The following is a 288,358-nucleotide window of genomic DNA, read 5'->3' as shown; positions in this document are numbered from 1 at the left end:
ATTTTTCCCTCTAAACTTCTCACATGCTTTCATTTCAATAAATGTTCAAATGATCCAATATTTCAGCAAAAATCAAAGATTAGAGAAAAAGTCCAAAAACTGAAAACAGATTTGTGTATCAGAACTTTGTTTTTTCTTCTTTCCTCTCCCATTAAGAGCCTGATGGTTTTGACAATGGCTTGAACTGCCACCCTGGCTGTAAGAATGTGATGCAGGAAAAAGGCACTTGTCAAGATACTTCTATTTTGCATTTGTTTCAAATGTAATACTATTTTTTTCATTACAAATGATAACATCAGCTTAACAATTTGAGTGAAAAGTTCTTTGAAATGAATCTTTGAAAAAAGTACATGAATTTCAGAATATCTTAGTATTTAGTATGTCCTCCTTTTGCTTTAGTGACAGCATGCACTTGAGCTGGCACGGACTCCACAAGTTTGTGCAAAACCTGATGACCCATGTTATCCCAGAATGATCTGACAATGTTCCAAAGAGCTTCTGTGATGTCACAGAATGCTTGGCTTTCTCAGGTCAGGCGACTGTGGAGGAAAGTCCATGACAGTCAGGACACATTGGTCTTCTTTGGTCTTCAAGTAGTTCTTGCAAAGCTTTGAAGGGTGTTTGGGTTCATTATCCTGCTGCAGTATGAATCTTTCTCCACAAAGATGCAAACCAGAGGGTCCAGTGTGTCTCTGAAGAATGGAGTGCTACTTCTCCTTGGTCAGGGTGAAGTCAAAGTGCAGGTATCCATCTCTAGAGTAGGCAAAACACCCTCGGACTTGAATATTCCCACCACCATGTTTCACTGTGGTTTTGATACACTGTGGTATGATTCTCTCTCCTTACATACAGACTTCTGTTACTGCTATAGATCTCAAACTTGGATTCATTAGTAAATAGGACTTTTTCCAGCCATCCACTGTGAAATGCCGGTATTTGTTTGCCCACCCCAAGTGTTTGGCCTCGTTTCCCCTCCTGAGAAGTGGTTTAAAAACTGCTACTCGTCCTCTGAGGCCACTACAGACTACTGTCTTTTGACAGTACTTTTGCTAATTGGAGTTTTGTGCTCTTTATTTAGCAAATTCTGTATCTGTGATGAAGTTGCTTTTCTATCTCTCGGGGAATAAAGCTTAATGTATTGATCTTCTGATGATGTGGTCACTTTTGGTCTGCCAGATGCTTTGGATACAACTAATCCAGTTTCTGCAAAGTGTTTTAGAGCTTCATGCACTGCCCTATAAGAAACCTTTAGTCTAGCCATGATTGGATGCTGAAAGAACTTCTCTTTGCTTAGAATAACAGTTTGACTTCTGACACTGATGCCATGTTTCCCACTATCACAATGCTACTTACTAAGCAATGATCTGCTAGAAACTTGAGGCACAGCCATATTTACAACCGGTGAACACTGGCTGCAGTTTGAGTTACTTGAACAAGCCTCTGATGAGTCGACGAATCTAAAAAAAAAGCTACTGTATGCACAGATCCAAAATAAATACAGGAGTGTATGAATCACAAGTTTCAAAAGAAAGCAAACAAGGACTGCTATGGTGAGAAGATAAATAAACATGGGAGATAACAGCAGTGTGTTGGACTTACTGGCAGTATTTCTTACATGACAGCTTTGATCCCCTGACTTGAAAAAAATGTGTAAAGCGAAAAGAAGGTGTACCTGTCATCACCTGTCAAGCTGGTCAAACTTGAGCAGGGGTTTAAGTATGTTATGACAACAGCAGCCTTCTCTGTACCTCCCAGTACAATGACTACTGTTCTTCTATTAAACTAAGAGATATGAAGCTGAATCTGCAAGAAAGTGACTGAATCCAATAGGTGTAGATTTTGCACATTCCATCACCTGTCAAGCTGACCAGGAGCACTGAGCTCATCATCTAAAGCTCCTGCTAAAATGTGTATGATGCTGCTGATCCAATTCGGAAAAACAGAAAAAAAAAGCAAATCATGTCTGCCTTGATTGCACAATAACACTGGACTGTGAAGAGTAATGTTGAAAGACTGGTTATTATAGGAAGAGGAGGGTGTATTGTTATTGTAATGTATACCACTTGACTAATGTAGTGGTTTCAATTGCCTAAGGAGTATTTATCAAAAATGTTTTATTCACGCAAGTTGCACAGAACACAATAGAGTTAGGTGTGTTGATGTGGGGTGGACGGGTCTTTCCCTCTCTCACAGCCAACCACGATCAGAAAGGTAACATGAAGTAAAACTGATTAAAAAAATCAAAAATTCCTCTTAAAGTCCCCCTCCACTCAAACTTGTGTTTTTCTAATTGTTCCAACAATTTAATGTTTGAGCTTCACTGTACAGTGTGATGTATGTGCAGACTTTGACACTGGAAGGCTTTTTTCACATTCATCTGCTGAAAGTGGACATTTTCTCTGTGCTCATTGAAAACGAGAGTTATGAATGTAACTAAGGTTCTATGAATTCTGGATGACCGCCAGAGTCGGTATGAAACACCTGGATAATATGCATCACACATCTGCACAGGAGGTCAAGACATAATACCAACAAAGTCACGCATGTGTCCTGGAGCAGGCGACCTGATAAAAGGGTCTGGCACCCAGCAGTCGTCTCCTACAGAATCTTCTCATCAAGACTGCGAGTGATGATGAACATCCAGAAACAGCAGTGACAGCAGCAGTGGAGGGACCGCCAGGATGTAAGTGGAGAGGAAGGGCCTTAATCTGGGCAAACTCAGAGGCCAATGTGTCCACTTTAAGAACCATCACACTTCTGTTTCTTCTTAGCATTGGAGGTGCCACCCTGTGTGTGCCTGAGGTGTTTAGAACCTGAAGGGGGGCTAAGTGCAGGGGTTCCTGAGGGGGTAAGCCAGTTTCAGCAATGCCACTGTCAAACCTGGCCAACCTCGTGGTCCTCTCTGCAAACAGCATATAGCTACAAATAATGCAAGCATTGTCTGTCAGTGCCTGCTGAGGGTGTTCAATGCCGAGACATGATGTATATCTGGCATGGCCATCTTCTGGACTGACAGGGACCAAGCAGGAGGAGGTTCAAACAGAGAGCATAATCGCTGTGATGCTAGCGATGTAGCAGTCGAGCGAGAAACACTCAGCTACAAATCCAGTCTCTGCTAGAGTCGCTGATAATTCACACTGGTCATCCTGGTAGGTGTAATTGCATGTAATTACTGTCACTGCGTTAAATCAGTAGCCAAGGAGTGAAACAAAACTTCCTCTGCTCTGATTCCCTATCCATCGACCCAACCATCATAATGAGATGAACAGCGAGACTGGTCGGTAAAGTATAAAACCTACAAGCTAATACAGCACATGATAGCAATGGAGGCACTAAGCAGGTAAGCTAGCAAGGTATGTCTGCCGGGGAAATAAAGTTGGCTACTTACCTGGAAGAGTTTCGGTAAAATTCCTGGCGGAGATAAGCACTGGCTATGCAGCCTCTGGAGGATGGAATCGTAGCTCCAATCGATAGGTTACAAGGCAACTGGCATAAGCTGTACAGTGCTGGTGCTAGCTAATGCTAACAACATACAAGACCTGCAGGTTTAGGCGAGAAGATGAAAGGAGACGACTGCTGGGTACCAGGCCCCTTTATCAGGTTCCTTGCGTCATCCAGATCACATGTGTGACTTTAAACAGAGGCTCTGTTTAGAGTGTGACGATCTCAATCCAGCAGCACACTTTACTGCAATCTTGGTGTCAAGAATGAGTGTGCCTCACGCCGTTTGCCACTCACCTGCTCAGAGCAGGTCGAAAGCTTGGTGCACATATGTTCCATAACATTTTGTCACTTTATTTGGTTAAACCCATACACATAAACTTCTCTGAAATCACACTTTTTTCATGTTTTGCTTGTCTTTAAACTTTCCAGACTGTTTGTGTTTTCGTCAAGACTGAATAAAGATTACAACAGCCAGCATCCTACACTGACGGCCTTTCCTTTACCAAGGCCTTATGAGGCTTCAGCAGTCTGAGTTAGTCATATCAAGTGGATATCTGCCACATTTACAGTCTTATTAGCATCAAATTCCCTCTTTGTGTTTCCCTGTTGAGCTGCGGTGGAAGTATAGTAACAAAAAGAGGGACTTAAACTGAAAAGACTGTAACGTTGAAAGATATCTACTTGCTTTGACTTTTTTGGACGACTGAAGCTTCATATTAGCTTCAGATAAACTTTTAAAAACATTTTTGTACAGAGGGAGGACTCTGGATTCTGTCCCCAATCACTTACATTGTAAGTGCATTATGATTTTCAGGTTTTTCAAGTTTTTCCTCTAGTGTTCAAATTTGCTTAATGCAGCTTTAAGTTGCATTTCCACCAAAACGAAACTGACATTCTTTCCATTGTTCTGTGAACCTGTCCATTACTGCAGACGAGCGCCTCATAAAAAGTAGACAATGCTGCTGCTTCAATAACAAACTAATAGAAAAACAGAAACAAAAAGCAAAATACCTCTGCCTTAACTGCCCAGTAACATGTAGCTGTAAATAGAAATGTAGAAAGGCTGGTTGTTATAGGAACATGAGGGTGTACTATTATTGTTATGAATTCAAGTTGACTGATATAGTTGTAACTATTGCCTGAAGAATAAGGTATCAAAAGCGTTTCATTCACTAAAAGTTCTCATTTAAAGGAAAAAAACTGCTAATAATCAAGGGGACTAATCATAATGTAAATACAGCATTTTATTGACTTTATGGTCAAACTGGTAAACAAAACTACAAAATAAACAGTCATGAATAATTTAATGCTTGTCATTGTTTGAAAACTCATGTTTCTGTATGTATTTTATTGTTGGGTATTTTAAAGTTGAGGAACAGTAATTTCAAATTAGCTTAGGCGATAGACACAGTAGTATGTGGCACTGTCTCATGCTATGTGTATGTCCCTATACAAATAAACATTTAATAAATGACATAAACTGAAAGCAGGAACCCAACAGAAAACATTTGAGTATATTTGAAAAATGGCCTGCATTAATTTCTTATGACCATCGTATAGATGTTTGGATTTCATGCAAAATATACTGTACATACACATACCTGTATTTTTTTTTTTTAATAGACCCCCCAGAGAACAAAGGATGTACAACTGAAAACTGAAAAGTGAATTTATTAGCTGCAGATATACAGTACATCTGTGCACATTCATAAACCTTGCAGTTCAGTAAATAAGAGAAAAAAATAAACTGAGTCAGAATGGTGAAATGAAAGTGTGTCATCCATAATGAGTCATCCCATCACCTGTCAAACTGGACAAACATCTAATCAGGATTATTGTTCCTCGGCTCAGTGCAGAGGAGCTCAGTATTAAAAGTACATGTAAATACACATAATGCTGCCCACATGTACATCGTGCTACTAAGAGAAAAACAAAAAGCAAAATACTGTAAAAAACATAGAAAGGCAGGTTGTTATAGGAAGAGTAAGGCATGTTATTACTGTTAGAAATACCTTTTGACTGATGTAGTTGTCACAGTTGCCTGAAAAATAATGTATCAAAAATGTTTAATTCACTAAAGTTTCTCATTTAAAGAAAAAAAAAACAACCAGTCATTATGTATCAGTATTTCATGTGACATTACATGAATATTTGAAAGTTGGCAAACAATCAAGCCGGTACCAAAATATAACAAATTTCAGCACTTTTTGACAGACAACCGCAATTTTGACATTTTCACTTCCCATGGTTAGAAAGGTTTATACTTGCAAAATAATTAGAACAGTTGAAAACTGTCATCCAAAGGTATTACAGTGGGAATTGTGTACAAATGTGCCACACAATGACAGAACATTGATTGGGGTTAAGTTTCAATTTCTTAATAAGAAATTTGTGATAAGAATAGTATGCCTCCATGTTATCAGCAGTTCATGAGAAAAGCTATTGCATCACCTAACTATCATTTTTGATTTGTTATACTTTGACGTAGTTGAATAGTTACGTTTATTTGTTCACTAAAACCAGTTTTTCAGCTGGCCTATTGTTCTGAAACATAGTGCGCATACCAGGGTATTTGGCAGGACTGTCATCATTTTCTGCAGACACCCTATACCTGTATATAAAGATGCTGCAGGTGGATGTGAGAGGCAGAGAATCTGGAGACAGACGTGAGTCTGGTGCATCATGGCTTCCACACTGGTGCTCCTGCTTCAGCTGCTGCTGGTCTCACTGGCGTCTGCATCACATTTCTTTGGTGGAACTGTGACCTTCAGCTACAAAGGAAGAAACCCTGATGGAAGTTTTAAGGTGAGAAATTTACTTACTTAATATGCAACATGCATTATGGATAATTATGTTAGTTTTACAACTGGAAATCACTTAACTTCTGACTTTATTACAATTATTATTGCTATCATTTCATTTAGGTTCGATTATTGTCTGATATTGTCAAAGTTCAACACTTAAGTTGCAGATTTTTTCTTTCTTTTTAATATATATGATGTGATTGTTTTCCTTCTATTACTATATTTTACCGTCATTTTTAAAAAATCTTCTTTTGTAAAGTTTTTTAAGTACAATGAGAAGTGCCATATAAAATTATTGCATTTATTGTTTCTTTGTTAATAAATATCTTCATTTTTGAGAGAGTAAAAATCCTCCTTCACACTGATTTTGCTTCCATACTGTATGTATTTATATCAAGATATGCAGGCTTTTTATTTTTCAACTCATCATTGGTAAGAACGTAAAAACCTTTTAAAAAATATATAAAAACTATTTTTCGTTTGTGCCTGGAAGTTATTTTACAAGAGTGCCGACAGAAACTTTATATCCAAATATCTTTACGCCTGACTGTAATAATTGAATCCAGGAATGTAAAATGGTGTGGACTGCTTTTGTAAAATGTATAAAATTCTTTTTTTGTTTTTGTTTGTTGGCAGCATCCAGGGTGTCCAACGAGTTTGAATTTTTTACCTAAAGAAGCTTAGTTTTCTCTCATAAATGCCACACATTACTTAGGTTAAGGTAAATTTGAGTACAACCTTAATTATTTCATGTGGAGTGCAACATGTCTGCCCAGCAACTTCTCTGAATAATCAAAAAAAAAAAACAAGCCCTATTCATTTTTTGACCAAGATAGAGCCTTTAGTTGTTGTTGCTCCAAAATGATTATGATCAAAACAGATAATCATCCATCTTAAAACTAGGATAAAATTCTATATTCAACATCTCTGAATGCGATTGCATTATTACGATTGCTTATTTTGATCCTTTCCCACAGGTGGACGTTCGAAACCGGGCAACCTTCGATGGCTGTCAGTACTCCCACTCCTGGAACTGTTACTCCGGCAACTGTGGCTACGATGTCAAAAGTCAGAGAGGCATACTTGACAGGAGCACAAATGCACCACAATCTAACAGGCAATGGTGTGAAACTGAGACAGTGCGGACAAAACGTATCACAAATGACAAACCTTTCCAAATGAGGTAGGTTTTTCATTGAATTCAGTATTTAAGTCATATAAATATTGTTCTTAATATCTATTCTTTGAATAGAGTCCATGGAGCATCTTACTCCTGCTTAAACTCATCCAGTTGCACATAATTGTATATTTTGTGGCTCTGCTTATCATAAAATTAGTGGTTATTGGATGCAGTACTTCAAGAGTGTTTGTTTCCACACCTACCAGGGCAGCTAGCTGCTGTTGGATCCCAACACGTAACTCTGGTAGTAGTTGGAGACTACTGACTCATGTGGATTTGGGAACAAGATCTGACACCGGGGAGCCAAACAGGTCACCAGACATTGCCATTCTGCCTTTCCTACGGTAAGTCTCTTGCAGTTAGAGTGAAACAGTATCCTCTAATCATCAGAAACTGTGTAGAATTTAAAATTGTCCTTCTTTGGCGCTCCCCAGTGGTTGTACTGAAAAAGACACTGTGGTGGCAAATGACCATGCAAGCCCAAAAAGACTGAAATGAATGTGCTGAAAGCATCATAGCCCTCACACATTTTCACACAAACTGTTTCTGATGTCTGCAAACAAACACACATATCACCAGAATAGTCTGGAAAAATGATAATATCCCATAAAATCAGTAGCTTTAAATTAATTTACACATTGAAGTCTTCAGAAAAAGAAAACAATTTACAAATTCCTTGCCTGGAAGATTTTTCTCAACAAGCCAATCAACCAAACAATTGTGTTTCTGTGGTTCTACATGTAACAAATTTTACTATACCAATACCAGCATTTTGCTTTATACTTTTTTCTTTTGTGAACATTTGTGAAGCACATTGTATTGCATCTTTTTGTATAAAATGTGCTATATAAATAGTGTGATTATTTTTATAACTGTATTACTGCATTTGCTGTTTTTCATTTCTAGCTATCAACATGTGCATGTTTTTAATTCTGATGATTTGATTCTTTTGTTTAAAGTTAAAAAACTGTCACTAACTCATGTTAATGTACATATTCAAGAGTTCCTCAGAACTGCCCACGAACATACAGGCTGATGTCCTTTGATCCTGATGGTGACAAAGTTCGATGCAGATATGGAAATATTGGAGGTACAGAGTGCAACAGGTGCACCCAACCTTCAGGCTTCCACTTGGATCAGGTTAGTTGAAAAATCTATTTAATAATACATTGTACAGTAACGGACTGATACTTCAATCCTCAATCAACGTAAATGTTCACATTTTTAGGGTTCTTGCACATTACACTACCACTACGCCAATGCCAACCCCAGAGTTTATGGATTTGAGTTGGTAGTGGAAGACTTCCCACGACGGCCAATCACACTGGCCTACACAGACGGATCCCGTTCCTCCAGATCTCCACTGACTGTGAGGAGAAAGAGACAAGCCTTTTGGCATTCTACAACCACACCCTCACCCACAGCCCTATGGTGGTGGTGGCATCCTACAACCGCAGCACCAGCCGCAACCGCAGCCCCATGGTGGTGGCGGCAGCAATCTACAACCACTACTGTAACACCAGCACCAGCCACAACCGCAGCCCCATGGTGGTGGTGGTGGCATTCTACAACCGCAGCACCAGCCGCAACCGCAGCCCCATGGTGGTGGCGGCAGCAATCTACAACCACTACTGTAACACCAGCACCAGCCACAACCGCAGCCCCATGGTGGTGGTGGTGGCATTCTACAACCGCAGCACCAGCCACAACCACAGCCCCATGGTGGTGGCGGCAGCAATCTACAACCACTACTGTAACACCAGCACCAGCCACAACCGCAGCCCCATGGTGGTGGTGGTGGCATTCTACAACCGCAGCACCAGCCGCACCTGCACCCACAACCCCATGGTGGTCGTGGTGGCATTCTACACCCGCAGCACCAACCGCACCTGCACCCACAACCCCATGGTGGTGGTGGTGGCATTCTACACCCGCAGCACCAACCGCACCTGCACCCACAACCCCATGGTGGTGGTGGTGGCATTCTACACCCGCAGCACCAACCGCACCTGCACCCACAACCCCATGGTGGTGGTGGTGGCATTCTACACCAGCAGCACCAACCGCTCCTGCACCCACAACCCCATGGTGGTGGTGGCATTCTACACCCGCAGCACCAACCACAACCACCCCACCGTACACTACAACCACAGGACTCCCATATGCCACCACTCCTCCCCTCAGCAAACTACCTTTGCAGTTCTCTTTGCTTGGTAAGTCAGGTTTTACTCCTCATAACTGTCTGATTATATTTTTCATGAGTCAATCAACTAAATCACATTGAGCAAAAAAATTGTGGTTGCAGTAACCTCAAAATGGGTTGAGACATTCATGCATGTTGCAGCTCTGGCAAGGCCTTAATGTGTGATATTTACGAAGGCCCGTAGCAAGGATTTTAGAAATAGTGAGGTCAGGAGTCCAAGTCTAAAAAAACTATTAATAATTACATTTTTGACACTATATCTATTCTGTTATTCCTAATCAAAACTATTCAGTTTTATTGCCTGTAATTTTGTTTCCCAACATGAGGGTCTCTCATAAAGGAACACTCAATACTTTAAAAGAGTACTCTCTTTTAGCATTGCACTCCTATAATGTTATCCAACTAACAATGGACGATTTGGAAAAAGAGGATCAAAATCAATGCAGCAAAAATCTATTTTTTATTCCAATCATTCTTTTTCCTTGTCAAAACCTGGCACCTACATTTACCCGCAATACAACTGAAACCACTGACTGTTTATTTGGAGACTTGAGGGTATTATGCTAGTAGCAGCTAATGTAGCCTGGAGCTGCTAGTCTCAAGCAAGGATGAGAGGTGGACTACAGAGGTCTGGATTTTTTTCATTTTTAGACTTGTAGTCTTCAGCCCCAATCGACTCTGACTCAAGTGACACCTAATGAAAGACACTTGCTGTGACATCACTAGATGCCTAGGTGTGGCCAAACTGCAAAAGCTTGAAAGTTTTGACTCATAAAGAGCAGCACAGGGGCAGTTTTCTGACAAGTATTGAGTACATGTTGCAATTTAGAATTAAAAATTGATCTCTTTCTGAACTCCAGTGGACCCACCTGCTCCCTCATGTCAGGAGGGAGAGTACCTGCCAAGGTTTGTGAATCCAACACCCCAAAATGGAGAACGCATCCATGCAGAGGTCAACAAAGAGGTGGAGATCAGAGTGAAAGCACAAGCTAGATACTCAACGTAAGTGAGAACCAAAGTGATCAATGTGGCAGCAAAACATTCTCACCAATAACATCAGTAATCACGAGGAAATCTCTGGTTTCTTTGTTTTTTTTCATACAGAATACATGATATCATCATTAGTGGGCCAATGAACATCAGCAAACACAGGACCACACATGACGAGTTTGTCATTAGGTGGACGCCTATTCCAGAAGACTTGGGAGATCATTATCCGATCTGCTTTGCTGTTGAATCATTCACAGGGTGAGCCTTGGATTCATTTCTTCTATGTTTGCATTAGTATGTTTGTGTAAAACTGTTAACTATTTTACATATTTTGCAGGTCTGCTGTAACCGCCAGTCAAAGAACATCCCGTCACCAACACCATTACCACCCCACCCCATCTTCACAGTAAGTGACATTTCTCTGTGTTTGGTGTTTTGTAAAGTATGTCATCAATAAGGTAGAATGCACCTCTCATGTTGTGACTGTAAAATGAAAATTGAAGAAAGCTATGATAAAAGATGGAACCTATCAAGTTGCCAAGATTTAAAATAATTAAATTCAAAAAAGCAAGCAAATATGTATAAAAAGTTAAATCTAAAATTCAAAGGTAATAGTATCTGTATTTTCAGTTTTTTCAATCTTCAAGATTTCATAATTGTAAGAATAGACTTAAAAAATTGCAAGCTAGATTAAATAGAGCTTTGTCCAGCCATCAGTTTAATGAATACAAAAATATTCACACCATCCACCATATATATCTTTATACCATATCTTTATTCTCTAATTAGAGTATCTTATTAAAGTTACCTAAAATATACACTTTTGCAAGTTTGATTGTATTTAAGAGACAACAAATAACAATAACATATGGCATTACTCCTCTCAGTTAAAGTGTTAAATCAATGTTCACCAATGCTTTTCAGGTCCGGCATCTATCAGTCTGACATGAGGTGCGTTCTGGTGGACGTTAAGAAGGAGGAAGGTGAGTCAAAGGCCTACTTCAATGTCAAGATTTTGTAGTGTAACTACATCTGCAATGGTGTATATTTTCACCAAATATATTACCTGCTAAATGCTATACATACGTTTTCAAATGTAGGCCCTGTTGCTGGTGTAATATGCACAACATGCAGTTTTCAGCATAACGTCGGAACAAAATGGTTAAAAAATATTTCCCTTGCTCTAGTTAAAACCAACGTGATCTGCACTGAGTCCACAATGACAGTAGAGGTTGAGAAATCTTCACTCTCTGGACTCCATGAGGATCATCTGCAGCTCAGTGATCCCACCAACACCGCCTGCAGCCTCCAACACCACTCAAACAGCACACACGTCATTGCTGTCATCCCCCTCAACGCCTGCGGCACTCAGCTCGAGGTAATGAAGGTTCATTGGTTTCATTATATGCTGTTTGTGATTTCTGGAGCTGCTTTGAGGACTGAATAAATAACTTTTTACTCTGCAGGAGGATGAGGACAACCTCATTTTCAAGAATGAAATCACAACGGTTGACAACCACAGAGACCTGATCACCAGGAAACACCAGCTGGAAGTTGAGTTCTACTGCCAGTACCCCAAACAGGGAAATGTGACACTGGGTTTCACTGCACACAGGAAGAATGTCACAGTGTGGGAGAAGGGCTTCGGCACATTCACCTACCAGTTTGAGTTCTACCAAACCAATCAATTCCGAACCATGATCAATCCAAATTCATACCCTCTGGAGTATGACGTAGGGAGCAGGGTCTACATGGAGATTGAGGCCTCCTCTTCAGTCAACAACACTGAGCTGTTTGTGGAGTCCTGCTGGGCTGCACCGTATGATAACCCCAACTACTGGCCAACCTACTCCATCATTGAAAATGGGTAGGCATGAGTACACACCCTAATGGTGGCAGAGGAAATAGCAGAACCCTCATGAGAAGTTTGTATATTCTTCTTGTGTCCAGTATATGTGGGTTTATCCTGGGAGCTCTGGTTTCCTTGCACAGTCCAAAGACATGCAGATTTGGTGAAGTGGTACCTTTAAATTGCAATGAATGTAAGCATGATTGGTTGTCTGTATAAATGGTGACCTGGGTGCACAGTACACCAACCACCAGTACACCACCCACCAGTACGCCACACAATGTGAGCTGGGATTGTCTCCAACTCTCCATCCAGATTGAAATTAAATGTCAATCTATCTTCTACCAATGTGTTTCTACTTGTAGATAGTTATCTCCCTCTACCTCAGAGGTTTACCTATGTGATATGAACATGTCTTAATGTCCTAATACCTTAAAAATCTCTGCTGTACTTACTTCACCTCTTTGCCATAACCATGTTTCTTTTCCTTATCCTGTAAATACCCTCAATAGCATATTTATATTCTGCCCATATAATAGCTTCCATTGTAAGGCTTGGAGTCACAGACACAAAGTTTCATGTCTCTTTTTGTTTCTTTGGCTAGGTGTAACGTGGACGAGACTGTTAAAATCCATTCCACCGACAATCGGAGACAATTCAAGTTCTGCATGGAGGCCTTCAAGTTCATTGGAATGCATGACCAGGTAAGGAATGAACTATTCAGTTAGACTGGAGCAAATTACTGTGAGAGGTTTTGATGATATGTCTAAATGCTTAGAAGTGATAGTTTGATACTTTGTGCTATGTGCTTATTTGCTTTTTTCTGAGTACAAACAACTCAGCTATTTGTTCACTTAGCAACACATCAGTATATCTGCTGATATAATGACAACATATCCTGTTATATTCAGGTGTACATCAGCTGCTCAGTCCTGATGTGTGAAGCAGGGAACCCCAACACCAGATGCTCACAGGGATGCATCAACTCTACACGGTCAGGCAGTCACCACCATCATCATCGCAAGAGAGAGGCCGTCATCCAGAGTGCAAGCCACTTTGTTTCCCAGGGTCCACTGCGCCTAAGGAGATCAGCAGAGAGCACTGAAAACACAGGTATGATTACATGAAACATAAAATGTTCTCTGAACAACACAACTGCCTTGTTTGTCTGCCTCAAATTCAAATTGTTTCTCTTTTCTCCAGTAACCAACCTGAACCTGAACCTGAACCTGGTATTCATCGCTGGATGTCTTCTAGCAGCTGTTGGCATGATCAGTGCAGTGGTCATGTACAAAGCCAAAATGTCAAAGGTCAAATACCAACCTTTGCCTGTATTTGAAAACTAGGACAGCAGCGTGTGCAGAATACCAATTTCATATTCATTATGTTTGAAATTATAAAGCAATTTTGATCATTTCTGCTATCAAATATTGGATGTTCATGTATCAGAAATAACGGGTGATTTATGTGCACATCTAAATGAATCAATTTTATATTGAAGATTAGGTTCACTTTTTTTTCAAATCTATCTTAAAACAATACTCACTTGTTCATTTATACCTTAAAACAGTTTTTGGTTGCTGCCATTGCTCCTCTTGTTCATTCTGGGTGTAAGAGGATCCTTTCCTGAGGTGATTCGATGTATGAAATGATGGACAGAATCCAGCCCTTGTTCGGTGTAAACATTGCCTCTTAAGTTCAGATGAAGCTTCAGCAGTCTGAGTTAGACAAATTGAGTGGTTATCTTTCAAAATTACAATATTTTTAGTACAAAATTTCCTCTTTGTGCTTCAATGGACAGCGTTTGGTTGCTGAGGCATGAAAATGCATTTCTGTACAGAACAAGCACTATGGATTTTGTCTACTGTCACCTATATTGAAATTGTTTTTGAAGAAATCTTTATATTGCTGGTATTAACAGGAGAAATTGTTGCAGCAAAGAAAAATCTTAAACTATCATTTAACATCCTTAAAAATGTCTACTTTGTATACACTGAAAAATACTCCAGAGAGGAACAAAAAGTGTGTGTGAAACTTGTAACCCAGAAAGTTTTATATTGAGCCACACTGAAAGGATGATCAGCTGGCACTGCAGCTGCTGGGTGATTGTTCATTTGCGGTGGTCAACGCTGTAGAATGTCAAGAAATTTTACCAGAACTTCTACTATTCTGTATTACAGTATGATTTAAAACAATAATCTTGATTGATATGTAATGTGTAATCCTGTTTTATCTGTTATCCTGTTTATCATTTCTATGTCAAATGCTCTCATTACATGAGAAAAAAAAAAGAGGAGACCAAAGTCAATCTTGATACTCTTGCTTAATTAATCAATAAAAATTAATGCTCTCTTAAATATATGTTCACTTTTGTTCACTTTGATTTTTTGAAATCCATTACTTTTAATAATATTAAGTTGTTGAACCTCATCACTTTTTATATGTGGACCTACCGTGTATACTGACAATTAATTAACCAACATTCAACAGAATGATAACAACCACAATAGTCCAGTATAAGTAATTGGATGTTATAACTTATAAAGTACACAGGAAAATTATCACTATGAATAAGTATTGTTAATGTGAAGACCTTTAAACTTAAGACTAAGAATATTAAAAGTGGCTTATTAAGTTTCAAGCTCTTGCATGTAGCCTGAATCATCACCAATCCTCCATTCACAGACTGCAATCCTGATGTAAAAGCCAATATGAGTGCCATGGAACAATGAATCATTAACACATAATACTCTCTGCCATGGCCCAGGATGGCCAATGTGGTGATTAAAGCTGCAACTATTTATTACTTTCATTATCAATTAATCTTGTGATCATTTTCTTGATTAATTGATCAATTGTGTGGTCTATTAAATGGTGAAAATGCCCATCTAAAGCCCGAGGTGACATCTTAAAATTGCTTGTTTTGTCTCAAAAACACAAAGATATTTAAGTCACTAGGTTATAAAACAGAGGAAATCAGTAAATTGTCACATTGGAGAAGCTGCATTCTGAAAATGTTTGGTAGTTTTGCTTAAAAATGACTTAAACAATTATTCAGTTATAATTTTCAACTAATCATTTACTTATACTGATGACTCATGTTGCCACAATGTAATGAAAAACTAAAGATCTAAAAGATCTTTAAATAATAGGTTAAAGTATTTAACCTATTATTTATTAAAAAGGCAGTAAAGGTAGGCTTTGATTTAAAAAGAACTATAGCAAAATTTTGTGTGACAGAGAGTTAAAAGACCTACAGCCAGTATTGGATAGGTCACTTATCGGTCTGTGGAGTTGCTTGCTTGCAATGTTAAAAGATTGTGAAGTAATTATTTAATGGGTTCTGTAGGTAATTAGTACATTAGTTTATTAAATAAATGGTGTACATTTGCACCTTTGAGAAAGACCTGCATATTAAAATGTCACCATCAGACTGTGATCTGTTTCAGAGATGTAGATTTTCCTACTTTTCAGCCATTACAATTGCAGGTGTAATGTGATTACCTTCAGAATACCTTTCTTCCAAAGTCTGGAATCAAAGTTGGTCAAATTCTGTCAAAATGATTCAGTTATTATGCTTTACAACCCCTACTGAAGATAATTTCAGTATTTTTGTAAACATCAAAATACTGTTGTCCATCCTGCATTATAAATGCAAGTTTTGGTGCATTCATAACCACAAGATGGCGCGAGTATTCTCTTTACTGTGAGTCCTATGTCAGCATGAATTGTTTTATCAGCAATTTCATCTGCAACAGCTGAATGTAGTTCACTGAAGTTTCCACATCACACTTGTGTAAGTTGTATACTGGAACACAACTGACTCAAAACTAATTGTGATGTTATAAATCATGCTAGGTACACCCCTTAAAGTGAGATTTAAGGTGAGCAAGATAAACGGTCCCCCTACAGCAGATGAATATGAAAACAAACTCTGTACATACATCACTATGCACAGAGAAGAGATCAACATCAAACTGTAGGAACAAGAAGAAAAACTTTTTGTGTGGAGGGGGGCTTTAATGTCATTAAACCCCAAGTAGCTTCAATGAAAAATGAAAGTCATCAAATTGATACTATTATAAAGTTGCTTTAAAGGAATAGTTTTACACTTTGGGAAATACAATAATTATTAACTTTCCAAAGTTCAAAAATACACTGTTAAGACAATTAGTCAAAAGTTCATCAAATTTATTTGTTTATTTTTCTTTTCAAAACTCACTTGCTTTATCAATTTCAATGGTAGTCAATCATCTATTGCTTTGTGTTTGAGGAGCCTAATACTGGCGTTATTTATGAAATGTCACACAGGAAGGTCCATGGGAGTTGAGGGTTCATGTGAATTTAATGGACTCATGCTTCCAGTTCATCCAGGTGGAAAAAATGCCAACTTTGGTTGAATTATGCTCAAGCCGGCAAACGTGATCCGGTGTGAGACAAAGTAGATAGTCCTGCACAGAAGGAAAACCTAAAACTGCAATAGGATGTGCATCAATGGCTACGTTTTTGTGTGCACAGTAGTGCAATTATGGCCAATAGTGAGATTAAGACATTAGTGCAATTATGCCATTTACATGATTGCAAAGGTGACTCCCTTAAATAATCCCATTTACATATAAACTTAGCACAAAAAGTAAGGAAATTTGTGTTTGTTAGAGTATTTCTTTGTTGTAACAATGCTTCTTGGCAATAAATCTTATACCGTTGGAAAGCCTGTTTATTTCCCTTTTAAATGGTGCCACATTTGTAAGGAACATGCATTTGTGGGATGAGCAGCAGAGCTGAGTATGCGGGCTGCGCCCATGAAAAATTTGCCAAATCTTCTTTGCCAATGCCAAACAGCTTACTCTGCCATTGACTCTTGTTTGGTGTTTGGTGGATTGGGTGATTGAAGTTTGAAGAAACAAGACATATTGGCAATTTAACAATTTATTCATTTAACAAACAGGAGCCTTAGTAGTGTGTGGAAGAACCATACACAGCCACAACAGCCTGGCACCTCCTCCTCATGCTGGTCACCAGCCTGGTCACACACTGCTGTGGGATGGCATCCCATTCTTCAACCAGCATTTGTCGCAAAAAAAAATACAAATAATACACATCCTATTACTGAATGTAAAATTAAGGCAACTTTCTGTTTTTTTTATTTTAAATTTAATGTATAAAAAACTAACTGTAACTGCCAAATAACGGTAAAAAAAACCTTAAGTTATTCTACAAAGAATTTTTTTAAAAATACAGATATTTACTGTAGACATTATCTGCATTTTTACAGTCTAACTGTTGTAAAATAAAAACAAAAAAAAAATATTGCTAGAATGCTAAATAAATGTATAAATGTGCACAAAAAAAAAAGAAAAACATTGCAGAAATACTTTAAAATTACCTAATTTAAATAATGGTTTGTTTTATACAGTATTCTTTTGTAAATTCATAGAATTATCCAATTTATCCTTAAGACTGCCCCATCAAAGCACAAATTTCTGGATGTAAAACACAAAAAAATTATGTAAAATTATATTCAAATTATCCTCCTTTAACACCCATTAATGGTATCTTGAGAGCTTTAGGCTTTAATTGTATGTGATTATCTCATCTATTTACAGTAAATTCATGGTAAAAAATATTGGTTTGATACTGTACAAAAAAATAGGATCATGCGAAAATGGCTTACAAAAACATAATTTTAATAATCATTACCTTATATAAACATTATCTGAAAGTAATTACAAGCAAAATTATTGTTATGACCCGGCCTAAGAGAAACCCTGGCGCAACATGAAAATGACACTCCCTCTCCCCAGCTGCCAAAAAAATCACTGACATAACTCCTAACTTAACAGAAACAGGAGGAAAGATATTTTAAAAAAATGCCATCCACCCCCACAGAAACTGGGCTGTAAAATATATTTACAAAGTTATTTACAATACTGTACACAGTGGGTCAGAGAAGCAGAACAACAACAGCAACAACAATAACAATAGATACATGACTAGCAACAGCATGAACAGCTGGGGAAGGACATCCCCACGTCAGTGCGGTCCATGGAGTTTCCTGCGGATGAGAAAGCACAAAGAACTCCGGGGAAGAAGTCAAGTTAGTAACATGCATTAATGGTAAATGAATACATACAGATGGAGAGGAGGAGAGAGGAGCTCAGTGCATCAACGGAAGTCCCCCGGCAGTCTAGGCCTATAGCAGCATAACTAAGTGCTGGTCCAAGGTGAGCTTGGTCGGCCCTGACTATAAGCTTTATCAAAAAGGAAAGTTTTCAGGGTGTCTGCCCCCCCGGACCAAATCTGGAAGATGGTTCCACAAGAGAGGAGCCTGATAGTTGAAGGCTCTGCCTCCCATTCTACTTTTGGAGACTGTAGGAACCACCAGTAAGCCTGCATTCTGGGAGCGCAGTTTCCTAGTGGGAAAATAGGGTACTATGAGCTCTTAATAGTTACAGAGATCAATGGCATAGAATCAACAGCAAGCATGCCAAAAGTTGTTACAAAAAATGACCAGCAGGTGTCACACTGAGTATATAAAATTAGGACCAAATGTAATAAAATATGATTCACAGAGAGGTTTACAGGTTGGAGGATTATTCTCTATTTTTGGTTTTATCTTCAGTTTTTGAGATATCTGTCTCTGAGTTTTCTGCCACCGTCCCAATACAACGGAGATGCATTAAAACGTGACATTTAAGACTTCAATAGTATCACGTCTTTCTAAAAACAATGTCCCCACTTACTCTGGACAATCCACAGGACACATTCTCAACAATTCTGAGTGGAAAGACTTTCTACTAAACTAATCTGACATCTTTTTACAGTATTTTCTGTGGATTATCCACAGTAACAGTCACACTTTCTAGAAAAACACACTGCTGTTGATTTTAATTTAATGTAACTTTTGAGCGCTGTGAGAACCACAAATGAAACTCCATTGAACTGGTGTGGTGACAGACATCTCAAACACTGGACTAATAAAACCAAAACTATCTCCATGACTACACATATCACAAGAGGTTACTCACAAAATGTTTTTCTGCAGTTTTGGGTGAACTTGTCCTTTAACAAATAGACCGATTAGACACCAGTAGATGCTGTTAATTTGGCACTGGAGTAAGTTCTTCATGAAATCTGAAGAGGATTAAAGTCTATCTGTTGTATGAATACACAGTGAAACACTGAATCACAGTTCAAAGCGCAAATATTGAGAACAAGAGAGAAGTAGTGAAGTAGTGATAAATTCAGTCTTCTACCACTTGAGGACACAAGAGTCAAGTCCACCTTGTGTGGAGTCTACACTCTATTGCAGCTTTCTAAATGGAAAATTAAGAGTGTCTGAAATCAGAAACTACACAGTCTTATTCATATATTAATAACTCCTGTCTGTGTTTGATCCAACAAGATGAAAACATGACAAATAATCTGACTGACAGTTTAACTGACTCCTTCACCTCTCTGCCTGTCAGTCTCTGTCACTTATTGACTAATGTGTTCAATCTCATTACATTCTCATTTCATTAAATTGTGTAACAGTAAATATAAAATATATACATAAGGAAATAAATGAATATAAATTTGATTTATTGTTGACTTGATGTGTGTGTTGAATTTGTCGTCTGATTGAAACAGAACTGTTGAAATAAGTTGTAGGAAGTCTCTGGAATGTAATTAGTTCCCCTGGTTCTGACATGCAGACCTTCCTGAGCTGCCTTCAGCCAGCCCACTGGCTTTTCAGGTGATGTAACATTAACGCTACAACAATGACTAAACAATGTTTTTAATGTGTTATTTGAAAAAAAAGTTGAGGAAGAAGAAACTCCACTTATGCTAAATGTACAGGTGTCATAAGGGAAACTTCCCTATATTTTAAAAATAATAACAATTCATCATCATCTGACTTAAAAAGATTTTAAAAACACCAGCTGCAAATATGAATTCCACACATGTAACATAAGTAATGTTTAAAAGTAGCTTTTCATTTAAAATCAAAAGCCAACCAATAAATTAGCCAAAAGATTAAAAAAAAATGTGTCTATTACTTACTCTTTTTGTTTGAGGTGTAATGTTCACTATAATAGTCTAAATATTCAAACAATACCCACACCTATTTTAACTTACTAACTCCACTGAATTTGATTCTCAGTTGGAGTTTGAATGTGAGCAAGACAAATTAACAGCTAAACCTGAGAGGTGGAGAGCTGAGATGTGGTCCTGCACATTTTGCATGTCAGACGCTGCCATCCAGTGGTTCCACTGCAGAACAACATTCATGTTGCACAGTGACATCTGCTGCTGGGGAGCAGGAAGGCCGTCATCTCTCCTCACTTCTTTCTGTCTTTGTGTGTGTGTGTGTGTGTGTGTGTGCTTGTCTTTTTTTGTTGCTGTGATTGAAGGACAAGCAAAACCAGCTCAGCTAAGTTATGTGTTCACACACACACACACACACACACAGAGACATGTTATCACTTTAGAGGACATAACATTGACTTACATTAATTTCCTGGAGACTTATCCTAACCTTAATCCTAACCAACACATGCCTGACAATAACCTTAACATAACCCTAAACTTACCTTAACTTTAAACCAAGTCTTCACCCTAAAATGAATGATTTACATTAAAGGGACCTGCTAAATAACTCCGGCCCTTCAATAAACGCAGTGTAATAAAGTGAGCAAGAACCTCTGGGATGTAGTGGAGGAAAAGAAGAAAGTCTCCCAAAAGTGATACTTAAATGATAATCAGGACAAAGTCCAAGCTGAACTGAGGTGAGTCGACCCAGACTGACAGGTCGGCAGCCTCTGGCCTAAATGTTAATCAGTGTCTGTATCTGTCTGAATAACAACAAGCATTACCACTGATATTTTAGTGAAAAGGAGTTCTCTGCAGATCTTCCAGCAATATGCAGCAGAATCAGGTGATTCTAAGACCAGGAACAGCAAACTTCAGAGAAATAACTCGAGCACACTGAATGATATTACATTTAATATCACAAACAGATACAGTCTATGGAGCAGACTAATGTTTCCAAACTACTTTTTTGACTGTGATGAAGGCAGTGAAAAAGAAGAAGATAACTGAGTTTTTTTTCCAGCTTGCTTTATGTTGTCTTTACTCTCTACAATCATTTCAGGTGTCAGAAGCTTGTAGGAGAAAGCACAAGCAACTCATGCTGAGCAATCACAGTCCTTGTGGTATCTCCACACTGTAGCCGCTGGAGGCTCAACCTATAGTTATATTTTAGAAGAGACATGTTAGCTGCAGGAAGCAACGGAGTCAACACATGTAGCCAGCCTTGGTACACCTCAATGCAGAAGTATAAATTAAGCTTAAAATACTAGAACCTCAATTGTACTTGATTTAATAAACTTTCATTTACCCTTATTTATATGTGTCTCTTGTTGGTTTTCCCAGGCTCTACTCCAGTCTGGAGGTTGGTGGTAATGCACCTCTTGCTTTTTGGTAATGGCTGCAAATAGCAAGGCAGAAGATACTTTTTCTGTGTTGCTACACCAAAAATCTGTGTCCATTTGCACAACAGCAAATGCACGTCCCAAAAGCTGTTGTGTTCTAAGAACTCTTCATACAATCATGAAAATAAAATATTGGTGTTTAAAAAAGAAAACTGGAACAAAAGACTCACTTCAGACAGCATAATGACATATAATCTTTTTTGACACAGTGCATCAAATCATAAGTTCAAACCTGCAGTTAACAAAACTGAAAATTTCCCAAATTTTAGGCAGTTTGTTAACTGCTTTATATCTGTCCTGTCATTTACATCAAGTCATAGATTTTTTTCCCTATAACACCCACTGTAACAGAGAGAGATGAACGCAGGTGGAGAAGGAAGGAAAGGGAGAAGAGACTTGGAGACACGGGAAGCGACGGATGTGAGAGGGTTCGCTCCACAGAAAAGTTGGTCATGGGAACCTGAGGACGGAGACTACTCGTTGAAGCAGCGTGGATACACCGAAGGAAAGGTGCATCTGGGATGAGGAAGCAGACAGACCACAGCGGGACGGGCCAGGCGTCGATGACGGAGACTTGGTTCAACGCGCACTATTACGATAAGTAAAGGAACGTGAACAGGCTACTCGGAGGGCGTGTGTGTGCTAGTGATAGTCATATGTCACTTGATTGAGGATATTTATTTTCCTCCTTCTACAGCGGCTCCGTATATAAGGTCCCGGAAGAAGCAGGGCTTCCTTTCCCCCTCATGTCACAGAGAACTTGAGTATCCCCCTTCCCCTATCTATTTATTGGCCTACACCATTGGAACAGACATAAAGGATTTTTTAAATTCCATTTTAAGATTCTTGGTTTCCACAAGCTTCTTTTAAAATAACTCATTCTTCTCCCTGTTTTAACAACTTGTGAATAAAATTCCTGCATTGTCACTGTGTGTGCGTTGTATTTTTTAACATTGGAAATTCAAGCTGGTATTTTTAAAAGAACCTCACACTTGTGTGACAATTACTCATTCCTTGTAGTTTCACTGTTGTTTAATGCAGAAAATGTACTTTGGTTATTTACCCTATTTGGTGAAGTGAGTCACCTTTGTGACCGTAGTGAGACTCAGATATAGATGGGTGGCTCATACAGGCCCCTTACGTGATTCACTGCACTGTTGAGTATCAAACATAAAACCAGACACACCTGCTTGTCACACAAGTTCAATGCTAAAACACCTGTTTGTCTCCCTTGTCAACTACAAGGAAGTGAAAAAGAAATGCTTCAGAGATTTCTTATAAATTAATTGTTTACAGAATTTTCCCACAGGTATATAGTGGGATAGACTAACCCCCAAGTTCTCAACATAACTTACATTGCTGATGACAGTTAGTGTGTTTAGATGATAATCAATTGTTCTTCTGTGTTTTAAAAATATACTCACCCCCATATTTTGTTAATCTTAATCTTACTTTTTAGACAAATGGATTTTACCTTCATAAACAAATAAAATCTGCATGTATTGTCAATAAGAGGTGGCACATAGATGTGCCAGATGATGATGATGATGATGATGATGATGATGATAATAATAATAATAATTTAGAGTCCTATCATCAAAACTATGTTTGAAAGAGTTGAGTACACCCCAGGCTGGTATATACTGATTACAAAAGCAAAGCAAGCTAAGAAAAAGGTCATCAGAAACCGGTTGTTCAGGTTTATTAAATGCTTTCGATTTCTATATCAAGTATAAATACAGAAGCAGATGCAGACAGTCTGAGAGTCTCCTGCAGCCTGATGTCAGGTAAGTTACAGTGAACCTTAGTATGCTGGAACCATTTGATTCTTCTGTATTGGACTTAAAATGTGGCATAAAGTTTTTGAAATATAATTTTAAGCTACACATAAATGTATCCAGTTAATAATAGAATTTGTATAGTTGTGACTGACTAATAGATTGCTAAGTATTTATATTTATTGAATGAAACTGGTTCTATCAAACATAAGAGATGATATTGTGTCTCTAGGTTTTGATGTGCGGGGGAATGAAGAGAAAAGACGACAATAACGGACCCAGATAAACAAGAGACTACAGGTACGCTCCCACTCACATTACCTACATTTCAGGTTGTATGTTTGGCCCTTTGTTTTTGTGCTGCTGCTCTCGTGCTCTCTCTCCCTCTCTCTTTCTCTCACCAACACACACACACAGACCTCAAAGTTAACAGTTCGCATATAATCAGTGACAGTGAGGTCTGTGGACACCATTTCTGGAAAACTAGTGATGCACCTGTGAGCACCACATACAAAACTCCATTGTCCTGCATTGTATTTGCATGAATAAAATGAGATGAGATATGGATGAGACATTGTTTAACCCTTTAAAGACAAGAGGATTACATTCAGTTTCTCCTGCTGTCATGACCCGGCTCTTAGGCCACGACAAATGAAGAGAAATACACGTTTGTACTGAAAAATGGATCTTTTACATTTATGTTTTAGAAACTGCATCAAAATATATTAATCCAATGTATGAAATAGTAAGTCAGTATATCAGTGGTGTTGGTGAGTGGATGTGTGAATGTGTAATGTTGTGTGGTGTAAACTAAAGAGAAGTGAAACAAAAGAAAAGAAAAGGTGTGGTGCAGGGAGAGAGCCAGTGATGAGGTGAGAGGGAAAGGAATGAGGATGACTGATCCTAAATGCATTCTGGATGGAGAGGTACCAGCAACACTCAGTTGCATTAATATAGTCTCTGCCTACTTGGACCTGAAGAGAGATAAAACACACACACAGCACACAAAACACAAACCTGAGGGTCATAGTAAAGTCAGAGAGCTGTTACACTGCATACTAGGTCTGTGTGATGTAGCTTCAATCAACATTGCGGTATTTAATACAAATCATTTTCTCTGAAATTAATATCAAAATATGGCAATTCTATGCAAAATCACATAATGTAATTAAATTCATGTTGATGTAATGTAATAAACTGCTAATTAACACATTTTTCCACGGTGAATGTTTGTTTGGTGGCTCGTTCAACAAGCTAAGCTGCAGGACAAGACGTGTGTTCTTGTTTGTAAGCTAGATAAGAGGAGATTTTAGCAGGAAAGTTAATTTAGGTTGTTGTTCAGAGTCTGTTGCTCTTGTGTTGTGTAGCAGGATGCTATCAGGCTCAGTGATAAAAACATGAGGTAGAGAATAAAAAAGAAAGAAAGACAGACAGACAGAATGGTTTTCTGAAGAACAATAATTTTCCATAAACTGCGTCAGGCCACTGCAGCTGATTTTCTATACAAATTAGTATAAAATCTGAGGAGCAAAGCACAAATGTCTGTTTTTTAAGTGTCTAGTAAACAAGACACTTATAAAAACAGAAAGCACAACAAAAGATCACAAAAGACTTAACATTGCAGACAATACAACAATTCCAGAAAACACAAAGGTTTTGTTTGGTGCAACGTTACGTGTTCAGTAATGTCATATTTTCTGCAATATGGTGTCTTCTGTAAGGTTGTGTTGTTTGCAGTATTATCATTTCTGCTATGCTGTTTTCTTCCCAGCAAAGTTATATTTTCTGTAATGCTTTGTGTTCTCCAATGTTACACTTTCTGCACCTCAGGACTACTGTATAGGATTTAAGGCCAATTTTCCACTAACTAATCACAAGGCAGAACCATATGGAATCACGTTCTTTATAAATGGATTTATGACACTGAAAACACATTTTCTAGTTCACCTCTAGTGGTATGTAGCCATAAAGACAGTAAAATATTTCAGTTTCTTTCTGTGGAGGTTTTGAAATATACATCCCTTAAATTTTTGCATGAAAAGACATGTAATGAGGTAGGTAATGTAGGAGACCGATACATTGACCATACCTTTGCTACCTTTGCACAAATATAAACTCTCAAGTTATAGTTTAAGATATCTTCAATTAGGAGATTATGCACGAAAACACTTAACAGCTTTTGAGACTGACACAAGTTTAGCTAACAATTATCTTAAAAAAAACACCTACTTGCAAAAAACTTCTATCTGTATGATCTCCTGCTGACATATTTTCTCTAATAGTGGCAGGGGCCTTTATTTACCTCAACTGCAGAGGGTACCAGGCCTTTATTGGAAGCAGGCCTATATTAGAGAGACACCTTTATTCCTAATTCCCTCTGTTTGATAAGTATATTTGCTCATATTTTAGTATGAAGCCTCCCTGTTTTCTGATCTGCTTCTGTTTTCTCTGTTAAATTTTTGTTACTGCGTTACGCTATTAATAAAATTAAAAGCCTTAATTTCCTGACTTTTATTGTGAAACATTACACAAACATTTCAATATAACTTGTGTGAAGTATGACCAGTCAAGTACTGGAGGGGAAATATGGCCAGTGTTAGTTAAAAACTAAACAAATCTGAGGTAACGTTACGCTGGATATAAACATTAATAGCCAGTTAACAGCACAGTCAAATATCAAATATCAATCAGCTGTCTCTCAAACGTTAGCTCCAAGCTAACTTTCTTCCTCCCACCTCCAGCTAGCCATGCTCTCCTCTTGTCAGTTAACAGCAGCTCAGGCTTCTGTTTTTTCCAGTATCTGAGTCTTTTCGGGTCAGTGTCAAAATGTCTTGCAGCTTTCGCTTCTTAATTTTCCTCTGCATATTGCAAAACTCTCTCTTTGAATTTGACGTCAAACTTCCGTCAGGTGGGTGCCATGTTTGCTCTCTACAGTGTTGTGGCATTGGTGTTATTTGTGTTTAAAATTTTGTCACTGACACTTGCACAGGTCCTATATGGTACTTCAAATATATCTACCACCATCTTGTACATTGCTACAAACCACAGTCACATTATAACAGGCACCAAGAGGAGGGGGGCGGACATTTCTTTTCATTTGATAACATTAAAAGTAAAGTTAGGCTTTGCTGTCGGTTTCCCATCTCATTTTGAAAAAAGACGAGAGAAAAAGAGGAAGAGAATGGAGCTGGTAAGAAAGCAATGAATCAGATCAATAAAAAAAATATCAAATTGTTTCAGCGGTTACTTTCTAGAGCACAAATAAACACACCCACACCCCCGCACACCACCGTACAACCCCACAGCGGTGTGCAGCAACACCTGATTAAGTCTGAATACAGCCTCAATCCATCCTTGTTTTTTCCTCCCCGGCCTGTATTTGTTTGTGTCGACCACACCCCCGGCCATTATTGGAGACCCGGCTTTTAATTGAATCCCGGCCACTATTAAAGAAAATACGGTAGGTTTCCCTTTTCCAGACAGCTTTAGACTGAAATGGGAAGAATTTGGTGCCACTGTTCCTCATGATATATGAGGGGGACACACACAGTCTCAAACAATGCTAGTCAAATTAATTTCAAGATACTACACAGACTCCACTTTTCTGAAATAAAATTACATAAAACCTGTCAAGTTGTGTCTCTGGATGATACTAGCTTGCTGAGGCAACCTTAAGCTAAAGTGTTTTCATTTGCTCTAAAATTCAACTCTTTTTGGTCTGACATTTTGATGATGTGTTCATGATCTCTAAAGCCATTGCTTCTAATCTAGCACCAGATCCTTTACTTATCATCTGTTGCTCATCTGAATCAACAATGAATCTGATTTGAATCTCAAAAAAGATTTTCTGAAAATCTTTCTCTCATTATTACCTCATTAAAAAAACTGGATGACTTAATCAATACTTTACATTTAGGAAAAATGATTTGCTTTCAGAAACTAACTCTCTCAATTTGATTTTGAATTTGGCAGCCCCTTAGGTGTACCTTGCAGCTTAAAATTAGAAGACAAACTATATTTTTTCATCTAAACATTTCACACACAAATGTGCAAGATTGTGATTGAGTGAAAATACACAGAGAACTTCATTGAGTTATGGCGACTGGGTTGGATTATCTAGACATTATGTTGACTTTTCTTCTGAAATTCTGTAATAAAACCTTAGTGGGTATGATGTCCAGAGGGCACAAAAAGTGTTTCTGAAGAAATCTTATCCCAACAAGCTCACTCTTAGGTCTCTCTTCAGCAAAACAGCATTTCTGATGAACTTGTTGAATCAATGGAGAAAATACCATGGTGCTTTTTCAACTATTTCAAATCAGTGGAGAAAATGTACACAATTATCAAACAATAATGAAGATGAGGATAATGATGATGATGAGGATGAGGAGGAGAACAATTATCTGTTTAACTCTGATCTGTTCACTACAGATGACTCTGCAGATAACAAGGTTAACCCTTTCTGTCTGTCGCACTCTTTCTTTGTGCTGACAGCTTCTTGCAACAGGAAATGGCCCTCAAGATGTCAATGTGCCAGTTTTCTGTCCCACTGCTGTTGCCTCATGATGATAACAGTCAGTATTCCCTGATGCTGTGGGTTCTGAGATAAAGTTGTTTTTCTTGTGTTCACTTGTCATTCACAGCTAGATAAGTCCTCTCTCGATCCCTTACTCTGGAAATTAGCAAGCATTAAATAATTACGATCAAAACATACAATCAAAGTTAATACGAGCAGCTGGTAAAATAAACAAAGTGACAATACATATTGATTGCTGTGAATATAAAGAAATTCTACAAACTTTAATTTTGCAATTGAATTTATGTTAACAATTTAGATGTGATGATAAAGCCTTCAAAAGTTCCTGAAATATTTGGTTTAGGTACCTTGAAACTGCTTGAAAAGTGCCTGAATTGTACTCTTAAAAAGCCATATACAATCCAAATGACTGAAGTGCATTAATTACTTTTTAACAATCTCTTAAGTTCTTGTTATCAAAGCCTGATCAGCTCGAGCATAGCTTTACAATATGCTCCTTCATCTCTCTGCAGAACCAGCATGAGGTGGTAGTCATTCCACTAACATGGAGAGGTACGAAAAAGTGAAGAAAATTGGGAAAGGTGGATTTGGAATGGCCATCCTTGTCAAATCCAAAGAGGATGGACACCAATATGTCATCAATGAGTTATATGACATATCTGGAGTAAGAACCCTTTGTATAATATTCCACAGTATCAGTGTTGATTTGAGCTCCTCTTCACTACGTTGCTCTTTCACATTATCTGTCCCTCTCACTTTGACAGATGTCAAGTAAAGAGAGGCAGGAATCTCAAAAAGAAGTTGAAGTCCTCGCCAAGATGAGTCATCCCAACATTGTCCAGTATAAAGAGTCTGTTGAAGGTACAAATGATCCAAGATCTTAGCTGTAACCTCAAAGAATCACAGAGGTCATCTACTGCAATGATATCCTGATGTATACACGTGTTTTCATGCATGTTCCTTATGCTGTATAAAAATCTTTTTAGTGAAGGGCTGTCTGTGTATTGTGATGGACTACTGTGAGGGAGGAGACCTCTTAAAGAAGATCAACTCTCAGAAAGGAGAACTTTTCTCAGAGGAACAAGTAAGCTACTAACTCTTCAAGACAATCATGACTGTTGAGGATAAACCTGATAATCTTTAGGGTGAAACTATTCAACATGTGGATAGAATTCATCATATAACACTCACTATTCCACTTCACTGTATATGTCTTTAACATGTATTTAGTCTCTTTAATGTTTTTATATTATTTATTTGACTTTTTCATTCATTAGAATTTCAGATGATGTCTGTAGTGAAAGTTGATGCTCATAAGTGTATCTTTACGTTCCTCTGCCTTTCATAGATCCTGGACTGGTTTGTGCAGATTTGTCTGCTACTAAAGCACATCCATGATAGAAAAATCCTCCACAGGGACATTAAACCACAGGTATTGCTTCATGCACCACATGATCTTGCCTCAGTGATGATGCATTTTTATTTGTATTGTATAAACTCATTATAATGACATTACATGTCTTTTCATGATGTCTGCATAGAACATATTTTTGACAAAAGATGGGACTGTACAGCTCGGGGACTTTGGAGTTTCAAGGGTGCTGAACAGGTTTGTAAAATGTCACCTAAATGAATCTGTAGATCTCTATAAAGCCAAGACTGAAATGGAAATAGTAAAGTATAATACAGTCTGCTTTTTATTCTCTTCTTATTTGCAGCACTAAAGAACTGGCAACAACAATCACAGGAACACGACTTTACCTTTCACCAGAGATCTGGAAAAAACTACCATACAACAACAAAAGGTACTAACATGATGCTCTACGTTGTGTTTGTCTCTTTTGTTGTGTAAATTAACATTTAACAGTAATCCAGCGGACAAGTTCTCTCCCCACTGAACTGACTGTTATTGAATAAATGTAAATCTACCCTCAGAACTGATCCCAATTTGTCTATTTGTTTGTTCTCTCCTCTGACTTTCTCTCCCTCTGCAGTGATATTTGGGTCCTTGGCTGTGTCCTGTATGAAATGTACACTCTTAAGCCTGCAGTAAGTATTCTGTGTGTGAGCTGTTTACTAATTCATGTAGATTTAATGTATCTTACACAGCATTTCAATGTTCTCTCACATACTGATTTAGATCTCTTCTCTGTGTGTCTTATAGTTGACAAACAAGAATGGGTCGTCTTTCCTTTCTTCATTTTTTCTGCAGTGGTTATAACTGTGTACTAAATGTGTTTCCTCTCAGTTTAATGCTGACAATAGCATGCACATGGAGGCGAAGATTGTCCGTGGCGTCTACCCTCCAGTGTCTGATCACTACTCCCAAGAACTGCGTTCTCTCTTGGAACAGCTGTTGAAACACAACCCCACAGAGAGGCCCTCAGTCAGCAGCATACTGGAAGAACCTTTCCTCTCCTGTAGGATACAGAAATTCCTCACACCACAGGTGGAGAGCACAGTTAGTTGTCTTTAATACAGCCTGAGTTTACATAAAGCAGACTGTGTTCAGTTATAACATTTATTCTCTTCTCATTCCAGATCATTGCTCAGGAATTTGGCCATGCTTTTCTTCACAAGCAGCCTAAAGAGGGTGTGGTGCAGGGTTCACCAGGTAAGCAAACTCTTAATCTCTATAAACAGATATCGGCATATGAATGCAGAATCTGAAGGAAAGGGACAAGATTTGATATCTGAAAAGTTCTGGTTTCCATTCATGTTTCTGGTTTTCCGTAAACAGTCTGTAGGGAGCAAAAGAGGTGGAACGCATTGGCCAAAATGTTGTCTAGACCTAAACACCCACAAAAAGTACTGATGTAGCATAATCTAATTATTAATACATTAGTATGAAATAAACATGTTCATGGGAAACAAAAAGGAAATGAAGTAATGAGAGAAATCAAAGTTGCAAAAAATAAACACAAGTCACTGCAACAAGTGGAGAGAGAGAGAAAGACTGAGCAGCATCAGTTCAGAGAGGAGCAGGTGAAGGTGAAGATGGTGTTGATATAGAGTACATCCCAAGTCTCTTAAATTGCATCCACATTTCCCTCACTTGCGTCTTTTCCTTGCATCTTAGTCCCTCCCACCATGGATGCATGGAGAGACGCAACTCCAGTGTTAGCTCCAATGTGAGCAGCAGGCTAGTTCACTAGGTTCACTTTGTGGTAGAGACCCTTTGCATTACTCACTACACTGTTGAGTAGAGCTGTACTCACATCATATTACAGAACAGTCCAGTTCACCTGCAGAGCAGCTGCCCTACACTCACCTCCTATTACAGCCTACATACCAAATGTTGTTTTACCTGTAATACTCGTATTTCAAAGCGTGTGTTCATCATCTGTGATGTAAAAACCTATGATCTATCTCTGTTTCCATTACATTAGTTTTGTAGTTAGGTAATTTTGAAACAAGAGAGAGTTTGCAAAACTTGATAGTCTACCATGTTGTTATCCTGTAACTAGAAAAAGTTCAGTGACAACAGACAAAATGAGATTCGACTCAAAGGCTTCTTGACTATGATAACATTATTATCTCCCTTCAGCGGGGTAGTAAAGGTGTTTATCAACAGCGAGTCGGAAATCACTTCTGATGAATGTAGCTGACAAGACAATGAAAAAAAAGTCCTGATAACTACAAGCAGTGATTTCTGAGAAGTTAATTAAAGATACTGGTGTTGATTAATCATGGGTGTTTACACCTGCTTGAGAATATTTTCATGGATATGCTGGGATTGACTATCCCCCACATTCTCAACATAACTGATTACGGTTATTGTGTTTTGAGGTCTCTTCACTGCACTCCTCCTCAGAGCCCAAGATAAAGGGAAAATGAAACCTGTTATTCAGGTGTATCAAAGACTTTTTGTTTCTATATCAAGAAACCTTTTCCTCCAGAAACACTGGTGTGTCATCTGATATGTGACTATCAAAGATTGAATATTAAAAATATGTGTTGCAGAATAGCACTATGTTGTGTATTTTAAAAACGTGACTGAAAATACAGAAAGAAAAGAAAGAAAGAAACAAACACACAAACAAACTAACAAACTAACTAACTAACTAAGAAATAAAGAAAGAACTCACTTTAACTCACCTCTAGTGGAATCTGAAAACAATATATAAAATATCAATATAAATAGATAAATCTAGCCATGCAAATAGTTAAGTTTTATCATCTGAGGTTTTAAGATATCCATCCCTTAGATTTCTGCTTCCACCTCAGTACAATGGAGGTGATGGGAATTTAGTTTATGGTGCTAACAAAAAAGACAATAGTTTTCATTTTACATGGCACTAATACACAGACAAAAGGTAAAAATCAATGTTAAATATGGGGTTACCAGGGGAAGCACAGAAGCGTTAACAAAAAAACCCAAACTGGCATGTGTGTGTTCAGCTTGGCATAGTGGGTGAGCTGTTCTGCCTAAATTTACGAAGAAACACTACATTAACAAGGATTTAAGATACATAGAAACAGTAAAAAAAACAACAACAAAAAAACAGAGGAATGTGAGCAAAGGTTATATTACACATCTAATTTATTAATGAAATTTTTGCTTATGATGCTGTTTTGACAAAAATGAGTAAATTCATTATTTGAACCATTTGACTGTATTGCATTGAACTTGAAATGTGACACAAAGCATGTTTTCTTAATATAATTTGAAGTTGCTCATAACTGTATTCAGTTAGTGATGACTTGAAATATGTGCAGTATTTTGACTAATGAATTGTATTTTATGTATTTTTTAAGATGAAACTGGGTCTATCTAATAAAAGAGATGATATATAATTGTTTCTCTAGGTGATGAAGAGCAGGGGAATGAAGAGAAAACACCAACCTTGACTACGATGGACACAGATGGACGAGAGTCTAAAGGTACACTCCCACTCACATTACCTACATTTATCAGCGTAGATTTGTTTTCAACCAAGGAACATTTATGAAACTCTGAGCCATGAAGGAGAACTCATAGATGTAGTTCAACAATGGGATTTATGTGAAATCACCAGAAAAGAAATGATAACATGAACTCTGTTATAAAATATTTACTTTGGCCACAGTTCAACTCCAATATTAGCTCCAATGTTAGCAGCAGGCTAGCTCACTAGGTTCACTTTGTGGTAGAGACCCTTTGCATTACTCACTACACTGTTGAGTAGAGCTGTACTCACATCAGATTACAGAACATTCCAGTTCACCTGCAGAGCAGCTGCCCTACACTCACCTCCCATTACAGCCTACATACCAAACGTTATGTTTTACCTTTAAGACTCGTATTTTACAGCCTTTTGATCATCATCTGTGATGTAAAAACCTATGATCTATCTCTGTTTCCATTACATTAGTTTTGTAGTTAGGTAATTTTGAAACAAGAGAGAGTTTGCAAGACTTGATAGTCTACCATGCTGTTGTCCTGTAACTAGAAAAAGTTCAGTGACAACTGACAAAATAAGATTCGACTCAAGGGTTTCTTGACTCATGATAACATTATTATCTCCTTTCAGCAGGGTAGTAAAGGTGTTTATCAACAGCAAGTTGAAAATCACTTCTAATGAATGTAGCTGACAGTACAATGAAAAAAAGTCCTGATAACTATGAAGAAGTGAAGCAGTGATTAAACAGACTGATGATTAATCATGGCTGTTTACACCTGCTTAAGAATGAATTTACAGATATGCTGGAGTTGACTATCCCCCACATTCTCAACATAACTTGTTAAGTAACTTATCACACTTAATGTGTTTTGAGATATCTCTTCACTGCACTCCTCCTCAGAACCCGAGATAAAGGTAAATAGAAACCTGTTGTTCAGTTGTATCAAATACTTTTGATTTCTACATCAAGTATAAATACAACAGATGCATGAAACCGTCCCAGAGTCTCCTGCAGTCTGATGTCAGGTGTCAGTGAACCTCAGTATGCTGGAACCATTTGACTGTTTTGTATTGAAATGTGTCACAAAGCATTTTTTCACAATATAATTTGAAGTTGATCATAACTGTATCTAGTTAGTGATGATTTGAAATATGTGCAGTATTTTGACGCACTAATGGATTGCATTTTATATATTTTTTAAGATGGACTGGTTCTGTCAAACAAAAAGATGATACATAATTGTGTGTCTAGATGTTGAAGAGCAGGAGAATGAAGAGAAAACACTCGACTACGATGGACACAGATGGACGAGAGCCTACAGGTACATTCCCACTCACATTACCTACATTTATTGAAGAAGATTTAGTTTTAACCAAGAGACATTTATGAAGGTCTGAACCAGGAAGGAGAACTCATAGATGTAGTTCAACAATGGGATTTATGTGAAATCACCAGAAAAGAAACGATAACATGAACTCTGTTATAAAATATTTACTTTGGCCACAGTTCAACTCCAATATTAGCTCCAATGTTAGCAGCAGGCTAGCTCACTAGGTTCACTTTGTGGTAGAGACCCTTTGCATTACTCACTACACTGTTGAGTAGAGCTGTACTCACATCAGATTACAGAACATTCCAGTTCACCTGCGGAGTAGCTGCCCTACACTCACCTCCCATTACAGCCTACATACCAAACGTTATGTTTTACCTTTAAGACTCGTATTTTACAGCCTTTTGATCATCATCTGTGATGTAAAAACCTATGATCTATCTCTGTTTCCATTACATTAGTTTTGTAGTTAGGTAATTTTGAAACAAGAGAGAGTTTGCAAGACTTGATAGTCTACCATGCTGTTGTCCTGTAACTAGAAAAAGTTCAGTGACAACTGACAAAATAAGATTCGACTCAAGGGCTTCTTGACTCATGATAACATTATTATCTCCTTTCAGCAGGGTAGTAAAGGTGTTTATCAACAGCAAGTTGAAAATCACTTCTAATGAATGTAGCTGACAGTACAATGAAAAAAAGTCCTGATAACTATGAAGAAGTGAAGCAGTGATTAAACAGACTGATGATTAATCATAGCTGTTTACACCTGCTTAAGAATGAATTTACAGATATGCTGGAGTTGACTATCCCCCACATTCTCAACATAACTTGTTACATAACTTATCACACTTAATGTGTTTTGAGATATCTCTTCACTGCACTCCTCCTCAGAACCCGAGATAAAGGTAAATAGAAACCTGTTGTTCAGTTGTATCAAATACTTTTGATTTCTACATCAAGTATAAATACAACAGATGCATGAAACTGTCCCAGAGTCTCCTGCAGTCTGATGTCAGGTGTCAGTGAACCTCAGTATGCTGGAACCATTTGACTGTTTTGTATTGAAATGTGACACAAAGCATTTTTTCACAATATAATTTGAAGTTGATCATAACTGTATCTAGTTAGTGATGATTTGAAATATGTGCAGTATTTTAACGCACTAATGGATTGCATTTTATATATTTTTTAAGATGGACTGGTTCTGTCAAACAAAAAGATGCTATATAATTGTGTGTCTAGATTCTGAAGAGCAGGGGAATGAAGAGAAAACACTGACCTCGACTACGATGGACATAGATGGACGAGAGCCTACAGGTACACTCCCACTCACATTACCTACATTTATTGAAGTAGATTTAGTTTTAACCAAGAGACATTTATGAAGGTCTGAACCAGGAAGGAGAACTCATAGATGCAGTTCAACAATGGGATTTATGTGAAATCACCAGAAAAGAAATGATAACATGAACTCTGTTATAAAATATTTACTTTGGCCATAGTTCAACTCCAATGTTTGAGATAAACTCAAAATATTAATGTAATTATCGTAGAATTATGATACCATGATCTTCAGTGTAATGTAATTATTGATACATTAGTATGAAACAAAAATGTTCAAAGGAAACAAAAGGAGATGAAGTGATGAGACAAATCAAAGTTGCAAAAAATAAACACAAGTCACTGCAACAGGTGGAGAGAGAGAGAAAGACGGAGCAGCATCAGTTCAGAGTGAAGCAGGTGGAGGTGAAGATGGTGTTGATATAGATGTTAATACTGAGATAAATTCAAACAAACACCCACTTGAGACTAAATGTCTCAACAAAAGGAAACGTTTCATAGCAGCCTGTAGTTATTTTACAGTTTCTTGATGGTCAATTTCAAATTCAAGTTTAATAAACAAAGAAACTAATAATCAGATTGTGTTCATTAATAAAAGCCTAATTGCTTAATTTTTGTTTGTAATAATCAGTTTTTAGATATACAAGTTTATTTTTAATTAAATATTTTATATAGACTTGAGCTTAAAGAGAGTCAAATAAATAAATTAATACATGAATAAATTACATACATGCACAATGCATCCTCATATTCAAAATAATTAAATATAAAATCAGACTCAAATTGAAACACCATCATTACACTAAGTAATGTCTGGAAGTCTAAATAAGTTGTTTTCCACTGAATGGAAAAAAAAGTGTTCTCAGTAGAGGTCATGTAGGGCCTTATGAGCTCCGTTTTAATGTTTTACAGATTCTGTTTGATTTTTTCACAAATTCCGTGTTTCATGATTTAAGCACATTTTGTCACCATAAAGTGTCCAATCATGTGGTGTTTGAATAAAATTTCAATTCACTAAGAAATTATTCAAAACGTAATCATAGCATCATCATAACACAGTACACTCAGACATTTGCATGAAGAAGTGAAACAGATATGTGAGCGCTATAGCCTGAAGTAATCCTTCACATAACAAATAATAATCACAGGATAGTATGAGACGATAGTATGTTAGTATTGAATTCCTCAGTTTTTTGGATGACTTAGCCGTGTCAGAGGGCCTCATCAACATGACTGTGTGTGTGTGTTGTAATGGGTTTGTTACTTCATAGAAAATAGTTGGAAATAGCTCAGTCAAACCACACAAAACAATAAATATAATAAATATAAATAAATACACGTCATCAAAAACCAGTACAACTTAGTACAACACAGACATGAGAGGACAGAAGCTGCAGCAGTGTGCCACCAAAATCACACCTTTAGAAACTCTCAGCATAGTTTTTTTTTGTTCCTGCTGTGAAAAAATGCTTATGTGCTGAAGGGAAAACCCTGATTTTTATAAATTGCATCCACATTTTGGCAAATTCCACAATATTCCACGTTTAACAGTTGATTCCATTTTTATTATCAAACTCTCCGTCCGTGTTTTCCGCATCATAGAAATAATAGGGCCCCTGTTATGTCCCCTCACTGTGCTGTCAGTTCAGATACACACACACACACACACACACACACATACACACACACACACACACACACACACACACATACATTAATTTACATTAACTTCCTTGCCCTAAATCTAACCTTACTTTAACCTTACATCAAGTCTTCATCCTAAAATGTAATGATTTATGTGGTGGGGACTTGATTTTTGTCTCTATAATGTGACAGTAAACAGATTTATGTCTCCACAACATGAGTAATACTTGATACACACACAAAGAATCAGGAAGCAGTGTCTTGTATAACTATCACAGTTAAAATAAGTAAGACAAGCTAAAGTGGAAATCACCAGCATCCTGATTTGTTTTACAAGTTAAATATTATCATTTAGTAGCAGCAGCAGTAAAGGTCGATTCTATAAACTGTCAGAGATCCAGACAAATCCTTTCCTCCACAAACACTGGTGAGTCATCAGATATGTCACAATCAAAGATTCAATAATAAAAAAATGTGTTGCAGAAATAGCACTATATTGTGTATTTTTAAAACGTGGTTGAGAATAAAGAAAGAAAGAAAGAGAGAGGTTTTATCATTTTACATTAAATTGACACAGGCCAATGCAACTGATTTTCTGTACAAATTAGAATAAACCCTGAGGAGCAACATTCAAGAAAACAGTTACAAATAAAGAAACACAACTGCATTTCATAACACGTATTAATATTAAAGACACCAGTGAATCAGAAAACAAGACATTTCACAAAAAACACAATCTTGGGCCTATTTTTTGCAAACTAATCACAACACAGAGCTGAATCAAATCAGGTCCTCCATAGATGCCATTATGACCCTGTAAACACATTTAAAAATGGCATACAAATAAAAATTAATGTTATGTAACATACTAAATCCTAGAGGGTTAATTTTTCTGTTAATTTTTCTTGTTTTTAAAAGTGATCTTTTCTTTCTTTCCTAGTCTTTTTCAACTTTCTCTCCAAACTTGGACTGAAGAAATTTTATCCCAACAAGCTCACTCTTCAGTCTCTTCTGGAAATCAACAGAAACAGCATTTATGATGAAGCTGTTGAATCACTGGAGAAAATACCATGGTGCTTTCTCAGGAAACTCTTTCAAATCAATGCAGAATGCAGAAACTGTACACAATTATCAAACTATGATGATGATGATGATGATGATGAAAACAATTATCTCTTTGACTTTGACCTGGTCACTGCAGATGACTCTGCAGACAACAAGGTTAACGCTCTCGACCTCATAGTCGCACTTTTTCTTTGTGCTGAAAGCTTGTTGCAACAGGAAATGGCCCTCAAGATGACAATGTGCCAGTTTTCTGTCCCACTGCTGTTGCCTCATGGTGATAACAGTCAGTGTTCCCTGATGCTGTGGGCTCTGAGAGACATCGTCAAAGAGTGGTGTCCACATGATTTGTCTGAATCAAGAGGGTTTGTTGAAGACAACATTGTCCAAGCAAATATACCATTCTTTACCTTTGTGAGGCTGAAAAACTGTAGTTTGTCCAAGTCACAGGTTTTGAATCATATTCTCAGTCGTGGCCAACAGAATCACAACATCTTCATACACAGAGATATGGAAGGAGGAGAACTTAAAAGAGAAATAGCCAACGGTTTGGTCGAGGTTTGCTGGTACCTTCCCTGTGGCAAAAAAGATCTTGACATATTTCCAGGACCAGTTGCCTTTGCCAATTTGAGAGGAGACATTTCTGAGTCACTCGCACAATTCAATTTTCTTTATCAAGTGTCAACTGCAACCTTTGTGTTCCTGGACAAAGTTGAAGAAAATGAGCACAAGATTCTGACTTCTCTTCAAGATGTGAAATCCAAACTCTTCTTGGTTGTTAATCGCAAGGACAACTCTAGAGAGGACATGATGTCTGTCCAGACAACACTGAAAGAGTTAGAGCTACCAAACAGCAGTGTGAAAATCAAAGACTCAAAGGTAAATGTTGCAGAGTTTTCAAAGAAACTTTGTGCAGCCATCAAGACCTCACTGCCAGAAGAAACAGCTACGCTGAACATTGTCAATATGCACAAAATAGCTGTTGAACTTGGTCTATCTGTGGATGAAAACACAAGTGAAAAACAAAAGAAAGCAGTTGAGGAGATCATGGTTGACATTGAGGGGCGAAGTATACCAGACTACAAGAAACAACAACTTCCTTTTCAGGGAGATAAGTGGAAAAAAATATCACAGTTAGAGACGCAGGAGTGTAGATTGAAATCTGGTGACTCAGGACTTGAACAGTATAAATCCCAGCTACAGACAAAAAAACAAAAAATTATGGAGGAGCAAAGCAAACAAAAACTGTCGAAAGGAATGAAGAGTTTTATTAAAACTTTATCCACAAGTGACAAAGAAGAAAGAGATTTTTTCCTGAAGTGGATGAAACTCAAGTTTAACACACATTCACGGAGGAAACTGTCTGAGCTGCGCAAGGAATTCAAAGAGCAATGTGAGAAGAAAGATAAAAAACTCATTGCAAAGTTAGATCAGGCTTTGATAGAGAGCTCTTTAGGAGTAGAGCATTACATGAGAGAGATGGGACTCATCTATGAGTTCTCAATTTCTGGCTCAAGAAACACTGCTAATGAAATATCTCGTCTCCCTGGTTTGGCAGCTGAAATGCTGTTGGATGGATATCCTTTAGAGCTCTTGGATGGAAATGCTTCCAACATCCCAGAGAGATGGGTGACAGATGTGCTGACGGAGCTTCACAAGAAGGTTGGAGGGAAGAGAAGACTGTTAGTACTGAGTGTGCTGGGTGTTCAAAGTACAGGGAAGTCAACACTCCTCAACACCATGTTTGGTGTGCAGTTTCCTGTCAGCAGCGGCAGATGCACAAGAGGAGCTTATATGCTTTTCCTCAAAGTTGGAGAGGACATGAAACATGAGTTGAATTATGAATTCATAGTTCTCATTGACACAGAAGGTCTAAAATCTCCTGATTTGGCAGAACTAGAGGAAAGTTATAAGCATGACAACCAGCTGGCAACCTTTGTGATTGGCTTAAGTGATGTCACCATTATCAACCTCGCCATGGAGAACTCAACAGAAATGAAAGACATCCTGCAAATTGCAGCTCACGCCTTCTTGAGAATGAAGGAAATTGGTAAAAAGCCAGTTTGTCATTTTGTGCATCAAAATGTTTCTGGAGTTTCAGCTCATGCAAAGACCATAACAGATAGAAAGAAGCTCTTGGAGCAGCTCAATGAAATGACACAAATTGCAGCTGAAATGGAAAAGCAGCCTTCTATTACAGCATTCACAGATGTGCTGGACTATGACATGGACAAAAACAACTCTAACATCCCAGGACTCTGGCATGGAACCCCTCCGATGGCACCAGTGAACACAGGTTACAGTGAAGCTGTAGCAGATTTCAAGAAAAATCTTTTGGCAACAGTGAAAACAGCCCAAAGTATTAAAGTCTCACAGATCCCAGAGTTTCTAGTATGGATAAAAAGTCTTTGGAAAGCAGTGAAATATGAGAACTTCATCTTTAGTTTCAGAAACACTCTTGTGGCTCAGGCCTACGACAACCTTTGCAAAGAGTTCAGTCAATGGGAATGGCAGTTCAGAAAAGAAATCCTCTCCTGGCAAACAGAAGCAGAGATGGAAATCTTAAATTCTGACAATGAAGCTGATATTCGAACTTGGAGCATTTTGGTTGAATCAAAAAAATCACAGATGTCAGAAAAAATATCATCTGAAGAAAGAGAAATGAAGGAGAAACTTACAAACTACTACGAAAAGAAAGACCAGAATGTAAATCTGACAGAAAAATACAAAACTGACTTTTTCAACAGCATCAGTAGTCTCGCAAAGGAAATCAATAATTCAGTGAACAATAAACTGGATTGTGCACTTGAGCTGAAAATAAGTTCAAAAAAGGCTCAAGACATTCAGAAGGAATACAGAGGCGGGATTGAAGACGAGGTCATGAAGCTCCTGAGTGCCTGTAAACACTTCACACTGTCTGATGAACAGCTGACACAGAAGTTTGAAAAGATGTGGACTGAAGCCACTAAAAATGTGTCTGGCCTGAAAGAGCGAAATGCCGCAGCAAGTGTCCTGAATCAGTTGAGTAGAAGTTTCTCAAACCAGAATGTTGATGAGAAATTCCAAAACATTACAGACCTAAAGGAGATTGGGAAGGATCCATTTAAAATCAAGCATGAACATACAGACTCCTTAATGGAGAAGTTTAAACAACTGATTCGACTAGGAGAACTGCAGAACATCGCTGACAGTGTCATTGAGTCTTGCACACGGTTTGTGTTTGATAAAGCAAAGACAAACACAGATTACAATGACTCTTTTACAAGGGAGCTTCTTGAAAAAATGGATGAATCCCTTGATAAAAGTAATCACAAAATAAATGCAAAGTTTGAGTTTGACCTGAAACTTCACATTTGTGGCATTGCCTCAAGGGAATTCCTCAAAATGCACCAAAAATTCTTGTCAGATAAAGATCCTAAAATTCAGCTGCAGAAGAAGAAGACTCAGTACTTGACAGATTTTCTTGATTTATACGAAGAGAGAGATAATTGTCAGCGTAAAGCAAAGCATTTTGTCCAGTTTTGTATCAAACCTGCTGTGGAAGAGTACATCAATAGATCTCTGGGAATAAACATAGTGGATGAAATTTTGACAGGTTGTCATTCAGCAGAGTTCAGTTCCCGCTCCTTTTTCCAGTACAACATTCAGAGGGAGTTGCTGCAAAAGGATGACTTTGACAGTTTGGTCAAGTTCATTTGTAACTATGAAATATATGTTAAGGATTGGATATTTCAGCAAATCCAGCAACAAATGTCAGAGAACAAAACTTTATGCAAACTGGAACAAAAGAATCTGAAGGTGATAGTTGACAAAATCACAGCAGCCTTAGAGCAGGCCACAAACGGACCAGATGGTTTTCAACTGCCAGACAACAATGAAAGCATCACAGAGCTCATCAGCAACATGCGGAAGAATTTGATTAAAGACATCTCAATTTCAGAGGAGAATGAAAAAATCGCCTTGTTTCAAATTCAAAGCACATGTCATCCATTTATCAACAGCCTCAAAATGTCAATAAAAGACTTGAAAGAACAGTTTCAGGAGGAATTCTCAAAGTCTGAAAACATCACTGAGACTCTGAACAAACTTCCATCAAACCACAGGAGGAGCTTTTCAAGCGCATGTTTGGTTGTGGACATCAATGTCCATTTTGTAAAGTTCCCTGTGAGGCTGGAGGCAAAGATCACAAGCAGCATCATGCAGCTGTTCATTGACCACAAGGTCTTGGTGGATACAGGCATGATGACAGTGATAAGCTGGTTGACACACTGTGTACAACTGATATACAAAGTGAATGTACATTCAGAAACAGAGATACTAAAGGAGAGTGGCATCCTTACAAAGACTACACCAAGTACTATCCAGACTGGTTGATTCTTCCAGATCCCAGCATAGAGGCATCTGACTACTGGAAGTTTGTACTGGTAAAATACAATGACAGATTTGCTCAAGAATATAAGGCCAAGCCAGCTGATGTTCCAGAGGCCTGGAGGAAAATCACAAAGGAACAAGCACTGAAGGGGTTAAAAGATGCCTTCAACATAAAATGAACAACGTACAAATGTCTTTAAACAAGACCAAATTTGAAACATGAAAGTTTTTTTTTAAACAAAATGAACTCTTTGGAGAGGGGCAAAAGGACATGAGGACTAATCACCTTACAGCATTCAGCAGATCAGATCGATCAAATTCAATCAGTTAAATTATTTTTTTATGTAACTGACTTTGTGGTTCAAACAGACTAAAGCAGCTGCTGACAGTGAATACTGTGGCATCCTTTGGTCTGGTGAACACGATGAATGACAAATGATGAGTTGAACAAGTTGCTGAGAAGTTGAAAAGCTGGAAATAGTTATTAGACTGTCTCTTTTTCTATACTATTTCTTTTACTTTTTTATTTTGTGTTTTTACTTTTTGAAGATTACAAATGTTTTGTTTTCTTCTCTCATGGATAATGAATAGTGTTGATGATGATAATGATAAACTAAAATGATGTACAAAAAGATCATGTAAAAAAGATGTTTTATGTTTTCATCTTCAACTTTTGGTTTGTGATCATTACAAATGTTTTGTTTTTTGTTTTTTCAAGTTTCTATTTGTATACATGTAAATACACAATTGTGATGCTGATGATGACAATTATAATGATGTTCTACAAAGACCACATGAAAAAATTGATCATGATTTGCAATGGTAGTGGGGATGACCTATGAGGAGAAGGGAAAAATGGAGTGAGAGTGACAGTTTAGTGATAAAGTGCTGCAGAAAAATAAAATCAAAACTAAAATTTGTAGCTCTGTACTGCAGTTTTTCCTTTATTAGGGCCCAAGCACCTAGCGGTTCACTCACACTCTCCATTCAAATATATGTTTATTTTTCTGTGTTCAGCTGCAGTTACTTATTGTCTCTACACACCTGACAGTACACATGTCAATCAAACTTTGACCAGGTCATGTGGGTTAAAAGTCTTTACTTTTCTAAAAATAGACTTGATGAAAATTAGGAATTTCTTTTACACACAAACTCATCAAAAGTTTTAAAATTATTAATTGAAATTACAGTGAATGGGCCCAAAACTTGCATAATTTTGATGCCACAGGTGTGAGCAAGACAGACATGTCTCACCCTGCAGAAAATTGTCATCCTCACAACGTTGAGTTTTGATGTTTCGCCATGACACAGGAAGTTGCTATAACTTTATTGTAAATGCTCCGGTCTGCACCAAACTTCACATGTTTGTAAAGTCAGACCTGTCAGCCCAGGTCTGGAGACATCTGCATGCCCGTGACAGAAGCCCTTGGACTGCACCGCACCCCGACATGTACAAGGGTGCGAAGGCCCGTTCAATGCTGCTTGCAGCTTTAATTGGACTTGAAGATGTAACTCCTTCAGCCAGAGGAGGCAATCTACCAAAACACTCTCTCAGAGAGAGATTTACTGGATTTCGACACTCAACACAATGACACCTGCTGGACTGAATGATGATTTTAGTTTCAAATGCTTCCTCTGAATAATTAGAGAACCTGTAACCTCAGTTAGAACTGTTAAACTCTTAGTTTCTGTGTCATTTTTCTCCCCTGCATCTCTCCTTTTTCATTCATTCATTACGGTTCAACTCCATGTCTGTAGTGGACAGGTAGCTCGTGGAAGCAGACAGAAGGAGCTTGGAGTGAACACGTGCACACAAACAAATGCCATTATGTTCTTTCTATCACTGTTGTATCTTAACGAGGATATTTCTGCAGATCGCTCAGCGTTGTCACAGTTAGATGGTATTCTGCATGAGAAATAAAGAAAAAAAAAAGGTTATGATATTATAGTGATATTTGACCCGGACAGACGTGATCAATAAGCAGTTTCCACTGTACTTATATCCTTTTCCAGTTTCTTTATCTCCAACTGCAACTTAATTTTTAACTTTCATTGACGCTTGTTAATGGACATTTTGTGAAAGAGAAAATGTGTCAAAGAGTACGATAATGTTGGTAAGTTGATTCTCTTAAGTTGCAGACACTGTAATTTTAATTATACATCTGATATTATCTAACCTAGTGATAATATAACCACACTGATCTGAAGGGCAATACTACTGAATGCTCATTTATTAACAAATAAAGATAAAACCATGAACAGGGGTAAGTGCTGCTCTTCACATTCCCCACCCAGACTCATGCAGCCAGATGCAAGGATTGAACCGTCAACCTTCTGGTAATAAATTCACTCCTCTAACCTTTAGGCCATCACTACCTACCTACAGGTACGCATTTAATCTGTCATAAATTTTGTACCAAGCCATCTCCTTCACTTTGTTAATTGTAGCAGTATTGGCCTTTATGGTGAAAACCCCTTCATATTCTTTATATAGTTTCATCAGCAGCTTTGTTCTGCTGCGGAGAAGAATGCCGCTCTAGTTTTCTCTTCTTTTTGCGACATAGTATCGTCTTTTCTACAATCGACTGTGCTGGGCTGCTTATGTACTCTGTGCATGTGCACACTTCAAGCTTATTCCAGTCTGGCTAGACTTAGCGCTGACCAGAGGCAGACAAACTGCATTAGTGGAACGGTTTGAGCCTCAAGTGAAAGTTGACGTTAATTCTAGCCAGGCTTTTTCTAGTAAGCGCAGCTTTCTTTAGCTGCGTTGATGGAACACCCCTCTGTAAGCACACAAATGTTTTTATTTCCACTGTAAAAAAATATTTTTAGTTTTATGAGGGACTGTTGGGACAGAAGCATTTAATAATTTGAAAAAGCTTCATACTTCAAACATAGTCACATAGCTTACAGAATCCCATACAGCGCTTCACATGAAGATAATGAGACTACTATTAAATTCAAACACTTCCACTCTTTTTAAATTAACTGTTGATAGTAGTCTTATGTCCACCTGATACAGTTTTGATCTCTCTGACTGCAATAAAATTCATACCTTCAAATTTTTAAATGAAAATTTCTGCACTAGATCTCAGTGAACATCTGTTGTGTGTTACAACACTCTCATGTTCATTCTGTAGCTTCAGTTGCTCAGTTTGTTCAGAGATGTGCAGTGCAGGCAGGTTGGTGCACAGATGCAGGTGCACACAAACCCCTGTGTTTAATGCTGGAATCAAGATAGACAAACTACACAGCTCCTCTTATCATGGAGTCATATCATTTATTTATAAGAAAGGAGACACTCATAAAATAGATAATTGGAGACATATGATGAATGTAGATTATTAAAAAGATTAAATGATGACCTGGAAAAAATAATTGAAAAGAACAGACATGTGCTATTAAGGGAAGGCTGATGTGGAATAACTTTGGCGTACTGAGATGTATAACCAGTAATTCTGCAGTGGATGAATTCTCCATCATAAGTCTAAACAAAAAGAAAGCCTTTGATTTGATATCTGAGGAATATGTGTGGGAGGTGTTAAAAGCTAACTGATGTAGTTCAGTTGTTATATGCACAATCTTAAATTAAGAGAGGTGTCAAACAAGTTTGTCCTTCATCAGCTCTATATTTTATTGAAGAGAATCACGGATGATGACAGGTTGAGTGGCACCAGAAACAGTAGTGGGGAAAGAGTGGTTGTTTTGGCAAATGCTGATGATGTTACTGTTATAACTAAGAACCAAAATGAACTGGACATAATAAATGAACACCTTCAGCTTTATGAAGACGTATCGGGCGTAAAATAAAACCATAGCAAAACAGAAGGAGTCTGGTTTGGATCTGTGATTAATGTTCATGATAGAAATGACATGAGTAATAAAAGCTGTTATGAAAAAGCTGAGATAGCAAGGAAAGGGAAATAAAAGAGTAAGTACAGAAATGGAAAAGTGGAAGGTTACGCCTTTGTCTTTTCTCAGCACAGAACATTATCTACAGACTGCTCTGTGATCACATCCTCCCATCTGCTGCCGTTCTCTACTCCTCTGCAGGGCGTAAACCCCCAGTTTGCCAAGAACAGAGTGTTGATTTCCTGTTGTTATGTGGTAGTCTCACACTCTTTAACCTAAAGGAAGATGAACTTTATTCATAAAGATAATATAAACTGTAATACTCAGTTGTGCAAAGTGGAAAAAACAGATACAACTCAGTTAAACCCACTTTAATCAATAATTTAAAAAAGAAATAACATTATAATTCAGATTAGTTGAATTTAATTCATCAAGTAAATGTCACCAGAAATGAACACTTTAGTCACCTTTCACTTTGCTCATTAGAAAATCTTGCTATGACCAGCTTGTGATTTTTTTCTTGAGTTGAGGTGTTTTAACATGTAGCTGAGAAATAGTTGATTTCTCAGAAAACAGGCAGAACGGCGAGCTGCTAAAAATACCTCACACTATCTGTAGGAAAAATGATGTTGAGTGTGGGATGAGATGTGAGAGCAGTGAGGGGGGTCGGTATCCAAACTACATACAAGCAACAATTGGGAGCAACTGACAAACTGATCTACCTAATCCTTTCTTTCTTTCTTTTTTATAAATTAACTAGTGTTAAAATAGTGTATGAATATGTCTGAAGATGAATCTGGTTTAGATGCACTGTATGTAAATAAAGTTTTACTGCCTGAATATATTATGAGCATCATTTGTAGGACAAACTATAAAAACCCAGTAAGTCACTCAACATTTATTTAATAAAAAGAAAGCACATGCTTCTCAAGATTCTCTGAAATTTTATTGGCAAGAAAATTTAGCAAACAAGCAGTTTACAACCACACAAACACACATCATACAGACAAGTATTTATGAAAACATGATGTCAAAGTATTTTCATGCCAGTTATAACGTTAAGATTGTAACACAAATATGCATAAAACTGCTCATCTACGCTAAGTAATGACTGCAAATACTTTGCAACATATGACATAGTGGAAATATAACTTCAATGTTTTCTATCTTTATTGACAGAAATACACAGAATCAATCTCTGAAAGTTCATTTGTTCCGGCTGCAGCTCAGATCTCAGTTTGTTGTTTTGTCTGCAACAGAAAGAGAAGGACACAATATATTATATTATTCTGTAAAGATACAAAATCAATATCATATTCATAATGTCACAATTGAGTGGGCAGATACACATAAATATAATATATGTCACATATACAGGAAATCACTTGTGAGAAAATTGACTGAATCTGAAAATGCTGATTGGACAAATTGTGTAAGTGTGTATTTTAATGATGTGTCTGCTGCAGATTAACTATTATTGACTGAGATTAAGCAGATTGTTATCCAATTTAAAAAAATAATATAGCCTAATAATTGAATTGTATTTGTTGCTACTGGATATACCACTAAATGGATCTTGAGGAAATACATGATTGCAGTGTGGATCATGTTCACTGAAAACATTTTTTTTTTTGTCAACAAGAAAATGGTGGTCAGAGTGGTTTATAAGCATAAGAAGTGCAGGTCTTTGACACTGGAGAGCAGAATTTACATGCTACATCCTGCATATGTTTAGGTTCAGTTCTGTTACATGGGGCAAAGCATTCACACACACACACATGTTACCGGCTACCGTCCCCATACCGACCATTATTTCCCACCATAGATGCACTGCAACTGGCTCATCATCATGCCCCGCTGCTGTAAATTATAATAACTTAATCCAAGTACCCTGGCAAACTCTTTTAGCCCCTGCTCTTAATCCTAAACCTGTAAATTTTGGTCTTTTAAATATCAGATCGCTTAATAACAAGTCTTTTTTATGTCATGATTATATTACTTTTAATAACCTGGACTTTTTTATAATCACAGAGACTTGGTTATCTGAGGGAGATTGCAGTCCTCTTATTGAAGTACCCCCCCCCCCCCCCCTGCCTGTCAGCCAGGGGAGGGGGTTATTTACAGAAATGATTTTAAATGCACTCCCATTTTAACTAATAATTTTATTTCTTTTGAACACCTTGGTTTTATGGTATACTCTAAAGAGCCTGTAATCATTTTAATAATCTACAGACCACCAAAACCAAACAATGTTTTTATCCAAGAGTTTGCCGAGCTACTATCCCACCTCATGTCAGAGTATCACAAGATTCTCATTTTAGGTGACTTTAACATCCATATCTGCTGCCCTTCTCAGACGTTTGTAACTGACTTTATGGACACTTTAGAATATTTTAACCTCACACAGGCAACACAAGAACCTACACACTCCAAGGATCACATTCTTGACTTAGTTCTGTACAGCGGTCTCAGCCCTGACAATTTTGAGATTAAGGATATCTGTGTGTCTGATCACAAAGCGGTTTTATTCAATGTGGTTTTAACCCAAGCAGGGGTGGAGCAGCAATTTTAAAAGTGTGGGGGTTCTAGAGGTGGGACATGAGCACGGCAACAGCCCACCTTTGAGCCCTGTTCCAGTCTCAACATGCCAAATCAAAATGAATGCCATGCATTTCAACATTTTTTTCTACTACTGTAGTTGTAACCACTGCTTCAGCTTACCATAAAATAATTACTGAGACCATATGAGTGTAACAACTCAGCAGAATTTATTTAGGGAATTGCTGTACTGGAGCATTGCTATCCTTATTATGCTTAAGATCATCACAGAGTATCTTTATCCTACTTCCTCACATACCTTACAGACATAAAATGAAAGGAAACTTACACTTAAAATGAAATGGATAGTTATAGATGCAAAACAAATTGAACGCTGGTAACAAATCAGTAAAGAGTCATTTCTGAGCCTGTGGACTAGTGCAACCTACACTGTCTTCAATTTTTTTTTTTTTTTAAAGTGTAGCTTTTAGTAGGAATCCAAAGGTAACCTTTAATTGTATTTAACTGGGAAATTAAAAACCAAAAGTTATCCAGGTTTTGTATCAGCAGGCGTCAGTTCCTCTCCAACACCCACAGGGAACAAGCCGTCCCTCTTCATCTGAAGTCTTCCTCAAAGCTAACAGGAGAAAATCATATCAGCAGGTGATTTGAGGCTAGTGAGTGCAGAGAGTGAGTAACTAGCTCTCACAGGCCACAGCTACAACCATCTGAACCCTTTTTTAAGCTCAGTAATAAATAGTAATATTACTGTGGTCTAGCTTTAATACACAATACAAACTATGACTCACCTTATATTAAATGCAAAACACACATTACTCCTTAACAGAAGGAGTAAAACTATGACATATAAACTCAGTTTAGCTTCATCAATGACTACCCCAGGAAAAAGTGTGGTGGGATGGAATTATGTTTCTGTGAAAGTGCGCATGTCACAACACCCATAACATATGACGCCTGTGACGCCCATGAGCCCAAGTTCCTTTTAATCACAGTACACCCATCCGCTGTTGTGTTTTTAACTCTATGTCTGCTAGCAAGTTTTCTGAGCTTTTTACTACTGCCTCTTTAACTTTCAATCCTCATTTTAATAAAGAGGAGCTGGTCTCTCTTTTTAATCACACTTGTCAGTCTGTTCTGGACTCTGTCGCCCCCCACAAGGATAAAAAGTCAAAGAGAGAACCGCAATCCTGGCTAAATGAATCCACCAAAGAATTAAAGAGAGATTGTAGGAGAAAAGAACGCAAATGGAAAAAAAACAGGTTTACATGTATTTTATGAGATCTGGAAAGACACAATGACCAGCTATCAAAAGGCAGTTAAAGAAGCTAAAAGATCTAATTTTAGCAAATCATTCCAATCCCAGGATTTTATTTAAAATAATAGACTCAGTCACCACCCCCTCCCCTTGTCATTTTACTGATGCATCACAAGAAACGTGTGAGAAGTTTTAAATTTTTTTAGTGATAAGGTCATGGAAATAAGGCAATAAATCCCACCCACAGCCCATGTTTTACATACCAGCAAGAACATTCACTGTTATTTCAGTAATTTTAAACCTATATCACTGTCATTTATATCTGATATCATAGGCCATATGAAGCCAAATTCAAAAACAGAAGTCATACCGTTCAATCCCCCTAATCCAAATAACCCCATCAGTCTTGGTCCCCCATCCACCTACATGAAGCCCACCACCAGATATCTCGGAGTGCTGGTTGATTCAGGTCTAAGATTCAAACCACACATTAACAAAGTTGTCCAGTCCTGCTTCTTCCAAATCAGAACCATTTCCAGAATTAAGCCAATGCTCCACCAGTCCGACCTTGAAAAAAATCATCGACGCTTTCATTTTCTCCAGATTAGATTACTGCAACTCCCACAAAAATCCCTGTTTCGCCTCCAACTAGTTCAGAACGCAGCAGCTCGGCTTCTTACTGGTTTTAACAGACAACATCACATCACCCCGATTCTAGCTTCTCTCCATTGGCTCCCTGTTCGTTTTAGAATTGATCTTAAGATTTTACTGATCACTGTTAAAGCACATCTGGGTTTGGCTCCAAGCTACATAACAGATATGCTGACCCGGTACGAGCCAGCCCGCAGCCTTACTTCCTCAGGTGGGGCCTTCTGGCTGTTCCAAAGTCGAGGCTTAAATCTAAAGGTGACCGTGCTTTTTCCATCAGGGCCCCTCGACTTTGGAACGACCTGCCTGAGGAGATAAGGCTCGCAGAATCACTTCTTTTAAATCATTTCTTAAAACCCATTTCTACAGACTTGTTTTTATGTAATGTTGTCTTTTGATCATCTTTCCATTGTCTTTTAAACTTTTTATCATCTCTTTATTGTCTTTCTTTGTCTTCAACCGCCATCTTTTTAAGGTCAGATCTGTTATTGTTTTCTGTGTCTTGACGATGTCAACATTTGCACATTCCAGATAGGACAATGCACCATACAAACAGGAGGAAAAGGCAGGGTTTCCTCCTGTTTCTATCGTGCATTGTCCTTAATTTCACATGGCACTAGTTTCTGGAAGCTGCTGAAATATTCCTTTCACAATCGTAAGGGTCACTGTGTATATGCTATCATTGGAGAAAGAAGGAATTTCTTTCCACAGTCTGTGTGATTTGTTTTGAAGATGCTACATTTGTGTTGTGCTGTATTTTGTTTCATTGCTTTTAATTTTGTTATGTTATGGGAGTCAAAAGGTAACAGGAAAAGTGAACACTGGCAACTCAACAACAGAGCCCATAGAGAAAACTAATTAATAAAGTTGAACAGGGAGAGTGTAATCTGAGTTTAGCTCCAGTCAAAAGTTAAACACATTATGTTTAAGTAGGAAGGTATTTTTTTTAGAATTTTAACCTTACATTAATGTATTAAGTTAGTTAACTTTGTATTGCTATTAGCTAACTAATAAAATGAAAGAAAACCAGTTTGTCTCATTTGCTCTGAGACCGTAGTGATTGTGAAGAACCACTACAGACATAGTATAGTACAGATAAAGTATAGTATATATAATATGATATTACAGGCTTGTGGTGAATAAACCCATCATTACAAGGATGAATTCACATTTGAGAAAGAGAGCACATTCCAATGCTGCAAAAACCATAGGCACTGGTCTACAGAGATGTGGAAAAAAGTGATATGGTGAGATGAGTCATCCTTCACCATATTCTTGACAAGTGGATGAGTGCATGTGTGGCGTACACCAAGAGAACGGTACAGGCCTGAACGCTTGTCTCCTACAGTGAGGGGATCCGGTGGCTCTGTTATGTTCTGGGGGGCATTTTGCTGGCATGGTTTGGGTCCACTTGTCCTCTTAGAGGGAAGGATCACTCCAAATCAATACAAAGTTGTTGTGGGTGATCACCTTTATCCTATTGATCAAACACTTCTATGCTGATGGGAGTGGTCTCTTCCAGAATGTCAGTGTCCCCATCCATAGGGCACAAGGGGTCACTGAACGGTTTGATGAGTATGAAAATGATGTGAATCATATGCTATGGCCTTCACAGTCTCCAGATCTCAACCCAATTGAACACCTGTGGGAGATTTTAGACTGACGTGTTAGACAGCGCTCTCCACCACCATCATCAAAACATCAAATGACTTGGAAGGATGGTTTTCATCCCTCCAGTAAAGTTCAGAGACTTGTAGAATCAGTGCCAAGGCACATTAAAGCTGTACAGAGTCACCTGATGAGAAATCAAAGGAAAAACATTCAGGTTACTCAACTAGTGGAAAAGCCTGAAACAATACAGTGTTGTGTTGTCCTCATTTTAAGGACTGTGGATTTTGTGTATTATGATGAGATCTCTTAATGGTCAGCATGAACAGGAGGAATGATTACAGCAAGAGAAATGTCCATTTTGGCACCTGACTATTGTTTTAAGACAGACTTGAAAAATTGTGAACTTACCTATGAGCTGAAGTGACGAAATTAAGACAGCATCTCATTTGTTAGTTTGTCTCACAGTCTTTCAGATTATTACACATCCTTCTCTATTTATTGAGTTGGTTTACTGGTAAATGTTTCTTAATGAGAATGGAGTTCTCCCAGAGTGAAAGTGAGCAACCTTTGTGATAAATGTAACCATCTCAGAGTTAAATTCAGGTATGAACATAAATCTGAAGGTAGAAAAACATGAATAAAGGAAGGCATCTCTACAGTGGTTTATAGTAATTAATCAATTTAATTGTGACTCAGTTACTTAAAAAGTCATTCATGTCCAAGAATTTTCTTTCATTTGTGTTGTAGCTTTCTGCAAATTAAATTTATTGTAAAAAGTCTGAAGAGTTTTCTGTTTGCTGCTGCATTATATTAAATGAAATTTTAGGCTTTTGATTAATATCTTAAATAACCTTTATTCTCCTGTTTTATCTCTTATTCTACTTAAGTTTTTTTTTATTTTCGATTGAACTCTTTTTATGTTTATGTTTTTTATGTTGCCTTGTGTTGATTTTATGTTTTGTGTAAAGCACTTTGAAATGCCTTGTTGTTGAATTGGGCTATAAAAATAAATTTACCTTGCCTTACAGTTGTACTTTTTTCCTTATGTTACTTACTTCCTATTACTTTAATAAAATATGTATTGAGTATTGTATGACAGACAATAAGCATGTGGTTTCTATGATTAATGAAATCAATCAGTCAATGTGAAAAATGTAACCCTGAATTTATTTTTTCCTTGATACTTTAAATTTCTTAATTTTATGGAGAAACTGAGATGAAATCAGCATTGCGTGATTCTCATGGTCTCTACATAGTTTTCCTAAATTGTCTTAATTCTGCAGCACAGCAGGGAAAACAACTCTGTGCACTGATATGGGTTGAAGTTTTATCAGGTGATTTACTGTAAATGGACGTTCTATTTCCCAGAAACCACATGATCATTACGTGCAAACTGAGAGTGAAAGTAGCTTCACCAACAGAATAAAAGGGCTGTAATGCAGGACCACCTTGGCACATGCAGGGAGATGCTGCACTGCATCTGCAGGACAGATAGACGCCTAAACAACTGAAGACTGCATGACTGAAACCAACTCCTGGATAGAAGAATGTATTTTTAACATGGGAGAATCTCTTCTACAAAGGTGGGTTGTACTTTTATTTTGTCAGTGATTTTTCTGTTATGTGCCTGATGGGAGAAAAACAAGTTGAACAACAGATTATTAATGATAATTAATGTGATGCTCAGGGCTCCACTGTAAACTTGTCTGTTCAAACTTGGCTTGTTGTGACAACCTCAGCCTCAGCACAGAGGAAATGTTTTACTTTTGACTGTTTTCAGTATTTTTATTGACAAACCTGATTCTTTTACTGTGGTTGACTATGAGCGACCCCGATTCTTTTTCAGATGATCAGATGTCGATTTGTTTAACTGCTTTTATTTACAGTCTCAGTGTCTATATCACCAGACCTGGGCAGGGCAACGGATAATTGATAATATACCCACGAAATTCTCAGAGATATTAAAGAAAACATTATTACTGTTAATGCGGTGATTTCAATGATTTATGTGCATTCATTCGGTCTCTATAAACAGATGATAGAAGGGGAGAACGGGGTAACATGAGCCCCTTTTTACATGTCATGATTTTACCGCAAAATAAAAGTGTATTTGTTTCAAATAATAGTTAATATATATACACCTCAGGTTGTTGTGTACCCATTGAAATTAAAACAAGTTATCTAATTATTATGGTTTTAGAACAATGAGCCTTCAAAAAAAATTAGTCCTATGGCACAACTTGTTGGGGGTAAAATGAACATGGGGATGGGGTAAATTGAGTGCTCTAGGCATAAAGTGTGCCACCATTAATCACTGATATAAAAATGACACAAAATCAAACAATTTTGAGATAATTTTGAACTTTATTAATGCCATCAATTTAACAAAGGTAAAAGCTCTTTACTTCTTTAGTAAAACCATATGTTTGTGTCTTGTTGTTCAACATGTTACATTTTCAGTAAAGATTAAACTGTGATCTTTGTGTGTTAGCTACAGAAAGCATGTGTGTGTAAATGTGCTTTTGTGTATACAGACAGATGACAAATTAAAGGTTCTGGTGGCCCAACACCTTACTAAGACACTTAATGTTGGTTTTTCCTTTAATTTGTCACCCGTCTGTATGTACAGTATGTTTGTGTGTGACTTATTTATTGATCAACATTGTAACACTTGTAACAGTGATCAAACATTAACATGAGCAGTGTCTCTAGTCTCTAGAATATCAGAAAATAATACTTAAATACACAGGTTACTCTGTACATATGTAGCCTGTTTAAACTTTTGGGGTGTAAATTGAGCCATTGACTCAACCTGCCCCAACATCACTGGCACGTTTTACCCCACAACCTCCATTTAGACAAAACTGTTTGGCACAGTCATTACAGCCTACATACCAAATGTTATATTTTACCTTCATCATCTGTGATGTAAAAACCTATCACCTATCTCTGTTTCCATTACATTAGTAATTTTGAGAAAGGACAGAGTTTGCAAAACTTGATAGTCTACCATGCTGTTGTCCTGCAACTAGAAAAAGTGACAAAATGAGATTCATCTCAAAGGTTTCTTGACTCATGATAACATTGTTATCTCCCTTCAGCAGGGTAGTAAAGGTGTTTATCAACAGCAAGTGAAAAATCACTTCTAATGAATGTAGCTGACAAGACAATGAAAAAAAGTCCTGATAACTACAAAGAAGTGAAGCAGTGATTTCTGAGAAGTTAATTAAAGAGACTGATCATAATTAATTGTGGATGTTTACACCTGCGTAACAATATTTTCATGGATATGCTGGGGTTGACTATCCCCCACATTCTCAACATAACTGATTCTAGATTCTGTGTCTAGATTCTGAAGAGAAGGGGAATGATAAGAAAACAATGACCTCGACTACGATGGACACAGTTGGATGAGAGTCTACAGGTACACTCCCACTCACATTACCTACATTTATTGAAGAAGATTAGAGACATTTATGAAGGTCTGAACCAGGAAGGAGAACTCATGGATGCAGTTTAACAATGGGATTAATGTGAAATTACCAAAAAGGAAATGATAATGTGAACTCTATTATGAAATACTTGCTTTGGCCGCAGTTCATCTCCCATGTTTGAGATAAACTCAAATATTAATGTAATTATTGTAGAATTATGATACTATAATCTTTAGCATAATATAATCGTATTAATAAATTAGTATGAAATAAACATGTTCATGGGAAACAAAAAGGAGATGAAGTGATAAGACAAATCAAAGTCGCAAAAAATAAACACAAGTCACTGCAACAGGTGGAGAGAGAGAGAAAGACGGAGCAGCATCAGTTCAGAGTGAAGCAGGTGGAGGTGAAGATGGTGTTGATATAGATGTTAATACTGAGATAAATTCAAACAAACACCCACTTGAGTCTAAATGTCTCAACAAAAGGAAACGTTTCATAGCAGCCTGTAGTGATTTTACAGTTTCTTGATGGTCAATTTCAAATTCAAGTTTAATGAATAAAAAACTAATAATCAGATTGTGTTCATTAATAAAAGCCTAATTGCTTAATTTTTGTTTGTAATAATCAGTTTTTAGATAAACAAGTCTATATTTAATTAAATATTTTATATAGACTTGAGCTTAAAGAGAGTCAAATAAATAAATTAATACATGAATAAATTACATACATGCACAATGCATCCTCATATTCAAAATAATTAAATATAAAATCAGACTCAAATTGAAACACTATCATTACACTAAGTAATGTCTGGAAGTCTAAATAAGTAGAGGTCATGTAGGGCCTTATGAGCTCCGTTTTAATGTTTTCCAGATTCTGTTTGATTTTTTCACAAATTCCGTGTTTTATGATTTAAGCACATTTTGTCATCAAAAAGTGTCCAATCATGTGGTGTTTGAATAAAATTTCAATTCAATAAGTAGTTATCCAAAACGTAATCATAGCTTCAACACACAGTACACTCAGACATCTGCATTAAGAAGTGAAACAGATATGTGAGCGCTATAGCCTGAAGTAATCCTTCACATAACAAATAATAATCACAGGATAGTATGAGACGATAGTATGTTAATATTGAATTCCTCAGTTTTTTGGATGACTTAGCCATGTCAGAGGGCCTCATCGACATGACTGTGTGTGTGTGTTGTAACAGGTTTGTTACTTCATAGACAATAGTTTGGAAATAGCTCAGTCAAACCACACAAAACAATAAATATAATAAATATAAATAAATAAATAATAAATAGCAAGTAGCAATGAAAAACACATCATCAAAAACCAGTACAACTCAGTTCAGTGTTCAATAGATGATTAAATCAACCAAGCAAAGCGACATCGGTGTGTGTGTGTGTGTGTGTGACTCTTCTCACAGTTTGAGTTCAATCAACTCGCTAAAGAGTCCGTTTTGTTTTGCTTAAAACCCCAAATCAATTCAGTTCAATCCAGTTTCATAAACACTAAAGAAAGACAACTCTAAAGTCCGCTCCGGGTTTTACTGCGGATCTCTGCTCTCAGTGAAACACAGACGCAGACATGAGAGGACAGAAGCTGCAGCAATATGCCACCGAAATCACACCAAGATGCTTTAGAAACTCTCAGCATAGTTTTTTTTCTGTTCTTGTTGTGAAAAAAAATGCTTATGTGCTGAAGGGAAAACCCTGATTAACCCTTAATTTTGGCAAATTCCACGATATTCCACGTTTTACAGTTGATTCCATTTTTATTATCGAATTCCGCAATTCCGTCCGTGTTTTCCACATCGTGGAAACCATAGGGCCCCTCACTGTGCTGTCAGTTCAGATATGTTGCACATACGCAAACACACACACACACACACACACATATACACATACATTAATTTACATTAACTTCCTTGCCCTAAATCTAACCTTACTTTAACATTACATCAAGTCTTCATCCTAAAATGTAATGATTTATGTGGTGGAGACTTGATTTTTGTCTCTATAATGTGACAGTAAACAGATTTATGTCTCCACAACATGAGTAATACCTGATACACACACAAAGAATCAGGAAACAGTGTCTTGTATAACTATCATGGTTAAAATAAGTGAGACAAGCTAAAGTGGAAATCACCACCATCCTGATTTGTTTTGCAAGTTAAATACTATCATTTAGTAGCAGCAGCAGTAAAGGTTGATTATATAAACTGTCAGAGATCCAGACAAACCCTTTCCTCCAGAAACACTGGTGAGTCATCAGATAGACTGAAAAAACAAACAAACAAACAAAACAAAAATAAAGAGCAGAAAGGTGCAAGATCCTCTGCCATTTAAACTTGCTGTAAAATGTGTAACACAGGATTATTTATAATAGGATTAATAGGATAATTGTTATGACCCATTTAGGGGTGGCCAAGACACAATTTGAGAAGTCCCATCTACTAAGGAGCCATGGAGATAGATAATGAATATTGTGATGGCTGAATTTATGTACAATATGAGATGAAAAATACATGGAGCTTGACTTAACTTCAGGGTGGACAAAGGCCAACAAAACAAATCTCACAAGGAAGTTGCAATGAAATTACAGAAATCATAATATACTTCATCAATGGCCTGATGGAAGGTAGCCTGCTCATATGGATGCCAGTGATATACTTAATGTTGAAAATCATTCCTGTATTGGTTGAACTCAGGTAAAATGTGGTGGGAGGGGTATATACATGAGCAGCAAACCAGTCTTGTAAAGCCAGATCACTGAAAAGATGAGAAAAACATTGGACGAAAAATTTGTTGTATAACCAAAGAGCAAATGCACGTTATACAGGCCCTTGATGTTGTATTGACCTGGTGGTTAAAATCCTTCCCATGTGGTGTGATACCAGCGTCCCTGCTAAGACTCCAGGTGGTGAATGTTGTTGCAGGTTAATCCTCTCATTTTCTGTCACATCTTTACTGCATCTTCAAATGGAGGCAAAAAAATATGTAAACCTTTTCACATAGTGCATAGTGATTTGATTCACTGTTAATTCCATAGTGACTTGATTCACTGTTAATTGAACAATATTGATTAGTTCAGCTCTAATTAATTAGTAATTAATATATTATCTGTACAAAACAAGATGTAAAAATAGTACCAATTTCACTCTATGGCTAACATTTTAAAACTGTGGAACAACACAGATATCTTTTTACAGTTCTTGATTTCCAGGTGAGCTTCTCTGTAATATATTTTTTAAAAATGCTCACAGTGGCTTTATATTCTCTTATATTTATAAATCTCAGCACCATCGTTGTTAGTGAGCAAGTGATAGAACTAGCACCAGCAGAGTAGTTGTTAACTCCAAAAGTCCTTGATTCAACTCTTAATGGAAAGGACAATGAAGAAAGCAAGGAATATCTTGGCATAGAGCTACTATCCTCTATTCAGCCAGTTTGAGCCTTTGAGCATCAGGAGACGCTAAAGAATCCCTTTGGCAACTGAACATGTATTCAAAAAGTCCCTGATCCCAAGTGCCATCAGTATTCTTAACTCTGAAAAGTGACTAATGAGATAAGATAAGCCACAGACATGAACTGATCTTAATGTGCAATATGACCTTGTCATTATGTTTGTTCACACTGACTTCTGTTTGTTTAATAGTTTTAAAAACTATTACCCCCATATGTTGTTTATCTAAATCTTATCTTTTAGACAACCGTATTTTACATCTTCCAAATTGTTTTGTTAAATTTAGCAATTGTGTGGCAGATTTTGATTTTTCAGTAAGGAAAAGGATTAACTCATCAGCATGTTATGAAATTTTGTGTTCAGTGTTATTGACATGGACACCTTAGGCAAGTTACTTGAAAACTAATTAATTAATGATTAAATATTACTCATTGTATAAGTAATTACATTACTTATTGCACAGCATTATTGTTACAGATTGCCAGAACGAAACAACTTCTATGAACTATAAGAAGAGACCTGTGCAAACTCTGTTGACTTTGTTAAATCTGAAGTCTATCTGAGTATGATTGGTGAACACTAATGTCCTAAAGAAAGACTGTTCTATTTGCAAAGCTCTAAGGATTTTTTGCCACCTATTTAATTTATATCAGCAGATTACACAGTTCACAAGGGTTTGTGCTTCTACCCAGACTTAGTATTTGTATCACACCAATCCAAAATCTCAAAAAGTGGGGTTATAAACTATGGTCTAAGTGATCATTCTGTTATTTTTTGCACATGGAAGATTCAGAAGTATGTATTTAATTGTCATAACTCAATCAAAATCAGATCTCTAAAGGACTACAGCAGTGAGGCACTGACTAGATCTTTAAGGGATATGGATTGGTATCTAAATGTGTAGAGGTGGATAAAGCTTGGGGATATTTTAAATAATTGTTTTTGGCAGCTGTTGATAAACTTTCCTCAGTTAAATCAGTCAGAACAAGAATCAGAACATAACCTTGGATTAACGCTGATAATTTAAAGGCCAATAAGTCAAAAACTTACTTTTACTTTTCATCAAATATAGGAAATCTAGGAAAAGCAGTTGTTCAACGAATATAAAACACTTAGAAATGAGGTGAATCCAATGATAAGTTGCCTAGTCAGTCAGGGTGCGAGAAAGAAAGACATTTACAGTTGTTTTACAAACAGAAAGAAGTCCAGGCTGATGCATTTCCTTTTGTAAAAGTGTCTGACGATAATGTACTTCAAAAGCTTAAGGCCCTGAAACCTTCTAAGACAACAGGTCATGATAACATTCCCACCAGATTTTCAGACAAGACCCTCTATACAAAAAGGGATGCAAATTAGATACAATGGTGATGATTGTGACAATTGTCCTGTCTCCATCCTGTGTTCATTATCAAAGGTAAAAGAAAAGGTCCAACATGAACAAATAGATAGTTATTTATCATCATACAATGTTCTGTATTAATTCCAATCTGATTTCATAAAATCTCATTCTACAGATACCAGTCTGCTCTATCTAACAGATCATATCAGTAAAGAAGTAGATGTGGGAAAGTATTGCAGCATGGTTATGTTGGATGTCCAAAAGGCATTCGATACTGTAAATCATGATATTCTTTTGATCAAGCTTGTAAATGGATGGATGTAAATGGAGCCATGTCCATACCACAACCACTAATATGTGGGGACCCACATGGGGAACATTTTAGGTCCTTTTCTTTCTGCTATACGTCAACGACATGAAGTCAGCCTGTAATTGTAATCTTTTCATTTACCTAGATGATTCAGCTCTCCTAGTCTCTCATCATGATAAATTAGGAGAAGAAAATTACTTGGTTCAGAACCCCGCAAAGTTAGCATCTGGTTTGCATAAAACAAGTTGTCTCTCCATCTCAGCAAAACAGAGTCAATACTCTTTGGGTCAAATACAAAACTAAAGATGTCTGGTCTGGGTTCAGAGTGAATTGAAGTAGGAGAAATCTTGTGTTTAGTAGTCTTGTTAAAATATTTAGAATATAAATATTATTTTATATTACTTTAACTTTTATATTATTATTATTATTATTATTGTTGTTGTTGTTGTTGTCATTATTTTACACATCAAAGAGCACCTAAAACCATTTTTCGCTTATTTTGACTTCCTTTAAGGATAAGGTTTGGCACAGCAATGCAGAAAATGTAAATGAGAGTAGGGATTTCTGGCACCTATTTCCAAGGTGCATGAAGAAGGAAAGTATGAAGGGGTCAAGACTCCAGAGGGGTCCATCAGCGCAGCTAAAGAAAGCTACGCTTGCTAGCCTAGCTAGAATTAAGGTCAACTTTCACTTGAAGCTCAAGCCGTTCTATTAACACAGTTTTGCCATGTCTAGTCAACATTAATTCTAGCCCCCTTGAATAAGCTTGCATTGTGAACGCGCATGGAATATATAAACAGCCCAGAGCAGTCGATTGTCGATAAGACGATAATACTATAGTCGAAATAAAAGGGAAAACTAGAGAGGTGTTCTTCTCAGCAGCTGAACAAACCCTGCTGATGGAACTATATGAAGAATATAAAGGAGTCATATAAAGGAGTCATCACCAAAAAGGACAATACTGTCGCAATTAACAAGGCGAAGGAGATGGCTTGGCACAAAATTTCTAACAAATTAAAATCATAAATACATAGGTTATATACGAGCCTACATAGGTGGCTAGTAATGGTCTAAAGGTTATAGGAGCGCGTTTGTAACATAAAGGTTGATAGTTCGATCCACCAGACAGGTAGGATCAATCTGGTCAGGAAAGTGAAGAGCAGTGTTTGTCCTTATTTATGGTTTTATCCTTATCTGTTAATAAATGAACATTCTGATCACTGCCTGTGGCTATATTATCAGTAGGCTATGATGTATGTTTAAAACCATGGTGCAGGCAACTTAAAAGAACCAATTTATCAGCTTACCATTACCAACTACATAATGAGCTACTCTGTGACAGATTTTCTCTTTCACAGTAGCCTATGTCTGTTCAATTTACATCTGTCATTGAAAGTTAAAGAAAGAAAGTTAAGAGAGAGGGGGTTAATTACAGTGAAAACCACTTATAGTGATCACGTCTGTCTGGGTCAAATATAACTATAAGCGAATGATTATTATAACCAATTATTTTTTAAAATTTATTTCTCATGCAGAATACCATCTAATTGACATTTGTGTATTTATTATCCTACATGAATATAAAGTAATGAAACGGACAGTTTTACTATTTACTGAATTTTATTGACTGTTTCAGAATACAGTACAGCTGTTTGAAACGCAGTGTGCGTACAGTTTTGAAGCAGCAGGGTTCTGACTTTTGCCAATGACAAGTTCCTTCTTTTCCCCAGTAGCAGAGCAGGCGAAGAGAGCGGTGATCCTTTCCTTAGATTTCTTTCCCCCCTGTTATTCTCATAAGCTTCAAAGAGACTACGTTTGTCATTGAGAGAAAATTACTTTATGTTTCCAGTCATGATTTCAGTGTGCACACAGCACCAGCCTCAAGTAGGCAATAATGGTGGGATTATCATGGGAGTAAAGTACAAAAAATAGAATTAACGTTACCATAGTTTAAAATGTTTTTCCATATGTTGTCATGTATGAAGAGGCCCAAAATGAACTCTGTAAGTGGACTTCTTTATTATTATAAGCAAATTATTTAAACAGCATTTGTAGCTATGGGAATGATTCTGTCCCGAGCTTTTTGATCCATACAAGCAGTTGATCACTGTAGCCGTGGTCACTATAAGCGGTTTCCACTGTATAAATTTAAGCACAGCAGAAGGTTATGGTTTGGACTTTAATTATTTTTTTTTTTTTGTCTTCACAGCTCGATCAAAATGAGTGAATGAATAAATAAATTAATCAATAAATAACCTAACCCTAACCCTAAAATAATGTTGGTACACTTTTATTTCTTAAAATATAAATGTTAAGCTTTTAAATAAAAGGGATCACTCCAAAATAAAGGTGACCATGAATAAATTGGAGATTAACTGAGATAGGTATTTTTCTAAATGTCCCTCACAGTTTTTCCGTCTTTTAGGAGCCTGTTCCTACTCGTCAGACTAAATTAAACGAAGCTTGACAGAGAAGACTAGTTCTGCAGCACAAATTGCCATGGTTACTGAGCAGTGACGTAACCTACCTTATCTGGAGATTGGTGACCTCATTTAATTTTCTGTTTAAACCTACAGAGGATACTTATGGAGAAATATCCGTTGTATTTATTATTGTTTTTGGTTATATCAAGTTATTTGTGTTTTTCCGACAGCACTTAAAGGAAGCATGGAGAAAACAGCGTTGGTCAGGTGAAAGTGTGCTGTTGCATGGAAAGTGATAAACCCTTTTATCACCACCACACACAGTCTCAGCCTCCTAAATAAACTCAGCTGAAATTGGTGTTAGGTTTCATTTTCTTTTCTCGAGCTACAATCAGATTTGCAATCTTGATTTATTTTTTTGTCCATGCAGGTAATAAGATGATGAAGCCCTAATAAAGAACTGAAGACAGCACACAGAGATGAGAAAAATGTCTGCAGCAAGGTAAAGTTTGAATCTTTAAGCTGCTACTGCACAGAAAATGAGGGAAAGGCCCTTAGTAACAGCAAAATGTCAAAAAAGTATGTATAGTGATTAGAGGACATCTTTCAGACCTACACTCCAAACCTCTAGAAAAATATTTGGTTACTTTCTATGTAATTTGCAGGTGTGTAAAGTTTTTTAATTTTAATTTTTAGGACATTTTGCAAGATTGGTGCAAACTATTAGAAAATTGGAAAAGGAGTTCAGTTGGTTATATTGGTTTATAGTTGGGTTCATATGTTAAAAAAAGACTGTGTGTAGTTTGTGTGTCAGATGATATATTAGCAGAAATAAACAGGGAACACGATAGAAAGATAGGGCTGCCAGTGGCAGAAGCGCTGCAGCAGACACGCTTCCTGTGTGGACGCTGCAAGCGTGTGAGACGCAGCAGTTCAGCGACGCACACGCACTGCTGACGTTCACGCATCCAGTGTGTCCCAGGCGTTAGTATTTTTAAGATATTTGTTTTTATGTATGTTTAAGTTTAATTTATTTGTATAGCACTTTTAATACAGCAGTTGTAACTCAAGGTGCTGCACACGTAAGACAAATATGAAAAATACTTAAAATACATTGCACCAGATATTGAGTGTCAACTGTTGTAAAAAGGGTTGAGTTGAGATTTAGGCTATTTTTTATATGTTTTATATATTATTTCACTTACTCACAACCTGAAAAATAGTTATAATACAGTAACTATTAAGTTAATCATTAATGCTAAGTGTAAATGGCCTCAATACAGTTTGTTTCATGTGTGTAAAGTTTGCACTCGTAAATGTATTTGTGATATTGCTTTTTTTAAAAATTTATTTACGTTGAACACAAAAGTGCCTTATTTTGAAAAGACACTCGACGCATGTAACTTGCGGAAATTGACAGTGAGTCATACTGGCAAGGCGCAAAGATCCTCTGTTCTCAAAGAGAGGGGAAGAGCAGTGTTCACTGTAATATATACAAAGAAGCCATAACTGTCTATAACAAAGCAATATAGCAAGAAAAGATTACTTTTCCAAGATCATTACAGAGAATGCTGGGAATTCTAGAATATTATTCTCCACTACTGACCAGCTACACAACACTTATACTATACACATATATACTATAATAATAATAATAATTATTATTATTATAGTTAGATGTACGGAAGAACAAATAAGGCTAAACAAAAGTGTGAATGCTACTTGATGCACTAAATATAACTGCTAGCGGCTTCAAACCTTTTCGCACTCAATCGAAGGAAGCAGCTCAATCAGCCAAAATTAAAGCTACCAAATACTGAGCCATCTGTTAAAAGCCAGTGGTTTAAGAATAACTTCAAGGCATCAATTTTTTTTGAATAATTAACTTCTCCAACACTTTCATTTTTATTAATTACAATTCCAAGGTATTTAACTTCCTGTTTCACATGAATGAACTGGAAGTAATTCACACTTCTTCAGATTTAGGTGTAGGCCTGAGGCTTTGGAAAATTTATCAGACTAGTTTATCAAACTAGGCAATATGGAAGCATTTTTAAGAAGAGAGAATTGCTGTCTCATCAGTGAACTGCCTGGTGACAAATGGATTTTTCAAAATATTAATGTCATGAATATTCTCAGCCTTGATAATCAACATATCCAATAACTCTGCGGCTAATAACAAGGGAGATACCACACAACAAATGATCAACGAGTCATGGCCAATTTCCTGCTAAGCCCAAACCCTTTGCAAAGTTTTTTGATTGATAATAGCCATGTTTTTGGACCGATCCTACTCATGTATAACAGAAATGTGTATCTCAGTCCTGCAAGCCTGTATACCCAATTTGGTGTTGATAGAATCGATCCAAAAAATCCAAAAAAGTCCATTCACATATCTGGTTTTCACATTACCCAAATTAACAAAAAAAAAACCAAACAAACAAAAAAAAAACATCATGGCAGACTTTTATGGTCCAGAGGCTTTTTTGTAGAGCACATTAGGCTGGACTTGAGTGTCAAATTTCAAGTCAGTCGGACTTAGGGCGTGGGGGGCGTGGCCTTTCCAAAATTGTGTTTTTTGGCCTTAATTACAGCACCATCATCTGGCTGATTGGGCTCATTTTTCTTGGGAAGCACTTGCACATCATCACAGTTATTTAAACTGTGTGATGAATTTACAGTGACGGTTAATGCAATGATTGTTGTCTGTGTTTAAATGACTACATAATTTCCATATTTACTACCAAGAAAACAAACTCATGAGGGTCTGTCCAAATGCATCCAGAGGCATTTTGGTCTGAGCCTGTTGATAATGCCCCTTGGAAATGCAAAAATGAAATGAGAGGTTCCAAACTAATACACATTTGCGAATTAATGTGATGATGCCAGGCTAGCACAATGACTAGTCACCCACTCCTGAGCACACACAGCTGAAACAACATTATTTCCTCAACAAAGAAGCAGAAAACAAGCTCCAGAGCAATAGCATAACATTGCTTTTGTTTTTCCTGTTGATAGTCCAAAGGTCATAATAAGCACACATTTCACAACAAAACTGCAACTCGTTGCTGCCTGGACACAGTCTGTTGTTCCCTGGTCACAGCGCGTTGCTCCCTGACAACAGCTTGTTGCTTTCCAGCCACAGCTCACTGACCCTACCAGTGTTTAGTAAACAGAGTTGGTAAAAAATGATTCCTACATACAGAACCTTTATGACAGTGCTGACAGACAACAGTGCTGAATATTTTTTTGTCAGCAAATGCAAAAAAGTACTGTTCTGTGGCTCTGCCAGATCTTTCCCTTGCCCTTGTACAGAGCAAACCTGTAGGGGTCTGGTTTACTCCACAATAACAGTCCAGTTGATTGTTTGAATTTGTTTTGAAATCACACACTGGATGTTGTTTTGTCTTACAGAGAGGAGCTACAGGAGGCCTTGTGCCAGTACATGAAAGATACCCTCAGTTACATTTACACACTAAAAGAATTTAGTGAGAGGCTCCCTGAGTGGATAGATTCAATGGACACAGAGTTGAGGAAGATGACAGATATCAAAGACAGAGGTGACAAAATCAACATGAGCTTCAGCTATATTACCAAGCATTTTTCTGAATATATAAGAAGCAAGTTGACCCTAAAGTTTGATAGCTGCAAGCGTGAAGAGCTGGAGAAGGAGCTGGCTGCTGTGTTGAAGGACACTCTGGGAGGCCTGGAGAAGCTCGACTGCTTCCTGGATGCAGTGGAGAAGCTGGCAGTCACCTCACTGCATCTGTTTAAGGAGAACCAAGTATTGAATTTACCCCAAGAGATCAGCCCTGACACTGTTCAGGTTTGCATCATTGCTGCACAGCTGGTCTGCCCACTCCTCCTGGAGTTTAAAAGAGATGGAAACATCTTCTTCCTTCCCAGACTTCAGAATGTGGAAGTGCTGGCCTATCAGTTGGGCAAATACGTCCAGACCACCCAGAAGATCTGTGACGCATTCAAGTTCAAGAAAAGGTAAACTTAATTTTCAACATCACAGTCTGTTCTTTAAAATAATATACAAATTTGGAGAAGAAACAATATCTATTGTAGAAAGTAAGTGTAACTGTTTCTTTCACAGCTGTTTCAGTGAGTTTTCCCTGAAGATAGCTATGAATACTGTGGTAGACCTTGATGTGAATTTGCCTGAAGATGAAATACGAAGGATGCTTTCTCACATTAATCAGCTTGAGGAAATCAGGTAAGCAATGCTCTCCTGTTTGGCCCATATGTTGGACTGTACATAAAGATGTAGCAAAGTGTGACATCACCCACTGGTTTGCATTGGAGCTGATTTGAAGCCCTGTCACAACACCAACCAGTGCAGAGTTGGGCTAACTTTAGCACAATTTAGGTAAAGTAGCTAACAGGTCAGGTATCATAATCAAGTAACATTAAACGTACCGAAATACTGAGGCAACAGTCTGACAGGGAGATCAGCAGGTGAGCCACCTGTCAATCACAGCTGAGATAGTTACACCACTTTGGTTTAGACTGAAATATGTCTTAAGTGAAACATTCATGGTCCCCAGTAGAGATGAGCAGAGAGTCCTGCATTTGTATTTGTATCTATATTTGTTGAGGCAGCAAAAAATTATTTATATTTTTATTTGTATTTGAATAAAAGTGGAAATAGGTGTAAAAATACAGTTCTCTATCAAACATTTGCTCAGTATCTCACTATGAGGTAGGTCCCTTTGTGTAGTCCTCAGAAGCCAAATACCATTACACCAGCCCCATAGGCTGGCAGTCGTAACAAAAGGAGGAACATCCTTACCCTACAAAAGGGAGGGTGCAGCGTCATCTACTTATTAAAAAACCTCTTCTTGCCTTTCACTCAGAAAGCAAACTCTCGACATGACTATTAACGGGAATATTAACTGTCCACAAATTGAGCTAACCACTCAATTGCTGAGCGCTAATTTTTTCTGAGTCGTGCACGGACTCTCGATGTCTCCGCCATAAGAAATCAAGGGTTTCAAAGAGGAATAAATTCAACTACAGTCACTGCTACCATAGAGCTCACTGTAGCTTCCCTGTCAGCCTGTTGCCAAACAGTAACACATGCCACCTTAGCCCAGCTAGCCATCTCACTAGTATTAGTTAAACCTGCTCTCATATTAGCTATAGCATCTAGCTAGCTTCCACACTAGCAGCTTACTTGCTAACTCCTGCTTCGGCAAAAAATACATCAGCTGATAGCACACCAGCTACTATTACGCCATCACTCATACCCACGTCAGCAGTAAAACCCCCACCATGGGACTGCATGTGCGAGGCTAAGATATTGGCTATGGAAACTCACCCAGTATGCGTAGCCTGTCTTGGTGTGCAGCACGCCCAGGCTGTGCTGGATTCACCCGGCTTGTGTGAGTACTGTAGCCGCTTCATGCTTAAGAGCCTCCACCACAGGCTGTCACGCCAGGCAAGCCTCAGCATCCAGGACCCACTGCTACCATCAGCAGCAGCCCCGACTGAGTATGATGACTTGGTCACACCAGGGACAAGTTGGGGCAAAACTCCTGTGTGTGAGTAATTTGATGGTGGCCCTCCAGCTGCTCATTTCAACATACTCAGGTGCACGCTGAGGCTTCAGCATCCCGCTATGAAGGGAAGAGGCTGCCAAAAGCTAAACAGGCAGCAAGGCAGCTCCTCCACATTTTCCCAGAGTGTTTGGAGGAGGCAATGTGCTGCTAGAAGAACCCTTTTCTCTCCCCAACCCTGTCCGGGGGGGTCAGCCTTTGTCTGTGTGGACATGAAGGAGAAGGGCATTTACCACATACCCCTGGATGAACCCCTGGGGACCTTCCACCTTCACCCCACTCAGAGTTTGACTACTATAAGTCGGTTGCCACATCGGTGAGGGCTCTGACCACCTCCTCTCTACTCCTGGCATATCAGGCTGAACTACAGGACCAGATGTCTGCTCTACCCTCGACTGAGTTGTGGGAGGAAATCTGTGTCATCACTGACCACTGCCTCCACCTCATCAAGTGCACTGTCCAGTCAGCGGGGAGGATCATGGCCACCATGATCATCATGGAGCAGGCTCGATGGCTCAACTTCTCAGATCTGTCTGACAAGCAGAAGCGTGACATCTTAGATGAGAGCATGGACCCAAACGGGCTGTTTGGCACTGCCATTGCAACCATGCAAAAGAGGTGTGAGGAGAAGAAAAAGGGGGGAGGAGACCTACAGCTTTGTCTTCCAAGGACGACCCAGGCTATCCCTACTCCTTGCCGGGCCCTCACTCAATCTGGGGCTCAGCAGGCCAGTGGCATTGCTTTTAAGCTTCCCAGACACTGAACCCCCTGAACCCCCGGCACAAACTCAGCTAAGACCACCGAACAAGGGGCCCTGGCCAAAGAAATCCTTTGCCTCAGTGGCAGCCCAGGGGGGACCTCCAGCCCCAACCTCCTCCCAGGGAGCAAGGAAGAAGAGGCAGACCTAGCATTCTGCTGATGCCAGGCTCCCCTCCCTCATTTCTGTTCCTGAGCCTGTTCTGGAGTGTGCCCTCCTTGCGGCATGCAGGGCCCGAATTCGCGCCTACTGTTCACCGTCCCATGAAGAGGAAAAGAGACTGTTCACCAGTGGTAGCTGTTCACATGCTCCCTGTATGTCTCACAAGCACTCCCATGCATCCCAAAACCATAAAGTCGTACATAGTGCAGCCAGGCATGTTGCCAAGGGCATTGATGAAAACAAAGAAATATACAAAGTTGAAAAACAATGTGAAAATATACCCCTTTGCATCACCACATAAGCATTTCACCAATGCAGGCCTCCCACACTGTACCCCCAGTGGTGTGGTAGAAAGAGAGCTGGCAAAGGTGTGGGGCATCAGTGTAGGTGCTCAGGACAATATCCAGAGGATACAGACTATAATTTACCATTGCACTCCCCACCCTCTCCCCCCCTCTGGTTCAAGGGGATTGTTTATTCCCACACTCAGGGGAAATCAGCACAGATACTCCAGCAAGAGACATCATCACTGTTAACAAAAGGGGCAATACAGGTTGTGCCTCCAGAGCAGAACCAATGCTGCTTCTACTCAAGGTATTTCCTTGGTCAAAAAAAGGGAGGAACAGGGCTTCGCCAAATCTTCGACCTACGGGATCTGAACAAACACCTCAGGTCATACAAGTTTAGGATGCTGATGCACACTGCCCTGCTGTGTTTTGTGTGCCCCAGCGACTAGTTCGCGTCAGTGGACCTGAAGGATGCATATTTTCACATACCAATACAAGTTCCTGGGGTTTGCCTTTCAGAACACAACCTACAAGTTTATGGTCCTGTTGTTCGGGCTCTCCTTAAGCCCTCAGGTGTTTGTGAAGTACACTGAGGCAGCTTTTGCACCTCTCAGGAGGCAGGGCCTACGCATTGCCACATACATCAATGACTGGCCTCTGGCCACAGAGTCTTGCCAGGGGATGCTGGAGCACACAAGGTTGCTCATACAACACCTGGAGAGCTTAGGGTTCAGAGTGAATGAGGAAAAGAGTGTGCTGACTCCCAGTCAGAAGATCTCTTTCACTGGTCTGACACTGGACTCGTTCTGCCTCAGAGCCCACCTATCAGTAGAGAGGGTGAAGGCTCCCCGCAGGGGGAGGCTGTTGCCCTTCAGGACATGGTTATAGCTGCTGGGGCTGATGGCATCAGCTATAGTGGCCATTCCCTTGAGCCGCTTACACATGAGGGGCTTTCAACGTTGGGTTGCATCCCTCGGCCTGGACCGCTTCATCGATTTCTGAGGATTTCGGTGGAATGTATGACAGAACTCTGTTAGTGGAAGCTCCTTGGTCTTTTGACACAAAGGGTTCCAATACAGCCCATCCTGGCCAGGAAGGTGGTCAAATGGACGCATCACTCCAGGGGTGGGGAGCCACTTATGAGGGCAGAGCTGTGCATGGGGTGTGGGCTAAACACACCTTCATTTCACCCGTATAAACTCTCTAGAACTCCTGGTATTATCCCTGGCACTGAGGCTCTTCCTTTTATAAGGTGTCATCATGTGGTCAGGCAATACAAATACATCAACAGACGGGGCATACTGCGATCCCCTCAGTTGCAGACACTGGCTCACAGACTGATTTTGTGGAGCACTGTGCATCTCCTGTCACTGAGAGCCACTCACGTTCTGGTAGTATGGAACTGGGGGGCAGACTTGCTCTCCAGAGGCAATCCTCTATATGGAGAACGGAGACTCCATTCATAGGTGACCAATCAGGTCTGGGCACGCTATGGTCATCCCACCGTGGATCTATACATAACCATGTTCTTTTCTCTGAGAGACCAGGACACACTGATAGGGATAGATGTACTAGGTCACGAGTGGCCACAGGTTCTGTTTTATGCATTTCAACCTCTGAACCTGATTCCGCCAACACTGGCCGGAAACTGTTTGGTTGGCAGGCATCATCCAGTTCCTCTACAACCAACCATGATCTCTCCCTTTATACAGAGACCTGCTTTTTGCAGGCACAAGGGGAGATATTTCATGAAGAGGTTAACCTGGATGGCCCATGAGAGGTTAAACCTGGATGCAGTTAGATTTCCACAGAATGTCATTATAATCATTTAGAGTGCTAGAGCCTCTTCTACCAGGTCACTATATGATTGCAAATGGTATGTGTTTGAGGACTGGTGTGTCAACATTCCCTTGTCAGCTGTTTTGTGAAGTTTGCTGGCTGGCTGTGACCGGAATCACTTAAGACTGCTCTTTTGTTGGCACAGGTGTCTGCTAAGAGGGTCAACGATATTCATGTTTTCGGTGCACCCTAATTGCCTTCAGTTTGCCACAGGATGTGCGAGTGGTGCTACGGCCTAATCAGGTCTTTATACTGAAAAACCCTGATTTGGTGTGTCTCCCCGTTGACCTAGCAGCTTTTTCTCCCCCTCCTTTCTCCCCTTTGGAGCAGGAGCAGTTGCATACATTGTGCCCAGTGCATGCATTACACTCCTATGTGGACAGGACATGGGGGTTTAAGAAATTGGATCAGCTGTTTATGTCCTGGGAAAAGTCTCATATGGGCAAGCCTATCACAAAACATTGGCTTTCTCATTGGATAGTTGGGGCCATTTCTTTGGCCTACAGCAGCAAGGGGCTTCAGGCCCCAGCTGGTCTATGCACTCACTCGACTAGGGGACATCCTGGGCCCTATTTAGAGGCATGTCCATCCAAGACATATGCTTCAGTGTATGTGTGAGATACTGAGCAAATGTTTGATAGAGAACTTTAGGTTAGGTTCACGGAAGGAGGGTGGTCTGGTGAGATACCTCACTCATGTTATCAGAGAACCAGGGTTACCTCTGTAACCTGAAATATTTGTTTTTATGATGCTTTTAATTTTAGGATATTAAAGTGTTAAAATAAGTATTTATAAATAAAATATCTTGCAAAGGAGGTCCCCACACAGGGTCTCAAACTCGAGTCTCCCAGATCATAGATGACTGCGCTGACCACTGAGCTAAAACCAAGTGCATTGCAAATATGCAGACAGACCTCTACTTGTTTATACACCCGTAACACAGAGATAGCACAGCATGTAATGTGTAGAGAAGAATGTCAAAGGTGATTCTTGCTTTGCACTCTTCATTTATTGCCTATTGCCTTTTCACAACCTAACTTTGTGGAAAGGAGAAAGGGAACAACAGGTTATGGAGAGTCCCTTGAGAGCACTTTGCATGTGTCAGTAGCTCAGCTTTAGCTCTGGCTAACACCCCCAACTCCAGGCTTGATGTCCAAATAAGAAATGTGCATCATGTAGCAGGTGGATGTGATTCCCCTTGTTGAGACCTGCTGATAGACATAACAGCGGCGCAGAGGAGAGAGACTGAGATAGCGATATAACTGACCTACACACTGGTATTTAACATGTTTTTTTTTTCCTGAAAACAAATAGTTTTTAAAATATTTGTATGAAATAAATGTTCATAAAAAACCCACTATTTGTGCTAAATGTATTTGGATTCGGGCCCACCCCTAGTCCTCAGATAATGTAATGACTTTGGTGTTCCCCAGACTTTCCACTAGCGCCACTAGCAGGTTGACGTTTTTATTTTTAGTAAAATACCTTGACAACTATTCAATTGGTTGCCATGAAATTTGGTACAGATATTCATGGTTCCTAGAGGATGGATCCTGCTGACTTTGGTGATTCTCAGCCTTTTCATCTAGCACCAATAACAGATCACAAACTAGTTTTAATCAGTCATGTTAAAATCATGTGAATTAAATCTGAAAGCACTGTAAAAAAAAAACAAAAAAACAAAACAAACTATAGATGCCAGACAGTAAACTTGAAGGATGTACAGAAAGAAGAAATTCAATCATCAATTAAAAGTCCCAGAAGATGACTCTTATTGACTTCAGTGATTCTGACTTTTTGTCAAGCACCAACAGCAGGTCAACATTTTCACTTATCCAGTAAAATATATGTCTACTGAATAAATTTGCACAAAATTTGGTACAGACATTCATGGGTCCCAGACATATTATACTGAGTGACCCACTGACCTTTCCTTTAGTGCCACCATGAGTTTGACATGTGTGATTTTGAAGTGTCTAGACAACTAATGAATGGACTGTCATGAAATTTGGTACAGACATTCATGTTGCCCTTGGGATCAATCATAATAACCCTTACCTTTGCATCTACAGCAGCACCATCATCAGGTCAAAATTTCTGTTTGGTTTATGACCAGATACCTGCAAAACTAATGACATTCCCTTCACCCACTGTGAGCATGTTAGGAAATTAGAGGGGATCTTGTCCAGCAGGAGTTGAGATTTCAATATAATTTGTAGTTTATTTTGTGACATATTGTAGCCATTTCTGCTCACCTCTGTTTTAAAGGATGGGTTCAGAGGTTTTTTTCGCTGTAATCATTCCTCCTGTTCATACTGTCTATCAAAAGATCCCCTTCAAATGCACTTTCAGTGAAAGTGATGGGGGACAAAATCCACAGTGTGTCCACACAGTCATTATGCCAAATGCATTTGAAAGTTGATCTGAAGCTTATACGAGGCTTCAGCAGTCTGAGGCTTACATTTTAAGTGCATTATGAAGGGATCTTCTAATGGCTAATATGAACAGGAGGAATGATTATGGCAAGAAAAAACTATTTCAATGTTCATTTGGGCATCTCACTGATGTTTTAAGACAGACTTGAAAAACTGTAAACTCGTCCTTTAAAAGTTACTTCTATTGCTTCTTTTATTCTCCTATGTGTTCCAAAAATGTCTTACTGGCATTTGAAGTAACACGCTGACTTTTGAGATGTGTCATTTTATTTATTTCTTAATTTTTTCTTTTGTCTTCATCAGGATGGACCAGCACTTCCGGATGGTGTTCTTGTTCAAGGAGAAATCGTGTTGTGACTTCATCAGTGAGTTCAACGAACGACAGCCCAGGATGCTGAAGTTTCTAAGCAACCTGGAGGACAGTGCTGTTCAGCTAGACAAGATGAATACAGGGGCAAAGGCCTCCAGTGTGGCAGGAAGCTCAGTGGGGGCAATTGGAGGTATTCTTTCCATCGTTGGTTTGGCATTAATTCCAGTAACAGCTGGAGTGTCTCTAAATCTGACAATGACTGGGGTGGGGCTTGGAATTATCAGCGGACTTGACAGCGCTGTCACCACAGTCACAGAGATTGGAGTCAACAGGACATATAAGAGGAAAGCCAATGAAGCCTTCCAGTGTTTCATGGAGGATGTGCAACATCTCCAGAATTGTCTGGAGAGGGTGTCCAGTCAAACAGAATCCATAACAGAAGCAAGTAAGAAAGATGTGTTTGTGGTAGTGGGAAAGATTGCTACTACTGGTGGTGTCGTTGGAAAAGGCATAGACTCACTTGTTGATGCTGCCACTGCTTATAAGTTGTTGAAAAATGAAGGGCTGATTGCAAGTGCTGGCAAGGTGGTGGCCCAGGAGGGTAAAGCATTACGTAACGTACCCAGGGTGGCATCTGATATCCCAGATATTGGTCAGGCAGCACTCAAAGGGCCCCTTGCTTTGACCAATTCAGCCAGGGCTCTTTTCATTGTGGGCAATGCTTTTTTCCTTGGCATGGACATCTTCTTTGTGTGTAAAGATAGCATCAGTCTGGCCAAAGGCAGCAAGACTGAAGTCTCACAGTTCATCAGAGCCAGAGCTGCACTTTGGCACTCAGAGATGCACTCGTGGCAGAAGATTTGCAGTTCACTGTGTCAGGGTCGGCTGACATCACAGAAAAAACAAGCTGTCCTGGAGACACCATTTAGCCAGAGATGGAGATCAAGAAAAATAAAGTACGCACACCTTAGTCACGTACTGGTTAAGATGCATGCCACATAATTGCAACATACGTGATTTTGATTCCGGCAGCGGGCCTTTGTTGCATGTCATTCCCTGTCTCTCGCTCTCCCTTTGTTTCCTGTCATATCTCAACTGTCGTTGTCCAATAAAGGCATAAAATGCCCCAAAAATATGTAAAGAAAGATAAAGAAACAGAAATGGAATTTCCATACGACAGAGTGGATGAAAAAGTGAAAGAAACACTGTTTTGTGTAATATGGTTGAACCAAAAGTAGTCTCACAATGTGCCTTTTTGCCAACTTTGATTAATGTGAATGAACCATGTATAAAAATTCAATCTTGCTAATAGCTGTAAATCATTGATCACTACTGAAAATCATTTAAGTCTGTCTTGGAGGAATTCTTAATTAGTTGCATTTCTAATGACATAAAATGATGTATTGAGTCTGTATGTTTTTCTTCCTTGACTGGATTTTTATACCTTTTGCCAACTTTGAAGCTTGTTTAAATACATAACATCTGCATTTCACTGATTTGATTAAGAATAATAGTATGTGAAGAATGAGAATACTACTTTAAACAGAAGAGTTGCCATTTGCCAACATGTGCAATGCTCTATTGTATGTTCTACCACACAAACAGAGCACAATACTTACATTACATTGTATTAGAATGATGCTACGTGCCTTTTTTGCTTCATTTGTTAGACACCAAGTAGCCATATAAATGTGTTTTGATGTTTGTTGTTTTTCTTTATACAATGTTGGATAATGTTTCATAAAGTGGAAGCAGTTTTCCAAAGATGTGTGTCCATGGAGGTACCTGCTTTACCTGTCTTTGTAATGTCTTATTTTTGTAATGCTTGATTTAATAATGAAACTATATCACTGTTTTCACTATCTTTGCCATCTTATTATTCTGATTTGAGAAAAGGTCTGTATTCAATAAATTCATGTAAATGTAAGACAGATTGACTTTCTTTCCTCTCTTAGTCTTGTTTAGTTTAGTTTAGTTTAGTAAGTTTTATTTGTATTCTGGAAAATTGAGTTGAGAAATTGAGAAATGTGGACACTAATTTTACTAATAATTTGTCAGATTATGTTCTTTCACAAAAAGTTTTACCTTGTTAAAAACTCAAAAATTACATCTCTATCTTCTCTGTCATTGAAAAGTCCATGATCTATGAGTATGGAAATATTTTTCATTTTGAATGTTTAACTGCTGGGCACAAGATGTCTCCTACTTCACTGTAAAGTCCATTCTCAGTGTTTGTGCCCTGGAGGCTTCAAGTTTCCACAACACACCTGTGTAAATTGCATACTGGACCATCGTTAGCTACAAACTGGTTGCAACGTCGCAAAATCATGCTCATAGGAACCAATTCTGTATTTACATATTAGTGAATTGAATTTTAAGTTAAAGATTTGTATCATCAGCAAATAATAGAAACAAATCTTTGCAGACCAGAAAGATAGTTTGCTGAGGAGAACAACTTTAGGGTACAAAACAAGTGGAGTTTTCAGAATACGCATAGAGCCGTGTCGGTAAGTCTTGCTGTTTGCTGATTAATGTCATTGCTGTTGATCACCTCTGGCACCTCTGCTATAACCATATGTGGGCTCCGGGTTGGAGCCCCTGCGTGTAAGTCCCTGTCACCTGCTGCTATCATCCAGTGCTGGGCCCCAAACTAAACTTCTAAACTTTTAAACCCTTTTGTACTTTTAGCCCTGTACTGGCCTTCCTTTTATTTATGTTCTCAGTCACCACATCTACAGTTCATGGCTCCACTCATCTCAGGCTGTGTCAGCTGTGCCCACCTGGCCTTAAAGATCACGGAGCTGGAAGGCTCCATCCATGCTCCATCAGATCCACGAAGCCGAGATGCTAATGGACACCATCACCTTCAGTCTAGCACAGAACGACATGGCATGTGCCCGAGTGCCTGATCCCACAGCTACCTGTCCTGCTGCTGAGGCTACCTCTCTCCCAGACTCTGTTGTTACCGTCCACTGTCCTGCTGCTCACGTCCTTCCTCCAGTAACACCCCCCGGAGATTCCTGGATGTGGCTCGGGGCTAAGCCCAAAACCCTGATGAGCTCCACTCCATCACATCACGAGCCCTGGCCCTTGGTCGGTGTGCACAGCAGGAGAGGGAGGTGCTCCTCCCATGCACTCCCTAACTTTAACATCCAGATGGAGAACAAATACGACCAAAACAATACTTCCTCTCTGAGGGGTGTTCCATCAATGCAGCTTAAGAAAGCTGCGCTTACTTGAAAAAGCCTGGCTAGAATTAACGTCAACTTTCACTTGAGGCTCAAGCCGTTCCACTAATGCATCTAGTCAACGCTAATTCTAGCCAGACTGGAATAAGTGTGCAGTGTGCACCTGCACGGAGTACATAAGCAGCCCAGAACAGTTGATTGTCAAAGAGACGATACTATGTCGCAAAAAGAAGAGAAAACTAGGGTGGTGTTCTCCACAGCAGAACAAACCTACTAATGAAACTAGATGAAGAATATAAAGGAGTTTTCACCAAAAAGGGCAAAACTGCTACAATTAACAAGGTGAAGGAGATGACTTGGCACAAAATTGATGACAGATATATACCTGTAGGTGGGCAGTGAATGCCTAAAGGTTACAGGAGCAGACTTATTACTAGAAGGTTGACGGTTCAATCCCTGCATTTGGCTTGATAAGTCTGTGTGGGGAAAGTGAAGAGCAGTGCTTGTTGCTGTTCATGGTTTTATCTTTATTAATACATGAACATTCAGATCAGTGACCGTGGTTATATTATCACTAAGCTAGATAATATCAGATGTATATATGTATGTATATATAATATTATGATGTAGGCAATTTAAGAGAACTTTCCAACATCATCATACTCTTTGACACATTTTCTCTTTCACAGGATCCATTTACAAGCATAACTGAAAGTTAAAAATTAACTGGAAACTGGAGAAGGATATAAGTACATTGGAAGCCACTTATAATGACCATGTGTGTCCAAGTCAAATATCACTATAAGCAGATGATTATTATGATTTTTTACTTTTTCTTTATGCAGAATACCATCTAATTGACATTTATATATTTATTAGCCGACATGAATATAAAGTCACGGAATTTTAATGACTGTTTCAACATACAGTACAGCTGTTTCAAACGCAGGGTGCACATTTTTGAAGCGGTGAAATTTACTTAAATTTCTTCTCGTCCTTTATTGTCATAAGTTTTGGGGAGACTACGTTTGTCCTTGAGAGAAAACGACTTTCTGCCTCTGTCATGATTTCAGTGTGCACGCAGCAGCATGGGAGTAAAGTACAAAAATAGATTTACGTGGTTTAAAATGCTTTTCCACATGTTGTCATGTATGAAGAGACCCAAAATGAACACTGCTGGCGAACTGCTTGATTTCAATAGGCGACTTATTTAAACAGCATAAATTTTGAATATGAATGATTCTGTCAGTCTAAATAGCCGATCACTGTAACTGTGATCACTATAAGCAGTTACCACTGTATACATTTAAACACAGCAGAAGGTCATAGTTTGGACTTTTTTTTCTTTTTGTCTTTACAGCTTGAACAAAATGAGTAAATGAATAAATAAACAACTTCATAAATGCTAAAAATTATAAATGCTAAGCTTTTAAATAAAAGGGTCCAGTCCAACACAGGAGTGAATACAATGGGGATTATATTTTTGTAAAAGTTCCTCACAGTTCTTCTATTTTATGTTTCCTGAACACAAACAAGTGATGCGAGTGCGAAAAGACACTCGATGGAACCATTTTTTGAGAGTCTGTTTCCGTCTCTTGGACATTGTTTGTTAAGCTTGACCATTAGCCTGCCATAGAGCAGGCTAGTTCTGCTGGCTAAGTTACTATGGTTACCATGGTTACTGAACTGGGACTCATATAGTATAGTCATACAGTGATGGAATGGAACTCTCCCTTACATTAGCGAGGCTTATCAAAATAAGACAAGCTATCCAGTTAGCCAGCTTGATGGAACACCCCTCTGGTGACACAGGCCACTGTTTCCTGCTCTAGCCCCCCTACTGTCCTCCCCCGGCATCCATACGCAATGCACCGACATCAAATCCAGTTTTTGTCTCATATAGTGGGTCTCCCTCTCCTTCCATCTCAGTGCCTGTAACCCTCCCCATTCCTGTTGTGCCAGCAAAAGACTAGACATGGTGCTCCCATTTTGTACTGCAACTCATTCGAACTTGATATCACTTCCCTGTCAGCCGCCATCTGATTTGGACCCAGCAAGTACTATAAACCTAGCTCTGTTCAATGTTAGATCTCTAGCAAACAAATATATATATATATATATATATATATATATATATATATATATATATATATATATATATATATATATACATACATATAAAATAGAGAGAAGTGAATGGAAGGGCAGATAGTGGAGAGTGATAGTGATGATGAGGTATTAACCCCAAGTCATTTTATAAATGAGGGGGATATAGGAACTAAAGGCATTAGACCACATTTTTGGCTAGAACGGACATATTGTGATGAGGATGGCATAGAACATTGGCAAACCCAACAAGAAATCAACCAAAAGCTGTGTCAGATTACAAAATTAGAAATTTGGCTCAGACAAAAGAAGAATTCCCGACAGTGCCCTGGGAAGAAGTAATACAAAGTTTGTGGGTACCACACACACTAGCAGTAATATTGGAGAGCCTGTGTCAAACTCCTAAAAGTGCAGCAATACTCCCTTTGCGTCCTTTTTTGGGAATTCCTGAAAATTTAACTATAGCAGGAAGAAATAGAGGGGCTGTATATCCATGGCTGGAGATATGGATTGTTCCCAGGAACGTAGAGTGGGAGACAGGTAAATTTGGGTACATCAACAAAACCCCGGCCGAAGACGGGAGTGAGGACTTGAGATACAATCCTAGGGGAATACCAAAGCTTTAACAAGCTACCACTGAAGGCAAAATAGTAGTACTAATAAGAACAAAAGAAGAAGGGCAGCCAGAAATCACTAGACAAGAGGAGAGTGCTAAATAGGGAGTGATGGGAGCCAGAATGGTGCAACAGGAGGGGCTACTAACGCCAGTGGAGTTAGTGATGAGACAGCATCCAGACATGTCAAGCAGATTAGACACTGCATGAATAAGTGGCACAGGCAAACATCAGGCATCCCACAGTGGCCAGAGAAGGGGCCCTTTGATGTTGCCTGCAGCAAGGAGGTGGAAGCTAACATCAAGCACTACAAGGCAAAGATACAAGCAACAGCAAAGAAGGGAAGCATGCCAGGGAGCGTGAAGTGCTCAGATGATTCAGAGAAACTGCTAGGCAACATGTATTGGATGTCAAACAGATGCCTGCATTGAGAAAGGAAAAACAAAAAGAAGAAGAAATAAACAAAAACCTGGCCAGCAAGCTCACCCAATTACAACTGAATGAACTACACTCCAAGCAGAAAAAGGAAAAAGCTAAAGTGCAGGTAACAACAGAGCAGTCACCAGCTCCACCAGCAACGGCGCCTCAATCGTCAAATCAGCCCTAAGCACCACCAGGAACTACACCTATGATGCCACATGCTCCCCTACCACCTATTCATGTTCATGTTAACCAGCCCCAGACAAACAGAGGACCGCTCTTCAGAGGACAACCCAGGCAAAGGGGAGGCAACTATTGTCAGGGAAGAGGAAGAGGATTCAATCCACAGATGCCTAGGCGAGCACAATCCCACACTCAACTGAACACAGACCAAGATGAAGATATGCTGTGTTGGGGATGCGACCAGAAAGGCCACTGTTGCAGTGATTGTCCCACCAATCCATAGGTGGGACCAGCGAGAGATTGGCAATAGGGGTGCCCGGAGAAGCCAGAGGGGACACACATGACACCAGTTGTACCAACACAGCCACAAGAAGAACCAACTGTTGTCGTTGAAATACAGAATCAAGAACACACCTTCATGGTGGGCACAGGAGCCACCTATTCCTGTATTGGCAGCGGAGGCTCCTCACTTCCCTTCTCAGGCCAATCCATCAAAACCATAGGCTTCTCTGGGACAACCCAAATAATTCCCCTGACACGAGTGGTGCACATGAAAATATCAGCAAAACCAATAACAGCATCCCTACTATACTCAGAAAATACGCCCATCAATTTATTGGGACGTGACATCCTGTGTCCATTAAAAGCAACCATCACCTGCACTCACAAAGGCCTCAAATTAAACTTTATAAGAAGAAGTGTCCCAAGCATGATGGCAGTCCACGAGCTAAGAGACTTTGAAAAACCAGCTACTTATGTTCAACCTGCTGTATATTGGATCCAATGGCCACCCAACTCAGAGCTGGCACACCAGTGGAGTGCATGGAAAGCATGGGTACAGAAGGACCTGCCCACTTCACTGGAACCTCAATTGCCTCTACACTGCACCATGATGTATGATGAGTCTCAACAGCATACTGACTATAAAGAATGCTGGAAAGAATTGATTAATGGCAAAATATTCTCAATGGTGTGTCAAGACCTCTATGTTGGACCTCAAGGAGTCGCAGCAGTTATGTTACCACCAAATCTGCGCCACTGGTTCCAGGTAACCAACTCTGCCCCACATGTCACATTGATGATAACGGAGGGACAGAAGGCAAAGGACATGGGACCAATGATGAAGGAAGCACTACAGGTAGCAGCGTGGAAACCAACTCAGAATGCCCATGTACAGTCATCCACCAATGGACAATATCTGAAGATATCCCTGCGAACATATGATGAAGGCACAGGAGTCCAAGTACTGCTTAGTCAGAGATCCCCTTCTCAAGAAGCACTTTTAGAAGAACACAGTGTGCTATATATTACATATTACAGCACCAAATTAGACAACATGGAGACAGGTCTTCCACCCTGTTATCAAGGGCTGGCAGCAGCTGCCTTTGCCTTTCAAAAGGCGTCAGCTATTACAATAGGCCATCCAACCATTTTATACACATCCCACCAGCTGCATGCCCTAATCACCAGCCCCAGATTTGTGTTAACACAGGCTAGAAGAACAGGCTATGAGGTAATCCTCTCAGCCCCAGAGCTGACAATCCAACGCTGCACCACAGTCATGCATGGTTTTGCCTGTAGAAGGCACACCACATGATTGTGTCCAGTCAACAGATGTGTTCTTAAGGCCACGTCAAGATTTACATAACCAGCCTATAACAGCAGAACTTACGCTCTTTGTAGATGGTTCTTGTTTTAGGGATGCTACAGGAAACCATGCTGGTTATGCGATTATACAGCTGCATCCTGATGACACCTTTACGGAAGTTCAGACCATGAAACGTCCTCAGCCTTGCTCAGCACAACTTGCAGAAATCAAGGCTTTGACTGCAGCATGTCATCTGGCTGAAAGTAAGACTCTGAACGTTTACAGAGACTCACAATATGCATATGCAGTCTGCCATGTTCACAGAGTCATTTGGAAACAAAGAGGATTTCTAAGAGCTGATGGTTCCCCAGTAACTCATGGAGAGGCTATCTCAGCTCTGTTAGAAGCCATACATCACCCGAAGGCATTAGCTATCATTAAATGCACAGCTCACCAGAAAACTAACTCCCTAGATAGCTAAAGGCAACAATTTGGCAGACGAAGCTACAAAACATGCAGCTACTTCCACCTGTATGAGACCACAACTAGTGGGTGAAGATTGTGAACCACTAACAAATCTAGCATCCCTTATAGCAGCACAACAGCAGTCAGGTCCATATGCACATTCTATATGGCTTCAAAGGGGGGCAATTAAACTGACAGAAGAGGGTCCCTCACGTGGACTATGGCACAAGTCGCTATTCGTAGTGCGCATGGCCAGGACCATTGCACAATGGGGGAGGTGTTGAGAAGACTTCAGAAAGTATGGTGGAGGTGTTGAGGAGACTTCAGAAAGTATGTCAGAAAGTATGGTGGGGAGAGAGAGAGTGGAGAGAGAATGTGAAGTGTGCACGCATCATAATGTGAGGAAAGCATTTTCAGTGCAAATCGCACATATTCCACCACCAGAAGGACTGTTTTGTCACCTAATGTTAGATTTCATAGACATGATGGAACGGATAAGAGAATTCAGATATATCCTAGTGGTAGTCGACAGATTCAGCAGATGGATAGAAGCAGTCCCGACGAAAGGTCCGGACTGTAGATAAGTGGCTAAGTTTTTGTGCAAAGAAGTTTTTCCAGGGTTCGGATTGCCAGATACCAGCAGTTCTGATAATGGACCCTTGTTTGTGGCCGAGACGTTTAAAATAGCCCTAAAAATGCTAGGAGTCAAACAAAAGTTTGGATGTGTATACCATTCACAATCACAGGGAACAGCAGAAAGAGCAAATGGCACACTAAAAACAAAGCTTGCAAAGATCAGAGCAGATAGTGACTATAAGGTTAATCAGGTAGATGCACTGCCTCTGGCTTTAATGTCTATGCGAACACAAGCTAACCCACTAACATCTAACACTGCACAAAGCACTCACAGGGAGACCGATGCCGGTTCCCTATCGCATACGAGGGGCCACTGCTTGAACAATGTGAAAGAGAACTAACATTCTACCTGCGACATCTAATGCAAATACACAAGGCTGTGTTCCAACAGATAAAGACGGTGTCAGAGAACAAGGACGCTGACATCCCAGAGCAGCTGAGGAGAGTCGAGCCTGGAGATGGGGTCTACGTGAAAGTGTTCAAACGAAAGTGGGACCAACCAAGGCGAGAAGGACCATTTAAGGTTATCCTAGCTACCCCAACCGCACTGAAAGTAGAGGGTAAGAGATTTTGGTTTCATCTCAATCACTGCTGCAGAGCACAAGGTCCAAGCAAGGCAGAAAGGGAGCAGCACGACCCAGAACCAGAAAGGGACAGCGACTCCCAACTGAAAGATAGACAGCAACACGAACCCCAATGAAAAAGAAGATCTCAGAGACTAGCCACAAGACGTAGAGAATCAATAAGTAGTGGCTCACTGCCAGCCAGACATGAAGCAGGCAGCAGCTCAACTGGTGTTTGTATGGGACTTAAAGCTCAAGTTAGAATCTAAAATGACTCCTAGGCTTGTTACCTCTGATTTGACCAAGGGAGTCAGGTTGCCAAGTCTTTTAAAGATCTCACCCCTTTTTGCTTTGGGGCCAATTAATAAGATTTCTGTTTTTTCCTCATCTAATTTTAAAAAGTTGTCACTCATCCATTTATTGATTGCAGACAGACCGGCAGTCAGGGAGTTTAGAGCAAGTGGGTTGCTTGGTTTTACGGATATATATAATTGTGTATCATCAGCATAGCTGTGGAAGCTAACATCATGTTCTCTGATGACATCACCTCCTGAGTGACTGTAAAAACTCTGATAAACTGTCTGATGAACAGCTGAAACAGAAGTTTGAAAAGATGTGGACTGAAGCCACTAAAAATTTGTCTGGCCTGAAAGAGCGAAATATTGCAGCATGTGTCCTGGAGCAGTTGAGAAAAAATTTCTCAAATCAGAATGTTAATGAAAAATTCCAAAACATTAAAGACCTAAAGGAGATTGGGAAGGGTCCATTTAAAACCAAACCTGAACATACAGACTCCATTAAGAAGAAGGCTGGATATCTGTTTTGGGGACTAGGAGAACTGCAGCACTTTGCTGACAGTGTCATTGAATCTTGCACACGGTTTGTGCTTGATAAAGCAAAGACAAACACAGATTACAATGACTCTTTAACAAGGGATCTTCTTGAAATAATGGATGAATCCCTTGATCAGAGTCACAAACATCACAAAAGAAATGCAAAGTTTGAGATTGACCTGAAACTTCACGTGTGGCATTGCCTCAAGGGAATTCCTCAAAATGCACCAAAAATTCTTGTCAGATAATGATCCTCGAATTCAGCTGCAGAAGTACAAGAATCAGTACTTGTCAGATTTTCTTGATTTATACAAAGAGAGAGATGATTGTCAGTGCAAAGCATTTTGTCCAGTTTTGTATCAAACCTGCTGTGGAAGAGTACATCAACAGATCTCTGGGAATAATCATTGTGGATGAAATTTTGATAAGTTGTCATTCAGCAGAGTTCAGTTCCCGCTCCTTTTTCCAGTACAACATTCAGAAAGAGTTGCTGCAAGAGGAAAAATTTGTGAGTTTTACCACGTACATTGATATGTATGAAATACATGTTAAGGATTGGATAGTTGAGCACATCAAGCAACAAATGCTAGAGGACAAAACTGAAACAAGAGAATCTGAAGGTGATAGTTGACAAAATCAAAGCAGCCTTAGAGCAGGCCACAAAAGGACCAGATGATGTTCAACTGCCAGATAACAAAGAAAGCATCACAGAGCTCATCAGCAACATGCGGAAGAATTTGATTAAAGACATCTCAATTTCAGTGGAGGATGAAAAAAGAGCCCTGTTTCAAATCCAAAGCACATGTCATCCATTTATCAACAGCCTCAAAATGTCAATAGGAGACTTGAAAGAACAGCTTCAGGAGGAATTCTCAAAGTCTGAAAACATCACTGAGACTCTGAACAAACTTCCAATCAAACCATAGGATGAGCTTTTCAAGCGAGTGTTTGGTTGTGGAAAGCAATGTCCATTTTGTAAAGTTCCCTGTGAGGCTGGAGGCAAAGATCACAAGCAGCATCATGCAGCTGTTCATCGACCACAAGGTCTTGGTAAACGCAGTTATGAAGGCACTGATAAGCTGGTTGAAACACTGTGTACAACTGATGTACAAAGTGATCGTAGATTTAAAAACATAGACACTAAAGGAAAGTGGCATCTTTACAAAAAGTACACCAAGTACTATCCAGACTGGCACATTCCTCCAGATCGCAGCATAGAGGCATCTGACTACTGGAAGTTTGTACTGGTGAAATACAATGAGAAGTTTGCTCAATTATACAGCACAAAGCCAGCTGATGTTCCAGAGGCCTGGAGGAGAATCACAAAGGAACAAGCACTGAAGGGGTTAAAAGATGCCTACAACATAAAGTGAACAACATACAAATGTCTTTAAAAAAATAATTTGAAACATGTAAATATACACTTTGGAGAGGAGCAAAAGGACATGAAGACTTAACACCTTACAGCATTCAGCAGATCAGATCAAATTCAATTAGTTAATCTCAAGATATTTCAATACTGTTTTAATGTATATTGTTTTTTTGTTTTTTTGACTGTTTTAATGTTTAATATTGTGTTTTTTATGTAACTGACTTTGTGGTTCAAACAGACTAAAGCAGCTGCTGACAGTGAATACTGTGGCTTCCTTTGGTCTGGTGAACATGATGAATGACAAATGATGAGTTGAACAAGTTGAAAAGCTGGAAATAATTATGTTAGACCGTTCAACTTTTTCTATGATATTTTTACGTTTTTACTTTCTTTTACTTTTTTTATTTTGTTTTTTTATTTTTTGCAGATTACCAATATTTTGTTTTCTCCTCTCATGCTTAATGACTGGTGTTCATGATAATGATGTTGACAATGATAAAGAAAATGATGATGAACGATAAAGATCATGTAAAAAAGAGATTTATGTTTTTATCTTTATTTTTTGGCTTGTGATCATCATAATTTTTGCTTTTTTGTTTTTTTTTTTCCGAGTTTTTATTTGCATACGTGTAAATACACAATTATGATGCTGATGATGACAATTATAATGATGCTCTACAAAGACCACATGAAAAAAGGTCATGATTAATGATTAGTGATGGATTAATATGTTTTTTTATCTTTGTTCATATTGCTATATGGCTACATATATCACTTGTATGTGAATAGTAACCAGTGTGCAAGATAATGATGATGATGATGATGACAGAAAGCGCAGAAACAATTACTCAGACTTTTAAATATTTACCATATTTTTTCTTGTTTATTTTTTTATTTTAAGTAAAAATTTAATGATGATGATGATGATGATGATGATGATGATGATGATGATGAAGGCCTACGTAGTTCAAAGGTCATGTAATGAAATGCTGTTTTGAAATATGTTTCACTACTTTTTACATTTTTTATAGTTTTATTCTTCAACATTTCTTGCAAAATGTAACATGTTACAATGAAAATAGTTATTAATGTTTTCTTGGAGATTAAAGTAAATAAATTGTCATCAGTTCAAATGTTTGCATGTTGATGCAAATTCATTTTTGATTCATGTACAAATACTGAGACGTCCTTTCATGTGTTGTTGATGTTTAACTTTTTTCATTATTTTTGACAGATGATGATGTGTTGAACAAGTCAAGTTAAAGACCAGAAAATAGTTTTATTATCTTTTAAAAACATATTATTATTGTTTTTTGTATTCTTTTATTTTTTGTGTTCTGCTTTTTAATGAGTACAAAGGTTTTTGGTTTATTCATCTTGTAACACAACTATGTTCATAATGACATGAACTGAAGATAATGATGCTGCTGATGATGATGATGAAGAAGAACAAAGGTCATGTGAAACAGATGTTTTCTAACATGTCATCACTATTCTTAATATTTTTACAGTTTCATTTCTAATAGGAACATGCAAAACATTTGATCTTTTGATGTGTGTTTGATAAAAGTCAGTGAATAATAGTCTTTATGTTGTTGTAACTGACCTTTTAGCTCATGTTTAAATATTGTCTAAACAAGCCAACTGTGGGAATAATGTGGCATCTTCTGCTCTGTTGATCATCTTCAACTTCTGACACAATGAATTAAACAAGATACAAACAAGTTGTGCTTTATCAGTGTTTTTTTCTTCATTTTTACAGGTTGACATACAGTATAGTTATATGTATAATGATAAGTGATAGTGATAATATACTGTATGCACAAAGATCATGTGACAAAATATCTTTTGTAATAAACAATCAATGCATAAAGCCATCCCATTTAGAATTTAAAACATTTGACACCAAACAACAATTTTAGATCAATATTGCCAATTTCAAAGTTGATAAGTTCACAAATATTGGATGTAAAGTTTTTTTTTTCTACAAATGTATTACTGTAGTTTTATGTTTTTAAAGTAAATGGGCTGTACTTGTATAACGCCTTTCTAGTCTTCTGACTACTCAAAGTGCTTCTACACTACACGTCACATTCACCCGTTCATATGCTGAATGGGTACATATTACATACAAGGTCCCAACCTGCCCGTCAGAGGAAATATAATCATTCACACACATTCAGACACTGATGGCACAGCCATCAGGAGCAATTTGGGGTTCAGTATCATGTCCAAGGACACTTCGACATACGGACTGGAGAAGCCGGGATTGGAACCACTGATCTTCCAATTAGTAGACGACCTGCTCTACCTCCTGAGCCACAGCTGCCCACAATATTAAGATAATACAATAGAGGTGCATTAAAAAGTGACATTTAAAAGACTTCAACAGTATCATGTCTTTCTAAAAACAATGTCCCCACTTACTTACTTTTCTATGGATTATCCACAGTAACAGTCACACTTTTTAGGAAAACACACTGATGTTGATTTTAATTTGATCCATAAGAACCCGGACCCATTTCTCCTTAAAGGAAAAATATGGGGAATATAAAACAGACCAAATGGACCACAAGGAACACATTTCTGATTTTTTTTTTTTTGAAATTCTACCCCCTAGTGTCAATGATCTGTAATGTCACATATATGTCACATTGGGCGTTTATGGTAAATTTGTTCCTCATTTGAAAATAAATCAGCTTGACAGTTTTATGCATAGTAACACAGATTTGCCTTTTTATTTGCATTTCCACCACATATATCAAAATTATAGGTCTGCTGGTTAGGTTTAACAAGAAATTCTTTTTCAGATTTGTTTTACAACCCAAAAATGTGCAAACTGAATAAAAATAAATAAGTACTGCCTCATATTGGAGGTGTACTCAACAAGCTACTCTAGCTGTTCAAAACTGTGCAACAGACTTACGTAGTAAACTCGAGAAAACATGTACATAGTGCAAAAAATTGTATTAAAAAACCCAAAAATCACCGAAGGGAAAACTTTTGAATTATTAGCACCATGTTTGAACCATTGCTGCAGTTTAGCCTAAGCCAAATGGTAAAATTTGAAACAATTTCTTTCCTCAGTGAAGCAAAGACACACATCACATTTCTCACAGAGGGTGGTAGTTGCATTGATTTTGCAGAATTTGCAACGGCCACGCTTGTCACATTTCACAGGCCAGTGTGCAACCTGGTCAGTGCAAACATCATCTGGAACCCCAACTCGAACTCTCTTGGGTGGTGGTGGAGGAGATGTGGCGTTAAGTGTTGGGCGACCCCTTTGTGAATGCAAAAGAATCAGGCTAGTGGCAACCTCTGACCCACCAACATTATCATATTACTTACATTTTTATATCGAATTTGATTTTACTGATTTTGGATTGACTGTTTCAATTTGATTTTATTGTGTCTCAGTGTGATCAGATGTGTTTTATTATGATTATATTGAGGTCTTATTGGGTATCTATTGTTTTTATTGTGGATTCTTTGGTGCTTTTATGTCTGGAGCACTGGACCAAATGAATTTCTCCGTGTGGGACAATAAAGTTGATCTGAATCTGAATCTGAATCACTCACCGACCCTCACAGCCAAGTTTGATCAAAATACATTTTGTAACAATAAATAACAATAATATAATATAATAACAATAATATAATATAATAACAATAATAACAATAATAACAATAATATAATATAATATATACACACACACACACACACACACATATATACATATATATACATATATATATATATATATATATATAGATCCTCTGGTACTGACACGCAGACCTTCCTGAGCTGCCTTCAGCCAGCTCTCTGGCTTTTCAGGTGATGTAACATTAACGCTACAACAATAACTAAACAACGTTTTTAATGTGTTATTTGAAAAAATGTTGAAGAAGAAGAAACTCCATCATCTCCATCATGGACTGTTGAGATGAAAGAAAACGTTTGTGGGCGTCAACATTTTATAGACAAAACAACTAAACGATTAATCAAGAAAATAATAAACAGATTAATTAATAATGAAACAATATATTAGTTGCAGCCCTAAAATAAACAAATATTTACCACTAAGCTATTTGCAATAGGCTGTAAGTACAAGCAACTTGTGTGCTTAAAAAATAAACATGTATATACATTTTCAAATATTATATAACATGACTCTGCAGTCAGTCCTGTCTCATCACATTGTTTTATACAGTGTCTATAACAGTGCTGCATGTTGCATATATTGTGCTGTATTGCACATGCAGTCATTATGCCTCCATATCTCCAATGAAAACATGGAATCTTCTCTTTGACTTTTTAACTATACATCCTGTTAACTTGTTCACTCTTTCAGGTGAGAAAAATACTGCTGTCTACAATTTACACACCTGCTAAAACTAATGCAGCTAATTCAACAGTCTTGCAATAAATCCACCTTTATGACTGTTACAATGTTGAGTTTTTGTGTTTCAAATATTCTTTTCTTCTCCATTTAGAACAATGTGGTAGACAAAAATGTAGAAACCCCTCTAAAGACAATACAAGTCAACATCAGCACTAATGCAGTCTCAACATGACCATAAAGACGAATCATCACCTCTCTAAACAGTTTCAACAAAAACTCAACATTATAACCTTCATCAGAGGAACAATTACTTTTTTATTTTACCCAGGTGGACGTAATAAACTGGCAACTGATATTTTTAGTAGCACCACCATAAATGAGTCCATGCAGTGGGACACATGCAACACAGACAGAGAAATAAATGCTGCAGTTCTGCTCAATGAACAGGAGTCATGAGGGAAACTTCATCCTTATGTTGTGGAAATAAAAACAATTTTGTGAATGTCACAATCATCATCATCATCATCATCATCATCATCATCATCACCATCAGACTTAAAGAGATTTTCAAAACACCAGCAGTAAATATGAATTCCACACATGAAACATAAGTAATATTTAACCTACTGCTTTGCATTTAAAATCAAAAGCCACTGTATAAATTAGCCAAAAGATAATAAAATAAAACATAATTAAGTGTTTATGTGTCTATTATTTGTTCTTTTTTGTTTGCAGTGTAACAGTAAATATTCAGAATCCTTTATTTTAACTAACTAACTCCAACTGATTCTGCTCTCAGTTGAAGTTTGAATATGAACAAAGTTAACAGTTAAAACTGAGAGGTGGAAACTTTGATGTAAAGTTCATTTCATTGCTGCACATTTTGCATGTCAGACGCTGCCATCCAGTGGTTCCACTGCAGAACAACATTCATGTTAAACACAGTGACATCTGCTGCTGGGGAGCAGGAAGGCCGTCATCTCTCCTCACTTCTTTCTGTCTTTGTGTGTGTGTGTGTGCTTGTCTTTGTTTGCTGCTTTGATTCAAGGACAAGCCAAATAGCTGAGCTGAGTTGTTATGTCTTTACATACACACACAAACATACACAAATACACACACACACGCACACACTAACACACCTGCAAAATAACTCCAGCCCTTCAATAAATGCAGGTGTCAGAAGCTTGTAGGAGAAAGCACAAGCAACTCATGCTGAGCAATCACAGTTCTTGTGGTATCTCCACACTATAGCCGCTGGAGGCTCAACCTATAGTTATATTCTAGAAGAGACATGTTAGCTGCAGTGCAGCCTTCAATGAAGCGACAGAGTCAACACATGTAGCTGCCCTTAGTACAGCGTAACACCTCAATGCAGAAGTATAAATTAAGCTTAAAATACCAGAATCTGAAATTGTACTTAATGAAATTCATTTACACATCAAGTGTCTCATATCTCTATAAAATACAGATATGATTTAATAAACTATCATTTACCCTTATTCATATGCGTCTCCTGTTGGTTTTCCCAGGCTCTCCTCCGGTCCGGAGGTTGGTGGTAATGCACCTCTTGCTTTTTAGTAATGGCTGAAAATAGCCAGGAAGAATAAACTTTTTCTCTGTTGCTTTGAAATATTGTTAGAAACAAAAGGCCGATGTTGAGAACATGTGACACAAACACCACAACTCTGTGTCAATTTGCACAACAGCAAATGCACGTCCCAAAAGCAGTTGTGTTCTAAGAACTCTTCATACAATCATGAAAATGACATATTGGTGTTTAAAAAAGAAAACTGGAACAAAAGACTCACTCAAGACAGCAAAATAACATTTAATCTTTTTTGACACAGTGCATCAAATCACAAATTCAAACCTGCAGGTAACAAAACTGAAAATTTCCAAAATTTTAGGCAGTTTATTAACTGCTTCATATCTGTCCTGTCATTTACATCAAGTCATGGATTTTTATCCCCATAACACCCAGTGTAACATTCTCCTTGGTCAGACACTTCAAATACTGTAAGCACTTTGTGAGACAAATCTAGACTTGACATGACTGCAGTGATGTCATCACAGGCCATCACCCATGAATATCACCTGATGACAATTCAGTCTCTCCTGAAACTCTGAAACTGTTGTCCCCGTAAGACCTCACATTCACACACTCACAACACAGCTGCTTTACATTGTTTTGTCTCTTTAAATGTGACTTCATAGCAATTATAGACTCAAACGTTTTGTACCTCTGTATATTCTCACACAGTGAATGAACTGATGCAACAGATTTATCTTCATTAGGAACAAGTTCGAAGTCTCTGCTTGTGTCAAATGTTTACAAAATATGTTTTTTTATGTGATAGTTGCATGAAAAGAGAGAAATGTGTTAAAATAACCATAAAACATTTAAAAAAGTTAAGCGAATGCCTATGAAGTTATCACTGCATGACTGCATTAATAGTCTAAGAACACAGTTGGCAGAAGTCCAGAAATAAGTAAGTGGCAACTGAAAAAAAAAACGAAACAAAACTTTGTCATTTACACCTGCTGTAAAATGTGTCGCACATGGTAATTGTTTTGCCAAGGGATTGGCCAAGACACAACATGAGAAAGTCCCATGTGCCAAGCAGCCATGGAGATAGATACTGAATATTGTGATGATTCAATTTATTTACAATATGAGATGAAAAATACATGGAGCTTGATTTAACTTCAGGTTGGACAAAGGCCAGCAAAACAACCCTTACTAAGAAGTTGTAAATATAACCTAATGAAATTAAAGAAATGATAATAAGCTTCATCAGTGGCCTGATGGAGGGCAGCAAACCAGGCTCTGTGTAGTCAGATCACTGAAAAGGTGGGAAAAATATTGTAAGAAAAAATTGTTGTGCAACCAAAAAGCAAAAAGCATTTCCTGTCACATCTCTACTGCACCTTCAAATGGAGGCAAAAAATATGTACACAAACAACCTTTTCACATTGTATAGTGATTTGATTCACTGTTGATATAACAATATTGATTAGTTCAGCTAGTTTAAACATATAATTAATCAATTAGTAATTAGTAAATTATCTGTGCAAAGCAAGATTTAAAAATAGAGAAAATTTCACTTGACGGCTAACATGCTGGAACTGAGGAAAGCCTCAAATATCTTTCTACAGTTGACTTCCAGGTGAGCTTCTCTGAAAACATATTTTGAAAAAGTGCTCATAGTGATTTATCTTGTCAGGAGACTCAGTAGCATCATTGTTTGTCAGTAAATGTTATAACTAGTGTACAAAACTCTTGTTTAGGGTGTTTTAACATTTCATTTTCCTTTCTGGTAAAGTCAGTTCAATTGTAGGTCCAAGAATATCCAGGATTGTTTTAATGGCCAGCAGAATAGTTGGTAAACCCCAAAAGTCCTTGATTCAACTCCTCATGGAAAAGACAAGGAAGAAAACAAGGAATATCCTGGCAGAGAACTTACTGCTTGCCATTATTGATTACTTGTAATTTCACTACAGTTTAATGTAGGACATGTACTGTAGTTATCTACCCCAACTGGTGAAGTGAGCCACCTTTGTGACATAATTAAACTGTTATACATAATTACACTGTTGAGTCTTAAACATAAAACCAGACAAACCTGCTTGTCACAAAAACATCCAAAACACTGTTGTCTACCTTCACATTCCAGTGTGTGGGTGGTTCTTTTCAACAGCATGTAAAAATATTTCATATCAATCAATCTGTTAGTACACTGAGAAGCATTCCTGTCAACTACAAGGAAGTGAAGAAGAAATGCTTCAGTGATTTCTGATAAATTAATTGTTTACAGGAAAACAGAGTAGCAGTGATTAATCATGGCTGCTTGTGAATTTTCCCACACTTATAGGCCTATAGTGGGATAGACAAACCCCCAGGTTCTCAACATAACTTATATTGCTGATGACAGTTATTATTATTAGATGATAATATATGGCTCCCACATACTTTGTTAATCTTAATCTTATCTTTAAGACACTTGGATTTTACCTTTGTAACCAAATAAACCTGCATGTATTGTCAATGAGAGGCGGCATATAGATGTGCCAGATAATATTAACAATCTAGAATTCTATCATCACACTATATTGTTGGAAGAGTTGAGTACACCCCGCATTGGTATTTACTGATTACAAAAGCAAATCAAGATAAGACAAAAGATCAACAGAAACCGGTTGTTCAGGTGTATGAAATGCTTTCGATTTCTATATTAAGTATAAATACAGAAGCAGATGCAGACAGTCTCAGAGTCTCCTGCAGCCTGATGTCAGGTAAGTTACAGTGAACCTTAGTATGCTGAAACCATTTGATTCTTCTGTATTGGACTTGAAATGTGGCATAAAGTTTTTGAAATATAATTTGAAGCTACACACAAGTGTATCCAGTTAATAAGAGAAAATGTAGTTGTGACTGACTAAGTATTTATATTTTTGAATGAAACTGGTTCTATCAAACATAAGAGATGATATTGTGTCTCTAGGTTTTGCTGTGCGGGGGAATGAAGAGAAAAGACGACAATAACGGACCCAGATAAACAAGAGACTACAGGTACGCTCCCGCTCACATTACCTACATTTCAGGTTGTACGTTTGGCCCTTTGTTTTTGTGCTGCTGCTCTCGTGCTCTCTCTCCCTCTCTCTTTCTCTCACCAACACACACATACACAGACCTCAAAGTTAACAGTTTGCATATAATCAGTGGATACCATTTCTGGAAAACTAGTGATGCACCTGTGAGCACCACATACAAAACTCCATTCTCCTGCATTGTATTGGCATGAATAAATGATATTATGATAATAAATGATAGATGAGATATGGATGAGACATTGTTTAACCCTTTAAAGACAAGAGGATTACATTCAGTTTCTCCTGCTGTCATGACCCGGCTCTTAGGCCATGACTAATGAAGATAAATACACATTTGTACTGAAAAATGGATCTTTTACATTTATGTTTTAGAAACTGCATCAAAATATATTAATCAAATGTATGAAATAGTAAGTCAGTATATCAGTGGTGTTGGTGAGTGGGTGTATGAATTTGTAATGTTTTGTGGTGTAAACTAAAGAGAAGTGAAAAAAAAGAAAAGAAAAGGTGTGGTGCAGGGGGAGAGCCAGTGATGAGGTGAGAGGGAAAGGAATGAGGATGACTGATCCTGAATGCATTCTGGATGGAGAGGTACCAGCAGCACCCAGTTGCATTAATATAGTCTCTGCCTACTTGGACCTGAAGAGAGACAAAACACACACACAGCACACAAGACACAAACCTGAGGGTCATGGCAAAGCCTGAGAGTCGTCATACTTCATACTAGGTCTGTGTGATGTAGCTTCAATCAACAATGTAGTATTTAATACAAATAATTTTCTCTGAAATTAATATCAAAATATGGCAATTCTATGCAAAATCACATAAAATAATTAATTCATGTTGATTTAATGTAATAAACTGCTAATTAACACTCTTTTCCCCGGTGAATGTTTTTTTTTTTTTTGTTTGTAAGCTAGATAAGAGGAGATTTTAGCAGGAAAGCTCATGTGGGTTGTTGATCAGAGTCTGTTGCTCTTATGTTGTGTAGCAAGATGCTATCAGGCTCAGTGATAAAAACACAGGGTAGAGAATAAAAAAGAAAGAAACACAGACAGACAGAATGGTTTTCTGAAGAACAATAATTTTCCATTAAACTGCGTCAGGCCACTGCAGCTGATTTTCTGTACAAATTAGTATAAAATCTGAGGAGCAAAGCACAAATGTCTGTTTTATAAGTGTCTAGTAAACAAGACACTTATAAAAACAGAAAGCACAACAAAAGATCACAAAAGACTTAACATTGCAGACAATACAACAATTCCAGAAAACACAAAGGTTTTGTTTGGTGCAACGTTACATGTTCAGTAATGTCATATTTTCTGCAATATGGTGTCTTCTGTAAGGTTGTGTTGTTTGCAGTGTTATCATTTCTGCTATGCAGTTTTCTTCCCAGCAAAGTTATATTTTCTGTAATGCTTTGTGTTCTCCAGTGTTATACTTTCTGCACCTCAGGACTACTGTATAGGATTTAAAGCTAATTTTCCACTAACTAATCACAAGGCAGAACCATATGGAATCAGATTCTTTATAAATGGATTTATGACACTGAAAACACATTTTTTAGTTCACCTCTAGTGGTATGTAGCCATAAAAACAGTAAAATAGTTTTTTTTTCTGTGGAGGTTTTGAAATATGCATCCTTTAAATTTTTGCATGAAAAGACATGTAATGAGGTAGGTAATGTAGGAGACGGATACATTGACCATACCTTCACTACCTTTGCACAAATATAAACTCTCAAGTTATAGTTAAAAATATCTCCAATTAAGAGATTATGTACGGAAACATTTAACAGCCTTTGAGACCGAAACAAGTTCAGTTACAAATAATTATCTTAAAACACCTACTTGCAAAAAAAAAATCATATCTGTATGATTTCCTGCTAACATAGGTTTCCCTTTTCCAGACAGCTTTAGACTGAATTGGGGAAAAAGAATTTGGCGCCACTGTTCCTCATGATATATGAGAGGGAGGGCTTCAACACATACACACAATCTCTAACAATGCTAGTCAAATTCATTTCAAGATACTACACAGACTCCACTATTCTGAAATAAAATTACACAAAATCGATCCAGTTGTGTCTTTAGATGATGAGAGCTTGCTGAGGCAACCTTAAGCTAAAGTGTTTTGATTTGCTCTTAAATTCAACTCTTTTTGGTCTGGCATTTTGATGATGTGTTCATGATCTCTAAAACCATTGCTTCTAATCTAGCACCAGATCCTTTACTTATCATCTGTTGCTCATCTGAATCAACAATGAATGATTTGATTTGATCTGATTTGAAGCTGAATCTGACCTCTTATTCCCTCATTAAAAAATTAAATAAAATCCTTACTCCATAAAAATGATGCTGGATGACTTAATCAATACTTTACATTTAGGAAAAAATGATTTGCTTTAAGAAACTAACTCTCTCAATTTGATTTTGAATTTGGCAACCCCTTAAGTGTACCTCGGAGCTTAAAATTAGAAGAAAAACTATACTATTTCATTGTGACAAAGTGGATGAGAACACACTATTTGTCCCTACTTTCACCATCAAAGAAATATAGCCTATTATTTAACCATGCTTGTTAATTGTTTGTAATTAATTGTCCAGCATTAATCTGTAACTTGCAGACACATACTATCCCAGGTTTGTTTGTGGTTTGCATTATGTTTGGTTACACTTCACATACCAGCAACATTTTTGGTTAAAGTAAAACACCGACAAGTATTGTTAAGTTTAGTTATTGTTTATTGGTTAACTTCTGCATTTCATAAGTTAATCATTTTCTTTGTTACTTACTGTACCCACCATGTTCTCCACAAACAAAAGGAGCAGGCACCCAACTACTTCCTGTATTTATACGCTGGGTGACATCATCAGTGATGTCACTGGGTTAGACCAAGTATTGGGGGGATTTATGTTTAGTTAAATGCTTGGTTTAGTATCGATATGATTTGTACTTGTTTGGCTCAGGTTGAGGTTTAATACTGTGGATGTGTTTTGTGTAAACAATGTTGACTGATACAAGTAGCATTGTTATATGCCAGGTGGCATAAGGGAAAGGACACCCCTGCAAGAAATGTAGTTCTGCCTGATAGATTGGAGGGCCTATTTAAGGGGAGAGATGTAGGTTTAGGGGAGAGCAGAAATTGGAGGATGATAGTGTAGCTGTGTGCACGTGATCATGCCTTAGTTTGCGTTTTCCTGAGTTGAGCTAGTTAACTTTGATTTGCTTGTGTTCATTTCATTTTTGAAACACCTCTTGCTTAGTTTTTTTCGTACACTGGACTGAATAAATCACTTTTTACACGTTCAACAAGAGTCTGCCTCCTACCATCTTCCTCACATTCATCTAAACATTTCACAGTATCACACAAATGTCCAAGAATGTGATTGAGTGAAAATACACAGGGAACTTTATCGGGTTATGGTGATTGGGTTGGATTATTTAGACACTATGTTGACTTTTCTTCTGAAATTCTGTAATAAAACCTTAGTGGGTGTGATGTCCAGAGGGTACAAATAGTGTTTCTCTGAAACTTTCTCTACAAACTTGGACTGGAGAAATTTTATCCCAACAAATTCACTCTTCGGCCTCTCTTCAACAAAAACAGCATTTCGGATGAACCTGTTGAATCAATGGAGGAAATACCATGGTGCTCTCTAAGAAAACTATTTCAAGTCAATGGAGAATGCAGAAACTGTACACAGTTATCAAAAAATAATGAAGATGATGATGATGACGATGATGATGAAGGGGATAACAATTATCTGTTATACTCTGACCTGGTCACTGCAGATGACTCTGTAGACAACAAGGTTAAACTTTTCTGTCTGTTGCATTCTTTCTTTGTGCTGACAGCCTCTGGCAACAGGAAATGGCCCCCAAGATGTCAATGTGCCAGTTTTCTGTTGCCTCGTGGCGATAATAGTCAGTGCACCCTGAGGCTGTGTGCTATGAGATGAAATTGTTTTTCATGTGTTCATTCGTCATTCATAACTAGATAAGTTCTCTCTCGATCTCTTACTCTGGAAATTAGCAAGCATTAAATAATTATGATCAAAACATACAATCAAAGTTAATAAGAACAGCTGGTAAAATAAACAAAGTGACAATATACATTGTTTGCTGTGGGTATAAAGGAATTCTGCAAATTTTAATTTTGCAATTTTGAATTTATGTTAACAATTTAGATGTGATGATAAAGCCCTTAAAAGTTCCTGAAATGTTTGGTTTAGGTACCTTGAAACTGCTTGAAATGTGCTTGAATCTTACTCTTAAAAAGCCATATAAACCCTTGTGAAGGATGATACACAATCCAAATGACTGAAGTTAACAACAGTGTATTAAATTCAGCCTGGTCACAAGAATCAAACGTTGGCATTGTACGTTTCTGCAAACCACAGAAACGTTGAATATCTCCGTTTCAAAACGTGTAATTCATAGCATATCAACATTCCTACAAAATGTATTATATCAACATTTCCAAAATACATATCATCTCAACATTTGTAAAGTGACGTAGTTCACATGCGATCTATATGAGCTATTGGGAGGAGAGGGGGTTGGTGTGGTTAGTAAGTTTCTTGGCAGCAAGTTGGAAATCAGCCGAGAGTATGGTTCAAGACCACCTCGAAACCAATGCAATGAGACGTCAGGACATTTGCAGCTGTTTTTCTGGCGAGAAAACCAGGTGGTTTTAGTGAGACATTGGCCGTTTTTATTTTATTTTAACCCAAACCATGATGTTTCCCTAACCCTAACCAAGTGGTCGTTGTGCCTAAACCTAACCAGACCTTAACCACAGTGTTGTCACACCATAAAACATCATTATTCAACGGGTAGAAATGTTAATATGCTAGGTTTGTAGAAATGTTGATATGATACGTATTACACGTGTTGAAACGTATATATTCAACGTTTCTGTGGTTTGCAGAAACGTTCAATGCCAATGTTTTGTTCTGGTGATTGGGCTGATTAAATTACATTTTTTCAATCTTTTAAGCTCTTGTTATCAAAGCCTGATCAGCTCGAGCACAGCTTTACAATATGCTCCTTGTCTCTCTGCAGAACCAGCATGAGGTAGCAGGTAGTCATTCCACTAACATGGACAAGTACGAAAAGGTGAGGAAAATTGGGAAAGGTGGATTTGGAAAGGCCATCCTTGTCAAATCCAAAGAGGATGGACACCAATATGTCATCAAGGAGATTGACATATCTGGAGTAAGAACCCTTTATATAATATTCCACAGTATCAGTGTTGATTTGAGCTCCTCTTTACTACGTTGCTCTTTCACATTATCTGTCCCTCTCACTTTGACAGATGTCACCTGAAGAGAGGCAGAAAGCTCAAAAAGAAGTTGAAGTCCTCGCCAACATGAGTCATCCCAACATTGTCCAGTATAAAGAGTCTTTTGAAGGTATAAATGATCCAAGATCTTAGCTGTAACCTCAACGAATTAGAGATCATCTACTGCAATGATATCCTGATGTATACACGTGTTTTCATGCATGTTCCTTATGCTGTATAAAAATCTTTTTAGTGAAGGACTGTCTGTGTATTGTGATGGACTACTGTGAGGGCCGAGACCTCTTAGAGAAGATCAAATCTCAGAAAGGACAACTTTTCTCAGAAGATCAAGTAAGCTACTAACTCTTCAAGACAATCATGAATGTTGAGGATAAACCTGATAATCTTTAGGGTGAAACTGTTCAACGTGTGGATAGAATTCATCATATAACACTCACTACTCCTCTTCACTGTATATGTCTTTCATTACAATTACAAATGATGTATATTGTGCAAGTTGATACTCTTAAGTGTGGCTTTACGTTCCTGTGCCTTTCTTAGATCCTGGACTGGTTTGTGCAGATTTGTCTGGCACTAAAGCACATCCATGATAAAAAAATCCTCCACAGGGACATTAAACCACAGGTATTGCTTCATGCACCACATGATCTTGCCTCAGTGATGATGCATTTTTTATTTGTATTGTATAAACTCATGATAATGACATTACATGTCTTTTCATGATGTCTGCATAGAACATATTTTTGACAAAAGATGGGACTGTACAGCTCGGGGACTTTGGAGTTTCAAGGGTGCTGAACAGGTTTGTAAAATGTCATCTGAATGAATCTGTAGATCTCTATAAAGCCAAGACTGAAATGGAAATAGTAAAACATAATACAGTCTGCTTTCTATTCTCTTCTTATGTCCAGCATTAAAGAACTGGCAACAACATGCACACGAACACCACTTTACCTTTCACCAGAGATCTGCAAAAAGAAACCATACAACAACAAAAGGTACTAACTTGATGCTCTACGTTGTGTTTGTCTCTTTTGTGGTGTAAATTATCATTTAATAGTAATCCAGCAGACAAGTTCTCTCCCCACTGAAGTGACTGTGAGTCATGCAGGATTAGGTGAAGGTTTCTGGGGGATGTGAAGGTATCATGTCTCCTCTTTATTTAGCAAACCTGTTTGTGTATATATACAGCAGGAAGTTACTGTAGTATTGATTTCCACCTAAACTATTTTAATGCATTTATGCATGTAACCTGATCATGATTTAGTTAACTGAATGAAGTAAATTAAGCAGAATCTCAGGAACAACAATGGAAATAAGTCTAGGACTTTATTGTTCAATAACTGATAAAGTCTGATGTGTTCTGTAAAATATATTGGAGTGTTGTCAATAAACTTAAACCTCAGGGTCTCAATGTTCAATTCATAGTTTTCTCAGCAATAAAGTCCTTTTTTTCTCCAGCTTGCAAGTGCCTTGTTATTGAATAAATGTAAATCTACCCTCAGAACTGATCCCAGTTTGTCTATTTGTTTGTTCTCTCCTCTGACTTTTTCTCCTCTGCAGTGATATTTGGGCCCTCGGCTGTGTCCTGTATGAAATGTGCACTCTTAAGCCTGCAGTAAGTATTCTGTGTGTGAGCTGTTTACAAACTCATGAGGATTTAATGTATCTTACACAGCATTATAATGCTCACATACTGATTTAGATCTCTTCTCTGTATGTCTAATAGTTGACAAACAAGAAATTGGGTCATCTTTCCTTTCTTCATTTTTTCTGCAGTGGTTATAACTGTGTACTAAATGTGTTTCCTCACAGTTTAATGCTGACAATAGCATGGACCTAGAGGTGAAGATCGTCCGTGGCCTCTACCCTCCTGTGTCTGGTTGCTACTCCCAAGAACTGCGTTCTCTCTTGGCACAGCTGTTGAAACCCAACTCCACAGAGAGGCCCTCAGTCAGCAGCATACTGGAAGAATCTTTCCTCTCCTGTAGGATACAGAAGTTCCTCACACCACAGGTGGAGAGCACAGTTAGTTGTCTTTGATACAGCCTGAATTTACATAAAGCAGACTGTGTTCAGTTATAGAGCATTTATTCTCTACTCATTCCAGATCATTGCTCAGGAATTTGGCCATGCCTTTCTTCACAAGCAGCCTAAAGAGGGTGTGGTGAAGGGTTCACCAGGTAAGCAAACTCTTAATCTCTATAAACAGATATCGGCATACGAATGCAGAATCTGAAGGAAAGGGACAAGATTTGATATGTGAAAAGTTCTGGTTTCCGTTCATGTTTCTGGTTTCCCCGTAAACAGTCCGTGTGGGGAGCAAAAGAGGTGGAACGCATTGGCCGAAATGTTGTCTAGACCTAAAACACCCACGAAAAGTACTGACGTTTGTGTATTGTAACGTTCAACTTGTGTAATAAAAGAAAAAAATTACTTTTAGTTTGCTTGCCATTTGTTTTATCAATTATTAACTCTTAAAATTATGATGTTATAATTTTTAGCATAATCTAATTATTAATACATGGGGATGAAATAAACATGTTAATGGGAAACAAAAAGGAGATGAAGTGATGAGACAAATCAAAGTCGCAAAAAATAAACACCTCAAAGTCACCTCAACAGGTGGAGAGAGAGAAAGACTGAGCAGCATCAGTTCAGAGTGAAGCAGGTGGAGGTGAAGATGGTGTTGATATAGATGTTAATACTGAGATAATTTCAGACAAACACACACTTGAGACTAAATGTCTCAACAAAAGGAAAGCTGCAGCATGTAGTGATTTTATAGTTCCTTGATGGTCAATTTCAAATTCATGTTTAATGAACAAAAAACTATTAATCAGACTGTGTTCATTAATAAATGCCTAATTGCTTAACTTTTGTTTGTATCACTTTTTAGATACAAAAGTCTAAATTTAATTAAATATTTGCATTGTGTTTGCGCTTGACCCTCAGAAACCAGAATTTTCCCCACAAAACTAACAGTCAAATATTACATGACCTTAAATCCAGCAGAATACATAATCAACTTCTGTCAAAATGCCTCCTATTATTTGTGCAATCTTCCCTGAAATGCATATACAATAAGGAGAGATGCACACACTGCAAACACTCACACAATAACTTGCAAACAGCAGTTTCAGTCTGATATGACGTCACATCTGCACTTGAACAACAGGTGCAAAAGCCACAGTAAATGTGTGCACCCGCTTCTCTAGAGAAACTTGATTTCCCCTGCTAGATCTCTCCTGGAGAGAACCGATTTCTCTGTCATGTAGTATACACTTAACCATTACAGAGATAATTATATGTAGCCATGTATCCTCTTATTTAAAGTAATTAAATACAAAATCCGACTCAAAATGAAACTGACACTAAGTTATGTCCAGAAGTCTAAATAAGTTGGTTTCTACAGCTGAATAGTTAACTGTAAAATTCAGAAATATTTGCTGTTGTATGGAAAAATGTGTTTTCACTAGAGTGCATGTCCTGTCACTGTGCTTTCAGTCCAGATATGGATGCACGCGCACACACACGCGCGCACGCATGCACGCACACACACACACACACATATATATATATATATATATATATATATATATATATATATATATATATATATATATATATATACATACAAAGAAAAAGAATCAGGAAGCAGTTGAAAATCTATAATAAAACATAGTGGATGTGTTGTCCAGAGGGCACAAAGAAGGTTTCAAGTGTGTAATTATATCGGGTTGGAAGTTGACCACTGAGAGGTAATTCCAATGAAAACTGTTTACATTATTTCAGACTGACAAAGTCTCAGTGAGAATATTTACAGTCATTCTGTATTTTGGTCCTGTGTCAACAGTCAGTTTTAGTTTCTGTAAAAAGTCACCAAAGAATACTTTGTCAGTCTTTTGACTTGATATTGCTACAGTTCTACCAACAAGACCTGACAACTTAATTAGAAATATTAATTAATTTGATATATAATTGTAAGTTGTAAATTGTTAAGTAAAAATTTACAATTGTAAATTGATATAGATCACAGACTAACACCACTTCCACCAGAATCCTTTGAAACAGAAAACATCTATTCAGAAATTGTAAACAAAAACCTTTACACTTTGGTAGTAACAAAAACACACACTCATACACAAACATATAAGTCATAAAGGGTTGTTGATTTGTATGTTGTTCATTTTTAAAGTGTTTTTTTTTCTCTTTCCTAGTCTTTTTCAACTTTCTCTCCAAACTTGGACTGAAGACATTTTATCCCAACAAGCTCACTCTTCGGTCTCTTTTGGAAATCAACAAAAACAGCATTTATGATGAAACTGTTGAATCACTGGAGAAAATACCATGGTGCTTCCTCAGGAAACTCTTTCAAATCAATGCAGAATGCAGACACTGTTCACAATTATCAAAAAATGATGATGATGAAAACAATGATCTGTTTAATTTAGACCTGTACACTGCTGATGACCCTGCAGACAACAAGGTTAACCCTCTCGACCTCATAGTCGCACTCTTTCTTTGTGCTGACAGCTTCTTGCAACAGGAAATGGCCCTCAAGATGTCAATGTGCCAGTTTTCTGTCCCACTGCTGTTGCCTCATGGCAATAACAGTCAGTGTTCCCTGATGCTGTGGGCTCTGAGAGACATCATCAAAGAGTGGTGTCCACATGATTTGTCTGAATCAAGAGGATTTGTTGAAGACACCATTGTCCAAGCAAATATACCATTCTTTACCTTTGTGAGGCTGAAAAACTGCAGTTTGTCCAAGTCACAGGTTTTGAATCATGTTCTCAGTCGTGGCCAACAGAATCACAACATCTTCATACACAGAGATATGGAAGGAGGAGAACTTAAAAGAAAAATTGCCAATGGTTTGGTCGAGGTTTGCTGGTACCTTCCCTGTGGTAAAAAAAATCTTGACATATTTCCAGGACCAGTTGCCTTTGCCAATTTGAGAGGAGACATTTGTGAGTCACTCGCACAATTCAATTTTCTTTTTCAAGTGTCAACTGCTACCTTTGTGTTCCTGGACAAAGTTGAAGACAATGAGCACAAGATTCTGACTTCTCTTCAAGATGTGAAATCCAAACTCTTCTTGGTTGTTAATCGCAAGGACAAATCTAGAGAGGACATGATGTCTGTCAAGACAACAGTGAAAGAGTTAGAGCTGCCAAAAAGCAGCGTGAAAACCAAAGACTCAAGGGGAAATGTTGCAGAGTTTTCAAAGAAACTTTGTGCAGCCATCAAGACTTCACTGCCAGATGAAACACCCACATTGAACATTGTCAATATGGTTGGAAAAGCTGTTGAATTTGGTCTATCTGTGGATGAAAACTCAAGTGAAAAACAAAGGAAAGCAGTTGAGGAGATCATGGTTGACATTGAGGGGCGAAGTGTACCAGACTATAAGAAACAACAACTTCCTTTTCAGGGAGTTAAGTGGAAAAGATTATCACAGTTAGAGAAGGAGGAGTGTAGATTGAAATCTGGTGATTCAGGCCTTGAAGAGGATAAATCCCAGCTACAGGCAGAAAAACAAAAGATTAGGGAGGAGCAAAGCAAACAAAAACTGTCCAAAGGAATGAAGAGTTTCATTAAAACATTATCCACAAGTGACAAAAAAGAAAGAGGTTTTTTACTTAAGTGGATGAAACTCAAGTTAAACACACATTCACGGAGCAAACTGTCTGAGCTGCGCAAGGAATTCAAAGAGCAATGCAAGAAGCGAGATAAAAATCTCATTGCAAAGTTAGATCAAGCTTTGATGGAGAGTTCTTTAGGAGTAGAGCATTACATGAGAGAGATGGGACTCATCTATGAGTTCTCAATTTCTGGCTCAAGAAACACTGCTGATGAAATATCTCGTCTCCCTGGTTTGGCAGCTGAAATGCTGTTGGATGGATATCCTTTAGAGCTCTTGGATGGAGATGCTTCCAACATCCCAGAGAGATGGGTGACAGATGTGCTGACGGAGCTTCACAAGAAGGTTGGAGGGAAGAGCAGACTGTTAGTACTGACTGTGCTGGGTGTTCAAAGTTCAGGGAAGTCAACACTCCTCAACACCATGTTTGGTGTGCAGTTTCCTGTCAGCAGTGGCAGATGCACAAGAGGAGCTTATATGCTTTTCCTCAGAGTTGGAGAGGACATGAAACATGAGTTGAATTATGAATTTATAGTTCTCATTGACACAGAGGGTCTAAAATCTCCTGATTTGGCAGAACTAGAGGAAAGTTATGTGCATGACAACCAGATGGCAACCTTTGTGATTGGCTTAAGTGATGTCACCATTATCAATGTCGCCATGGAGAACTCAACAGAAATGAAAGACATCCTGCAAATTGTAGCTCACGCTTTCCTGAGAATGAAGGAAATTGGTAAAAAAACAGTTTGTCATTTTGTGCACCAAAATGTTTCTGGAGTTTCTGCTCATGAAAAGACCATGTCAGAAAGAAAACATCTCTTGGACCAGCTCAATGAAATGACACAAATTGCAGCTGAAATGGAAAAGAAGCCTTCTATTAAAGCTTTCACAGATTTGCTGGACTATGACATGGATAAAAACAACTGGAACATCCCAGGACTCTGGCATGGAACCCCTCCGATGGCACCAGTGAACACAGGTTACAGTGAAGCTGTAGCAGATTTCAAGAAAAATATTTTGGAGACAGTGAAAGCAGACCAAAGCATTAAAGTCTCACAGATCCCAGAGTTTCTAGAATGGATAAAAAGTCTCTGGAAAGCGGTGAAATATGAGAACTTCATCTTTAGTTTCAGAAACACTCTTGTGGCTCAGGCCTACGACAACCTTTGCAAAGAGTTCAGCCAATGGGAATGGCAGTTCAGAAAAGAAATCCTCTCCTGGCAAACAGAAGCAGAGATGGAAATCTTAAATTCTGAAAATGAAGCTGATATTCGAACTTGGAACAAATTGGTTGAATCAAAAAAATCAGAGGTGTCAGAAAAAATAGCATCTGAAGAAAGAAAAATCAAAGAGAAACTTACAAACTACTATGAAAAGAAAGACCAGAACGTAAATCTGATAGAAAAATACAAAACTGACTTTTTCAACAGCATCAGTAGTCTTGCAAAGGAAATCGAATATTCTGTGAACAATAGATTGGATTGTATCCTTGAGCTAAAAATAAGTTCAAAAAAGGCTCAAGACATACAGAAGAAATACAGAGGCGGAATTGAAGACGAGGTCATGAAGCTCCTGAGTGCCTGTAAAAACTCTGATAAACTGTCTGATGAACAGCTGACACATGAGTTTGAAAAGATGTGGACTGAAGCCACTAAAAATGTGTCCGGCCTGAAAGTGCGAGATATCGCAGCAAGTGTCCTGAAACAGTTGAGAAGAAATTTCTCAAATCGGAATGTTAATGAGAAATTCCAAAACATTAAAGACCTAAAGGAGATTGGGAAGGATCCATTTAAAACTGGGCATGAACATACAGACTCCATTATGAAGAAGGTTGGAGATCGAGGAGATCTGCAGAACTTTGCTGACAGTGTCATTGAATCTTGCACACAGTTTCTGCTTGATAAAGCGAAGACAAACACAGATTACCACGACTCTTTTCCAAGGGAGCTTCTTGAAAAAATAGATGAATCCCTTGATAAAAGTAGTCACAAAACAAATGCAAAGTTTGTGATTGATCTGAAACTTCACATGTGTGGCATTGCCTCAAGGGAATTCCTCAAAATGCATCAAAAATTCTTGTCAGATAATGATCCTCAAATTCAGCTGCAGAAGTACAAGACTCAGTACTTGTTAGATTTTCTTGATTTATACAAACAGAGAGATGATTGTCAGCGCAAAGCAAATGATTTTGTCCAGTTTTGTATCAAACCTGCTGTGGAAGAGTACATCAACAGATCTCTGGGAATAAACATTGTGGATGAAATTTTGACAGGTTGTCATTCAGCAGAGTTCAGTTCCCGCTCCTCTTTCCAGTACAACATTCAGGAAGAGTTGCTGCAAAAGGATGACTTCAAGAGTTTTGACAAGTACATTGGTAACTATGAAATATATGTGAAGGATTGGATATTTCAGCAAATCCAGCAACAAATGTTAGAGGACAAAACTTTGTGCAAACTGAAACAAGAGAATCTGAAGGTGATAGTTGACAAAATCACAGCAGCCTTAGAGCAGGCCACAAAAGGACCAGATGGTGTTCAACTGCCAGACAACAATGAAAGCATCACAGAGCTCATCAGCAACATGCGGAAGTGTTTGATTAAAGACATCTCAATTTCAGAGGAGGATGAAAAAACCACCTTGTTTCAAATCCAAAGCACATGTCATCCGTTTATCAACAGCCTCAAAATATCAATAGAAGACTTGAAAGAACAGCTTCAGGGGGAATTCTCAAAGTCTGACGACGTCACTGAGACTCTGAACAAACTTCCAATCAAACCACAGGAGGAGCTTTTCAAGCGAGTGTTTGGTTGTGGACAACAATGTCCATTTTGTAAAGTTCCCTGTGAGGCTGGAGGCAAAGATCACAAGCAGCATCATGCAGCTGTTCATCGACCAAAAGGTCTTGGTGGATACAGAAATGTAGACACTCAGAAGCTGAATCAAACACTGTGTACAACTGATGTGCGAAGTGAATGTAAATTCAAAAACACAGATACTAAATGGAAGTTTCATCCTTACAAAGACTACACCAAGTACTATCCAGACTGGCACATTCCTCCAGATCCCAGCATAGAGTCATCTGACTACTGGAAGTTTGTACTGGTAAAATACAATGACAGATTTGCTCAAGAATATAAGGCCAAGCCAGCTGATGTTCCAGAGGCCTGGAGGAGAATCACAAAGGAACAAGCACTGAAGGGTTTAAAAGATGCCTTCAACATAAAGTGAACAACATACAAATGTCTTTAAACAAAACCAAATTTGGAACATGCAAGTTTTTTTTTAAACAAAATGAACTCTTTGGAGAGGAGCAAAAGGACATGAGGACTAATCACCTTACAGCATTCAGCAAATCAGATCAATCAAATTCAATCAGTTAAATTATTTTTTTTATGTAACTGAGTTTGTGGTTCAAACTCAAATACAGACTAAAGTAGCTGCTGGCAGTGAATACTGTGGCATCTTTTAGTCTGGTGAACATGATGAATGACAAATGATGAGTTGAACAAGTTGCTGAGAAGTTGAAAAGCTGGAAATAGTTATTAGACTGTTAAACTTTTTCTATACTATTTCTTTTACTTTTTTATTTTGTGTTTTTACTTTTTGAAGATTACAAATGTTTTGTTTTTTCTCTCATGGATAATGACTAGTGTTGATGATGATAATGATAAACTAAAATGATGATGTACAACAAGATCATGTAAAAAAGATGTTTTATGTTTTCATCTTCAACTTTTGGTTTGTGATCATTAAAAATGTTTTGTTTTTTGTTTTTTCAAGTTTCTATTTGTATACATGTAAATACACAATTGTGATGCTGATGATGACAATTATAATGATGTTCTACAAAGACCACATGAAAAAATTGGTCATGATTTGCAATAGGTTTTTTTTAATTATTACAACTGTTTGTTTGTTGTTTCTTTGCTCATATTGATATATGACTATGTGAATAGTAACCAGTGTGCAAGATAATGATGATGACAGTGATGAAGATGTCAGCATGGTTCATTCAGTGTTTGCAGTTGGTTTTCTAATGGTTACTACCAGTCAATCAATAACAAATATTGATACAACTGACTTTTGGTGCCTTTCTGAAGCTGAACATGTAACAAAGAGGCAGAAAGCACAGAAACAATTACTCAGATTTTTAAATATTTACCATATTTTTTCTGTTTTTAAAAAAAATTATTTTAAGTAAAAATGTAATGATGATGATGATGATGATGAAGGCCTATGTAGTTCAAAGGTCATCTAATGAGATACTGTTTTGTAACACGTTTTACTACTTTTTTTTACATTTTTTATAGTTTTATTCTTTAACATTACTTACAAAATGTAACATGTTACAATGAAAATAGTTATTAATGTTTTCTTGGAGATTAAAGTAAAGAAATTGTCATCAGTTCAAATGTTTGCATGTTGATGCAAATTACTTTTTGATTCATGTACAAATACTGAGACGTCCTTTCATGTGTTGTTAATGTAACTTTTTTCTTTTAGATATTATGTGTTGAACTAGACTAGAAAACAGTTTTGTTATCTTTTAAAAACATATTATTATTGTTTTTTGTATTTTTGTATTTTACTTTTTGACGAGTACAAAGATGTTTGTTTTATTCATCTTGTAACACGACTATGTACATAATGACATGAGCTAAAGATGATGCTGTTGATGCTGTTGATGATGATGATGATGATGATGATGATGAAGAACAAAGGTCATGTGAAACAGATGTTTTCTAACATGTCATCAGTATTCTTTAATATTTTTACAGTTTCATTTCTAATAGGAACATGTAAAACATTTGATCTTTTGATGTGTGTTTGATAAAAGTCAGTGAATAAGAGTCTTTATGTTGTTGTAACTGACCTTTTAGCTCATGTTTAAATATTGTCTAAACAAGCCAACTGTGGGAATAATGTGGCATCTTCTGCTCTGTTGATCATGTTCAACTTCTGACACAATGAATTAAACAAGATACAAGCAAGTTTTGCTTTGTCAGTGTTTTTTTTTCTCTATTTTTACAGGTTGACATACAGTATAGTTATGTGTATAATGATAAGTGATGGTGATAATATACTGTATGCACAAAGATCATGTGGCTAAATATCTTTATCTCCAAAATTTGACACCAAACTACAACTTGAAATTAATATTGACAATTTCAAATTTGATAAGTTCACAAATATTGGGTGTAAAGTTTTCTTCTACAAATGCATGACTTTAGTTTGATGTTTTTAAAGCTGTAATCAAAGCCGCTGCACTACTGACAACAATGGTGTCACTCTTTACCAGCTGTCAGTAGTTCCTTTATTTCCATTGTGCATTGCATTATGGGACAACACTGTTTATCAACAGCAGTTATCAATTATTAATCAACACTATAGACTCAGAACATGTTTAGATTTAAATTATATAAAATTTTGACACAATGTTGTAAAATATGATTCACAGAGAGGTTTACAGGTATTTGGAGGATTATTCTCTATTTTTGGTTTTATCTTCACAGTTTTTGAGATATCTGTCTCTGAGTTTTCTGCCACCATCCCAATACAATGGAGGAGCATTAAAAAGTGACATTTAAAAGACTTCGACAGTATCACGTCTTTCTAAAAACAATGTCCCCACTTACTCTGGACAATCCACAGGACACATTCTCAACAATTCTGAGTGGAAAGACTTTCTACTGAACTAATCTGATATCTTTTTACATTATTTTCTGTGGATTATCCACAGTAACAGTCACACTTTCTAGAAAAACACACTGCTGTTGATTTTAATTTAATGTAACTTTTCAGCGCTGTGAGAACAACAAATGAAACTCCATTGAACTGGTGTGGTGACATACATCTCAAACACTGGACAAATAAAACCAAAACTATCTCCATGACTACACATATCACAAGAGGTTACTCACAAAATGTTTTTCTGCAATTTTGGGTGAACTGGTCCTTTAACAAATAGAACCACTAGACACCAGTAGATGCTGTTAATTTGGCACTGGAGTAAGTTCTTCATGAAATCTGAAGAGGATTAAAGTCTATCTGTTGTATGAATACACAGTGAAACACTGAATCACAGTTCAAAGAGCAAATATTGACAACAAGAGAGAAGTAGTGAAGTAGTGATAAGTTCAGTCTTCTACCACTTGAGGGCACAAGAGTCAAGTCCACATTGTGTCGAGTCTACACTCTATTGCAGCTTTCTAAATGGAAAATTAATAGTGTCTGAAATCAGAAACTGCACAGTCTTATTCATATATTAATAACTCCTGTCTGTGTTTGATCCAACAAGATGAAAACATGACAAATAATCTGACTGACAGTTTAACTGACTCCTTCACCTCTCTGCCTGTCAGTCTCTGTCACTTATTGACTAACGTGTTCAATCTCAACCAGGTGTGTAGACAGTAATGTGTCTGAGCAGCACTGACCCACCAACATTATCACATTACTTACACTTTTATATCAAATATGATTTTAATGATTTTGGATTGACTGTTTTTATTTGATTTTATTGTGTCTCAGTGTGATCAGATGTGTTTTATTATGATTATATTGAGGTCTTATTGGGTATCTATTGTTTTTATTGTGGATTCTTTGGTGCTTTTATGTCTGGAGCACTGGACCAAATGATTTTCTCCGTGTGGGATAATAAAGTTGATCTGAATCTGAATCTGAATCACTCACCGACCCTCACAGCCAAGTCTGATCAAAATACATTTTGTAACACTAAATATAAAATATACATATAAAGAAATAAATGAATATAAACTTGATTTATTGTTGACTTGACGTGTGTGTTGAATTTGTCGTCTGATTAAAACAGAACTGTTGAAATAAGTTGTAGGAAGTCTCTGGAATGTAATTAGTTCCTCTGGTTCTGACACGCAGACCTTCCTGAGCTGCCTTCAGCCAGCTCTCTGGCTTTTCAGGTGATGTAACATTAACGCTACAACAATGACTAAACAACGTTTTTAATGTGTTATTTGAAAAAAAGTTGTGGAAGAAGAAACTCCATCACCTCCATCATGGACTGTTGGTTGAAACAAAAGAAGACATTTGTGGACGTCAACTTGGACTTTTTTCAACATTTTTCACCATTTTCTAACATTTTATGGACAAAACAACTAAATGATTAATCAAGAAAATAATCAACAGATTAATCAATAATGAAACAATGCATTAGTTGCAGCCCTAAAATAAACAAATATTTACCAATTAACTATTTGCAACAAGCTGTAAGTACAAACAAGTTGTGTACTTAAAAAATAAACATGTATGTAAATTTTCAAATACTATATAACATGACTCTGCATGTCAGAGTCTCTCCAGTCAGTCCTGTCTCATCACATTGTTTTATACAGTGTCTATAACAGTGCTCCATGTTGCATATATTGTGCTGTATTGCACATGCAGTCATTATGCCTCCATATCTCCAATGAAAACATGGAATCTTCTCTTTGACTTTTTAACTATACATCCTGTTAACTTGTTCACTCTTTCAGGTGAGAAAAATACTGCTGTCTACAATTTACACACCTGCTAAAACTAATGCAGCTAATTCAACAGTCCAGCAATTATCCACCTTAATGACTGTTATAATGTTGAGTTTTTGTGTTTCAAATATTTTTTCTTCTCCATTTAGAACAATGAGGTAGATAAAAATGTAGAAACCCCTCTAAAGACAATACAAGTCAACATCAGCACTAATGCAGTCTCAACATGACCATAAAGACAAATCATCACCTCTCTGAACAGTTTCAACAAAAACTCAACATTATAACCTTCATCAGAGAAGCAATTACTTTTTTATTTTACCCAGGTGGATGTAATAAACTGGCAACTGATATTTTTAGTAGCACCACCATAAATGAGTCCATGCAGTGGGACACATGCAACACAGACAGAGAAATAAATGCTGCAGTTCTGCTCAATGAACAGGAGTCATGAGGGAAACTTCATCCTTATGTTGTAGAAATAAAAACAGTTTTGTGAATGTCACAATCATCATCATCATCATCATCATCATCATCATCATCATCATCATCATCATCAGACTTAAAGAGATTTTCAAAACACCAGCAGTAAATATGAATTCCACACATGAAACATAAGTAATGTTTAACATACTGCTTTACATTTAAAATCAAAAGCCACTGTATAAATTAGCCAAAGGATAATAAAATAAAACATAATTAAATGTTTATGTGTCTATTATTTGTTCTTTTTTGTTTGCAGTGTAACACTAAATATTCAGAATCCTTTATTTTAACTAACTAACTCCAACTGATTGGAGTTTGAATGTGAACAAAGTTAACAGTTAAAACTGAGAGGTGGAAACTTTGATGTAAAGTTCATTTGATTGCTGCACATTTTGCATGTCAGACGCTGCCATCCAGTGGTTCCACTGCAGAACAACATTCATGTTAAGCACAGTGACATCTGCTGCTGGGGAGCAGGAAGGCCGTCATCTCTCCTCACTTCTTTCTGTCTTTGTATGTTTTTTGCATCAGAGTTTGCAGAGTTGTTCATCATCAGCACCAACACATATACTCTCTCTCTCTCCAGCTCTCTCTCTCTTTCTCATGAGATTTAGGATTTGAGGAAGAGAGGTCGACTGTTGTCCCTTAAAAGATTTTCCCACCTTACATTCACACACTCACAACACAGTTGTTTTTTCTACTTTTTTATAAATCAAACACCAAGTAACCAACCTAATGTGTCTCTTTACATGTGATGTCATACTGATTATAGTCAAGTTTAGTCTGTATATTCTCACATTGAATGAAGTGACACAACAGATTTCTCTTTATCAGGAACAAGACTGAAAATATTGTTCAGAAGACTTTCATCTGAAATCTGCAGTCAGTCTCTGTACTTGTGTTCAATGTTTTGCAAAACTTGTGTGTTATTAAAAAAATTAAGACAATCCATTTCTTCATTATTGCTTTGACAGTTTTGGATCACAGTTGGCAGAAATGCCTCAAATCTCTAAAATCTCTAAAAACTCTACACATGTCTTTCAAAAATAAGCAACTGAAAAAAAGCTTTTAGTAAAAACAAAACAAGACTTTAAAGTTGCTTTTGACTTCCTGTTATGTGTCCCAACCTCAGGGTCGGAGTGAAAAGTTATACTATATTACAGTATAGCTAAAACATTGTAAAGATTTATAACATACTGTTGGTTATTTATCAGAGGGAGGGGGGTGGCTGGGGTGTGACTTTTTTTGTTGACATTGTCAGAAAGGTGATAATTCTACTTTATATTATTGAGGTCGTAGTGGATGGTTGTGTACTGGAGTGCATTATATTGAATGGTGTTCCTAATATTTTGTCCACTCATTAATGTACATGAGCTGTAATGTTAAATATATTTGCTGATGTAAATGTTTGTTGCAATTTATTTCCGACATGCGTCTACCAATAGGCCTAAATATTTCTATATGAATAAATAATGAATATTGTTATTATTTTTACACTGTTAACTGTCAAAAACAGCTATTGCCACCTGTAATATACACTCCTTGGCAACTTTTATTTGGTCCATCTATACAATTTAATTCAGTGCAACGCAACAAATCTGCCATAAATTCTACATTTAGGAAGATAATACTGTTCAGTTGTAGGTGAGACTGTCAGAAGTGATAATTCAACTAGATCTCTATGTTTATTACTGAGGTCATAGTGGTGATGTTGAACTGGACAGCATTATATTGAAATGTGTTTCTAATATTCTTCTTCCTCTCTGTGGAGCAAAACATTAGAAGCTCCTCCAAATATAAAGCAGTCCACTACAACCTCAATAATAAATATATAGTTTAATTAACAATCTCTGACAAATGAACATTATTTTTGTAAAGGTTGAATTTATTGCAGAGCTGTTGTACTTGTATTGCACTGAATTTTACAGGTGTAACTAGTAAAGTGGCCTCTGAGTGTATATGAACCTAATTAAAACAAAGCTATATTTTAAACAATATATAAGAAACTCATCCTATAGCCTGTAGACTGAGTGAATTACCATTTTATTTAACTTCAGTCGAAGAGTTCAGTTTGTGTCAAAATAAAAAAAAAAATTAAAAAATGCCTCCTGCTGTGTTTGCTGATGTAAATGTGTTACAATTTATTTCCTAGATGGAGCACTGTACTACTTGAAGGTCCTGGTAAGGTCATCAAAACCAAAGTGGTCAGAGGCACAGAGGAGGCTGACACCATTTTTAGGGATTTTCATGACAGCTCCACAGGTGCTCACACTGGACAAAAAAAGACCAGAGATGCTAGTTCAGAAAGGTTTTTCTGGCCTGCTGATGTAAAGATGTATACCTTACTAGCATATATATGTATATCTTCATTAAATTACATTAATTTTAAAACCTGATCTACATGGTCGACTCCAATGTGAAGTGACAGAAAAATACATATATGTATTTTAAACAGGTGTCTGAATGTGCAGTGTGCCAGTCAGCTGGTCATATTATTAAAGGTGGAGTATACCCCATAAAGGTAGCTGTTGTTGACACATTCTCAGAATCAATGTCTGTTGCTTTATCACAAAACATATTTACCTTACAGATATAAATACATAAAATCTTTACATACTTCTCAGCAGAGCCTGTGGAAAGGAAGAAAACTTAATTTTCTTTAAACATGCTCAGACACATTATATCCAGAATGAAATGTATATTTTTATTTTGTACTGCCTTTTTCAGGTTACACATCCATTTGAGCTACTCAGTATGGACCTGACAGGTAAACTGAATCAGTCCATCTGTGTCATGGTGGATGACCTGACAAAATGGCCACAAGTCTATAAGCGTATTTGAGCTCTCAGCAAGCTGGTGGCAAAAAAACCTGAAAACTGGGACGAGTACTTGGACGTGGTCATGTTTGGGTTGCGGACCAAAAAAAATTACAACTCAGTTCTTTCCATTCTTTTTAATGGTTGAGCGAAAGGCTCTGTACCCAACAGAGGTGCCAGAACACTTCATGGTTGGTAAACACATGTCTCAATATAATTTTAGGTCTATCAACGCAGTGTTGAAAAAATGGACTGAAAGAATGTAAAAACATTTGTTCACATGTAGACGGCAGCGTTGAGGTTGTTGGGGTTGAGGAAGCTGTGTCAGAGCTGCCTAAACCTGCCTTAAAAATAGACAAAATATAAGAAGCCAACATAGAAAAGGTTGCAAACTAGAGGCAAACTTCCTTGGTCCTTTCACTGTGACGGCACTACAGGGGAAAAGTGCTGATCTGCTGGCAGAAGATGGTACTGTTTTTAACAAAGTTAATGTGGATCACTTAAAACTGCAAAGGTGGAGCTGCCCCAAATCCCTCATAAAATCAAAAAATCAGTGGGCACAGCAGCCCCAGTCTCACTAGCAGTCCCAGACCCACCAGCACTGCCAGCCTCCACGGCAGCCGCAGCATCAACAGGCCCTGTCTCAGCAGCCACCTCACCAGCTCCAATACATGCACACACTTCAGCTGAAAAATGTAGGTAGTATGATTTTTTTTATTTGACTGGATTTTAATGACTTTGCATTTTGCAAATATGCATTTTTCAAGTAACAGGGATTTAGTGTTTTTTGTGACTACTTTCAGATTGATTCAATGGCACACAAAGTTATTGTGAGAATTGTGAATGAGAACCATCATTGAATGTTGGTGGTGAGAACAAGCTCTGTATCTATAATGATGTAAAAACTCTACATAATTAGACATTTACCAGATAAATTTGGCAGTGCATACATGCTCTCAGTTATTAAAAAGGTCAACACAATACCCTACAATGTAGAATTGCATTAATATCACTAATACCATGGGTTTATGCCTAATGTGTGTTTCCATGTGAATAATAGAGTTTATGTACCAACATGAGAAAAAAATTTTTTCTTGGATCCACTTGGGGAAACTAAAGGAAAGATTAAGATGAGCCTGGACTCTGCAAAGTAAATTAGACTCTAAACTGTAGTTGTACTTGTGTCCTATGAACCTATGAGTTGTTAAATAATGATGTGCAACAGTTTTCACACATGTACTATTCACATACTTTAAACATTCATGAGGAAAAGGAGGCTGCAATGTTTCAAGGTGGACAGGCAGTACTTACCCTCATAGATGTCAGCAAGATGACACATGGTGTCCTTACAAGTGAGTGAAATGCAGTTACATAAACATTACTGTCAAAACTCAAATTCAGTAGCAATTGGAGTGAAGATCTTCACCTGCTTTTATACATCCTGATGCAGGTTTTATTAAATATGTAATACTTTAAATCTGTTTGATTTGTGTGTAATCAATTGAGGAAAAAAATCCTAGAGCATGCAATCCTGCTGCCTTTCTACTGATCAAAGTTCTCCTCAGTTTGCAGAGAAATTTTTACAGGGGAGGCAATAAATCTTGACACTGCAATGGACAGTTGAGACTGGAAACTTCCCTCCTCAGAGAATCTGTTGTCTCCTTTTTGCTCAACACTGTCAATCATTTCATGTTGTTGGTTTTATGCATGTTATCTCATAAATATGCAACTATAAACTAGTGAATTAATACTGTGCAAAGCAAATTGTATTAATCTGACCATATTTGTTGAATAATGTTTGTTTTAACAGATGATCTAAGCAGCCTGTGCTTTTATTGTGGGATAAGGTAATTTCCTCACATTGCAAAATGTAAAAAATTAAAGGTAATATTTTTTCTGACTTTATCAACGTAAGGGTTGCAGTGGTAATTACAACAATCTTCTACATCATCCACATCTACTAATAAAGGCATCATTCATGTTGTGCTTGTTTTGTGTAGTAAGATTACTTACTTTCTATTGTACAACATGTGCTGTAGAAAATTCAACTTTTAGTCAGAACGCAATATTTATATTGGTGAGAACTTCCAAAAATGAAGGAATAGTAAAGATATTAGTTGTCAATTCATTTAGAGATATTCTATATTTAGGGATACCATATAGCGCAAAACTTACGTACCACTACACGTCCCTGTTTTCCCAGATTTGCTGTGACGTCTGTCAGAGGTAGTGGTACCATGAATGTGTATAGAGGCCTCCAGTGGATGAGGAGTACTTGTGTCCTGTATGTAAGTAACGGTGTCCCTTGTTATTACTTCTGTCAAGGAGACTATGTTTTCACCTGCATCTGTTTGTTGGTTTGTTTGTCAGCAGGATCCAGAAAAACAGCTGTTTCATGGATTTTTTTCCACTTTTTAAACATTGTGAGATACGGCCTTGGTGAAGGTGTACGTTCTATCGAGTGCACTTCTAGTTTTGACGGTATTTAATTTATTATTTACTCATTATTTATTTTTTTATATTATTGTTAGAATATTTATTTCATTATTGATATATTTGTTTTATTTATGTTCTTCTAGAAAGACACAATTTTAAAAATGTGCTGTTTCTTGTGATGGTGTTCAGTGTTTTCAAAGTGGTGGTTTAATTAGAATAAATTCTGTAAATGCTCCCAATGAGTGAGTTTGTGTACGCATTTCTCAATAAAGGAGTTGGAGTGAATATGTTTAACGATTAGGCATAAAGGTTTCCATCAAATTACACTAACCTAGTGGCAGATAGTCAGAATTGTGTCTTTGTTGGTCTCAGCATCAAATACTTCAGAGAGTAAAGTTATAGGACTGATGCTGATAAGTTTCATGGATGTGACACTTTCCTGGTGGTTGATATATATATATATATATATATATATATATATATATATTATATTTGTGGACATTTCAACATAGATCTGTTAAATCCTAATAAGCACTAAATGACTGATGAGTTCACTGATGTAATGTATAGTATATGTTTATATTCAATGATCAGTAGAAGCAGAATAACATCACACTGTGCCACTCTAATAGATAATATATTTACAAATATTAATCAATGACATCAGTGATCATTTGCTAGATTTTTGTGATCTATGACTGCAGGATAAGGATGCAGGTAAATTAAAATACAGGTGAGTTTGGAGGAATCCATCTGTGTATTTAGACATGAATCATTAACACAAAACTGAAGAGTTGTCTATATGATGAAGAAGATATTGACAAAGCCTATGAAACATTTCTAAAAAAATATTTAGACCATTAAAGACAAAAACTGTCCAATAAAACATCAGAAAGCAAAATTATACAGATAGGCTGTGGATCACAAAGGGAATACAAATTATCCGCAAAAAATACCTTATTTAGAGAATTCATAAAATATAGAACTATAAAGACAGAAAATAAATATAATAAATATACAAAATATAAATATAAATATATTCTTTTCTATTCACTTTCAAATGATATCTGGACTTTAATCGGGACGTGGAATGAGGAAATTGTGTCTCAAAAAACACGAGTCATTTCATCCCTTTTTGACATTTACTCAATTTATAAATGATTAAAAGGTTTTGTGGGTTTTTATCTGTACGTTTGTTTTTTTAAGACGACTATCTTCAAATGCGCGTTCCCGTGACGAGGGGTGTTTAATAACAAAGTAGCGACAACATACATACATGTGGTTATGATTGGTCAATTTTACTGTGATTTGAAATTACTCTGTAAAGCTGGATCACCAGTCACAGAGCTGGAAGCAGCATTTTCCTTCCAGCAACTGTGGAGGCGCAAAAGTCTGATCATTTAACCCTTCATATTCAAACACAAACTGAACAAGCAGGTTTGACTGGTTTATTTTCTCAGAAACGTTTTAGGAGTCCCGTCACTACAAATTTGTAAAACACGTATTTTTAAAAGAAAAGAAAAATAAATACAAACTGAAACAATTTAAAGTTGTATGTCCTTCCCCTTAGCCAAAATTAAAAAAAAAAAAAAACAAACAAAAATAAATTTCCTCAGTGCTTAAAATAATATATGACTCGCCTGCACCGTTTTGCACCACCCCACCCTCTCATAAATTATGAACAGTCGCTTATGTGCAAACCAAAAGTGGAAGTGGCTTCAGCAGCAGAGAAAAAGGGCCTTTCTAATAATGGCGGACCGCCTCGGCATATTTATATGTACCTGTAATGAAACGCTGCGCTTTATCCACAGGACAGATAGACGCCTTAACATCTGAGTACTTCATGACTGAAACCAACTCCTGGATAGAAGAATGTATTTTTAACATGAGAGAATCTCTTCTACAAAGGTGGGTTATATTTTTGTTTTTTCTGTTATGTGCCTGATGGGAGAAAAACAAGTCGAACAACGCAGAACTATTTGTACAACAGATTATTAATGATAATTAATGTGATACTCAGGGCTCCACTGTAAACTTGTCTGTTCAAACTTGGCGTGTTGTGACAACCTCAGTCTCAGCACAGAGGAAATGATTTTTTTTTTTTGTTTTTGTTTTTTAACTGTTTTCAGTATTTTTATTGACAAACCTGATTCTTTTACTTTGGTTGACTATGATCGACCCCAATTCTTTCTCAGATGATCAGATGTTGATTTGTTTACCTGCTTTTATTCTCATAGTCTCAGGCTGCGGTCGAATAGTCTTTTTTTTTTTGCTTAGGAAGATTCCTAACTGAGTTAAATGACCCGGAAGTATCAAAGTGGCAGCCATGATAAGAGTTGGTCGAATTCTCTAAATGCGAAGGAAAGGTGCGTCAGTGCTTCCTTCCTAATCTCCTTCAGCACAGAGTAACCTGCACTTGACTATCTTTTACGAAAGGAAAGGAGATGGCCCGTGAATCCTCCGTCCAAAGCTGTGCTCAACTTGTTTGATAACAGGATAAAGAAATGCGTTCTTTTCCTTTTCTATTTTTCACGTGAATTAAAAAACCTAATCCACTTCCCGTTTTTTCCTGTTTTCCCCGTTCCTCTAACCCGTTTTCCTCATCAAATCGACAATTCGAATATAAATTAAACCAAAACCAGAAACTAACTTGTTTTTCACTTCACACACAAGCTAAATGTTGCCGGATAGTTTGTTCTGTCCTGTCAAGTTGATAACTACAGTTTTTAGTTTTGCTGCGCTGCTCCACATAATGAGCTGAGAATTTATCAGGAGGACGGCTGCTTTACTCCAAACATTATGAACCTGGACTGTTTGTTCGACCTTTGGATGTGTAGAAGAACACAGAACATGAATTAACATTAGATCCTGACCGATCCTGTCGGCGAGTCAGAGATTTAAATAATCAATGAAGTTATGCTGCTGTATCTAAATGCGCACAGTGGCCAAATGGAGAAACGCACTTATCATTTAATCTGCTTGAGTTTATAATTTAATAAACTCAAGCAACGGGGAAACACTGTCAGTTAACATGAATTCCCACTTTTTGTTTCCCTGTTGAGCTGCAGTGGAAGGATCATTACTGTCACGTCCTGCATGGACTTTATCTGTTTTTGGACTCTGTGTGTATTTTGTTCTCTTGAGTTTTCAGTGTTGCACTTATGTTGCCTGGTTTTGGTTTTCTCTGTGTTTCCCTTGTGTGTTCCTTTACTCCTCCTGTGTTCATGTACACCTCCTCTCACCTGCTCTGCATCATCCTTGTTAGCCCAGCCCTGCTCCTAGTGTCTTCCCCAGTTTATCAGCTCCCAGTCTGCCTCCTGTGACTTTTTGAATCATTTCATTAAATATTCGGCACCGTATCCTGCCTGCCTTCTGTCTCTTGCGTTTGGGTCCACCTGCTCCACTCACCAACCTGACACTACGACTCAACCAAACATGGACCTAACAGAGATGGACCCGGTTCCTGTTTTCCTGCCTTTGATACACCCTAATGACTCCGATGGTGACCATATCATCAACTTTTTCCGGTCCGTCCAGGAGGAGGACCCCATTCTGGCAAAAAGGTTGATGGCAAGCCACTGGGAGTCTGTGGAGCATGAGGCTCCGTTCCCCAGTTCCTCTGTCCTCCCCAGTAGCCATCCAGCCTCCAAGCCAGCTGACCTCCTGCCTGCTAGCTTTGGCCACACTAGTCTTCAGCCTGCACCCTGGATGGCTCACAAGCAGCCAGCCCCCCAGTCACTTAGGGTTGGGGTTGTGAGCCTGCAGCCTGCCAACCACCAGCACTGCCATTCTGCTTCCTCGCCTGACATTCCAGCTCAGATGACTCTGCTTGAGTACTTCTGCTATCAGGCATCTAAGACTGCTAGCAAGGAGCCAGCTAGCCTGCAGCCTGCTGGTCCGGAGCCAACTCCAGCCCAAAACCCTTTACTGGGCACCCACCTGGCCCTGGGAGGTCCCTGTAGCACCAAACTGAATTCTGGTCAACGCAGCAGATGGTTTATTTTCTCAGAAACGTTTTAGGAGTCCCGTCACTACAAATCTGTAAAACACGTATTTTTAAAAGAAAAGAAAAATAAATACAAACTGAAACAATTTAAAGTTGTATGTCCTTCCCCTTAGCCAAAATTAAAAAAAAAAAAAAACAAACATAAATTTCCTCAGTGCTTAAAATAATATTTGACTCGCCTCCACCGTTTTGCACCACCCCACCCTCTCATAAATTATGAACAGTCGCTTATGTGCAAACCAAAAGTGGAAGTGGCTTCAGCAGCAGAGAAAAAGGGCCTTTCTAATAATGGCGGACCGCCTCGGCATATTTATATGTACCTGTAATGAAACGCTGCGCTTTATCCACAGGACAGATAGACGCCTTAACATCTGAGTACTTCATGACTGAAACCAGCTCCTGGATAGAAGAATGTATTTTTAACATGAGAGAATCTCTTCTACAAAGGTGGGTTATATTTTTGTTTTTTCTGTTATGTGCCTGATGGGAGAAAAACAAGTCGAACAACGCAGAACTATTTGTACAACAGATTATTAATGATAATTAATGTGATACTCAGGGCTCCACTGTAAACTTGTCTGTTCAAACTTGGCGTGTTGTGACAACCTCAGTCTCAGCACTGAGGAAATGTTTTACTTTGAACTGTTTTCAGTATTTTTATTGACAAACCTGATTCTTTTACTTTGGTTGACTATGATCGACCCCAATTCTTTCTCAGATGATCAGATGTTGATTTGTTTACCTGCTTTTATTCTCATAGTCTCAGGCTGCGGTCGAATAGTCTTTTTTTTTTTTGCTTAGGAAGATTCCTAACTGAGTGAAATGACCCGGAAGTATCAAAGTGGCAGCCATGATAAGAGTTGGTCGAATTCTCTAAATGCGAAGGAAAGGTGCGTCAATGCTTTCTTTCTGATCTCCTTCAGCACAGAGTAACCTGCACTTGACTATCTTTTACGAAAGGAAAGGAGATGGTCCATGAATCCTCCGTCCAAAGCTGTGCTCAACTTGTTTGATAACAGGATAAAGAAATGCATTCTTTTCCTTTTCTATTTTTCATGTGAATTAAAAAACCTAATCCACTTCCCGTTTTTTCCTGTTTTCCCCGTTCCTCTAACCCGTTTTCCTCATCAAATCTTTGGCCACACTAGTCTTCAGCCTGCACCCTGGATGGCTCACAAGCAGCCAGCCCCCCAGTCACTTAGGGTTGGGGTTGTGAGCCTGCAGCCTGCCAACCACCAGCACTGCCATTCTGCTTCCTCGCCTGACATTCCAGCTCAGATGACTCTGCTTGAGTACTTCTGCTATCAGGCATCTAAGACTGCTAGCAAGGAGCCAGCTAGCCTGCAGCCTGCTGGTCCGGAGCCATCTCCAGCCCAAAACCCTTTACTGGGCACCCACCTGGCCCTGGGAGGTCCCTGTAGCACCAAACTGAATTCTGGTCAACGCAGCAGATGACAAAACCTCTCATTGGTCGCCTTGCCACCTTACCTGTCCGGTCCAGGGCTACGCCTCTGTCCCCACAACTCCCCGTTCCTGCTGACCCATGGCAGCAACTCCCCGTTCCTGCTGACCCATGGCAGCAACTCCCCGTTCCTGCTGGGCCACCGTAGCAATCATCCTGTCCCTATCCACCTGAAGTCGTGGAGTCACTGATCATTGGGTTTCTGTGTGGCTGTTTCCTCTGGCTCCCTGCTTCATCCATGGCCTGATGGAGGGCAGCCTGCCCATATGGATGCTGGTCATATACATAACAGCCTCATGTTGAAAATACATGTTTCATGTCAAAAGTCAGGACACATGTGGACATACAGTACATTACTCCTCATGTTTTGGTCCTTTTACCATGTTTAATATAGACATCAGACACCATAACAGTGTAAAAATAACAAAATCACAAAAAGTATTAATATGTCCCCTGTATGATAAATGACCCTTTTCACATTGCACAGAGTGATGTGATTCACTGTTAAAATATAAATATCAATTAGTGCAGTTTAAATATGTAACTCAGAGCTTGTTATTCATTGTAACTTTACTGTAGTTAATTCAGTGCATTTGTTTAATCAGCTGTGTTTGTCTCTCTGCAGAACCAGCATTAGGTGGCAGTCATTCCTCTAATATGGACAAGTACAAACTGGTGGAGAGAATTGGGAAAGGTGCATTTGGAACGGCCAACCTTGTCAAATCCAAAGAGGATGGACACCAATATGTCATCAAGGAGATATATGGCATATCTAGAGTAAGAACCCTTTGCATAATATTAAACAGTATCAGTGTTGATTTGAGCTCCTCTTTACTACGTTGCTCTTACACATTATCTGTCCCTCTCACTTTGACAGATGTCACCTGAAGAGAGGCAGAAAGCTCAAAAAGAAGTTGAAGTCCTCGCCAACATGAGTCATCGCAACATTGTCCAGTATAAAGAGTCTTTTGAAGGTATAAATGATCCAAGATCTTAGCTGTAACCTCAAAGAATCACAGAGTTCATCTACTGCAATGATATCCTGATGCATACACGTGTTTTCATGCATGTTCCTTATGCTGTATAAAAATCTTTTTAGTGAAGGACTGTCTGTATATTGTGATGGACTACTGTGAGGGAGGAGACCTCTTAGAGAAGATCAACTCTCAGAAAGGAGAACTTTTCTCAGAAGAACAAGTAAGCTACTAACTCTTCAAGACAATCATGAATGTTGAGGATAAACCTGATAATCTTTAGAGTGAAACTGTTCAACATGTGGATAGAATTCATCATATAACACTCACTATTCCACTTCACTGTATATGTCTTTAACATGTATTTAGTCTCTTTAATGTTTTTATATTTTTTGGCTTTTTCTGTCATTATAATTACAAATGATGTCTATAGTGCAAGTTGATGCTCTTAAGTGTATCTTTACGTTCCTCTCCCTTTCTTAGATCCTGGACTGGTTTGTGCAGATTTGTCTGGCACTAAAGCACATCCATGATAAAAAAATCCTCCACAGGGACATTAAACCACAGGTATTGCTTCATGCACCACATGATCTTGCCTCAGTGATGATGCATTTTTTATTTGTATCGTATAAACTCATGATAATGACATTACATGTCTTTTCATGATGTCTGCATAGAACATATTTTTGACAAAAGATGGGACTGTACAGCTCGGGGACTTTGGAGTTTCAAGGGTGCTGAACAGGTTTGTAAAATGTCATCTGAATGAATCTGTAGATCTCTATAAAGCCAAAATTAAAATGGAAATAGTAAAACATAATACAGTCTGCTTTCTATTCTCTTCTTATTTCCAGCACTGAAGTACTGGCAACAACAATCATAGGAACACGACTTTACCTTTCACCAGAGATCTATGAAAATGAACCATACAACAACAAAAGGTACTAACTTGATGCTCTACATTGTGTTTGTCTCTTGGTGGTGTAAATTAACATTTAACAGTAATCCAGTGGACAAGTTCTCTCCCCACTGAACTGACTGTGAGTCATGCAGGATTAGGTGAAGGTTTCTGGGAGATGTGAAGGTATCATGTCTCCTCTTTGTTGAATGAACCTGCTTGTTTATATCTACAACAGGAAGCTACTGTAGTATTGATTTCCTCTTAAAGTATTTTAAGTATGAATGTAACCTGATCCTGATTTAGTTAACTGAATGAAGTAAATTAAGCAGAAACTCAGGGACAATAATGTAAATAACTCTAGGACTTAATCGTTCAATAACTGATAAAGTCTGATATGTTGTGTTTTAAAATATATTGGAGTGTTGTCAAAAAACTTAAACCTCTCAATCTTCATGTCCAATTTATAGTTTTCCTACCACTTGAGTCCTTTTTTTCTCCAGCTTACAAGTGACTGTTATCTGTCTACAAAAGCAAGGAATCTGTCTGTATATCTGTATGTCTGTGTATCTGTGTGTCTGTATGTATATGTGTCCTTCACATATCTCTTGAAATGTTTATTGGATAGAGTCCACATTTAGCGTGTACATTGCTGGGGAACAAAGGAAATGCTGTGTCCAAATGCAATTTGGACATATTGCACGATAAATATTAATAAATTTAAACTCTGAATAAACAAGTCATCAGCTGCTCTGCTCTGCAGCGGCGGGGCGGGGCTTCTGGGCTCTGCAACTGCATGTCATGATCAGAGCTGTACAACCCTGCCATGAGAGAGACGAGGAGACGACATCTCTCTTCGTTTGTTAAAAGTTAGGCTTTGATGTGTGTTTCATGACTCATTTTAAAAAGGATCAGAGAAAAAGAGAGAGGGCGACCGAGCGACAGAGAGACAGCGGTGGAAAGTTTTCTCTGACAGAGAAAGCCTGTGAACGACAGAAATACAACATTATTTGCTGATTGTTTCATAGTGGTTATGTTCTAAACACTCAACATGTGATTTACTGAGGAGACAGATGCTCTTTCGGTGCAATTTGGACATGTCACATGTTTAATATTAATAAGATTTGAATAAACAAGCGAACAGAGCCACTCAGCTCTGTGTCTGACAGTGTTTGAAAAGAACACTGTCACATCACATCACAACGGCATGCACCCCGCTCAGCAATAAACTGCTTCTACGGTTCAACCTCAGTTTAGTTTCATTGGTGAAGTTTCTGTCTGGATTAATACCATTTACATTATTAAATCTTTATCCTTTTAATTGATACATTAGTCAGTTCATACATATATATGTGGCTCTCAAGAAATAAAAAGCAATCTGCCCGTTCTGAACAGGCATGTTATGAACGAGCACTGCTCTAATTGAATAAATGTAAATCTACCCTCAGAACTGATCCCAGTTTGTCTATTTGTTTGTTCTCTCCTCTGACTTTCTCTCCTCTGCAGTGATATTTGGGCCCTCGGCTGTGTCCTGTATGAAATGTGCACTCTTAAGCCTGCAGTAAGTATTCTGTGTGTGAGCTGTTTAGTAATTCATGTAGATTTAATGTATCTTACACAGCATTGCAATGCTCTCTCACACACTGATTTAGATCTCTTCTCTGTGTGTCTAATAGTTGACAAACAAGAATGGGTCATCTTTCCTTTCTTCATTTTTTCTGCAGTGGTTATAACTGTGTACTAAATGTGTTTCCTCACAGTTTAATGCTGACAATAGCATGCACATGGAGGTGAAGATAGTCCGTGGCTTCTACCCTCCAGTGTCTGATCACTACTCCCAGGAACTGCGTTCTCTCTTGGAACAGCTGTTGAAACCCAACCCCACAGAGAGGCCCTCAGTCAGCAGCATACTGGAAGAATCTTTCCTCTCTTGTAGGATACAGAGGTTACTCACACCACAGGCGGAGAGCACAGTTAGTTGTCTTTGATACAGCCTGAGTTTACATAAAGCAGACTGTGTTCAGTTATAAAACATTTATTCTCTACTCATTCCAGATCATTGCTCAGGAATTTGGCCATGCCTTTCTTCACAAGCAGCCTAAAGTGGGTGAGGTGCAGGGGTCACCAGGTAAGCAAACTCTTAATCTCTATAAACAGATATCTGCATACGAATGCAGAATCTGAAGGAAAGCAAGATTTTGATATCTGAAGCGTTCTGGTTTCTGTTTGTTTCTGGTTTTCTGTAAACAGCAAAAGAGGCAGAACGCATTGGCTGAAATGTCGTCTGGACCCAAAACAGTTTCAATGTTTGTGTATTGTGTGGAAAAACGTTCAACTTGTGTTATAAAAGAAACATATGACTTTCAGTTCACTTGCCATTTTGCTTTATCAAATATTAACTCTTAAAATTATGCTATTATAAACTTTAGCATAATCTAATTATTAATACATTGAGATGAAATAAACATGTTAATGGGAAACAAAGAGGAGATGAAGTGATGAGACAAATCAAAGTCGCAAAAAATAAACACAAGTCACCTCAACAGGTGGAGAGAGAGAGAAAGACGGAGCAGCATCAGTTCAGAGTGAAGCGGGTGGAGGTGAAGATAGTGTTGATATAGATGTTAATACTGAGATAAATTCAGACAAACACACACTTGAGACTAAATGTCTCAACAAAAGAAAAGTTAATTAATTGTCACCAACAACTTTGATCATTGATTAATCATTAAATTAATTTATCAAACAACAATATCAAAGTTTCTCTGTAGTTATGATGCTGCTTTTCTCTGTTTTATATCACCATCAAATGTTTACTGTTGGGTTCTGGATTTTATGATATTGGATATTTTGATCACTTTAATTTAATCATTGGAAATACAGTAAGGAATGACCTTTAATGCTGCAAAATTTACACTATATCAGAGGTTATCAAGCTGTGAGGCCTCAGATGAAGATTAATGTGTAGTAACAGACGTGAGACAAAGACACTGCATGAGGTGAAAGGAACAGCAGCTTGTTTGTGTTTTAAAAACAAGTTAGTTATTGTAGTTTACTGATAAGAGTCAAAGAGCAGTGCAGGTCAAACTGATAGTGAATTTTAAGAACGCCCTCTGCTGGATCAAAAGGCAAAATACTTCAAACGGTTTGTTGCATTCATAGACTGCACATTTTGAATCGGAACAGGTCATTAAAGTTCAAATATTTAATTTTTTCCAACATTTGAACAAACGTTTGAATTTCAAATAAAAAGTGACAGCCCTACTAAAGAATGGCCTTTAATGCTGCAATCATAAAATAAGCAAAAAAGTAAATCAAACTTTACACTTCATCAGGTTTTCAAACTGTGAGGTCTCAGTTAAAGATCGATGTGGAGTGAGAGACGTGAGACAAAGACACTGCATGAGGTGAAAGGAACAGCAGCTTGCTGGTGTTTTAAAAACAAGTTAGTTATTGTAGTTTGACCCGTTTATCAGCACAGTGATCAGCTGCAGCAGCAGCACTGACTGTGAAACACTGATCATGGAGGCAATTATAGTACCTGAAATAACAAAATATAGTGATTGATTGATATCAGGAGTATTGTAGCCTGAAACTACAGGGATTAAACCAAAACATCAGAAATATGATGAACAGTAACTTGAGCTGAGTCTAATCGCATGAGCGGAAAAGAGAGAACGACGGGCGAGTGAGCTAGAGAGTGAATGAGAGAGAGAGATGAGAAAACTAAGTGGGTGAATAAGAGAAAGAAAACTTTATTTCCTGATAGTTTCACAGTAGTTTTGTTTTCAAAGCAGAAACTAATAACCATCAAACATCATCAGATTATTTACTGTGGAGACAGATACTCCAGAGTTTTAGGTCTCCTACCTCTGCAGGTCTCCTTCTTATTCATTCAGGCCAAACATCAGTCACACAACAGCAAATACAAAGTTGTCATAACATGTTTCATCCATGGTCTGATGGAGGGCAGCCTGCCCATATGGATGCTGGTCATATACATAACAGCTTCATGTTGAAAATACATGTTTCATGTCAAAGGTCAGGACACATGTGGACATACAGTATATTACTCCTCATGTTTTGGACCTTTTAACATGTTTAATATAGACAACAGACACCATAACAGTGTAAAAATAACAGAAAATCACAAAAAGTATTAATATGTCCCCTATAAGATAAATGACCCTTTTCACATTGCACAGAGTGATGTGATTTACTGTTAAAATATAAATATTGATTAGTGCAGCTTTAAATATGTAACTCAGAGCTTGTTATTCATTGTAACTTTACTGTAGTTAATTCAGTGCATTTGTTTAATCAGCTGTGTTTGTCTCTCTGCAGAACCAGCATTAGGTGGCAGTCATTCCTCTAATATGGACAAGTACAAACTGGTGAAGAGAATTGGGAAAGGTGCATTTGGAACGGCCAACCTTGTCAAATCCAAAGAGGATGGACACCAATATGTCATCAAGGAGATATATGGCATATCTAGAGTAAGAACCCTTTGCATAATATTAAACAGTATCAGTGTTGATTTGAGCTCCTCTTTACTACGTTGCTCTTTCACATTATCTGTTCCTCTCACTTTGACAGATGTCAAGTAAAGAGAGGCAGAAAGCTCAAAAAGAAGTTGAAGTCCTCGCCAGCATGAGTCATCCCAACATTGTCCAGTATAAAGAGTCTTTTGAAGGTATAAATGATCCAAGATCTCAGCTGTAACCTCAAAGAATCACAGAGGTCATCTACTGCAATAATATCCTGATGCATACACGTGTTTTCATGCATGTTCCTTATGCTGTATAAAAATCTTTTTAGTGAAGGACTGTCTGTATATTGTGATGGACTACTGTGAGGGAGGAGACCTCTTAAAGAAGATCAACTCTCAGAAAGGAGAACTTTTCTCAGAAGATCAAGTAAGCTACTAACTCTTCAAGACAATCATGAATGTTGAGGATAAACCTGATAATCTTTAGAGTGAAACTGTTCAACATGTGGATAGAATTCATCATATAACACTCACTATTCCACTTCACTGTATATGTCTTTAACATGTATTTAGTCTCTTTAATGTTTTTATATTTTTTGGCTTTTTCTGTCATGTGGCTTTACGTTCCTCTGCCTTTCTTAGATCCTGGACTGGTTTGTGCAGATTTGTCTGGCACTAAAACACATCCATGATAAAAAAATCATCCACAGGGACATTAAACCAAAGGTATCACTTCATTCACCACATGATCTTGCCTCAGTGATGATGCATTTTTTATTTGTATTGTATAAACTCATTATAATGACATTACATGTCTTTTCATGATGTCTGCATAGAACATATTTTTGACAAAAGATGAGACTGTACAGCTCGGGGACTTTGGAGTTTCAAGGGTGCTGAACAGGTTTGTAAAATGTCATCTGAATGAATCTGCAGATCTCTATAAAGCCAAGATTAAAATGGAAATAGTAAAGCATAATACAGTCTGCTTTCTATTCTCTTCTCATTTCCAGCACTGAAGAACTGGCAAAAACATTTGCAGGAACACGACTTTACCTTTCACCAGAGATCTATGAGGACAAACCATACAACAACAAAAGGTACTAACTTGATGCTCTACGTTGTGTTTGTCTCATTTATGGTGTAAATTAATATTTAACAGTAATCCAGTGGACAAGTTCTCTCCCCACTGAACTGACTGTGAGTCATGCAGGATTAAGTGAAGGTTTCTGGGAGATGTGAAGGTATCATGTCTCCTCTTTGTTGAATGAACCTGCTTGTTTATATCTACAACAGGAAGTTACCGTAGTATTGATTTCCTCTTAAAGTATTTTAAGTATGAATGTAACCTGATCCTGATTTAGTTAACTGAATGAAGTAAATTAAGCAGAAATTCAGGGACAATAATGGAAATAAGTCTAGGACTTAATCGTTCAATAACTGATAAAGTCTGATATGTTGTGTTTTAAAATATATTATTTTATTATTATTATTATATAATATATCACATTTTCTCAGCAATAGTCTTTTTTTTCTCCAGCTTGCAAGTGACTGTTGTTGAATAAATGTAAATCTATTTGTTTGTTCTCTCCTCTGACTTTCTCTCCTCTGCAGTGATATTTGGGCCCTCGGCTGTGTCCTGTATGAAATATGCACTCTTAAGCGTGCAGTAAGTATTCTGTGTGTGAGCTGTTTACTAATTCATGTAGATTTAATATATCTTACACATGTAATGATCTCTCACATACTGATTTAGATCTCTTCTCTGTGTGTCTAATGGTTGGTTATTACTGGTTATAACTGTGTACTAAATGTGTTTCCTCTCAGTTTAAGGCTAGTGATAAGAAGGATCTAAAACTGAAGATCATCAATGGCCCATACCCTCGCATGTCTGATCCATACTCCCAAGAACTGTGTTTTCTCTCGGCATGGCTGTTGAAACACAACCCCACACAGAGGCCCTCAGTCAGCAGCATACTGGAAGAACCTTTCCTCTCCTGTAGGATACAGAAGTTACTCACACCACAGGTGGAGAGCACAGTTAGTTGTCTTTGATGCAGCCTGAATTTACATAAAACAGACTGTGTTCAGTTATAAAACATTTATTCTCTACTCAGTGTTTGCATTGTCACTCGTCACAGGTTCAGTCAGAGACACTTATGATGTCTTACAAAAAAGGAACACTTGTGTCTGAGCATGAAAGGAGAAGAAAGGAGAAGCAAGAAGATAAAGGTATGTAAGCCTATAGGCTCCATTTTTTGATGCCTGAATCTTGAAATAATCTGCACTAAACCACAGGAGAGCATTATCCTCTTACTTTAGCCTTTGATGCGCTATTTTGTATTTCTGCCTTTGTCACAAGGAGTGTAATAATACTAAAACATATTAATCACACACTTATAAGTTGCTGATGAATGAATGAAAATCTGAAAAGTAATTTGAATGAAATCAGTTGGATAGTTTTGGATTTCTGGACGCTTTTCCGACCAGTGTGCTTGGCCTCCAGAGCTCCGTAGCCCTGCTAGTCAGAGCAATACGAGAATACAACTCACTGTACGTCTCTTGTGTTACTGTGACCTGACGGGTCAGAAGAGAAGAGATGCACAGTGTGCTTGTATTCCTAAATCGCTCTGACTGGCAGAACTGACAGCTGATAGTCAGTTACTGGAGGTCTGTCTCTGGAGATTTGCAGAGCTTTTATTATTATTATTATTATTATTATTATTATTATTATTATTATTATTATTATTGTTGTTGTTGTTGTTATTATAAACTTAAGATCTGATGTGAAACTTTACTTTCTATTTTTTCCTAAGATATCTGTATGTTTACAGCCCCCTAATATACATGGAAATGATAAAAGTTCGATGATTAAAGTTAAACAATTTAATGATAAAAGGGTCTTCTTCAGTTTAATCATCTATCATTATCATTTAAATGGGACCTATTATTCTTTTCTTTATTTTCAGTCATATATATAATGTTACAATGTCGGATTCTCATATTAAAAGTGGCCAAAGTGTCAAATAATGAGGTAAATGTATGTAGAAATGTGAACAAAAATCACCGGCTTCAGACTGCTGGTTGTCCGCAGCTCTTCATCATATATCCATATCTTGTTATTTCGACCGCTTTTTAGTGCCGCTAATGAAGCTCTGCTAATCTGGTAAGGAACACATTTCACTTCCTGTAAATTCTTCACAATAAAAGTCTCCAGTTATTTAGTCATTAAAAAGCTTTTAATTTGAAGCAGTAAAGCAGGAAATGTTTGGTTTGCATTGGTGGCAACTTCACACAACTCAACAGAGATAGGCCCTCTGCACTAAAGGGCTAACATTAATAATTTACTGTGTCCGTCCCCTTTCCAGGAGCACTATTAACATATATGATTGGAAAAGGGTCACAGGTGCCAGTAAACACAGCCCCTACTGTTGATGAGTATAAAGGGGATGTAAAACAGTAGCCTTCTGCATTTTAAAAGTTTTAAGTTGAAAGTCAATGTTTAATTCATTTATTAATTTAACTGCAGGTGCATCAATCATCTCTACTGCTGGTGCAGAATCTGGTTATGTAACCCAAGAAGCTCACAGTGCTGGTAAGTTATGTGTTCTAGTTAAACCTATAGAGAGATACATTTCCCACTTGTTGTAGTGCTCCGACAGTCAGAGGGGCCCCCAAACAAATTTTGATCAAATCAGAATTTTTAAAAATCGTATCCATAGTTGGCTTTAATGTCAGAGTGAAATGACAGTTAGCTTTCATAATGTGGTGTATTTCTGAGTGAAACAGAATATATGAATGAAGTACAGCTACAAAAGGGATTTGTTGAAATTATTCAGATTTGACTAATTTCTTTAAAGTGGCCTTGGTTTAGTAAATATGAGACCTTTTATGAAGCTGTAGAGAGATTCAGAGCTGTAGAGACTGTTGGCCTCCACCCACACATTCATCACCTGAGTCGTCAACCCAGTCTGGCTGACATTTCTTTTATTCTCAGTGGAAAATGCAAGATTTTAGGACAGTTTTGGCATCAAAATGCTAGCAAGAAATGTGCATTTTATTCTAATAAGCTATGTTCAGTGAATGTATATGATGTTTAGTTTGTTAGTTATTACGAAGGTTGTTTCAGGTCTCGCCAGAAAATTGTAGAAATGTGATGTTTTCTAACGTTGCTATGGTGGTTGCTATGGTGGTTGCTATGGACCCTGCTGCCACTGAAACCACGTTGTTGCATGTTGTTTGAACCATTATCTTTGTGTTGTGTAGTTATCTGAGCTGTTCAGTTATTGAGTTATTTTATGTATGTGATCATTGATTATTAATTGAAATTAATTGAATTTGAAATCCAGAGTATCAGCCACCAGGAAGTATTTTCCTTACTGTCAATGTGTCAAGGTTTTCTTTTAATGATATTTTTAAACATTTGTCAACAAAAAACCCCACAAAAGTGTCCTTGATAACTCAACAATATGATAGGTTAATGTTAAGGCCATCAGTTTTAATTATTTGTCTTTCGCCTCTGAGAAATAAAGGTTTTTTGTCAGTTCTCAATTGTGGAAGCGGCTTCATTACCCATGAGCCTCATCAACCGTTACTATGGAGACAAAGACAAAGTCCACGTTGTGTTACACTACAAAACTTTTATTTACTTTTAATCACTGAATTTATTCCAAACTGATTAAGATTTCTGTGGGCAAAGAGCGTTTGACTCCTTTTTGGCTAAAGTATCTGAAATAAAACATACTTTTTCTTAACATAGATCATCTAGATGCAGTGTAATTACTAGTCTGGCTATACTAGACATTTGATATATTCAGTAGATTTATCATTTTACCCATCTTTTCACACCGGATGAACTACAACTATGGTGCTGATTTGTATCAAGCTGCACGGCACAGCTTTAGGGAATTGTAGTTTTTTAAAAAAAATATTAGTTTTTTTCCAAGAATTTGAAGTTATAAATACTGAATTGAAAGTAAACTGAGGAGTTTTTTTTCAAATTTGTATAATCGGATATTACATATCTAATTGTTAAATGGGTGAAACTTAATTGAAGCAATATTTTACCCATCTCTAACAGCGTCTCCAGTTGTTGACTTTACTCACAGGATATCTGAGGTCAAGAGCTCTCTATAACAGTTGGTCCCATGTCTGAATTATAGACCTTTCCAACGATGTATTCAGTTTAGCTCTACGACAAAGTTTTAATTTTCTCATTTCATGGACACATGTCATCCCAGACCTAGTTTCAAAGAACACTTTGAAGGACTAAGATATGAAATGAAGCTTTTTGTTTTTGTTTGTTTGTTTGTTTTTTCTTTTTTAGTGGAAATAGTGACCAAAATGAGTCAGATTTAGAGATTACAATACTGCTGACAATCTAGTACATTACTACAAGCTTGGGTTAGGGTTAGGGTTAGGATTAGGGTTAGGGGTCATCAAATACTAACACATGCGTAGGTTACTATTCACACAACCCTGAAGATTTTTCTGTATCTTTATGATTCTTGGTTTTGGGATTTTATGTCATCATGACAAACAGCAGCTCATTCAATCAGAATCTGTTTTATTAGCAAATCCAAACATACAAAGAATGTGTCTCAGTGTTTGCTCCCAAAAACACAGAAGAATAAAAATAGACAAAAGTAAGGTAAAAATATCAATAAAGAAATAAACAAAGTAATATTAAAATTAAATTGAATTTTTAAAATCTATTTACAGAATAGAATAGTAATAGTTTCAAAATGGGATATAAAACTAGAAATTAAATACTGACTACAAAGGAAATATAGACTGTACTATGCTATGGACAAAGAAATGAAGTGTATTAAATATATGAAGGTGACAAGAACAAAAATTATGCATAAAAAATTATGTAACAGTGGAGGATGAATGTAACACACAATCTAAAGTCCAGTTTGATGAAATACATGAAAGTGACAAGTGCAGGGATTAAATGAGGCATGTGAAATGTAAAGTCCAGTTTGAAAACCCTGTCTTCATTATACACACACACACTCAATATTAATTGAGGAAGACTCTGTGTTTTAAGAAAGATGATTTCATATTAAATATGCTCAGCCACATATTCTTGGAAATACAACATTAAATGAGCAACTTCACATTTTACAATCACAGGCTATAAAAAGCCTTTTCTTATCAGAGATAGTGGCGTTTGGGTTTAGTTTGCGGTGGCCAGCGGCAATTTGAAACAGAATGAAGTCCACTGACAGCAGACAGCCAAAAACAGTAGTCGAACTCACCACATCCGCCCACAACACAATGCTCTTCATTAGCCTTCTGCTGTTAAAACCTGACAGAAAAACGTTATTTCTCAGAATCGAAGGAGAAATAATTAAAACGGACGTCCCCAAGATAAACCTATCATATTGTTGAGTTATCAAAGACACTTTTGTGTTTTTGTGTTGATAAATGTTAAAAATATCATTAAAAGAAAACCTTAAAACGTTGACAGTGTGGAAATACTTCTGGGCAGCTGATACGCTGGTCAGCCAATCGCAAAGCTTCAAATTCTGTATTTCAAATTCAATTCATATCTGCGCTCTAAAATCTACGTTTGTATTTAAATAACATCATCAAACAGTTACATAAAATAACACAAATAACATAACAGCTTAGATAACTAGACAACAGAAAGGTCTCAGTGACAGCAATGTCCATAGCAACCACCATAGCAACGGTAGAAAATGTTGGATTCCTGCAATTTTTTAGCAACAACCTGAAACAACCTTCCTAATAACTAACAAACTAAACATCATTTACATACTGATATATATATATACTGAACAAAGATTATGAGAAAAAAATGCACATTTCTCACTAGAAATGTCATCAAAACGCATTTTAATGTTGAAACCATCCAAAAATATTGCATTTTCCACTGAGAATAAAAGAAATGGCCGCCATTTTGTTTGTTTTTGCAGACAGAAACTTGACAGTCACGTGACGTGGAGGCAGTCTCACATCAAAACGTGTAATAGCTACGTTAGTGCACAGCGCAAAATGTATTAGTTTCACAATAATGGCTGTAATGTTATTGATAACTCAACAGTACGATAGATTAATGTTAAAGCCATCAGTTTGAATTATTTCTGCTTGATTCTAAGACCTTATGTTTTTTTGTCAGTTTTTGATAGTGAAGGTCGAGGGAAGAGTGTTGTGTTGTGGGCGGACTTGGTGTGTTTCACTAATGTTTTGGATTGTCTGCCGTCGTTGGGCTTCATTCCATTTTTAAATTGCTGCTGGTCGGCTGCAATCCAAACACTATTATCTCTGTTAAGAAAAGCTGTTTTATAGCCTGTGATTGTAAAATGGAATGTTGCTCATTTAATTTTATATTTCCACATATATGTGGATGAGGATATTTAATATGAAATCATCTTTCTTAAAACATCGTCTTCCTCAATTATCCAACTGGATGTGAATGAAGCAGATGAGCGTTTTCTAAGTTAACATTCTCAGTGTTGTTGAAATGAGTGAGTGCAGCTCTGACAGCATGTTGTTGTGTTTGTGTGAAGGTGTCGGCTGCGAGGAGGGAAACTCTCCCTCTAGAACCGCTCTGTGTGGGAAACATGACAGCGAGACAAAAGCTCAAAGGTGAGATGAGGATCTTTAACTGTCCATGATCCAAATCATCCAACCATCATTATTTACTCTCAAAGCTGTTTGTGTTGTGTTGACCATCCTCTCCTGTATCCAGCTGTGTGTCCATGAAGAGTGATGATTCTAAGGATTGCGTTTTATTATTTAAAGATGGACAATCTGCTGGTGAGCTACACTTTTCTTCAGCATCAGTTCAGAGTGAAGCAGGTGGAGGTGAAGATGGTGTTGATATAGATGTTGATACTGAGATAAATTCAGACAAACACCCACTTGAGACTCAATGTCTCGATGAAAGAAAAGTTTTGTTGCAGCCGGTAGTGATTTTACAGTTCCTTTCAAATTCAAGCTTAATGAACAAAGAACTATTAATCAGATTGTGTTCATTAATAAACGCTTAATTGCTTCATTTTTATTTGTAATAATCAGTTTTTAGATATAAAGGTCTATATTTAATTAAATATTTTATATAGACTTGGGCTAAAAGAGTTTCAAATAAATAAATAAATACATGAATAAATTACATACATGCACAATACATCTTCATATTCAAAATAAAATACATTTAAAATTAATTAATTAAAAACAAAATGAGACTCAAACTGAAACACCATCATTACACTAAGTCATGCCTGGAAGTCTAAATAAGTTGTTTCCACTGAATGGAAAAAAAAATGTGTTCTCAGTAGAGGTCATGTCAGGTCATGCTGTCAGTTCAGATATGTTGAGTATACACACACACACACACACACACACACACACACACACACACACACACACGCACATGCACAAACAAACCTTACCTTAACCTGACATCAAGTCTTCACCTTAAAATTTAATGATTAATGTAGTAGGACTTGATTTTTGTCCCCAAAATGTGACAGTAAACAGATTTATGTCCCCACAACATGATTAATACTTGATATACACACACAAAGAATCAGGAAGCAGTGTCTTGTATAACTATCACAGTTAAAATAAGTAAGACAAGCTAAAGTGGAAATCACCACCATCCTGATTTGTTTTACAAGTTAAATATTATCATTTAGTAGCAGCAGCAGTAAAGGTCGATTCTATAAACTGTCAGAGATCCAGACAAACCCTTTCCTCCACAAACATCAAGTCATCTGATATCAAGGATGTAGGTTTGGTTTCAACTTTGATAGGGACATTTTTTGTTGGATAGACAAATAATTGTTTTCTCTTTCATAGGCACATGTGCACACACACCTACACATATAAAGAACCTGACTCTGCAAAATGTTTAATTTACTGAATATGCATTTGCTGACTTGCCTGAAACCAGACCTGTATCATGATATTTTCTCTGGTTTCTACATTTTATTTTATTGATATATTACTTAAATATAAATCTGAGACCAAAATTAACATTTAAAAATAACATATAATAGACTGTCACAATAAATGTAACAATAATATAAATGTATAGAAGATAAAGGTATGTAAGCCTATAGGCTCCATTTTTTGATGCCTGAATCTTGAAATAATCTGCACTAAACCACAGGAGAGCATTATCCTCTCACTTTAGCCTTTGATGTGCTATTTTGTATTTCTGCCTTTGTAACAAGGAGTGTAATAATACTAAAACATATTAATCACACACTTATAAGTTGCTGATGAATGAATGAAAAGCTGAAAAGTAATTTGAATGAAATCAGTTGGATAGTTTTGGATTTCTGGACGCTTTTCTGACCAGTGTGCTTGGCCTCCAGAGCTCCGTAGCCCTGCTAGTCAGAGCAATACGAGAATACAGCTCACTGTACGTCTCTTGTGTCACTGTGACCTGACGGGTCAGAAGAGAAGAGATGCACAGTGTGCTTGTATTCCTAAATCGCTCTGACTGGCAGAACTGACAGCTGATAGTCAGTTACTGGAGGTCTGTCTCTGGAGATTTGCAGAGCTTTTATTATTATTATTATTGTTATTATTATTATTGTTGTTGTTGTTGTTGTTGTTGTTGTTATTATTGTTATTATAATAATAACATTATAGTTATATAAGATCTGATGTGAAACTTTACTTTCTATTTTTTCCTAAGATATCTGTATGTTTACAGCCCCCTAATATACATGGAAATGATAAAAGTTCGATGATTAAAGTTAAACAATTTAATGGTAAAAGGGTTTTCTTCAGTTTAATCATCTATCATTATCATTTAAATGGGACCTATTATTCTTTTCTTTATTTTCAGTCATATATATAATGTTACAATGTCGGATGCTCATATTAAAAGTGGCCAAAGTGTCAAATAATGAGGTAAACGTATGTAGAAATGTGAACAAAAATCACCGGCTTCAGACTGCTGGTTGTCCGCAGCTCTTCATCAAACATCATCATCACTGTGGCTGTTTCTGTTTGTATTATTCCTCCCTGCATTATTTATAACTGATCGACTCAACAAATAGCTCCAAATATATCCATATCTTGTTATTTCGACCGCTTTTTAGTGCCGCTAATGAAGCTCTGCTAATCTGGTAAGGAACACATTTCACTTCCTGTAAATTCTTCACAATAAAAGTCTCCAGTTATTTAGTCATTAAAAAGCTTTTAATTTGAAGCAGTAAAGCAAGAAATGTTTGGTTTGCATTGGTGGCAACTTCACACAACTCGGCAGAAATAGGCCCTCTGCACTAAAGGGCTAACATTAATAATTTACTGTGTCCGTCCCCTTTCCAGGAGCACTATTAACATATATGATTGGAAAAGGGTCACAGGTGCCAGTAAACACAGCTCCTACTGTTGATGAGTATAAAGGGGATGTAAAACAGTAGCCTTCTGCATTTTAAAAGTTTTAAGTTGAAAGTCAATGTTTAATTCATTTATTAATTTAACTGCAGGTGCATCAAACACCTCTACTGCTGGTGCAGAATCTGGTTATGTAACCCAAGAAGCTCACAGTGCTGGTAAGTTATGTGTTCTAGTTAAACCTATAGAGAGATACATTTCTCACTTGTTGTAGTGCTCCGACAGTCAGAGGGGCCCCCAAACAAATTTTGATCAAATCAGAATTTTTAAAAATCGTATCCATAGTTGGCTTTAATGTCAGAGTGAAATGACAGTTAGCTTTCATAATGTGGTGTATTTCTGAGTGAAACAGAATATATGAATGAAGTACAGCTACAAAAGGGATATGTTGAAATTATTCAGATTTGACTAATTTCTTTAAAGTGGCCTTTGTTTAGTAAATATGAGACCTTTTATGAAGCTGTAGAGAGATTCAGAGCTGTAGAGACTGTTGGCCTCCACCCACACATTCATCACCTGAGTCGTCAACCCAGTCTGGCTGACATTTCTTTTATTCTCAGTGGAAAATGCAAGATTTTAGGACAGTTTTGGCATCAAAATGCTAGCAAGAAATGTGCATTTTATTCTAATAAGCTATGTTCAGTGAATGTATATGATGTTTAGTTTGTTAGTTATTACGAAGGTTGTTTCAGGTCTCGCCAGAAAATTGTAGAAATGTGATGTTTTCTAACGTTGCTATGATGGTTGCTATGGTGGTTGCTATGGACCCTGCTGCCACTGAAACCACGTTGTTGCATGTTGTTTGAACCATTATCTTTGTGTTGTGTAGTTATCTGAGCTGTTCAGTTATTGAGTTTTTTTTATGTATGTGATGATTGATTATTAATTGAAATTAATTGAATTTGAAATCCAGAGTATCAGCCACCAGGAAGTATTTTCCTTACTGTCAATGTGTCAAGGTTTTCTTTTAATGATATTTTTAAACATTTGTCAACAAAAAACCCCACAAAAGTGTCCTTGATAACTCAACAATATGATAGGTTAATGTTAAGGCCATCAGTTTTAATTATTTGTCTTTCGCCTCTGAGAAATAAAGGTTTTTTGTCAGTTCTCAATTGTGGAAGCGGCTTCATTACCCATGAGCCTCATCAACCGTTACTATGGAGACAAAGACAAAGTCCACGTTGTGTTACACTACAAAACTTTTATTTACTTTTAATCACTGAATTTATTCCAAACTGATTAAGATTTCTGGGGGCAAAGTGCGTTTGACTCCTTTTTGGCTAAAGTATCTGAAATAAAACATACTTTTTCTTAACATAGATCATCTAGATGCAGTGTAATTACTAGTCTGGCTATACTAGACATTTGATATATTCAGTAGATTTATCATTTTACCCATCTTTGCACACCGGATGAACTACAACTATGGTGCTGATTTGTATCAAGCTGCACGGCACAGCTTTAGGGAATTTTAGTTTTTTTAAAAAAATATTAGTTTTTTTCCAAGAATTTGAAGTTATAAATACTGAATTGAAAGTAAACTGAGGAGTTTTTTTTCAAATTTGTATAATCGGATATTACATATCTAATTGTTAAATGGGTGAAACTTAATTGAAGCAATATTTTACCCATATCTAACAGCGTCTCCAGTTGTTGACTTTACTCACATGATATCTGAGGTCAAGAGCTCTCTATAACAGTTGGTCCCATGTCTGAATTATAGACCTTTCCAACGATGTATTCAGTTTAGCTCTACGACAAAGTTTTAATTTTCTCATTTCATGGACACAAGTCATCCCAGACCTAGTTTCAAAGAACACTTTGAAGGACTAAGATATGAAATGAAGCTTTTTGTTTTTGTTTGTTTGTTTGTTTTTTCTTTTTTAGTGGAAATAGTGACCAAAATGAGTCACATTTAGAGATTACAATACTGCTGACAATCTAGTACATTACTACAAGCTTGGGTTAGGGTTAGGGTTAGGATTAGGGTTAGGGGTCATCAAATACTAACACATGCGTAGGTTACTATTCACACAACCCTGAAGATTTTTCTATATCTTTATGATTCTTGGTTTTGGGATTTTATGTCATCATGACAAACAGCAGCTCATTCAATCAGAATCTGTTTTATTAGCAAATCCAAACATACAAAGAATGTGTCTCAGTGTTTGCTCCCAAAAACACAGAAGAATAAAAATAGACAAAAGTAAGGTAAAAATATCAATAAAGAAATAAACAAAGTAATATTAAAATTAAATTGAATTTTTAAAATCTATTTACAGAATAGAATAGTAATAGTTTCAAAATGGGATATAAAACTAGAAATTAAATACTGACTACAAAGGAAATATAGACTGTACTATGCTATGGACAAAGAAATGAAGTGTATTAAATATATGAAGGTGACAAGAACAAAAATTATGCATAAAAAATTATGTAACAGTGGAGGATGAATGTAACACACAATCTAAAGTCCAGTTTGATGAAATACATGAAAGTGACAAGTGCAGGGATTAAATGAGGCATGTGAAATGTAAAGTCCAGTTTGAAAACCCTGTCTTCATTATACACACACACACTCAATATTAATTGAGGAAGACTCTGTGTTTTAAGAAAGATGATTTCATATTAAATATGCTCAGCCACATATTCTTGGAAATACAACATTAAATGAGCAGCTTCACATTTTACAATCACAGGCTATAAAAAGCCTTTTCTTATCAGAGATAGTGGCGTTTGGGTTTAGTTTGCGGTGGCCAGCGGCAATTTGAAACAGAATGAAGCCCACTGACAGCAGACAGCCAAAAACAGTAGTCGAACTCACCACATCCGCCCACAACACAGTGCTCTTCATTAGCTTTCTGCTATTCAAACCTGACATACTATCATATTGTTGAGTTATCAAGAACACTTTTGTGTTTTTGTGTTGATAAATGTTAAAAATGTCATTAAAAGAAAACCTTAATAATAATAATAATATAAATGTGTAGAAACCTGTAGGTAATGTGCTGGAAGGTTTTCAAACATCACCTGAGACCTGTCCTTCTTTCAGTTTTGTGAAATTGGGCAAAACGACTCAAGAGTTTCATGAGAGTCACAGTGATGCTCAAACTTCTTTAAATCTTCTCAAAACTTCTATTTGTATAATTTTTCATTCAACTCCTGAACTTATGGCTGATCTTTCACTCTGACATCAGAGCTCACCTGAGAGGCTGCAGCTCACAGATCAGTTAGACAAGCTACGGCTAATTTAGCTTCTAAATGATGTTCATGTCTTAATGACACACATGCAATAATAACTATAATAATAACTGCTCTTGATCCACTCATGGAAAAGGGGAGAGATGACATTAAATAGTAAATATTTCTCCCACTAATTTAAAAGATTAATGTTTGGATTGATTACTGAACCTTCTTAATAACTGAAGCTAAACTGTTACTGACACTTTGGTTCTTCTTTAAAAAGGATCATTTGTCTAAATTTGCATTTGGGAGGAATTTTCACCAAAAGTAATAAAGATGTTTAATTAAACAGCCTGTCTGAGCAACGATCATAAATTAGCTAACATCACCTAACAGCTGAAATGAAATATAATATCAAATGATCTTAGTTTTGTCCAGTGAAGTCGTTTTAGATTCTGTGAGGTTTGGAACATTTAAACTATAAATACTAACAGCTTCAGATTCTCCACCTCACCGACTCCACTAATGCTGCTGCTGCTGGTCAACAGTTGAGGGTTGCCAGATCATCGGGTCGAGTATCCCCCATATCCTGCTCTTTCACTCAAGCACACAAACCTGGCAACTCTGCAGAGATCTTACTGTTAATATTACATGGAGTTAAAGCAGCTAGATTGTTTGAGATCGATAAAAATATTGGTAGGGACATGTCTTTACTGACCAAATCCAAATCTATGCCCATGTTTTATATGTCACTGATCAAAGATTAAATGATAAAAATATGTGTTGCAGAAATTGCACTATGTTGTGTATTTTTAAAACATGTGGTAGAGAATATAGAAGGAAAGAAAGATTTTACAATTTCACATTAAACTGACACAGGCCAATGCAACTGATTTTCTGTAAAAATTAGAGACTCTGAGGAGTAACATTGAAAAAAACACAGTTACAAATCAGAAAACACAACTACATTTCATAACACGTATTAATATTAAAAACACCAGTGAATCAAAAAACAGACTTTTCACAAAAACCACAATCTTGGGCCTATTTTCCACTAACTAGTCACAAGGCAAAGCTGAATCACATCAGGTCCTCCATAGATGCCAAAATGACACTGAAAACACATTTAAAAACGGCATACAAATAAAAATTAATATTATATAACATACTAAATCCTAGAGGGTTGTTAATTTTTCTTGTTTTTATAAGTGATATTTTTTTCTCTTTCATAGTCTTTTTCAACTTTCTCTCCAAACTTGGACTGAAGAAATTTTATCCCAACAAGCTCACTCTTCAGTCTCTTCTGGAAATCAACAAAAACAGCATTTATGATGAAACTGTTGAATCACTGGAGAAAATACCATGGTGCTTTCTCAGGAAACTCTTTCAAATCAACACAGAATGTAGAAACTGTACACAATTTTCAAACAATGATGATGATGATGATGAAAACAATGATCTGTTTGACTTTGACCTGTTCACTGCAGACAACTCTGCAGACAACAAGGTTAACCCTCTCGACCTCATAGTCGCACTTTTTCTTTGTGCTGAAAGCTTGTTGCAACAGGAAATGGCCCTCAAGATGACAATGTGCCAGTTTTCTGTCCCACTGCTGTTGCCTCATGGTGATAACAGTCAGTGTTCCCTGATGCTGTGGGCTCTGAGAGACATCGTCAAAGAGTGGCGTCCACATGATTTGTCTGAATGAAGAGGGTTTGTTGAAGAGAACATTGTCCAAGCAAATATACCATTCTTTACCTTTGTGAGGCTGAAAAACTGTAGTTTGTCCAAGTCACAGGTTTTGAATCATGTTCTCAGTCGTGGCCAACAGAATCACAACATCTTCATACACAGAGATATGGAAGGAGGAGAACTTAAAAGAGAAATAGCCAATGGTTTGGTTGAGGTTTGCTGGTACCTTCCCAGTGGCAAAAAAGATCTTGACATATTTCCAGGACCAGTTGCCTTTGCAACTGAGAGGAGAGGAGACATTTGTGAGTCACTCGCACAATTCAAGTTTCTTTATCAAGTGTCAACTGCGACCTTTGTGTTCCTGGACAAAGTTGAAGACAATGAGCACAAGATTCTGACTTCTCTTCAAGATGTGAAATCCAAACTCTTCTTTGTTGTGAATCGAAAGGACAACTCTAGAGAGGACATGATGTCTGTCCAGACAACAGTGAATGAGTTAGAGCTACCAAACAGCAGTGTGAAAATCAAAGACTCAAAGGTAAATGTTGCAGAGTTTTCAAATAAACTTTGTTCAGCCATCAAGACCTCACTGCCAGAAGAAACTCCCACATTGAACATTGTCAATATGGTTGGAAAAGCTGTTGAACTTGGTCTATCTGTGGATGAAAACAGAAGTTGCAAACAAAAGAAAGCAGTTGAGGAGATCATGGTTGACATTGAGGGGCGAAGTATACCAGACTACAAAAAACAACAACTTCCTTTTCAGGGAGATAAGTGGAAAAGATTATCACAGTTAGAGAAGGAGGAGTGTAGATTGAAATATGGTGACTCAAGACTGGAAGAGTATAAATCCCAGCTACAGGAAGAAAAACAAGAAATTAGGGAGAAACAAAGCAAAGAAAAACTGTCCAAAGGAATGAAGAGCTTTATTAAAACCTTATCCACAAGTGACAAAGAAGAAAGAGATTTTTTCCTTAAGTGGATGAAACTCAAGTTTCACACACATTCATGGAGGAAACTGTCTGAGCTACGAAACAAATTCAAAGAGCAATGCAAGAAGAAAGATAAAAATCTCATTGCAGAGTTAGATCAGGCTTTGATGGAAAGCTCTTTAGGAGTAGAGCATTACATGAGTTACTATGAGTTCTCAATTTCTGGCTCAAGAAACACTGCTGATGAAATATCTCGTCTCCCTGGTTTGGCAGCTGAAATGCTGTTGGATGGATATCCTTTAGAGCTCTTGGATGGAGATGCTTCCAACATCCCAGAGAGATGGGTGACAGATATGCTGACGGAGCTTCACAAGAAGGTTGGAGGGAAGAGCAGACTGTTAGTACTGACTGTGCTGGGTGTTCAAAGTACAAGGAAGTCAACACTCCTCAACACCATGTTTGGTGTGCAGTTTCCTGTCAGCAGCGGCAGATGCACAAGAGGAGCTTATATGCTTTTCCTCAGAGTTGTAGAGGATATGAAACATGAGTTGAATTATGAATTTATAGTTCTCATTGACACAGAAGGTCTAAAATCTCCTGATTTGGCAGAACTACAGGAAAGTTATGTGCATGACAACCAGCTGGCAACCTTTGTGATTGGTTTAAGTGATGTCACCATTATCAACCTTGCAATGGAGAACTTAACAGAAATGAAAGATGTCCTGCAAATTGCAGCTCACACCCTCTTGAGAATGAGCCATATTGGGAAAAAGCCAGTTTGTCATTTTGTGCATCAAAATGTTTCTGGAGTTTCAGCTCATGCAAAGAACCTAACCAATAGAAAGAATCTCTTGGAGCAGCTCAATGAAATGACACAAATTGCAGCTGAAATGGAAAGGCAGCCTTCTATTAAAGCTTTCACAGATGTGCTGGACTATGACATGGACAAAAACCACTGGAACATCCCAGGACTCTGGCATGGAACCCCTCCGATGGCACCAGTGAACACAGGTTACAGTGAAGCTGTAGCAGATTTCAAGAAAAATCTTTTGACAACAGTGAAAACAGACCAAAGCAATGACGTCTCACAGATCCCAGAGTTTCTAGAATGGATAAAAAATCTCTGGAAAGCAGTGAAATATGAGAACTTCATCTTTAGTTTCAGAAACACTCTTGTGGCTCAGGCCTACGACAACCTTTGCAAAGAGTCCAGTCAATGGGAATGGCAGTTCAGAAAAGAAATCCACTCCTGGCAAAATAGCGCAGAGTTGGAAATCTTAAATTCTGACAATGAATCTGATAGTCAAACTTGGAGCATTTTTGTTGAATCAAAAAAATCAGAGGTGTCAGAAAAAAATATCATCTGAAGAAACAAAAATGAAGGAGAAACTAACAAACTACTACAAAAAGAAAGAGCAGAATGTAAATCTGATAGAAAAATACCAAACTGACTTTTTCAACAGCATCAGTAGTCTTACTAAACAAATAGTTTATTCTGTGAACAACAGATTGGATTGTGTCCTTGAGCTAAAACTTGGTTCAAATGAGGCTCAAGACATTCAGAAGAAATACAGAGGAGTGATTGAAGACGAGGTCATGAAGCTCCTGAGTGACTGTAAAAACTCTGATAAACTGTCTGATGAACAGCTGACACAGAACTTTGAAAAGATGTGGACTGAAGCCACTAAAAACGTGTCTGGCCTGAAAGAGCGAGATATCGCAGCATGTGTCCTGGAGCAGTTGAACAAAAGCTTCTTAAATCGTAATGTCAATGAGGAATTGCAGAACATTGGAGACCTAAAAGAAAAGGGCAAGTGTGAGTTTAAGGCCAAGTCTGAGCATGTAAAAAATGCAAAGACTCTCAATTACTTCCACAGAAAAGACATAAAAAGAGATTTGCAGAGAAGAGCTGATAATATCATTGAGCTTTGCAAACTATTTTTGTGTGATATCGTAAAGACAAACTCAGATTATCATGAGTCTTTCACAAACGATCTTCTGGACAAAATAGATAAGTCCCTTAAACAAAACTGCAAGCATGTTAAAATCAAGTTTGAGATTGATCCGAAACTTCACATGTGTGGCATTGCCTCAAGGGAATTCCTCAAAATGCACCAAAAATTCTTGTCAGATAATGATCCTCAAATTCAGCTGCAGAAGTACAAGACTGAGTACTTGACAGATTTTCTTGATTTATACAAAGACAGAGATGATTGTCAGCGCAAAGCATTTTGTCAGATGTTGTATCGAACCTGCTGTGGAAGAGTACATCAACAGATCTCTGGGAATAAACATTGTGGATGAAATTTTGACAGGTTGTCATTCAGCAGAGTTCAGTTCCCGCTCCTCTTTCCAGTACAACATTCAGGAAGAGTTGCTGCAAAAGGATGACTTTGCCAGTTTTGTGAAGTACATTTGTAAGTATGAAATATATGTTAAAGATCGGATATTTCAGCACATCCTGAAAAAAATGTCAGAGAACAAAACTTTGTGCAAACTGAAGAACAAGAACCTTAAAGTCATAGTTGACAAGATCACAGCAGCCTTAGAGCAGGCCACAAAAGGACCAGATGGTGTTCAACTGCCAGACAACAATGAAAGCATCACAGAGCTCATCAACAACATGCGGAAGTATTTGAAGAAAGACATCTCAATTTCAGTGGAGAATGAAAAAAGAGCCCTGTTTCAAATCCAAAGCACATGTCATCCATTTATCAACAACCTCAAAATGTCAATAGAGGACTTGAAAGAACAGCTTCAGGAGGAATTCTCAAAGTCTGAAAACATCACTGAGACTCTGAACAAACTTCCAATCAAACCACAGGAGGAGCTTTTCAAGCGAGTGTTTGGTTGTGGAAAACAATGTCCATTTTGTAAAGTTCCCTGTGAGGCTGGAGGCAAAGATCACAAGAAGCATCATGCAGCTGTTCATCGACCACAAGGTCTTGGTGGATACAGGAATGTAGACACTGATAAGCTGGTTGAAGCACTGTGTACAACTGATGTGCAAAATGAACGTAAATTCAGAAACACAGATACTAAATGAGAGTCTCCTCCTTACAAAGACTACACCAAGTACTATCAGACTGGCACATTCCTCCAGATCCCAGCATGGAGGCATCTGACTACTGGAAGTTTGTAAAAAACATTCTTACTATAGTGTTTACAAGACGTAGAACATCTGCCTCTGAGGATTTAAAGTATTTGGGAGTCTCTTTTTGGATGATTTCCTAAAACAGAACGATGTGGATAACTGATGTGTTTTTGGATACATACATACCTACACTACTGATTACTGACTGCCACGTTTTTTTCCATTCTTACATGTTATTTTGTAAATAAATGGACTTATCCTAAGCTGCAAACTCGTCTGGTCTCCCATATTTGTCGCAGCCTATGAGCTATGACATACGGGGGCTCGTCCAGGATCTGAACCCGGGACCTCTTGCACCCAAAGCGAGAATCAAACCCCTAGAGATCACAGTAATTACTGTATATGAACCATTTTAAGGATGTCGGGCTAATGTTCAATCCCAAACACTTCAGTATTTAGTTTATTCTTGACCTTGGAAACATCACAACAATCTCAACTCAAAAATATGTATGTAAACAGTGGAACTCTGTAGCAAAGTTGGTAGAAGAGTAAATACCTTGTTGGTTTTGTGTTTTTCATGGAATTGAAAATATCACCAGACTTATTCTTTAAATTAAGTGTCTCTGCAAAACTCCCCCATATAGGATATATGTGTATATATATATATATAGGATATGTATGGTTTTTTTGTCTAGTAGAATCTAACCAAATTATAAGAAGACTGCAATAAAGGAAGGATTCAAATTGTTTCCCCAAAAAACTAAAAAGTATTAATACATTTGATAAAAAACAAAAGTGACAAAGACGTTTTCAGGGATGTAACACCTGACTGACTGACTTCTTTCCATTTCTGTCCTTAGTAAAGTTCCAGGAGAGGAGACGATACATCTGTTAAAAAAAATCTGTTTAAACAGTACTTTGTTTATTTAACATGAACAATGAACAAATATGCCGACATTCTTCATATTTAAACACTAAATATCAATCAGTGTTTGACTTTTAGATTATAAACTTCTGTTAAACTGTTGTGTGGTTTAATAAGAAGGCATCTGTCTCTCAGAGCGGTTAAACTCGCCGTCTCGCTGCAATGTGTCCGGTCATGAAGTTCAGAAGGTTTATTTATCATTGTCATCATCAGCACACCGTTGACATGCGGTTATATGAACTCACACACGACTTCAAAGAGTTCAACGAGGGAAGTTTTGGTCTCTGTGATCCTCTCTGGTACACTGATACTTCCTGTCGGTGCAGCAGTGACTGCTGTAGCAGCAGCTGTGCAATCCTATTGGCTGTTTACGGGTCCTGAAAGTCCTGCTGGGTGTATCATTGTCTCTATATGTCTGTCTCATTATATATATATGTGTGTGTGTGTGTGTTTGTCTGTCCTTATATATATGTGTATATATATATGTGTGTGTGTGTGTTTGTATTTGTCTGTCCTTATATATGTGTATATATATATATGTGTGTGTGTATATATGTGTGTGTGTGTTGTGTTGCAGTTTTTTTAGTAGATAATAAAATTAAATAAAAACAAAACTGAGGTTCAAAGTTGATTCTTTACCACAGCATCCATTTAGCAGCTGTTCTGGATCTTTCGATTATATCACATGATCCTCTTTCCAATTTATATGGAACTGTAGGTGTCAAATTTTGACCTTAAGTGTATAAAAATAGAATTAAAAAGTTTAAAGTATCAAAACCTACAAATAAAACGGTCTACAAAAAGTTGTATGTAGTGATTTGGGTGAACTGACCCTTTAATCAGATGATCAGGTCTTATTGTTCTGTAGTTTTAGCAGAAGGTGACTCTCTGACGTTGTTTCAGGTTTGTTGTTGTCTGTGCTGCTAAGCTGTGACAGGGTTTACTTTTTATGTTAAACAGTTTGTGTCGATTCATTCCCTGCAACAAACAGCCTTTATTTTAGGTCGAGGTGATGTCAAAAACACACCTGATGTTAAAACACATCTGGAGAGGATCTTCAAGAGACAAACAAAGATTAAAGAACTGAACAGGATAAATGACGTCTTGTATACTTGGTTTGTATCCAGACGCTTCCTGCAGAGTCAGTCTGTACTTAACAAACCCTGGTTGTCTTGCAGACGGTCAACAGTACGAGTACGGCGAGGACCTCGGGGTGACAGCGGTGGCTCTGTACAACTACCAAGCAGGTGAGACTGAAGCTGTGAATGTTTGGTTCAGAATCAAAGAGCTTCGTCACACCAGCATTTAAAACAGTAACATTTCAGTAAGAAATCAGTTCAGTGTGGCAAAATAAATGTACAAGTTTTGTTTGCTGAGTCCAAGTTTAGTTAACTTTGACAGGAAATGAAGGCAGCGCTGAGTCACATTTCTCTAACACTGATCTGCTGGAAAGCAACACCAGTAGAACACGTTTGTCTTTGTTTTCATTTTGCAAGAACAGTTTATTTATATAAAACATTTCATACAGCAGGAAACCCGGAGAACACAAGAACAGGAAGAAGAATACAAATAAATACAAGACTGAAAGAGACGAGTAAGACTGATAGAACAATAAAATAAATCAAACTAGATACGAAGTAAATGAGCATTAAAAAGGCAGAATAAAACATATGAAGTGTAGCTTTAACATTTAATTAAAACAAACAGATGTGTTGTCTGCATGTCTTGTTTTGTTAAACCAACAACACAAAACCCCAAAGATCTTCAGTTTACTATCAGAAAACAAAGAATCTTAACATTTGAGACGATAGAACGACTGAATTTAAATTATTTTTGCTTGATTGAAAATAAACGAATAGTTTAATTTCTACAAACACCTTCATCACCAACTTCATCTGTGTCGTCTCGTTTCAGCCGGAGACGACGAGATCTCCTTCGACCCCGACGACATCATCACCAACATCGAGATGATCGATGAGGGCTGGTGGCGAGGCGTCTGCAGAGGCGCCTACGGCCTTTTCCCGGCCAATTACGTGGAGGTTCGGCAATGATGTCGCCCCGCCCGCCAAGAAGAAGAAGAAGAAGAAGAAGAAGTTTTTCAAATCCCCTTTTTTTTTCACACTCGGGTCTTTTCTCTCTTCACCTCATCGTAGCGCTTCGACACCGTGCGAGACGTCTCCATAACCGGCTTTTCTTTTGCTTCTTTTCATCCATCCCTCCTCCAGCTTTTCCATTTTTTTTTTTCCTTCATTCCTCTCCGTGCAGCAGTTAGACAGGAAGTTATCTTAAAGGATGACTCGATACCAAGAGAATAAATATAGAACTAATTATCTGGGCTTAAAAAAAAAAAAAAGGCACAAAGCGTCGTCCTGCACTTCTGCTTTGCACCAATCAAAGCTGCAACATTCTTCTTCTTCTTCTGCCTCGCAGCTAGAAGTTTGAAGCTTTATTATTTTTTTTTCTCCAGATATTGTATTAGAGTTCAGCTTCACAGCATCAGGTATTGTTGCTTAATCACATGTTGGAGCTGCTCACTGTTTAGTAGCTTCAACTTAATATAAGCAGAAGCAGTTAAAGGTGGAAAAACAACAACAACAACAACAACAACAACACTGCCTTGGATTATTATGATGATGTAAATTGATGGCTGTATACTGTCCAGTACATCCACAACGGACCAAAAAGCTCATTAACCGCGTTTAGCTTCTTGGTCTTCATAAAAGGAAACGCACCTCCCGACTGAAGCTGCACTTCTTGATGAAGACATATTTTTGTTTCCTGTCGCTGTTTTTTTTTTTCTTTGGACGTGGACGAGACGTGTGTGTTTGTGTCTTGCTGCGGTGAATGCTGGAGTTTAGTGTCGTATAAAACGTCGATGTCGCCCAAATAATAACATCCCTCATAAACGACCAAACTGTGTGCCGACCTCGGAGCGACCTTTTTAAAAAACGAGTCGTTTATCAGCAGAAAAACCGGAAGAATTTTTTCTCTGAACACTAATTAACAGTCTAACAGTCGGCAGGTTTAACGAACTGCTGCTCTGTGGGTCGCAGTAGTGTAGCTTCATCGGGTGAGTGTGTGTGTGTGTGTGTGTGTGAGAGTGTGTGTGTGTGTGTGTGTGTGTGTGAGTGTGTGAGAGAGAGAGAGAGTGAGAGTGTGTGTGTGTGAGAGAGAGAGAGTGTGTGTGAGAGTGAGAGAGAGTTTGTGTGTGTGTGTGAGAGAGAGAGAGAGAGAGAGAGTGTGTGTGTGTGTGTGTGAGAGAGAGAGAGTGAGAGTGTGTGTGTGAGTGAGAGAGAGAGTGTGTGAGAGTGAGAGAGAGTGTGTGTGCACTGTAAATCTAAACATTGGCCTTAATAAAAGGTATTGAGTGTACTAAACTCAGTTTTTATTAACATGTTGCTAACACTCATTTTGAATAAGTTACCTGTACTTTGTAGTTGAAAAACCTTCCAAACTCAGTATGCTCGAGTTGTATTGATTTAGAAAAAACAAGTCCTGGCAACTTAGGCCTTTTCATGAGTTAATGTACTTAGTTACATGTAACTATGTGCATTTACTCTTATACTTAAACACCCTACATATTAGAAGTGTTGGCACTTAAAGTATTTTTTCTTGTTAAGTTACTTCCTATTTCTACCTCCTTACACTTACACAGGAAAATGCTCCTCTATTTTTTTTTTTTTTTTTTTTTTTTACTTAATTTCTTTTCTTGCTTTTACATAACATTATTGGTACAACTTTATTGAACGACCAGGGCTGGCAGTGCCACAAAGTGCTACAGCCCCCCCCCCCCCCCCCCCCCCCCCACTCTAACGGTTCAACGGCTGCACATGCGCACTGCACAGATCATCAACCACCTGCCTCTTGGCGCGGTATGCCTATGTCGTTGGACTTGGACACGGCTGCAACGGCCATTATTTCAATTTTGGGATTTATCGTTCTGCTGCTGCTTGGAACATTGATATGGTGAGTCCATGCTTGACTAAAAGGGGAACTATGCAAGTGTGTTCGATTTTCTGCTGTTTCGCTAACAGTTCTCCCGGCCAATGCATTTGTTTTCGATGAAACCGACCAGAAAACAATCGATAGAGCGATGGATAACATTATCTATCATGTACGATGTTAGGACGTGTGTCTCTGTGTAGTCTTATCCGTCATTTGGGGTTAGCATTAGCTAGCGTTAGCAATCGCTAGCGTTAGCATTTATAGTTTGTGCTACCAAATAATTACAGACCTCTAAATCAACCCAAAAAATATATTGATGGCTTATATCCAACAACAGTATAGTGGTGCTTAGTGCTCAAAACACATTTATAACTTACATTTGTGTGATGTGGTGATTTTCAGTTTGAAAAGTAGTCGCCCCCCCCCCCCCCCCCCACGTAGCCAAGATGGCGGCCATTAAGGGTGAGAAGTGTCCATAGTTCCACACTCAACTTTTTGACTGTTTTGAGTGAAACATCTGGGTACTCACAGTGTATTTTTACATACTTCTCAGTGTGAACGCACTTACTTTCTCAAAATGTTAAGTGTAAGTACAGAAGTATGTGATTTGAGACACAGTGCAAGTCTAGGGCTGGGGGTGGGGGGAAGGGGGGTTATTTTCTTAGAAGTTAAGTTAGCTTGGAGATGCAAGGACACGTTACTCGCAAAACACGACTGTCAAACGTAGAATAAAGTTGTAAAATCCCAAAACGTCAGTGAAATTAGGTGCTTTTGTTGTTGTCGCTAACGTAGGCTTTTTTTTAGGTGAAACCATGAGGGTGCATGCCTGGTGGGTCATGTTCACTTAAGCAATATTACTCGAGTGGGTGTTCTTTAGCGCCATTTGAGCACGACAGTGATGCGGTCGGGACCGAGGCGCTTGCGCCCAGGTCCGCAAGCATCACGGTCTCAACTCTGTCTATCCGACTTTGTAACGTTACACACAGGCAGGGAGAGAGCCCTCTCGGCTAAGACAGTTTCCAGCATATTCACAAAAAAATGTAGATTTAGTTGTTCATATGTGACTTTGGCAGCTGACAGGAACACCTACATGAGGTTGATGTAGTTTGTGATTAATTCGTGTGGCGCGTAATACATAACCTTTCAAAAAAATAATAATCCAGGTGTGTGTGTGTGTGTTTAGATTGAAACTGAAATTAAATCCATTAGTACCTAGTTAACATCAAGACTGACAAACAGTAATGTTTTAAGGATAATAGGATCACTGTTAGACTCATAAGCTACATATCTGTCAGCCTTAGAACTGTCTTTGTGACTAATGTGTTTGTCATAGTTTTCACTTGTATTTGACCAACAGCATTGTAAAGCCTGGTCATATAGGAGATGGCTAAAATACTGTGAATGCTTGAATATTAAGTATTAACAGTTGAATTGTTTTATTCTTTTTAACTATGTCTAACACAGGCTCAAACTAATGAGGAGTCCACACAGTGCACAATCTCAGCAGTAGACGGTATTTTCTCATGATTCTCCTTGTGCAGTAATTAATATATCATTACAACTACATGTTCTAATCATTTTCTTATTTTCTATCATTTCAGATTTATCAAGCAGACCAAACCCCTGCCTGGTCTTCATTCCGCTGAAGTGGACACATCTAGAGTATCGTCCAAGGTGAGGATTCTCATTGTCTGTGTGTGTGTGTTTATCTCTCAGGCTACAACTACATATTCTAATCATTTTCTTATTTTCTTTCATTTCAGATTTATCAATCAGGACCCTTCAAAACCAGATTAAACCTTCAAATGCAGTGGACATGTAAGTGCTGCACATTTTGTGCAGAAAAGAGAGGCCATTTACTTAAACATTACCGCTTAAAACATGGGTCCCATACACGGATTGCACAACTTCCTTGCCCACATAAGGAATGCATATGCACGTTTAAGTCTTTTAATGCACTTAAGGTGCATTTATCTACCTGGCACACTCAAAAAGATCCAGGCAAAAGGAGTGAAACAGCATTCCACTGTCCGCTGTGTGACTTTGTTGAGCCTGGCACTGATTCAAACTTTTTCACCCATTTACGTGGGCATTTGAGACTGAAACAAAAGGTTAGTTGTCCATATCAAGGATGTAACTTCCAGAGCAGCAATTATTCCACATTTAATGCACATAAATCCAAAGAGCATCCAGTACATAGTACAATGCCATTCAAAACTGAAATTCTTTCAGGGAAGTTACCTGAAGAACCTCCCCCCAGTTTAAATATTCAAGCCGAGGATAATGTCTCTGTAGCTGATGATTCTGACTTTGAAGTCGTGGAGAGCGAAGATGCAGAAGGACTGGAGAGTCAGTTGGAACATAATTTGGCTGCTCTATTTCTGAAAATGTCCTCAGTTCTTAACATTTCGGAGACTTCCCTGCAAGAAGTTATAGAACAGATCAATCAGATTAATTTACTGTCACAGCCGTTGTTACATACCTCACTTCAAAGAATACTCGATCAGCCTAATGACTCTTTAGTGGGTGAAATAGTGAGAGAAGTTACTAAGAGTAATGCATTCCTGAGATTCACTTCTCCTGGAGGGTCGTTGTCAACTGCAAGCAAACGAAAAGCATACATTTTAAACAACTTCTCTGTGGTAATGCCAATTGAATTTGTGCTGAAAAATGACAAGCAGACAGTTATGTATGTCCCGATATTACAAATGTTGCAGACGTTGCTAGCAAATAAAGACATTTTGGAAAAGGCCATGTCACCTGAGACAAATCTGACACAGAAATACAATTCTTTTAGGGATGGTTCCTGCTTTAAAAGTAACTCTCTCTTGAAAGAGCAAATATTTACGATTGTTCTTTTCTTGTACATAGATGATTTTGAGGTGGCAAACCCTTTGGGAACTTCCAGAAACAAACACAAGTTATGTGCAATCTACTGGGCACTTGGTAATCTGCACTCAAAGTATCGTTCCGGTCTCCATTGCATTCAGCTTGCCCTGCTCTGCAAGGCCAGTGATATGAAAGACCATGGTTATTGGGAAACTCTGCGCCCTCTCATTCAAGACCTGGCTTCTCTTGAGCAACATGGTGTGTATGTTGAACAGCTAGGGGCCAGTGTAAAAGGCACTGTATTATTTGTTGCTGCAGATAATTTAGCTGCTCATTCTCTTGGAGGGTTTTTCGAAAGCTTCACCGTTAGCCAAATATGTCGATTCTGTATGGCAAAACGAGAGGAAATACAACACAAGGAAGTGCGAACAGGCTCATTTCAACCAAGAACAGAGGAAAATCATGACCAACAGGTCAAGAACGTACAACAGGATCCTTCTTTGGCTCCACAGTTTGGTGTTAAAAGAAGCTGCCCTCTAACTGATGGCTTAGAACACTTTCATGTTGTTGATGGTTATCCACCTGACCTAATGCATGATCTTCTTGAAGGCATTGTTCCAGGTGAATTAGCCTTATGCTTGAAGGTACTGATATCAAATGGATACTTCTCTCTTGAAACCCTTAATCAGGCCATTAGCAATTTCCATATGCATTTTCAGACAAAACCAACCAACCTCAGCTTGTCAGAAAAAACTTTTCTACCATGGCAACAATTGGAGGAAATGCACATGAAAATTGGGCACTTCTCAGACTTCTGCCACTTATGATTGGTCATCACATCCCTGAGGGGGATGAAACTTGGGAAGTTTTGATGAACCTAAAAGATGTAGTGGAAATCTCAGTGTCTGCAAGCTTTACAGAGGAGTCTCTGTACTTTTTTGACTGCAAGATTGCAGAGCATAGAGATTTATTTCAGAAAGTGTTCCCAAACGAGAAATTGCGCCCAAAACACCACTACATTGAGCACTATCCTCAACTGATAAAAAAATTCTGTCCATTGTCTGACGTATGGACAATGCGCTTTGAAGGGAAACACAAGTTTTTCAAAGATGTTCTGCGTCACACTCGCAATTTCAAGAACATTTCACTTACATTATCTGTCCGACACCAGAAAATGATAGCATTCCATTTAGATACTAACTCATTCTTCAAGCCATCTGTTGAAATCGACAAAGTCCAGTCTGTGATGGTTGCTTCATTTCCTGAAAATGTGCAGAACTTTTTCTATCACAGAAATGGCCAGCAGAGCCAGACAGTCTTGGTAGCACCCTCTGTCTTCATTGATGGCATTAAGTACAGTGCTGACATGGTCATTTCAGTGGGATCTTGCTCTGGGCTACCAGATTTCAGACAAATATCAAAGATTGTAGTGATCAATAGTGACATTGTATTTGTCTGCAAACTTCTGGCCTCATGGTATGATGAGCATCTAAGAGCATATGAGCTCAGTCACTTGTCCACCTTCTCTGTCACACAGTTGTCTGAACTGAACGATGTTTTTCCTCTATCCCTTTACAGGATTAGAGGCAGACAGTTCATAACCCTGAAATGATACATACTGTGCTGAGTATGTAAATACTGAAGTCTTGAAATCCAATACAAATATTCTTCCTTTTCAGGTTGAGAAGTCATGATGGAAAAACAGCAACTTCTGATGAGAGTGGTCATCAATAAAGACGATATCAGGAAACTGGTTTTAAATGAGAGGCCAAATTCTATTGAGGAGTTAAAAGCACATATGAAGGAGAAACTCTCCCTGCAGTATGATTTTATATTGCAGTATGAAGACAAAGACTTTGATAATGCTCTCTGTAATTTGACACACATCACTGATTTGCCTGAAAAAGCGACACTAAAAATCATTCCCTTGATGACTCTAGAGTTATCAGCTGTGACATCGCCTGGCACGTCATCAGATGCTGACTGCAGCTCAATAGATACGGATATACTGCCTCTCACTGAAACTCCATTAAGAAGACAATGGCCGGAGTTTTTTGATATTCCAAATTTTTCGGTGGATGTTGAATACAGGTTGAGACAAGCTGATCTTGCCTTTATGAAAGATGGAACACGTATGTTGCTGTCACGTGATATGAAGCATGATATTCTGGAAAAACTAGCAGAGGCCATGTACAGTTTTAAAGCGTACCCTGATGATGATGATTACACCAGTGTGTCCCAATCTCTTATCAGCAAGCATCCAAGCCTTACTGAGCTTGGTCCTCAGCCAGGATACTATGGCTGGAAAAACAGCCTTAAATTTAAAATGGGAAATTATCGTACGAAGCTCAGAAGGGCTGGATGTGAGGATGTCATAGTTAATGGGGGCAAAAGAAGCAAAAACAACCCAGAAGGTGAATCATCAAGAAAAAACATCAAACGGCCGAAGAGGGGGGAAGCAAACTATCTCCCCAATTTACCCGACAGACAGAATGAAGAAGGCCTTGAAAGTGCCAGACTCGTTCTCGTGGAAGAAATGAAGAAAAAACAACACAATGGCTTGCTCATGGCAAACTTGATGGACCAGACATTCTCACTACGCCGGCAAGAGATCGTGAAAAAGGAGCCTGCTGTACAGGACATAGTGGAACGGTGGCCAGCCCTGTTTACAGAGGGAGAGGTAAGTTATTTTTGTCATGAATGGTCACTGGGAGTTTTTACTCTTGACTGCATATTTGAAAGCAGGTTTGATAAGATAAACAAAATAAAAATTGAACTTGAGAAAGAATAAATTCACTGCAGATTCACAAAGATATAAGTCTTTGTAAATGTTTATGCGTTAACATGTTCTTTTCAAGTAAAGAACTCTTGCTCTTACAGTGAGAATTTATTGATGTCATTCAGTTTTATATGAAATAGTATGGTGTGTGATTTTACCATACTTAACTGGTATTCTCACTGCCCCCCCACTACCCCATTGCCCTACTTTTTTTTTCTTAGGTCTTTGCAGAGTTTAGCAGAATTGCCACCAAACATCTTGAAAGCAGTTTCTTTGAGTCTCTTGACAAGCACACTCCACGGATCATTGAACTCCTGCAGTCAAAAAAGGGAGCTGCTGGACTGAAGATTCAAGAGTTAATGGCCAACTTGGTAAGAAATTAATTTAATAATTTAAGTTTTAAGTTCTTACTCTCATCTACATACACTTACAGACCAACATTTTCATTCTTTGTCTGACTTTTTTTATTCTAATTGATGTTTTCTGTCTCTGTCTTATAAGTCATCGGATGTAACTGCAAGACGCTCCGTGGTCCTCAAAGGCCTTCCCATCGTCTTTGGTGATGACCCAAACAAGTTCTATAAGACATGTTTTGTAAGTACTTGCACAAAATGCAGTATATTCACTTGTAATACCGACATCAAAGATATATGTCCCTCACATTTCTGCCTGTATTCATTAATGTAGGCCTTCCTTTACTGTCTTATCTTTCACTTCATTTCAAATTTAGAGGGTGTTATTGTAGCTATTGATTGTTATTCTATTGTTCATTTTTTGTCTCTCCATCGCAGATCTTAGTGTATAGTTTATAATGATCATAGTGTCTAACTATCCAAATACTTCCTGACTACACATTGTTTTGCTGATTGTTTGTTTCTTTGCAGGAGACAACGAAAGATGAGGCCATAGACAATGTCACAGTCGGTGTATTGACCATCCTAAGTGAAGACGATCCTGAGCAGCCCGTGTCCACAGCCATCGTCCTTGAGGGAGGTATTGTGATGGACAAAATTCGGGACTTGCCACAGGCATTTTGCCTCATATTTGGCCTCACATATGCCTTGAACCTCGATTACCCAAAATGTGTTGGAAACACATTCAAATTCATTCAAAGTGTAATGCTTGGTTTGGGAAACAAAGCCCTACCCCCAAAACTGTTAACAGTTAAAAACATGTTGTTTGACGAATGAGGAGTCAGATGTGAGGTTGCACTCAAGAACTGCTTATGACAGAGACATGAGAAGAGATGCCTTAACTAAACAGTATTTTGAACATTTTAAGAGCTGCCTAGATGCAGTTTATTTGTTGAGTTGATTTTCAAATCTGTTCAGTGCTTTTATGCTGGTGGTATATATAGTGCCCTCTTGTGAATTCAGGTGTTAAAATGTTGTGTAAAAAGAAATATATGTTGGATAATGTGGCATACCGTTAATGTTCTTATGACAGAGAAGAGGCGTTTGATGCTTTTATAAACAGCATTTTGAACTGTTTAAGAGTCAAGTGAAAATATAATCATCATTTCATTGTTCAATTGATACTCAGACCTGTTGAGTGCTTTTACAATAATGCCTTCTTGTGAATTCTGATGTTAAAATGTTGATTAAAAAGAAATGTGATATGTTCGATGATCTAGCCAGCAAATACCTGTAATCCAGCATAAATTGTGCGTGTTAAGATTCACAGTAAGTCTGCATACTGTTAATGTTTTTATGACAGGAAGAGAGGTTTGCTTTTAGCATTTTGAAATGTTCAAGAGTGACGTGAAAACATTTTCATTTAATTTCAATTTTTTTTACAATAGTGCCTTGTGAATTCAGGTATTAACGTGTTAAAAGAAATGTGATCTGTTGGATATTTGGATACTGTGACCAGCACATAATCCATCAAAAATTGTGAGCACAAAATCTGCATACTGTTAATTCTGTACACGTTTTAAATAAATTGAATGCAGATGACATTCTTTTTCGCAGTATTTTTTTCTTTCAAATTAAGAGATGATAACAAAGTTATTATAAGTACTGAAGACTCAGAATTGACGAGTTAATTTCAATACAATAAAGTTACAATAAATTACTTATTTTAAGTCCAATGCAGTCATAACCAGCAAGTTAATTCAAGAGCTGTGAACTCAAAATAATCATGTTTAGTTTAGTTTAGTAAACTTATTATAAACAAGTTCTCACAAGTACTGCACACTTATATTTAGTAAGTTACATATACTTAACTTAATCAAGTTTACTTAACTCAGTTAGTTTAAGGCAATGAGTTTGCATATTTTTTTGAGTAACGCCAACTAATTACATTTTACAGTGTGTGTGAGAGAGTGTGTGTGTGTGTGTGTGTGTGTGTGTGTGAGGGTTTTCATTTAATTCATCTTTGGGGTTTTATAATAATAATAATGATAATAAAAAAAGTGACCTTTTCAAATGCATTATTTTTATCTGTACCTCTGTTTGCTTGAGTCACATCATTACCTGCTTGTTCTTTTTTTTTTTTTTAGTTTCAATAAATAAACTATGAATGAAACGTTTGTTTGTTTGTTTGAATCATTTTAATGTCTCAATATAACAAGTTTATATCTGAGAGACAAAATTCAACAAGTCAGAGGAAGACTTCTGTTTGTCAAAAATGAATCTTCAAGCTCACAAATTGACATTAAAGATAAATCAGGAGCCCAAATTAACAATATTAGTTATTATTATTAATATTAGTTAGTGAAATCAAGCAGAAAACTTCCACAGTTAGTTTTTTTTAGTATAAAATTAACTCTTGTGTTTCTTTGTTAAGCTGTGCTATAAGTATAGAAATAAAAGGGAATTTTATGGTAAAAAGGCTGAAACTTTAAAAGATTAACACTTGATTTGATTCATTTAAATGACTGAAGCTTCATTTTAGTTTTTTAAATATAATATAATCATTTTATCTTCAGATAAACGTTTGAATATATTTTTGCACAAAGTGACGTCTGTAGATTTGACCTCCGTCACTCTGACCTGAGATGAGAAAGACAAAATTCAACGAATCTTCAAGCTCACAAATTGACATTATTATTAAATTGAAACTAACGGATAAGTCGTGCCCAGATGAACATTACTTGCTGTAATTGTTCTTCCTGTTCATAGTTACTGTTAAAAGATTCCTTCCTAGTGAACTTTCAGTAATGCTGAAGTTAATTTGAGGCTTCAGTAGACTTTGACTGAGTTTGTCAAATCAAGTAGAAAACTTCCACAGTTTGTCTTTTAAGTATAAAACTGACTTGTGTTTCCTTGTTGAACTGTGGTGGATGTATAGAAACAAAAAGAGGGAATTTTATGGTAAAAAGACTGAAACTTTGGAAGATAAACACTTGATTTGACTCGTTTAAATGGTTGAAGCTTCATATTATCTTCAGATAAACGTTTGAATATATTAGATGTAGATTTTGCCTCCATCACTCTGATCTGAGATGCGTCACTAGTGACAGACACCTTCGTTTATTATGTGATTTAACATAAATAACCCAAAATCTCCACCTGAACATCATGCTGAAACATAAATATACCTTACCATAGTGATGTGTTGTTTTAGTGTGGAGGACTTGATGATGATGATGATGATGATGATGATGGTGGTGTCTCAGGAGCAGCTCCTCTTCCTGGTTCATGTCTGATTGGTAAATCAAAAATTATGTTTACAGAAAAGCAGTTCAACGACTGACCAGACTGATACTGGAGGTTAATAAAGACTCAACAGGACTTTACTGTTAACTGACTCATATTAAAGCTAAAACTGAAAATTAATCAGCAACAATTTTAATGATCAAATGAATGTTTAAAACTTTTTGAGCAAATATGGCAAAAGTTCCCCAGTTTCAGCTTCCTAAATGTGAATATTACTGGTTTTGATATTTGTTTATTACAATAAACTGATAATCTTTGTGTTGGTCGACCAGAACAACATTTTGAAGAGGAACCGTCAGCTCTGAGAGCCTGAGTCACAATTTACTGACATTTTACAAATCACAAAAATAACTAATTAATCAGTTTCATTTCCTTAGAGATGATGCTACCTGAGATAACTAAATAATATGTACAAGATAAATAAAAAATCATTATATGTTTTTTAAAATAAACATTTTTGATAACGATCTTTAAATGAGGGTTTAAATATTTGTAACTGTAATGAGGAAGATCACACTTCTGGTCTTTATTATTCATTTATTCTCCCAAAATTATTCATTCTTACACTTTTCACTAATGTTCTCATTGATCTTTATAATTATGTCTGTTTTAATTTGTTAAACAAACTCCATAAATAAACTGACCTGATTGAAATGCAGTGGGTGAATTTCCTATAATAAATAAACTCATCACTGCTCTCTGGTGGATAAACTATGTCATGATTTCTCTACATAACTAACCACATGTCTTTTTCTCTCCTGTTAGTTGTAACTTATCTACCAACATATACAGCGTTACTAATATATCTACACACACTCACACACAGCAGCTGACCTGTTGTTCATCTGGTTCTCACCTGTTTTCCTTTTCATTAGTTAGTTCATGAAACTCAGCATCAATCTGCTCTTATTGAACAGTGTGGAGATCATGTTGCTCATATGTCCCTTATTATGTGTGTAATCCAGAATTCATGATTAAGATTTAGACTCTGCAGACCAGTTAAGTTTTCACACCACGTACATACATATAATATACTGCTTTTTGCATTTCGTACACAAGAAATCATAACATATTTAACTGTTTTATACACACAGGAAATAAAACAATACTTACCTCAAACTGCAACATCAGAAAACTGCTGCCGGTTAAAACATTTTCCCTACAATATAATAATTACTTTGTGTTTTCTGAGTTGTTCCTGAAGCTGTTTCACCTCCACAATTACTTTTAATTTCTTCCAGCTGTGAACAGCTCCTCCATTTCCTCTGTGCAATGCATCATGGGAGAATAGTGTCCAACACCTGTTTTTCAGTCTGCATATTTACTTTTGTCACTTTTTAGTGTGAACACACGACATTCAAACCCTGTTTAGAATCAGGACTCTGATGTGATTACTGTTGAAAGTATTAAAGAACAAACAGCACAGAGATGAACTAAATTAAAAGGTCCTAAAACTGAATCACTCTTTAAAAGCTTGTCTGGTGATGATTTCTAAGAAACTTTTATTGGGTTTAAAATTTTAATGAGACAGAAATTATGCAAATGATTTGCTGGATGTTGTCTCTGATGATGCTCAACATTTCAAATATTATTCTCTAAAGAGAGAAAAATGTTTTCCACACATTGTTTACATTGTTTACATGTTTTCCTCGCTTAAAGATTCTTGGTTACTACTTTGTTGTTTTCTATTACTACTACTCTAACATGTCATTACTATTCTTTAATATTTTTACAGTTTATTTCTAATAGGAACATGTAAAACATTTGATCTTTTGATGTGTGTTTGATAAAAGTCAGTGAATAAGAGTCTTTATGTTGTTGTAACTGACCTTTTAGCTCATGTTTAAATATTGTCTAAACAAGCCAACTGTGGGAATAATGTGGCATCTTCTGCTCTGTTGATCATGTTCAACTTCTGACACAATGAATTAAACAAGATACAAACAAGTTGTGCTTTGTCAGTGTTTTTTTCTTCTTTTTTACAGGTTGACATACAGTATAGTTATGTGTATAATGATAAGTGATGGTGATAATATACTGTATGTACAAAGACCATGTGGCTAAATATCTCTGTCTCTAACACTTGACACCAAACTACAACTTGAGATTAATATTGACAATTTCAAATTTGATAAGTTCACAAATATTGGGTATAAAGTTTTCTTCTACAAATGTATGACTTTAGTTTTATGTTTTTAAAGTTGTAATCAAAGCCGCTGCACTACTGACAACAATGGTGTCACTCTTTACCAGCTGTCAGTAGTTCCTTTATTTCCATTGTGCATTGCATTATGGGACAACAGTGTCTATCAACAGCAGTTATCAATTATTAATCAACACTACAGACTCAGAACATGTTTAGATTTAAATTGTATAAAATTATGACCCAATGTTATAAAATATGATTCACAGAGAGGTTTACAGGTATTTGGAGGATTATTCTCTATTTTTGGTTTTATCTTCACAGTTTTTGAGATATCTGTCTCTGAGTTTTCTGCCACCATCCCAATACAATGGAGGTGCATTAAAAAGCGACATTTAAAAGACTTCAACAGTATCATGTCTTTCTAAAAACAATGTCCCCACTTACTCTGGACAATCCACAGGACACATTCTCAACAATTCTGAGTGGAAAGACTTTCTACTAAACTAATCTGACATCTTTTTACAGTATTTTCTGTGGATTATCCACAGTAACAGTCACACTTTCTAGAAAACACACTGCTGTTGATTTTAACTTAATGTAACTTTTCAGTGCTGTGAGAACCACAAATGAAACTCCATTGAACTGGTGTGGTGACAGACATCTCAAACACTGGACAAATAAAACCAAAACTATCTCCATGACTACACATATCACAAGAGGTTACTCACAAAATGTTTTTCTGCAATTTTGGGTGAACTGGTCCTTTAACAAATAGAACCACTAGACACCAGTAGATGCTGTTAATTTGGCAATGGAGTAAGTTCTTCATGAAATCTGAAGAGGATTAAAGTCTATCTGTTGTATGAATACACAGTGAAACACTGAATCACAGTTCAAAGAGCAAATATTGAGAACAAGAGAGAAGTAGTGAAGTAGTGATAAGTTCAGTCTTCTACCACTTGAGGGCACAAGAGTCAAGTCCACCTTGTGTGGAGTCTACACTCTATTGCAGCTTTCTAAATGGAAAATTAATAGTGTCTGAAATCAGAAACTGCACAGTCTTATTCATATATTAATAACTCCTGTCTGTGTTTGATCCAACAAGATGAAAACATGACAAATAATCTGACGGACAGTTTAACTGACTCCTTCACCTCTTTGCCTGTCAGTCTCTGTCACTTATTGACTAACGTGTTCAATCTCAACCAGGTGTGTAGACAGTAATGGGTCTGAGCAGCACTGACCCACCAACATTATCATATTACTTACACTTTTATATCAAATGTGATTTTAATGATTTTGGATTGACTGTTTTTATTTGATTTTATTGTGTCTCAGTGTGATCAGATGTGTTTTATTATGATTATGTTGAGGTCTTATTGGGTATCTATTGTTTTTATTGTGGATTCTTTGGTGCTTTTATGTCTGGAGCACTGGACCAAATGGATTTCTCCGTGTGGGATAATAAAGTCGATCTGAATCTGAATCTGAATCACTCACCGACCCTCACAGCCAAGTCTGATCAATATACATTTTGTAACAATAAATATAAAATATACATATAAAGAAATAAATGAATATAAACTTGATTTATTGTTGACTTGATGTGTGTGTTGAATTAGTCGTCTGATTAAAACAGAACTGTTGAAACAAGTTGTAGGAAGTCTCTGGAATGTAATTAGTTCCTCTGGTTCTGACACGCAGACCTTCCTGAGCTGCCTTCAGCCAGCTCTCTGGCTTTTCAGGTGATGTAACATTAACGCTACAACAATGACTAAACAACATTTTTTTAATGTGTAATTTGAAAAAAATGTTGAGGAAGAAGAAACTCCATCACCTCCATCGTGGACTGTTGAGACAAAAGAAGACATTTGTGGACGTCAACTTGGACTTTTTTCAACATTTTTAACCATTTTCTAACATTTTATGGACAAAACAACTAAACCATTAATCAAGAAAATAATCAACAGATTAATCAATAATGAAACAATGCATCAGTTGCAGCCCTAAAATAAACAAATATTTACCAATAAGCTATTTGCAACAGGCTGTAAGTACAAGCAACTTGTGTGCTTACAAAATAAACATGTATATAAATTTTCAAATATTATATAACATGACTCTGCATGTCAGAGTCTCTCCAGTCAGTCCTGTCTCATCACATTGTTTTATACAGTGTCTATAACAGTGCTGCATGTTGCACTGCTTTACATTTAAAATCAAAAGCCACTGTATAAATTAGCTTAAAGATAATAAAATAAAACATAATTAAGTGTTTATGTGTCTATTATTTGTTCTTTTTTGTTTGAGGTGTAACAGTAAATATTCAGAATCCTTTATTTTAACCAACTAACTCCAACTGATTCGGTTCTGCTCTCATTTGAAGTTTGAATATCAACAAAGTTAACAGTTAAAACTGAGAGGTGGAAACTTTGATGTAAAGTTCATTTCATTGCTGCACATTTTGCATGTCAGACGCTGCCATCCAGTGGTTCCACTGCAGAACAACATTCATGTTAAGCACAGTGACATCTGCTGCTGGGGAGCAGGAAGGCCGTCATCTCTCCTCACTTCTTTCTGTCTTTGTATGTTTTTTGCATCAGAGTTTGCAGAGTTGTTCATCATCAGCACCAACACATATACTCTCTCTCTCTCCAGCTCTCTCTCTCTTTCTCATGAGATTTAGGATTTGAGGAAGAGAGGTCGACTGTTGTCCCTTAAAAGATTTTCCCACCTTACATTCACACACTCACAACACAGTTGTTTTTTCTACTTTTTAAAATCAAACACCAGGTAACCAACCTAATGTGTCTCTTTACATGTGATGTCATACTGATTATAGTCAAGTTTTGTCTGACTGTCTAATATTTTGTCAACTCATTAACGTACATGAGCTGTAATGTTAAATATATTTGCTGATATAAATGTATGTTACAATTTATTTCCAACATGCGTCTACCAATAGGCCTAAATATTTCTATATGAATAAATAATGATTATTGTTATTATTTTACACTGTTAACTGTCAAAAACAGCTATTGCCACCTTTACCATACACTCCTTAGCAACTTTTATTTGGTCCATCTATGCAATTTAATTCAGTCCAACGCAACAAATCTGCCATAAGTTCTACATTTAGGAAGATAATACTGTTCAGTTGTAGGTGAGACTGTCAGAAGTGATAATTCAACTAGACCTCTATGTTTATTACTGAGGTCATAGTGGTGATGTTGAACTGGACAGCATTATATTGAAATGTGTTTCTAATATTCTTCTTCCTCTCTGTGGAGCAAAATATTAGAAGCTCCTCCAAATATAAAGCAGTCCACTACAACCTCAATAATAAATATATAGTTTAATTAACAATCTCTGACAGTGTCAATCACAACTGAACATTATCTTTGTAAAGGTTGAATTTATTGCAGAGCTGTTGTATTTGTATTGCATTGAATTTCACAGGTGAACCTAGTAAAGTGGCCTCTGAGTGTATATGAACCTAATTAAAACAAAGCTATATTTTAAATAACATATAAGAAACTCATCCTATAGCCTGTAGACTGAGTGAATTACCATTTTATTTAACTTCAGTGAAAGAGTTCAGTTTGTGTTAAAATTAAAAGAAACTAAACAAACAAACAAAAAAACGCCACCAAGACACATTAGAATGAGTAAAATTATCATCTGTCAAATTTATGTCAAACATAACAAAATGATTCATCCACTTTTGAACAAATATTCCAGCTGTGCTGTGTTTGCTGATGTAAATGTGTTACAATTTATTTCCTAGATGGAGCACTGTACTACTTGAAGGTCCTGGTAAGGTCATCAAAACCAAAGTGGTCAGAGGCACAGAGGAGGCTGACACCATTTTTAGGGATTTTCATGACAGCTCCACAGGTGCTCACACTGGATAAAAAAAAGACCAGAGATGCCATTTCAGAAAGGTTTTTCTGGCCTGCTGACGTAGAGAAAATGTAAATAAATACTGCAACTGAAGAAAAAATAAGGACTTTGCTTTTAATTGAGTTTCAGCATATAAAGATGTTTACCTTACTGGCATGTATATGTATATTTTCATTAAATTACAGAAATTTTAAAACCTGCTCTACATGGATGACTCCAATGTGAAGTGATAGAAAAATGCCAGCAGGTGGCTTGCTGGGAAGGCACTAACAGGATATGATATGATTTATTTATGCATGACAGACAAAGAACAAAAATCCACAGGAAATCACACCTCTGTTCATCTCCCTCCAGTGGCCCTCCTGTTGGCGGCTCACATCAGTTTCAAAACTTTTATTCTTGCCTTCAAGGTGACCAATGGAACAGCACCCTCTTACACTGAGTCACTCATCAGGCCGTATGTCCCCTCCAATCTGCTCCAGTCTGCAAATGAATGACGTCTAGTGATACCATCACTGCCTGGTATGAAATCACGATACAACTTCATCTAAACAACCTCCTGCAAGCAGAAAGGATCAGATAAGGAACCCCCATCTCCTGCATGGTCACCAAACCAGACCACTGACCCAAACCGCCTTTGATCCCTCAAGCTACAAGAGCCAGCAAGATGAGAAGACTAATTCACACCTCAGTGTGAACTGATGAAAGAACCCGTCATTGGTTATCATAACTCACCTCTAAGAGCCAATCGCACACAGAGATGAGCTGGCACCAACTTTAATCCCACTGTGGATTTTGACTTTCAGGACTTGAATGACCAACCCAAAGAACTGATCTGGTTGAAAGCTTGCAGTTTGCTTGTCTGAAGATGTGACTCAGAGCACAGGAGATGAAACCTCAGAATCTGGAGTCATGAGTTGAGGGTCAAGCCTAGGAGAGCATGAGAGCATAAACCAGGAGCTCTCTTCCAATCGTAACTTTGCAAGTCTGGACCAGCTGACTCACTCATCATTACAAGATTCAGACTCCTGCTCCTCACCCCAGCACATCGGACTCCATTCTCTGCAAGAAGCCACCCCAGGGAGCAAGCAAGTATGCGTACAAAACCTTCATCAACTTGCTTGAACCCTAGTGCCTTCATGATTTGTAATTTCAATGGAAATTCAGAACTAATCAGTGGTAGCATTGATTTGACTCACTGCTTCTCAGGTAACAGTCATCTCATCTGTTTATCAGGTTTCTCATACCAACTACACAATAGATAACTCTGCATCATGCATTCAAATCATTCACTAGCCATAGCCTTGTGTACTAGTTTCCCTTTCCCTCTTGTGTCTTGTCTGTAAAATGTTATAATGTTTAGTACTTGTAGGTGTAGTATTAGGAATAAATGTGTATGTAATTAAAATGGATTTGTTTGTGTTTTCTTGTGCTTGTATCTCAGTCACTTAATCTTAAAAAACCTATACCCTTGTAAAATCATAATTAAGATTAATAACAATCATAATTAGGGCCCGAGCCCAAAGGGCGAAGGCCCTCTTGTATTTCATGTGCTTGTTTCTTTCTTCTTCTTCTTCTTTCTTCATTATTCCGCCACTTCAGACCTAAATTTGACCCCCTAAACATGCTCAAAAACTCACCAAATTTGGCACGCACATGAAGGGCCCTAAAAAATATGATTTTTAATGTAAGATTTGGCCAAAGTCATGGGATTAATGAGGATATTATATACAAGAAATGTACTCTAAAATCCTCCTCTCCAACTGAGAGGGAGAGAGAGAGAATAGGAGGGAAGAAAGGGGGGGCGGGTGTGGGGGTTGAATGCAGCTCATTTTTGTAGGATACAGCAGAAAGGTCTAAATACATACAGTACATTATATACAAACTTTGCATGAAGTTTGGTGTTTATTTTACAATAATTATGGGTCTTATATGTATAATTCAGTAGTTGGGATGACCTATGAGGAGAAGGGAAAAAATTGAGTGAGAGTGACAGTTTAGTGATAAAATGCTGTAGAAAAATAAAATCAAAACTAAAATTTGTAGCTCTGTTCTGCAGTATTTCCTTTAATAGGGCCCGAGCACCTAGTGGTTCGCTCACACTCTCCATTGAAATATATGAGTATTTTTCTGTGTTCAGCTGCAGTTACTTATTGTCTCTACACACCTGACAGTACACATTTCAATCAAACTTTGACCAGGTCATGTGGGTTAAAAGTTTCAACTACTGAATACCCTTGAAAGTCAAATCACTTGCATGCAAGTCTACAGGCGGCCGAAGAAACAACAACAACAACAACAACAACAACAACAACAACAACAACAACAACAACAACTCGGGGCACCCGTGCAGGGTCCCCAGCCGTGGCCCCTTCGAGCCTTACGCTATAAAATATTGCTAGAATGTTAAAGAAATGTATAAATCTGCACAAAAAAAATGAAAAACATTGAAGAAATACTTTAAAATTACCTAATTTAAATAAAGGTTTGTTTTATACAGTATTCTTTTGTAAATTCATAGAATTATCCATACAAAAACATAATTTCAATAATCATTACTTCATATAAACATTATTTGAAAGTAGTTACAAGCAACTGTCTACAGACTTTCCCAATTAATGTATGAGATTTACTGTACATAAATAGTATTTGACAGAAATTACGAGCAACTATCCAATATATCCGTCTGACACTCTTCTTCAGAGGGATATTTCTTATATATTGTGTGTACACTGCCATCATTCTTCAGAACCTGCCACTTAAAGGGTGCTTGAGGCTAAAGAGAGCTATTGTATTTAGGTCTTGATGCACAACATATTGGTGTTGGGGCTACATATCAAATCAAATGGTGATAAAAATGTTTGTTGTATCCTATGTTCCATCCTAATGCTGAGGAAAGCCTATGGCTGAAACCCTTTTTTGTTGCTGGGCATCATAAAAAAGTGATATACACTTATTTGTGAGGGCTGACAACTTCATTTGTTTTTTTTGTGAGATGCTGCCATGACAGTGTTTTTTGTTATCATACATATTGACATGTGCAACACATGCTTATTTCAAAAAAGATAAGTAATTTAATTTCAAATTCTGAAGGTAGCTATAATAAAGGCTGTAAATCCACCTTAAAAATATTGGAAGCTGTCTCCCAATACATTTTTTTAGACCACAACTTGAAATTGTATACGTAGCATCCATGCGTTTTTTCCTTGTGAAGGTGTCATTTGTAGATCTAGTTTTTCTTCTCTAAACATTAAGACCCAAAGTGAGTCACAGTCAGTCTATGTTCAACAAAATTCAAGGCCCTCATTGCAGTCCTACTGCTCCCTCTAATCATTAGGTCACTCAAACATTTCTACAGGTCAAAGGGAACAAAGAGCAAAAAGCAGAGATAATATAAGGTGAATAAAGAAGGACCTCAATAGGAGTAAAGCTTTACAATGGTTTACATTTTTTTTAGCAATAGGTGAGAGATGTGTGAAAGACTGGGATTTGATGCTAGGACTCAACAGTTCAAGCAAGGCTTGAGCTTTGATAATATGGGTGAAGGGATGTAAGACCTTAAAATAGTTGAAAAAACTAAAAAAGTAACGCAAGTCATTTCCCAAGACTGTTGATTTGAAGATGATGATTCACATTCAGCTTTCAGTAAAGGTAAGGTAGTCATTTTGTTTTTCTCCGTAACATGAAGTTTCGCATAATGAGAGATATAAACTGAACTTGTCATGGGTTGAGCTAACACCAAGGACAGCAGAAAGGGAAAGTGAGATAGTAGCATTCAGCGCTAGCTACGACTTGACATAACCAAAGCGTTGATGTTGCATAAGTGCCAGAATTTTAAAATGTATGTGGAGTCAGCAGTGCTAACGTTAGCATTTGCTTTTTGTATGCATTAAGCAACGTTAAGTCTATGTGGCTTCAGATAACATAGCGTTATGCCGGTCCTAAGGAAGCTATTAACGTTAGCCTTGAATCAGAATCTCACATCAGTCATAGTAACGTTAAATAAATTACATTTGTCAGTTGACCATTTACATGTTTCAGTTCCTATTCTGTCCTGCAAACATTAAATAAAAGGCTGTGGCAAGTTGTGACCTAAGAAAGACTTTAAGTTACAGCTAGTATGCTAGTGTTAATAAGTTTAGCCAGTTAGCTTGATAAGTTACTAATATTATTTATTAAAGAAACATCAGACCACCCAGCTGCTCCTATTTGCTGCTAGTAAATACGTTACCAGTAACCTGCTGTCTACCGACTAAGTTAGTGTTGGTGTGAAGAACACACAATGAAACACAATGCAGTACGATTTACAGTGTGGTAGTGAAATGAGTGTGGTGTGTGTAAAGTGCTGTGTAAGTGTGTGTGTGTGTGTGTGTGTGTGTGTGTGTGTGTGTGTGCGCTGTGCAGACAGGCAATTAGTGTTCATTTTTCATAAGCCTGGTTTTCTGGTGGAAAAACCTGTCTCAGAGCCTGCTGTGGTACAATTTACCAGACGGCAGAAGCGGAAACAAGCTGTAGTTGGGGTTAGAAATACAGTTGTAATACACTTGGAAAATAATAGAGTACCTCAAAATATGTATGTTTTAATGTAATGGTAGTATATCAATGTGTCACAAATTAATTGATAAAATACGTTTTTTAATCATGATAATTATTTGAACTTTGCATCCTCTTCCTGAGTTATTTTGCATCGCTGGCATGGTTTTCCCAGGCACAGCCTTCACATACGGCCTACATGGTTATTGGAAGGTTCCTGGCCTCAACATCCCCATGGTCATACCCAGCCTCACCACTCTGCAGGAGGGCGTTCTCAGCCAGGGGAAAGCCAAGTAGAGTTTAAGGAACTGCTTCTGGGTGCTACACTGCATGACCCAGGCCTACTATCTGTTTACCAGGTGTGTGCACTAGCTCACTCATTTTATAGATCAGTGGCTAAACCGCACTGTCATGCTGGAACTATTGCATGACATAGGGCTAGGTAGAGAGAGCATGATGAAAACTGGAGGAAACTCGGATCATGTCAACATTAACGCACCTCAGAAGCGCTGTGTGTAAGCATTTTGGATTTTACTCTATCAATGGCAAAATTATTGATAAAGATAAGGCTGTTTGCCGACTTTGTATGAAGCAACTACTTTACGGTAATGTTACCACAACAACAAATGGAGTCACCTGTTAGCTTCTCACCCAAGCGAGGCTAAAGAATCAGAGCACCAGCAGCTACACAACCTCGCCTAACTTCCTATTTTTTGCCTATAAATTACATAATGCTAATGTTCTATATAATTTGAATGAATTCCATAGCACTGTGAATTCATTCAAAGAGACAGCCGTAGCACGTATACTGCATGGGAAATGGACCTGCTTTTCTGCTGCTCTGTACGTTTAAGCTTCAAGTCTATTTTTTCCCAACCCTGGGCGTCAGTGAAGCATGGATATACATACTTTGACTGCTTTGTAAATACATTATATATTCACAATAAAGAAATCCATACAATTATGTTAAACTAATTTTGGCCATCTGCACCAAGATTTCAGTTTCTACTGATAGGCTAGATGATCAGTAATTTAGAGAATTTTCACTGTATTGATGATAGGGATTTAATCACGTTATTTTATATATAATGTGCATATTTGTTGTTTGTTTTTTATTTTAAACTGTATATTCTGCATAATTCAATTATTATATTGCAAGTCAAAAACTGAAAATCACTCTCTTGCCTAAAGCTTGTGCAAAATACTGCACCAGAGTTTTAACTGGTTCCAAATGTAGAGACTACGACATCACTCCAAATTAAACATCCCAACACAGGATACCATCAGTTTTACAAATGGTTTTAAGATTTTGTTGATCACATTTAAAGAACAGCTTGTTCTGGCCCCAACCTCAATTTCAGACAGTCTTAAACCCGTAATGTCCCTGCACTAAAAGAGGCAAAGTTTGATCATGCTCAATTTCTGTTCAAGCGGCAAACTGCACTCCTTAAGAGCGCCGGCCTCATGGCTCACCTTTGCCGCTGCTGTGAGGGTCGGAGGCAAAGTTGCCATTGTGTGTACATTGAAAAAAATACAGGCAACAACGTTGACACCTGTTGGTGTGCAGGTACTTTTAAGAGCATGATACATATTTTCTGCTTTTGTATTCTCAGGACAAGGCTTGCTGAGGCTCATTGCAGAGGATCATAGCCATCGTTGGAATTCTGAAAGGAAGTGGGTGGCTTTCAATCTGTCCTATGAACTTGAGGCTTTTTTTGCATGCAGATTCACCTATTTCCATGGCCAAGGAAAGTTCAATAAATATTTGCCAGAGGTTGGGGCAGCCTCTGGTACCTAAGTGCTTACAGGGTGAGGAAACGGTCTTCTTGGGGTGTCGTCTTCTTTGGTCGCCCACTTCACGGCCTGTCTCTGACATCCCCCGTTATATGGAACTTGGCCTTCACTTTGGAGATGGTACTAGGGCTCACTCACTCACTGCAACTTGGTTTTGCAGAACACCAGCTTGAAGTTGCCCTATCGCACGGGCCCTATCCAGATTAGTTAAATGTGGCATGCCAATTCTTGGAGCAGACACCTACTGACCTCTGTAGCAGGGCCCATGCTCACAGGTGCTGCCAATCAGGTGCCTGGGGGTACCAGAAGTTCAAAACAAGAGTCAGTAGCAACAGCAAAATTAGCTGTTTGGCATTGGCAGAGAAGATTTGGCAAATTCTTCATGGGCGCAACCCACAATTCAGCTCTGCTGCTCATCCCACACATGCATGTTCCTTACATATGTGGCACCATTTAAAAAGGGAAATAAACAGGCTTTCCAATGGTATAAGATTTATTGCCAAGAAGCATTGTTACAACAAAGAAACAATCTACCAAACACAAATTTCCTTATGTTTGTGTTAAGTTTAGTTAGTTTGATTATCTAGAGAGATGGCATGGACCCCTGCCGTTTGCAGTCAGATCAAGGAGAACAGAGGACTGTAAAACCCATGGATTTACAAATGTAGTTTTAGATTTTGTCTAAGGACAATTAATATTGTATGTTAGTATGTGTTTGTATATCACAATATGTGTTGTAGAAATGTACCACTAACATAATTCCATCATGTTTAGTTCCATTCTGTTTGTTTCACTTTCAGAACACTAAAGCTACTATCGAAATTGCAAAATTAGGAATCATGCAATTGTTAAATTGTAAATACTTTGATTAATGGAATAACTGTATTCAGGAATTGTACCCACCTGTCCATGGTAGGGGGGGACTGACTCTGCTCCCCCAGAACTCTGCAACCCCTAGGATTGGCTAGGATGCACCTTCTGAGCGGACAGACAGAAACTTTAAGACAGGCCCTGTTTACACCTGATATTAGCATGCGTCTTGGGTGATCCGATCAGTGCATCTGTTTACACCTGATATTAACATGCGTTTCCACATGCATCTTAAGTGACCATAAACACATACATCATTTCCGTTTGCAAAGACCAAATTCGTTGTTGTTTTTAACTGGTGGGAGGACCGAGGGTCTGTGTACCCTCCGTCCAAAGCTGTGTTCATCTTGTTTGATAATAGGATAAACAAATATACAATGCATTGTGTGCCCCCTCACGAAAATCAATTGCCCGTCCTATTGATTTGCTCTAGCACCACGTTGGAACATGTATATCAAATATAGAGTTATATGCAGCGATCTCCCCACAGCTGCATCTCCCCATTGAGAGACGCTGTGCGCATTTATGCACGAGGCACAGCAGCCTAACTTCATTGATTATTTAAATCTCTGACATGCTGACAGGATCGGTCAGGATCTAATGTAAATTAATGTTCTGTGTTCTTATACACATCCAACAGGTCAGCTGTTACACATACACAGTCCAGGTTCATACGGTGAAACTGTTTGGAATAAAGCAGCCGTCCTCCTGATAAATCCTGAGGTCCATTATGTCGAGCAGCACAGCAAAACTAAAAATGTTATCAACTTGACAGGACAGAGGAAACTATCCAGCAACATTCAACCTCTGAAATATTTTTTTAAACAGACAAGCGAAAAACAAGTTATTTTCTGCTTTTGTTTTTTTTTTACTTCTGATTTGACTGTCGATTTGATGATGAATGGGGAAAAAACGGAAGGTGAATTACGTTCTTTTAATTCACATGAAAGACAAAAATCAAAATAATTCATTTCTTTGTCCTGTTATCAAACAAGTTGAACACAGCTTTGGACGGGGGGTTCATGGACTCGGAGGCAGCAAGTCAATTCCCATGTCTAGTCTGCTGGAAAATAGAGGATGTCAGTTGAGTAGGTGGTCCTTTAATGTGGCCCAGGACATACTGCGTTTACACTGCTAAATAAATGTGGCCACATGCGGCCCAGACCACCTCCAAATGTGGTCTGAGTGATCAGATATCAATGCGTCCTCAATGCATCTTGGGTGTATTCACACCTGTACTTATAGCTGTCCACTTGTGATCGGATTACCCAAGATGAATGTTAATGTCAGGTGTAAACAGGGCCACAGTGTCTTATCAGAGACTCTAAGTTGCTGCTTTTTGCTGGTTGCTGGCTGGTTTTCCAGGCTGGCTGCTGGCTGCTGGTTTCTTCTTGCTTTTGTCTTTGTCTTCTTGCTTTCTGCCATGCTGGTGGAAAGCTTACATTTTCCTAGTCTGAAGATGTGACTCAGAAAAATAGGAGGTGAGTTGAGGATCAAGCTTAGGAGAGCATGAGAGCATAAACCAGGAGCTCTCTTCCAATGGGAACTTTTCAAGTCCGGACCGGCTGACTCACTCATCATTACAAGATCCAGACTCCAGCTCCTCACCCCAGCACATTGGACTCCATTCTCCACAAGAAGCCACCCCAGGGAGCAAGCAAGTATTCATACAAAACCTTCATCAACTTGCTTAAACCCAATGTCAGTTTGTTGTACTGTTGATTTGACTCTGTTTCTCAGGTAACAGTCATCTCATCTGTTTATCAGGTCTCTCATACCAACTACTCAATAGATAACTCTGCATCACACATTCAAATCATTTACTAGCCATAGCCTTGTGTACCAGTTTCCCTTCTCCGCTTGTGTCTTGTTTGTAAAATGTTGTAGTGTTTAGTACTTGTAGTTGTAGTATTGGTAATAAATGTGTATGTAATTAAAGTGGACTTGTTTGTGTTTCCTTGTGCTTGCATCTCAGTCACTTAACCTTAAGTCGCTAGACAAATTTTACCCAGTTTAGGTCAATATAGCTCCAACACAATACTGGGGTAATGCTACCCAGATTGCCAAGTTAATTAAGATGTTGGTGCCTTTGAGTTCTTGGGCTGAACATCAATAGAGCCTGTTTGTTTTATCTTCAACTTACTTTTAATGGCTTAAACTGCCACCCTGGCTGTAAGAATTCAATGCAGGGAACCAAAGGGTACAGCATGTCTCTGAAGAATGGAGTGGTACTTCTCCTTGGTCAGGGTGGAGTCAATTCATTGCAGGCATCCAACTACAGAGTAGGCAAAACATGTCTCTGTCAGTTTGATACACTGCAGTATCATTCTTGCTCCTGTTCATCTCCTTACATACACCCTTCTGTTACTGTCATAGATCTCAAACTTGGATTCATTAGTGAATAGGACTTTTTCCAGCCATCCACTGTGAAATTCTGGTATTTCTAAGCCCACCCCAAGCATTTGGCCTTGTTTCCCCTCCTGAGAAGTGGTTTAGAAACTGCTACTCATCCTCTGAGGCCACTACAAGACAGCCGTCTTTTGACAGTACTTTTGCTGATTGGAGTCTTGTGTTTTTTATTTAACAAATTCTGAATCTGTGATGAAGTTGCCTTTTTATCTCACAGGGAACTAAGCTTGATGTATTGATCTTCTGATGGTGTGTTCACTTTTGGTCTGCCTGATTGTGATTTGGATACAACTGATACAGTGTCAACAAAGCGTTTTAGAGCTCCATGCACTACCCTCTAAGAAACCTTTAGTCTAGCCATGATTTGATACTGAGAAAGCCCCTCTTTGCTTAGAATAGTAATTTGACCTCTGACACTAGTTTTGATGCCATGTTTACCACCATCACAATGCTACTTACTAAGCAATGATCTGCTGGAAACTTGAGGCACACCCATATTTATAACAGGTGAACACTGGCTGCAAGTTGAGTTACTTGAACAAGCCTCTGATGAGTAGATCAAATCTGCTACAACATGATGAATCATGAATGAATGAATTAAGTAAAGCTAATGTATGCGCAGATTCAAAATAAATACAGGAGGGTATACAGTGAGCAGAAACACTGCGCAATAAATCACAATAAGAAAGCTAGATACAATAAACAAAACAGAAACCAACTGTGTCATTGAGATATGAGATACAGAAAGAGACAGCACAAGTGATACTATCACAAGTGTCAAACATAAACAAAGGAGGACTGCTATGGTGAAAAGATGAATCAACATGGGAGATATCAGCAGTGTGTTGGAGTTACTGGCAGAAGTCTTTACATGACAGCTCTTATCTTCTGACCTGAAAAAAAAAATGTGAAAGAAATTAAGGACCAGTTGTCACCTGTCAAGCTAGTCAAACTTGAGCAGGGGTTGAAGTATGACATGACAACAGCAGCCTTCACTGTACTTTCCAGTCTTGCAATGACTACTGTTCTTCTATTAAACTAAAAGATATGAAGCTAAATCTGCAAGAAAGTATCTGAATCCAGTAGGTGTAGACACAATAAATGAACTGCCGATAAAAAAGATTTTGCACATTCATAAAGCTTGCAGTTCATTGAAACAATAAAACTATTCTGAATCAGAATGGTGAAAAGAAAACGTGACAAGTCATCCCATCACCTGTCAAGCTGACAAGGAGCACTGAGCTCAGCATCTAAAATCTCCTGCTAAAATGTGCCCAATTTAGAAAAACAGAAACAAAAAGCAAATAATGTCTGCCTTGATGCACAATATATTTAGTTTTAAACCAAAATTCTGTCCAAATCTTACACATTACACCTTTAAAGGGAAAAAACTGCTAATAATCAAAAGAACAAGCCATAATAAGGGCTATAGAAACATGCAGAGGATACAGAAAATGCAATCAAATACAGAAAGCCACTGCAAGTTGCACAGAACACAACAGAAATGAGTTAGGTGTGTTGGTAGGGAGGGCAAATACTAAGGACAAAAATTTATAATCAGAGAAACACAATGCAAATGTTACAGGCACCAGGGTTGGTACCAAGGCAACAGATAATAATTTCTCCTGAAAACAGTACAAAAATGATGAGGCAGGGAAACGTGATAATGTCAGAACTTGGGACTGAACATCAAGTTCCCTCTTTGTGTTTCCTCGGACAGTGTTTCCCTGTTGAGCTGCAGTGGAAGTACAGTAACAAAAAGAGGAACTTTGGCACTAAAAAGACTGTAATATTGAAAGATATCTACTTGATTTGAATCATTTGGACGCTGAAGCTTCATATTAGCTTCAGATAAACTTTTAAATACATTTTTGCACAGAAGACGGACTGTGGACTTTGTCCCCCATCATTTACATTGTATATAAGTGCATTATGAAGGGCTCTTCTAATGGTCAGTATGAACCGGAGAAATGATTACAGCAAAAAACTGTTTCAATGTTCATTTGGGCACCTGACTGTTGTTGTAAGACTTGAACAATTGTGAACTCATCCTAGTAGACAATGCTGCTACTTCAACAACAAACTAAGAGAAAAACAGAAACAAAAAGCAAAATACCTCTGCCTTAATTACGCAATAGCATGTGACTGTGAGGAGAAATGTAGAAAGGCTGGTTATTATAAGAATAGAACGGTGTATTATCATGGTTATGAATTCCATTTTGTCATGGGATTTTCCATCTTTAGGGGTTACATATTGGGTTACATTGGGTCAAGCCTAGGCCTTGAGGTCACAGAGTGAGCAAAATCAAGTCTTGCAGAGAGAGGCACTGACTTTGGATAGGCAGCTGTCTGTGGTGTTTTGGGGAAGGCAAAGATCTCTCTGATAAAAGGTAAATCAGCATTGCCATGGTTACCAAGGTCGGAGAGGGCCTTCCTAGACAACACAGATAGGTGAATGCGTAGATCTTATTGACACAATCAGACATTCAAACCAGAATGTGCTGGCAGTGACCTGAAGTTCTATGCAATGTGACCTGAACTAACACGGGTAAAATGCAGTTCCTTGTTTTGAAACTAGTGAACCAATTAGACTATTTTTTCATATTGTAGGCTGATTGGCTGAGGTTAAAGACTTGTGACTATTGCCTGAAAGATAAGATTCCAGTTTAGTGTTTCATTCACTAAAAGTTCTCATTTAAAGGTAAAAAATCTTTTAATTAAAGCTGCAAGCAGCATTGAATGGGCCCTCACGCCTCCGTGCACGTCAGGCTGCAGAGCAATCAAAGAGCTTCTGTCATGGGCATGTAGATGTCTTCAGACTCGGGCTGTTTTCAGACAGTGCAAGAAGGAGATAAACATCACTTCCTTTTTCCACTATTTTTCCTGTTGCTGGGGCTGCTTCGCTGAAATTTCGTAAGGGGCACTATTCAGCCAGTTTGCATCACTGATGGAATATTGTCATGTAGACGTGTTCAGGCCGGGAGACTTATCAAACATGTAAAGTTTGGTGCAGACTGGAGCATTGACAATAAAGTTATAGCAACTTTCTCTGTCATGGCGAAATATCAAATCTCAACGGTGTGAGGATGAGAATTTTCTGCAGGGTGAGACATGTCTGCCTTGCTCACACCTGTGTCATCAAAATCATGCAAGTTTTGGGCCCATTCACTTGAATTATAATTAGTAAATTTAAAACTCTTGGTGAGTTTGTATGTAAAACAAATTAATTTCCTCATTTTCATCAAGTCTATTTTTAGAAAGGTAAAGACTTTTAACCTACATGACCTGGTCAAAGTTTGATTGAAATGTGTACTGTTAGGTGTGTAGAGACAATAAGTAACTGCAGCTGGACACATAAAAATACTCATACATTTGAATGGAGAGTGTGAGTGAACTGCTAGGTGCTCGGGCCCCAATAAAGGGAAAACTGCAGTACAGAGCCACAAATTTTAGTTTTGATGGTATTTTTCTACAGCACTTTATAACTAAACTGTCACCCTCACTCCATTTTTCCCTTCCCCTCATAGGTCATCCCCACTACTGAATTATACATATAAGACCTGTAATTATTGTAAAATAAATGATAATAACACCAAACGCCATACAAAGTTTGTATATAATCTTCTATATGTATATAGGCCTTTCTGCTGTATCCTACAAATATGAGCTGCATTTAACCCCCACACCAGTGGCGGCTGGTGAGTCAAAAAAATGGGGAGGACAGGAGGAAAACCAACATGGAATCTTACAACAAACCGCATCAAACTATATCATTGTCCCCCACCTGATGAAATCGGAGGGGTCAGGGACAATTTTATATGCCAATAAAATTGAACCACTCAATTAAAAACAGGATCAATTACACATGAATGAGTTAGTCCAGACATCTCACTGTAACTTCAACAAGCAAACTACCCACAACACATTATATATATATTTCTGCTGCATTCTTGTTAAGGAGATAAATTCACACAACAGCCACACAGAGAGACATTTAACCATCAGAGATGAAATTAGCGACCAAAGAGACAGAGAGAGAGAGAAGCTGTATCTGACTCACGTTATCTGATGTCTTCTTCTTTCTATCATGGAGATGAAGTATTCATGTCATAGCATCAATTTGTGGCTGTTGGTTATCTTGTTTGTTAGTTAACAACAACTAACTTTATAGCTGCTGCTTAACCAGTGATATCATTAGCAATGACAAACAAGCTAACTCTCCGTATGGTTTCTCCGGTTGCTTCTCTCTCCAGCCTCCCTGGCGGTGTTCTGCTGCTGCTGCGCTGCACAGTCCAGATAATTTCTCCCGTTAGCTTAACAACAGTCTTTAATAGTCCTTCCATGGATGTACATCCTTCAGGCTGCTACAAGCCAGCTGTTGCATTGGCTAACTCAAGGAGCTACGACATTCCTACGGGCCATGGCAGCCATTTTAGTTACATAGGTGGCGCCAGAGAGCACATTTTGGCATTTTGGGGATGAATTTTTACAGTTTATCAAATTTTTCACCAGACCTGATGTGCAGTGCACTGGTGAGTTTTTGAGCATGTTTAGGGGGTCAAATTTAGGTCTGATGTCTCATAATAATAAAGAAAGAAAGAAACAAACAAACAAACACAAAAAATACAATAGGGCCTTCACCCTTTGGCCTCGGGCCCTAATTAAAGCTGCAAGCAGCATTGGTCGGGACCTCGCACTCTGGCCTGTCAGGATCAGATCAATTTGCTTTTTAAAAATGAGGGATATTTCTCACAAGTGTGGTGTGTTTTCTATTTGGAAAGTTTGATTGACATGTGTACTGTCAGGTGTGTAGAGACAATAAGTAACTGCAGCTGGACACAGAAAATTACTAATATATTTGAATGGAGAGTGTGAGTGAACCCACACCTTTTTGAACATTTAATGCTTCCACATAGTTTTAGATACAGACTTCATTTGTACTTTAAATGAGACACGAGACTTTGACCTACAAATCTTGAATTTACATGTTTTTTCTATCTTTCACTGTTTTTGAGATATTAGAATCTGAGTTTTAAAGTCTTTTCTTGCTCCTCCTGTGATTTTATAATGAGTGTGTATCGCGGAATGTTTCACAGCACTGAGGGAGTGACATCACCAGAAGCAGTTGGAGAGAAGGATTTTAGAATACCCTTTTTTTAAATCTCCTTATAAACCCCATGAATTTTGCCAAATCTTACATTAAAAATCATATTTTAGTAGGAAATTTCGTGGCGAATCCCTTGATACAGGTTTGAAATTGGTCAGACTTATAGATAAGATGTCAGAAGCCTCAGTTTGACACAAAGTTCATGCCCATAGATTGCCTCCCCATTGTTTTACATTGTGAGGTTTGATATGACACTACAAGGGCTTATAAAATCCAAATTGTTCAAGTTATTACAAAGTTTTTAACAACTTTTTTTCAGCACAGTGTCATAAGTCACCTTTTAACGTTTGAAGCAGATACCATTAATGCCCTCGGTGGAGATAGTGTTTGTTCGGGGGCCAAAATTGGGGCAAAGTCTTATTTTGAAAGGCTAATTGCGGACTTCCTGTTGGATTTAGGTCAGGGGTGTCAGCATATTATTTGTAGGTCTTGATGAGATGAATAATTGAGTTTTGGTTTGATCTCTCTACGACATTCATATGGGCCGTGGCGGCCATTTTAGTTACATAGATGGTGCTAGAGAGCACATTTTAGCACTTTAGGGCTTAATTTTTACATTTTATCAAATTTGTCACCACACCTGATGTGTGTGCCAAATTTGGTGAGTTTTTGAGCATGTTTAGGGGGTCAAATTTAGGTGTGATGTCCCGTAATAATTAAGAAAGAAAGAAACAAACACACAAAAAACAATACAATAGTAGGACACAATAGGGTCCTTGCCTGAGCCTTAGAAGGGCGTGTAGACGTGCTGAATGGAAATAGAAAGCTTCCAAATTAAAGTGCAATTTTAATTCCATGAAAGAGCTTTTAAAGGAGTTTAACAACTCTGTAAAGGAAGAGAGATCAAAGTACTTCTCACGTCCTACTGCTGCAAATCCTCACTACCCCAAACTGCTATTTAGAACAATTAACTTCTTTATCCACCACCCTCCCAGTTCCAATGAAGTCTCTTCTATTGAAAGATGTGAGATGATAGTGACCATTCTATTATTTTCTGCATTTGGAAGATTAAAATCCCCCGTCTTCCTCCAAGAAACATAAGTATAAAGCAGTGTAAAACATAAATATTGATCACTTTATTCATGATGTTATTGCAATAGATTAGGATAGGTGTCAGTTGATACCTTACGTTGAGAATGCATGGAATTTCCTTTTAAGTGAATTTATTAAAGTTGTCGTTAAACATGCTCCTTGGAAAACAATGAAAGTTAAAGGGAGACATTTACCTTGGATTATTTCAGATTTGATCATTCTTTTTAAATTTAGAGATAAAGCCTGGGCAAAATATCAATTATCTAGGGATCCAGCTGATTGGGATTTAAGACATTTAAGAAATTTCTGTAAAACAAAAACTAGGAATGCTAAGTCCAACTATTATAGAAATAGACTTTCTCATGATTTACATAACCCTAAAAAGATCTAGAAGAGGATGAAAAGTATCCTTATCCCCAGTAACAGCTCTTTCCTCTGTTTGTAGTTCTAAGTCTTTTGTTTCACCTTATTTAAACATAACTACCAATGGCTCATTTTCTTTCAGATGTATTTTACTCACTGAAATTATGCAAGTTATTTCTGTTCTAAATGTTGGCTACGCTCCTGCTCTCAATGGCTTAGAGGCTAAGTTTATAAAATTAGCTTCTCAAGTGCTTATTTTTCCACTTGCCGACCTATTTAATCTGTCTGTATCTACATGTAATCTTCCATCTATTTGGAAATGTGCTAAAATCACTCCACTACATGAAGGACAAGATTCACTAGATCTTAATAATTATAGACCAATTTCTATTATTTGTACTAAAACAATATTTTATCCCCTTTGAATGAAGAACTGAATTTGTCATGTTTCCCCTGATTTGTCATACTTGTTGGATGTTTGTATCTGTACTTTATGTTCTTTTATTTCTGTGACTTTTTAGAAAGGTTCTTTTTGTTTCTGATATAGTGTTAGCCCTTTTGCATTAATGAAGAACTAAATATGTCATGTTTCCTCTAATTTGTCACATTTCACAGATATTTATGCTTGGATTTGTTGTATTTCTATATATTAAGAGACGTTTGTGCTCTTTTGTTTCTGACTTGGTGTTGGGGATGTGGCACGTGGACACTGACTATAGCAACTTCCACGCTTGGATTCACTATACAATAGATTTGAAACCCTGTTCAACCAATTATCTAATGACAACTGCACACCTGGTCTAGGTTGACTACATATGTTGTTTGTCTCATGTCCATGTCCACTCTGACTCTGATGAAGACAGAGTGGACAAAACGTTAGTCTGTTTGCACAACTAAAGGCTGTGAATTAATCAGTGAGCTCCAGTCTCTTCTGTTCTCTGGAATATTTTATCCCCATTTTAGTCTGGTTTTCGTTCTAATTTTCTACCACTACTGCCATTGTAAAAATTTCCAACACTATAGTCTCATCTTTAGACAAAGGTTAATTGACTGGTTTCATCTAAACCATCAACCTGTCTCTTAGACCCCATCCCAACTAGGCTGCTTAAAGAAGTCTTACCCTTAGTTAGCACCTCTTTACTAGATATGATCAATCGTCTCTCTGTAGTTGTCTTGTAAGATCTTAGTGCCACATTTGACACCATTGACCATCACATCCTATTAGAGATTATTACAGAGACTGGAACATTTAATTGGCATGAAAGGAACTGCATTACATTGGTTTAAATCCTATTTATCAGATCGATTTCAGTTTGTACACGTTATGATGAATCCTCTATGCATGCAAGTTCCACAAGGTTCGGTGCTTGGACCAATACTATTCACCTTATATATGCTTCCTTTAGGTAATATTATTCGGAAACACTCCATTAATTTTCATTGTTATGCAGATGATACCCAATTATATTTATCAATGAAGCCAGATGAAACCAATCAGTTAACAACACAGTTATTATGCTTGGCCTTAAACACCTTAGAATCTAATGATATAGCTACTCTAGATGGCATTACCCTGGCCTCCAGCACCACTGTAAGGAATCTGGGAGTTATCTGGATCTGGATCAGGATAAGTCCTTTAACTCCCACATAAAACAATTTCTTCACTTACATAATATTGCAAAAATCAGGAATATCCTGTCTCAAACAGATGCAGAAAAACTAGTTCATGTATTTGTTACTTCTAGGCTGGATTATTGCAATTCTTTATTAACAGGCTGCCACAACAAGTCTCTAAAGACTCTCCAGCTGGTCCAGAATGCAGCTGCACGTGTACTGACAACAACTAGAACAAGAGATCATATTTTTCCCATTTCAGCTTTGCTGCATTGGCTTCCAGTAAAATCCAGAATTGAATTTAAAATCCTTCTCCTCACCTACAAAGCCCTTAAGGGTCAGGCACTATCATATCTTAAAGAGCTCACAGTACCCTATTACCCCACTAGAACACTGTGCTCCCAGAATGCAGGCTTACTGGTGGCTCCTAGAGTCTCTAAAATTAGAATGGGAGGCAGAGCTTTCAGCTATCAAGCTCCTCTCTTGTGGAACCATCTTCCAGATTCGGTCCAGGTTGCAGACACCCTCTCTACGTTTAAGAGTAGGCTTAAAAATTCCCTTTTTGATAAAGCTTATAGTTAGGGCCGGCCAAGCTCGCCTTGGATCAGCACTTAGTTATGCTGCTATAGGCCTAGACTGCTGGGGGACTTCCTATGATGCACTGAGCTCCTCTCTTCTCCTCCTCCTCCTCCTCCTCTCCATCTGTATGCATTCATGTACCATTAGTTACTAACTTGGCTTCTTCCCCAGAGTTTTTGTGCTTTCTCGTCTCACAGGAAACTCCTGAGTCCGAGGGTTGACGGCGTTGTCCTGTGGATGTCGGTCCTGACACCTTCTCTGGCTATTTTTGCTATTATTATTACTAGTCATGTCTCTATTATTATTATTGTTGTTATTGTTATTATTGTTGTTATTATGTTTCTCTGTGTCTCTCTTCCCCCCCTCCCCCTCCCTTGGTTGAGCATTATCTTCTTTGCTACATCTGCTATTGGTGTCTCTCAACAGATATTATATTGGTTTAATTCTTACTTCCGTAACAATCGTCAGTGTGCTTCTTTTCATCACAATCAATCAGATTATTTAACTGTTAAACTGTTAAACTGCAAAAAGGGTATACCTCAAGGATCTATTTTAGGACATTTACTTTTCTCTATTTTTCATTAATAATCTTCCTAAAATTTGTTCTTATTGTTTTGTTGTTATATGCAGATGATATGGTTATATACACATCTGATTCTGATATAACTAAAATTCAAAGCTCTCTGCAATCAGAATTTTCTTGTGTTAAAAAATGTTTTTTAAATAACAATCTCATCTTAAACAAGCAGAAGTCTTGTAGCATGTTGTTTGGTACTAGTTATAATCTAAATCATTCACCTTCTGAGTTGGCTATTAATTTTACTGATGGGTCTCCACTTAAAGTTGATCAGTTTAAATATTTGGGACTTTGGATTGATTCTGAATTGTCTTTAAGGCCTCATATTGATTTTATAAGAAATAAAACAAAAGATTGTTGATCAGATTGGAATAATTTGCCTAACTCACTCCAATTGATTACTTCTTTCCATGACTTCAAGACCTTGTTGCTTGTCCGCCCTAAATCCAGTTGTTCTTGTTTTTTATTGTATGTACCTTCATTTTTGTTCATAAGTAGACTTTATTCTTTGTCATAATGTTATTTGATATTTTCCATTTATTTTATTTCTTGCTGATTTTTTGTACAGATGACTCATGTAACAGATGTAGCAGGTGGGGTTTGGGAGGGTGGGAGAGCCCTTGTGTGTATGTCCATGTTGATGTTATTATGTTGATTGTTTGTGTTATTGTATTGTTCAATTTATTATTCAATGTATTAAAAACAAGATGGTGCATCTCAAGGGGCTTATCCTCTATTTAAATTTTGAGATAAAAATAAAACAGAGGAAGGGTAGGTGTGACTGGGACTGCTCCAGACTGGTTTAAGTCTTATCTGAGTGATTATGCAAAGATCACCTGTAGTTCTCAAGGGTCTATTCTTGGCCTTTCACTGTTCTGTATCTACATGTTACCACTGGGTCGAGTTATCTGCTCCAGGATTTTCTTTCCAGTTTTATGCTGATGATACACAAATCTATTTGTCCATAAATCCATCAGATCTCACCTCAGTTACCTCACTCACCACCTGTCTTCCAGACATAAGGTCCAGGATGTACAGTAACTTCCTAATGCTGAACAATGACAAAACATCCAAACTGTCATTCAAAGGTTTTAGAGTGGGAATTGTGTACAAATGTGTCATGCAATAACAGAACATTGATTGTGTTTAAGTTTCAATTCCCCAATAATTTGTGATGAGAACAGTATGTCTCCATGTTAACAGCAATTCATGAGAAAAGTATTATCTAATCTTATGTAACTATCATTAGGTTCACTAAAACCAGCTATGCAGCTGACCTATTGTTCTGAAACATTAGATTAAGAATAAGATGAAGATTAAGATTAAGATTTCTTTATTGTCATTTCTCAGAGCTCAGCATGCATAGTGTACATACCAGGGCTTTCGACAGGCTCAGCTTCTGCACACCTCCATACCTGTATATAAAGATGCTCCAGGTGGATGTGAGAGGCAGAGAATCTGGAGACAGAGGTGAGTCTGGTGCATCATGGTTTCCACACAGGTGCTCCTGCTTCAGCTGCTCCTGGTCTCACTGGCGTCTGCGTCTCATCACTTCGGTGGAACTGTGACCTTCAGCTACAAAGGAAGAAACCCTGATGGAAGTTTTAAGGTGAGAAATTTAACTTTTAACAATATGCAACATGCATTATGGATCATGTGTGAATATGTTAGTTTCATATACTGGAAATCACTTTACTTATCACTTACAATTTATTAAAATGTATTACATATATTATATTACAATTATTATTGCTTTATTTAGGTTTGATCATTGCCTGATATTATCAAAGTTCACCACTTAAGTTGCAGATTTTTTCTTTCTTTTTAATATATATGATGTGAATGTTTTCTTTCTAGTAATATATTTTACTGTCATTTTAAAAAAATCCTTTTGTCTTGTAAAGTTTCTTTAAATATAATGAGAAGCACTGTATAAAATTGTTCTTACTTTGCTGTGGCTTTATTGATATATATCTTCAATTTTGAGAGAGTAAAAATCCGTCCACACACTGATGTTGCTTTCATGCTGTATGCATTTACATCAAGAGATGCAGGTTTTTTTTATTTCTCAACACATCCTGGGTAAGAACCTAAAAACCTTTAAAATATATATATAAAATGTATTTTTTGTTTGTACCTGCAAGTTATTTTACGAGTGCCAACAGAAACTTTATATCCAAATATCTTTAAGCCTGACTGTAATAATTGAATCCAGGAATGTAAAATTTTTGACCTATTCATTTTTTGACCAAGATAGAGCCTTTAGTTGTTGTTGCTCCAAAATAATTATGATCAAAACAGAGAATCATCCTTCTACAAATGAGGATAAAATTCTACATCTTTGAATGCATGACTGCTTATTTCGATCCTTTTCCACAGGTGGATGTTCGAAACCGGGCAACCTATGATGGCTGTCAGTACTCCCACTCCTGGAACTGTTACTCCGGCAACTGTGGCTACAATGTCAAAAGTCAGAGAGGCATACTTGACAGGAGCACAAATGCACCACAATATAACAACCAATGGTGTGAAACTGAGACAGTGTTGACAAAACGTATCACAAATGACAAACCTTTCCAAATGAGGTAGGTTTTTTTTAATTAAGTCATATAAATACTGTTCTTAATATTTATTCTTTGAATAGAGTTAATGGAGCATCTTATTCCTGTTTTAACTCAACAAGTTGCGCACCATTGTATATTTTGTGGCTCTGCTTATCATAAAATTAGTGGTTATTAGATGCTGTACTTTAAGAGTGTTTGTTTCCACACCTACCAGGGCAGCTAGCTGCTGTTGGATCTCAACACGTAACTCTGTTCAGTATTGGAGCCTACTGGCTTCTGTGGATTTGGGAACAAGATCTGACACCGGGGAGCCAAACAGGTCACCAGATATTGCCATTCTGCCTTTCCTGCGGTAAGTCTCTTGCAGTTAGAGTGAAACAGTATCCTCTAATCATCATAAACTGTGTAGAATTTAAAATTGTCCTTTTTTGGCGCGCCCCAGTGGTTGTACTGAAAAAGACACTGTGGTGGCAAATGGCCGTTCAAGCCCAAAAAGACTGAAATGAATGTGCTGAAAGCATCATAGCCCTCACACATTTTCACACAAACTGTTTCTGATGTCTGCGAACAAAAACACATATCACCAGAATAATCTGTAAAATGATAATATCCCATAAAATCAGTGGCTTTAAATTAATTTATTCATTGAATAAAAAGGGTGTTCACTTATTTTGACCATGTGTGGTGCAAAACATGAGGGAGAAGCCACAGTCTTCACAAAGTGAAAACAATTTACAAATACCTTACCTGGAAGGTGTTTTCAACAAATCAATCAACCAAACAATAAAATAAAGAAACCAAAGTTCTTCTCTTTTCATTATGAATTACAGTAAAAGTGTGTCTTTGATTCTACATGTAACAAATTATGAACTCTACTATACAAATACCAGCATGTTGCTTTATACATTTTACTTTTGTGAACTTTTGTGAAGCACATTGAATTCCATCCTTTTGTATAAAATACAAAACATAAATAGTGTGATTGTTTTTATTACTGTATTACTGCATTTGCTGTTTTTCATTTCTAGTTATCCAGACTTGTATGTTTGTAATTCTGATGATTTGATCCTTTTGTTTAAAGTTAAAAAGCCGTCACTAACTCATGTTATTGTGCATATTCAAGAGTTCCTCAGAACTGCCCACGAACATACAGGCTGATGTCCATTGATCCTGATGGTGACAAAGTTCGATGCAGATATGGAAATATTGGAGGTGCAGAGTGTAGCAGGTGCGACCAACCGTCAGGCTTCCACTTGGATCAGGTTAGTTGAAAACTCCTTTTCATAATACATTGTACAGTAACGGACTGATACTTTGACTCAATCAACTGGTAAATGTTCACACTTTTAGGACTCTTGCACATTACACTACCACTACGCCTATGCCAACCCAAGTGTTTATGGATTTGAGTTGGTGGTGGAAGACTTCCCACAACAACCCATCACACTGGCCTACACAGATGGATCCCAGTCCTCCAGATCTCCACTGACTGCGAGGAGAGGACAAGCCACAACGTCTCCATCATCTATCACACCTAACTGGTGGGGGCAGCATTCAACCACAACCCCCCCACCGTACCCTTCGACCACAGGACTCCCATACGCCAACACTCCTCCCCTCAGCAAACTACCTTTGCACTTCTCTTTGCTTGGTAAGTCAGGTTTTACTCCTCTTAACTGTCTGACTATATTTTTCATGAGTCAATCAACTAAATCACATTGAGCAAAAAAACTGTGGTTGTAGTGACCTCAAAATGGGTTGAGAGATTCATGCATGTTGCAGCTCTGGCAAGGCCTTAATGTGTGATATTTACAAAGGCCCGTAGCAAGGATTTCAGAAATAGTGAGGTCTGGAGTCCAAGTCTCCCCTGCCCTAGAGGGTTTGACCATAAACTAAAAACAGGTTAAAAAAATAATAATAATTTAATTTTTGACACTATATCTATTCTGTTATTCCTAATCAGGACTATTCAGTTTTATTGTCTGTAATTTCATTTCCCAACATGAGGGTCTCTGTACTGTGAAAACCATGTATCTCCAAAACATAACATTTTCACAAGCTGAGTGAAACAGTCTCATTTTAAGCTTTTTAAAATGTTTTAAAAGGTTTATTAAGCCTAAGAGGTAGCAACATTTTATCAACTGATAAAGGAAACCCATTTAGCATTGCACTCCTATAATATTGTCCAACTAACAATGGACGATTTGGAAAAAGAGGATTAAAATCAATTCAGCAGAACAAGAGATGGGTTTTTTTATTCCAGTCATTCTTTTTCCTTGTCAAAACCTCGCACCTACAATTACCCACAATACAACTAAACCACTGACTGTTTGTTTGGAGACTTGGGTGAATTATGCTAGTAGCAGCTAATGTAGCCTGGAGTCGCTAGTCTCAAGCAGAGATGAGGAGCAGACTACAGAGGTCTGGATTTTTTTCATTTTCAGACTTGTAGTCTTCCGCCCCAACCGACTCTGACTCAAGTGACATCACTTGAGGCGACTTATTTTTACTTTAGTTTTAGTTTTAGTTTCCTTAGTTTTTACTTTGTACAATCGGTGGAGTTCCCCTTTAAGAGTAGCCAAAACAAACAAAACAAACAAAATTCTGGGAAAAAATTCACTGAACATGACCTCAGTGTCTTTGCCTTTGGCAGCTTATGAAAGACACTTGCTGTGACATCACTAGATGCCTTGGTGTGGCCAGACTGTAAAAGCTTGAAAGTTTTGATCCATAAAGAGCAGCACAGGGGCAGTTTTCTCATAGGTATTGAATACATGTTGCACTTTAGAATTTAAATCGATCTCTTTCTGAACTCCAGTGGACCCAGTTGCTCCCTCATGTCAGGAGGGAGAGTACCTGCCAAGGTTTGTGAATCCAACACCCCAAAATGGAGAACGCATCCATGCAGAGGTCAACAAAGAAGTGGAGATCAGAGTGAAAGCACAAGCTCAATACTCAACGTAAGTGTGAACCAAAGTGATCCATGTGGCAGTAAAAAATTTTCACCAATAACATCAGTAATCACGAGGAAATCTCTGGTTTCTTTGTTTTATTTTCATACAGGATATATGATATCATCATTAGTGGGCCAACGAACATCAGCAAACACAGGACCACACATGACGAGTTTGTCATTAGGTGGACGCCTATTCCAGAGGACTTGGGAGATCATTATGCGATCTGCTTTGCTGTTGAATCATTCACAGGGTGAGCCTTGGATTCATTTCTTTTATGTTTGCATTAGTATGTTTGTGTAAAACTATGTTTTAACTGTTTTACGTATTTTGCAGGTCTGCTGTAACTGCCACTCAAAGCCCAGTCACTGGCCATCACCATCACCACCCCACCCCGACTTCACAGTAAGTTACATTTCTCTGTGTTTGGTGTTTTGTAAAGTACATCTCTAATCAAAAAGGTAGAATGCACCTCTCATGTTGTGACTGTAAAATGAAAATTGAAGAAAGCTATGATAAAAGATGGAACCTATCAAGTTGCCAAGATTTAAAATAATTAAATTCAAAAAAGCAAGCAAATATGTATAAAAAGTTAAATCTAAAATTCAAAGGTAATAGTATCTGTATTTTCAGTTTTTTTTTCATTTTCAAGATTTCATAATTGTAAGAATAATATTAAAAGTTTGCAAGGAGGGTTAAGAAAAGCTTTGTAAGGCCATCAGTTTAACTTATGAATAAAGTTATCTAAAATATACACTTTTCCAAGTTTGATTGTATTTAAGAGACAACAAATAACAATAATATGTGGCATTACTCCTCTCAGTTAAAGTGTTAAATCAATGTTCACCAATGCTTTTCAGGTCCGGCATCTATCAGTCTGACATGAGGTGCGTTCTGGTGGACATTAAGAAGGAGGAAGGTGAGTCAATGGCCTACTTCAATGTCAAGATTTTGTAGTGTAACTACAACTGTAGTGGTGTATATTTTCACCAAATATATCACCTGCTACTATGAATAAGTTCCAATTGAAGGCCCTGTAAATTGGAAAGTCCCTCTTTTTGTTATTATACTTCCACCGCAGCTCAACAGGGAAACACTGTCCGAGGAAACACAAAGAGGGAATTTGATGCTAAAAAGACTGTAAATGTGGCAGATATCCACTTGATATGACTATTTTTGCACAGAATGACGGTGGATTTTGGCCTCCATCATGAACACTAAAAGCACATTTGAAGGGGATCTTTTAGTAGCCAGTATGAACAGGAGGATTGCTTACAGTGAGGAAACCTCTTTCACTGTTCATATGGACACCTTACTGCTGTTTTAAGACACTTGAAAAATAGTGAACCTGTCCTTTAAACACAGCTGCCTACTTACACATTTTTGAATATTGTTTGATTTTATCACTCTGTATAAAATATGCAGTTTTCAGCATAATGTGGGAACAAAATGGTTAAAAAATATTTCCCTTGCTCTAGTTAAAACCAACGTGATCTGCAGTGAGTCCACAATGACAGTAGAGGTTGAGAAATCTTCACTCTCTGGATTCCATGAGGATCGTCTGCAGCTCAGTGATCCCACCAACATCGCCTGCAGCCTCCAACACCACTCAAACAGCACACACGTCATCGCTGTCATCCCCCTCAACGCCTGCGGCACTCAGCTCGAGGTAATGAAGGGTCATTGGTTTCATTATCTGCTGTTTGTGATCACTGCTTTGAGGACTGAATAAATAACTTTTTACTCTGCAGGAGGATGAGGACTACCTCATTTTCAAGAATGAAATCACCACGGTTGACAACCACAGAGACCTGATCACCAGGAAACACCTGCTGGAAGTGGAGTTCTACTGCCAGTACCCCAAACGGGGAAATGTGACACTGGGTTTCACTGCACACAGGAAGAATGTCACAGTGTGGGAGAAAGGCTTCGGCACATTCACCTACCAGTTTGAGTTCTACCAAACCAATCAATTCCGAACCATGAAAGATCCAAATTCATACCCTCTGGAGTATGACGTAGGGAGCAGGGTCTACATGGAGATCGAGGCCTCCTCTTCAGTCAACAACACTGAGCTGTTTGTGGAGTCCTGCTGGGCTGCACCATATGATAACCCCAACTACTGGCCAACCTACCCCATCATTGAAAATGGGTAGGCATGAGTACACACCCTAATGGTGGCAGAGGAAATAGCAGAACCTTTATGAGACGTTTGTATATTCTTCTTGTGTCCAGTATATGTGGGTTTATCCCGGGAGCTCTGGTTTCCTTGCACAGACCAAAGACATACAGATTTGGTGAAGTGGTGAATGTAAGCGTGAATGGTTGTCTGTATAAAAGGTGACCTGGGTGCATTGTACACCACCAACTCTCCATCCAGATTGAAATTAAATGTCAATCTATCTTCCACCAGTGTGTTTCTGCTAGTAGATGGTTATCTCCTTCTACCTTAGAGGTTTATCTATGTGATATGAACATGTCTTAATGTCCTAATGCCTGAAAAAACCCTGTTGTACTTACTTCACCTCTTTGGCATAACCATGTTTCTTTTCCTTATCCTGTAAATACCCTCAATAGCATATTTATATTCTGCCCATATAATAGCTTCCATTGTAAGGCTTGGAGTCACAGAGACAAAGTTTCATGTCTCTTTTTGTTGCTTTGGCTAGGTGTAACGTGGATGAGACTGTTAAAACCCATTCCGCCGACAATCAGAGACAATTCAGGTTCTGCATGGAGGCCTTCAAGTTCATTGGAATGCATGACCAGGTAAGGAATGAACTATTCAGTTAGACTGGAGCAAATGACTGTGAAAGGTTTTGGTGATATCTCTAAATGCTTAGTTTTACACTTTGTGCATGTGCTTATTTGCTTTTTGCTGAAAGTAAACAAGAGGCTGGAGCCGGTTAGCTTAGCTTAGCATAAAGACTGGAAACAGGAGGAAACAGCTAGCCAAGGTCTGTCCAAAGGTTAAAAAATCTGCAATGCTGCACCTCTAAAGCTCACAAATGAATATTCATGGATATCTTATTTTTAATCTGTACAAACACTGAAGTGTAAAAACTACAAGTTGTTTTTTTACAGGGGGTCATCAGCCAGAATATTTCTTAGCTGAGAACTGTTACGTCCTAGAGTTTTACAATTTTACACTTCGTGTTTTTTGTGCAGATTAAACAAGCAAAATAAAGTGTGTTAATTAGTGAAGTTTTGAGGGGCTAGTACGTCGATTTTGGAATCTTCCGAAAGAGCTAAACTAGCTGTTTCTAGTCTTAACGCTAAGCTAAGCTAAGCAAAGTGGAGCAGAGGTTTGGCCTTGTATGTGGGGTCTGAGTACAAACAACTCAGCTATTTGTTTACTTAGAGACACATCAGTATATCTGCTGATATAATGACAGCATGTCCTGTTATATTCAGGTGTACATCAGCTGCTCAGTCCTGATGTGTGAAGCAGGGAACCCCAACACCAGATGCTCACGGGGATGCATCAACTCCACACGGTCGGGAAGTCACCACCATCATCATCGCAAGAGGGAGGCCGTCATCCAAAGTGCAAGCCACTTTGTTTCCCAGGGTCCACTGCGCCTAAGGAGATCAGCAGAGAGCACTGTAAACACAGGTATGATTACATGAAACATAAAATGTTCTCTGAACAGCACAACTGCCTTGTTTGTCTGCCTCAAATTCAAATTGTCTCTCTTTTCTCCAGTGACCAACCTGAACCTGAACCTGAACCTGGTATTCATCGCTGGATGTCTTCTAGCAGCTGTTGGCATGATCAGTGCAGTGGTCATGTACAAAACCAAAATGTCAAAGGTCAAATACCAACCTTTGCCCGTATTTGAAAGCTAGGACAGCAGCATGTGCAGAATACCAATTCTATATTCATTATGTTTGAAACTATAAAGCAATTTTGATAATTTCTGCTATCAAATATTGGGTGTTCGTGTATCAGAAATAACAGGTGATTTATGTGTACATCTAAATTAATCAATTTTATATTAAAGATTAGGTTCACATTTTTATAAATCCATTTTAAAACAATACTCACTTGTTATTGTATACATTAAAACAGTGTTTGATCATTGCTGTTGCTCCTCTTGCTCATTCTAGCTGTAAGAAGATCCCTTCCTGAGGTGATATGAAATGATGGACAGAATCCAGTCCTCGTTCTGTGTAAACATTGCTTCTTAAGTTCAGATAAAGTTAATATGAAGCTTCAGCAGTCTGAGTTAGACAAATTGAGTGGTTATCTTTCAAACTTACAATATTTTTAATACAAAATTTCCTCTTTGTGCTTCAGCGGACAGTGTTTGATTGCTGAGGCATGACAGAAGGACACAAAGAGGGAATTCTGTACCACAAAGACTAGCTTTGGAAGATACCAAATTGATTTGTTTAACTCACTCTGCAGAAGCCTCATATCAGCATTTGTTGACCTTTAAAATGTATTTCTATACAGAACAAGCACTGTGGATTTTGTCTATTGTCACCTATATTGAAATTGTTTTTGAAGAAATCTTTATGTTGCTAGTATTAACAGGAGAAATTGTTGCAGCAAACAAAAATCTTAAACTATCATTTAACATCCTTAAAATGTCTACTTTGTATACACTGAAAAATACTCCAGAGAGGAACAAAAAGTGTGTGTGAGCCTTGTAACCCAGAAAGTTTTATATTGAGCCACACTGAAAGGATGATCAGCTGGCACTGCAGCTGCTGGGTGATTGTTCATTTGCGGTGGTCAACGCTGTAGAATGTCAAGAAACTTTACAAGTACTTCTACTATTCTGTATTACTGTATGATTTAAAACAACAATCTAGATTGATTTGTAATGTGTAATCCTGTTTTATCACAATCATTTCTATGTCAAATGCTCTCATTACATGGGAAAAAAATTGAGGAGACTGAAGTCAATCTTGATACTCTTGCTTAATTGATCAATAAAAATGTATGCTCTCATTAATATATGTTCACTTTTGTTCACTTTAATTCTGTAAAACACATTACTTTTAATACTTTCAAGTTGTTGAACTTCATCACTTTTATATGTCGACTTACTGTGCATACTGACAGTTAATTAACCAACATTCAACAGAATCAGATCGCAACCACAGTAATCCAGTATAAGTTATTGAACGTTATAAATTGTAAAAATACACAGGAAAATTATCACTATGAATAAGTATTGTTAATGTGAGGACCTTTACCTGCATCCTATGGATGTGCTGGGAGGCATCATCATTGGATCAAGAATTTTATGCACTGGGGCTCTGCTCGCCAGATGTCAGTCCAAGTGAACCTTTGTTCCACTGCACTCTCCCATCTCATCCATGCCCCCTGTTGCTACATGCCTAGCATACTGCTTTTTCTTGCTTCCTCCATTTATGCTCTCACTTCTTCCTGGAAAAGCAGCAGCCTCTCCTTGCCCTGGACCTTGTTGTATTGAGGCGTCGGAAAGCCTCCCAAGCCTGTTCTTCCAATTGCCACTGCCCCCACCACCGCCTTATGCCTCAGGGTCACTTCTGCCCTCTCCAGCTCCCCGGTGGTGCTCCATTTCCTATCAGTGTGGATTTCATTGCCAGCCGCTGAGACTTTGGGATAATTGGAGTCTATGTACTGCAATGCCTCTCTAGGCTGGAAGACCTTAAACTCTTCCATGAAACTGTTGAAAGGAAGCTGCAGGATGTTATTCTTCCCGTACAGAGCTGCGCTGCTAAGGCTGCATGGTAAGCTGAGCCACCTGCAGAAGTATCCGCTGATTCTCCTCTCCATTGTCTCCACTGATGTGATGGGTACATTGTAAACCAGCAACGGCCAGATGATCCATGGCAGGATGCCATGATGGTATATCCAGGACTTGAATTTTCCAGGCAGTCCTGACTTGTCCACTCTGTTGAGCCAGGTCTCTAGCTCCTTGATGCCTGGATGGCTGCCACATCCCTGAGGCTGTGGTCAAAACATTTTCCCAAACTCGTGACTGACTTCACATTCATAGATGGAATTGCGGTGCCATCCAGGGCAAAGTAGAATTTGTCAGAGACTCTGCCTTTCTTCAGAACAAGTGACCTGGACTTGGCAGGCCTGAAGCTCATCCTTGCCCACTTGATAAGCCTCTTCAGTCCTTGGAGGATTCATCTGCTGCCTGGTACAGAGAATGGCCATCCATGTAGGCCCTGGTGGGGGGCAGTCGCATGCCAGACTTGGTTAATGGGCCTCCACACTCCACCTCTGCAGTTTTTATGACCGTGTTCATGGCAAGGGCAAAGAGGGTGACTGATATTGTACGTTCAGTGATGATGCCCTTCTCCAGCCGATGCCAACTTGATGCTACTGGCCCAGAAGTTACTCTCAATCTGAAGTTGCTATAGTAATCCAGGATGAGGTCCTTGATCTTACTGGGAACATGGTACCAGTTTAGTGCAGTCTCTACCAACTTGTGTGGTATTGACCCATATGCATTAGCCAGATTTACCACAGCACAACCCCTCACGTGCCGCTCTAATCAGCTGGGTGACTGTATGTTCAAGGCAGCCCAGCATCCCTGGAGTCCCATCTTTCTGCACTGAGGTGTCAATATAGTTGTTCTTTGGCAGAAAGTCTGTCGTCCACCGGGACAAGACGCTGAAGTAAATCTTGCCTTCGACAATTAGCAGCGAGATAGGTCTAAACTGCTCAATGTTTGTGGAATTCTCTTACTTGGGATTCAACACACCTTCAGCATAATCTCCACTGCTCGGCAACGACCCCCCTGCGTCACATTGTCCATGTGAGTTTCCAGAGGAGTTTGAGTAGTTCTGGACAGTGCTTGTGAACCTTGTATGGTACTCCACTCGGTCCAGGGGCTGAGCTGGCTCTAGCTGCTTTCACCACCTTCTGGATCTCTTTCAGGCTCGGCTCCCTCATGTCAAAGTTGACTTTTGGGGCTGGTTGGTCAAGAAGGGCTCTTTGGTGTTCCAGCTCCTGGTCTCTCATAGGATCATGCTGAAAGTGATCTACTTCCTCCTTGAAGCATGTGAGATGTTCGCTGTGCTTGCTACCAAGTAACTGCTTTGTGAAGCCAAAGGGGTTGACTATAAAAGCAGCTCTCTTCCTGGCTCTCTCCCTGTCCCATCTCTTGCGCCACTCTGCCCTCTGCAGGGTCATGAGCTTCCTCCTGATGATGTTATGGAGCTCAGCAAGTGGTGGTTTCTCCTCCTCCTCTGCGCTCTAGTGCTGCTTTGTGAGGACCTGGAGCTCTTGCCGCAGCTGGTGGATCTTTCCTGTTCTTTTGTTCTCCTTCTCTTATCCAAATCACTTTGCTCCATAACTTACAATGACTGCAGACATGGCTTCCAGACAGCTGTCAGCATCCCCTTCCACATGTTTGATATTATTCAGGCAGTGTCTTCCCCGAATTGGTGCCACTCTCTCTGCATGCTGGCTGGGGGCCATGTCACCTGCGCCTTTTGGACTACTGTACCTGGTGATGGAGCGTCTGGTGCTTGGAGGTGCTGGGTACTGTGGGGTGATTCCGGGCTGGGCTCCTCCTGCGTCTCACCAGGGTCAGACCCTGTGTGCTGCACTGTCAGACCCTGTGCGCTGTACTGTCGGCTCCTGCACCAAGCACTTCATCCTGGTCTGATGTATTTTTAGTCCACGCAGGTTTTTGCAGACCCCACCGCAGATGCATCTCATAGTCATTGTTCCATTTGCGTTCATCGTCATCATTTGGTGCGTCCTTGTGGGGTTCTTATTCCCCAACCCCTTGGGCTCCACCCACTTGGGCTCCCCTGGGGTTATGTAATAGAATGTGGATCGGTAGCTTGTTGTGGGTTCTGCCTCTCAAAACTATTCTCAGTTGTCAACCAGACTGTTACTGGTAGTCACTGGTGTGACCAGACTGAATAGGTGAAAGATACATCCTGCAGATGCGCTGGGACGCATTATCAGTGAGAAAAATATTTAAAGTGGCTTATGAAGTTTCAAGCTCTTGCATGTAGCCTGAATCATCATCAATCCTCCATTCACAGACTGCAATCCTGATGTAAAAGCCAATATGAGTGCCATGGAACAATGAATCATTAAAACATAATACTGCCTGCAACTGTCCAGGATGGCCATTGTGGTGATTAAGGCTGCAACTATTTATCATCTTCATTATCAATTAATCTTGTGATCATTTTCCTGATTAATCGATCAATTGTTTGGTCTATTAAATGTGAGAAGATGGTGAAAATGCCCATCTAAAGTGACATCTTAAAATTGCTTGTTTTGTCTCAAAAACACAAAGATATTTAAGTCACTAGAATATAAAACAGAAGAACTCAGTAAATTGTCACATTTAAGAAGCTGCAACCAGAAAATGTTTAGTAGTTTTGCTTAAAAATTAGTTAAAAAATTAATCAATTCTAATTTTCAACTAATCATTTCAGCTCCAAGTTTATACTGATGACTCATGTTGACACAATACAATGAACTAAAGATGATCTTTAAATAAAGGGTTAAAGTATTTTTCCAGCCCTAAAAAGGCAGTAAAGGCAGGCTTTGATTTAAAAAGAAATACAGCAAAATTCTGTGTGACAGAGAGTTAAAAGACCTACAGCCAGTATTGGATAGGTCACTAATCGGTCTGTGGAGTTGCTGTAACTTGCTTGCAGTGTTAAAAGATTGTGAAGTAAACATTATTTAATGGGTTCTGCAGGTAATTAGTACATTAGTTTATTAAATAAATGGTGTACATTTGCACCTTTGAGAAAGACCTGTATATTAAAATGTCACCATCAGACTGTGATTGTCCTACTTTTCAGCCATTAAAATTGCAGGTGTAATGTGATTACCTTCAGAATACCATTCTTCCAAAGTCTGGAATCAAAGTTGGTCAAATTCTGTCAAAATGATTTAGTTATTATACTTTACAACCCCTACTGAAGATAATTTCTGTATTTTTGTAAACATCAAAATACTGTTGTCCATCCTGCATTATAAATGCAAGTTTTGGTGCATTCATCACCACAAGATGGCGCAAGTATTCTCTTTATTGTGAGTCCTACGTCAGCATGAATTGTTTTATCAGTAATTTCATTTCCAACAGCTGAATGTAGGTCACTGAAGAACAATTCTAATAAAGTCCATATATTATTTCTAATAAAGAAGTTTGAACCTTTAATCCCATCTCACACATATTTTACATTTACAGATTTACTGTTTTACAGATGAATTAAGATTATTTTAGTTATTCTGATGTTAATCCAAAGAGGAAAGTACAGAATTTAGTTTTCAGTCACATTAGGCTATACCAGTGGTGGAAGAAGTACTCATATCTTATTTAAGTAAAAGTACCAACATAGCAATATAAAGATACTCCATTACAAGTAAAAGTCCAGGAAATCCTACTTAAGTAAAGGTACTTAAGTATTAGCAGCAAAATGTACTCAAAGTATTGAATTAAAAGTACTCATTTCGTCCCTCTAACTGATATATTATTATACATGACATCATTAGATTATTAATAGAGAAGTGTTGTATTTTAAAAGCTGGTTATATTATCCATTGTGTCAAATCTTCATCTGAAAAGTAACTAAAGCTGTCAAATAAATGTAGTGGAGTAGAAAGTACAATATTTCCCTCTGAAATGTAGTGGAGTGGAAGTATAAAGTAGCATCACATGGAAATACTCAAGTAAAGTACAAGTACCTCAAAATTGGACTTAGGCACTGTACTTGAGTAAATTCTTCTTTTTCAATTTTCTGCTTCCTCTGTGGATTGAACATTCAGCTGAGTGAATGACTGATGCAGCTCCAGAACAAATGAGGCAGTAGGAGAGGGAATGAGGGAAGAAAAGAGTATGGGGCCAAGTTGTTCTTTGATCAGGCCCTGTGCTGAGTATTATACATCAGCATTGATTGAAGAGGTATGAGAAACAGGGGATACCAAAATTCGAGGCAGAGATGCCTTGTTCACCCTCAATCAAAAACTGAAAACAGATTTGTGTATCAGAACTTTGGTTTTTCTTCTTTCCTCTCCCATTAATCATTTCATAACCCCTCAGTACATATATATATTGACTTGAATATATCAGAAAGAGGGACCAAACCACTGTTTTAACTTTAATACTTTAACTACACTGTGTATACTTTTCTAATACTTATGTACTTTTCCTTAAGTGGGATTTTTCATGCAGGATTTTCGCTTGTAATTGAGTATTTTTACATTACTGTATTGGTACTTTTACTCAAAGTCCCCCTCCACTCAAAAGTGTGTTTTTCTTGTTCCTTCACTTGGATGTTTGAGCTTCACTGTGCAGAATGATGTATGTGTAGTCAGAGTTTGATACTAGAAGGCTGTTTTCACATCTGCTGAAAGTGGAAACTTTCTTGGTTCTCATTGAAAAGCATGATCTGTGACATCTATGGGTGTGCCCGAATACAAATACATTATTCGGCAAAGCACAAATAGTGTTTTTTTCTTTAACACATATTGGTTTCATACAAATATTGTAAAAATTATTTGTTTTCGGGAGGAAAAAAAACATGTCAAATACCAGAGTGCAGGTCGGTTACATCACTATCTCAGTGTCTCTCCTCTGCTCCGCTGTTACGTCTATCAGCAGGTCTCAACGAGGGGAGTCACATCCACCTGCTACATAATGCACATTTCCTAATTTGGACGTCACTCCCGGAGTTAGGGGTGTTCCCCAGAGATAAAGCTGAGCTACTGACATGCAAAGTGCTCCCAAGGGACTCTCCATAACCTGTTGTTCCCCTTCTCCTTTCCACAAAGTTCGGTTGTAAAAAATAGACAATAAGTGAGAGTGCAAAGCAATATTTGCCTTTGAAGTTCTTCCCTACATGTTATACGCTTTGTTGTCTCTGTGTTATGGGTGTATAAATAGGAAGAGGTCTGTCTGCAATGAGGTGATGAGTAAAGTTTTATCTAAATAGTCAACACAGTCATTTATGATCTTGGGGATTCAAGTTCGAGACCTGGTGTGCAGACCTCCCTCATAAGGTAGTTTATTCATGAACACTTATTGTAACACTTTAATTTTCTAAAATTAAAAGCGTAATAAAAACTAAAACAGGATTATTAAGCCTCTTTCCACTTTGACTCGAATAAAAATACAAGTAATTTTGCTGACTCGACAAATACAGATACAAATACAAATACTGGGCCTTCTCCACATCCCTAGTGACATCACAACTAGTTTGGAGCCAGTCCTGGTGCAATATTCAATTTACACAAGTGTGATGTGGAAACTTGAAGCCTCTAGTGCACATACACTGAGAATGGACTTTACACTGAGGAAGGAGACATCTTGTGTCCAGCAGGAAAACTTTTGAAATGAAAACTATTTGCATAATATAGATTCTAGAATTTTTTATTGAAGGAGTAGATGTAATTTTAAGGATTTTAACAAAATAATTACAGTTTTTCTGTGGAAAAACCTTATCAGACGATAATTTTTTATTCAAAGTAGAGTATTTATATATATACATCTTAAAACGTGTCTGGGTGGGATCTTTAAATAAAGGATCTGAGTACTTCTTCCACCACTGCGGATCCCGACAGGAACTGAGATTGCTGCTGTTTCCCTTTTCCTCCTGTTGCCAGCCGGGGCAGCGCTCTCTCTCCCGGCGGACGGACTACCAGGCTGATGAGCAGCGTTAGCGGCAGAGAGCCCACCATTGGCTGTCCCGACTGCCGGAGCTGGCAGGCAGTGGCGACAGGGAAGGACCGGACCGACGGACCTTTTTTGGGTGGAAATACCGAGAAAACACAAACAACTCGGGGAATATAACGGAAACTCGGGGGAATATAAGTTTTTATTCGGGATTTTGGGTTTTCCAAACGGACGAAAACCGTCGCTAACGATCAACGTTAGCTGGAAGTTTCCGAGTCGAGCCGTTGATGTGGTGACGCGACTCCACCGAATCGACGGGAAGCTAACGTTAGCTGATGCGCTAACGTTTACCTGATAGATTTATCATTTCAGCAGAGCTTTGGAGACCTATTTCAGGATTTTAGCTCTTTTTTTAGTATTTTCGATTATGTAAGATAAATAGCTATGACAGATTTTATCATGTTGTCTACTTTTATATGAAATGCAGCATATCCTTAGATAACTACCTGACGTTATCTTAGCTAAGTTAGTATATGAAGCGTTAGCTACCTAGCTGGCTAGTAGCTAACGTCGGCTAACTTTAAACTGACTTCAAGCCAAAGACTTCTGCTTCAAATTAGCTAAAGCTAGCAAGGCTACAACTGTTTCCACGTCACCTAACTGTATCATCACATATCTCTCTGTTATGAATGGTTATTTTGGGCGAGTTGAACTTTATTTTTGAGTATGGCCGTTTGTTTCGAAAAGCAAAGATAAGACACTTTACTTCCAAATCCAGATATGCAATCATCGAACCACCAGCTTACTTAATGCTAGCTTGCTAACGCCGAGTTAGCCGGCCAAACTTGGAGCACTGCCCCCTGCTCACTTTCTGTGGGTTTCGCTTTGAGGCCTTTAGGAAGTTATCCCATCTTTTTTCTTTCCACACAGCCTTATTATGCATCCCAGCGTCTGAATGGAATTTATATGTTCTGAATGACTTTGGATATTTGTGAAGTTTGACAACATTGCATACAGTTGGAGAACCCTGGACTTTGTTTACTTGGCTGCATAAAATATCGTGGATTACAGAGGCATTTGGAATAACATTATTCTTTAAAAGGTGAGGTACTGACACAAAACTACTCCAGGCATTAGTTACACTCTTATGTTAGAAGTGACCAATCATATTTTTGATGTCTTATGTGTGCCTGCAGCACTGATTGAACTGATTTTCATAATCTTACATGATTAAACTTATCTAAAGTCAAGTTTTGATTAGTTTGATATTTGTATAGGCAGTTAGCGCCATAAAACAAAATACTTCTCAACTGAGTGACAAGTGTTGGTGTTCTCAGTCTTCTGTTATGCCTATTTTGCCACTCAGTTATTCCTTTATCATGCATATGAAGGCAGAATTGCTCTTACGTCATAAGTGCCAAAATAAAGAGGTGTTAAGTGTTGGTATACTTAAGTGTCCTGCTCCCAGATCTTGGTTTGTCATCTTTACTTTTTGACGTATGGGATGTCCATGCTAAGTTACTGTGGACCCACCATCTGTCACTCCCTCTCATGGATGCTGTGTGACCCCTCCCCCTCATAAACATTGTTGAGCCTGAGTGGCTTGACCTCGATATGGAGCGTTGGTTTTGTGTTTTGCTTCTGATAAATTAGGTTAACTTTGCCCCCTTTTACGCATTTATCATCTTAACTGTGCACATTATTAATTGCATTTAATTAAGAGTGGCAGGCTGATTTTTTTTTTTTTTTCCTTTTCTGGTTAATTCCCATGTAACAAGTATGACCCAGCTCTTGAACACAGTCGTCGTCGGGAGATGCAGTTCAGAGTTAGTTCACTGAACCGAACACAGTGGTTTCTGAAAGCAAATGGCTTTTGGCATCTCAGGCGATGCAAAGAATTAGATGAAGGGGGCTGCTCTGGCTGCCACTAAGTTCCTCCTCTACTTGTACCAATTTGCAAATTGTACTTCCTAGTAGGTATGTTAAATCCAGCTCACATGATTCTGGATTTTTTTTTTTTTTTGTCTAGCAGTCTGTTTACAGGACCTAAGCCCTTTGGTGTGGAGAGTGGCTCTAATTCTCCAGACCTTCCTGCCCAGCTGTTGTTAGATGCAGCATTACTCAACAAGCTTCAGACAACACAGCTTTCTTAGCTGCCTGGGATTGATTTAGGGCTCTCCGTTGTTTTCAGAGCAGTACCAGTGTATGATTGTTTACTCTGGACAAGTGTATTCATTTAGTAGTTAACCATGAGTATCAATCAGTAAGTAGGTTCAGCTGATTTGGCTCTGTATACCCTTGTGCTTAGTCAATAAGCTGTTATATTGGCCATTGCTTTGGTGTCTGCAAAGCATGCTGATTAGATCACCTAGAAAGTGCACTTCTAGCTTTGCCCACTGTCTGTCTGTCTGTTTAATCTCAAATCTGTCAGAGAGAGAGAGAGTGTTTAAGAACATGAACAATCCTCAGCCAATTTAATTTACAGTCAAGCCTGAGTGTTCCTGACTGTCTGTTGAGCTTTATAGTAAAAAATTTGCTGTCATTTTTTCTCCATCTTAACTATTTTTCAATATACAATCTGTTGCCGTCAGTGAGGAGGATGAATGAAAAACCTGTGTCTAAATTCTGCTTGTGGAGGACATTAGAGAATGTTTATGGCAGTGATTTAGTTTATTGGGTATAATTGTAGGAGATGTCAGTGAGATGATACCTCTTACCACCACCCCTCTACAGTGGAGGTGAATGAAATTTAGTTTGATGTTTTTAATGCATTGAAAAATTAAATTAAAACATTTTAACGTTAAAGTTTCTTTCCAGAAGCAATATCTGGGTTATGCAGGATAATCCACAGATTTAGTCTATTTCTCCTTTGTTCTCCTTTCGATTCTAATCCGTCCTGTCCAAACCACGGTTGTAGATGATGTGCGAGGTGATGCCCACCATCAGTGAGGCTGAAGGGCCCGGCGGGGGAGGCGGCAGCGGTCGCCGGGGCTCCGGCTCCCCGCTGCAGTCGGACTCGGAGGGTCACTTCGAGTCGCTGATGGTGTCCATGCTGGAGGAGAGGGATCGTCTTCTCGAGACTCTGAGAGAGACTCAGGAGAACCTGGGCTTGACTCAGGGCAAACTGCATGAAGTTAGCCATGAAAGGGACTCGCTGCAGAGACAACTTAACACTGCTTTGCCACAGGTAAGTGAGAGAGAGACCTCATTCATTCGTCAAAGAAAATCCAGACATAAGGTTGTATTATATAAGGTCATATACTTTGAGATGAGAGAGGTTTGTCAGCCGCAGCAGCACTGGTCTAAACTGTCACACGAAACCAAAATACCTATCAAATCTCACCTTGTAACAATATGATTCACCCTTTACTGCCTTTACTTTCACATCATCAACATTTCTAAATGTTAAAATGTCACAGATACACTACCAAAGCAAAAGAATGTGCCTTGTAATCTTATTTGAATAGAAAAACACCAAGAACCCCGCGGAGCCCCCCCTTTCCTGCATTGCTCCCTGCAGCACTGACAGCAGAGTGTCCATCTCACTTTTGGATGACAGCTCTTACAGATCTTTGGCTCTCGTAGTAGAGAAAGCGGTTTTGGGAGTTGAATGTCCGACTGATTGTAGGGTGCAGCGTGGTGCGCACTGAGGCAAGTTAGCAGAGTTCATTTGTCATGAGTTGTCTACTCCAGTGGTTCCCAAACTTTTTTAGACCACGACACCCCTTCAAAGGAAGTTTTTTTTTGTCATGGCACCCCAAACCACCCAACCTTCAATATAACCTGCATAAAACTTTCATATTACAATATTATAGCCTATTAGGTTATATTATATCAAAATGAATTTAAAATAATATTGGCTGATTCTCAATCATTCAGATTAAAAGCCAAACAAAACAGAAAAAGGCTGCAGGTGTTTTAATGGGACGTGTGAGCTGCTGTTGATGTGGAGAGAGAGAGAGAGAACTACCTGCAGGTCTGACTCCGCTGACAGGACGTCTCTCGTCTTGTTTTTATGTATACCAGCGATCAGAGAGCTACACAACACAAACACCATGTTGGGAATAATACCACAGTGAATGTGCATGAACGGTGACGGATGTTCGTCTTCCACAAGCAGTTAAAACCTGTCTGTGTTGTAGTTTTGTCTGTCGGCTCAGATTCAGTCGTCTCCGTGTTGAGATCGAAGATGTTTTGCGATTCTTTCAGCTGATTTTTGTGGCAAAATCTTAGCATAGCTGCCCTGATGATTACCTTTTTTCTGACTGCTGCTGAGCTCCCAAGCTGGAACGTGTGTTGTGTTACTATGACAACCCGCAACCATGAGTTGTCATGTCAGCTGCTACTACCTGCATGTTAAACAGAGTTTTTAATATGGTGTTTTTTTGTTGCATATTTATTCTGTTTTGTTATGTTCAACAACGTAACATTAAACATAGTTAATGTAAATGTTGCCGATTTTTTAATTTTTTTTTTTATGTGGTAAACTGTTATTAATAATGCACAATAGATGAACAATATGCTTCATCTCATGGCACCTCTTGCTAGTCCTGACAGCACCTCAGGGTGCTGCTGCACCCGTTTTCGGAACCACTAAACTTAGTGACCAATCACAATCATTCTCAGAGTGGACTGATTGGCATCTCATGGATTTTTGCATCAAACTTAAAATGAGTCAAGAAAATAAGAAACAGTGAAGAAGAAGAAGAAGCTACATCTGCTGTGAGAAGCTATTCTGGTGATGAGGAGTGAAAACAGAAACTTCTCAAATGGAGCTACTGAAGTTAATTGCTGCGTATATCAGGGGAAAAGTGTAGTGTTACATTATAATGTATATTACATAACACAAAAACTTTTCATCATGGCTTTTTCAAATATCATTCAGCCATAATGTGCATATATTTATTATGCACAAAGCTCCGTACTGTAATAAGATGGTCCTACCTGTGCTTCTAGTTCTGTTATCTGTATAACGTGGAGGGAAACGACATCCTAGCTTCGTCCATCTGCTCGTTGGTCTCTGTTATATTAATGAGTCGTGTTTCTACCCTTCATGGTCTTATATTAAAAACAAAGGGATCAGGTTTCCAGCTTTCAATGATGCATAAGAGGCTGGTAATCAGTAAAGAGTTGTTGTACTTATGGGTGAACATGCATCCAGGATATATAGTTAACCTGCTGTTTACTTTCATTGTTCGTCTCACGTCATATTATCTGTCGAGTGTAAGAGACCGTCGCACATAGAAAGCAGAGCAGCTCACACTAGGCCTGTGTGATCTGACGACGTAGATCTTGTGACGATAGAAAAACATCTATCGTTTATTTCGTTGTGACGCAAATCACACTCTGAACAGCAATATTTTCATTTGAAGTCTGTCAGTCTTTTACGCGGATTGCATTGATTAATTGCTCTTCTTGGCTCGTTGGTGCTCGTGCACAGGACGGGGGGAAGTCATCAGAGCAGCTGTCTGTGTGAGGACACGAGTCCCCAGCAGCCGTTGAATGTTGAGGGAGGGCCGGCGAACTGGGGAGAGAGAGGCCACGGCCAGTTCACATAGAAAACGTTTTCTCACGTAACAGATCCGCTTCTATTTTATCACATGTATCAAGAGACCCCCCACGTTTTTATACACTCGGAGTCTGTTTCTGTCATGTTTAGTGAAGCGTAATCTGAGCAGGCAGCTGTTTAATCACACAGATATCCTGCTGTATATGTGTATCAGTGAATCAATAAATACAAACACAGTGGATTTCTTCCCGTGGAGCAGACATATAAACTATTTTGGTTCGGTAAACTTGTGCTGTCAGTCAGCCTGGTGACGTAACATGTCCGGTCGCTGCAGCTGACAGTCGGCTGCTTCTGTGGACAGAGACGCTGAACGCAGGTCGAGTGAGAGGCGCGGGATGTAGATGGACTCTTGTGCTCACAGGAGATGAATTTTTTTTTTTCCACTCGTGCTAACGTGTGAGAGGAACAGAAGTGACTCTACAGCTGATACATCGCTCTGGATTCCACCGTATTGCTACATCAGATTGTATGAATTGATGCAACCTCTCTCTGCTCTTTGTTGTACAGCTGGAAAATTACAGGCAAAGTCAAAACTCTGAAACAAAGACACAGTGTTAGGACTGTAGTGCAGAATAATTACATAGAAATAAACATGTAAAAAGTGTTGTCATCACTTGTATTCACTCAGGCTAGTATGTTTATGGATGTTGAGTCGCTGGCATCATTGGAAGCGAGTTACTTAAACCATGTTTATCTGCTCTGTAAAGTAAAAGAAACCACCAGACTTTGCTTACAGCTCAGTCAAACTGTTCACAGCTGCAACAATTAATCAATTGATTGATTAGTTGCCAACTATTTTGATAATCAATGTATCGTTTTCAGTTATTCTTCTAAGAATAAACTGTCAAAATTCTCTGATTCCAGCTTCTTAAATGTCCTCTGGCAGTAAACTGATTATCTTTGGGTTGTGGACTGTTGGTCAGGACAAAACAAGACGTTTCAGGACGTCACCTTGTGGTGAAGGAAACGGTGATCAACATTTTTCACCATATTCTGACGTTTTATGGACCAAACAACTCATGGATTATCTCTCAAACTATCATACATACATTTAACACCAGTCACCAGTTTATTAACCACTAGAACAGATTGATAAAATAAACAAAAAGGAAAAAAAAAACGTTTAGAGGAGTTGGTCTCAATCAGTCTCTTGCCATGAATTTGACAAATCAATTTACATAACTTATAGACAACGAATTAAGGATTTATTCAGGCTAAAAAGCTAAAAGTATTAAAGTCTGTAATCCTGTCGACAGAGGGCCGTAAACATCCACGTTAGAGTAATTGAAAAGTTTTCATCCCTGACACAAGACATTTTGTAAATACCTTTATTTTTTTTTTAATAGTTGTTTCTATTTTGTCATGATTAGAAATCTACCATCAATCCATCTCTGTCGATCTTCCAGCTTCTACATAATCCTCATTTCTTTCTTTTTGCTCAACACAGAAATAACCGAGGCCTCCAGCCAGACTAAAACAACCGAGTTCATATGGGTGCGTGTTTGTGTGTGTGTGTGTGTGCGTGTGCACGTCGCTGCGTATGCTGCTGGGGTGTCAGCTGATCATCTGGATATCTGCCAAACCTCCTGGGATTTGTATCTGGAAGGCAAGAAAATCCAGCTGCTAAAAAAAAAGTAGAAGCACTTTGTCTGCTGTAATCTGGTGTTAACACACCACGCAGCATTCTTTTGTTTACAGTGTCGTTTGCCTGTAAATCTGTAATCCAAAACCCTTGTGAACAGGCAGAGATTAATTCCACTAATTGATTCATTTACATGATCTAATCACCTCACAGGTATGTTATATTGTATAAACATTCAGTAAATCTGAGACTGAAGATGATGTTGACGGAAGTTTTATGCTGCTTTCATATTCGAGCTGGTGACTGTTTCAGTAACGTAAAATTAATCTCAGACTGTATTTGTTTTATTAAACACTGCCTTTGAGTGAAATGTCAGTATAAGCCTGCTACTACATCACGTTTGGAAAAACCTCGGCTTCAATGACTCGTGCATATCACTAACATAACAGCAGCTGGGAGTGACGGTGTGTGGCAGCGAGCAGAGCTCAAATTTTGTTGTTTTGTCGGCATAATTTTCTCTAAACTCTTATTATCTCGCGTCTAGCATTTATACTCCAGGTTTTAACCATGTGTGCCCTACGATTTTTTTCAATTTAGGAAATTGGGGTCTTAGCAAACCTCTCACAGAGTGCAGATTTATACATTTGTGATAGATTTGGTGACTGAAAGGTCTTTTCTATTGCCGGCTCTGTTTACACCAACACATTAACACTCGGTGTCTGCCAACTTTGACCTTTATGTTTTCATCCCTTATGGCGTCTGTTTGGCCAGGACACTCTGGTAAAAGAGATTATTAATCTCTATGAGAGTTTTCCTGGTTAAAGAAAGGTTCAATAAAAAGATTAAACTGGATAAACACTTTGTCATTAGGAGATTTGATTTAACAGTGAATTGATGAAGAAACGGTGGTGGTAACAGTGATTTTTAGGAAAATTGGAGGAGGTATTTAAACCAAAGGGGAGATATAAAAATCAAGAACAATACAAAACAGGAACAGCAAGCAAATATTAGTCTGGTAACTCAGTTCAGATAACATTCCTAGTGACCTTACGAGGAATGAGACTGATGCCGTCATGGAATAAACAGTTTGTTTGGAGTATTGTTGGCCGCAGTAGGTACAGTAGGTGAAGGGGATGTGCAGCTTTTTCTCTCGTTTCCTCTCTCCTGGTGAGAGAACCCTTCGACTGGAATGCACAAACATTCCAGGGCGGCTCGCTCACACGTCAACAGCGTTTTAAAGCTCAAGCGATGCCCTGTTAGACGCCACTTAGTTCAGGTTTTTGTTTTTTTCTTTTTATTCTCTGTATTCTGTGTGTAGCCCAAATCGGTCGGACATTCCCACAATTAAATGTCATCTTACAGATAGCTTAGTGACTCCACTTTTACTGCGCTCACAAATAGATTTCTTTTGTTATCCAATTTTAGGGCCCATATGTTGTGGGGAAACGTTTCAGCGCTTCTGTGCTTGAAGTGGGCGACACTAGATGTGTTTTGGTGTCTCCTGGCAGTGAATTACCAGCTGTGTTCTACAACTACTATAAAGATTGTTGAGGCAGTAAAAAAAAAAAAAAAGGGACTGGTAGTAGTTAGCTACACGCTGTTTTCCACACACATTTTTCTAGCCAAACTTGCTTCTAGCAACAATTACAGTGAGTCATCTGCCAACTCATTACTGTGTTGAGAAGAAAATGTCAAGAAAAGTGCTAACCGAAACCACTAATGACTTAATCGCTTTGACCAGATTGCATCATCAAACACATCAAAATGTCCCTTTTTCTTTTTTTTTTTTTTTTTTTTTTACAAGTTAAACAGTCAAATTCAGAATGAGTGACATGAAGGAGCTGTCTGAGCATATGGAGACAAAAGCTTTGTTGTATCGCTTGTTTGTGCCGGGTTGTCATTGAACATTTGTGAACGGGCATTGTTGTCGCTGACTTTCCAGTGGGCGGTGTGCATGATTTGTTGTTTTGTTTTACTGGACTGAAACTGCATTATTGAATAGGTAGCAAATGATGCTCAGACATCAGTCCTCTCCTGTCTCAACTGGTTTGTTCTGCCTGCTGCTTTTGGTTGCATTTATACATCATCTGAAAATAGCATTGTTTGATCCAAAATATGTGTTAAATGAAGCTAAATGATTGAGATGAAACAGCCTCACTGATACCCCGCTCCCCTCATTGATATCACTTGTTGCTTTTACAGATTTGATTGGTTGTTGTGACAGGACATGTTGGTGACAGTCCAGCAGCTTACCGCGCTCCTGACCCTGTAAACCAGGGATGTCATGTCTTAGACGCTGCTGTTTGTTTAGTCCTAAAAGGGTCTGACGAGACCCTCTGACATCAGTGTCTTAAAAAAAACCGCAAGAGGCTGCGTTGGTGGGGACGTGCTGCTTCAGGTACCAGTGAGACCATGAAATACTATCCAGGAAGGCTGGTTTGAGTAATAGATCCCCCCCCCCCCCCCCCCCCTTGTCGACCCTGTCACTCAAAGGGCCCTGTGCTTCTCTTTTTATGACCCCACAATAGTGGAATGAACTCCCCACTGGAGTCAGGACAGCAGAGTCACTGCTCTTCTAATGCCGCAGGCTGAAACCCTCCTTTTTATACCACACACACACCACAACGCCAACATATAGACAGAAACACAGTGACGTCACGCTAACAACAGTCACTCCCAGGTCGACAACTGGCAGTTAATTTAAACTGCGGAGATATATGAAACTTGTTTATTTCTGTTGTCATTTTCAGCCATAACTGTAATGTTTAAATATGTATAGTTAAATACAGAGGTCCAACTTATCTGACGTAGCTGCTGTGCTTATTTTATGTACTGTTGCTAGCATCTTTATAAACCAAATCTACCCAACAGCGACATCTCACCACTGCTGCCTTTAACATAGCGACAAGCTGCCTTACCTCTGCTTTACTCATTTATACTTACTCATGCTTACTTATACTTATTTACATACGCTTCCTTGTTATCTGGAAGTTATTGTGAACAAACATTATGATTGGTTCTATACTTTTCTTACACCTAAACACCTCATTTCCTTTAAAAAAAAAAGTCTAAACTCTGATGACATCTAGCTCTTACTGCTGTAGAGTAAATCACATATTTCAACCATAATTCACAATGATTATTAAGACACCGAGACACAGTTTTACTTAATGTTAAGTTCTTTTATAGTTTGATCAAATGTCATGTCATAGATATCTCATTGACACCAGTTTGAATGTGCTAATATCAGTCTAAACATGACCTTAGAAACATCTCAAGTCATGTTTAATTTAATATTTTAGTTCTGATTTGTTCATTCTTAATGCCACAGTAGTTTTATCTGTCATATAGTCTGGATCCTGATATTTCTGTCGTGGTTTATCTGATATAAACTGGTTTTGTTTTATATCAACTGCATTTGAACTTAAAACAACTGAACACAAAGCCGGGTTTTCCCAAGAATTCCCAGTGTGATAGTTCTTTCCATTTTGAACAAATGTTTGCACAAAATGTGACTGTTGAATTGTTTTTTTTTTTTTTTTTTTTTTTATTGATGTGACACAAAGCTAAAATTCAGTCTTGCTGTTATTTAGTTTAAAAACCAAATCATGGGAATTTGGCAGCTTGCTGTTGATATTTGTCTCCTTATTTTGAGGCCATTTCTATATTCTGGTCAGTGGTACAATGGCATGAATTGAGAGTTCACAGCGGTAAGACGGAGAAACAAAGACCGACTTGTTCCACACAGTGACATGAAAGTGACAGAGCGCTAGTGTTGCCTTTTGCCAAATGTGAGCTGAATTAGTAACTTAAAAGGAAAATGACACACAGACACTAGACAGGAGAGTGAAGGCCATGCTGCTCAGTTTAGTTTGTCCTAAAAGCCAACCGGTTTCTGCTGTCAACTTCTGCAAGTTCTGCCAACTATCCTCAGTTCCTTAATTAGTTTAGTTATGCTGCAGTCGAAACTGTTACTGAAACCGTTTAGTTGTGCTGCAGTGGAAAAGGAAAATAACCTTTTTGTTTCTTTCAATGAGGCAGGACACCTGCTGAATGCTGTTTAATGATGATTTATGGTCGCTCAGAGCCAATTCTAACAACATGCTAACGCTGATAACCGCGCATATTTTAATAATAGTGTTGCACTCGGTCATTGGAGGATCGTCCAGCTCGGGTCTTTTGTTTGTCACTCTGACGGCAGTGACACTACATGAGCATGGTAACCAGGGTAACCGGGCTAACTTGGCTAAGCTGGCTAGCATACATCCATTAGCATGCTACAGCTTAGCGGTGCATTGCCAAAACATTGCTGATGGCACTCGTACTCCAGAATTATTGTGCCGCACGTCAGAGTAAGAGGGTAATTAAACTATTTTGACTGGAGTTGTTTGGGTCACGGAGCAAACCGAACTGAGGAAAGTCGCTTACCAAACTGAACATCCTGTACCGAACGGTTCAGGATGACTAAACGTACCATTACACCGCTAGTCACTAGTCAAATGAGTGTAATCTTGTGAAATATAACAATCTAACATTGACCTCCACTGGGTTGGGTATTGAGGATGGTTTCTTAATTGGAAACGATTCCAAATTTATACAAACCAGGAATTTGTTAAGAACTTTTCAATTTTGTTAACTCATTCCTAAAAGCTTGACGTGAACCTACTACTGGACCTCGTACCCACAAGTGTTGATGGCCTCTTCATATCTCATTTTAAAATTCCTACTTTATACTTGTATATACAGAAAAATGTTCAGATCTTTACGTAGACCTGTTTTAACACACTGAGGAGTTAGCAGTCACCAGTGTCAGTGACTGTAGTGGATCTGGTCGCTACTTCACAATAAAGGCTGTAAAATTATTGGGGTTTTTAAATTTGTGAGCTCTTGGTTAAGATTAAGTGAAAACATTGAAGAATCACAGAAACTATCTTCATATTTATGACAAACGACTCTTAAATACAGCTTAAATGTGCTAAAAATAAAGGTGTTTCTTTGCTTTAAACATTTTTTTTCCTTGCTCAAAGAATAAACCAAGAATAGAGTCAGAATTTGTGTAATCTGTCTGTGCAACCACAACAACTGTGGAAGATAATGGCCAGATGATGGTGCTGCCCTTTTGTTGCACTGAATAGTAATTAAGCTAATTACCGAGGTAGACAATTAGACGTTGCCTTTACCAAATACACATTGGGGGCTTAGAGGGAACTCAAATGACCTTTAATGTTGTTTCTCTTTATTCTCGTTTTTACAGTGTTGATGAGGAAGTGGGAAGACCAATGGATGTTTATGTATACATATGCATACAGCATGTGTAGGGCTGCTCTTAAAGTAGTCCCATTATGTTCAAAACTTCAGGGAGACCATTGATGATCCAGTCTTTGAACAGCAGGGACTTGAGGAATAGAGGTGGCGGAAACTAGCGTTCTGTCAGCTCCTTCTAGATTGACTTTTTTCTTTCTGTCTGCGTGCGTTTGGGTAGCAGGCAAAGCGGCGCTGAATAGGAGCCATTGTGGTGTCTAATTAGTTTTTGATGGCGAGTCCTCCTCTAGGAGAACAGATGCCCTCTGCACAGTGTCCGATTTCAGCACACGCAATAAGCTTTTAAGAACGGCTAAAGTCATTATGTAGGAGGTAGGCCTATTGGTTCCGATCTCAATGCCAAACACAGCGCAGTCTGATGATGGTATGGTGTTTGAAAGAAAAAGAGCTTATTTTTTTCAGGCCTATTCATCAGTTGCCAAATTCTGAGAATCCATAAAGTGTTCTGGTACTTTCAGGCAAGATTAGTTTAAAAGAAAATGTTAAGTGAATTGGTGTTATGAAGGTTAGAACATTAAATAGACTGCAGCCTTTAGAGATGTAGACATGCTGACATGCTGGTATGCCATGATATCAGTTTTAACTTGCCCACCAAACACCATATAGCTTTTATCAAGTAGGCTGTCATTTGGAGATTGTTTTACATTCTTTACTTGTACTGTTGATATAACAGAGAGGAGCCGTACTGTTTCCTGATCTCACTCCCTTCTGTATGCTTTTCCAGAGCTGCAGTGAACTCTGTTCCTCTCCTGCAGTGTTTCTGAGTAAAAGGCAACGTCAAAATAAAAGATATATTACCTTCCTCATATCAGAATTCAAAGGCCTGAACACTAATTAGTGTTAATATGTCTCACTACTTTTTGTCAATGTCGCCTATTAAGTATATTATGTTTATATGTGTGTATTTGTTGCTGATATGCTCCAAGACAGCTGACATTCATGTTTGTATTTGTTTTGTTACAAGAAGTCTAAAATTGTTTGTTTTAAATATTGGACACAAAGTGGATGAACAAAAATACAGTTTTGATATTAAAACTATTGTAATGCGCATGAACATAACATTTTACCAGTTTGAATCGATTTATTCCTTTTGAAGAATATGTTTCTGTGAAAATCTGTTAAAAATTGATGAAAATTTGGAGTTTATGTCCCTGTAGGTTATATAGATGGATTATACTTAATGCTAACTATCTTTAAAAGAGGACAAATTGAATCGCTGTGTTGAAACATTACTCATTTATGCCATTCAATGCCTTCAAAACCGGCTCTTGAAGCTGTGCTCACATTTTTCTACACCTGCTGCACATAACGCTGACTTTGTAATTTTGTAATCGTATAATAATAAAGAAAATAGTTGCTGTTAGCGCCGCTAAAGTGTTTAGATATCCTCCTCCACGGCACAGCTGAACGCTGTACAGAGGACAATTATATCCCTGAAAAGCTTTTGTGTGTTCCTCTGTGTTTTAGTGCACTGTTCCTTTAATAGGTTGGCACACATATTCATGTACCCCCCCCCCCCCCCCCCTCCCCCTTTAATCCCCTCCCCTGTTCTAAGGCTTACAGGCAGCTCACTCTGCTTCTAACCAGCATGTCACTCATCTACACTTACTGAGGCAGACACGAGTTTACACTGCTGCACGGAGAGACGGGATCAGTCCTACAGCTGCATTCACATGTATACAAGCTTATGATTCCACTGCATTCGATCTGCATATTTTAATTTTATGGGGATTAAATTGTTAAATGCTTAAAAGAACAAGTGACACTCATAGTTTAGCCTCTTTTCTTCTAGTTAAAATACAACCAAAATGATTGAGGACCTCAGGAAGATGAATGAATAAGAGAGTATTTATTATTTATTTCAGGGTTATTGTATTGAACTGCTCTGTACACATACATGTTTTCTATCTGTCTAATATTATAGTACTTTGTTTTGCATGTGCACATATTGTGAGGTTTGTGAGTACACGCATGTGTGGCGAGTATTTTCTCTTTTTCTGCTTCCTTTGTGAAATTAATACAAATATATAAAATATTAAGAATAATTAATAAACATTTTGTGGTACAGGAAGATAATTTCTCTGCATCAGTATACTGGGTTGGAGAGCTGGTGAGGCTCTTCTCTATGGTTTGATTTACTGAATATGATTTTTTTTTTTTTAATAAATGATGAGTTAAGAAAAGTTGAGGAAAAATAAGAGAGTCATAAATGGAGGATTGGAGGACAGAGGCATAGAGAAATCTAAAGGTTGCTGTACAACTCAACCTCAGCGTCTTCTCTGGAATGTAGGAAGTAAGCCACTCTATAATTACCCCTGGGCCTGCCTCTTCTGGTCTCTCATTGGCTCGCAGAGAGCGGAGACCTTGATCTTAGCCAATAGCAAACTCCCACTTACTCCTTTTTAGCGGAGCAGAATCCGTGCCAGTCGCTGGAAAAGCTCAGAGGCTTGAGTGAAGGGAAGGGAAGAGAGAATAGTTGTGGTAGTGACTGAAAAGAACGATCAGTTCCAGCAGCAACCCCCCCCCCTCCACCCCCACCTCCACCTCCCCCTCCACCTCCCCACAGTCCCTGCTCACATCTCCCACCCTCAGAAAACGTAGCAAGAAGGCCTCAGCACTTACGGTGCCTGTGTGCTACTGGGCAAAAAATCAGGATGGCACATTCTTTATGTCCAACCATGCATGTAATCTCTAGAAGCAGCGTGTGTGTGTGTGTGTGTGTGTGTGTGTGTGTGTGTGTGTGTGTGTGTGTGTGTGTGTGTGTGTGTGTGTGTGCGCGCACAACTGCATTTGTTTGAAGGGAACTTGAGAAAGATGTGACAGTAATGTGAGGTTTATGAGAACAAGTCTGTTTACAGAGCGGCAGTATCACATGTTCTTAAATGTTTGCATACGTTCAGTTTGATGGAACTCAAATACGTCTGATGTTTTACCACCTTTTGATTTCTCCGCTTCTATTTTGTTCATCAAACCAGCCGCTGAGGGTACACCGAGTCAGTGTGGTCTACACCATCAATGCTCTCCTCTTGGAAAAGTTAGAGAATCTCTAATCGGTGCTGATTAAAACAACACAAAGCAGCCTGTAGTTTTCAGCAAGTAAGCTGTGGTTGTCATCACATCCATTGTTTCCAATGTAAACATGACCGTGCTTCTGAGGTTAGACAGCATCTGCAAGGAGAGAGAGAGAGAGAGAGAGAGAAGGAGCGTGGCTGCTGCCGCTGCTCTCGTGAACAGTTGTTCGCCACTTCTGTCAGAGTTGATGATAGCTGGAACTCTTTTAAACTCGGTGCTGCTGCGACTTACTTTGTTACCATGGTAACCACAGAAACCACACCAAGGAAAAACGTTGCAACGGCTAATTTTTCTGGTATCTGAGTTCCCTGAATTATACACGTCCTCACCAGCAGTAAACACACACATCTATTAACACAGTGGCTCTGGAGCAAAGCCGACTTTAAAGTTAAATGATCCAATCCAAGCAGATAAACACTGTTTATGAACTTAGTTAGCTAAATTTGCTGTATTAATCAGATGTAACCAGTAGCTGCTGTGACAAAGTTGTGACCTGGAGCGGTAACCACTGGTTTAAAGTGACCAGTAAAGTGTTGAGGATATCTAGGAATGTGTTAATCTCTAGGAACAGACGTTATATTGCTGCAGTGCATTTAACATTCATTTCACACTTTCACACAAAGTTTTAAACTTAAAATATTTGACAGCTATGCCTCCTCAATACCATCACTTTTTTTATCTTCAGATGGCATCTTAGCAAGAAACGGAGCTTAGTAAGTAGCAGTTTCATGTTGCTGTATTTGTCTTCTTCTATTCTAGGAGTTTGCTGCACTAACAAAGGAAGTGAACGTGTGCAGGGAGCAGCTTCTGGAGAAGGAGGAGGAGATCGCGGAGCTGAAGGCTGAGAGAAACAACACACGGGTTAGTAGAATTTGCCGGTGTGCACACAAACACACACACATAATTGTTCTTAATCTTTTAGTTCATAGTAGAAGTATTATACAATCTCCACTATCCACCGCTGATGAGGAACGTTTGGTTTTTCTCCTCTGGAACTCCTCCTATCAAATTCCTGAATGTTTCTTTTTTCGGTGTAGACGGTTGCCATGACACTGGTTGACACATCAGTGTCTGTCCTATAATGAAAACCATTGTCACAAGTTATGGGTGCTGCAAAATGCTCAATAATCAAAATATTTCAACCACAGACGATAAATTTCATTACAGACAGCTATGTGTGCAGAGAAAGAGCAGGACCATACTTACATTCAACTAGTGTTATTAGTCAGCACTGTTTGAGTAGAACCTGTTTACTTTTGTACAACGTTTTTTTAAAAAAATGTTTAATATCTGAGTCTCAACAGGGTTGACCAGAGAGAAGTGTCAGTCTGTCACACATAATCTGCTACTTTGGACTAACAAACATGGACTTAAACAGAAGCAGACAGAGAAAAAGCTCTAGACAAACTAAAATCTACATTAAGAAAATGATCTGCTGTATGTTTATCAGCCGACCACAACACAAAGTTCTGTCTTATTAATGCAAAAACAACAAATCTACAATAATCCAACAGCTTCACGAAAGCTCTGGGTCGGCTACGGAAAAGCGATAACTGTGAAGCGATTTACTGTGAAAGGACAGCAAGCTTGATGCTGAGTGTGTTTGAGCCACTTTCTGTCCTGTTCATACTGTTCATTGTGTCACCAGCTCCTGTTGGAGCACTTGGAGTGCCTGGTGTCTCGCCATGAGCGTAGTTTGAGGATGACGGTGGTGAAGAGACAGGCACAGTCTCCAGCGGGCGTCTCAAGCGAAGTGGAGGTCCTCAAAGCTCTGAAGTCACTTTTTGAACACCACAAAGCCCTCGATGAGAAGGTATGACTGTAGTGCTGAAGTATGTGTGTATAAACAATATGTATACATGATAACATGCATTACAGATATTTTAATATTGCAAGGCAAAGAAATAAAGATTGAAGTTGTACAGGTTTGTTTATGTTTGTTTCATGTTTTTTCCAGGTAAGGGAAAGACTACGTGTTGCCTTGGAAAGATGCAGCGCGTTGGAGGAACAGCTCACCATCTCGCACAAAGAAGTAAGCAGACGTAACTGACTGAATAGAAACCTCCTGCTTAGTACTGATACAATCTTTTCCAAGTTAAATGATCCCGTTTAGCGGTGCGTTCACATCATGCAGGAATATTTGCTGGAACACGTTGACAGCCTGGTAATCACTTCAAATCCGTTAGCATGCTAATCTTTTATTCTCAGCCCTTTCATGCTTAGCATATGCGCACCTGTCCAGTGATACTTATGTTTAGTTTTAATGCCGGAGCTAACAGTTCTGCCACAAGATAAGTCCAGTAAACAGATGGTTCCCACCTTTGTATGTGATAATTAGCTGAACTACAGAACTATTGTTATTCAGTATTTATCAGCTTTATTGGAAAGTCTTGCACAGTAGAACCTAGTCGTCCCTGTTCTGTAATATTAGAGTTTAATATTTATGAATTTAAAGTGAAGTTATGTTTGTTTTCACAGTAAGATGTGGAAGAAAATAAAAAGCCACGTTAGTGAAATGCAAACACCGCTAATCTCACACATGATGCAGGAATGAATGACGTGCTCCTTTTATGCTTCTGCGGTGACACGAACTCAACTGCTGCTCTGACCTCAAAATGTGTCAGTCAGCCACTGCTACGCCATTATTTTATACTACACTGAAAAACTTTAACACCAGAAGATGCAAACAAAACAAAACGAACCTTTTTAAAAACAGATGTGGTAACAGAGAATTTTATTTTGAAACATTACAGTAAGTCTGTGCACCTTTCCTGTGCTGTATTTCTATGGACGTGTTGTGTTTTCACTCTGAATGCGAAGTAGAGATCTTGCAACTCCTTCATACAAACATGTGCACATGTATTTAAAGGGAGGGAGAGTCTGGAGTCCACTGTGTATTGAATGGGATTAAGATTGACAAAAGACCCAGAGGATCTTGGGGAAGTGTCCTAGATTTCCTCTCTGCTTCATGCTGCAGTCATCTTTTGTTCCTGGGAATCAGCCTGAGACCACACACACACACACACACACACACACACACACACACACACGAAATCGACCACTTGCCACTCTGCTTTTATTACTGGCTTTACTTCCTAAGGCAAGGCAGCTTCTTGCTGCTTTGTTTTCCTGCCGTTTGACCATTTGGCATAGAGCGCTGCTCTGTGCAGGGTATTCATGTGAGTCTGCAACCAGAATAGTTTTGGTTTGAACTCGAGGCCCTGGGCTCTCGAGCTGCTCGCTGCAAGTACTCGCTTAAGTGAAATGGAAAAAATAACATCACAAAGGATAAATCAATCCAATCATAAATGGAAGCTCACTAGGTTTAGCGGTTAACCACAGAACGGTCTAAATGGTCGTCACTAGCAAATAAATGATTCACTAAGGTGTTAACAAACTGGTGTTTTCTCTAGTTGGCTTACCTCAGGGAGCAGAACGGCCAGAAGAGAGGGCTGGCAGATGGAACCAGCGAGGTCAACCACAACTCTGAAAACACACCGAGCACTAATGGCAAGGTGAGATTACTCAACAGCATGTGTGTGTGAAAGCCGAGTGAGAGGCGAAGCCACAGCTGCTTGTGTGTGACAAGTGTCCTGCATCTGTTCAGTTAATTAAAGCAAATTATAACATATTAAATGACTTCAGGATGTATTCAGTAGAGTTTATTTTTAAATTGGTGTAATATGAATGTTTATTGAACATGCAGAAATAAACTCTTAATGTCTTCTTAGTGAAGAGAAGAGAGAAAAATCCACAGTGGGTATTGTGCTAAACCTGAGATCTGATTAATATGTAATGTCAGCCTGAGCTCTACAGAGTATTACTGCATGCATTTCGGAGCATTAATGATATTAATGCAACGCAAATTGAACATTTGTGTCCTAGCAGCACTGTAAACTTTGAACAAACAGAGTATCGGTGCAGCTTTGACCTTTGACCGGAGTCAACTTCTCTTATTTTTATAGAAGCTTTTCCTTTATCATTACTGTTTTCTCAGCTGTCCTTAAGTACGCCACACCTCAGCCGACTCAGTCCGAGACATGCAATGATTAACTTTGCTAAGTTATGTTATCAACATACAGGCACAGGGCAGAAACATAAAGGGATCAGCAGACTGGAAACAGTCCAGGTTACTTACTTTATATCATAACACAACGTGCCTCACAAAACATGAGAAAAATAGGAAATAATAAAAAGACGGATGCAAGAAACAGGAAGATTAAAAACATCAAAAAGAATCAATAAAGAGACTCGATTCAAAGCCAATTCTGGATTGAATAAGAAGAGAACGGGGCTCTATTTCCTGCCTCTGACTCCAGTACACTGTGTGCCAAACTATTCACTGGTGTCATTAATCCACTGAAATACAATATGAAACATAACCGGCAATTAACATCAATCTGCAGCCTTTTTACTTTAAAAAGTTAACTGCATGAATGAATGAATGAATGAATCTAAAAGCTTTTTACAGTCTCCTGCTTGTATGAGAATAACAAGGAGTCGTCTGCTGTGATATTAACGTCATGTGTCCTGCAGTAGCTCCGTTAGCTCCGGGGGGGAGGGGGGGGGCGTCATTGTCCAACATGCTGAGTGGGTGAAACAGACTGAGCATCCAGTTATTCTGTTCGCCTCAGAATTGTTGTTCATTTCAAATGTTTATTTGTTTGAGTGTGTTGACATAAATACATGAGCACATATATCCAAACAGAATACACATGCAATTACATCACAATATGCTCTTTTATATATATATATGTATAAAATATAAAAAACAACATACATATATAATAAAAAAACAAAGCACAAAATAAAAAACACCCTCCTAACCTATCATCTCTAATCCCTTAACCCCCCCCCCCCCCCTCCCCCCATCTTCAACTAGAAGATGTTCAAAGAAGGTCGCTCAGTTAAACAACACTGTTCATTCTCTCACAGCGGTCGTCAGATGGTTCGCTGAGTCAAGAGGAGGAGTCGGGACCCGGGTTCGGGAAGGTGGGCGAGCTCCAGGAGGTGGTGGACCGTCAGACGGCTGATCTGGGCCAGATGAAGGAGCGCATGGCTGCTATGGTATCACGCATCAACGAGCTGGAGGAGGACCTGGACACAGCCCGAAAGGACCTCATCAAATCTGAAGACATGAACACACGACTACAGAGAGACCTGAGAGAGGTAATGTTTAGTTATACGCTCGATATACGTCAAAACATCTGTATCATACCCTGCTTTCTCTATATAAAACATAAAATATATAAATGTAGGCCACTGGAACATTTTCCCATCCCTTTCATCAGAAGATGGCAAAGGTCAGAGGTCAGTAGGCTGGGGTCAAAGACTGTGGACACTAATAGAAATGTATGTACATGTGCAGTCAATGGCTCAGAAGGAAGACATGGAGGAGAGGATCACCACTCTGGAGAAACGCTACCTGGCGGCTCAGCGGGAGGCTACCTCCGTCCACGACCTGAACGACAAGCTGGAGAACGAAGTGGCCAACAAGGAGTCGCTCTTCAGACAAGTACGCCTCATTCTGTTTATTACTACGTTCACATGTGATCACTGACGAGAGGCGTGACGTACTGAAGCATGCACCGCTGCTTCCTGATATTTACAATTCAAATGGATGTAGTCATATCTTCTAGATTAGATTAAGTTTACATTTCATCACACCACTAACCTCTACACACACCATGATGTGACTCTGAGTAGATGAAGGCATGTGTTGGTTTTGGTGTGTTGAGTCTCAGAGTTGTCTGCCAGAAGGGACGGCCTGCAGTTCTTCTTGGCAGTGTTCAGACCCCTGCTAATGAATTCCTGCTGTATTCACACACTGACTAGCGCAGCAGGCACTGAATGAGAAGCCTCATAGAAGCTGGCTCGTTTCTTTTATATGTGCTCGCTAAGATGGAGATGTCTCTCTCCTCTTTTCTTATGGGGTTTTTGTGTCTGTCTTTGTATCATTATGAATGCTCTCTTCCTTACTTCCTGTCCACCCCACCCTTACCCATCCCCTCCTCCCGGTCCCCCTTTGTCTCCCTCTCTCTCTCTTTTTATTTATTTTTTGGCCTCTCTCTTCTTCACCTTGTAGAACTGACAGTTAACCCTGAGGCCAGGATGTAAGCACAGACGAGCCTTCGACATCCTTGTCTAATGACTGTTTGCCTTTGGTTTGTTTATTGTTTGCAGACTGAGGACAGAAACCGGCAACTCCAGGAGAAGTTGGAGCTGGCTGAGCAGAAGCTGCAGCAGACCATCCGAAAGGCAGAGACGCTGCCTGAGGTGGAGGCTGAGCTAGCACAGAGGGTAGCCGCCCTCACAAAGGTATCAGCACCTAACCCAACCTTTTCCTATATTCTTTGACACCAGCACACATACTGTTAGCAGGGCTGTTGGATTAGTTCCTTTACGTTGCAACAGCTCGGAGCTCCCCTGCGGAAGCTGCAGGGGAAGCCATTGTTTATGTTACTCCAAATATCCACAGGGATCTATTTTTAGAGATTTGGCTCATGTTTTTATCCATTTATAGTTTGAGCCTTTGTCTTGGACAACACACGCTGCAGCTGAACCTAGACAGGCAAACTTACAACCTTATTAGTATTGGATCTGGCTCACAGCGCGTCTCTGAAGTTCAAGCTAAGATTCATTGTTACTCTCAGACTTTTACTGCAGAGACGTTTCACATCTTTGAACTCATCTCTGTCATTTCCACAGTTTCTTCTTTCTTGCTTTTTGTTCACTTTATTCAGACACACGAACACAAAACAGAAAGAAAAAACAAATCTAGAAGTAATAAGTCATTTGACCCAAACAAGTGTTACGCATAAAATTTAAAGATGATTCCAGATAAAACAGTACAAATAACTTTAATGACAACATTACAGACCTAAAAGTTGTGACATGCAGATCTAGTTAGAATACACAAATAGAACAAACATTATATTCTAAACTATTAAATCATCTCTAAACTTTCCATTTTTCTTTAAAGACATTAAGAACTAATAAGCATTAAAGGCCAATTTAATTTCCCTCCACTCTTTAACTCTTCAGTGTCACGCTCCATCTTCACTGTTGACCCCCACACACACACACACACACACACACCTTCATGCATTTTTAATGATCCTGACTCATTTCCTCTTTGACTGGAGACACATAGTCGTCATACATGACATTAACATAGATCCTCCGTTCTCGTCTATTCGGTGAAGCTCAACATCCCTCGTTGTGTTATTCCTCCTCTGACACGGTGCTGCCATCAAAGTATCCGTCTCCCTCCAACCACCACGTTTAATTGTGCTTAAACTCACATTAAATGTATCCTGTGTTCTCTCCTCTTCCTTGTCAAACCCCCCTAGTGTGTTCTGTGTGGCTCTAAAGGCACTAAGACCCAGAAGAAGGTAGACCAGGTTTACTCAAAATGCTAATTCCAAATCCTGCTGGATACTGGAAAAAAAAACTCCCATTTTGTTCTGTTACGGATCTTAACCAGGCCAATAAAAAAATAATGAACAATTGAAACATAAAAAAATGGTCAGAAATTCCAAACAAAAATACTGTCATCACTCTGTCTGATTTCAGTCATTGAAGCACCTGGTTAAGTGACGTAGCAGCTGTAGTATGTTATTTAGCCTGAAACCCGGCCCTGACCCGCCCGTTCCTATACGCCGCTGTGTTTGTGTTTTATGTGCTGGTGTGTTATGTTGCTCAGCACTTCATGCTGGTACCTCTCCTTTAGAAAACTTAATGTTTGGTGTCTAACACAAACAGGAAGTGCCAGCTGATTTGCTCAAAGACTTGTGGAGACCCCGCCCTTTACTAGATTACTAGAACAGGCTGTGTCGCAGAGAAATGATCAGACTATTGGCTTTTTACATAAATACGAGCCAATAGACTGATCCTTATTTACACACACGTCTGTAGACTGTGATTTAATATTTAGTTGTATGGTAGATCTGCATTATGGGAAATACTGGCTGTTGTTTTTGTTTATCTGTGGGTTGTGTTGCTTTGCTGTCCTCTCCTCATGCAGCCGGTGCACGGTTCTCGGCTTTTAGCTGTAGGTTGACACATGTAGACTCATGCTTCCCAGGCTGGTGAAGTTGGTGACCCCCATCCTTTTGAAGGACTTGATCTCCGTCCCCAAAACCTCAATCAGGGCCGAGCTTATTTAGACCTTTTCTCGGCGAGGTCCTTCTCCAGGATGGATGACAAAGCACACTGCAGGGGAGATCAAAGCACAGCTCTAGAGACACTCATTAGATCTGATGAGAGGCCTGAATATACTGAGCCACTGATCTGTCTTAGTACAGGAAAGATAAAGGGTTTCCTATCCGTGTCCCCCCCCGTTTTCAGGCAGAGGAACGCCACGGAAACGTGGAGGAGAGACTGAGGCAGCTGGAGGCCCAGCTGGAGGAGAAGAACCAGGAACTGCTCAGGGTGAGAAAGAGAGAGGGGAATCTGCTGTCATCAAACAAAACCTTTTACTGATATCGAGTCATTCTCAACATGCGCACCTTCTATAAATGTAACGTTTCTATTTTTGTAGGCACGGCAGCGAGAGAAGATGAACGAGGAGCACAACAAGCGTCTGTCGGAGACGGTGGACAAGCTCCTGTCAGAGTCCAATGAAAGACTCCAGCTCCACCTCAAAGAGAGGATGTCTGCTCTGGAGGATAAGGTGATTAACGCAGACGTGTGGTTTATTGTTGGAACACTGTATATCATTGCCATTATAAATATTTGTTGGGTCACTGTGCCAGTCCCATGACTGTTTGGTGGTGACATCATATGTCACGGTGCATATTAGCAGCTCAGTCAATGTTTATTTGCCAGCTTGTCTCCGTCTCTCTCTCTGCAGAATGCCCTGATAAGAGAACTGGAGCACACTAAGAAGTTGATTGAGGAGTCTCATCATGAGAAGGTGAGGGATCTTTGCCAAACTGTAGAATTAAAGTGAAAAGCTTCTTCTTGTTTGGGGGGAATCTTTGTGTTCTTGTCATGATATACTCTCTAGTGATGTTGACATTTTCCTTAAAGGCTACAGGCTTTTTGAATCTCCGCCAAATGACAACATGTCTGTAAATGTTCTGTCTTATAGGAGCAGCTCCTGATCCAGATCGAGACCATGAGGGCAGAGAACGAGCAGGGCAGGAGCAGGAGCAACTCCTTACTACACGGGTAAGCTGTTTATTAAGAATATCCCGTATGTCACACACAACATAGAGAGAGAGATAGATATTACTTTAGAGCTCATCAAAATATAAAAACTATCCAGTCAGTCCAGGAGGAATTGAACAGTCTTATTGCCGTGGAGACGGAGGATCTGAGAGGAGCCGACTGCTGCAGCTTCTCCTCCGTCGCTCCAGGAGGCTGTGGACAGGCTGTCTGCTAGTGTCCATCATAGCTTTCAGTTTGATCCCAGCTGTAACAGGGTGGTATCCTCCAGATTCACTCAGCCTCAACGAAAGAAGCTCTTCCCTCAATTAAACTCTTCTCCCCACAGAAACATCCCTCACAAACAAAAACACAACAAAAACAAAGCAAAATTCAGCCAAAGTTGAGAGCTAGCGGACTTTGCTGCTGCTTGTTGAAGCGCATGTTTGGTTGTCATGACAACCAAAACCAGATGATGATCAATTTCATTGTTATTGTACATTTGTAAAGTAAAAAAAACAACAACAACATTTCAATAGTTAATTACACATTGAGTTAAATTAAAACATGAAATGTCAATAAAGAAAAACTAAGATAAGATAAAATGTAATAATTTAATATGCAAATAATCACAAATATGATAATATTATTATTAAAGTTAAGCAGATAAATAAGTTAAAGATAAATATGCAAAGAGAACGACTTAAAACTCCTGCAGCAGATTAATTATACACACATTTCTAATTATTGATAAGTTTAACAGAATCAATATAATTTCCATATTTAATAATGAATAACTCGATAGATTCAGAAAACCTGTGAATATGATTAAGATCAGTAAGTTAAGTTGCATAATATAAAATAATATTCTGACTGGTTTGTTTGATCAGCAAAATAAACCTCCAGTTTTCTCCAGAATGCTGCTGCGTACAAACTTTCAATAAATAAATGTTTTATTTTGTCTTAATTTGTTGGGGAAGACATATTTGTACAGAAGAAACCATGTTTGTAGTCTTCCTGATCAGTTCGTATGTGTGTTTTCTTCCAGACGGTCGCAGCTGGGCAGCACTCCAGACTTCAGATACCCGGTGTCGGCTTCCTCCATGATGGACAGTAACTCAGACCACTACGGCAGCGCTCTGGTGCTGAGGCGGCCTCAGAAGGGACGAGTGGCGGCGCTCCGGGACGAGCCATCCAAGGTGAGCTCCCCCGACCCGTCCGCTGTACAAACAATAGATTTATATCTGCTTAATTAATGTTAAAGGAATTCATCAGGTAGTTTAAAGATCTTACTTGTTAAACAACATGGACACCAGCAGAATCTGTGAGTGTCATAGATCATACAGGTTCCTGCGGGTTCCTGCTTACACTGAACACACTATAAACAAAGACGAGTGTTATCCAGTCTAATGAGACGGCGAGAACTTGAAGCTGAATTCTTGTACGTTCAAGTTGAGCAGTTTTAAGTTCTTTTCACTTTTGAAATAATCTACTGGTTCGATCTTCTTCACTGTAACTGTTTCTTTCTCCTTCCTGCACCTGTTTCAGTCTAATGTTTGAGTTCTTTTTGATGATTTTTCTTCTCCGTCTCTCTCTGTTTGCTTCCTCTGGACATCAGCGACATGTAAGTCAGTGTGGTGGCGATAACAGTGACAGTTACTTGTCTGTGTAGTGAATCAATGACCAATACTCAAGTATCCAGCTAACCTCCTCATCTCTCTGTCACCTCTCTCTCCCCTCATATATTCCTCTCTCTGCTGTTTGAATACTCTCTCCCTCCGTTCTTTCTCCGTTTCCTGTTTTATACCTTCCGTGTGTTAATCCAGGTGCAGACTCTGAACGAGCAGGAGTGGGAGCGCATGCAGCAGGCCAACGTGCTGGCGAACGTGGCCCAGGCCTTCGAGAGCGACATGGACGCCTCAGACCTGGAGGAGGACCGAGAGACCATTTTCAGCTCGGTGGACCTGCTGTCCCCTGGTGGCCAGGCCGACGCACAGACCCTCGCCTTAATGCTGCAGGAGCAGCTGGACGCTATCAACAATGAAATTAGGTACACGACTTCCACATATTTAGATGAATCTTTTCAGCAGCAGCGCCTGAATTTAACTCGACTCTTATTTCCTTTATTTTTTTTTTTAATCTTTCCAGAATGATCCAAGAGGAGAAGGAGAGCACAGCTATCCGGGCAGAGGAGATCGAGTGCCGGGTGGGCAGCGGCGACAGTCTGGGAGGACGTTTCCGCTCCATGAGCTCCATCCCTCCGTCACTGTGCGCGGGCTCCTCGTTGGGCGGCTCTCCCCCGGGCTCCGGCCACTCTACCCCCAGACGCATTCCCCGAAGCCCCAACAGAGAACTGGACCGCATGGGTGTCATGACCTTGGTAACCACTTCCTCTCCCGTCATATGTTTCCCAACCAGGACCGTATTTATCACCCCTCCGTGTCTAAAAAGCTTTATCCAGTTATGCCTCAGGAAACTCTAGTATTGCTTTCTCTCATTACACAAATCAAATAAGTCAGAATGAGTTTCCTGTGTGATTCTATTCATGGTGTCGTCTTGTATTTCAGGTCTAACTGTGTATTTTCACCTAATTATGCTTTTAACACTGACTGTGTTTATTTACTCTGTCTCCTCTCATCAGTATGATCAGTACTAATATTTTGTGTGTGCGTGCGAGAGTCTGTAACCATGTGTATATGTAACTACCCCCCCCTCCCCCGCTTGCCTGTAGCAATATTGCTATGATCCCTACGTCATCCAGAGCTCCCTCTCCCAGCAGACAGTAACTTACCTGCCCTATGGTGCAACCGGCTTCAGCCCCCCCCCTCAAGCTTATAGCTATGCACCGTTTTTTCAGGTACCTGCAGATCTCTCCGCAGTCCCCTTCCTTCCTTCCTTCCATCCTTCCATCCCCGGGTGGGTGCAGTCTGCCTCTAGCTTTCCGTTTGTTACCATAAGACACTTGTGAACTTTTCTTTTTTTTTTTTTTTCCGATTGTGTGCTCCAAGAATAATCATGATGATGCAGACGGAGCTTGTGTGTCAAGCTAGTAATCAAAATATAATTATATCAGGTAATATTATTTTAGAGATAATAAGAATTGCACCGTTTGCCCCCTTTAAGCTTGGTCATGAAGATAAGACTTTATTGTCCCAGAAGGAAATTTGCCTTTGACGCACAATCACTCTGCCGTACAGTACCACATAATTCAACAGTAATTCACGTCATACGTCTCATAAATATCCAGATAAAAAGTAGTTTTAGTGACAAAAGCTTTCTCTGACTATTAGCAGTAAAATTATCTATTAGGGGTCTTTCAGTGGCTACAAATGGAATCAGAAAAGATGAGTAAACAGAAGATTTGTGTTAATATTCACCCTCAGACAGGTGCACATTGACAGCATAGTGAAATAGATTCAGTTTAGGCCAGTTAAGCTCCTTTTCCTCACACACCTGGCTGGTGGGTGTTTTGAAATATGTGCAGGTTGATCTGGGAGAGACTGCAGTGTGAAAAGATCCAAGTGCTTCACAGAACAACTCCTTATTTAGCTGAATTAAGCAGGATCAAAAAGACATAAGCAAAGAAATGGTTTTATCATCTTACAACAAACCTCCAGGCGACTGTCAGTCAGACCAATCATGATCTTGTGTCAATATTCTAGATACATGTGAATATTCAAACAAAGACATTAAAGGGAAACACCTCAACTGGTGAGCAAGATTCACTTTTTATGGTTAATACTAGCAGAACAAAAACATGTGAGCTCCTCCTGCTCACCTGTGTGACTCTGGTGCTCTAGGCGGTGCTCAGGTCAGTGTAACAGGCTGCCACTGCTCTGGTTTTCTATGTTTGTTTATCTCGTCTCTTCCTGTAACGTCACCTTGCTGTGTTGAACAGTTCATCATTACAGTTACATTAGGAACCTGTTGAAAAGACTGTAGCTTCACTTCTGTCGGGTTGACACTTTCTCCTGCAGCCACTTTTTTTTAGTTGTGTTTCAAAACATGAGCTGGGCTGGAAATTTTGAGGCCACTGTGACTAGTTTTTCCTGTGAATGTTGCAGCTGGTATTTCTCATCAGTCAGTCCTGTCAGGAATTTGTGATCTTGCGATTGCAATAATTAACCCGAGTTCAAGCATTTCTTCAGTCCCTGTAAGATTTCCAGGAGGGGAAAAAAAGGTCACCGATCACTGCCCCCTTTTTCCTTTTATGTGTCACATTTATTGAAGCTAGATAATAAAATAATGAAGTCATCGCTCATCAGCTTGATTGCAGCGCGGTTATCGTCTAACTCGACTGGTTGTGGAAAGCTGGCGCTCTGTTCTGCTGACAGCGGAGGACTCCAACAGTTCATGAAGTTAATTGAACTACGGCTGTAAAACATCAGAGACAAGAAGGGAGCGCTGCTTTTAGTTTGGCAGATAAAGCCTGAGAAACAACTGTCAGCTTTAACAGATGTTTTATTTTAATCTCGTCTCGTGAACTTTCACATCTGTCAGCAAGGCATCGATGAAACCGGTCGAACCTCCTAAATAAAGAGACACTGGAAGAAAAGAAGCATTTTGGGTGATTAAATTAACTTTCTGCTCACCCTTCAATTTCCTCTTCCTGTTTCCCTTTTATAGCTCTCTAATCTCTTCCGTGCCCTGGCCTCACTGTGTCAGTTGAGGAAAGGAAATGAGTGATTAGGTATTTTTCTCCTGGGGCAAAATAAACTCCCATAGAAATGTGGCAGGCTGATGGTTTATTTGCTCTGCTAATGCCAGGCCTGTGAGGAATGCAGAGGGGGGGAAAAATCCCCCCCCCCCCCCCAACCTCCCACCTCCCCTCTTTTAGGTGCACAATGGAAAATATGTCTACAACAGCTCTGTTTCATAAATTCAGGTGTCACACTGCTCTCAGCCAAGTCAAAGCAAAACTACCCAGCTAACGTTTAAGCTAACTGTTTCATAGCACCTGTGATTTCAACACTCTGATGTTCACCAGAGGTAAACCGGTCACCTACTTAGTTATTCAAGTTACCAACTTATTAGTGTTTGTAAAAGTTTCCCTCCAACTTCCTACATCACTTTATCTGAGCGAGGCTGCACCCATCCAACCCTGTTCCTGACCCGACCTCCGGCGTGGTTAGTTTGCTGTGTCTCCTCTTCTTCACTCCTGCAGGCTTTCTCTCCAACAACTGCACAATTAAACAGTTTCTCTGGGTCTCCACTGCTCTGTGTGTGTGTGTGTGTGTGTGTGTGTGTGTGTGTACTTTAGTGACAGTTTACACGGGGTAAATGTGTATCTTGTTCTGATTTCCGGCTCTTGTGTGTTTGTGCATGGCTTGGTTCCACTGCTTGGTCTGTCGTGCGTCTCACTAACAGCTTTTTCTCCTCTCTCTCTCTCTCTCTCTCCTTTTTTTTTTTGCTCCATGCTTCAGCCTAGTGACCTGCGCAAGCACCGCAGGAAGGTAAACTAGAGACCTGCTTCACTGGGCACTCTTACTCTCACCCCCCCCCCCCCCCCCCCATCATGTCCCAACCCTAGACCCCCCTCCAAGTACAATCCACAGCTTTAGTTTCTCCATCATACTCTGCAATGTAGCATCTAATACAACCTCATACTCTCCCATCTGCAAATACAGTATATAACAAAACTGAGTACACTCCTGCTTAATATCACTAAAATGTTAAGTATACATTGCATTTAATACACTTTTATTTGTTTTTAAACAATACTTAAGAAGAATTAAGCTTGTTCACTTGAAAAACAGAATGTTTGACTCAAGTATAATGTAAGGTCCATATTTAAGAATGAACTGTGACATCCTTCATCAGTAAGACTCTCTTACCTGATTTTAAGTGATCACTCTTAAGTGATTTTTGCAGCGTGTTTAGGATCATTGTCATGTTGGAAGATTCCTCTCCTGCCAACCTTCTTGAGTCTGGGAGTCATCTTTTCATTCAGTATTTAGGTTCATAGCTCCGTCTATAAACGTCCCCTACAGCCCCGTATCAGCACCTCCATGTTTGACGGTCAGCAGTGTGCAGTCGCTGCGGTAGTCCCGGCCAGCTCCGCGCCAAACACGCCGCACCCGTCCGATCCGAACAAATTTACTTTGGTTTCATCTGACCAAAGGATGTGCTGCCAGTATTCATCAGGCTTCTTCTCGTGTTCTTTGGCAAAGTTTAATCTTTCAGTTTTGTGAGTAATGGTTTTTCTTTTTTTGGACGTCGTCCATAGAGGTTGACTTCATGCAGTGTCCTTCGCGCTGTGTGAGCAGCCACTGAAACACCAGTTTCCACAGATAATCCTTGTGCCAAGTCAGAAGCACTTAACCCGTCTTACCCTGTTTTTCAATGCAAGGATGCGTAAATAGTAAATTGTGCGTGCTGTAATTTTTGGGCAGCTGCACCTTTCTGTTATTGGTAGTATGGTTCCTCCTGTTGCTCCGAACCACTGCTGCAGCTGTGTTCTGGCTTCTGTTCAGTAGCTTACTGAGGATTTTATTCCCTCTCAAATCTTTATAAAGTCTCACAATCTGGTTTCTTACTTGTTCATGTGGAACCATGTTGCATTAAACACAACTCAGGTCAAAACTGAGGAAGTTGTTGTGTTCACAGGTTCTTTTATAACCTTGTTCAGGCAGTCGGTCTTAACTGGAAGTCAAAGGCGTTCTCACTTTCTTGAGGATTGTATTTTCAATTTAGTTTATCGAACCTGTTTGTTTTTAATTACAAATAAGATCAAATACCCTAAAAACACTACAATTATCTTAAGATCAATTGAATCATTTAACATTTTAGTGATATTGCACAGGAGTGTTTTGTTATATACTATATATGAAAGTATTGTAATATGAAGCTACACAGCGTCTTTCAGGGCCTTCATCTTTCCCACCATCATAGCGGCACACAGAGGTATCACTCTGGAACCACTGATAAACTGATAAACAGAAAATAAATCAGCAACTATTTTATTTATTAATTAGTTGTTGAAAAGTTTCAAGCAAAAATGCCAAATGAAAATCTTTGTTGGTCGGACAAAACAAGCAATTTTAATACGTCACCTGGGTTTTTTGAAGTTGTCGTTTGCATCAGTGAAAATTGCATTAATTGCAACGCTAAATGAGTCAATAAAACGTTGTCTGTGGAAACTATGAGATACTAAATAAGTCACTTAAACAGTTATCAAAATAACGTTTTTGCTGTGCTACTTTTATATGATTGTAAAAAGTGGAGACAAGAATGTGTCGTGACGAACGGCACGAGAAACACAAATCAAGACTTTTTTAAGACACAACTTATTGCTAATCACTAGGATTTACAGAGTCTTTGTAAATGTAACACATATGTAATTTAAACAGGTAAAGTAGGTTACCTGTTCAGACAAAGTCGTCATTTCCACCACAGCTTAAGGAGTTTTTCATTACTTCTTTTATAATTATATAAGTAAGTCAAATATAAGTAAGTCAGTATTTTTTTTTCTTGCAGAAATACTGCAGAGTGAATTCTTCTAGGTTAGCTGGACAAAGTGGCCGAAACGTTCACAATGAGCTCAGGTGTTGATTTATGGTCTGGACTGTGAGGGCAGAGTGCAAAAACAAAAAACTATAGTGTAATTTTAATGAAGCACCTTTTCATTCAACAGCCGTGTTTGCAAATTAAGGATGTTTTTTTTTTTTCCTACTTGTGGTCTGAACAGTGAAACCAGAACGATCCCTCACTAACATGTCTCTCTCACTGCTACACAGTCTGCTCAGGATGACAAAGCCACTATCCGATGTGAGACGTCGCCCCCCACCACTCCACGCTCCATGCGCCTGAACAGGGAGGCGGGGCACGCTGCCAGCCATGAGGACATCAGAGACATCCGAGGGTAACGCCTGCTCCCGTCACCTGAAGAAATTGTTTTATACCTTCACTTTGTTTAGGGCTGAACCTGAGAGGTGTCTAGAATTTTCCACGTACCTCTTTGGTCTCTCTGTTTTCTCTCTTATCTCGTCAATCCTCTCTGGTCCCACAGTCTGGCCGGCCTGCAAGACGGCCAGGGCAGTAACCCCAGCAGTAGTAACAGCAGCCAGGACTCCCTCAACAAAGCAGCCAAGAAGAAGAGCATCAAGTCTTCCATTGGACGCCTCTTTGGGAAGAAGGAGAAGGGTCGACCCAGCATTCCTGGCAAGGACTCTCCTAGCCAAGGTCAGACACTAGGCTCAGGGTTTTTACTCCTCTACAGCACACGTTCATGTAAATGTGATGCCGTTCCATGCTAGCAGCTCTGAACACGGTGTTTGTGCATCTTCCTAGCTGGCACTCCTGAAGCAGAGAGCTCTCCTAAGGATGGTTTGGGAATGGGCACCCTGGGAGGACCTGCAGAGAAGAACAGGAAGCAGCAGAAGAAGTAGGTGTCTTCCTCACAATCAACTCACTTTCTCCTCTCTATATGATTTATTTAGACTGAGAAAAAGGTTTTTAAAGATAACAATATATGACACCCTGTTGTGCAGGATGCTGATACCGGAGTACAGTGTTAATAATAATGTTCACCGTTAAGAGTCCATGAGTTATTGTGGGCTCGGTGCTCCCGCTGCAGTCCAGAGCTGGCTCACACGCTCACTCCCCGCCACCTGGCTCACACGCTCACTTCTATCAGCTCATCTTCTTCCATTCCACACCCAGTTGTTTCCACTGCAGTCATCTCCCACAACCATTTTATGTGTGTTTCCCTCATTTGTAGTTTTGTGCAATAGTATTGCTAGTTTTTTGTATTGCTTCCATACAGCTTTTTAAAGTAGCATCGATTCATTCTTTCTCTTTATTGTTTTGCCAACCTCCCCCCCTCTTCTTCTTTTTTTTTGTTTTATCATCCTCTTCTCATTCCATGTGTAGTCCAAAGACCGGGTAAGTTGGTTCATAATTGCTTTTGCTTCGCCTTATCTTCTTCCCCACACTCGGCTTCACGTTGACCTCGCTGATAACTCTCGATGACCCCGAACGACTGTCCCTTTCCAACGTCTGATGGCTTTTCCATGCTGCTCTTTACCCTGCTTTCCACAGAGCAGCTTAACTAACTGGAATGTGTGTGCTGATTTTTTTATTGAGTGACAAATTTTCCTCTTGCAGTTTTCCTACCAAAGCATGAAGTTATACATAACAACGTTTGGAAGACAGTTAATGAAAGAATTCAACCAAATATGTTTTTTTTCTTTTTTCATGTCTGTAAAAGATCATGTCATTTACATCAGTGTGTTTCTGTAAATGTCCTCAGAAGTATGTTGTTAATTAAGACTTTTGTACTTATCTGTTCATCTTTTTTATAATAGTTGATCTGCCAGACAGAGGATGGGCTTGTTGTTTATCAGCAGTATGTGGCACACAGCCCCATCTAGTGGCCAAATACAGACATTTCCTTTATTTTGTAGCATCAGTTATGACTTGTTGACATGCTAGTGAATTTTAGCTGCTTCCAACATCCCCCCCAAAAAACCTCCCAAGGATTCTCCACTAATGGCATCGTTCCTTCATGAAGAACTGAGAATGTGCATGAAATGACTGTACAATATTTAGAAAGGTTTTCCTGTCCTAAATACTTACCTCTATGCATGTCAATGTCCCCTACGGTTGTAGAGGAATGCTTCTATACTAAAGTCATCTTTCTAAGTGGACTCTTAAAGCACTGGTTCTGGGAGAAAACTCAGTCCTGAAGACCTGGTTAAGACCGCCAGTCAACTCCCAGAAGCTTAACCAAAGAGCCATCTGGTTGAACCTGGATAGGCTGAGGAGGTTTTGACAAACACTTGTGGTCATTATAGGCCAATATTTTTGCTAAAACCTTTAAACAAGGAGTTTCTGCCAAAGGTTTTCCAGATGACTGTGTCTGTGTTTGAGTCTTCCTGGGGTTTCTTCTTCTTCTTTGTTTTCTCTCAGACTCCTGCTGTCTGTTCTGAATGTGCATGTCAGCTGATGTCATTGGTTGGGTTTGTTTATGTGCTCAAACGTGGGAATGTGGGAGTTTTCGTGGGTCTGTGGATCTGGGTATGTGACGGTGTATGTATGTGGGGGTTCTTGGGTGAGTGAACTCTTATTGCATTGTGGCTTAAATACCTTTATTGTGTGTTAGGCATGAATTACTGGAGGAGGCTCGCAGGCAGGGCCTGCCGTTCGCCCAGTGGGACGGACCAACCGTCGTGGTTTGGCTGGAGGTACAACACTTGACACAAACGATCCGAAAACCATTCAAACCAGTAACACGTCCGTTAGTATTTAACTGATGATACCCTCCTCTCCACCAGCTGTGGGTGGGCATGCCGGCGTGGTACGTGGCCGCATGTCGCGCCAACGTGAAGAGCGGAGCCATCATGTCGGCGTTATCGGACACGGAGATCCAAAGGGAGATCGGCATCAGCAACCCGTTACATCGTCTAAAACTTCGCCTGGCCATCCAGGAAATCATGTCGCTCACCAGCCCTTCTGCCCCGCCCACCTCCAGAACGGTAACGTTTGGAATAACAAAGCGGACAAACACGCAGCACACAGGATACACACATAGCTGACTGTCACCTGAATACAGATACTGTTGTCAAACCCTTCTCGGTCTGATCGAGCATGTTACTGATTAACATTTTAACTACTTGATTTATTTCCTAACAACAATAACAATAATAATTAAAGAAACGCTTCTTGATCTTTTTCTTTTTTCCATCCCGCTCTTCTCCTGTCTGTCTGTCTGTCTGTCATCACTTCTTCCCCCTCTTTGCACACTTGACTCACTTGTGATTGGGGGTGGGGTGTGTGTCAAATGATCAGACCACAGGAAACGTTTGGGTCACACATGAAGAAATGGAAAGTTTGGCAGCCACACCTCCCACGGTTAGTCGACCCTGATTGGCTGGACACTGGTGGCTTCTCGCATCTGCGGTGACCGTCGGGGGGGGCTCGTTCCAAGTTGCTCAGAGGGCAGCAGCTTCTCACTCCATTACATGCAGATGTTAATTTTGACACTTTGTGATCCAGTGTTAATTTAAGATAATTACTTAAAGGCTTAAAGGGCAACTTGGAACAAGACCTTTGTCTCTCCACTAGTTTGTGATTTTTTGTCCTAGTTGGTATCAGTAGTGTTCTCTTCCTTTATACATCCTGTTTGTGTGTGTTTGCTTTACAGTAGCTAGTGTTTTGTGTGTGTGTGTGTGTGTGTGTGTTAGTGCTGTATGATTAATTAGTGAAACCCTGCTGCTCACATCACCGCACTTTGTTTTTCTGTTTATGAACAAGCTATCTGAAATGGCAGCCAGAGAGAAGAAGCCTGAAGGAATTATTAACTTAGTGCAGATGTTTCTAGAACAGTGTAATATATTAGGGTTGGGCGATATGACTGTGGTAGCTTCTCCTTTTACTTAGAACAATTTTGGCAATTTTGCAAATCAATTGGCAGGTCTGCTTTATTGGAAAAGTAGATTTTTATGTGATTTTTGCATAGATGTGATGAAATAGTAAATCAATATACCATAATATAAAATTCTATCTATATCGCCCACTCCTACAGTGTGTTTCTCGTTGTTTTGTCCCCTGTTTTTTTTATTTCCTCGTTGATACCTCACTATTAATTTGTCCGGCTCGTTGTTTGAATTTTATGTTTCCACAGTAAGCTGCTCTAACCAGCACTGCTGCCTCACTAACACCCGCCTTTCTTTTCTTCTCACCATGCTCACTCTAACCATGCTAACACCAGGAGGATGACGAGGGCAGCTGGGCCCAGGTTTGCACACATTACCCCCCATAACCCCCCCACCCCCCCCCCCCCACCCCCACCTCAGCTCACTGTCTTAGCGCTACTACTCCTAACACCACCTTTTACTCAGTGTTCATTCTTCTTTTGTTTGAAGTATCTCGTAGAGGCGATGCCACAGTTTCCCCTCTGTATCACTTGAAATACCACCAAGGCTGCATTTACAACACGCATGTCTGGACTGGTCCAGTTTGACTCATTCATACTTTAGAGACATTTGAATTTGGATTCTTTCCAAATACAGAAAAAACAGCTGAAATAATGAGTCTCTGTCTTCTGTTGTTAGTACAGAGGAAACTGCTTATAGTGATCACATCTGTCCGGGTCCAATTGATCACTATAAGTGGTTGATCATCATTTCTTTCTTTATTTCTCATGCAGATTACAGTCTAATTAATATTTGTATATTTATTACATGAATATAAAGTAATGAAACAGACAGCAGCCAATAGTGCTGCAGCCGTTAAGTACACATCATACATGTATCATGGGATTAAAGCAAAAAAATGTAAAAAAATTCCATATGTTGTCTTGTATGAAAAGACCCAAAATGACCACTGTAAGCAGTCTGCTTGATCACTATAAGCATATTATTTAAACAGCGTTTTTATAGGAATGATTTTTGATCCATATGAGCAGTTTCCACTGTAGTCAGAACAAGATCTGAACCAGCTGCAGGAAACAACCCAGAACAAGGTTTTATACCTGAACACACACACAATGGGACAGACATCAGTCAAGCTGAAGTACAGGCAAAAAAATATGCGTATTTACACAAATAAAGAAATCAAATTATGGTTTAAAGCCAAGAAAATCATCTAAAATATAAAACAAATAATCATCATTTACAATAATAGAATCAGACCCAGTTCACACCTGGTGATGAGATGATCTTGAACGTGATCAGAGGCTGAATTTATCAGTGTTTTATACATAATGTATGTTTTAAAAATGCAGACTGTAAGCATTATTAGTTAAGATTAGACGTCTGCTGGTGTTGCAGGTGGGCTGATGGATGGTAGAGATCACAGAGTTGGATTAAAATTCAGTGTATTGACAATATGACACCATATCTATTCAATTTGAGTTTGATTGACGACAGACTTGATGTTCGGTGTCTATATGTGTTTGGTTTTCAGACACCTCCGTATTATTTCTATCAGAACATTCAGTAAAGTTTCAGTCTTAATTACGACTCGGATGTTAACGTGATGGTTGAGCTTAAAGAGCAGCGTCGAGGTTTCAGGAGGAAACGTGTGGTGACTGGTTTGTTATCACAGGTTTCGTCACTCGCGGTTACTGTACAGTGAATCAGTTTCCTGTGTTAAAACCACAGTTAGTGTTTGAAGAGTTAACCAACACCTCTGCAGACTATTGTTTAAAGAGACGTTACGCAACAACATGTACGAGCCCTAATCAGTCCGACTTCACTGTCGCCTGTTACAATAAGATAAAGATCATTATCTTATTGTATAAACAAGTATTATCTTACTTACTTTGCTTTGTTTCTACACTTCAAGTCAAAGGTTTATAAGTAACCTAAATGATTCTTGATTAATTTAATACAATTTTAAGAAGTTAACTAATATGTGTAATTGAATTCTTGTGTGTTTAAGTTTACGTAATTGGAAATTATTACTTGTAAATTGATCTAATTTGTATTATAATTATAATTGGGCAGCTGTGACAGACAGAATACTGTAATAGACTCAACACCATTAATCAATAATCTGACTGGGATCTGTCAGATCGCTTTAAAGCTTTAGATCTTTAGTTATGAAGAGTTGATCTTTATTATCATACAGATGAATTAGTGTGAAAGTTTACATGTTAAAAACCCTCCTAAAAATTACAAATATAAGAAAATATGAACTAGATATTAAATAATAGTCAAATCACCGTCGTGTATGTTGATAAAAGTGTCAATAAGCTGCTTTACATGTCACATCTTTGTTGATGTTAGTGCTGTTCATCAGTGTCCTGGAGTAGTTTCTTTACATATGAACAAAACTTTCCAACCGTTCTACATGAACACAGACGCCAGTTAAACCTCGTGTTTTCTGACCGCAGACGTTGGCGTACGGAGACATGAACCACGAGTGGATCGGTAACGAGTGGCTGCCCAGTCTGGGTCTGCCGCAGTACCGCTCTTACTTCATGGAGTCCCTGGTAGACGCCCGCATGCTGGACCACCTCACCAAGAAAGACCTGAGGGGACAGCTGAAAATGGTGGACAGCTTCCACAGGTAAACATCTTTATTATTATCATCAATGATTTATAGAGCTCTACTGTTGTCCTGTTAGACACAATCAGGTAACTAATAGGCTTCCAAATAAACAATAAACAACTGTGTGTGTGTGTTTGTGTGTTTGTACAACAGGAACAGTTTTCAGTGTGGAGTCATGTGTCTGAGGAGGCTCAACTATGACAGGATGGAGCTGGAGAGGAAGAGAGAAGAGTCTCAGCTGGAGCTTAACGGTAACAAACATCCTGCTGATTAATCAATACGAGAAGAGACATGAAATGTATTAATACACGTCCGTCCAGATGAGTTATATTAGATGTTTTATCGTACACCGTCTGTGAGTTGCTCTAAAGCTGGAGTTGTGTTCTTTAACGCAGACGTGCTGGTGTGGAGTAACGAGCGTGTGATCAGCTGGGTTCAGGCCATCGGGCTGAAGGAGTACAGCAGCAACCTTTACGAGAGCGGAGTCCACGGAGCTCTGCTGTCCCTGGACGAGACCTTCGATCACAACGCTCTGGCCCTCCTGCTGCAGATCCCCACACAGAACACACAGGTGCACACACACACGCACACACACACACCGTTTACACCGAGCCTTCAGTTCCTCTGATGATCAGAACAGGTGTTGAGTCAGGATAAAGATGTTTATGACTCATTCTAAAAGAATTCATTCAGTTTGAGGCTGGTTAAACTTCTCCGTCTGATCAATGGAAGGAATTTTGATGACCTTGTTTTTTATGGAGGAGTCGAACTGAAGGCTGGTCGTCTGTTCAACAGCAAAACCAGCAGCAGTCAATCAAGTCCTGTCAAGTATTTGCCCTGTGAGGAGAGATGGAAGAGTTCTTTATGATTGTTGACTGAAGAAAACACAAATGAATGTGTGTTTATATCCACTTACTGTTATGCTGTAATTAATAGTTGGTGGCGACAAAGTCTCCAGTTGGACAGAAGACACAAGATGACGTCATGAAAAGAGCTGCAAAGCTCAAACGATGGAAAACATGATGGAAATATGACATTTCTGTTAGTTTCATGTATTCATATGAGGAAGGTTACAGCCTCCTCATCATCGCTCCACACAGATCTGATGTTTTCAGCTCTTCAGTGACGTTTAAGTCTCATGATTCATGATGTCATCATTTATTCACTTAGTCCATTAATTCCACCTCAGACAAGAGGAAAAACTTTAGAAAGTTTTGACTTCCCCACGTCTCCACTCAGGGTTTTAATTTTTATTATTATTGTATTTATTTTATTTATTTACTTTTTAATGAAAACACACATAAAAACAGTGGATGGAAATACTTAAATTGTCATGAAAACATCCTCTATCAATAGTGCAATAATAATAGACTCAAACAGCACTTTATTCACAAGTATAAGTGAATAAATGGACAATAAAATATGTCAAATATAACAAGGAACACCTGCAGTATTCAAGAAATAACTGAAACAAATGATCAAGATCAGAGCAAGTCATATAATATAATATAATATAATATAATATAATATAATATAATATAATATAATATAATATAATATAATATAATATAATATAATATAATGTCAGCCTGTGGAGGTAAGACAAGATGTGATAAAAGATGTCAGTGTAGTAAAATTAGTTTTACTGTTTCAGCTAAAACTGTGTGATGTGTTCATTAAAAGGTTTCAGACTGAGAGTCAGTCCTGAGGGTTCTGTGTTGATCTGTGTGATGTTGTCATATCTCACCTCAAAGGGATTAATGTCTGATATTATTTAACTCGATCTGTGTTTTTCCTCCTCTTGTCTCTTCCAGGCCAGAGCCACTCTGGAGCGTGAATACAACAGTCTGCTGGCGATGGGCACGGACAGGAGGATGGAAGAGGTGACACACACACACACACACACACACACACACACACACACACACACACACACACTCGTAAGACAAACTGAGTGATAAATAATGTTTGAAACTCTCCATCCATCCTCGTTTCTCTTCCAGGATGACGATAAGAACTTCCGGCGCGCTCCTTCATGGAGGAAGAAGTTCAGGCCCAAAGACATGAGGGGGATGTCCTTGGGCGCGTCAGATACCCTGCCTGCCAACTTCAGAGTGACCAGCAGCGGCGCGGCATCTCCCTCCACGCAGCCAAAGAGGAGCCCGATGGACGGTAAGCAGAGGAAGAAAACATCTCCGCGTGTGCATGTGTGATACGCTCCGTCATCGCTGCTAGAACTCCTCCGTGTTACTCTTAAATTCTTCTTGAATGGCTTGAATCTGCTTTGCCGTTTTTGATTATGATGCTGTGACGACTAACGGCATGTCTTTGCATGTGATTTTCTGCCGCCATGGAAACGCAGGAAGTCAGTCTATACAGAGGCTGGACACTGCCACAGTCAGGACCTACTCTTGTTAACACACAACGGTAAGATCACACAAAACGCACGTTTACCTCACTGCAGACCTCACTGCCTCCTCTCTTTCCAAAGCAGAAACGCAGCTTTCTCGTGTTCTAGTTCTCGCTCTAATAACGCACGTTTTACGCCTCTCCTCCTCCTCCTCCTCCTCTTCTTCTTTCCCTTTGTTTCTCCTCCCTCCACCCGTCCATCCATCCATCCATCCATCCATCCATCCCCCGGCTTCTGTCCTGCTTCCCTCCTCTTGTGTCTCGTTCATCTCTCCTCTCTTCCCCTTTTCTCAGTTTATCCTCATTATTTCTATAGGTAACCGCTGGTCAGAAGATGAAGGGGAATTCCCTGCGTTCAAGACCAGGATGATGAACTGAAATGACTTGCAAGGACACTAAAAAGATGTTTTTTTTGTTTTTTTTTTTGGTCGTCATCACAGAGAAAGAACTTACTCACCAATCTCAGTATCCCTAAAGGAAACTTTCTAGATTTATCTACATTTGTTATTATATTTATGTAAACCAATGGGACATTTAATTGATTTTAGAATTACTATGTAATCCTTTTTTTTGCCTCTATCCCCTTAATCAACCCCCCCTTTTTAAAAAAGCATCATTTCCCCCACTGTGCCCGCATTAAGCTCAGCTCTCAGATGTATGTAACTGAATGTTTCAATTGTCTGGAGTTTGTATATTTCTACCAACAGACATTTTATCTAATCTTTTTTATAATCCTGATTCTATTGACCAGATGTTTGTTTTCCTTTCTTTGATTTGAATTCTAATCAATGAATTTTTTTTTTTTTTTGCTCAAGTGACTTTCATATGTGATATAACTTAATTCTATATCCTTTGCCATTTTTAACTGTTGTAATTTTTTTTTTTTTTTTGTAGCTTATGACTTGTGATTTTGTGTAAATGCAGCTCTTATCTAGGTCAATGGATGTGTGTGTGTGTGTGTGTGTGTGTGTGTGTGTGTGTGTGTGTGTGTGTGAATATCAGACAAATTTGCTGGACTGTTTCACAAACTGCTCAACACTGTGAGTCATCCATCACCGTTAAAAAAAATAACTGCTGGCAAGCCCAGGTGATGGTGACACGACAGATATCATGTGAAACACAGTATATTTTCCTCTTTTTTTTCTCTCTCTCTCTTCTTTATTTTCCATATCTGCGATACCAAAATGAAACTCTTGAATTAAAGAATTAAAAGCCATATATATATCAGTAGCAAAACAAAAACAAACACACACACACAGAACAGAGGGCTACTTCTTTCGGACGCGAGTGAAAACAGAATTCCAGGTTCTCTCTAGTTGACCTTGCATGCCGAAACACTTTATCACCTCCCCGCCACACCCGGCTCGTCCCTTTAACAAAAACACAAACCCCCCTCCTCCCCTCCTTCCTCCTCCTCCTCCCTCACCTCTGGAGGAACGCACCAACGGGCTCACTCGTACCGGATGAGTCCAAAGTGCGGCATCTCCTACGATGGACCAACTTCACCGAGGCCTCAGTCGATCCCCGCTGTGACTAGATGACCCTCAAGGCGGCGAGATCCACCCACAAAAAACCTTTTTTTTAAAAAAACAACAAAAAAACACTTTGTACGAAGACTTCATATCAAGCCTTATTGTTTCTTAACTCCTCTCTCTCTTGTCTTCTGTTCTTATTTATTATTACTCATTCACGTTGTGTTTCGTCAGTTATACTTTCAGAGTAAAAGCCCCCCCCTTCCTCCTCCCCCCTCCCTCGTTTGTTCCTCATGTCTAAGTTCGTCACCGCTCACAACACAGGTTCCTCCGTTAGCTTCCACGCTAACGAGAAGGAACCGAAGAGTTTTTTTTTTTCTTTTCACCCTTCATGTAGTCGACGCTTCAGTAGAGATTTGTTTCTTTCTGTTTGTGATTTTTAGTCATTTATGCACAATGCAAATCATGTTGCTGTTGTTTTATTTCCTGCTCTTCCCGTTGAATCTTCTGATCTTGTAACAATGATGTACAGTCTGAGTACTTATAAACTATTTTTATCACAGTATTATTTATTGCTTACTTTCAATAAAATACTGAAACTTATTTTCCACTGCAGATAAAAAAAGACTAAAGCTTTGTCTTGTCAAGACTCTCCTGCTCTTCCTGTCGTGCCTTAGTTTTGATTTGTTGTCTTTTAAAGATAAAAGACATGTTCATTGTTGAGTGAGAACTGAGAACAAAGTGGTTGGATGGAGAAAATGTGTTTTCTATCTTCTCTGTCAGACCTCAGGTTACTGTTGTTCAGTCACTGTGATTGTAAAAACGTGACGGTTGGCAGCGTTGTTTGGTTCAGTGGGCAGTTTGTTGGATAGTAAAGTGAGTGAACATGCACAGCTATCTGGCATAACCCCCCCCCCCATATGTTTACATGTTTCAACTATTTTTAAATGAAAATGTTTTTCTATTTTATAATTTGGAAATATAATTCACCAGTCAACTGGACGTAAAATGTGATATATACAGTATTTAGACATAATTTCACAGCTGTTTATCACTTGAAAAATCCCAAAGAGTCAAAGATCAAACAGTAAAGTTTGATCTAAGTCAGATATTGACAACTACAATAAGTTGACATGATGATGATGATATAAGAAGCTACATAGGACATAAAACAAAGTCCATGTATGTAAACATGACTGTAGATGCCACTGAGGACACTGAAGGTCTTGTCCTCTAATTTTTGTGGATTTGTTGTCGTAGCAACCAAGAGAAGTTAACATTCTACAATTAAAATGAATAGTTATTAATACTTGAATTAAAATAAACACAGTGGGTGTTTTATAAGCTGATTACAGTATATTTTATTACTTTTTGGCCAACAAAATATCAAATAAAGACTTCAGCATATCTCCCCCAGAATCCTTCACTTACATCAAAGTAGTAATACAACAATGTAAAAATACTCCAATACAAGTAAAAGTCCTTAAATTTAAAATTCTACTTATGTAAAAGACAGACATCATCAAACTATTTCAAGTATCAAGAGTAAAAGTATATCTGTTCTGCAGATAAATGCTTCCTGTGACTAAGTAGAAGACAGCAGCACAGTCAACCTGCGTCTTCATTCATAAAGTTACATCAGTTCAGCTCAGAGCTGATAATCATGACAGCAGATCACAGAACAGGTCGGCTTTAAAAGTTCCTCATGCAAACTGGGAAGACTGGTTTCCAGTACAATGCACCTCACTACTGAGATGAACTGCAAAACAGTTCAACTGAACAGTTCACCCCTTTAGGGGTCACAAGATCAATCTGAGGGGTCGTGAGATGATTAATGGGGCAGGAAAGAAGAAAAAAAGTTCTTTTATACAAAATTACATCCAGTTATTGGACTTTTCTTTCACCTTTGCCTTTTTGAAATACTGGATGAATCCTTCTTTGGTGGAAATGCATAAAACTCAGATCTATGAAATACGACAAAGGGCCATAAATAGACGCTGCTGTTTTATAAGAGATGTCTCAAGTTAAACAGGTTGGTTTAATCTTTTACAGATGCATTTTATACTCTTATTTTATGTTTTTTAATGTAAAATTTTAATCTGTAAAACAACTACAGCTGTCATATAAATGTAGTGGAGTAAAAAGTACAATTTAAAATCTAATGGAATACAAGTATAAAGTAGCATCAAGAAATACTCAAGTAACTGTACCTCAAAATTGTACTTTCCAATGAGCAAATCCAAAATGATAAATACGCAGTAACACCCTCATGTTGGGAAATAAAATTTACAGAAAGTATAATGAACCTTTTTTTTTTTTTTTTTTTTTTAAATGGTTTAAAGTCCAAATACTTGTAGATCTTTTTGGTTTGTGGTCAGTATTAATAAAATCCTGGCTATAAGGCCCTACATGTAAATTATAACCCTTTGAAATAAAAATAAAATCGGTAATTACAGAAAGAAACGAGCCACAGATTGTTTCATATATATAACAGAAGTGCATTACATTCACCAATAAAAAAAAGAATCAGAGGCCTTATCTCACAATGATTACTCACTATCTCATAGATCATAGATCTCATAATTATGAGATAGTAAGTCATAATTATGAAAACATTTCTCGTAATTTTGAGATAGTGAATCATAATTATAAGATCTTTTCTCATCTCCCGTTTTCTTCCGTAGTTTATGGTTCATTTTTGTTGTGGTAGGCTTACATAATTTTAATCAATTTATCAGAAAATATGTATGAAGGACTGAAAACTGCCAAAATCAAAAATAAATAAATAAATAGCTCAATAAATAAATAAATGAAATAATAAAGAAATAAATGTAGAAATTAAATTCCCAATTATCAAATAAATGTGCAAGTTAATTTGAAAATAAATAAATATGCACAGAAATATAAAAATACATAAATAAATACTTATTTAATTAATTATTTGACAAATTACTTATTTTCCGTATTCATTTATTTTCATTTTATTTATGTCCTAATTTATTCTTTTATGTTTACATTTATCTCCAAAATATGAATATTAATGTTTAAATAAACAGAAATTTATAGTTTGCTCATCAACCGCCCCCCCTTCCCCCCGCCCCTCTGTGACGTCACCGCTGGCACAGAAACGGGATACTGGGAGAGCCGGAAGAGCCAGCAGATCCCGGTTTAACGTTGCCGTTTGCCCATCAAAAGCTTTGAGGTGTGAGCAGACTTAACGTTACATCCACCGGGAACAGGGACATCGTTACATTTCTGTCCGGACTCTGGTCGGAGCTACCTTTGTCGTAGACGGTGAGTCGGTTAAATATTAAAAATGTCTACCTGTGAAAAAGCCAGTGAGTCAGTTAACCGTTCCCTGTTAGCATTAGCATGCTAGCTGCTAGCTGACTGGAAAACTGGAACAGGAAATACCACACAGCCGCCACACTCTCTCCCGACTTTACAGCACATTTAGACACATTTTTCCACTTCTGGTCAGTCGACGTTTAATCCACGTATGTCGACACAACATTTAACGAGGTGTTCATCGTATTTCCAGAACCGGTCTCATGGTGGGAGCCTAAAACACGACAATTATGCCAGTGTTCCCATTGAGCTACGTGCAGAAAAACCACCACAGGAATGTTAAATTAACTGTTTTAATAGGATATAACTATATGTACCTGTTTTAAATGATACTGCTGTTATTTTTAGGTTTGACCTACATGGATTAAAGCAAATTAACCGACATTAACGTTAAACTGGGTTAAACGAGCTACACGGAAATCACCTAAATGCATCGAGATAACTTGATTCTGCCAGCTGCTCCCTGTTATCCAGACTTTATTTACACCCCAGAGTGACACATTTCTTCTCCGGGCCTGGTCACAAAGGCTGTAAAATGGTGTGTGTGTGTGAGTGTGATCACCAGATGGGTGTGGTTGTTATGTGTTGTTGTAGGAGACACTCCTGTCATGTAAAGTTGGGGTTATTCTGTCTCTCCTGAGGTTTAAAAAGCGGAGCCACGTCTCCTCTCCTGCAGCCTCTGATTGAACACAGATGCTGATTGCCCACATTGTGCTGAGTCAGGAATTAAAACAGGATCAGTACTGAAAGCTTTTTTTGTTTCCAGTGAGATGCCAGATCACTGGAGATCATCCAGAACGAGCCAAACTTAACATACCCTTCATCGTTCGGCCCCTTCATCATCTCTGTTTCAGTGCAGGACAGTGTGGTTGTGGACTGATGGTTGACGTTTTTCACCATTACTCACACAGCCTTATGTTTATCGAGTTATCGGTCCATGTAATTACTCTTCCTGTCCATATTGGCTGTGAAGTTCTCCTTTCAACTGAATGAGAATTAATCTGCAACAGTTTTGATAATGAATGAAGTGTTAAAATCTCTGGTTCCAGCTGCTGAAATGTGATGATTTGCTGCTTTTGCTATTAAATCACTATAATTATCATTGTGAATTGAATGTCTTTGTGTTTGGGTCAGTTGGTCAGACAAAACCACACGTTTCATGACATCACGTTGGGCTCTGGGACATTTTACAGTACAAACGATTCATCAGTTAATTGAGAAAATAATTGGAAGATGAATCTATAATGAAGATAATCGTTAGCTGCAGCTCTGAATTTTAGAAAAGGTTTTCTGTGAAGATTCCCAGTAACCAGTTAAATGTATATGAAGCGTTGAGTCAGCTGGACTTTTCAGAACGTCTTTAAGAATCTACAACACATCCGGTTGCTGCTGACTCAGTGTTTTTTGAAGATAATATCAGGCTTCAGCAGTCTGATGCAGCAGAATCAGGTGAGTATCTTCCAGAGTTAGTGTTTTTAGTATGAAACTCCCTCTCTGTGCCTCCACGTGTTGTTTCTTGTTTAGCTGCAGTGGAGCGATGGTGCAATAGTGAATTTTGTTCAGTAACTCTGGAAAAACCCACTTAATTGTTGAAGCTTCAGCTCAACTTAAGACACAGAATTATAATGACATCATGTTAGGAAGGGATCACTTCAAAGCCAGTATAGACAGAGACTCATTACAGCAATCAATAACTCATTTAGATTATTGGTTATTGATATTATTTTATTGGTTCGCCTATAAAGTGTCAGAAAAACTGCCTGTTGTAGTTTCCCAGAATCTAAGTCCATGTCTGGTTTTGTCTGACCAACTGCAACTAAAGAGTATTTTCATCATTGATTAGTCTGACAGTTATTATTATAAAATGTCAGAAAATAGAGAAAAATGTCCAAAACAGTCTTCAAACGTCTTGTTTTGTTTGACCAGAACAATTTACAGAGAAAAACAGAAAATACTCAGATTGAGACACTGGAACCAGTGAATGTTTGATCTTTTAGCTTGTAAGAAAAATGACCTGAGCAATGAATTGATCATCAAAATGGTTGCTGATTAGTTGTCAATCAACTTATCAATTAATTGTTTCAGCTCTAATTGAGTTTACAATGATATAAAGCAGAGAAAAGCAGTAAAACCTCACATTTGAGAAGCTGGAACCAAGTTTTTGATTGATACATAATTTAATTGATTATCAAGATAGTTGCAAATTAATTTTCTGCATTTGATTAATCAATTAATCAACCGATTTGTTCAGCTCTTCATGCCAGTAATGTATGAAGATAGACATCTGTGGTAAATGCTCTAAACACAAGGTCCTCTTACTCAGCTATTCCCAAGGCGGTCAACCATATCCCATGGTCTTCTTCAGCTTTGAAAAATATCTGAACCAGCTTTTAATCTGGTCTCTCTGCCTGTATAATATTGTCTTTTTAAATAAAGTTTTCTGTGTTTCAGAGTGTGTGTCATTGGCTCAGTAAAGATGTGGAAAGCAGCAGCAGGACAGTCCGTCAACGTTGCCGTAGACGACGGAGGAGACGACTGGGAGACTGACCCCGACTTTGAGGTAGCTATGCACACCTCCTCCTTCCTCCATGCCCTCCTTTAGTCCTCCTCACTCCACCTAAAGATAACATTTTACCCTATCCTTCATCTCTCTAACCACCCCCCCCCCTCCCCCACCATCCCACTGAACTGCGTGTTTCCTGTTTTTCTAGAATGACGTGTCAGAGAAGGAGCAGCGCTGGGGTGCCAAGACGGTGGCCGGCTCCGGACATCAGGAGCACATAAAGTGAGGAAGTGAATCATTTTTCTGGTGGTATTAAATCCAAAAAGCTCCCAAAGATGTGTTTGGTTTTTTTTTTAACTCTGTCCTTCCTCTGAATAGTATCCACCGGCTGCGTGAGACGGTGTCGACGGAGCACACCAGCTTGAAGCAGAAGGAGCTGGAGGCGATGCCCAAGGCCTCACACGGATACGGAGGAAAGTTTGGGGTGCAGCAGGACCGCATGGACAGGGTAACAAAGACTTTAAGAATTATTCTCTTTGCTGTGTGTCTGAGGAAGAGGTGATGGAACAAAATAAGATTAAAGTTTACCAAACAGTCTCATCACAAGGTCCATTTAGTAGTAGCTGCTCCGGAGCTTTCACCAGCAGATGGATCTCTGTCTGCCAATAAATGGAACTTGAGTTGAGATTGTTTTTCATAGTGTTGCTTCCAAGATCAAAAATAAACTTAATATTGAAGTGTTTGGTATTGAACATGAGCTCGACATCCTTAAGATGGTTCATATACTGTAGTTACTGTGATCTCTAGGGGTTTGATTCTCGCTTTGGGTGCGAGAGGTCCCTGGTTCAAATCCTGGACGAGCCCCCGTATGTCACAGCTCATAGGCTGCGACAAATATGGGAAACCAGACGAGTTTTCAACTAAGAATCAGTCTGTTTATTTACAAAATAATATGTAAGAATGGAAAAAAACATGGAAGTTAGTAATCAGTAGTGTAGTAAAAGAAGCTCTGCGTAAGGCCAAGCTTTACACTCGAGACCACACCGGGGCCCAGGTGTGGCTCACGATGGCGATGATGAACCTCCGCCCTGCCGCGGATCCTGCAAAACGACACAGGAGCACCTAGTGGAGCGGAGGGGTCGTCACACTCTCTTCATCTTCCATTAGTTTTTGTTTTTATTGTAAAACTTTAAAGATGTTAAAGTGTCCAAGAAGCTTTTCAGCCTGAGCTTCATAATCAAAGTATTTCATTGTATTTTCTGATGCGTTTGTGCAGGAAGGACATTTAACAGCCATGAGGTCAAACATTTATCTCTCTGGATTCACTGATATTAGGATTTAGGTCTCATTATTGACCTTTGATCTCTGGAGCAATGAAGTCTAAAGCTCAGCACAAACCTCCAGATCGAGTCATATACGATGAATCTTTGCTCTTCTGTTCTCACTTTTTACTATTTTGTAAATATGTTGCCTGCAGCCTCCTTAAAGGGATGAAACCATTTTTGTTGTATTTATGTATAATATATGAATCCATCCTGGTTTGCATCACCAAACTATCTAATTATTTTGTAGTTTTTCCATGTACTCAGAGCATTTATCAACCTAAATGACCTCAGAGATGCTCTGCAGCAGTTTCTGTAACGTTCACCTCAGTCTGTGTGTTTTTGTGTGAACAGGCTGAGTCAGTCGTGGCCGTTTCACACGCGGTAATCTTTCCTGGCAAGCAGCTCCGTCCATCCACACCTCTCTCTCTCTCTCTCTCTCTCTCTCTCTCTCTCTCTCTCAGTGGTCAGTGCAGCATGAATGTGATGACCGAGCGTTGTTTACAGCACACACTGTGTGTGTACTTGTGTGTGTGTGTGATGAGTCAGATTTCGCCACTTCAAACCGCTGGCTGGTGTTTCCAGCTGTAACTGCTCTTTTCATGAATCCCCCTCTCGCCTCGTTGCCCTTTTTTTTTTCTCTCTCTCTCTACAATCAAGTGAATCTAAAGTGACGTTTTCTATTTGTGTCCTTTTTTCAGTCTGTGTGGTCTCAGCTTTGTGTGTCTTTTTTTTTTTTACAGTCTGCTGTGGGTCACGACTACCAGAGCAAGTTGTCTAAGCACTGCTCCCAGACGGACACCTCCAAAGGCTTCGGAGGGAAGTTTGGAGTGCAAGCCGACCGCGTCGACCAGGTATTTCCTGTGGTTCCCCCCCGCCCCCGCCCCCTCCGCTTCCACTGTGTCTTCATCTTAAAGAAATAACACACAGCTGGGTCGAGACAGTTCCCAAAGCTGTTTATAATCATCCTAGTGAAATCTGGATATAAACAGTTAATTGTAAACAGTTAGTATAACTAGTTCTGCAACGGATCAAAGATAAAAACTCATATTTTTATGCATTTTATGTATTTCAAACTCAAACTTGTGAGTCCAATTGGGATGGATTATCAGTGTGATGAGGATAATTAGTCACATTGCTTCTTCCTGTCTTTATTCCAGTCTGCAGTCGGGTTCGAGTACGCCGGGAAGACGGAGAAACACGCTTCTCAGAAAGGTAACGTTGCACATTTGTTTCCAGTAACATGCAGCCTCATCAGAGACTTGCTACAAGCTTCCTTCAGTAGATGATATATTAGTTAATGCTTTTCTGAATTCACTGTCTGTCTTTAGTTTGTTAATAGTTTGAGTTTCCCCCCGATCGCCCACAGGAGGCACATTTTCCAGTCGCAGTTTGATGAGCGTTTGGCTGGTGTCCAGATGAACCGCCGCTACGCTCCTGTTGTTGTGTTTTGATCTCTGCTCTGCCAGGATCCGACTGTACAGCCAGAAGTCATGTTGTCGGCTTGTTAGCTGCTGTTTTTGTGTTTTTATTTCTGGCACATTATAATTTACAGGGCAGTCTGTAAGTGTTGCAACATGTTTTAATATATTTTTTGGTGCTTCAGGAGGAACTTTTAGATTTAAAATGAAACCATAATGAGTGAACAGTGTCTTTTTTTAGAATATATATAAGTTTATCAGATGTATATTCAAACACCTTCAAATTAAAGATGAACTTTATCACTTTAACCACATATTCACTGTAAGATTTGAGGCTCGGTGTGCTGCAGTAGCCTGATACTTCCAGACTGCTCTGTATATGAGCAGGAAGAGCAGCGAGCAGTGCCATGACTCCATACTGTCACCACCTTTTGTGTTGTGTGTTCATCTGCTCACGAGTGCGGAGAGCATCAGCCCAATTCCAACGCTTCCTCTGTAGTCTCACTACTTAACAACAGTGCAGATAATCTCTGTCTGTTGTTGCACCAACAACAGGAAAACAAATAGTCTGCTTTTATCTACTTATTTCAAAAGAGTGTGAAGAGATCGAGTGATAACGACGGCAGTGAATGTGCTGTGTTTCATGGGGAAATTTTGGAATTGGGCAGCTTTATGACCACTGCTGCCATGCTGCTTCACCCTGACCTTTGACCCTTGCCCCCCCCCTGCTTTGCTGTGTAGACTACACCACTGGGTTTGGGGGGCGATACGGAGTGCAGGCAGATCGTGTGGACGAGAGCGCGGTGGGCTTCGATTACCAGGGAAAAACTGAGAAACACGAGTCCCAGAAAGGTTTGTGTAGTTTCCCTGCCGAGCGGCATTCCTATTAATCCGGAGAAGATCTAGCAGCTGGATACACACTAACACACACACACACACACACACACACACACACACACACACACACACACACACACACACACACGTAAACACTGACTCAGGGAGTGCAGCTCCACGCAGGACCTGACGAATCATGTTTTGTTTTCTTTGCATTTCTTCCTCTTCATTCTTTTCCTTTGCCTGCTTAATATCAGGTTGCAAACAACGACTTTATTCTTCTCAGTTGCATGTGTGATGTTTGTGTCAAATAAAACATTCTTACTATAATGTTTACAAGACGTAGCACAGAACATCTGCCTCTTTTTTTGGATGTTAGATGTCGTCTCCTTTAAATGTTTCTTTGCTCGTCTCAGATTTCAGGTGATTGGCACAGACTCGCCAGCACCTTCTAGACTGTAGCTGCTTTGGGTTTTGGGTTTTCTAAACATGCTCTTTGTTAAGACGTTTTCTTCCAGCTCACTTTATCGGTGATTTAAAAGTTTCTACTCTAAATGCTTTGTTGTTTAAGTGTAATTTGTAGGATTAAAAACAAGCTTATTGCAGCATGATACCTGAGATTAACTACTGTTGATGCATGAGGAGAAACACATTTACTCCACTCTCGTGTCGTAACTCTGCTCCGCCTCTTCCTGTCTTAACTCTGTGTGTTTCGGCCGTCGGCAGATTACACCAAGGGCTTCGGCGGCAAGTTCGGCGTCGAGACCGACAAGGTGGACAAGAGCGCCGTGGGCTTCGAGTATCAGGGCAAAACAGAGAGACATGAGTCACAGAAAGGTTGGTATCACTGCACATATTAAACACAACAAGAGTCAATATTTAATACATACATGTTCAGATAATTCACACAAGAAGAAGCTTTAAGACACAATCTGTGATTATAGTTTAATCATTTACAAATGAAATTAAATGTGACAGATTTGGTCACAACAATGAAGCACCTTGAATAACACTGGAAAACAGTTTATTCATTATTTTTCTAGGTTAATTTTTTCAATTTATTGGTAAATGACAACAAAAACACCAACACTGGTTTCTACTGAAGACTTAAAACTTTAAAAAAGTCACAAATATATTGTTCCATATAAGAAAAAAGGCTCAATGATTTCCTAAAACAGAACGATGTGGATAACTGATGTGTTTCTGGATACATACATACCTACACTACTGATTACTGACTTCCACGTTTTTTCCATTCTTACATGTTATTTTGTAAATAAACAGACTTATCCTAAGTTGAAAACTCGTCTGGTCTCCCATATTTGTCGCAGCCTATCATCTGTGACATACGGGGGCTCGTCCAGGATCTGAACCCGGGACCAAAGCGAGAATCAAACCCCTAGAGATCACAGTAATTACTGTATATGAACCATTTTAAGGATGTCGGGCTAATGTTCAATCCCAAACACTTCAGTATTTAGTTTATTCTTGACCTTGGAAACATCACAACAATCTCAACTCAAAAATAGCAAAGTTGGTAGAAGAGTAAATACCTTGTTGGTTTTGGTTTTTTCATGGAATTTAAAATATCACCAGACTTATTCTTTAAATTTAGTGTCCCTGCAAAAATCCCCCATATAGGATATATGTGTATATAGGATATGTATGGGTTTTGTCTAGGAGAATCTAACCAAATTGTAAGAAGACTGCAATAAAGGAAGGATTCAAATTGTTTCCCCAAAAAACTAAAAAGCATCAGTACATTTGATTAAAAACAAAAGTGACAAAGACGTTTTCAGGGATGTAACACCTGACTGACTTTCCATTTCTGTCCTTAGTGAAGTTCCAGGAGAGGAAAAAAAATCTGTTTATACAATATTTTGTTTATTTAACAAAAACAATGAACAAATATGCCGACATTCTTCATATTTAAACACTAAATATCAATCAGTGTTTGACTTTTAGATTATAAACTTCTGTTAAACTGTCGTGTGGTTTAATAAGAAGGCATCTGTCTCTCAGAGCGGTTAAACTCGCTGTCTCGCTGCAACGTGTCCGGTCATGAAGTTCAGAAGGTTTATTTATCATCGTCATCATCAGCACACCGTTGACATGCGGTTATATGAACTCACACACGACTTCAAAGAGTTCAACGAGGGAAGTTTTGGTCTCTGTGATCCTCTCTGGTACACTGATACTTCCTGTCGGTGCAGCAGTGACTGCTGTAGCAGCAGCTGTGCAATCCTATTGGCTGAGAGACAGGAAGAGAGAGAGAGAGAGAGAGCCCGGACAGCAGAGGCGATGAGCCTTTTAACATAAACTGTTGTTTCTTTGGTCGATATGACTAAACTATAAAACTGACTGTACAAACACTTAACAGATAGAAACTAATAAAGCTTAATGTATTGATAGAGAAGATTCTATTATACTGGTAGAAGAGAACATTTAACGAGAGAGCAAAGCTTCATCAGTTTGTCTTCATCACTGTGAGCCGACGTGTTCATGTGTCCAGAAGGTCTGAACCAGTAAAAACCTTCATGTCCGGACTCGTAGCGTCTCTGCTTGTAGCTTCTTGTCTTTGACGACTGCCGACGCATGTTAAAGACCTTGATGGCCTCAAGAATTTACCCACAATGCTCTGGGCTCTGTGTGTGTGTGTGTTTGCCGTCCAGGTTTGCATATGTGGAGCGAGCTGTGATAACCGGATCACATGGTCTGATAACAGGAGGGCCGGACATTTTAATACAGCTGAGAAACAGGCGAACACGTCAGTTTAATAGTGATAAAATAGCTTCAGTGATATATCTGGTATTTTAATAGCTGGATCATACAAAACCAAACATTCCTGGCTTGTAATTTCTAAATGGAATTACCAGGAAATTTACCAGCTAACAGATAAAATATTATCCCATCATTCACTCCCACTTCCTGTAATTCACTCGTCAGGTTTCAGCAACACGATGAGCTAATATCTGCTTCTGTGTGTGTGTGTGTGTGTGTGTGTGTGTGTGTGTGTGTGTGTGTGTGTGTCTACAGACTACGTGAAGGGTTTCGGGGGGAAGTTCGGCGTGCAGACAGACAGACAGGATAAATCAGCGCTGGGATGGGATCACCAGGAGAAACTACAGCTCCACGAGTCCCAGAAAGGTACTGGTGTTGTACTGGTTTAACCTTTTTTATGGCTTTCAGGTTTGAGATGGACACCTCTTAAAAAAATATACAGGTATAGGACACGAAGAAGGCTGTATATAATCAGTGTTGGTGTTGTTGGTTATGGGGCTTCTCCTTCCACTGCTTCAAAAACTGTATTTAAGTTAAAAATCTTATCTTAATGTTGCTCAGAACTTTTTAAGATAAAATCCACCAATCTTCGTCCTTAACGAGTCGTCTGCTGTGAGTTTAGCAGACGACGTGTGTTCCTTCCTTTCTTCCTCACTCAGCCCGACGCTTCCTGCTCTGTTGTGGTTTCATCGTGGCTTCAGATGTGGTCTTTCAAAGGTCGACAACTTCCTCAATCTGCGGCTCAAATAGAGGAAGTGAAACCGCAGCTCAGATTTATATTTGCATGTCAGGCGTTTAGCTGATGTTTTCATCCAGTGCAGCTTTACAATCAGTGCAGCAGAGCAATAAAGTTCAGCGTTTAAAGTAAAATAAAGAGTCATATGAGGTGTTTAACACTCATTAACTTTCTCAAGAAGCTTTTGAGGAGATCAGGAAGTCAACGTGTGTTCTGATTGGAGGAACCAGGGACCACGTTTACTTCCTGTCAGATAGTTTCAGGTGTTAAAGTCCCTGATCCAGAGCAGCTGGTACTCTCCAGAGGTTCAGGAACGTCGCAGGGATGACTGATGCTGATTGGTCAAACACAGACCTGTTTCAACTCGTGTACAGCTTAAATAATAAAACAGAAGCACTCAAGTATTGAAATGAGGACGAAGGTCAGTTATTTATTAACTTTAAAAACAAAAGTAGGCTTTGATAACAGCGTCTGGATTGGTTTTTAAGGGGAGAGAGCGAGCAGCAGTAGAGAATAAAAGAAATAAAGCATTTTACATTTTAAAGTAGAAATAAAAGCGTTAAACATTCAGCAGATCATTTACTGTGGAGACAGAAGCTCTGCAAGTTAAACATCAGAGTTCTGCAACAGTAAACACAAAGAACAACAGGACGACTGTTGTTTCCTCATGTGACAAATACTCGTTACACGGTATCTACACACTCCTTCAGATGCAGCAAATGGAAACAGGAACAATTAAACCTCATTTCAACTGCAGGAACTTTCATCAGAGACCAAGAACCTTTTAAGGAACTCAGTTTCTCTTCCTGCGTTTCCACCAGAGGAAACAGAGTCTAAATGAAATCCCAGGGAGATTGATTTACCTCCAAAAAAGTCCCTGCTGGGGGAGGAGGAGGGGTTTACTCTCCTAAAGAACAGGAACTTTGGGGGCGGGGTTTGCAGGGATGGCCGTCACTGATTGGTCAAAAACACCCAGCGTTGGCTGTTTAAACTTGTGTATCGTTTCATTCATAAAATAAGTAAGTACTCTAAATGTCTCTTTGTTAACGTTAAAATAAAGTTAAGATTTGTTTTTTGCTTGGAGAGAGAGAGAGCGTGGTGTTGGTCGAGCGAGCTAGAGAGTGAATGAAGAGAGAGAGGTAGCCGGTGGATGAGAGAAATAAAACTTTATGTTCTGATAGTTTGATGGTGTTTATGTTCTAACAGACGCTCTTAGTCTCAGATTTTCATTCTTAAAGCTGTTTGTCAGGAAGTTCTGCATCAATCTGCAACTTTTTTAACTTTCTAAAAGTCGAGGCCTCTTTCTGCAGAAACTGAAACCTTGTTCTGTCAGAGACAAGTGAGGACAGAAATCAACTGATAGATGAATGAACACAGTTTGTGTTAAACGTAAACCTGCAGTTGTTTCCTGTAAATGTAATATTTTCTCTTCAGTATTCTGTCATCACACAACACAACAACCAAAAAATATTTACAGCTTGTGTCGAATGACGTTGATCTGAAAACCCACATATCTGCAGTCGGTAAATGTCATAAACATTTCTTTGTCCTGAGAAGGTTTCAGGTAAAAGAAAAGAGGCAGAAATAGAAAGCAGGTAGTGAGAAGAGGAAGATGAATGTTGTCAGAGCTGCAGGTCTCGATGCTTTCTGTTGCATTTCCTGTTTTATGACCATGATGTTTATCCTTCATGTCACTGAGCAGCTGTGTTTATGGGTCCTGAAAGTCCTGCTGGGTGCATCATTGTCTCTATATGTCTGTTTCTTTATGTATATATATGTGTGTGTGTTTGTATTTGTCTGTCCCTATATATGTGTGTATATATATATATGTGTGTGTGTTTGTATTTGTCTGTCCCTATATATGTGTGTATATATATATATGTGTGTGTATATATGTGTGTGTGTTGTGTTGCAGACTATAAGCGGGGGTTTGGAGGGCAGTATGGGGTAGAGATGGAGAAGCAGGACCAGTGTGCTCTGGGCTATGAGCACAAGGAGAGCCTGGCCAAGCACGAGTCCCAGAAAGGCACAGATACTCCCCCCCCGCCCCGAACACCCACAACCCCCACAACCCCCCCTCCCATTTCAATACCCTCACCCCCCCCTCCTCCAGATAAAACACTTCCTCTTAGCTTGATACTCCTTCCTCCTTGGCACCGTCCTCCTCCTCCTCCTCAGTAGCAGCTGTTTTCTTTTAAGTGACGGACACGCCTCCTCTGTCAGAGACCCCCCCCACCAGCCCGCCTCTCTGTTACACTTTGCAGCACAGACAGTTCACCTGAATTACATCAAACATTATATTATTCCACTTAACTCTGTTAGTAACAAACCACACAGATAGTTTTGTTTTCCGCTGCTTTGATTCAGTGTTTGTGAGTTTAAGATATTCTAAAAAATGAAATGTTTTCTGGATTATCAACAGATAGTCAACAGTTTTCATTGTTTCTTTAGTCGATAATAAAATAAAACAAATAAAACTGAGGTTCAAAGTTAATTCTTGACCACAGCATCCATTTAGCAGCAGTTCTGGATCTTTCGATTATATCACATGATCCTCTTTCTAGTTGATATGGAACTGTAGGTGTCAAATATTCACCTTAAGTGTATAAAAATAGAATTAAAAAGTTTAAAGTATCAAAACCTACAAATAAAACCATCTACAGAAAGTTGTATGTAGTGATTTGGGTGAACTGAACCTTTAATCAGATGATCAGGTCTTATTGTTCTGTAGTTTTAGCAGCATGTGACTCTCTGACGTTTGTTGTTGTCTGTGCTGCTCAGCTGTGACAGGGTTTATTTTTTTATGTTAAACAGTTTGTGTTTGTTCATTTCCTGCAACAAGCAGCCTGTATTTTAGGTCGAGGTGATGTCAAACAGTGTGATTCATGTTGAGTCATTAAACACGACGCTGTATTAAAGCTTTAGGAGCAGCTGTTTAAAGAGAATTGGCAAAAAGTAATAAACATATAGTTCATCCTTTTTTTAATTACACTTGTTTTTTTTTTTACCAATATTAATCAATGACAGTTTATCACCTCGGCCCTCTACCCCCCCCCCCCCCCACCCCACCCACCCCCTCCCCAATCCATCACCCCCCCCCCCCCCCGCTGTTTCCAGCGCCGCCATGAAGCTGTTTGTTTGCTTCTGCGTTCTCTTCATGCATGACGGCAGCACTGTCGTACGGCCACAGCGCATCTTTACCGACACCTCCTGCTGCGACCACACGGAGACACGGCTGATCTTCAGTGCACAGATTGAGCCAAGATGGCTGCTTGACCCCCCCCCCGCCCCCCATGAACGTCTGGCTCATGTTATCGTTTCTCCTATCAGTCCTCCTTCTGTCTGCATTCAGTTCTTTTTTTGTTCTTCCTCTCTACAGGTTTGCATGAGCTCATTGACTGCAGCAGCTCTTCTGTTTGAACTCAACCACAGTCTGCTTCATCTGAACTGCTGCAGACCAGAGAGGGTTTCATACTGAGCCTCTAATCCAGGCCTCTAATAGAGCATAATGAAGAGGCTAAAATAAATCATAAACAATAATCAGTACTGTAGCTGTTTAAAGTTCTGCTGATGCTGACTGTGGTTGATCTTTAAAGCTGAGAGTAAAACACACAATAACTCTGATTTATCTCCTGTTTATTACCAGATTATTCTAAAGGATTTGGAGGGAAATTTGGTGTCCAGAATGACCGGATGGATAAGGTAAAGAGTGTGTGTGTGTGTGTGTGTGTGTGTGTTTTTGTGTGTGTGTGTGTGTGTGTGTGTGTGTGTATAGAGAGCTCGGTCTCATCTCTCTCTCTGGTCGACAGAGCGCCGGGACGTTTGAAGACGTAGAGAAGCCGACTTCATCTTACCAGAAAACCAAACCTGTGGAGGCTGGTAAGCATCCGTCAGTAGCATCTGTGTTTGAGAGAATCAGAATCTGAGCCCATCGTCTAATCCTCTCCTCCTCATCCTCCTCCTCATCATCATCATCATCAGCCGGCAGCAGCACAGGAAGCATCAAGGCCCGCTTCGAGAACATCACCAAGCAGAAGGACGAGGAGGACAGGAAGAGGGCCGAGGAGGAGCGAGCACGCCGGCAGGCGAGGGAGAGGCAGGAGCAGGAGGAGGCGCGCCGTAAAATCGAAGAGACACCCAAGGCCCCGTCTCCCGTCCCCGCCGCCAGTCCCAGCCCCGCTCCCAGTCCCACTCCACCAGTCCAACCAGCTGCTGCCCCGACACAGCAGGTGAGACGTCATTTATATTTATCTCTGTGTCGTCCAGTTTCCTGAGTTACTGATTTATGCATGTGAACGTGCTGATGGACGCACGCTTAGTTAACTTCTTGGTATTTTATTGACACATCGCAGCTTTACTGGTAGTTTTACACTCGGAGTTGTTTCTCTTTTGCTCAAACACATTCAGCTGATGTTCACCTGTTGCAAAACATGTTTTAACTTCTGTTCATAGTTGAAGTTTGTCAATAATCCACTGAGGCTGTTAATCACCTGCACTGTTGCTCTAGTTTATCTGGAAAAGTTTCAATCTATGCTGGAAGATACGTCTCATCCTGTTTTCAACTCTCTTTCTGACATGTTCTTGTTAGAGCGCGGAGGAAGTGTCCTACGATGCCGCCGAGGAGAACGGCGAGCAGCAGCAGTATGAGGCGGAGCCCCAGAGCCACGTCACACAGCAGGAGGATCTGTACCAGACCCCCGAAGAGACCGCAGCAGCAGGTGATGCCCTCCTTTCATCTGCGTTCAGCTCAGCACTGATGTCATGAGATCAGATCTGTTAGCATTTTACAGAAAAGAACAAGTGACAGATTTTACATTTTACAGTATCAGTAATAAACTTTATTATAGACTTTTCAGTGACGTGGGAGACATCTGGTGTAAACAGTAGTTTTAAATGATCAATATTTAGATGTTCAGAGATTCTAGATGTTTAAAACACATGGAGAGGATCTTCAAGAGACAAACAAAGATTAAAGAACTGAGCAGGATAAATGACGTCTTGTATACTCGGTTTGTATCCAGACGCTTCCTGCAGAGTCAGTCTGTACTTAACAAACCCTGGTTGTCTTGCAGACGGTCAGCAGTACGAGTACGGCGAGGACCTCGGGGTGACAGCGGTGGCTCTGTACGACTACCAAGCAGGTGAGACTGAAGCTGTGAATGTTTGGTTCAGAATCAAAGAGCTTCGTCACACCAGCATTTAAAACAGAAATATGTGAGGCAAAATAAAGTTACAAGTTTCTTTTGCAGAGTTTAGTTAACTTTGACAGGAAATGAAGGCATCGCTGAGTCACATTTCTCTAACACTGATCTGCTGGAAAGCAACACCAGTAGAACACATTTGTCTTTGTTTTCATTTTGCAAGAACAGTTTATTTATACAAAACATTTCATACAGCAGGAAACCCAGAGATCACAAGAACAGGAAGAAGAATACAAATAAATACAAGACTGAAAGAGACGAGTAAGATTAATAGAACAATAAAATAAATCAAATTAGATACAAAGTAAAGGAGCATTAAAAAGGCAGAATAGAAGATATGAAATGTAGCTTTAACATAGAATGAAAACAAACAGACGTGTTCTCTGCAGTCTGAGGTCTTCAGGTAGTTTGTTCCAGATTTGAGCAGCACAGAAGCTGAAAGCTGCTTTAGGAACCACAAGAAGACCAGCAGCTGAGCTGAAAGCTCTGGAAGCTTTCAGGGATTTATGGACAAACTGGCAACCAGTTTAGTGGGTGGAGAACTGGTGTAATATACTCAGATATTTTAGTCTTTGTTAGGCCTCGAGCAGCAGCGTAACACTTCCTGCAACACCCGTTTCACAAGGACGTGCAAATGAACTTCCTGGTGCGACCGAGCTCTAACTGGTTCCCAGTATCTCTGTGGCTTTAGATAGAATACTTAATGGTTTATTAAGAGTTTCTCTAACAGATCAGAGACAGTGAAGTGGACAGATATCTGGTTTATTTTCATTATCAATTAATTAGTGCGTCCATAAAATAGTGAAAAATGTTCATTACAATCTCCCAAAGTGCAAAGTTACATATTTTATGTCTTGTTTTGTTAAACAACAGCACAAAACCCCAAAGATCTTCAGTTTACTATCAGAAAACAAAGAATCTTATTATTTGAGACGATAAAACGACTGAATTTTAATTATTTTTGCTTGATTGAAAATAAACGAATAGTTTCATTAACTATTACTAAACACTTTTATCACCAACTTCATCTGTGTCGTCTCGTTTCAGCCGGAGACGACGAGATCTCCTTCGATCCCGACGACATCATCACCAACATTGAGATGATCGACGAGGGCTGGTGGCGAGGCGTCTGCAGAGGTGCCTACGGCCTTTTCCCGGCCAATTACGTGGAGGTTCGGCAATGATGTCGCCCCGCCCGCCAAGAAGAAGAAGAAGAAGTTTTTCAAATCCCCTTTTTTTTCCCTTTTTTTTTCACACTCGGGTCTTTTCTCTCTTCACCTCATCGTAGCGCTTCGACACCGTGCGAGACGTCTCCATAACCGGCTTTTCTTTTGCTTCTTTTCATCCATCCCTCCTCCAGCTTTTCCTTTTTTTTTTTTTCCTTCATTCGTCTCCGTGCAGCAGTTAGACAGGAAGTTATCTTAAAGGATGACTCGATACCAAGAGAATAAATATAGAACTAATTATCTGGGCTTAAAAAAAAAAAAAAAAAAAAGGCACAAAGCGTCGTCCTGCACTTCTGCTTTGCACCAATCAAAGCTGCAACATTCTTCTTCTTCTTCTGCCTCGCAGCTAGAAGTTTGAAGCTTTATTAATATTTTTTTTTTTTCTCCAGATATTGTATTAGAGTTCAGCTTCACAGCATCAGGTATTGTTGCTTAATCACATGTTGGAGCTGCTCACTGTTTAGTAGCTTCAACTTAATATAAGCAGAAGCAGTTAAAGGTGGAAAAACAACAACAACAACACTGCCTTGGATTATTATTATTATGATGATGTAAATTGATGGCTGTATACTGTCCAGTACATCCACAACGGACCAAAAAGCTCATTAACCGCGTTTAGCTTCTTGGTCTTCATAAAAGGAAACGCACCTCCCGACTGAAGCTGCTTCTTGATGTTCTGAGCTTCGTGCTGTACGTTCTCCTTTTTTTTCTGAACGCTCGCATCAGTCGTAATAGTTTTTTTTATTACTATTACTATTGATCAATAATGAGGTTTCCTCCTTTTTACTGATGTTTGAATTGTTCACAGGAAATAAAGGGGCCAATAATGTCAAAGACTTTTTCTCCACAAGCTTAAAAAAACAACAAAACACTACAGGTCATAGTATTATTTTAATCATTGATACCATGCTTAGAATCATGTACAGAGAGATCATGAGTTATGATGCTATAATAATAATAATAATAATAGATTTGAAGACATATTTTTGTTTCCTGTCGCTGTTTTTTTTTTTTTCTTTGGACGTGGACGAGACGTGTGTGTTTGTGTCTTGCTGCGGTGAATGCTGGAGTTTAGTGTCGTATAAAACGTCGATGTCGCCCAAATAATAACATCCCTCATAAACGACCAAACTGTGTGCCGACCTCGGAGCGACCTTTTTAAAAAAACGAGTCGTTTATCAGCAGAAAAACGGAAGAATCTTTTCTCTGAACACTAATTAACAGTCTAACAGTCGGCAGGTTTAACGAACTGCTGCTCTGTGGGTCGCAGTAGTGTAGCTTCATCGGGTGAGTGTGTGTGTGTGAGAGTGTGTGAGAGAGAGAGAGAGTGTGTGTGTGTGTGTGTGAGAGAGAGAGAGAGTGTGTGTGTGTGAGAGTGTGTGAGAGTGAGAGAGAGTGTGTGTGTGTGTGTGTGTGAGAGGGTTTTCATTTAATTCATCTTTGGGGTTTTATAATAATAATAATGATAATAAAAAAAGTGACCTTTTCAAATGCATTATTTTTATCTGTACCTCTGTTTGCTTGAGTCACATCATTACCTGCTTGTTCTTTTTTTTTTTTTTTTTAGTTTCAATAAATAAACTATGAATGAAACGTTTGTTTGTTTGAATTATTTTAATGTCTCAATATAACAAGTTTATATCTGAGAGAGAAAATTCAACAAGTCAGAGGAAGACTTCTGTTTGTATGAAAATGAAAATATGAATCTTCGAGCTCACAAATTGACATTATTATTAAATTGAAACTAACGGATAAGTCGTGCCCAGATGAACATTACTTGCTGTAATTGTTCTTCCTGTTCATAGTTACTGTTAAAAGATTCCTTCCTAGTGAACTTTCAGTAATGCTGAAGTTAATTTGAGGCTTCAGCAGACTTTGACTGAGTTTGTCAGATCAAGTAGAAAACTTCCACAGTTTGTCTTTTTAGTATAAAACTGACTTGTGTTTCCTTGTTGAACTGTGGTCGATGTATAGAAACAAAAAGAGGGAATTTTATGGTAAAAAGACTGAAACTTTGGAAGATAAACACTTGATTTGACTCGTTTAAATGGTTGAAGCTTCATATTATCTTCAGATAAACGTTTGAATATATTAGATGCAGATTTTTCCTCCATCACTCTGAGCTGAGATGCTTCACTAGTGACAGACACCTTCGTTTATTATGTGATTTAACATAAATAACCCAAAATCTCCACCTGAACATCATGCTGAAACATAAATATACCTTACCATAGTGATGTTGTTTTAGTGTGGAGGACTTGATGATGATGATGATGATGATGATGGTGGTGGTGTCTCAGGAGCAGCTCCTCTTCCTGGTTCATGTCTGATTGGTAAATCAAAAATTATGTTTACAGAAAAGCAGTTCAACGACTGACCAGACTGATACTGGAGGTTAATAAAGACTCAACAGGACTTTACTGTTTACTGATCCATATTAAAGCTAAAACTGAAAATTAATCAGCAACAATTTTAATAATCAAATGAATGTTTAAAACTTTTTGAATAAATATAGCAAACGTTCCCCAGTTCCAGCTTCCTAAATGTGAATATTACTGGTTTTCATATTTGTTTATTATAATAAACTGATAATCTTTGTGTTGGTCGACCAGAACGACATTTTGAAGAGGAACCGTCAGCTCTGAGAGCCTGAGTCACAATTTACTGACATTTTACAAATCACAAAAATAACTAATTAATCAGTTTCATTTCCTTAGAGATGACGCTACCTGAGATAACTAAATAATATGTACAAGATAAATAAAAAATCATCATATGTTTTTTTAAAATAAACATTTTTGATAACAATCTTTAAATGAGGGTTTAAATATTTGTAACTGTAATGAGGAAGATCACACTTCTGGTCTTTATTAATCATTTATTCTCCCAAAATTATTCATTCTTACACTTTTCACTAATGTTTTATTGATCTTTATAATTATGTCTGTTTTAATTTGTTAAACAAACTCCATAAATAAACTGACCTGATTGAAATGCAGTGATTCCATTTCCTATAATAAATAAACTCATCACTGCTCTCTGGTGGATAAACTATGTCATGATTTCTCTACATAACTAACCACATGTCTTTTTCTCTCCTGTTAGTTGTAACTTATCTACCAACATATACAGCGTTACTAATATATCTACACACACTCACACACAGCAGCCCACCTGTTGTTCACCTGGTTCTCACCTGTTTTCCTTTTCATTAGTTAGTTCATGAAACTCAGCATCAATCTGCTGTTATTGAACAGTGTGGAGATCATGTTGATCACATGTCCTTTATTATGTGAGTTATCCAGAATTCATGATTAAGATTTACATTCTGCAGACAAGTTAAGCTTTGCACACCACATACATACATATAATATACTGCTATTTGCATTTATAACATAAGAAATCATAACATATTTAACTGTTTTATGCACACAGGAGATAAAACAATACTTACCTCAAACTGCTACATCAGAAAACCGCTGACGGTTAAAACATTTTCCCTAAAATATAATAATTACTTTGTGTTTTCTGAGTTGTTCCTGAAGCTGTTTCACCTCCTTCAACAATTACTTTTAATTTCTTCCAGCTGTGAGCAGCTCCTCCATTTCCTCTGTGCAATGCATCATGGGAGAATAGTGTCCAACACCTGTTTTTCAGTCTGCACATTTACTTTTGTCACTTTTTAGTGCGAACACACGACATTCAAACCCTGTTTAGAATCAGGACTCTGATGTTATTACTGTTGAAAGTATTAAAGAACAAACAACACAGAGATGAACTAAATTAAAAGGTCCTAAAACTGAATCACTCTTTAAAAGCTTGTCTGGTGATGATTTCTAAGAAACTTTTATGGGGTTTAAAATTTTAATGAGACAGAAATTATGCAATAGATTTGCTGGATGTTATCTCAGATGATGCTCAACATTTCAAATATTATTCTCTAAAGAGAGAAAAATGTTTTCCACACGTTGTTTACATTGTTTACATTGTTTACATGTTTTCCTCACTTAAAGATTCTTGGTTACTTCTTCATTGTTTTCTATTACTTTGCTGAAGATGTGCATAATTAGATGTAGTCTTATCCTAAATTAATTATATAATGTGGCGTAATGAAAAATAAAAAAACAAAACAAAAAACCATGGAGGTGAAAGGATTTCTGACATTTGGAACTAATTTCCTCAGAAGAAATTAAAACCATTAATGTCCCAATTAAATCTGTAGACAGTGAGGTTTGTGGTTATCTAGTAACACGGATGTAATTTCTGTAGATAAGATGTTAAATTAATTCAATTTTGTGATTCCTTATTAAAATTCACTTATCAATTAATTGTTTAAAGACAGAATAAATATATAAAATTACTGATCTGAGACGACATCCCATCAAAGTCAAATAAGTCAAACTTTAAACCCAATTAAAGTTTTCTTTAATCTATTTATAACAGCTCAACGTCTATCAACTTAAAATTAAACAATGTAAAGCCTGTAATTTTACATTGTTCATTTTGTAAAATTATAGATTTTACAAAAAGTAAATGTATTTAAAAATACATTTATATATTTTTAGATACATAAAAAACGTAAAATTACACAATAAAAATCTTTTAAAACCCAAATTATATCAGTACAAACAAACCCTTTAGTACTTACATGTGGGCAGAATGAGAATGAAGCTCTGTGGCTACAAATATTTAATATATCACAAAGAAATTTCCCTTCATGTGACTTTTGTTTGTTCCTTAATTTGATGGAATTTTTTTACTAAAATTGTATTTAAACTAACTCAGACTGCTGAAGCCTCATATTGACTTCAGCTAAACTTTTAAAGAGGAAACATATTCTGCACATTTCCAGCTCTATATTTATATTCTGGGGCTCTACTGGAATATCTTTGCATGATTTACAGTTAAAAACTCTTTATTTATCTTCTACTGGTCCTTTATGCAGCCCCTCAGTTCAGCCTCTGTCTGAAACAGGCTGTTTTAGCTCCTGTCTCTTTAAGCCCCGCCTCCTGATGAGCCCACTCTGCTCTGATTGGTCAGCTTTCAGGAAGCTTCCTCCAGCTCTGGAGGCTACATAAACAAACTATAATAGCAGGATTTCACTTCTTCTGCTCCTTCTTTACTCCAAATGTCAACTTTTCAAATCAATCCGTACATGTTGGAGCTGAATCAGATCTTTGTTAGCAACAAAGGCTGCGGAGAGGACGACAGTTTGTTGATATGTGACGTCAACAAAATAGAAAAAAACACAGCAAATGAAGCAGGGAGCATTTCTACATACGTTAACCTTACGTTGTGGAACTCTGACCATGAGATATAACAGTATATAAATGACAGGAAATCACAAAAATCATAATATGACCCCTTTAAAAACATTTTTGCTTAAATCAAGGACTGTGGATTTTGTCCTCCATCATTTACAGCTGCATTTGGAGGGATCTTCTAATGGTCAGTATGATTTAGAGGAATCGTTACGGCAAGAAAAACCTGTTTTACATCATCACCTGACTGTTGTTTAAAGACACACTTGGAAAACTGTGAACTCGCCCTTTAAGTTAAAATCCTCATCCAGTGTAAACACATCGACCCACACAGACACTGAACACACACAGGAAATGTAAAGACTGAGAGGAAAACAACACTAGTGCAATATTATATTTATTTCTTACAGTGAATTTTGGTTGCCATACAAGAAGTCTTGAGGATTTGAGGGGGAGGGGGGGGCAGGGGGGGAAGGAAGAGTGCAGTTACAGGAAAATTCTCTCTCTTTTCATTTCAGTAATTAGTTGACTCTATGATGATTTAGTAGCACAAAATTACAGCAACATAGAAAACATGAACACAAGTCTTTGCACAAAATTACTGAAAACATCTTAGCCTCTATGAAGACTTAATCAAAGAATAAAATCTATTAATGAAAAAAATAAAATAAAATAAATTAATTAATTAAGAAAGAAAGAAACAAAAAAAAAAATACCGAAATGTTGGACAATGATAAATGTGGGAGCAGTGTTTAGAAAAAGGGGGGGGGAGTGGGTTAGTGAGCCATGCCTGTCCTAAACAGGGCCTGGTGAAAGCGCCACGCCACGGTGATGCTCTTTAAAAGATTCCTACTACATCTACTCAGCTCTACATTTCCACAGAGAAAACTGCTTAGTGACCCGCTGATCCGCATAAAGGACTCAACAGCCACCGCTAATCTTTTTGGTGGATTTATGTATGTATACATATATATAGGTTTCATATAGTTTCCTACCGAGATGGCCTGCAGATATATTTTTTTTATTCTTTTTTTTAAAAAAATTTACAGATTTTGCTGTTTTTTATACACATGTTGCACACTCTAGACTCAAGAGGGGTGGGGGGGGTGGGGGGGGCAAGGGTGGGGGTGTTTCAGAAGATGAGAGAAGTCTAGTCAGGCAGATGGTGGTCAGAAGATACCTGGGTTTTTTGTGGTCACTCGATTGGCCAAAATATCTTAAAATCTACTACTGCAGTAGAGAGTGTGTATCTAGGCAACACTTCATTTAAAAACACTGACAAAGTGATCATGATATGTAACTTTTAAAATGGGAAAATAAAACACAACCAAGGAGATTCATTCAGAATAAATATTGCTTCTTACATAACCCACAAGTCTAATAATATCCACGTTTGTTTGTTTGTTTTTTTTTAATCTATATAGTGTTTCTGTTTTTTTGGCAATCCACGCGTCAGTGTTGAACATCTTTTGTTCAGATAACCTCTATAAAATTTTCATAGAACTCTATACAAATCTTTAAAAATACTGTGCTTTTCTACCCCCTCCCCCCCCCACTTCCCCGTCCGACACGTCGCTGTTTGTTTTAAAATAAGTTACATGTTCAAACAGGAACAGGATCATATAGCAGCATTGTCCCGTGCCAGCCTCTCCCTACAGCCGAATGTTCACAGAACACAGAGCTTGTTTCATTTTTGTTCTCCTCTGAAAAAAGCTGCATGGAGCTGCGGAGTGTGATATGAAACCAAAAAACAAGGGTAAAACTTTCTTCCAAAACACTGATCTATATCTATATATCCAGACGTCGGGTTAACTGTCGAGCACGGATCCGAACCACGAACCACGCTTGAGTCGTGTGTGCGGCTCTGAAAGAATCTAAGAGATAAAACAGCAGCTCTTTTTTCTCTATAGAGCCGTAAAACTGACGAGAGGTTGCAGGAGGTGGAGGAAGGGAACGCTGAGCTATTTAAGGCATCCTCTGCAGGATGATGGGTGAATGAGACCACTGCTTTGGTCATCAGGTCAGCTCTGGCAACTATAAAGGAACCTTCATATAATTTCTTTTTTTTTTTTACTCTAAACCTTTTAATAGAGCTATACATATACTCAAATAGACATTTTTATCCTGTTAAACACTCTTATATACACGTTTCAACACATATACTTCTACTTCTGACCGGCCCGTAATCATTGCTAGCAAACACATACATCTCCAGCTTTATAAATGCTGATTTAGATTTAAATTGGACCCTTTTAACAAAGTTTAAATCTTGTCTCTGGATGAGAAAAAAATGGGACTCGAGAGTCAGCGGCTCATCCAGAACTGAAGTTCATCTGCCACAGATCAGAAAATGATTTCTATCCCTTTCTAATCTCACACAAGGCTCACGCTGATGAACATCTGCCGGCTTTGTCAGGTTTTTCTCTGGTTATTTCTTTGCTCAGTGGTCAGAGGGCAGGAGAAGGCGTGTGGACTTCCGTGAACACGTAATTCAACATAAAACCGCGAAGCCGCATGATTCTCCATCTGTTCTCATAGTCAGCGAACGGTTCAGTGTGATTTCACGTCGACCCGCTTAAACCGCTCCGCATCAAGCATCACCCTGCTGTAGATAAATACATTTGCAAGAATAAAATCTCTGTTTATCCTTAAAGACAAACGGTTTACTTGTGTAAGGGCCGCCAGTGTCAGTCTGCAAAAGCTTTGTTAGCGCCGTGTTGCATCTCCAGCCTTCTTTATGGAAAGAAAGCGCACTTCTAAAAGCTGTTTCTGAAGGTTCGGTCTAAAACAAGACTTTACCTTTTGACTCTGTGTTTCAAATCACAGAATTATACTTCTAGACACGCGTCAGTTTGGGCTCTGATAGCTGGTTCATTGTGGATTCAAACTCATGTTAGCTTGAGGCTAACTATCTCCTCTCTTTTCTTGTTAGCAAAGAGCAAAATACAAACCTTTCAGGTGGTCATTTAGCTAAATAGAAAATATCTCATTTATCTGATAAAACTGGAGTTTTTAGTTCTTTAAATATCAATCTTTGAGCTCAAGTTCTTAAATATCTTATTTGAAATTGTTGAATTTTAACCCAAAATAGATTCAAAAACGGCTTGAAAAGGGTTAGATAGTGGATTCAGATTTGATAAAATGTTATCGAACGACAACCTTTGAGGAATAGTTTAACATTTTGGGAAAAACACTTATTGACATTTATGCTGAGAGTCAGATGTGAAGATTGATACCACCCTCAAGGCTGCTATGAGATAGTTAGCTTAGCATAAAGACTGGAAACAAGCTAGCCTGGCTAAAACAAATCTGCCTACCAGCACCTCTAAAGCTTATTTATTAAGAGATTAGATTTAACATGTTTATTAACAAGCTTTTGAGGTGTTGGAGGGCAGATTTTTTTTTTAGCCACTGGACAGAATCAGACTGGCTGTTATGGTTTCATGTTGCTTCTGGTCTTTATGCTAAGCTAATCTAAGCTAATCATCTGCTGTCTCTAGCTTCATATAGAGCTCTAAAGTCCTGGTGTAACATCCTGACCAGCTTCTGTAACTCAAAGCAATCTGTACTGAAAAAACTAAATCACAGGCTTTGTGAAATGTTGAAGTCTGTTTCTCTCATATTAGCTAATTACGAGTTTCTGACTTGTAAACGGCGTTAACGTCAACCTCTAAATCGTAATTACGACTGGGGAAACATGGATTTTTAAATCCGACTTGGCACTTAATAATACAGAAAACCAAACAAAGATGGATGCTTTACATCAGCCAAAGTCCATCATTCAATGTAATTAAACTCAATTTGAATGAATATAATGTAATTTCGTCAATGCAGAGTATTTTAAAACCTCAAACAACCTTCCTGTCCATCCAACATGGTGTAAACGTGGCATTACTAACGTTTTATTAGGGCTTACAGGAAATGGTTTTCCCTACAGGCAGCTAAAACAGAAATATTAAATATATATTATCTTTTTTGTTTTTATCTTTTTTTTACTGTCCCAATCTGAACATATGGACATATTGTTGATATCATTTTGAATGTGGTTTTCCTACTTGTGGAGCAGAAGCTGAAAGTTTCAATTTCACTTTGACTCTATTTAACAGCTATGAGAGTGTATTAATCTCACTTAACTCAGCAAGAAAGAGAATAAGCATATTTCCCAAAATGTTGAAGTATTCCCTTAAAAATACCTTGTAATGCTCTCTCTAAAAAAACCCTTTACTCTTGCCATGTACACACAGAGTGTTTCAGACATTAGCATTACTGTAGGACCACATGAATACTTAGTGTTGACCTGCTAATGGTGAAGTGGAAGGAGATCTGACAGAATGAAGAAAAGGAAAGTACAAAAGTAAAGAACAGCTCTAGTTTCCCTATACTGTGGCCTATAAAGCAGTTCCATGGAAATAGCTAAACTGGCGTAGACTGGTGTAGACCGGCGAGGGGCCTTTGGGGGGAGGGGGGGGCGGGAGGGGGGCCTCCTGCTACAGCGGAGCTCCTCCTCTGGTGACCACCTCTCTCTCTCCACGCTTTGCTCTCTCTCAGGAGAAGAAGGCCATCGCAGTAACGGTGTGTGTGTGTGTTTACATGCTTGGGGGTGTGTGTGTATGTCTGTGACGGTGTGTATTCAGTGTGTGTGGCACTGTGCAGTAAGTGTGTGTGTGTGTATCTGTGTGTGTGCGTGGACACGAGAGATATGGTTTCATATTCGTTTAAACATGTCAGCTAATGTTCTTATTTTGACACAAACAGGTGAAAAGCAAAAAAAATGGAGTCTATCTCAAATTTTTCTCTACAACCTTAGATGCACCCAGAAATATAACTCCGGTAGGACTCTAGTGAAGAAATATTATTCTCTGAACAAACTCTAGCAAAGATAGAAAAGGAGCAACGACCAGCTCAGCTGGTTTTTCATGCACCCACACTGGGGTGTATGGAAAAAGTCTTTAGTATTCCAAAGCAGTTGGGTGAGCACGAGTCTTTATGTGAAAGAAACTTCCAGACAAGTATTTTTTTCCAGTGTTTGAGGACAAACTATTCCAGAGTTTGTTTGTTTTTCCGGACAGTCCTTCATACTGGCCTCCTCTGCTTTCTCTCTCCTTGATGTGACATAGCAGCTATTCTCTTCTCTCTCTCCCCCCTGCAGTTCCTCCCAAGTATCCCATAATCCCTTGATGCTCAGGACGGTGGGAGGGAGGAAGAGGCGGACATGACCGGAGCACTGAGATGAGGGCAACGACGGAGGATGAGAGAGGACAAAAACAGCAAGAGGCAGCATCAGCTTGGACAAAAACTTCTACCCAGTTCCACGACTTGAGATTATGTCTGATGAAGAGATTGGTAAAAGTGATCGGTAAGACCTCCCTCTCCTCAGCCCTGGCTCCACGCGTCACCACCCCGTCTCCTCGGGGCTTATCTGTCCTGCAGCAGCTTGAGGGCCCTCTCGATGTTCATGCGGTGGCCCACCCTCGTCACGCCCAGGTCTATCAGGTCCTCTTTTTGCAGCGAGGGCAGGTGGGCGCCCTCGATCTCATTGTCCAGGAAAGCGTCCCTGTGCTCCCCCAGGTTCAGGCTCTCCAGCCAGTCCGCCACGTCGTGCTTGCTCCACAACTCCATGGGTTTGGAGGCGAAGGGTTTACCCGAGGACGCCACCGCCTGCATCAGCGTGAGCGGCGACGGGGAACGCGAGCTCCCGCTGCCGCCGCACGAGGAGCTCAGGCTGTAGCCGCCGCCGCTGCCCATGGGCGGGGTGGGCAGGCCGAAGACGTCTGTGAGGGTGGGCGACACGGAGGGCGGCAGCGAGGAGCAGGGGGTGAGGGAGGAGGCGGAGTCCGGTGGGCTGCAGGGGTGCATCTGGGATGGGAGGCTGCTGGGAGGGGTGGAGGTGAGGGCAGCAGCGGCGGCAGCGTTGCTACGCATTCCTGAGTCTTCTGTGGGAGGCCTGAGGGGGGGGGGGCAGAGAGGAGACGACAGGTTAGTCAGCGTCAGATGATACGCAAACAAATACTGAGCAGTGACTGCAGCCGAAGACGTCTGTGAGGTAAAAATAAAGTTGCAGCTTTTAAAGTTACTGAAGCTTCACATTCTGAGATATGAGAGTTAAACTACTGATAAATACTGTATTAATTAGCTGCATTAACTAGTTATGTTATCAAAAAATTAATCAGAAAAGCTCTAAATAAAATATGACAAGAAAATTTAAATTTCTTTAAATAGAGTTATTGGGATATAGAGGCTACTCACTTCTTGTTATCAGCCCTTAAACTGACAATAAATCAATATTCTTACAATATTCTAAACACTGCTGATCAAGAGATGAAGGTGTAAAAAGCTTTTTCTGTGCTTTGTGTTCATTCTCTGTCTAAACTAACTGGAGGACAAACAGAAATCAAACACAGAAGTTGTGGAAAGAAACATCATAATAAAATAAAATAAAACCTATATAATAATAAAGGTGAGTATGAATGATCACTATGATTATTATCTCAACTCTCACTTCACTACATGCACACAGCAAACAGCTGCCTAGAAGTTAGAAAATAAAAACTTCAGATGTGTGATTAACAGGTTTTATAGCAGACTGGAGTCATGACGAGTGTGTTTCTGTAACTTTATAAATGTGTACTTGAGTGTGTGGATCGTTTTCCTAAAACTACAGATGTTCATCATCCGTCATCACTGGAAGGATTTTTTTAAATCGTAGTGCTGATGAATGAACAGTAGGTGGCGCCACATGCAAAACATTTCACTGAGCCTGCAGTAGCTGCAGAAGAGGAAGCAGCATGTGATAAACAGACCAGAGCCGGTTTGCTTTTAATCTCTAATAAGAGTTTCAGTGACAGTAGCTGTATTTTAAAGCTCTTATTAATATTTGTGTATTTATAAAGACCAGTTCAGGAGTCATCTAGTAGCTGTGACTCTTATGATCTCATGTGTCCTCAGTTGCTTTATTCATGTTATGATTATTGTTAATGTGATCTTTCCATTTCCAGGCTTTAAGGTGAGGAGTCATCCTCCACCTAAACTAACAAGATGATCAACAAGACTTTTAATATACAAACTAACACCAACAAAGTTAAAATATTGTTTCCTTCATTTACTGTAAATCTGCAAACACAATAAAATATTCCTGTTTAATCTTTTATGATCAGCTGACAAAATGCATTTTTTTCCTTTTAAATCAATAAAACAAACTTTTTATTTATATGTGTACATATCTGTAATTTATTAATGAGGCTTTAACCTGATAATAATCTGAACCTTGTAGTGTGATTACATGATTAACATCATTCCCTTAAATGTTATAAAATGTTTTATTGATTTTCATTCAACAAAGACAAGTTACTATTATTCCATCCATCCATTTCTCTTTACTGCTCATCCTCTAGAGGGTCGCGGAGGAGCTGGGAGCCAATCTCAGCCTGACGTTGGGCGAGAGGCGGGGTCAATCACATAGAGACCATTCACACCTACGGGCTTTTTACAGTCACCAATTAACCTGAGCTGCATGTTTTTGGTCTGTGGGAGGAAGCCGGATGCAGGCACGAGGAGAACACGCTCCATACAGAAGGACCCAGAACCCAGAACCCTCTTCCTGTGAGGCGACAGTGCTAAACGCTGCACCACCGCACCATGGTTGGATGGATAGAAGAGTAGAATACTCACTTCCTGTTATATTGTGACAAATATAAAGATTTGAGAGAAGTTTTTTCTTTGAAAAAATAAATCTTGTATTTAATATTATTGTTTATATTTACATGTTATTGTAAAATTATTGATAATCTGTCAATGTTTATAATTTTCTGTAGTGATCTGTCATGCCAATAAAGCTTATTTGAATTTAAATAAAACAGAATTATTAAACCAATCTTTCCACATCTTGAAAGGTTTGATCTCATTGGATGAATTTACTGACTTCAAAGTCTGTTTTTGGGGTAAAAGTGTGAAGTCAAGAAATCTTGAATTTTTTTAAATTTTTTTGAGTTGAAGGGGAAACACTGATGAGCAGAACATCTCTCAAGAAGTTGCTGCTGTTTCATTAAAAAAAAAAGAAAGATTTCGATACCTAATTTTCATTCAAATGTACAAAATATAAAAGATTTTTCAGGCTTTTTTGTAAACTCACAGTTATTAATATGAGTAATGGTCTATTAGATTGATGTGAAATGATCAGTGTAGCAGCTGTAACGAAGGCCTTCAGGTCCAGAAAAAGACACGCTGAGTATTCTGCAGCCAGACGGAAGCCTGCAGGGTTCAATCCACCCACCGGCTCTTAATGGATGGATGTGTACAACAACAACACCAGGAGGGGAAGGTTAGCCACTCCGACCTTTTTATAGCCTTTACAGTACGAGGAGGAAGCTCATAGAAGACTTGAGTAACCGTTTTCCCTCCGAGAAATCTACATCATCAACAAAGAAATATTATTTCATTCTTAATCAAAGTAATAAAAAAAAGGGAATAAACCTCGACTCAGTTGGGATGAATGGATACTTTTTGGCATTATGAAATTATTTAAAGACATTAGTGAATAAGTAAATTATATGTACATGTGACTTTATAAAACTATCAATTGATCCTGATCTATAGTGTTCAGTTCTTCCAGGGAGATAAAAGAATAATTCCAGTTGTTCACTCATAAAACATCGCAAAATAAATTATTACTATTACTATTTTCTGACATTTCTGTTTGTCTTTGTTTCTTTCTTGTGAAATACAAGATGCAACCTGTGATGAGAAGTCACAAGCAGACGCTTTTTCATTTTAAAGGTTTAGTGTCTGCTCATATTTTATATTTTTTCTTGTTGTCAAATCTTCCCATAAAAAGGTCAAAACCAACAACTAAAGGACGAGTTTACAATTCTTCAAGTGTGTCTTAAAACAACAGTCAGGAGCCCAAATGAACATTGAAACATGTTTTTCTTGCTGTAATCATTCATCCTGTTCATACTGACCATTAGAAGATCCCTTCATAATGACCTTACAACGGAAGTGATGGGAAACAAAATCCACAGTCCTCCTTCTGTGCAAAAAATGTATTTAAAACTTTATCTGAAGCTAATATGAAGCTTCAGCGTCCAAATGAGTCAAATCAAGTGCAGATTTACAGTCATTTTAACGTCATATTCCCTCTTTTTATTACTATACTTCCACTGCTGCTCAACAGGGAAACACTGTCCGTCCAGACACAAAGTGGGAATTTTATCGCCTTCTATAAAAGACTGAAACTCTGTAAAACAGACACATGTTTTGACTCTCTCACACTGCTGAATATAATCTTCAGATAAACTTTTAAATACATTTTTGCACAGACGGAGGACTGTGGATTTTGTCCTCCATCACTTCCATTGGAAGGTCATTATGAAGGGATCTTCTAATGGTCAGTATGAACAGGAGGAATGATTACAGCAAGAAAAAACAGTTTCAGTGTTCATATGTGCAGCTGATTGTTGTTTTAAGACAGACTTGAAAACTTGTGAACTCGTCCTTTAATATTTCTGACTAACAAGTATTTTCTCTTATTCCTCTGTGTCATAAAGCTAATTAAAACTATTAAAAACACGTCAACGAGCCACACCGCTGTGCTGGGTGACATGTTCCTTCATTACCATGAACACACACACTGTAGTTTATTTAGACTCAATCCTACACACACACCTTCCTGCTGCCGGAAATACTCACTAGAGCACCAAATATGGATTTATCCGCCGCTGAAAATAGTCCCTAACAAATGCACTATTTCCTCCTGTTTGAAAAATGTTTCCTAAAAACTACAGTGACCAGCTGTTTGAGATGATTACTAGTTACATTACTAGACAGTTTTTAAAGATCTACGTCTTCAGCAGGAACTAATGGGCTTTGGGTTGAGAGCCACTGACAGGCCAGAGAAGTCAGAAAGTATTGAGAAACAGACGAACACCTTGTTGGTTCTGCTCTTCTCAGAGGATTTATTGACAATAAGAAAAAGTGCAATAACACCAGCTTCCTTTTGGGGGTTTATGAGCCAAAAATGTTGGTGAAATCATCTCTCAGTGGTGTGTAGACTGAACACCTCTCTGGATCACGATAAAACAGGGTGTTTAAGGTTGAACATCAAGCTAGATAAACATGAAATATATATCTTGACAGGACATGAAACTCGTGCTGAAACGAGCCGACTATTAAGACGAGAACAGGCCTGAATGAGACGAAGCTACGACTGAAAATAAGAAAAACAACACGTGTGTAAATGTGTAAATGTGTGTGTGTGTGTGCATGAGTAAGAGACATCACGCTCACGTTACCTGCTGCCCCAGATGGAGGGATGTGATGGATGTGCTGATACTTGGAGTGGTGACACACACACACACACACACTAACACACACCAATCCATGCAGAGAGATCACACCTTCCTTCAACTTCCCCCCCGGAGGATTTTGTCCCCCGTTGACTTTTCTTCTAATAAACTGATTGAACTGTCAACATACAAATTGTGCTAAAACTGACCGGCTGTGATGAGAGAATGAAGCCGTATCTGACCTCCACGCTATCAAATCGACATTTTATTTTTCCACCAATTGCGAGGTGCTACTTGTAGCCTAGATATTGCTCTTTCCTACTTGTAACATATGGAACAGCCTGAGGGGAAGTGAAGGGGACTAAAGGGGGGTCGTTCTGCCAAAATGGAAGTGGGCCATCGTTAAAGCGCCGCCTTCACCGAGCCGAGTCGCTTTAGTGAAGAAAACTTACAGTTTTCACTTCTCAGCACCAGCTTTTCCACAGGATGTCGTGTCGGATGGATGAGATGGAGACAGGACAGTTGTGACAACATTAGACATGTTATAAACACCACGTAGGAGCACACACACACTAACACACACACACACACACATGGAAAACACACACATGAGATAAGAGTCTGTGAAAAGAGGGAAATGCATGAAAGAACATAACATCTTTATGAATCTGCCATCTGTCTGCCTTCTGTTTTCACTGCTACAAACCATTTCTCCACCAACTTTCACTTCTTTTCTTACTGCATGACGACGTCTCCTGCTCCTTTAACATTTTAATATGTTTTATGTAATAAAAGGTCAAACTGGACGCCTACAAACATCACAGAGGACACTTCAAAATACTGTCAAACACATATCCCATCATCTATTGAACTCTTTTTGTTACAGGAGTTACACTGATGCGAAAAGTATGTAATTGCCTATTAGACTAATTAGCACACAGTGCCTCGTTTAGCTTCTCTGACCTTATTACCGTTTCTTGCAGCTGCCAAGAGTCACATATAACAAAAGAGGACGATGCTATTTATCTCAGCCAACAGCGCACCAGAATATCTGTGCTTATATAGTTTTATTAATTGCAAATAGTGATTACACAAGTTCTTTATTTTCACCGACGTCACCTAAAAAGGCATCATTCATGTCCACAAGAGTCTGGCAGGAATCCAAACTCTCATCATTTATTCAGTTAGTAGTAATGGACTCAAACGATGCAGTGACATGTTGCACCTTTAATGGCATTAGACAACACAGTGTGTGTGCGGCCTGATGTTTGCTAGAATGCTGGATGAATAAACACAAGATGAACAGTAACGACGTAGTTTTTTATCATTTCTGTTTATCATAAACACACAAACATGCGGCAGACATGCTAGCAGCTCTGTGAGGCTCCATTTAAAGCCTCTTTACACTGTGTGATTTTAGGCTGTAAAGCTGACAGTCGTCAGAGAAACGTGGTGAAATCTCTGGTCGTCGTACCTGTAAAACTCGCCCATCAATGATCAGTTTGGAGCTTTGATGACCAGCAAAACTCTGACAGTCAGAAATTTAAGGCCAAATTCTCACAATGTGACGGCTGCTACGACCCACGACTACAAACCAACCAATCAGCTGGAGAGATATTTTTTAAGTGCAGTTTTTTGAATAAAGTTTAGAGGTCACAAAACGGTCACAAAGTTGAGTGTGGAACTATGGACGCTTCTCGCCCTCAATGGTCGCCATCTTGGCTACGCAGCGGAAGGAGAGGGACTACTTTTCAAACTGGAAATGGCGGCCGAGTACGTTTACGGTGAACATCGCCACATTATATAAATGTAAGTTATACATGTGTTTTTTAGCACTAAGCACCACTAAACTGTTGTCGGATATAATCCATCAGTATGTTTTTTGGGATAATTTAGCAGTCTGTAATGATTTGGTAGCGCTAACGATAACGCGAATGCTAACGCTAGCTAATGCTAATTTGCAATCGTCATTTCCGGTAAGTGTTTGATTTGAGACAACACGACGCCAGTAAGTACATAGTGTACACAGTGTACTACATGAAAGTGTAGTAACAGAAGTATGTACAGCTCATGTGTAACGTCCACCATGTTCACCATCTTAGTTTAGCGTGTTAGCATGCTAATATTTGCTAATTAGCACAAAGTACAGCTGAGCCTGATGGGAATGTCATTAGTTATTTGGACATAAACCAAATTAAAATTTGGTGTTGTAACACCGTTACCATGGTGACTCTAGATATTTCAGTCTAGAATAAAGAGGTTGACCTATAAACTGACCGACAGACTGACGACATCGCTGAACCGAACCGCTAGTGAGGCCCAAAGAGTCAAATACAACCCTGATACAAAACATAGACATCAAAATGAATAAAAACTGAAAAGCCATGACATAATTCACTATTTCTGTACCCTGTGATCAAATGATCCTGAGGGTAAAATCCTTTCATGGGTGATCTGAAGGAACGTAAATGAAGGCAGAGGGATAAATATCTACTAGGAACACTGCTGCTGGCTTGTAAGAAGTCTTTAACTTGTGTATAGAAAGAAATATCTGGTGATGTATTTATGTCATAGAGATCTTTACTTATAACTGGAGAACTCATAAGGATACACTGAGAACTGAATGAATGGATCATTTATGTTTCAGATTTAGTGTAAAAATGAATAAAACACATTGAGAGCTGCTAGAAACCAGAGTCACACTTGGTCATTAAAGCTGATTCTGATGCTGACATTTAATTGACTAAACAATTAATTAACTAATTTAAGAAAAACAGATTCATTGATAATTTAAAGAGTCGTTAGTTGAAGTTTGTGTTTCATGCTTATTCTCTCTTTCAATGTAAAGAAAATAGCAAAAACTGAAGTCATCACACAGAGCTTTAAACTATGCGACTGTAGAAGTTACAGACAAAAGCAGATATTCTGCAAATGTATGACAAATGTACTCACACACACACACACACACACACACACACACACACACACACACACACACACACACACACATAAGTAACTTCAGCACATGTCCCTCTCTGGCCTTCAGCGCTGAAACAAAGGCTGGCTCTCCGTCAGCTGAGCCGGCTGAGAGGAAAGTGATGCAGTGCTATTGATATCGGTGGTGGGAGACCTCGCCTTCACCACGCCCACACATCGCATGACTCCCTGCTTCTTTCTAGCACACACCGCCTCACGCATACAGGGTCGCACTCACTGGGATGCGTGCACACGCTGC

At 38.6% G+C, this 288,358-nt stretch overlaps 9 protein-coding genes and 3 long non-coding RNA genes across 28 annotated transcripts in view; 10 read left to right on the top strand and 2 right to left on the bottom strand.

Annotated features, from left to right (window-relative positions):
* The first annotated feature begins 4,118 nt into the window (after nucleotides 1-4,118).
* On the top strand, nucleotides 4,119-14,831 carry LOC137189506 (uncharacterized). 2 transcript variants are annotated; one of them, XM_067599533.1, is made up of 14 exons: nucleotides 4,119-6,249; nucleotides 7,226-7,431; nucleotides 7,635-7,772; nucleotides 8,430-8,568; nucleotides 8,657-9,641; nucleotides 10,492-10,633; nucleotides 10,736-10,879; nucleotides 10,959-11,027; nucleotides 11,546-11,604; nucleotides 11,809-11,999; nucleotides 12,088-12,488; nucleotides 13,075-13,174; nucleotides 13,382-13,583; nucleotides 13,674-14,831. In XM_067599533.1, exons 1-14 carry the CDS (start codon nucleotides 6,127-6,129, stop codon nucleotides 13,814-13,816), a joined length of 3,042 nt encoding a protein of 1,013 aa, XP_067455634.1. In that variant the 5' UTR covers nucleotides 4,119-6,126; the 3' UTR covers nucleotides 13,817-14,831. The 2 variants fall into 2 exon arrangements, with proteins under 2 accessions (XP_067455634.1, XP_067455551.1); XM_067599450.1 differs by having other exon boundaries at nucleotides 10,956-11,027.
* A 7,201-nt stretch (nucleotides 14,832-22,032) lies between these two features.
* On the top strand, nucleotides 22,033-22,873 carry LOC137189099 (uncharacterized). Its single transcript, XR_010929586.1, has 2 exons — nucleotides 22,033-22,547; nucleotides 22,644-22,873. It is a non-coding gene; the product is annotated as an uncharacterized lncRNA (long non-coding RNA).
* A 1,030-nt stretch (nucleotides 22,874-23,903) lies between these two features.
* LOC137188875 (serine/threonine-protein kinase Nek1-like) lies at nucleotides 23,904-30,073 on the top strand. The gene is made up of 7 exons (XM_067598458.1): nucleotides 23,904-24,024; nucleotides 28,774-28,925; nucleotides 29,026-29,122; nucleotides 29,248-29,345; nucleotides 29,610-29,693; nucleotides 29,803-29,870; nucleotides 29,980-30,073. Exons 2-7 carry the CDS (start codon nucleotides 28,806-28,808, stop codon nucleotides 30,071-30,073), a joined length of 561 nt encoding a protein of 186 aa, XP_067454559.1. The 5' UTR covers nucleotides 23,904-24,024; nucleotides 28,774-28,805.
* Nucleotides 30,074-30,259: 186 nt separating this feature from the next.
* LOC137189176 (up-regulator of cell proliferation-like) lies at nucleotides 30,260-43,860 on the top strand. The gene is made up of 4 exons (XM_067598936.1): nucleotides 30,260-30,310; nucleotides 30,510-30,710; nucleotides 30,803-30,875; nucleotides 38,401-43,860. Exons 1-4 carry the CDS (start codon nucleotides 30,290-30,292, stop codon nucleotides 42,894-42,896), a joined length of 4,791 nt encoding a protein of 1,596 aa, XP_067455037.1. The 5' UTR covers nucleotides 30,260-30,289; the 3' UTR covers nucleotides 42,897-43,860.
* A 10,255-nt stretch (nucleotides 43,861-54,115) lies between these two features.
* Nucleotides 54,116-110,885, top strand: LOC137189105 (interferon-induced very large GTPase 1-like). Its single transcript, XM_067598813.1, has 13 exons — nucleotides 54,116-54,401; nucleotides 56,168-56,242; nucleotides 95,972-96,039; nucleotides 101,148-101,300; nucleotides 101,401-101,497; nucleotides 101,621-101,718; nucleotides 101,929-102,012; nucleotides 102,123-102,190; nucleotides 102,300-102,386; nucleotides 102,952-103,006; nucleotides 103,204-103,404; nucleotides 103,499-103,571; nucleotides 105,609-110,885. The coding sequence occupies exons 4-13, from the start codon at nucleotides 101,184-101,186 to the stop codon at nucleotides 110,261-110,263; spliced, it is 5,535 nt and encodes a 1,844-aa protein (XP_067454914.1). The 5' UTR covers nucleotides 54,116-54,401; nucleotides 56,168-56,242; nucleotides 95,972-96,039; nucleotides 101,148-101,183; the 3' UTR covers nucleotides 110,264-110,885.
* On the top strand, nucleotides 84,020-112,022 carry LOC137189418 (uncharacterized). Its single transcript, XR_010929636.1, has 2 exons — nucleotides 84,020-88,458; nucleotides 111,636-112,022. It is a non-coding gene; the product is annotated as an uncharacterized lncRNA (long non-coding RNA).
* A 9,939-nt stretch (nucleotides 112,023-121,961) lies between these two features.
* Nucleotides 121,962-200,980, top strand: LOC137189345 (uncharacterized). Its single transcript, XM_067599163.1, has 15 exons — nucleotides 121,962-122,183; nucleotides 191,946-192,127; nucleotides 192,898-193,103; nucleotides 193,297-193,434; nucleotides 194,206-194,344; nucleotides 194,433-194,733; nucleotides 195,901-196,042; nucleotides 196,146-196,289; nucleotides 196,370-196,441; nucleotides 196,897-196,955; nucleotides 197,515-197,705; nucleotides 197,788-198,188; nucleotides 198,706-198,805; nucleotides 199,451-199,652; nucleotides 199,743-200,980. The coding sequence occupies exons 2-15, from the start codon at nucleotides 192,005-192,007 to the stop codon at nucleotides 199,883-199,885; spliced, it is 2,361 nt and encodes a 786-aa protein (XP_067455264.1). The 5' UTR covers nucleotides 121,962-122,183; nucleotides 191,946-192,004; the 3' UTR covers nucleotides 199,886-200,980.
* On the top strand, nucleotides 122,596-163,827 carry LOC137189258 (uncharacterized). The gene is made up of 32 exons (XM_067599050.1): nucleotides 122,596-124,728; nucleotides 126,369-126,520; nucleotides 126,621-126,717; nucleotides 126,843-126,940; nucleotides 127,201-127,284; nucleotides 127,395-127,462; nucleotides 127,572-127,658; nucleotides 129,122-129,176; nucleotides 129,376-129,588; nucleotides 129,671-129,743; nucleotides 131,960-132,111; nucleotides 132,212-132,308; nucleotides 132,434-132,531; nucleotides 132,747-132,830; nucleotides 132,941-133,008; nucleotides 133,118-133,204; nucleotides 133,719-133,773; nucleotides 133,932-134,144; nucleotides 134,246-134,336; nucleotides 135,634-135,699; nucleotides 139,643-139,721; nucleotides 139,825-139,892; nucleotides 142,583-142,648; nucleotides 153,498-153,566; nucleotides 154,234-156,285; nucleotides 157,729-157,777; nucleotides 157,866-157,938; nucleotides 158,028-158,082; nucleotides 160,773-161,773; nucleotides 162,094-162,243; nucleotides 162,374-162,466; nucleotides 162,757-163,827. The coding sequence occupies exons 2-25, from the start codon at nucleotides 126,401-126,403 to the stop codon at nucleotides 154,368-154,370; spliced, it is 2,325 nt and encodes a 774-aa protein (XP_067455151.1). The 5' UTR covers nucleotides 122,596-124,728; nucleotides 126,369-126,400; the 3' UTR covers nucleotides 154,371-156,285; nucleotides 157,729-157,777; nucleotides 157,866-157,938; nucleotides 158,028-158,082; nucleotides 160,773-161,773; nucleotides 162,094-162,243; nucleotides 162,374-162,466; nucleotides 162,757-163,827.
* Nucleotides 153,491-166,774, bottom strand: LOC137189451 (uncharacterized). The gene is made up of 3 exons (XR_010929644.1): nucleotides 166,645-166,774; nucleotides 165,419-165,517; nucleotides 153,491-153,578 (listed from the first exon to the last, which is right to left on the bottom strand). It is a non-coding gene; the product is annotated as an uncharacterized lncRNA (long non-coding RNA).
* Nucleotides 200,981-207,575: 6,595 nt separating the features above from the next.
* Nucleotides 207,576-250,859, top strand: ppfia1 (PTPRF interacting protein alpha 1). 13 transcript variants are annotated; one of them, XM_067598113.1, is made up of 32 exons: nucleotides 207,576-208,738; nucleotides 210,554-210,823; nucleotides 223,941-224,042; nucleotides 224,830-224,994; nucleotides 225,139-225,213; nucleotides 226,595-226,696; nucleotides 228,117-228,350; nucleotides 228,550-228,696; nucleotides 229,365-229,499; nucleotides 231,531-231,614; nucleotides 231,724-231,855; nucleotides 232,036-232,098; nucleotides 232,276-232,355; nucleotides 233,380-233,530; nucleotides 234,158-234,381; nucleotides 234,480-234,711; nucleotides 237,755-237,784; nucleotides 240,068-240,192; nucleotides 240,340-240,512; nucleotides 240,621-240,714; nucleotides 241,203-241,214; nucleotides 242,434-242,515; nucleotides 242,606-242,806; nucleotides 243,120-243,182; nucleotides 244,042-244,068; nucleotides 246,169-246,344; nucleotides 246,480-246,577; nucleotides 246,722-246,897; nucleotides 248,141-248,209; nucleotides 248,330-248,498; nucleotides 248,689-248,753; nucleotides 249,052-250,859. In XM_067598113.1, exons 2-31 carry the CDS (start codon nucleotides 210,554-210,556, stop codon nucleotides 248,742-248,744), a joined length of 3,747 nt encoding a protein of 1,248 aa, XP_067454214.1. In that variant the 5' UTR covers nucleotides 207,576-208,738; the 3' UTR covers nucleotides 248,745-248,753; nucleotides 249,052-250,859. The 13 variants fall into 13 exon arrangements, with proteins under 13 accessions (XP_067454214.1, XP_067454153.1, XP_067454291.1 ...); XM_067598052.1 differs by having other exon boundaries at nucleotides 207,577-208,738; nucleotides 249,030-250,859; XM_067598190.1 differs by lacking the exon at nucleotides 241,203-241,214 and having other exon boundaries at nucleotides 207,577-208,738; nucleotides 249,030-250,859.
* Nucleotides 250,860-253,319: 2,460 nt separating this feature from the next.
* LOC137188160 (src substrate protein p85-like) lies at nucleotides 253,320-270,418 on the top strand. Of its 3 annotated transcripts, XM_067597681.1 has the most exons (16): nucleotides 253,321-253,501; nucleotides 256,007-256,115; nucleotides 256,267-256,340; nucleotides 256,437-256,566; nucleotides 258,124-258,234; nucleotides 258,541-258,595; nucleotides 259,543-259,653; nucleotides 260,365-260,475; nucleotides 262,675-262,785; nucleotides 265,071-265,181; nucleotides 266,802-266,857; nucleotides 266,965-267,034; nucleotides 267,137-267,384; nucleotides 267,744-267,873; nucleotides 268,228-268,296; nucleotides 269,404-270,418. In XM_067597681.1, the coding sequence occupies exons 2-16, from the start codon at nucleotides 256,032-256,034 to the stop codon at nucleotides 269,538-269,540; spliced, it is 1,608 nt and encodes a 535-aa protein (XP_067453782.1). In that variant the 5' UTR covers nucleotides 253,321-253,501; nucleotides 256,007-256,031; the 3' UTR covers nucleotides 269,541-270,418. The 3 variants fall into 3 exon arrangements, with proteins under 3 accessions (XP_067453959.1, XP_067453782.1, XP_067453869.1); XM_067597858.1 differs by lacking the exon at nucleotides 259,543-259,653 and having other exon boundaries at nucleotides 253,320-253,501; XM_067597768.1 differs by lacking the exon at nucleotides 265,071-265,181 and having other exon boundaries at nucleotides 253,322-253,501.
* Nucleotides 270,419-279,314: 8,896 nt separating this feature from the next.
* Nucleotides 279,315-288,358, bottom strand: part of LOC137188058 (SH3 and multiple ankyrin repeat domains protein 2-like) — a 166,719-nt gene continuing 157,675 nt past the window's right edge. The window contains exon 21 of one of the 2 annotated variants that reach the window (XM_067597469.1): nucleotides 279,315-280,787. In XM_067597469.1, coding sequence (XP_067453570.1) covers nucleotides 280,259-280,787 — 529 coding nt within the window. In that variant the 3' untranslated portion in view covers nucleotides 279,315-280,258. The remainder of the gene's footprint in view (nucleotides 280,788-288,358) is intronic. The other variant, XM_067597551.1, reaches the window with a different exon arrangement.

The sequence above is a fragment of the Thunnus thynnus genome, chromosome 1 (genome assembly GCF_963924715.1).
Source record: "Thunnus thynnus chromosome 1, fThuThy2.1, whole genome shotgun sequence".
NCBI classification, from domain to species: domain Eukaryota; kingdom Metazoa; phylum Chordata; class Actinopteri; order Scombriformes; family Scombridae; genus Thunnus; species Thunnus thynnus.
The sequence above is the reverse complement of the archived record's forward strand: the minus strand, read 5'-3'. Positions and strand labels throughout refer to the sequence as shown.

Bases quoted from the DNA above. Each gene is read 5' to 3' on its own strand.
- LOC137189506 (XM_067599450.1), top strand. From the start codon at position 6,127: ATGGCTTCCACACTGGTGCTCCTGCTTCAGCTGCTGCTGGTCTCACTG. The intron at 11,028-11,545 runs GTAAGTGACATT...AATGCTTTTCAG, and splicing joins CACCCCACCCCATCTTCACA to GTCCGGCATCTATCAGTCTG. The intron at 12,489-13,074 runs GTAGGCATGAGT...TTCTTTGGCTAG, and splicing joins TACTCCATCATTGAAAATGG to GTGTAACGTGGACGAGACTG.
- LOC137188875 (XM_067598458.1), top strand. From the start codon at position 28,806: ATGGAGAGGTACGAAAAAGTGAAGAAAATTGGGAAAGGTGGATTTGGA. The intron at 28,926-29,025 runs GTAAGAACCCTT...TCACTTTGACAG, and splicing joins AGTTATATGACATATCTGGA to ATGTCAAGTAAAGAGAGGCA. The intron at 29,694-29,802 runs GTATTGCTTCAT...ATGTCTGCATAG, and splicing joins ACAGGGACATTAAACCACAG to AACATATTTTTGACAAAAGA.
- LOC137189176 (XM_067598936.1), top strand. From the start codon at position 30,290: ATGTACACTCTTAAGCCTGCA. The intron at 30,311-30,509 runs GTAAGTATTCTG...GTTTCCTCTCAG, and splicing joins TGTACACTCTTAAGCCTGCA to TTTAATGCTGACAATAGCAT. The intron at 30,876-38,400 runs GTAAGCAAACTC...TTTCTTTCCTAG, and splicing joins TGTGGTGCAGGGTTCACCAG to TCTTTTTCAACTTTCTCTCC.
- LOC137189105 (XM_067598813.1), top strand. From the start codon at position 101,184: ATGGACAAGTACGAAAAGGTGAGGAAAATTGGGAAAGGTGGATTTGGA. The intron at 101,719-101,928 runs GTAAGCTACTAA...TGCCTTTCTTAG, and splicing joins AACTTTTCTCAGAAGATCAA to ATCCTGGACTGGTTTGTGCA. The intron at 102,013-102,122 runs GTATTGCTTCAT...ATGTCTGCATAG, and splicing joins ACAGGGACATTAAACCACAG to AACATATTTTTGACAAAAGA.
- LOC137189258 (XM_067599050.1), top strand. From the start codon at position 126,401: ATGGACAAGTACAAACTGGTGGAGAGAATTGGGAAAGGTGCATTTGGA. The intron at 126,718-126,842 runs GTATAAATGATC...AAATCTTTTTAG, and splicing joins GTATAAAGAGTCTTTTGAAG to TGAAGGACTGTCTGTATATT. The intron at 153,567-154,233 runs GTGAGACTGAAG...GTCTCGTTTCAG, and splicing joins TCTGTACAACTACCAAGCAG to CCGGAGACGACGAGATCTCC.
- LOC137189345 (XM_067599163.1), top strand. From the start codon at position 192,005: ATGGTTTCCACACAGGTGCTCCTGCTTCAGCTGCTCCTGGTCTCACTG. The intron at 193,104-193,296 runs GTAGGTTTTTTT...CACACCTACCAG, and splicing joins GACAAACCTTTCCAAATGAG to GGCAGCTAGCTGCTGTTGGA. The intron at 198,806-199,450 runs GTAAGGAATGAA...TGTTATATTCAG, and splicing joins TCATTGGAATGCATGACCAG to GTGTACATCAGCTGCTCAGT.
- ppfia1 (XM_067597972.1), top strand. From the start codon at position 210,554: ATGATGTGCGAGGTGATGCCCACCATCAGTGAGGCTGAAGGGCCCGGC. The intron at 229,500-231,530 runs GTATCAGCACCT...CCCCGTTTTCAG, and splicing joins GGGTAGCCGCCCTCACAAAG to GCAGAGGAACGCCACGGAAA. The intron at 232,099-232,275 runs GTGAGGGATCTT...TCTGTCTTATAG, and splicing joins AGGAGTCTCATCATGAGAAG to GAGCAGCTCCTGATCCAGAT.
- LOC137188160 (XM_067597681.1), top strand. From the start codon at position 256,032: ATGTGGAAAGCAGCAGCAGGACAGTCCGTCAACGTTGCCGTAGACGAC. The intron at 258,235-258,540 runs GTATTTCCTGTG...TCTTTATTCCAG, and splicing joins AAGCCGACCGCGTCGACCAG to TCTGCAGTCGGGTTCGAGTA. The intron at 260,476-262,674 runs GTTGGTATCACT...GTGTGTCTACAG, and splicing joins GAGACATGAGTCACAGAAAG to ACTACGTGAAGGGTTTCGGG.